This window comes from Schistocerca serialis, chromosome 5 (genome assembly GCF_023864345.2).
Source record: "Schistocerca serialis cubense isolate TAMUIC-IGC-003099 chromosome 5, iqSchSeri2.2, whole genome shotgun sequence".
NCBI classification, from domain to species: domain Eukaryota; kingdom Metazoa; phylum Arthropoda; class Insecta; order Orthoptera; family Acrididae; genus Schistocerca; species Schistocerca serialis.
The window spans coordinates 118,891,065-119,179,422 of record NC_064642.1 but is presented as its reverse complement, the minus strand read 5'-3'; the positions used below and the strand labels follow the sequence as shown (position 1 = coordinate 119,179,422).

Here is a 288,358-nt window from a genome sequence, read left to right as displayed (position 1 = left end):
TACGTCGGGTGATGCTAAGGGAATTAGATTAGGAAATGAGACACTTAAAGTAGTAAAGGAGTTTTGCTATTTGGGGAGGAAAATAACTGATGATGGTCGAAATAGAGAGGATATAAAATGTAGACTGGCAATGGCAAGGAAAGCGTTACTGAAGGAGAGAAATTTGTTAACATCTAGTATAGATTTAAGTGTCAGGAAGTCGTTTCTGAAAGTATTTGTATGGAGTGTAGCCATATATGGAAGTGAAACATGGACGATAAATAGTTTAGACAAGAAGAGAATAGAAGATTTTGAAATATGGTGCTACAGAAGAATGCTGAAGATTAGATGGGTAGATCACATAACTAATGAGGAGGTATTGAATAGAATTGTGGAGAAGAGGAGGTGTGGCACAATTTGACTAGAAGAAGGGATCGGTTGGTAGGACATGTTCTGAGGCATCAAGAGACCGCCAATTTAGTACTGGAGGGCAGCGTGGAGGGAAAAATCGTAGAGGGAGACCTAGAGATGAATACACTAAGCAGATTCAGAAGGATGTAGGCTGCAGTAGGTACTGGGAGATGAAGAAGCTTGCACAGGATAGAGTAGCACGGAGAGCTGCATCAAACCAGTCTCAGGACTGAAGACCACAACAACAACAACGCAAGTACTGTAAGTTATCAAAATTTTATTGACCCATAGAGTTCTTTTTATATGAATGACATGCCTTGCAGGGAAAGAAGGGAACCAGCGGAGAAAACTTCTGTCAGAGAACAAAACAGGCGAATATGTTCCTGTTTAAAAGACTGACTGGAAAGTGGTGTACCAGCTACCTTATTCTTCTTTCCTTAGCACCTTTAAAAATTCTCCCAAATATTTTGGCGTACGAACATATTCGCACTTTTTTATGCTGGGAGAGGAGGAGGAAATGGCAGGGGGAAAGAGAAGTAAAAGTAAAAAATACTGGAAGATAGTGAACAGTGGTTGTGGTGTAGAAAAAGCATAAGAAACAAGAAGAGTCAAAGAAAGAGAGGGACATAGTGGCAGTGAAAAAAAGTTGACATTGACAGAGCAATGCTAGGAAAAATGTGAAGGAGATATTACCAGTGGGAGAGGAATAAAGAAGAAAGTGGAGGTGAGTGGGGTCCAGCGATAGTAAGAGACGGAGTCTATGAGAATGACAACGAGAAGGGTAGAGATAATGACAGTGAGTAGATACAGCATCGATAGGAAGAAATGAATGGCTCAGTAGCAGTGCGAAAGAGCAGGAGGGAGACAGTGACAGTGATAGGGGACAGAGGTAGTTGGACAGAACGAAGGAGACTGTGGCTGTGAAAGAAGGGACGGAGACAAAGAGACACAAGGAGGCGATTACAAGGAATTGTGATGAATGACTAAGTGTGAATAATCAATTGGGAGTGGATGGGTATGAGCGACTTACAGTGATGGATTAATGGACAAGAACGAATTACATTTAGGGGAGTTTGTGGAAGTGAGAGATAGGATGCATGTTAAAAAGACATGAATATGTTTGCATGCCAAAATTTTTAGGAAGGTTTTTAAAGGTGTAGAGGAGGGAGAATAAGACAGCTGGTACCCCGCTTTTCAGTTAGTATTTTAAACAGGAAAATGTTCGCCTTCTTTGTGCTCTGATAGAAGCATGTTTCCAGTGGTTTTTATACACGATTTGATGGAAACTCTACAGGTGTTAAGCTTTTAGCCGCTACTATTATTGTTATTTACGTTACTTATCCTTTTAGTGGTAACACAATCAAACGGTACGAGCATTTCTTGTTTTCCAATATTTAGTTTGATGACCACTACAGTAATTCTATGGATGCTATGACTGAGGCCGTAATCTTTGGCCAATCGCTCAGCTTACACCACTTGACAAATTGAACGATCTACCTAGCTATGTGACAAAGTATACCTTGGGACTGTTCACCGTAGCCTGATTTAAAATAGCTGGCATTTGGCAACGAGTGGCCTGAAGTGCTCTCACCAGCAATACACCGCTGGAAGCCGGGCATTTCGACTGCCACTGCACTTTCATCTTTGCTGTGTGCAAAGCACTAAGCTTGCCACTTCTCAGGTAGGAAACTTTTCTGGATGCAAAAATTTATCTTATTATTCGAAAAAACAAAACTTTGGCCCTTATTATCATTCAAAACAGAGTTTTCACATGCTTAGAGGCAAATCATATGCCGAGTAAGGTGGCACTGTGTTACAGTGAGAGGAGCAGGTTTCGAACTCTCATCAATCCATCCATCCATCCATCCATCCATCCATCCATCCATCCATCCATCGGTCCACGTTGCGTTTTACATGGTTTCCTCAAGTTGCTAAAGTGAATGCTGCCCCATCCCTGCGTGATCAGGACCGAGTTTTTATATGTTATACACTGTAGAGCAAAAGAAACTGGTACACCTGCCTAATATCGTGTAGGGCCCCTACGAGCACGTAGAAGTGCTGCAACACAACAAGGCATGGACTCCACTGATGTCTGAAGTTGTGCTGGAGGGAATTAACATCATGAATCCTGCAGGGCTGTCCATAAATCCGTAAGAGTACGAGGGGCTGGAGATCTCTTCTGAACAGCATGTTGCAATGTATCGCAGATATGCTCAATGATGTTCATACCTGGGAAGTTTGGTGACCAGCGAAAGTGTTTCAACGCAGAAGAGTGTTCCTGGATCCACTCTGTAGCAATTCTGGACGTGTGGGGTGTCATATTGTTCTACTGGAATTGCCCAAGTCTGTCAGGATGCACAATGGACATGAATGGATGCAGGTGATCAGACAGGATGCTTACGTGCGTGTCGCCTGTCAGAGTCGTATCTAGACGTATCATGGGTGCCATATCACTCCAACTGTACACGCCTCACAACATTACAGAGCCTCCACCAGCTTGAACAGTCCCCTGCTCACATGCAGGGTCCATGGATTCATGAGGTTGTCGCCGTACCCGTACACGACCATTCGCTCGATACAATTCAAAACGAGACCAGTCCGACCAAGCAACATCTTCCCAGTCATCAACAGTCCAATGTCGGTGTTGACAGGCCCAGGCAAGGCGTACACCTTTGTGTCGTGCAATCATCAAGGGTACACGACTGGGCTCTGAAAGCCCATATCGATGATGTTTTGTTGAATGGTTCGCACACTGACACTTGCTGATGGCCCAGCATTGAAATCTGCAGCAAACTGCGGAAGGGCTGCACTTCTGTCATGTTGAACGATTCTCTTCAGTCGTCGTTGGTCCCGTTCTTACAGGCTCTTAATCCGCTGCAGTGTCGGAGATTTGATGTTTCACCGGATTCCTGATATTCACGATACACTCGAGAAATGGTCGTACAGGAAAATCCCCACTTAATCGCTACCGCGGAGATGCTGTGATCCATCGCTCAATCGCCGACTATAACACCACGATGAAACTCACTTAAATTTTGATAACCTGCATTGTAGCAGCAGTAGCCGATCTAACAACTGCGCCAGACGCTTGTTTTATTTAGGCGTTGCCGACCGCTGCGCCATATTCTGCCTGCTTACATATATCTGTATTTGAATATGCATGTCTATACCAGTTTCTTTGGCGCTTCAGTGTATATGTGTTTACATTATATCTGACATTTCCCATACCGTCTGTGTTTAATTCTCAAATATCCGCCTGCTTAGCTGGGTGGTAAAGTGGTGGGCCCGGGTTCGATTCCCGGCCGGGTCGGAGATTTTCCCAGTGGGCTGGGTTGTGTGTTGTCCTCATCATCATTTCATCCTCATATGCCGCAAGTCGCCCAATGTGACACCGGATGGAATAAGACTTGCATTTGCCGGCCGAACCCGAATGGGACATCCCGGCCAACAATGCCATACGATCATTTCATTTCAACGCTCAAATGATGAACAAATAAATAAATATAATATAAATGTAGACGTCCATACCATATATGAATTTCAGAATTATTTAGTATCTTTTGTGGGAGATAGAGACTTTAAACTGCATACTTGTTACAAGTAAAATAAAGTGGTAGGCTAAAGAAAACGCTGACCCGAAAGAAAGCGCTAAAGATAATGTTGGCCCATCCCTCCGTAATCAGAACCAAATTTTTATATGTTCTGTATGTGTTTACATTACATCTGACAGTTCCCCTAGCGTCTGTCTTTAACGCTCAGTCGCGCGATTTGAGGCGCCATGTCAAGGATTGCGCGGCCCCCTCCCACCGGAGGTTTGGGTCTTCCCTCGGACTTGGCTGTGTGTGTTGTTCTTAGCATAAGTTAGTTTAATTAGTGTTTAAGTCTAGAAACCGATGACCTCAGCAGTTTAGTCCCATAGGAAATCACACACATTTGAAAATTTTAACGCTCAAATGATGAACAAATAAATAATGAAATATAAATGTAGAGGTCCATACCATACACGAATTTCAGAATTTTACGCATTTTTTTTCTTTTGTAGGACATAGAAACTTTGAACTTGTTAAAAGTAAAATAAAGTGGTGGGTGCAACAAAGCGCTAACCAAAAAGAAAGCTCTAACCCATGAGAATGTAATTTTGAGTTATTGCTTGTAGTGTGTTGGTGAACTTCAAAGACCCGGAGATAAATACGCAAACACAAAATAATTTATATTCGGTAGTAACAGTGTAAACTGGCTAGTAGTTTACATGACTCAGCTTTTGTAATTGTCCTTGGACCGTTGTAGATCTGCCTTTGCATCAGTTAATGTTTGTTCGCAATATTCCTGCCTGTGATTCATTTTATTTGCCTATCCGACAATATCTGACATACTAACTAGGAAAAGGAAGAAATCAACGCTTTTCTAACTAACTTCCCAATGTATTCAGAAAACTGACTTATTTTACAATCAAAACAGTGCAGAGTAATAGTCACAAAAATTGAATCAGAACTGACTTCTTGTGGTCATTACCAGGTCACTTAAATAGCATCGTAATACTGGCTTATATAATGTACCATTATTCCAAATGCATTTATGCCAAAATCACAACTGAAACTTTTAATATTTACAGAAATTTAGTACGACGTAAGCAGTGCCACGTTGTAAAGCACATATTCTCGTAATAACATACGAAATACAATATCATGTGAAATTACATTGAATTTAAATAATTAACAATGCTTACAATTAATATTTAATTTAGTACTGAATTATGAGAGCTGTTTAATAATAACAGGATTTTGAGATCATTCCAGAATTTGTGTTTTACAGAATCAATGACTTTTGCTGTAGAAATCTGTTATGCTTCAGTACCATAAATGTTTACATGTTGACAGTAGCAATAGTATTTTATAATCAAATAGCTACATAATTATACTGAATCTCTGATTGAAAACAACTTAAATATGGGGTATGAAACGAATAAGAGTCGATACAATAATAAATACATAAATAAATAAAGTTAATTTGTATTCACAACGAGCAAGTGCTATAAGTGATATTGGTATCACAATCTACGGTTGATGTGGTATCATAACTTAGAGTTGATTTTGTATCGCCTGTTACTACGTGTGTCATCCCACTCTGCCACGTTACGACTTCACTTTGTAGCGGTACAAATGGAATTGTTTGTTACTAGCATGCGGTGCATTCCAAAACATAACAGAGACTATGTTAGAATAATTCATGCGAAACTGAGCGTTAGCATTTCCTTCTGCTGACCACTTTTCTTTAAAAAAAAATAAAATACAGAAAATATGTGTTCTGAAAATTATGCCACACAAACGCAATTCAATACTCAACATTCGAAGTATCTGTTGCCGAGCGAAATAGTTTGGTAATAAAGGCACCATAGAGATGTATATCACATGCGAATTTCTAATTTTTTACGTGATTTATGTAAGAGATACAGAGTTTAAAGCAATTTCCAGAATTGGCAGGGAGCGCTGTGGCCGCTGCCTACAGATAGTACTTGTCTCGACAACTTTGGATTTCAGGCTTCAGATGCCAGTTAAGTTTATATGGGAGGGAAAAGTTCAGTCCTTTCGCAGTGCGCCTTTTAAATCAGGGGCGACACAATGCGCGAACTCGCTCTGGAAATATTTATCTTTCACTAAAGTTGGTAACGCTATACAGAATACGAAAATTATTAACTGATATTAAGTCTCGGTAACATAAAGCTGCGCACCGGCACCGTATTCTGGCCAATAATATTGGTTTTCTTAAGACTCTAAACACAGAATTTAGTACACCAGAAGCATGTTCCACCACTCTACGTGATTTTGTGAATCTATAAGTGACATTTTCATACAGTTTTCACCAGCTTTTCCTTCAAATGGTTTCATTGTATATTCGTTTAATGCAACTGCTGTGTCAGATAAGGTAAAATTATGAAGTTAAATTGATATGGTACTTGTAGTACAGTCAGGGAATGAATGTTCAATGATTTTCCTTGTAGTTCATTGCATAACTGAGTATTGTTGAAGGCACTGCCATCGGATATTCTTTCCTGACAGGAAACATCCACATACAGAAAACAGTAATCCGCATCCACTAGGGCAAGTAAGACAGTGCTGAAAAAATGCTTCCAGTTACAATATTCAGTACCTACGTTGTAACATAATATGTTTTCCGTGCATATCATGTGGAAAATCTCACTTTTTCTCAAATTATTGTGCAATAATTGGTCATTCTTGTTATGAACTTGGAATCTGTATAAAAAAAGGACCATAATTAAGATATGGGTTTTTCTTTTCAGGCATATGAAAGGTCACACAGCTTAGTTGTAGCAGCGACCAAAGTATATCGTTGGAGGAGCAAAATGAACAACTGCTACGGTAATAGTAACTGCCCTTAGTTCACCCCAAGCACCTCGACCCAGAAGGAGCATCAAAGATCGCAAGTCAGGCAGGGCTAAAGACCCGCAAGGTCAGACAATGCTAGTGGAAACATTGAAAATCCTGAAATCGTATGCAGCGGCGCCCACAGACCCCTGTTTTTCAGATGCCCAACAATTGCCAATGATCTGCGGAAACGCGATCCACGTACCTTAGCTGAAGTGAAGCATGCGATTAATAACATAATTTGCGATCCTGACATGCTGGGAAAACATCCATCACCGAAAATTACACCCTCTGCAAAACTTCTGAGAGCGTAGAAGGCACTCCATTAACAATTGTACAAGGGTCGTTCCGAAAGTAATGCCTCCTACTTTTTTTGTGGTGGTTTGGGATGTCGGAGCAAGCTGTCGTTGGTGTAGCGCTAATGCTTGAATTTTTCTCTTTCATTTGCAGGTGGTTCCGTTGTTCTGTAGTAGTTGGCGCCAGCAGAGGAGTGTTCCAAAATGGAGTCTGATACGGACGCGCGTATAAAACAGTGATGTGTGACTGAATTCCTCACTGTTGAAGAAATTGCACCGATTGAAATCCATCAATGATGCTGAAGGTGTATGGAGACGATACAATAGACGCGAGCAATGTGAGGCGATGGGTAAGCCTACAGCATTTTCAAGGTGGTGAAAATGGTGTGTATGACATACCACGATCCGGTCGACGCTGCTCAGCTGTCATCCATCGCAGTGAAGAGGGTCTTGATCAACTCATCCGTGTCGATCAGTGGATAACAACCGTTGTGTTCTTGCACTCACTGAGTAATCAACGATCAGTAGCGAACACCCACCGCAGAGCGAAGCTATATCGATTGAGCTCAGATGCTGCATTAGAAAATGTAAGGGTTTGCGGCGCACAGACTGTTTTAAGGCCCCCCTAAACCATCAAACGTATTTGACAAAATCGCTCTTATCTAGCCACGGATTTGCCAAGCATGCCCGTACACGTTCAAACAACGTTTGTCAGTTTAACCTCACTCTGAAGCAGAAGCTATTCGTGTTCGTGTGTATTTTGAGAATGGTGAGAACGGCCACAAATACAGATAATGCAGTCCTGGCACTGTACTTAAAAAAGAAGAAGAAGAAGAAGAAAACAAGCCTCTTGTCCAGGGAATGGCTTAAAATGATAATTTCCCCATGAAAATATGTTTAACTCTCAGAGCCCAATAATTACATCAACTTTCTTCGAATCGACAACGATACTTTTTAAAACTTATTAAGTCCCTCCTAAAAGAGCAAACTTGCCTGTCAAGTTCGCTCTCATCGAGTCACGGATGTGACAAACAAGCCCGTACTACAAGTACTAGAAATGCTTGTCAATACAACCTTCCATTTGAAGCAGATGCTTTTAGTGTATGATTTATTTTGACACTAGTGGGAATGGCTAAAAATGCAGGTAAAGCATTTCTGGCCCTGTGTTTGAAGAAGAAAGGAACAAGACGCTGATGCAGGGAATGGTTTAAAATGAGAAATATGCAACCGGAAAACTGTTAATGGAAGTGTTGCACTCAGAACCATTGAAAAAGAAGGCACAAGTATGCGAAAATTTATTCTATTCTAGTTGGTCCTCTAATGACAGGACATTAAAATATCGCAACGAGGAAACATGTAGCCCACATTTTCCGTGTAAGAACTGGAGAACAATTTCTTGTATTTCATTCCACTCCGCTCGTGTCACTGCATGTGTAAAATATTGATTTTGTTCATAACCTCATCACGCATAACATACGGTTGGGAAAGACGTGACACCTCTACCATTTTGGTTATTGTCAGTGCTATTTTATTTTTATACTTGATCGTAGTTTTCACAGTAGTGGAAATTCAGGAAATGCGGCGAAATGTTGACACAAACAACCTTCGCACATTTTGTCAAACTTTCTGTCAATCAAAATTTCTCGCAAACACGTCAAGCACGATCTACCAACACGTCAATCAGCACCGTACAGTGTTGAATATTTAGCAAGCATAGTTAAGTTTGACAAAATGTTTCATCGTTTACGGGGCCTTACACGCTGCAGCCTCGCGCAGTCTATACACGGCTTAAGAAATTGCTGCGAACGGAACATGCCTAGATCACCATACGTTGTGCTTCACTGCTAGACGGGGAAACTGCGTGTAAGGGAGTTCTAGCGTTCTTCCTCGCTCATCAGTTTACAGACGGGGCCGGACTGTACGAGACCGAAGAGAAAGACTTCCCAGCTGACTGCGGCAGTGACGTATCCGGGCAGCGGTCTGACGCTGGAAGCTGCGTCACCAAGCAAGCGCGCTCTGTTAACGGTTCGCAGCTGTTCGCCATTGCAAGAGGAATTTCTCGCAGCGTGACTCGACTCGAAGTAGTTCTCGTAAGCAAAAGCTTAGCAGCTGGTTCTGTTCGCAGACGGCGATCGTTTGCTTGGCCGGGTGATGTAAAGTGAGCGTAAGGCCTAGGCAGATCACAGACGTTTGCTTTCTATGCTCATTGCAATGAGCTTTGCGGGTGAGTTACAGCTTCCTTAGATTTATTTGTACCCCTTTACGCGGATCGTTAAGTTTTAGTTGCGATGTAAAACAAGCTTCCAGTACACCAGTGGCACGGTGAACAGGTTTAGCGAGACACTGTAATGACTTCTCATAGACGATGGAACTTTGATTATTTCTCGAAGGCAGGCAATACTAAGTACAGATTTTCTGGTTTTTTTTCCCTCCAATAGGCTGCACGGTGGCTATTCTGTAAATTTAAAATTTGTACGGCTGCAAATGTCAATTCACAATCAACGGTATAGTCAAGCACCTTGGCAGCATTGTTTTCTCGACTGTTTTGAACGAATTAGGCGAAAAGACACGGTATATTTCACTTATACGATTGACAATCAGTCACTGGGCTCGGTCACAAATCGTCAGATACCTAGAGCCATATATCTGGAGCAGTTTAAAGTGGAGCAATTGCAGAAATGTAGTTGTGGCGAAGACAGGTGCTAGACTGACAGTAAGTGGACAGATAGAAAGTAAAACTCTCAACTCACATGCCTGGAGATTTCACGCTGCCTTACTACGTGTATGCACTTACTCATTCTGGAGCTGCAATCAATGCCTTAATCTTCCTCTGACATTTCGAATTCAGTTCACCGAGAAACCTAGGGAACTGTAATTTATCTAAGAAAGAGATTGCTTACGATAGACTTACTCAATAATGGGATGGGGGCGGAAGGGGAGATCGCTAAGGGGATGTACTTACCCCAGCATGGAGTCTGGTGTACAGACTTTTATTCATAACAGAATTCTGAAACAATTGTAGATATGATTTTTTGTGACTGTAGTAAATCGTAGATCTAACATTGTCAAATGCGATGGACAATGTTGTGGTTTTAGCAATCACTGTTTAACTTGGATTTGTTTACTTGCAGACAGTTCATGGGAAATTATGTCTTTGGCGCGACGGCGGTATCGGCGCTGCCGGCGGACGTGAAGATTCACAGAACATAGGCGAAACTGTGTTCCCAATCCAATCTCTGTACCTATCTTCTACAGAGCTTTTTAAGCTGCAGGAAAGGATCATTGCAAAACATGCTGGTGCGTTGATTTCCGCGTCTATTACCAGCACAATATAAACCAACATCATTCCCCGGTTCAAATAAGGACACTTCCCCTCTCGCTGCGCAGCTTAATCACCACAGTGGATTACCATATGTATGTGGTCAGAGACCCGTCACGGTTTGCTGAGACTACATTGTTTCACAACCGCTTCCATTACGAATACGCAGAGGGGTTCGCATTTACTTCGTCTATAGACCGAAATCCATCAATCGAAAAGAGAAACAACTTTTTCTAGGCTAGAAAAGAGGAAAAAAGTGTAAAATTCCAAGGCCGAAAAGAACTCTACTCCAGTAATTGGGAATTTATCGACTCCACACGGTGCAAGTAGGTGTAATACGCAGTAATAAAATTACGAATTAAGCAGTCCAGTTGTCATGACTGCAGAACGAATTCTCAAACTGGAGAGACAAGGACCATCTCGGTTCAGACGTAGACTCGAGTCGATTATTGCCGGCCGGCCGTAGTGACCGAGCGGTTCTAGGCGCTACAGTCTGGAACCGCGCGACCGCTACGGTTGCAGGTTCGAACCCTGCCTCGGGCATGGATGTGTGTGATGTCCTTAGGTTAGTTAGGTTTAAGTAGTTCTAAGTTCTAGGGGACTGATGACCTCAGAAGTTAAGTCCCATAGTGCTCAGAGCCATTTGAATCATTTTTTTTTTTTTTCGATTATTGCCTACCAGCCAATTTGAGGTTATTTCAGGAAATTTCCTCTTTTAGTCTTGTTAAATTGTAGTCCGGCTTTCATTTTACACAAGTAACCCAAAATAATGTAGCTTTCAAAACACACTTACTTCGACTTTAACAAAGTACTCGTACGTCAACTTTAAAAAATGGAAGATATGAAATGAGACAGTAAATCCGTTAACAGGGAAGATAGAAATTTGACAAATACAGTATTGTAGATGGCATCAAAGTTGAATATTAGTTTTAAAGGGTATTTCCTTCTTCCCTGCTTTATAGAGCATCATTTCATGACCATTTTGCGGGTTATTTTTGTTACTAATTAACCGGATTTTCTCAAGTTTTCTGAAGTTTTTTTCTCCTCCAGATTTTTAATTTTCAGGGTGAACCTAAATTCTTTCGTGAATATTTTCTAACTTTATTTCCTTACTAATTGGCTACGCTGGATTTTATCATTTTAGGATTTAATTTCAGATCATTTAGTGAAAAACGTGGGATCCATATTAGTTTTCATAACACAAAAAGTTGGCCTTTGCAAATGCTAATGAAGTATTCATACCTTTTAGGTGTCTAAAAAATATACCTTCAAAAATATTTAGGTGAAACTAAGATACAAAACGTTTTGTATATTTCATACCAAATTTAATTTTGGGATACGGCAAGCCTCAATCTTAGCGAATCACTTATATCAAATATGGTAATTTTGGGACGTTATCCATTCTTGGATAATTGATCTCTTTAGATGGTCTTTAGCCCGCTATCCTTAAGAAGTATATTTCACATGATAAATAGAGGCAAATACAAGAAAAGCCGCTTGATTCTTGTTTAAGGTTTGCTTAGTAACTGCGAAAGTCTCACTGATACTAAAAGACAGGCGTTTTGGAAAGGGCTTTAAAATTTCGAGACAACACATTCCAAAATGTGGCTCAAGCAATGTGTGTACACACACACACACACACACACACACACACACACACACACACACACACACACACACCTCCATAATTATCATGAAATTAAAATTAGTGGAAGTCCGTCTCAACTGCAGCTCAGTGGTTAAGTGTCACACTACGAAGTCCAAGATCAACCGCAGTCTGTCTAAGGATTTTTTCTTTCACTTGTTCCATCTTTCACTACTGGCAAATTTTTTTCTATGTGAAAAATGTTTAGTAGCATCGTGGCTCGGTGTCCACGCCAAACTGTACTGTGTGTCTTCACTTAAAACCTCTGGGGCGAGAGGCTGAAATCGACATATGCTCTGATGAGCCACAACATTATGATCACCTGCTTTATACAGCGTGTTGCTCCACCTCTGGAACGCAGTAAGGCAGCGAATTTCCGAGGCATGGATTCTAAAAGTCCCCGGTAGGTGTTCGGTGGTGTGGCACCATATATCTACGCACAGGGCACCCAGTTACAGCAAATTACGGGCTGATGGTTTGTGAGCACGGAGCAGGCACCCAGTAGCGCCCCAGATGTATTCCATAGGATTCAGATTACTCGACGTGGTAAAGACATCAATGCTAGTTCGCTATCGTGCTTCTCAAACTATTTCACAACGGTTCTGGCCTTGTAACATGGACAGGTAATCTGCTGGAAGATGGCACCCCTGTCGGGGAAGACATCTATGTTGACATTGAATTTCCACAAAATAGCTGAGGTCTTGAGAGATGGTGTAGCTCCTCCATGAGGGATGCGTTATTTTAATGGCATAAGTTGCCGTTAGGACAGGAAACGTAAGTCCAGTGATGTTCTCCTCGAAACAATTATCAGTGTGCTGTGCTAAGCTGAGGACCTGAGAGAGAGCATTTTTGCCAGGTATGAAGTCAACTAGCAGTCGGTCCACAATCAATTACATAAAATTCTTGTACAGTTAACTGTACGAGGCTCTTGGCCTATAGCTTGTTGGGTCTTCTGTAAGTATACCAGGCTTCAGTATGGACATAACACAGGTTTTCTCCGCACCTTTTGCTAAACGTGCGTAGGCCTTCCTTGGCGAAGATAAAACGAGGCTAATAACATATTGCACCTGGCATTCAAGCAGCCATTCCTCTCACGTTTCATACACTGAAACGTTCCTTTCGCTCTTGCCTCCGAGCTTCTGCAGCGTATCACGAAATCCCATTCACGTCTCCAACCTCAGTCCACGCCCTTAAGCCGTCGGCACGCGGGACAAGGCAACTGACGTTGACGTGCAGGCAGACGTGATACCTCACCTCATGAGATACACAGCGCCCTCGGTACACGGGACAAGCTGGTTAACGTGACTTTGCGCTCTCCAGCAGCAGTTGTCAGATTCATTTGGCTCGGAAACCACACATTTGGTTAAGGAAATTGATGTGTATAGATTCCTACGTTAGCTCTATTAAAATGCACATTTCCTATCTTGACCATATGCTACTCGTCTTGCTCTCCCGGCGGTATACACACATAAAAACTACGATATCAGTGAATGTGTAACAAGAAAAAAAGAAAAAAATTAAGGACATCAACTTAAAATAGTTCACTAAGTCGAACAAACTCACTCACTTATATTTACATAACAACAAATATTACAGAAATTATATGTATTAATTTCGTAGGAAACTCCCACAACCTTTTAGAAAACGCAAAGATGAAAAAGAGTGTTTTTAATGGATATCATACTAAAAAATTCTACATACAGTGAACACCGATCCTGAGAGGAAAAAAAAAAATTATAGCATGATCCTCTACCGCTCCAACCGCAGTCCGTATCGTGGCGCCTCAACCAACTACGCTTTGCTGAAATTCTTCTTCTAGCAACCTCGAATTTCATGTTATAGTCTTATAAAGACTTTAATCGCCAATTGTTGTCGACATTTAATCAAACATTTAATCAGCACAAATTCTAACAAGAACGACATGTTACCAAGAATCTTCAAATGGGTAATTGCGAGATAAAATGCGAAGATAACTAAATACGAGAAATCTTTAAGCACCAGTCTGATGTTTCCAGTCTTTTTATTACAACGGATCCTACAACTAACATTCGTTTTCGAGACATTCAGTGTGCTGGTGCTTAGAAATAGCATATATTCATATGGTGTAATGTGTAGCATAAAACCCACCGAATATGGACTTCTACTGAACACAACAAACACAATATGGCGTCTTGGTTTCTGTCTGTGACATAGGGAGCGTTCTTACTTTCTATTGGTTCTACTTTACGTGGCACATAGCCGAGATATTGCAGAATATGTTTTATGTTTCACATGACAAAACTCAACGATAAATAGCAGGAAGTGACATCACATAACTCGTAGAGCGCAACGTCAACATTAGCTAACTCGTCCCGTGTGCCGACGTGTTTGGTAGTGTGCAGCGCGTGAGATAAATTACGCCACGTATTGCTCCGCAGATATACTTGGAAACGTTATTTGACGGACCTGCATTAATTCTCTGAATTGGTGCACTATTGAATCAGACAAAATAAAGATCGCCAGCCTCATTTTGACCTGCGAGCTCGATTTAACGTTCTCACTACTTTCAAGACAACAGGTAAAAGCCACACAAAACTACCGCACTGCATATTTCCACGGAAGGAAATGTAATTTATAGGCTTCGCAGTCTGACATAAGACATCCGCCTACTTAGCATGTGCACGCTCACTGAAATGCAGCACTGATCCGTAATAACCTGAAAATGACTGCACAGAATTCGACGCCCACAGACGGGAGATTCTAGTAGCCCTTCCGTATTTGAAATGTAACTTTGCTGTTCACGAAAGGTCGCTAACTCCCGACTTGCAGAAAGTTAAACATTTTTAAAATACCATATCGGCCCCAAATGGCACAAAACTTGTCCTCCTAATCAGGCGACTGCCATCGGCTGAATCCTTGTTTTCGCGAGCTCCAAACCGCTACACATAGTTATTTGACGTTTGCCCCTTCCGTCAGTTAGTCTAAGGTACTGAAATCAGGCGTTGCAGTTGGGCATTTCCTGCTCCCACTAATAACGCTATTCTGCAAACTAGTCCTACATTCTGCCAGGATTTTCACAAGTTTCTTTCCAATGAGTGCTGGAAAACACCTATTGTGTGGGAAAAGCCACGAGGCGTTAAGCCAGTCTCGTAGGCTCCGACCACAACTCATTTTGAAAGATTAGGGAGAGACTGGCCCATTATCGCTAGATTGGAGAAAGCCTCTTCCCGCTGGATACCATCTGGAGTGTACACATTAGCTACAGGACGAGCACACAGGCGCGGCCATCAGATGATTTGTTCCAATGTCAATGAGCAGAATTAAATCTTAATATTTAACACACAACAAATACACTATCTGATCAAAAGTATCCAGACACCCGACAGTGGACGTTAATATCGGATGTGTCCACTCATCGCCTTTATGACGGTTTGAACTCCGCTAGGGACACTCATTGACGCGTCTGAATCATGTCGAGGAATAGTAGCCCATTCTTCCGCAAGAGTCGAAACCAGCGAAAGCAGTTTGTTGGACACTGGGGTTTGGAGCTAAGTCGACTTTCTAGCTCGTCCAAAAGCTATTCCCTTGGGTTCAGGTAGGGACTCTGGTCAGGCCAGTCCACTTCAGAAATGTTTTGTGACGGCCCATTGCCTTACAGACGCTGCTTTTGTATCAGGTTGTATGCTCATTCTGATGAAAACAATCATCGTTTTCCATCTGTTCCACTATTGTACGCAGTACACAATACTGTAAAATGTATTCATAAAGCGCAATAAGGGGACCACACCCTAATTACGTGAAACGTCCCCATACCGTAACACCACCTCCTCCGTCTGTCATTGTTGGCATTGCACATGATGGGTAACGTTCTCCAGCTATTCGCCAAACCCAAACCCTTAAACTGGATTGCCGCAGAGTAGTGGGTGATTTATCACTGCAAATCACTCGTCCCAGTCATCCACTTTCCAGTGGCGTCGTTCTTTACACCACCTCAAGTTTCGCTTAACGTTTACTACAGAAATGTTGGCATAAGAGGAGCTGCCCAACCATTGCATCCCATTCCTTTTAGCTACCTACGCACAGCATTGTGCTAGATAGACTGCTGGTATCGCTTTGAAACTCATGAGTGATTCCTTGCGCTCATTTTATGCGACTTTTTACAACCACCCTCCACAACACTCGATGGTCTCTGGTCATCAGTACATGAGATCTGCCTGGTCTTTGTTTAGGTGTGGTTCTTCCTATGAGTTTCCACTTCACAGTCACATGACCTAAAATCGACTTGGACAGCTTTGGAAGGATTGAAATGTCAGATGGATTTGTTACTCAGGTAACCCAATTGTTAGTGTGCGTTCGAAGTTACTGAGCTCTCCTGATCGACCCATCCTACTGTTACTTCTTCTTTACTGGGAGCACATGTTTTTTACTGGGAGGAAAGTGCAACCCATCCACGCCCGCACTATAATAGAAATCAACGAAAAAGTTTTACCGCCACCTCTGCGAAAAGGGTTAGTATGATAATCGCGAACTCACCGGATGCAGGTCTGTGATGTTCTCTGTATATCTGAGTTCAGTCGCTCACTAATACTGACCCGTTGAGGAGATAGTAGACAGCAAGAGGTTGAAGGGTAGCGGTTTTAAGGGAAGAATGGGCGGGGAGTGCCACGGCAGGTACTGTCGGAGGAAACCTCGGAGAAAGTCTGGGTTTGCACCAGTAGTGACACTTCGAGATTGGGTGTTAGGGAATGTTAGTAGAGAGGTTTTAACGTTATAGCTGGACTCCGGCGATGTCTCCTGGGCCACCTGCAGCGTCAGCGTACCTGTGACATGCCAAAGTCGTCATCAGAGAGGTCAGTCCATAACTTTTATATATTCCACATCTCAAAAAATGGTTCAAATGGCTCTGAGCACTATGGGACTTAACATCTATGGTCATCAGTCCCCTAGAACTTAGAACTACTTAAACCTAACTAACCTAAGGACATCACACAACACCCAGCCATCACGAGGCAGAGAAAATCCCTGACCCCGGAATCGAACCCGGGAACCCGGGCGTGGGAAGCGAGAACGCTACCGCACGACTACGAGATTCGGGCTCCACATCTCATTTCAACCAAACTTGGTACACACACACACCACTTACTGTCTTGAAAGAAGCCATATGTGTTTAAGAACCACCTTTCTATCAAAGGGGTGGGAATGGGAGTGAAAAAGGTGTGTAGCCCACGAGGCGCGAATACCCAGTCTTAATTCATCCAGTAAATGGAAACGAGAGCACTTAGCGACTTGCAACAAACTTCAACTGCCGCATGAGATATGACGTTTTAATTTATTACTTCTTTGCTGTTAACTATCTTCGCAACACGTTTCACAGACAGAATCTACGTATGCCGCTGAATGTACCACCAAAAATATAGTATTGTACAACACGTAAGTCTGGAGATATAACGTCATAAACACAGAGATGCGTGTAAACGATATATATATATATATATGAAATATGTTAAATATATCTGGGAAGTATGTGACGTGTGTACATGGGTGAAGCCGCAGGTAAAAAGCTCCTCCTAAGCCCCTGGATCGATTTCAACCAAACTTGGTACATATAGTGCTTACTATCTGGAAAAAAATGCTGTAGGTAAAGAACCATCAACCTCCTACAAAGTATTGGGATGGAGGTGATGGACAGAGAAGGGTAGGGGAGGGGGAGGAAGAGGGGACAAAGAAGGGTAGAGGTGCGAAGGATGACAGAGATAGGAGGGAGTAGTGGATGAACAGAGAGAGGAGAGACGGAGATGGGCAGCGATAGGAGGTGAAGGGTTGGACAGTGAGAGGGGGAGGAGGACGTGGACAGAGACGAAATGGACTAATAGGAGATTGATACAATTACTTACCTGGACAACGCCCGGTACTCAGCTAGCTTAATTATGAAATTGACCTCCAATTCTATAGAGTCGTGTGGGGTTTGTTTGCGTTTCGTGTATTTGTCTTCCCTGTCTGTGCTGGTTAGTGGGCTGTGTGAGCGTAGCTAGCAGTGCCAGTCGGATTTCCTATAATGCAGGAGTTCGCCGATATTGTTTTCTTGCTTAAGTTAACCGTGTCATAAGTGGTTAATTCCCCCTCCCCCCCCCCAAAAAAAAAGTTTTTAGATGGTTATGCTTCCAGCTGTGGTTGTGATCGTAATTCCCCAGATTCAGGACGAAGGGGGTGTTGGAGTGTCTTGTGTTCTTGTACAGTCATATGGCGACTTTTTTAATACCCCCGCGACGCTATCGAGGCGCAATGTATTATGTAAGTCCGCTCTGCGTGTATATCTTGGGAGCATCGCTTAAGATTCGTAATGCTTTTTTCTGTATGACCGGAAGGTAGCGCAGACGAGTTGGAGCCACATAACCCCAGACTGGAGCTGCATATGAACACGAACCTCGACACCCGCCTATTCCGGGTGCTTCGCCTGTTAAGCATAGGATACAAATGTTTGAGCTTTGTGTGTGCTTTGTTGGCGACGTGTTGTATGTGGTCTCCCCATGCGAATTTCAGGACTGGTCAGATACCGGGGCATCCGATTTTCTCACAAAACGTATTGGGCGTGTGTGTAGAGTAATCTGTCCGCAGTGTTAGCGTTTATGCAGCTGTTCCGGTCTATGTGTGCACAGAAATGACTTTGATACGCCATTTCTCCATCCAAAGTTGCTGTCTGCAGTCGTGAATTGATGGTTCCTAATTGCGTTAGGATGGTGGTGTCTTCTGCGTAGATGTAACTATCGTGTTATATGTTGCTGGAATATCGTTAACATAGAGGTTAAAAAGAGGTACTCCGGCTTGAGTACCATTTTGTGTTGATTGAGTGCCCTGAATGTGAGTGTTAAAACTTCTGATTGTGAGGTTTGAGTGTGCGGGACATACGAGCCTCTTGGGGAAATCAGCATCGCTGAGTTTGTGGATAAGACCGTTGTGCTAGAGACAACCGAAGGTTTTTTTGATGTCCAGGAACACAGACCCCGTTGCTCTGCTGGTGTTGTAGCCCTCTGTTGTGTGTTCTTCTACGCGGAGCAGTTGTATTGGAAAATGATGATTCCTGAAGCCGAACTGCTCTGGTCCTGCATGTCGTCTTTGATGTAATGCACAGTGCGTGTGACGACACAGTACCCCCCGCCTCTATACTGGCGGGTCCGCTTCTTGTGTCATCTACATCTACACTACTGGCCATTAAAATTGCTACGCCGCGAAGATAACGTGCTACAGACGCGAAATTTAACCGATAGAAAGAAGATGCTGTGATATGCAAATCATTAGCTTTTCAGAGCATTCACACAAGGTTGGCGCCGGTGGCGACACCAACGTGCTGACATGAGGAAAATTTCCAACCGATTTCTCATACACAAACAGCAGTTGACCGGCGTTGCCTGGTGAAACGTTGTTGTGATGCCTCGTGTAAGGAGGGGAAATGCGTACCATCACGTTTCCGACTTTGATAAAGGTCGGATTGTAGCCTATCGCGATTGCGGTTCATCTTATCGCGACATTGCTGCTCGCGTTGGTCGAGACCCAATGACTGTTAGCAGAATATGAAATCGGTGGGTTCAGGAGGGTAATACGGAACGCCGTGCTGGATCCCAACGGCCTCGTATCACTAGCAGTCGAGATGACAGCCATCTTATCCTTATGGCTGTAACGTCTCGATCCCTGAGTCAACAGATGGGGACGTTTGCAAGATGGCTCAAATGGCTCTGAGCACTATGGGACTTAACATCTTAGGTCATCAGTCCCCTAGTACTTAGAACTACGTAAACCTAACCAACCTAGGGACATCACACACATCCATGCCCGAGGCAGGATTCGAACCTGCGACCGTAGCAGTCCCGCGGTTCCGGACTGTAGCGCCTAGAACCGCACGGCCACCGCGGGCCGGCACGTTTGCGAGACAACCATCTGTATGAACAGTTCGACGACGTTTGCAGCAGCATGGACTATCAGCTCGGAGACCATGGCTGCGGTTACCCTTGACGCTGCATCACAGACAGGGGCGCCTGTGATGGTGTACTCAACGAGGAACCTTTTGCACGAATGGCAAAACGTCATTTTTTTCGGATGAATACAGGTTCTGTTTACAGCATCATGTGATCGCATCCGTGTTCGGCGACATCGCGGTGAACGCACATTGGAAGCCTGTATTCATCATCGCCATACTGGCGTATCACCCGGCGTGATGGTATGGGATGCCATTGGTTACACGTCGCGGTCATCTCTTGTTCGCATTGACGGCACTTTGAACAGTGGACGTTACAGTTCAGATGTGTTACGACCCGTGGCTTTACTCTCATTCGATCCCTGCAAAACCCTACATTTCAGCAAGATAATGCACGACCGCATGTTGCAGGTCCTGTACGGGCCTTTCTGGATACAGAAAATGTTCGACTGCTACCCTGGCCAGCACATTCTCCAGATCTCTTACCAGTTGAAAACGTCTGGTCAATAGTGGCCGAGCAACTGGCTCGTCACAATACGCCAGTCACTACTCTTGATGAACTGTGGAATCGTGTTGAAGCTGCATGGGTGGCTGTACCTGTACACGCCATCCAAGCTCTGTTTGACTCAATGCCCAGGCGTATCAAGGCCGTTATTACGGCCGGAGGTGGTTGTTCTGGGCACTGATTTCTCAGGATCTATGCACCCAAATTGCGTGAAAATGTAATCACATGTCAGTTCCTGTATAATATATTTGTCCAATGAATACCCGTTTATCATCTGCATATCTTCTTGGTGTAGCAATTTTAATGGCCAGTAGTGTACATGATTACTCCGCAGTTCACAATTATGTGAGTCCAGTTATGAGGGTTCAACGAACCACCTTTAAGCTGAATGAGATTTAATCTGCAGCGGAGTGTGCGCTGATATGAAACTTCCTGGCAGATTAAAACTGTGTGCCCGACCGAGACTCGAACTCGGGACCTTTGCCTTTCGCGGGCAAGTGCTCTACCAACTGAGCTACCGAAGCACGACTCATGCCCGGTACTCACAGCTTTACATCTGCCAGTACCTCGTCTCCTACCTTCCAAACTTTACAGAAGCTCTCCTGCGAACCTTGCAGAACTAGCACTCCTGAAAGAAACGATATTGCGGAGACATGGCTTAGCCACAGCCTGGGGGATGTTTCCAGAATGAGATTTTCACTCTGCAGCGGAGTGTGCGCTGATATGAAACTTCCTGGCAGATTAAAACTGTGTGCCCGACCGAGACTCGAACTCGGGACCTTTGCCTTTCGCGGGCAAGTGCTCTAGAGATATTGTCTAAATCATTTTGCAATTGGTTTCGATCGTCTGAAGGCATTACATGACGGTAAGTGACAGCATCATCTGCAAACAATCTAAGAGGACTGCTCAAATTGTCTCCTAAATAGTTTATGTAGATCAGGAACAATAGAGGGTCTATAACACATCCGCTGGGAACGCCAGTTATTACGTCTGTTTTCTCGATGACCTTCCGTCACCTTTCTGACAGGAAATCACGAATCTAGCCACACAATTTAGCCGATACTCCATAGGCAAGCAATTTAATTAGAAGTCGCTTGTGGTGAGCCGGCCGGAGTGACCGTGCGGTTCTAGGCGCTACAGTCTGGAGCCGAGCGACCGCTACGGTCGCAGGTTCGAATCCTGCCTCGGGCATGGATGTGTGTGATGTCCTTAGGTTAGTTATGTTTAATTAGTTCTAAGTTCTAGGCGACTGATGACCTCAGAAGTTAAGTCGCATAGTGCTCAGAGCCATTTGAACCATTTTTTGCTTGTGGGGAACGGTGTCAAAAGCCTTCTGGAAATCCAAAAATAATCAGTCTGACGTCCCCCGTCGACAGCATTCATTACTTCTTAAGGATAAAGACCCAGTTGTGTTTCACAAGAACGATATTTGCTGAATCCGTGTTGGCTTTTTGTAAATACTAGGTCTACAACTTTGCAATCACCGTTTTTTCTCGAAGTTCAGGGCTTTATCGCGAAAAACTTACATAAAAATTATGATTCATAGTATTGCCCATTGCTGTCCACTACATTCTCCCATCTTTCGGATAGCATATGGATCCCGTGGCGGAAGAACTGGGCGTCTTTTGTGGGGATCCATGAATCGATTCAATTTTGCACGTGTTCATATGATCAGAAGTGTTGGTCAGCCAAACTGTATGCCACTGATCGAAAAAGGTGGTAGTCAGAGAGAGCAACGTATGGAGAATACGGCGGGAGGTACAGGACTTCTTATTTCAACGTTTCCATGTATATTTTGACGGGTTTTGCGACATGGGGTCGAGCACTGACCCGCTGCAAAATTACCTTTACGTGTCTATCGCTGTATTGTAGCCGTTTGTGTTTCAGTGCTGGGCTCGCACGCATCAACTGCTTTCGATAATGATGTCCTGTGACTTGTCTTCGTCTGTTTCAGTAGCTACGAAAACGTTCTGTCTTCCACCGCCATGCCAGTCCTCGACATAAAAATCACTGTACTTAAGGCGTTGAAAACATTCTCTGCACGTTCTTTCACTAATAGTTCCCTCACCATTCCAGCATTTTAAGAGCCACAGCCGCAGATTTCTTCTTGTTAAAGCAGAAAATTAAAACTTCCCGCAAATGGCGAGAAATGGGTACGTAAGTTGACGTACTTAATCGAGAATAACTTTAAGATGCAATCACAAATCGACTAATATTCTTATGGCATTATGTTTTCAGATGCCTAAGCTTATTGTATTACACCTATGACCAACGACCTGAACCCCACTTGCCGCTACTGCCGTCTATTGCAAAACGGTGGAAGCAAAGTTGTAGACCTAATAAATGTTTTTCTTCGAGATGATTCATAATGTTCGAGCACGGTATGTGTTCGAAAATCCTACAGCAAATCGATGTTAGTGATATGAGTCTGTAATTCAGCGGATTACCCCATTTCCCTTCTTGGATATTGGTATGACTTGTGCAACTTTCCAGTCTCTGGGTACGGATCTTTTTACGAGCGGTTGTGTAAGGATGCTAAGTATGGAGCACTCTGAAAGGAACCTGACTGGTAGACAATCTGGACCGGAAGCCTTGCCTTTCTTAAGTGGTCAGTTCCTATTGTACTATTTACAATCGGGTGGCTGGATAATTTTGATCAGATAGTGTATACGCTACACTGCAACAGAGACAGTTTACTGTGCAATGTGAAATTTACAAAGGCATGATCATTCGCCACTTTGGCCTTCTTGACCATATGCTTGCTCTGTACAGCTCCCGCATACCTTCTGATCATGAGATCGTTCCATATTGACTGAACTCGCTCCTCTCCATGGACTACCACCGTAACGTTGGCGGAGAGGTTTGCGTGTCTCAGTCATCCACTGAGCTAGGCTGGCGGGAGCTACGCTCGTGGTAGGGTCACCCATGTCAGACAGATCAGTTGGTGAGATTCCAGACAAGGCGTAATCCCCCCAGGGGGCTCCCGTCTTGGGAGTATGTGGGTGGCAAACACATGGGCCTTTAGCTAAGTCTGGCATTACTTCCACTTTCTTGTTTCAGGCTTCTTCTGTTTTCTTTCCTATCGGCCTCCCCCCAACGGTATTAGGTTTCGAGGGCCAAGGGTGTCTTTCACTTTCCTCTCTACTATCCTACCCTCGACCGGCGAAGCGAGCGGAAGAAAGAATCTTTTATCTCCCTGGTTCTCAACGATCATGGAGGCAGAACAGGTCATGCGAGACGGACTGGCTGTAAAGGCACCGCTCAGCCGTCATTGAGCTCGCGGCAGTCCGTTACAGTTCTGGAATATGAAGTCACATGTCATACAGATGTGCCGTGATGAACTGTTCCGGAATCATAGTGTGTAGGTTACTTCCTCGCAAGCTGTAATCCGCCTTAAACAAAATCACGCAAATGGCAATTTCTCCTGTCATTTTCTTTAAAGCCCAGTGGCGATGGGATAAGGACGGTGGTAGCAGTCTTTGAGTGAGGCTTGAAGCTACTAGTCTGGACCTGCACATTGGCGGCAGATGTGTGATGGTCGCCTCCCTGAGAACCCGTGTGAGTACTCGGGGATCCGGTCCTGCATCTGCGACTGGGCAGGCCCATTTGGGATGACTGCTGCCTGCCCTGAATGGGGAAGGCCCTAGAAAACGTGGGCTAAACATCGGAAGTCACATTTGAACTGGGTTGGGAATCCACACCCAGAAGGTCACCCCTTATACTGCGGACGAAAACCAAAGAAGAATGAAATGATAATGACAGTAGGAACATGGAGTGTCAGGACCCTCCTGGACGTCCAAAATGGCTCTGAGCGCTATGGGACTTAACTTCTAAGGTCATCAGTCCCCTAGAACTTAGAACTACTTAAACCTAACTAACCTAAGGACACCACACATATCCATGCCCGAGGCAGGATTCGAACCTGCGACCGTAGCGGTCCTGCGGTTCCAGACTGTAGCGCCTAGAACCGAACGGCCATAACGGCCAAGGGCCTGGACGTGAACAGTGACAGGCCAGAGGGAAGAACCGCTCTTATCAGCCATGAACTAGCTAGGCTAGGTATAGATATAGCTGCCTCGAGTGAGACTAGACTATCAGGTGAAGAACACATCAGGAGGCAAGTTCAGGGTACACCATCTTCTGGAAAGGAAAGAATGCAGGAGAGCCACGCATCCAAGGTGTAGGATTTGCTATAAAAACTAAAATAGTGAAAGCACATCGACTCGCACCTGTTTCAATTAATGAAAGGCTTATGACTCTTAGAATATCTCTTGGTTCAGACAGCTTCAACACCTTCGTCTCTGAATTTGCTCCTACTTTAGATAGCGATGAAGATGCAGAGAATCAGTTCTAACACCAGCTGAACAGTACTCTCTCTAAGATAAATTAATCCTACTGGGCGACTTCAATGCCAGAGTGGGAGGGGACAACCGTTTTCGGAGAGACATCGTGGGTGAACATGGGGTCGGAAACTGCCATGCAGATGGGCTATTACTTCTTGGCCTATGTGCTGAGCACGAGCTCTTCGTCATCAATATGCAATTCCGCTTCCCTAACCGCTATAAGACCACATGGATACAAAGAAAGGCATTCTCATCACAAAACAGCTCGAAACATCGTTGATTGCTGGACTGATCATAAACTTTTAGTTAGCCGTCCGAGATTACCGAAGTATCGTAAGCCATGATCCCACTTCTCAAACCCACCGCGCAGAAAATTCAGCATCGACGACCTGCAGAACAAAGACGAGCTGTCAGAACAACTCCACGAATCTCCAGCAATCACAGACGATGTCGAACAAGAATGGATCGCATTAAAGAACATCTTCAAAGAGACTGCAGAGAATGTCATTAGTTTTGGTGCGCGGAAGAGAAGACTGGTTTGATGACAGCAATGAAGAAATCAAAGTCATGATCAGTGCAAAGCGGGATGTTTACCTAGCCCTTCCTCAAGAGTCATTCTGCGCAGAAAAGAAAACACACTTTTAAGAGCTCAAGCAGAAATGTCAGAGTGAAATATGAGCAGTCAAGAACAAAAAGCCTCGGCACTACAAAATCTTTCCGATGCCAGAAACCTGCTTGGCTTCTATGCTGGAACTAAAGAGCTTTATCGACCCATCCGCTCCTCATCAGGAACACTGAAAGCTGCTGACAACAGCACCATCCTTACTGAAAGTCAGGACATCTTAAATCGTTGGAAAGAGCGCCTCTGCTCATTGTTGAACCGCACTTCTACTGTCGCTGCAGACTTTCTCAAACATGTCCCACAGCACCCTCCATAACCTTGGATGGCTGATCCTCCAACTTTTCAATAATTCAGCAAGGCACTCGATAGTATGAAACCAAGAAAGGCTCCTGGACCTATTAACATCCCGATGGAACTTATTCAGGTTGGCGACTTGCCTCTAAAAACTAGGATCTTCTCACTCATACTATTAATGTGGGAAACCCGCAAGGTACCAGCAGACATAAAGAATTCCACAACTGTCACCATCTTCAGGAAAGCCGATAGAAGCATCTGTGGTAACTACTGTGGAATATCTTTGCTCTTTGTCAGTGGTAAGATTTTTGCCAGAATCCTTTTAAATCGTTTCCTGAGGCTCAATGCGGGTTTTACCCATCAAGAAGGACGATTGACGTGATTTTCTGTGCACGACAACTGCAGGAGAACTGCAGAGAACAACAAAGCCTTTTCTTTTAGTTTTTTACGACCTAGAAAAGGTCTTTGACTCAGTTCCCAGAGAAGCCATGTGGATGGTCTTAAAATGTTTCGGCTCCCCTGAACATTTTGTTGACCCGATTAAAGCTCTCCATGATGACATGACTGGACAAGTCATCTGCCAGAATGAAACATCTAATGAATTTCCAACAACGATTTGGCTCAAACAAGGACGCGTTCTTGCACCAACATTATTTGCCTTGCACCTGCCAGCTATGCTTTATGAGACATCTGTAAACAACGATGTGGTAGAACTAAAGTACAGGTCCGATGGAGGATATTTAACCAATCCAGATTCCACACATAAACATAAAAGTTCGCAAGTCCCACTCGTGTAACAGAGCTGCAGTATTCTGACGACAATGCTTCTCCAGCTCTTTCACCTGCAGAGATGCAGCAGTCTGTTAATTGTTTCAACAAGGCATACAAACGATTCGACCTTTCCATCAATATTCAAAAGACAAAGGTGCTCGCACAGCCATTTCCTAGCTCTTCCCTTCCCGATTTCAGCATATCCATTTCTGATACACCCTTGGAACAAGTGGACCATTTCCTTTATCTAGGAAGCATATTCTCATCTTATTGCTCATCTGAAAATGACGTGGAGAACAGAATACGTGCTGCCCATGTGGCCTTTGGTCGTCTCAGGAAACGTGTCTTCCTGAATAAAGAGCTAACACTATCCACCAAACTGATAGTGTATACAGCTGTTGTCATCTCAACGTTGCTCTATGGTTGCGAAACCTGGACATTATACCGCCGTGATCTGAAGAAACTAGAACGCTTCAACCAGCAGAAGCTAAGATACATCATGAACAAGAAATGGGATAACTTTCAATCAAATACCACCGTTCTTGAGAAAACGAAAGTGAATAGTTTAGAAGCTGTCATTCTTGGGCACCAACTAAGATCGGTTGGGCATGTCCAGCGGATGAGAGGTGAGACTTTAACGCCAAATGCTGCACAGTGAGGTGAGCACAGGTAAAAGGACGCGAAGTGCCCCTCTTAAACGCTATAAGGATCAATACAAGAAAATACTAAAAACCTTGAACACCGATCCGAGTAACTGGTCCACCAAAGCAGATCACAGTCGCTAGCGCTCAACTACCTCAAATGCTCTTCAGAACTTTGAGCGGGAACGTCGAAGACTGGAGAATGACAAACGCAAAAGACGTCCTCCACCTTCCATCATTTGCAGTTTCTGTGGTCGCATGTTCCATGCTAGGAGTGGACTACTAAGCCACCAAAGACATTTCCACGCCTGAACCGTGACAAAGGAAATCTCAGGAGAGAAACGAAAACTTGGATACAAGTATCAGCCGCCGCCGCCGACGACTGCGAACTGAACTCGCTGATTTCCCGTTTGAACTATCCGCTAAATTCTTACGAAACTTATCGCTTGGGTTCGGACTTATAACTTTGTCGTAACAGGTACTAAACACCTTAATTACGAAAATAACAAGTGTCAGTTAATTTGAATTACTTGCTTTTACTTGGAGCAGTGTTTAAACACTGTACAGAAACAAAATGTAAACGCCTGGAAACCACAGTCAAGCTTGCTGGCTATGCGTATGCTGTCACAAAAGCGATCGTTTGTAACATGCATGGTTTCCAGCACAGTTAAAACTTTTTCTTACTCAGTCAAGTACTAGTGTTTGTTCTGCACTTGAAAACACATTTTACTGGATGTATGCTAAATACTTTTAACTAATATTGTCCATATGGAACTTAATTGGAGTTTACTTTATTAGTCAAGGCAATCAAAACCATCACTCACTTCTTTGGCAAAGCACGTTGAGGTGTCAAATTTATCAATTTGGAGCACATACAAATTACACTACACTGTACTTCCTAACTGCGTTGTATTCCTGACAACTTGGTTTTACCTTCAACACAGCAGCATGCAGCTTGTAGACACGAAGAGAGCTGGTATTACCTTACCGTATGACAGTCCCTCTGAAAGGAATATTAGCCTACGAAGATTTTGGCCGCCAGGCCGAAGGAGCAGCTTAATATTAATTTTCCTTTTACAGAAGTGAGATTAATAATCTTTTGTCAAACTGACTTTTTACTTGGAGACAAAATGGATGCAAACTACGGAAGTAGTATGTAGTACAATGGCTAAAATCTTTAAAGCTCTACTTTACGTAAGTACTGAAATTAATTACTGAAAAAGAACTTGCATTACTTTGGAGTAGTGGAGATAAGGCAAGTTGTTGCCTTGTTGTTTCGTGGAAGAATAACAAATGAAGGATATTAGAATTCACTGTGAGCACCGTCTCGTCACATTACGCCAGGAATTTCAAGCATTCTACACCATTTTCCACAGGCTACGAGAGCACGAAGATAAATTTTTCAGTTAATTCAGGATATCAACGAAATCATTTGATGAATTACACGTGAAGCTGAAGAACCGTCTTCAACGACAATACGATTGTGAGAGAACTAGCTGTTGCCCGAATCAAACCAACCTCAGAGCAATCTCATACCCGCTGGAACTTGGAGACAGAACGTCATGCAGCCTCAAGAGCTACAGAGACATAAAAACAGTCACAAGCCCGCCATTTTAGACGCTGGGCGTAACGCGTCTCTTACAGCTTCAAAAGACGCTTGAAATATCACGACAGCGCATTAAAATGGAAGGAACAAAAAGTAGGTATGTATTGCTCTGGTCGAAAAAGCGCACGTCCAGTCCGATCCACGAACGACGGCGGTTCACGTATGTCGAGGCACGACGGGAATGGCATTGTTGATGATTCCAAGTAACAGTTGCGGTGCGCGCATGCGCGTGCTTTCTGCTTGAAGGAAGCGTATGTCCTGCAAATTATGTCTCTCGCTTACTTATGCAAAATTTATCACTTAACAACAAACTCGCAACAAATGAAATACAAATTTACTGTACAACTCGCTACGACCACGTTTAATGCTCGCATTACCCTACGGTATTCAGATCAGAGCGCTCAAAACGCTACTGAACGCTCATTGGCTGTCGGAGTATGCGTGACGTACAGTAGGTGCGCAGAACAGTCCTAAACTCGACCGCTGTCGTTCATGTCTCCAACTAGAGGTGAGCGAGAAATCCCTAAATGAATGTAATGAGTCGAGGCAGTCGCTCGCGTATCAGTTTTTAGGGAGAGTGATGGAGAATAAGCAAGCTACTACTTTTACGAGATGTCTGTGTATATACCTGTGTAGAGAAGAATACATAAAAAATGTATGCAGTTTCAGTATGTAGGTAAATAACGAGTGTGTGTCTATTATTTTCTTCTAGGTCGAACCTGAAAGCATGTATTATACACACATCAAAAAAGTTTTGCATCACCTCGGTTCCGGAACCTGTAGAGAAAATTGGAATAGAGATCAACATAAATATCATCTCCACCCTTTTTATTGCTCGTGAAAACCACACATTGCATGTTGTGCCACCATACAGCGAGACCTTCAGAGGTGGTGCCCCAGATTACTGCACACACCGGTACCTCTAATACCCAGTAGCACGTCCTCTTGCATTGACGCATTCGTCGTGGCATACTATCCACAAGTTCATCAAGGCACTGTTGATCCTGATTGTCCCATTCCTCAACGGCGATTCGCCGTAGATCCCTCAGAGTGGTTGGTGGGTCACGTCATCTATAAAAAGTCCTTTTCAGTCTATCCCAGGCATGTTCCATAGGGTTCATGTCAGTAGAACATGCTTGCCACTGTATCCAAGCGATGTCGTCATCCTGAAGGAAGTCATTCAGAAGATGTGCACGATGGGGGCGCGAATTGTCGTCCATACAGACGAATGTCTACCCAGTAACCTGCCGGTATGGATGCACTATCGATCGGACGATGGCATTCATGTACCGTACAGCCATTACAGCACCTACCATGACCACCAGCGGCTTACGTCGGCCCGACATAATGCCACCCCCAAACTTCAAGGAACCTCCACCTTGCTGTACTCGCTGGACAGTGTGTCTAAGGCGTTCAGCCTGACTGGGTTGCCTCCAAACACGTCTCCGACGACTGTATGGTTGAAGGCATATGCGACACTCATCGGTGAAGAGAACGTGATGCCAATCCTGAGCGGTCCATTCAGCATGTTGTTGGCCCCACCTGTACCGCGCCGATTGATGTCGTGGTTGCAAAGATGGACCTCGCCATGGACGTCGGGAGTGAAGTTGCGCATCAAGCTGCCTATTGCGCACAGTTTGAGTCGTAACACGTGTAAGTAGGCTGTTTAGGTTTTTTTATTGGTAACGCCACCTCTGTATGAAAATCACTGGCTGTGCTGTGTGCAGTCTGTGGCTGCTTTGCATTGTTGTAATACTCGCCATTGTAGTGTTAGGCAGCTGGCTGTGATCAGCGCGTAGCGTTGCGCAGTTGGAGGTGAGCCGCCAGCAGTGGTGGATGTGGGGAGAGAGATGGCGGAGTTTTGAAATTTGTCATGAACTCCTATATTTATATATGATGATATCAAGGTAAATACATTGTTTGTTCTCTATTAATATCTTTCATTTGCTAACTATCCCTATCAGTAGTTAGTGCCTTCAGTAGTTTGAATCTTTTATTTAGCTGGCAGTAGTGGCGCTCGCTGTATTGCAGTAGCTTGAGTAGCGAAGATTTTTGTGAGGTAAGTGATTTGTGAAAGGTATAGTTTACTGTTAGTCAGGGCCCATTCTTTCGTAGGGATTTTTTGAAAGTCAGATTGCGTTGCGCTAAAAATATTGTGTGTTAGGTTAAGCACAGTCATTTGTAATTGTTCAAAAAGGGGACGTTTCATATGTCGACCCTTAGCCGAGGATACCTCACTGGAATCTTCTGATTTTTTGTTGTAGTTTGTGTAATTAGTGTAGATTTTGTTTATTGCTAGCGCGTAATTGTAGAGAAAATCTCCTTTGTAGTTGCAGTCTTTCATTGTTGTACAGTAAAACAGTTGTGGTATGCATGTAGATTTGCACCAAGTATTTCGCAGCTGCAATTAACTAGATATTATTTTCAGTGCTATGTTAATGTGTTCTCTTATTTTTGATCTTCAAATTGTGTTTTTCTGTATTGTCGTGTGAAATACTGTGACAATAATGGCGTGTGAAAAACGTAATACTAGGCTCCACAGTAAACTGAGAAATGACAGTGAAAATGAAAGCAGTGTGTTAGCGCCACCGAGTAATGAATTAACTGATGTTCAAAGTAGTAATTTGGTAATTGTGCATAGCGAAATCGAGCGGGCGGCAAACAATGGCGTGGACAGTGAAACAATTAGTGAAGAGGGAAGCATTATCGATCGATCGGTCGGCAACAGCTCGCCTCAGGAATCCGAAATGACAGGACACAATCTCGTAAATACTGTAGATTCAGGTTTTGGGTCCTCACCGTTTTCTCAAATAAGTTAAGACACATTTTCTGCTTGTCAAAATGTGAATGTTGCCGGTACAAATTCACTGCCGAAAAGCACGGAGGAACATGTTTCAGACACCAGTGCACTGTTATTACAGTTAATGCAACAAATGGGACAAAGGCTACAAAAGTTAGACACAATAGAACAGAATCTTCTAAAGTTAGACACAATGGAACAGAATCTTCTAAAGTTAGACACAATGGAACAAAATCAGAGACAAACACAGCAAAAGCTTCAAAAGTTAGACACAATGGAACAACACCAGAGACAAACACAGCAACAGTTAGACGCAATGGAACAAAATCTTCACACCACGCTTGAACAAACACGTGAAGATTTAACTACTGAGTTACATAACATTGAATCGAAATGTCAAAAAGTCTGTAATGACGTAAAAACACAAATTTGTGAGCATTTTCAACCTATTTTTTCGCGGCATGAAAATGCATTACAGAATCACGAAGCATCCATAAAAGAACTGCAAACCATTGTTCATGAAAGTCATGAGACCTTGTGGGCTAAAATTGACTCAGTTGCATCTACCGATTCGGTTACGCAACTTGCAAAAACTCAGGAAAACTTAAAGGACACAGTAGATTCGATTTCAACACAAATGGACACTCTGAAACTTGGTTCAGAAAAACACACTGAGGAAATGTGTTCACTATCGGAGAAAGTAGCCGAACTTTCGGATCAGGTCACTAACTTATCTACAAAGGTAGATGATGATCTGAATGACACAGGACCCGTAGCCTTCACTGACACAGAAGAGTATGTACAAATAAGAAAATTCAAACAAAATCAAAATCAAATCAATACACAGTACAAAAGAGAAATCCGGGAAGTACAAGATCAGTTGACGCAGGTGATACAAGAATTACATATTTCAGGGGACACTCGCGCTCCAACACGGGAAGAGGAACTTAGAAATACGGAAAAGCCACAAAATAATAACACAGAGCATTTCGGTAATTATGAAAGGAATTGGCAAGGTGGACCAAATTTTGAGATGGAACCGCCGACACGACGTAACAATGACCGATATGCTACTCGCCGAAACGATGACTTTGACTATAAGCTGTTCATTACTACACGTAAATTCAAAACATTTAAGAATTCTGCCAACGACATTCATCCACAAGCGTGGCTCCATCAATTCTCTCATTGTTTTCCCCCCAACTGGTCATTGGAGCACAGGTTAGAATTTATGTGTGGCTATTTAGAGAATGAACCAGCTGTAAGAATGCGATCGGTCATTCACGATTGTCACAGTGAAGGAGAATTTTACCATGCCTTCCTCTCAGCATATTGGTCTCAAGCTACACAAGACCGAGTAAAACATGGCATCATAATGATGAAACATTTCGAACAATCTGAATTCTCCAGTCTTGTGAAATATTTTGAAGACATGTTGCACAAGAATCAGTATCTTTCAAACCCATACAGCCCCTCAGAACTCATCCGCATTTGCTTACTCAAATTGCCTGAACATTTACGACATATTATTTTAGCAGGACGTTGCAAAGACGACATTGAAGCTTTTCAGGGACTGTTACAAGAACTGGAAAGTGACACTGACAATCGCGGAACGCAGGAGCACAACAATTACAGATCACATCAGTCGCAATTCCGCGATGAAAGAAATAATAACTGGACGCGTCAAGGCTATTCTCACAACACAAATCGTGACCGAAACAGACACCACCCGTATTACAACCGTTGGCAGAGTAGTAATAATTACAGGGAAAGATCACCTCTCCGTGGTAGTGACTATCACAGAGACAATCAGAGAAACAGACAATATGGGAGCCAAAACAATTATTATCAAGGGAGACAGAATAACTTTAGACGCAACGGTCCAGCGCGCAGTTACGACTCAGGGAGAAATTCTCCACCACGTCACCGACAAGAAAGAAACTATGGAATCTACCAACATAAAGACAGACGATATGATCATAACGACAGACCTGAATTGCATCAGAACTGGCGAGATTCAAACAGAGCAGGGCACTCTCGACAAGGTGAATTTGTAGAAGTTAGGTCTCCTAATCCCAATAACGACGCGCGCCAACAGAGGAACAGACAATGACTCGCACCGCAGGCAGCAGTGTGCGTCGGCTGGCTCAGCGAAAAATAACATAGACGCTAACCTTGAAAAAATTTTAGCATTCCTTACCGATGTATACAACATGATAATTACTTTCAAGTTGAACCTCTGCGCACTAGGAAGAGTGAAGGATTGCACCACATTTCACTTGTAAAACTGTTTATTGAGAGATAATCTGTTTTTTAATTTAGTCTTTGCTATAAAATTTTTCACTTCACATTACTAGTACTCTTTGTCACACTCACAAACTGTTAACATGCAACTATGTTTTAAAGCTAACTAACTATCCAGTCAAGAACATAGGTAACTTAGAAAAGTAATTGCGAATGCATTGTTATAGTGAACAGACGACACAGTGGTTAGTTTATGTGACAGCTACACGATTTTATCACGACGCTACTAATGAGTGACAATTTACAATGTTGCTTTTCCAGTGTTTCTGTTTTATATCTGCATAGTTTTTCTGTATTATTCTGGAAAGTAAAACATGTTTTAGCAGTAACTTTTGTGGTATAGCTACAATGAGACAGCCTTTTTCGTAGCACAACAATACGTTACAGCACAGTACTTTCTTCATCACAGCAATAAGCGTAATAACTAAGATATCTATATCCAAAGCATTTCACTTCTGTTTATCATGAGGTAAGTACATTGACGTCTGCAGAACTTAGCTTTCGGAGGACGATAACTACGACACTTCCACAGATATTATCTTACAACAAGACGCACAGTTTAGCGCTACAGTACACGTATTTGAGTGATTAATTTTGTACTTAAATCATTTATTTTTAAAGATATTTGAAGTACAATGATACAAAGGTTTTCCGTGATACATTTCATTCCATTGCTGTAATCTGTAACACCTGAGGGTATAATTACATTAATCCTCAGGGGGGTACACGCCTACTTTGTGTACCATGTGTTTGGCAAGCACAAGGAGCCCTAGCTAATACGGTATTGGCTTATACAACTTTAGACATCGGTACCATATTTCTCTAACACAGAATTACACAGCTATCTGATCATTTAACTGAGAGACAAACATTTTTTTTACTACATCAGTGACAGATGTTTACGCAATTACACAGTTGGATAACTTCACACTTATGAAATTGTATTTTGTCTGTACTGTGTGAACTGTTCATATTTTTTCGGACCCATTGTGATACTATGAGAGCTTTGAATGATGTATTTGGTATGAGATCATGATTTTTAAAGTACGTTTGAGGTAGGTGACACTATTTAAATGAGCAGAGAATTCTTTTTAGGTTTTGATATTATTGGAGGAAGCTACGACGAGTTTGAGATTTGACTGAGGTGTTATGATGTTATTATTACGACGACGATGTGTATTATGCTGCTGAGGTATGTTTATGATTAATAGGCTGATGCTATATGAGTTATTTGATTAAGCCACGTAGCTGTTATGATGAAATATTGAAGAAGTGTCGACGAATAAGGTAAGGAATAATGAGTAGTGTTTAGGGACTCTGGTTTGTGAAAAAGGTTGTTGGAAACCAAGATTCGTACTTTAAGAGTTATGAAATGTGTGTAAATGCGTGAATATATCACAATGCCGGCGAAAATTTTTTGGACACTGTTATATTTATAGGGTTTTGTTTCTACACATTTGCAATGCAAATTCTCAACCCGTGAAATTTTGTATATGAGACTGTCACAGTAGCGGAAACTGCTGTCGTAAATATTTCTGTAAGAAAGTTAAGTGACCACCTGCACGTAATGCGTCGTGGGCACGCAGCTGTGTCAGACGCCGGGAGAACAAGTCATTAGTGAGTGCCTCATCAGAAGCACTGGTAGAAAAGAAGAAAGGGGAGGCCATTGTCCTCGCTATTGACATTTCCTTGTTGAAAGCATACTGTGGAGCTCGTAATTTATATTTACTAAAATGCCTAATGAAATGATTAGAAACATTTTACATCTATTGTCTTTGTAGTTAAGAGATTGCTCATTTTGTTTAATATCTAGTTTCTAGCTGCACTGCAGCATTGGTTAAAATAAAATTTAATAGATGTACTAATACCACTATTTTCTGTCTACAGACCCAGTAAAGAATACGTTTATGATATACTTTCTTAGAAAAGAGAGCACAAATAGACATTTACCTTCACAGGAACTGCATTGATAATTTTCTTTTCAAGTAATTGGTAACTTTTTGGTAGAATAACTTCTTGTGGTGCACCACTTTAATTACATAGACATTAAGATGTGAATATACATTTCCCTTATCTGCATTGTTGTTTTTACTGTAATATTCTTTCTGCTTGAGCTATGTCATGTTTAGGTATAAGTTACTGCTGTTTGCCAGGCATAGTGTTACTGAATTTGACTTTGTGTTACTCTGCTAAGCCAGTTTTACTACTCATTTATTTTTCTTGTTGCTGCACATTGGCTCATATTAGTTGTAATGTTGCATTGCTTGGTAATTTAGATTTACTGTAGCTTGCTTTGCAATTTTCCATTTTTTTGGTCATTGCTGTTTGTGTTACTTATTTTGTGCTGCTGCATTGCCTCATCCCTTAGTTTAGCATCTGAGCTCAGTAGATTTAAATTAGCTTAAGAGGGGGTAGCCTCTAAGAGAATGAGTTGCGATGAACTGGAAGAAATGCATTGAGAAGTTATACGAAAAAAAGTGCAGAAAACAGGTTTAGGTAGGATTTTCTTGGAAATAAATGTTGAGGTAAGAAATGTGTGAACATATAAATACAGAAAGCATGCTTAGATAGAATTTTTTTGGTGGAAACAAAGGATGAAATAAGAGGAAAGATATATGAAGTTTTGGGTTGGACTGCAGTACCAAATGTTACACTGAAGACGAACCCTGTCCTTTCCTATTGGTGTTATCCCACTATGTGTTTGTGTACCCTTGTGTATTTGTTTTCTTCCTGTCTCTGTGTAGTTTCATAGAATTTTTTCTTCTTTTAATATTAAGCTACATTCACTATGATGAGGAATACTGTTATCCTCGAATATAATTGGCATTAATAATATGTTATTTACATTGTAAAGATGTTAGACATTATTAATTCTGTTCTGTTTAATGCTCATGTGTGAAGTTGATGTTTCAAAAGTTATTGTGATCTTTTATGTATGTACTCATGTCATAATTCCACTGATGTATATGTTAGTTCGATTCTTTTGTAAAGCCTGTACTACAAATGTTATCTGTATTGTCATGTTTTTAATGATGTATTCTGTACCTTTGTTATTGTATTCTCATGTTATAAAATTGTAATTGACACCAGTTTATCAAACTAAGTAACTTGTAAGCATTCATTTCACTGCACACATTTCCGTTGGTCATAGTATATGGACAATATGTGAGAAGTAGGGACTGATAGTGTTTGCACGTGTGTTAATGATTCAGCAAGGGACTGGATAACAGCATTGCTGGTTCTAAGGACAATTCCAAAAACTTTGTGAGTGCACAAGTGGTGGTTTATGGACTTGCTACATTATCCGCAAGACTCTTCAGTGGTGATTGTGTACCTGCACAGTCACAACAGATGGCTGCTGGCCATCTCTACCAGGACTTCAGTGGGTCTGCTCTGTGATGACCTACCCACCAATATTCTTCAAAACTTCGACTGACTCTGCTGTGGGTTTGCTCTGTTGTAGCGCATTATCTGTCAGCATGTCAAGAGTCAGCACTGTCTTTCCGTTGGAAGGACAACGCTACTTCTTCAAGACTGCATGGAAATCCACTACTTCCGTGTGCATTTTCTTCTACTGCTCAGACTTTGAGGAAAACACTACTATTTTACCTTGATGAACGATCAGGACTGTCTTTATGGACTGTGAGAAAATTTGAGCTTTTGACCAACATTGTATCAATAAGTGTGTGCATTTGATTTCTTTGTTATTGTAATTATGAAAATTTTTTCAAATCTGTATTGGCCACTGCCCAAACCAATTTGTAAAATTTTTTGTGGGGAGCATGGGGGCTATGTAAGTAGGCTGTTTAGGTTTTTTTTATTGGTAACGCCACCTCTGTATGAAAATAACTGGCTGTGCTGTGTGCAGTCTGTGGCTGCTTTGCATTGTTGTAATACTCGCCATTGTAGTGTTAGGCAGCTGGCTGTGAACAGCGCGTAGCGTTGCGCAGTTGGAGGTGAGCCGCCAGCAGCGGTGGATGTGGGGAGAGAGATGGCGGAGTTTTGAAATTTGTCATGAACTCCTATATTTATATATGATGATATCAAGGTAAATACATTGTTTGTTCTCTATTAATATCTTTCATTTGCTAACTATCCCTATCAGTAGTTAGTGCCTTCCATAGTTTGAATCTTTTATTTAGCTGGCAGTAGTGGCGCTCGCTGTATTGCAGTAGCTTGAGCAGCGAAGATTTTTGTGAGGTAAGTGATTTGTGAAAGGTATAGTTTACTGTTGGTAGGGATTTTTTGAAAGTCAGATTGCGTTGCGCTAAAAATATTGTGTGTTAGGTTAAGCACAGTCATTTGTAATTGTTCAAAAAGGGGACGTTTCACACGGCGTCCTGTTGCTGCACGAAAACCATTATTCAACATGGTGGCGTTGCTGTCAGGGTTCGTCCGAGCAATAATCCGTAGGTAGCGGTCATCTACTGCAGTAGTAGCCCTTGGGCAGCTGAGCGAGGCATGTCATCGACAGTTCCTGTCTCTCTGTATCACCTCCATGTCCAAACAACATCGCTTTCGTTCACTCCGAGACGCTTGGACACTTCCCTTGTTGAGAGCCCTTTCTGGTACAAAGTAACAATGCAGACGCGATCGTACCGCGTTATTGACCGTCTAGACATGGTTGAACTGCAGACAACACGAGCCATGCGCCTCCTTCCTGGTGGAATGACGAACTGATCGGCTGTCGGACTCCCTCCGTCTAATAGGCGCTACTCATGCATGGTTGTTTATATCTTTGGGTGGGTTTAGTGACATCTCTGAACAGGCAAAGGGACTGTGTCTGTGATACAATATCCACAGTCAACGTCTGTCTTCAGGAGTTCTGGGAACTGGGGTGATGCAAAACTTTTCTTGATATATATATATATATATATATATATATATATATATATATATATATACACGGTATTTCGTACATATTTTTTTATTTCCCTATCCCCATCCTGTCATTCGTCCTGGTATTCGAATGTTTTATAAAGATGTGTAGACATATCTCGCTGCAGCGAGAGAGAGAGAGAGAGAGAGAGAGAGAGAGAGAGAGGAAGGGAGGGGGGGGGGGGAGAGAAAACAGAGAGAGGTGGCCACCCAGTAGTCAGACAACAACAGTTTCTGTAACTACTCCAAGTGCAGTTTACAACTTGTTGAAGCGTCAACGATATTTTTATACCCTTAGTAAGCCATGGTTTGTTACAAGGTTTCTTACGAGTATATTTAACTATTTTCTTGGGGAAGCAGTTTTCAAATGCATTTACAAAAATGTCATGAAATAAATTATATTTTAAATTGGCATCAGGTTCACGGTACACCTCATCCCAGTCTAACTGCTGTAGGCTTTCCCTGAAATTTGCAATTGTTAAATCGTTGACTGAACGTACTACTTTGGAGGACTGTTTAGTATTGCTGAATGGAGCTATGTCATATATTGTAACCAGCTGTGCACCATGATCAGAAAGACCATTCTCAACAGGCTGAGCATTTATCTGGTTAAACTTATCTTGGTCTATAAAGAAGTTATCTATCAGTGAGCTGCTATCCTTTACCACCCGAGTAGGAAAATCAATAACGGGTGTCAAATTGAAAGAACCAAGTAATACTTCAAGGTCATTTTTCCTATTACCCTCTTTCAGAGAATCTACATTGAAGTCCCCACAAATAATAATTTGCTTCCCCCTGTCTGACAGATAGCACAACAAGGAGTCCAAATTTTTCAGAAATAGATGAAAATTTCCTGATGGGGACCTATATACAGTTACAATTATAAATGTGCCTTTATATAATTTAAGCTCACAGGCACATGCTTCTATATGTTTCTCTACACAAAACTTTTTTGTTTCTATACTTTTTGCACAATGATAACTTTTGACATATATGGCAACTCCTCCTTTCTCCATATTTTCTCTCATTACATGTGCAGAGAGCTTATAACCACTTACATTTACCTTATCCATATCAGTAACAATGTGATGCTCAGACAGGCATAGTATATCTATTTCATTCTCAGCTTCTAAATCTTCTAAACAAACCAGAAGCTCATCTACTTTATTCTTTAAACTCCCAATATTTTGATGAAATATACTTACATTATTTTTAATTATACTTTTATGAGAACCTTTCCTTATTCTAACATTTGCAGTACTTTCCTGTCTGAGTTTCTCATTGTGCTTAGGCCTAGTTCCTATACCAGTGGTCACATGGTGTTCAGAGAGGCAGATTATGTCAACTGGGTTGGGTGACTTTAATTCATCAATGGAATTACCTAGGACTGAGATACAACTTGGTGGAGATAAAATTTCTGGTGATTGGTGAAAATTTATAATTGATAGCTGTGATTGGTGATCCAATGTGCTAGAATTGTGCTGTTTAATTTCTTTCCTAAACTGAAGATTTGTTTCAATCCTGAACTCTCGTAGAACTTGACATCTTTCTGTCTTACCTATCCTAAAAAAGGTGCTGCTCCAAAACCTGTAACCACTGGTATTTTACCATTCATGGTAGTGCCTCCCCCCCTTAAATTTCCTGCTATTACCCCAGCCAGTTTCCCCTTCCCTTTCCTGTTGAGATGTAGGCCGTGCCTGGTATAGTCCCACCTACTGAGATAATCAACAGGAACCACACCAATATGAGCCCCCGCACCCGATCCAAGCAGCTGTTCCAACTCCAAATTAACTCTCCCAACAGAAGAGTTCAAATGAGGCCGGTCATGGCGTCTCAGGACAGATACAAATTCAACATTGGTGTGTCTCGATGCTGACGCAATCTTTACCAGGTCACACTCTATACTGTACCCAGGATCTCTGTCGATGCTGTTCCCTGGCCCTCCCATAATAACCACGGTGTCTTCCCTGGTAAATTAGTCTCAAATGAAAGAAATAATTGTTCTCACTCTATAGCCTCCGGTTAGTGGAGCGTACCTCTTCCGTTCAATGTTTTTTAGCGAAAGTAACTCGCTGGCGCGAATCCCGTACGCGCGTGGTAGGATCTCTAGACCACGCGCGCGCCAGCGGCAAACACTTGTGCAGCAGCAGTGAAGTCTCTTCATGATATCTGATCATGACAATTATTTCTTTCATTTGAGACTCATTTTATTAAATTGTGATAAGTATTTAATAAGTTATCTATGAGAATGTAAAACGTGAAGTGTGTAAACCATGATCGGACGGGATTCAGCTTTTGAAAAAAAAAATTTTAAAAAATTTAAAAACACTTTTAAATTAATCGCATACAGTTATTACACACGGGGTTGCAGGGGTTTTTACCCCTGGGGAGGTGGGTGGGTGTTATTTCATTGTCATGATCAGATATCATGAAGAGACTTCACTGCTGCTGCACAAGTGTTTGCCGCTGGCGCGCGCGTGGTCTAGAGATCCTACCACGCGCGTACGGGATTCGCGCCAGCAACTTACTTTCGCTAAAAAACATTGAACGGAAGAGGTACGCTCCACTAAGCGGAGGCTATAGAGTGAGAACAATTATTTCTTTCATTTGAGACTCATTTTATTAAATTGTGATAAGTATTTAATAAGTTATCTATGAGAATGTAAAACGTGAAGTGTGTAAACCAGTATCGTACGGTATTCAGCTTTTGAAAAAAAAAATTTAAAAAAATTTAAAAACACTTTTAAATGAATGGCAGACGATTATTACACATGGGGTTGCAGGGGTTTTTACCCCTGGGGAGGTGGGTGGGTGTGATTTCATTCTCATGATCAGATATCATGAAGAGACTTCACTGCTGCTGCACCCACCTACTGCTACAGAGTGAACCTAAATCCTCTGTCACCTGATCCAGACTAGCACTTGGTTTGAAAAAATTTGTGACCTGGTATTCTGGTCCTAATTACTCGCATGAAGTGCTGAGTGCTACTGACAATGGATTTCAAATCGATTCTGTATTTTTAGATAGAAGGCTTTTGACACCGTACCTCGCAAGCGGTTTGTAATCAAACTGCGTGATTACGGAATTTCGTCTCAGTTATGCGACGGCATTCGTGGTTTCCTGTCAGATTGGTCACAGTTCATAGTAATTGACGGAAAGTCATCGAGTAAACCAGAAGTGGGACTGATGACCTTCGCTGTTTAGTCCCCCTTAAACATCCAACAACAACAACATAAACCAGAAGTGATTTCTGGCGTTCCCCAATGCAGTGTTATAGGCCCTCTGCTGTTCCTTATCTATATAAACAATTTAGAAGACAGTCTGAGCAGCCGTCTTAGGTTGATGCTGTCGTTTATCGTTTAAAAAAGTCATCAGAACATCAAAACTAATTATAAAACGGTTTAGATAAGATAACTGTATGGTGTGAAAATTGGCAATTGACCCTAAATAATGAAAAGTGTGACGTAATCTATTGTGTTGGCAGAAGAGCCAACACCGTGTTGCTAGAGGAGGCCGAAATGCACGCGCTTAGCTCACGCAGGCTGGCGTGAGGTCTGGAACATTACAGTGTAATTAAGATAGCAAATAAAGTACGTAGTTGATGTAATACTTAACTTTATTCCATAATTGGTGAACATCGGTCTGACGGTACAGGCTTTATAAGATAACCAGCAAAAGATAAATGGCGCCTGGCTAGGTCGTAGCAATTGACGTAGCTGAAGGCTATGCTAACTATAGTCTCGGCAAATGAGAGCGTAGTTGTCACTGTAGCATCGCTAGCAAAGTCGTCTGTACAACTGGGGCGAGTGCTAGGAAGTCTCTCTAGACCTGCCGTGTGGTGGTGCTCGGTCTGCAATCACTGACAGTGGCGACACGCGGGTCCGACGTATACTAACGGACCGCGGCCGATTTAAAAAGCTACCACCTAGCAAGTGTGGTGTCTGGCGGTGACACCACATCATCCATATAAGTGCTAAAAGGAATCCATTAAACTTTGGTTACACTATAAATCAGTCAAATCTAAAGACCTTAAGTTCAACTAAATACCTAGAAATTACAATTACGAACAACTAAAACTGGAAAGAACACATAGAAAATGTGGGGTAGGCGAACGAAAGTCTGCGTTTTATTGGCAAACACTTAGAAGATGCAACAGATCTGCTGCGCAGTGTGGTATCCTTACCAGACCAGATTAACGGAGTACATTGAGAAAGTTCAGAGAAGGGCAGTATGTTTTGTATTATGGCAAATGGGGGAGAGAGTTTCACGGACATGATACAGTATTTAGAGTAGACTCATTAAAACAAAAGCGCTTTTCGTTGCGGGGGGATCTTCTCACGAAATTTCAAACATCAACTTTCTCTTCCGAATGCAGAAATATTTTGCCGACGCAGACCTACATAGGAACATACGATCATCATAACAAACTGAGGGAAATCAGAGCTCGCACGAAAAGATATAGGTGTTCGTTTTTTCCGCGCGCTGTTCGAGAGTCGGATAATAGAGAATTATTGTGAAAGTGGTTCGATTAAGCCTCTGACAGCCACTTAAGTGTGATTGTAGAGTATCCATGTAGATATAGGTGTAGATGTAGATATTTGGTATATAACTCTCTTGGAGATGGCCTCGATCATTCTCTGTCACATATAACACATGTCACCCATGTCCTACTCTTCCCATTTCCCACTTGAACAATTAGGAGATAATAATTCTGCTGCCTCCTCCGACACTGGCAGCAGTCAGGATTCAAACGTGAATTAAAAGCTAATAAATACTTGTAGTTACGTGGCTCTGTGGTACGGTGCTTGATTCTTAAACAGAAACAGTTCCAATTACCATAATCCAGGCAGTTTGATAAGGAGCGATGACTAGACATTATTAATTTTTTAAGAAAGAAATAAAATAACACATTGAGAAATCATTTTGTTGTTGTTCCAGTTTACAACCCTCACAGTGCAGTTTAGTAGAAGGAGGGCCATCAGTTCATAGCCATGTATTGTAAGGAAAATTTTATTATTTTTATTAGCATGCGCGTAGTTATGTTACTTGTCTGAGATGTTAATATGAATTTGTTTCAATATTTTTGTGATTAGTCAGCACCAGTTGACCCAGATTTGTAATATTCAATTTTTCATATAATGGATTGCAGATCTTTATCAATAACGTAAAAGATTTTCAGAATATAATTTTTACCAGTCAACAAAAAAAGAAAGGCATAATGTTGCCTTAAGTTATTGCCAGTCCCAACTAGTCATTTATTTAAATTTAAATATTTCAGAAATTTTCTCAGGTCATAGTCATGTGTTCTTTAGTAGTCAGACGGCCAGCTGTGCACCTATGTCAATAAGCGAAGTCAGTTTTTCTAATAATCCAGATCTCAGACAAATGTTGTTCAGTATTAGTAGATACGCCAGCACTGCACTAAGCTGTGCCATTTACAAGCAGATATGTAGACAGCGTTATCCGGCGACACCATCATGAGATAAGAATTTTTCATTTTATTTCTCACGGACAGATTCAGATTGATTTCACAGGGTCATGGCTTAGCGCTGCTTACGTCAAAATCTATCAGTTTTCATGAGTTAAGATATTAACAAAAAATATATCATTTTTATTTTATACGGGAAGGCTACACGCTGTTGGCAAAAAAGGAAGATATTTTATTTACAAATTATTCATCCTTTGTGCAAGCCGTGTTTCCACATCAACAGAAAAGTCACCCTGCTTATCAAGCAAGATTAAAATCGGCTTGGTAAAGATATGGAGTCGATATCAGTGAATTTTTTGTGTGTCGATACACGTTGTGTAACAACATGTCAAACTGATCTGCTGAATTGCTATGTTTATATGGATCTCCAAAGTCAAATGACATTTATTTTATTCAGTTTAATAAAATGGAATGCCATGCCATCAAAAATGCTTTGTTTGGATTGGTACCACCAATGGAAATTTATGCTGTAGTTCGTTCCTTCGATTCAAAAAGCTCAGAAATAGGCAACTGAATTAAAACATGGACAAACTTACTTTGAAGACGACCTACGCTAACGACACACCAAATCTTCAACATTGTTGAGAACAGTAGGAGCATGCGTTGAGATCTCTACTGTTATCATGATGACGGAGCTCGGAGCACGATGGAGAAGGCTAGTGGGCGCGATGGGCGCTAAGGATACACCATTAGCCGACCAAGAATTTATTCACTGAAGTTTGCAGTCGTGTGTTTTCCTAAGTATCGGCGCCCAGGCCGGGGGCAGTGAAGCACGCGACCTTGGAAATTCCTGCCACTGTCTCAGCAAACTGCGGCGAACGTCACCCTAGGCCTCCGGCTGGCGTAATCACAGCGCAGGGCGGGTGGCAGACCTCATTAGCCAACAGTGCAGTCTGCGTGACAGGCGAATTACCGTAGCGCTGTTATTGGCATCGAAGGGGTGTGATCAGTTAATCACTCAGCAGTTTTGCATGTTGTGAAGATGATCCACAGCGCAGACCTCCCACCAAGGAAGGCAGGAGATGTCGATGACTGCTTGCAGGTAACTAGTTGGGGGCATCAGCGGTTAGCGTGCCTCCCAAATAATATGACTAGAGGACAGTGCGCCAAGAAGCATCACTTTGGCTCAAAAGGCCTTAGGTAGAAGTCTCTAAGTCTTCTCATCAGTAGCTGTGATGTAGGCAGCTCACAGCGACCGAGTATGATAGTCCGAACACGCAACAGTCTCTGAGTAGGAAGTCCCCTTGGTGAAAGGTAGCACTAAATCACAGGTTTGGCCTTGTAGTTGGTGTACTGCAACATAAAGATTGGCACAAATGCTTGGAGCCCCGAGTATTTATTATTACTGGTTTGAAGCAGTGACACATCCATTAAGTCACTGTCAGAAGACCACGATGACTGCATGACACTGTTATGTTCAAGAAATCTGCTTAGGCGGGACTTCTTGTGTCGGTTTTCGCTAGCTGACGAGTTCGGGGTTGTCTCGTCTGTCTTTTTCCTCTTGGCGGGTCCAGGAAGTTCTTCTGTTGGCGTAGAACACATGATAGTCATTGGCATCAAGTCGGTAAGAAGCTTCAAGCTTTCATTTGGATCTTGCTCGGCTTGGTTGGACGTTGCATTGCCAGTGTGATGCAAGTCAGTGTCCCTCTTGGCGTCGAGTTCTTGCTTCTTCTTCGAAGCCTCGGACGGGCGGGGCGCCTTTCGCGTGTCATAGTGCCAGTAAAGGCGAAGAGATTTGCACATAGAGGAAGGAAAGCTAGCCTCGGCCTCTGCGGGCGCGGGCTTGTCCCATGCGAAGGGGGCCCTGACTCGCAAAATCCTTCACTATCGGTCCCTAGGTGCGCAGTGTTTTATTCCTGAAGAAAGCACTGCACAACCAACAGGTACAGGAACACGACACGTTGCTTCGAAAACGAGTGACCGCCGCGTGGAACGTGCGTTTGGTGCGCCACTCTGCCACTCTGAGTACCCATTTTTTCGAAATACACGTGCTCTCCGCCCAATCACTACAGCACAACCTGTGGAGATGGATGAAATCACGAGGGAGGAGGTAGGCACTGCGTTTATTCCATATACAGGCGCACTCTCGGGGAAAATCGCCCGCATTTTGAAGAAACACCGGGTCAGAGACTGAAAAGGACTTGGAAGAGCAGTTGAACGGAATGAACAGTGTCTTGAAAGGAGGATATAAGATGAACATCAATAAAAGCAAAACGAGGATAATGGAATATAGTCGAATTAAGTCGGGTAATGCTGAGGGAATTAGATTAGGAAATGAGACCTTTAAAGTAGTAAAGGAGTTTTCCTATTTGGGGAGCAAAATAACTGTTGATGGTCGAAGTAGAGAGGATATAAAATGTAGACTGGCAATGGCAAGGAACGCGTTTCTGAAGAAGAGAAATTTGTTAACATCGAGTATAGATTTGAATGTATAGATTTGAATGTCAGGAAGTCGTTTCTGAAAGTATTTGTATGGAGTGTAGCCATGTATGGAAGTGAAAAATGGACAATAAATGGTTTGGACAAGAAGAGAATAGAAGCTTTCGAAATGTGGTGCTACAGAAAAATGCTGAAGATTAGATGGGTAGATCACATAACTAATGAGGAGTTATTGAATAGAATTGGGGAGAAGAGGAGTTTGTGGCACAACTTGACAAGAAGAAGGGACCGGTTGGTAGGACATGTTCTGAGGCATCAAGGGATAACAAATTTAGCATTGGAGGGCAGCGTGGAGGGTAAAAATCGTAGAGGGAAACCAAGAGATGAATATACTAAGCAGATTCAGAAGGATGTAGGTTGCAGTAAGTACTGGGAGATGAAGAAGCTTGCACAGGATGGAGTAGCATGGAGAGCTGCATCAAACCAGTCGCAGGACTGAAGACAACAACAACAACAACCGGGTCGGAACTGTGTTGTGTCCTCCGATTAAAACTCGTGCCCCGGTGGGGAGCGCCAAAGATGACCTCGGTTTGAGGAAGGCCAGCGTGTACCAGATTCCGTGTCAATGTGGCAAGTCGTATTTTGGTCAGACGATGCGTACCGTCGAGGATCGATGCCGTGAACGCCAGAGGCACACTCGACTGATGTATCCGAGCAAGTCGGCGGTCGCTGAACGTTGTCGGAAAATCACGCTATGGAGCATGAACGCACGAGGATTCTGGTACAGACGTAGAGATACTAGGACAGCGTTGTTAGAGAGGCCGTCGAAATTCGCACCAATGACGACCTCATAAACTGTGACTGTGGCTATAATCTTAGCAAGGCTTGGGAACCAGCGATGGGGTTAATCAAGAGTAAATCGAGCAAACGTATAGTTGTGACGACCACGGCGGACAGATCCATCACACCGACGTCATCTCAGACGCCGTCGCAATCTGTTCCACCGCGCGACCGTGTCGCGGGGCGCGTACGGCGGAGGGAGTGCGCCGCGGGCGGAGGGTACTTAAATCGGCCGCCCCCGCGACCGAACCCAGTTTCCCCTGAGGAGCCATAGCGTACGGATCTCCGTTCCGGCACGTTGACAGGAGCTCAGTCCGTCAGTTCACCTGATTATGGCGACATGCATGATCGCCGAAATATTGTGTACGTTGGACACTGTAGACCAGCAGTACACCCGTGGATATTTTGATTATAAAATACGTCGGGAGAAACTCAAGACTCACATAATTTTATGTTCCTCCGACATGATGTTTGTAAGCCGCAAGTAAGCAGTGATATCTTCGTTAAAAAAAAAGGAAAATCTAACCGCAGAGAAGAGGTGTCTAAGAAAAAGGACGGGCTGCACTAGAAGAGATATTATTAGAAACGAAAACATTAGAATAGACTTAAATATTTTTGGCATGAATGAAAAAATTCAAAAATATCGTGAAGATCGGAGACAACATCTTGTGAGAATGACAGGTCACAGAGTTCCTCAGAAGATCCTGAACTACAACCCGAATGGCAAAAAGAGGTATTGGAAGACCTAGCAAAAGACGGGAATGATTTCGTTTGTGAGTTTGGAACAGGCAACAGTCTAATCCTTGATATAAGATTATGATGATTAGTGATTTGTATGCATTTTCTTGATCCAAAGAGAGGAACTAAGATAGTAATTAAAAAGCTTAAGGGTTCAGAGTGGCTAATGGTAGAGATAGATACCTAGTAGTCCTTCTTTCTCTGTGCTCTACATGAGAATGGACCAAGAAGAAAACGTTGATCCTCAAGTCGTTCACAACAGATAATTCTGGAATCAGAGACGAAGAAACTGGGCGACATGCCAGTTGCGAAATAATGACGAAATATAACACCTGTGTGCGACCGTTGTCGCAATCAACCTTCTTATGCAACTACCATTTGAGAAGCTCCGACGACCATTTATAGTACTACGTTAGCGTTACACAAAGAAACAATGCGTAGGCTCCAGGGTCGTGAACTTAATCACTGTGTTTGTTGTTGTTGTGGTCTTTAGTCCAGAGTCTGGTTTGAAACAGCTCTCTATGCTACTCTATCCTGTGCAAGCTTCTTCATCTCCCAGTACCCACTGCAACCTACATCCTTCTAAATCTGTTTAGTGTATTCATCTCTTGGTCTCACTCTACGATTTTTACCCTCCACGCTACCCTCCAATACCAAATTGGTGATCCCTTGTGCCTCAGAATATGCCCTACCAACCGATCCCTTCTTCTAGTCAAGTTGTGCCACAAATTTCTCTTCTCTCCAATTCTATTCAATACCTCCTCATTAGTTATGTGATCTACCCATCTAATCTTCAGCATTCTTCTGTAGCACCACATTTCAAAAGCTTCTATTCTCTTGTCTAAACTATTTATCGTCCATGTTTCACTTCCATACATGGCTACACTCCATACAAATACTTTCAGAAATGACTTCCTGACACTTAAACCTATACTCGATGTTAACAAATTTCTCTTCTTCAGAAACGTGTTCCTTGCCATTGTCAGTATACATTTTATATCCTCTCTACTTCGACCATCATGAGTTATTTTACTCCCCAAATAGCAAAACTCATTTACTACTTTAAGTCTCTCATTTCCTAATCTAATTCCCTCAGCATCACCCGATTTAATTCGATTACATTCCATTATCCTCATTTTGCTTTTATTGATGTTCATCTTATATCCTCCTTTCAAGACACTATCCATTCCGTTCAGCTGCTCTTCCAGGTCCTTTGCTGTCTCTGACAGAATTACAATGTCATCGGCGAACCTCAAAGTTTTTATTTCATCTTCATGGATTTTAATTCCTACTCCGAATTTTTGTTTTGTTTCCTTTACTCCTTGCTTAATATACAGATTGAATAACATCTTAATCACTATGGTGAAACAAATGTGTCAAGTCATTAAAGATCTGCTACAGAACCAGCCGACAAAAAAATAAGATATTTTATTGCAAGCGAACTATAACGAAGAAAAGTTGAATGAGAGAGAAACAAAAGCTAATGTCCCATCATCCACATGGAAAACGGCGCTTTTAACGCTTCTTTCCGTGTGTAATATTTAGCGCTATCTGCGAACGCGGTTTCCAGCGTGAAAAGAAACAAAATAATAACATTTTTTTTTGCAAATGTCGTTAGTAGTATCTGGAATGCGGAAAATTATTTGTAGAGGAGGAGGAAGTGGCATTTCGAACTTAGAGATAGATTTCCCCCCCCCCCCCCCCCCCCAAAAAAAAGAAGGCACACGGCCGCGTGCTGATAACGTATCTGTCTGAGAAACGAACATTTCCGAGAAATCGTTACTCGTGCAGCGGAGGTTCTGTCACTCTCTTTACGAAATGTGGGCGTCACTATTTGCAACTTAAAGGCACGTCTTTGTTCTGTAAAATTGAGTCAGAATGCGTAAGTTACATCCAAGGGCGTCGCCAAGATCTTGGCTATTCTATTACGAAATAACTTTTACCAGTGCAGTCTTAAAGTTATAGTTAGGTGAGCCTACTTATACAAAATTTTGCATTTTTGCTACGTTTAAGTGGGGTGGTCTTTGGATATGAATCTGTATCTCTGGAACACGTCTCTGCTAGTGCCTCGCGCACTGCGCCGTGTGGGTGTGCTGCACAAAAACTAAACAATACGTTGCTTAGCTTAGTGCAGAAAAACTAAACGATACGTTGGTTAGTCTAGCAGCCGCGAGTAATTGTTTGTATAAGGGTGTTTTTTTTCTCAAATAATGAACGCCATAAGACTTTTTCTCTGCAAAAAACACTAAGTCAACATCTACTGTGATGATGATGATGATGATGATGATGATGATGATACTTCTCATATTACGGCATCCAGTCCAGATATGTTTCTATATGCAACTAAATTAGTTTCTGTGTCTTTTTTTGTCTGTACACATCTTAATCTCGTTACGCTCTAAAACTGTATTAATGAAACTATTGGCAATTTAACGGATGTTAAGCACGCGATTAATCTCGCGCATATAGGCTGTTTGCCGTTATGTTTGGCTAAGCAGTATCTCGGTTTTAATTTAAAAATTGTGATCGGGTTATGGCGGATTACGCGAGCTGCATTCCACAAAATATGAAAAAGAGTTTCCTTTATGTACTCCTCACTAACAAATAGAGAATATTCACTAATTTCTGGTTAACACTCACTAGTTAAATTTTAGAGTGTAAGCATACCTACGTTAGTCAACAAAAATCTCATCTTTTGCTTATAGGTAGTAATAAAGATATTCTACAAGATGCTTCGCTCGATTTCACTAGCTGTAACACAACTAATTCATTATTAGATATTGCGTTGTGTTTGTATTCTAATTATCAAGTCAATGACGATTTTCACTTGCAGTTATTAAGAAATCTTCGGACGCCTAACAAAAGGTAAAATTTTAAAAATGAAGTAAGCCTTGATGGTGAACGAGGCTTTCGATCTGAATGGCTTACAATCTACCCGTGGCTGCCGTACTCAGCTATAGCTTAGGTACCTCTGCGTCCATGTACCGTATTTTGTTTAGACGTTCACTCTAGCGCGGTCTGCATGGGTAAGTTCATCATTCCTGCTTGCCTTAAATTTCAAAAGTTTCATGGAGGTACACAATCTCATGCGAAAAGTAAGTGGCATCGTGACGCGTTCGATTCTTCAAAAACTTTTGAACAGATCGTGGACAAAAAGGGAGTGTTCTTCAGTGCTTAAGTACAGCATATCACAAGGAAGTCGAAGAAAATTGTGTGAAACTTTGGTCAATTGCATCAACAATTTTATTCTGCGCACAGCACCAGGTGTCATAACGAACCTAAACTTTGTTCTGACGGATCGAAAAAAAATTATATGTTTTTAAGGCGTGGGGCAGACTCGTTAATACCGCGGGCTGCGAACTCTTCACTGTGACTACGTAAATAAATAAAATATTCACATCAGTTGTTTCACAAATATTCAGTTTCATTGCCTGTGACCTGCAATGTCGTCACTAATATAATTTTAATCACAATAAGTAAAATTCGTTACAAATATGGTAGAAAAAAAACCAATGACAGTTTTGTAACAGCGGCAGTGGGATGAGCTCAGTGAACATAGATCCACTTCTGGACTTTCAATAGTTAGAAAGCTATTAACATTATTACTGTTATTGTTTATAGTAAATTGCAACAACTGAAACCATCACGAAAGTCACGCTTGTGATATGTCAGATCAAATAGGATACTGCATGCAATATAATGAACAGATTATTTCTCTGATTAAACAAATAAAAGAAAATGTTATAAACAATTTAGTTTATTACGTCAATAGTGCCTTAACTATGAAATCCTTCATAGAGACACAAATGATTTCATCAGCATGAGTTTCCGTCTTTAACATTCTAATAACTTTCGATGTGTATTTAATTATAGTTGTGATTTATAAAATAGGTCAAGTTAATGTTTTAAATCAAGTGCTTGATATGACTATTTATATGTCTGAGATTTGTTTACAGTTGTTGAAATAAAGTATAAGTGATTTATTAAGAGCTTGCAAAAGACTGAATATTTCTATATGATTTTATGATATGTATTTATATGAAATTATTGTGAAAATTATTATTGGTGGTCAGGATGAACGCATCTGCACTGAATCGAGGTGTGGCCACGTGACCGAACTTTAAAATAAGCGTGCATGGCAGATCTCGTGGTCTTTCGCCTATCGTCTAGCATCTGGAGTTTACGTGAGATTTTTTTTTTCTTTTTTTTTTTTTTTTTTTTTTTTTTTTCTGGAGTCGGTAAAGTTATCGGTGATGAACGTGCTGCGCATGTTATTTTCGTGTTCCGGGAGTTGTACGTTATTATTTAGCGCATGCTCCTGGGTGTAAAATGTGTGTGCACAAACCAATTACAAATTTTGCACTTGTGATAGATACTGAACAGTTATTCTATCAGTTTTTCGTATGTGGCCACCATTCACATACGTTGCGCATTTTTTTTAAAAAAGAAAATAAAAGAGGCTTATATCAAAGTGAAATTTAATCTGTTTTGAACAATGTCATTATCCTTCGGAATTTCAACCAACAGATCAAACCTCAGCACATCTTATATTAAATTATTCGCCAATGTCTCACTGCTAGTACACTACTGGCCATAAAATTGCAACACCAAGAAGAAATGCAGTAGATAAACGGGTATTCATTGGACAAATATGTTATACTAGAACTGAGATGTGATCACATTTTCACGCAATTTGGGTGCAGAGATACTGAGAAATCAGTACCCAGAACAACCACCTCTGGCCGTAATAACGGCCTTGATACGCCTGGGCATTGAGTCAAACAGAGCTTGGATGGAGTGTACAGGTACAGCTGCCCATGCAGCTTCAACACAATACCACAGTTCATCAAGAGTAGTGACTGGCGTATTGTGACGAGCCAGTTTCTCCGCCACCATTGACCAGACGTTTTCATTTGGTGAGAGATCTGGAGAATGTGCTGGCCAGGGCAGCAGACGAACATTTACTGTATCCAGGAAGGCCGGTACAGGACCTGCAACATGCGTTCGTGCATTATCCTGCTGAAATGTAGGGTTTCGCAGGGATCGAATAAAGGGTAGAGCCACGGGTCGTAACACATCTGAAATGTAACGTCCACTGTTCAAAGTGCCGTCAATGCGAACAAGAGGTGACAGAGACGTGTAACCAATGGCACCCCATACCACCACGCCGGGTGATACGCCAGTACGGCGATGACGAATACACGCTTTTAATGTGCGTTCACCGCGATGTCGCCAAACACGGATGAGACCATCACGATGCTGTAAACATAACCTGGATTCATCCCGAAACAATGACGTTTTGCCATTCGTGCAAAAGGTTCCTCGTTGAGTACACCGTCGCAGGCGTTCCTGTCTGTGATGCAGTGTCAAGGGTAACCGCAGCCACGGTCTACGAGCTGATAGTCCGTGCTACTGCAAACGTCGTCGAACTGATCGTGCAGATGGTTGTTGTCTTGCAGACGTCCCCAGCTGTTGACTCAGGGATCGAGACATGGCTGCACGATGCGTTACAGCCATGCGGATCAGATGCCTGTCATCTCGACTGCCTAGCGATACGAGGCCGTTGGGATCCAGCACGGCGCTCCGTATTACCCTCCTAAACCCACCGATTCCATATTCTGCTAACAGTCATTGGATCTCGACCAATGCGAGCAGCAAAGTCGCGATACGATTAACCGCAATCGCGAGGCTACAATCCGACCTTTATCAAAGTCGGAAACGTGATGGTACGCATTTCTCCTCCTTGCGCGAGGCATCACAACAACGTTTCACCAGGCAACGCCGGTCAACTGCTGTTTGTGCATGAGAAATCGGTTGGAAACTTTCCTCATGTCAGCACGTTGTAGGCGTCGCCACCTGCACCAACCTTGTGTGAATGCTCTGAAAAGCTAATCATTTGCATATCACAGCATCTTCTTCCTGTCGGTTAAATTTCGCGTCTGTAGCACGTCATCTTCGTGGTGTAACAATTTTAATGGCCAGTAGTGTAACTCTGCAGAACATTAGAAAGTGTTTACCTTGCTAAAATTACTATCGTCTTCTGCCAAGCACCGACGGTAAATTCAGGTAATATCGTGGAGAGATGCATCGAGCCAGTCTGTAAACTGAATACCTTAACAACAACGACTAGATCGAAAAGTTAAACCATTTTTTGTCTTAAAAAGACCACATTTCTTTGTTACCGAGGCCGAAAACGTTTCAAAAAAATGGTTCAAATGGCTCTGAGCACTATGGGACTCAACTGCTGAGGTCATTAGTCCCCTAGAACTTAGAACTAGTTAAACCTAACTAACCTAAGGACATCACAAACATCCATGCCCGAGGCAGGATTCGAACCTGCGACCGTAGCGGTCTTGCGGTTCCAGACTGCAGCGCCTTTAACCGCGCGGCCACTTCGGCCGGCGAGAACGTTTCATTTTTCTGCTTGGACTCTTACGGGGCCGGTGGGTGCGCGACTTTGCGTAGTCATGCCCGTGCGACGACGCAGTCTGGGTTTGTTGGGTGCCGGAAGCGGCCGCCTCGCGCACGTGAAGCAGCTACCGGCTACGACGCGTTGAGTCAGAGCGGCTGCAGACGACTTGTCGGTGATTGGTCGCGCAGCAGCCAGTCTCCCCCTCCGATTAGATAGCCGCTGCCACTCAGTCGCTTCCCGCCCGCGGCCCTAGCACATCGCCAGTCGCGCGTTAGCTCGCTTCTGGTACCACAAGCGCTACACCAGTTTTCGTTCGGCTCAGACATGAAGAGGGCCGCCAAAGACAAGGACAAGCACGCGTCGTCGGGTCAGCTGTGGGGTTGGCTGTTCGCGACGCGCAGGGGCTTGCCTTCCCTCGGTAAGTGTGAATGAACACACGTCATCTCTACAGAACTGGCTCATAACACCTCTCTTCAGTTCACCTCGAACGACGTCGCTTTACGCCTTTGTCTCAGTTGGGAGCTTCTACTTACCTGAAAGTTAAGAACATTGTATAATATAAAAATTTGTCCTTCAGAAACGCGAGCTGCAGGAGGACGTCAGACCCCGACAAACCACTACCAAATATTACAAGTGTTGCCTGTGACGAAAACAAAGCACACGTATTACAGAATAATAATGATTATTATTATTATTACTATCGTCGTTATATCAACCAACTAGGATCATGAAACCACTTCAGTTCCTCATATTTCTTTGTTGTTTTATTTTCCAGTACTACTCCGTCTTTTCCTCATGTTATGCTCTTTCCGCGGTCACTGTTTCCTGATTTTATTCTTTCTGCCTTTAAAACTTTCTAGACATAGTATTTTTTTCTTAAAAATGTTGCTTTCTGTTATGAAAAGGAAAGTTGTTACTCACCAATAGCGGAGATGCTGAGTCGCAGATAGGCACAACAAAAGACTGTCACAAATTAGCTGCCGGCCGAAGTGGCCGTGCGGTTAAAGGCGCTGCAGTCTGGAACCGCAAGACCGCTACGGTCGCAGGTTCGAATTCTGCCTCGGGCATTGATGGTTGTGATGTCCTTAGGTTAGTTAGGTTTAACTAGTTCTAAGTTCTAGGGGACTAATGACCATAGTGCTCAGAGCCATTTGAACCATTTTGAACAAATTAGCTTTCGGCCAGCAAGGCCTCTCTGGCAACTCACTTGCCAGAGACTACAGTCGTTTGCGAGAGTTGCGTTTGAGTGAGTGTGTGTATGTGTATCTGTCGTATATTTTTGACGAAGGCGTTGCTGCCCGAAAGCTTATTTGTGACAGTCTCTTTGTTGTGCCTCTCTGCGACTCAGCATCTCCGCTACATGGTAACAACTTTCCTTTCCATAATATTGTTACATTCCATTCTTGATTTTCCACTGTTTGCTTCCTGTTTCATCCGGTTAATTTTTTATGTTTTTATTTTCTTTCCGCTTCTCCTTTTCTTATATCTGTAATCCATGCTACTGTTTACCTCTTTTTCCATAAATATAGGAATGCTTTGTGTTTCGTTAGCCTACTCTCATTCATTCGAGAAAGGCGGCCAAAGAACGCTATCCTTCGCTTTGCCATTACATCTGACACTTCCTTTATGTTTTAGTAGACCTCTTTACTTTTTATTTTCCAACCACCTGTCGTTTGTCTTGCACCCATTATTTTTCTAATAATGCATTTTCAACTAACTACTCGTATATCCCGTGCAGCTTGTAGTTCATTAATGACTGTGACACTGAGATTTATTGTACTTACATGGTAGATTTTTTTTTATTTTTATTTTATTTTTGAGGTGTTACTCTTCTTTCATTACTCCTGTATCCCGGCTTGTGACAGGCAACCTATGAACGCTTCAGGCGCGGGTTGGCCAGGTAGGACAATAATTATTGTTGACAGTACATACAGCAAATTAGTTCACCGTGCTGAGGTTCGTATACAGAGTGTCCTAGGAGCAATGGTCGGTATTGAAGGTCACGACTGGAATGGTCATTCGAAGCAAGAAAGTCTAGTAAACACGGTCTCTAAAAAACATACCTAAGGGCTGTGAGTACTTGTTCAGTAGAAGAGATGTTTTTCACAGTAGCGAAGATAAACAGATGCTCATAGCTCCGAAGATATGCATTTTAGAGCACATGTTTGTTATACTCTTTTTCCTTCGGGTGATCGTTCCTGTCATACTCCTGAATATTAACCATTCCTGCTGGGGTACTCTATTTTCACTAGTACATTTCCCAAGGATTGAGGTCTCTATTGTGTGTCGGAAGATAATTCGTGATGATCCCAGTATAGCGGCTTGCTGTGGTTGGCAGATAGATTTTTATTAGTGCCAATGGTTTTCAGGGGCCCACTAAGATCGTTTGGCGTTTGGCGTTTCTCCTAGTGTGCTGAGAACCACTGGGACCACCTCCACCTGGTATTCCGGAAGAGTCGACGAAGTTCTGTTTTCAAGTCCTCGCATCTGGCAAGATTTGCTAGTTCTTTTTTGTCGATTTTTCTATCATTTGGGATGACAATGACAATGATCCACACAATTATTATTATTCAAAGGGGATACAAATTATGTATTTTCCTTATGGCTGACTTAACGCAATTGAGACAGACTTGTCTGTTTTTTTTTTTTACAAATGTATCCACAGGTTGTTTACCTCGTACACTTGGCATCAACATATAAATGCGGCAGGAAGGGAATCCCCTACCACCGAAAGTAGTCGCTGTTGTTGAGGTGGCTTGCTTGCACGCAGCAACTCTACAGCGTCGTTATAGCGCCGAGTAAGTTCAGAGAAAGTAACGAAAAACTGAAAGCAACACAGATTAGCAACATTTTATAATAATAAAGTAACTTTAGTACAGGTTATGTAATGTGAGCGTAAAGATGCGTGGCAGCGTAGTTACATTTTCTTGCAGTGGTCAATCTGGTCTTGTCCTGAATCTAAAGAACGATGACTTGCGTAATTTGCAGAATGGCCAGTTCGGCTGCTCTGGGCGGCGAATTTAGATATCTCCTGACGGTGTCGTGAGGTACGGTGCTGACACTGTCAAACTACCAGACTGTTGATATACTCTGATAGGAGCGGTGCGTCCGCTTGTATCTGCATTTGATGGCCGAATGTTTACTTGACAGTTACTTGCGTGACGTGAGGCGGAAGCATAACACAGTCCTGTTGTGTGCGCCCTTTATGGCGTCTGACCATACCTATGTGGCGCCTCTCTGTAGGCTTGCATTCCCGTGTGGCGCCCTCTTTGTGTACGTCTGTGTACCGTGTCCACTGGCGGACATAGCACCACAATTATTAACATTCTTGAACGTCCTGGTAGTCTTCTTCCATACTGATCACTGTTTTCATGTGATCTCATTACACGACTAATCCACTTAAAATTTTTAGCTTATAATTTTGGTACAGTGCAAATTTCTTTCAATAAGTCCTGCAGCTCTAAGTAATTTTCGTATCAGTCATTCTTCACTAGTAATATTTTCCTCTCAAAGTTTGAGACCTGTTATTCTGTCCCCCCCCCCACTCTCTCCCTCCTCCTCCCCCCCCCCCTACTCTCTCCCTCCCCCACTATCTCTCACTCTCTCTCTCTCTCTCTCTCTCTCTCTCTCTCTCTCTCTCTCTCTCTCTCTCTCTCTGACTTCCTCCCCCTCCCCCCCCTCTCTTTGTCTTAAGACTTGGCTCTATCTTGCTTTTCTTAGACCTGACTGCATAATCGACTTGCAGATTTATATTTCCGTTTTCATTGAGTTATGTCTGCTATTTAACGTATGTGACGGACCGTTGAACGTTCTGTTCGCGTTTTTAACAATAATTTTATTTTCATCTTTTGTATTATTTACTGTATTCAAGGTGGTTCTGCGACATTAAATTCGTTTATTTGCAAATGCGTTTTTAGAACAATCACTTCATGTATCTGTTGTTGTTGTTGTGGTCTTCAGTCCTGGGACTGGTTTGATGCAGCTCTCCATGCTACTCTATCCTGTGCAAGCTTCTTCATCTCCTAGTACCTACTGCAACCTACATCCTTCTGAATCTGCTTAGTGTATTCATCTCTTGGTCTCCCTCTACGATTTTTACCCTCCACACTGTCCTCCAATACTAAATTGGTGATCCCTTGATGCCTCAGTACATGTCCTACCAACCGATTCCTTCTTCTGGTCAAGCTGTGCCACAAACTTCTCTTCTCCCCAATCCTATTCAATACTTCCTCATTAGTTATGTGATCTACCCATCTAATCTTCAGCATTCTTCTGTAACACCACATTTCGAAAGCTTCTATTCTCTTCTTGTCCAAACTATTTACTGTCCATGTTTCACTTCCATACATGGCTACACTCCATACAAATACTTTCAGAAATGACTTCCTGACACTTAAATATATACTCGATGTTAACAAATTTCTCTTCTTCAGAAACGTGTTCCTTGCCATTGCCAGTCTACATTTTATATCCTCTCTACTTCGACCATCATCAGTTATTTTGCTCCCCAAATAGCAAAACTCCTTTACTACTTTAAGTATCTCATTTCCTAATCTAATTTCCTCAGCATCACCCGACTTAATTCGACTTCATGTATCTAGGGCAGTCGAAATCTGTCACTCTAAGGTCAATCAACAGATTTTGTTGTATATCAAGAAAATACTGTTTTCTTTTATGAGTCGCAGTCCTCCATTTGGAAACCAAGTTCTATCGTAAGAGCTTGATCTCTCACCTGGGGTAAGAGTCAAATAATCCAATGTAAACGCACTTGTGTGCAAGAGTAAGATGAAACTAAACGAAACAATGCCAGATGTATATGCAGGAAAATATACACAATAAAAGTTTGGAATATTATGGTAAAATTTAGTCTAGAGGTCTCATTGATCTAGGCACTTCATGCATTATCCAGTTGGAGCCCATGTACTGGACGGTGTTTACTAATGCTATGCTTTGTGGCCGTTTCCTAGTCATGTAAACATACCGCTGCCGCAGTGGCACACCGCGAGCAGTCGGCACAACAACAGCTTCATTCAGTTTGTGTTCAGCAGTACAGTAACATGTCACGCAGAGGTACACAACGCTTTGAAAGAGTCAGGTCATACACAGCAAGATGTTCCCCGTTCGGTTACATGTCTAAGATGTGGAGAAAGCACAGGGAGACGAGATATGTGAACGATACACCTCGTAGTGGACCTCCTCGTATGGCAACACCAACGTTTCCTTCAACTGTTGGGTCGCAGGCGCCCCACATCAACTGCTAAAAATATTGGAAATGACTTCCCCCGTGCAACAGGAATTCGTATCTCAGACCGAACAGTGCGTAGAAGATTGCATCAGGGTGCTCTTCATTCCAGAAGACCAATGAGAAGTTTTGCACTGAACCAATGGAACCGACGCAATCGTACGACCTGGACTCTTGCACATCATCATTGGACCATTGCTGAATGTTTGCTGACAAGACCAGGATTGGTTTGCGGCCGGACTCTAGACGTGTTAGGGTTTGGAGAAGTGCTGGACGACATTAGGAACGCCGATATGTTCAGGAAGTCCATCCATTTGCAGGTGGACATGTAATTTTGTAATCGCCAATAATTATAGGACGGTGGACCCCTTTAATTCCCATCCAAGGGAATGTGACTGTTCCTCGACACCTCCAAGAGGTTCTAATAACTATTGTAAGGCCCTACAGACGTGAAGTCGGTGACAACTTCATCCTAGTTGATGACCGCACCTTACTTTAGCAGTGTCTCAGTGTCTTCAAAGATACAACATCAACCGAATGCCCTGGCCAGTACAGTCCCCAAACATGAATGCAATTGAGCATGCATGGGACTTGTTGAAGGTGGCCATTGCACAGCGTCCTAATCCACCTGACAATCTTCAGGACCTCACTGAAACTGCGATTGAGGAGTGAGACCTCATACCCCAAGATAAACTTGATGGTATCCAGAGCCTGCCTCGCAGAGTAGAAGAACTCATCCATGCGAGGGGAGGATATACTCACTATTAAAGACAGATAATCATCGTCATAAGATGAAGATTTTCACTGTTTTTGTTTTCAAGATGTAGACTTAGAAGAGAGCCTGCTATGTTTTGTAATGTTTTTTTTTTTTTTGTAACTAGCCATAATCGTTCTTGTTTTCAGCAGGAATTATGTTTATTTTGTTAAAAAGCTATTGTGCAAAGCTCAATGGGTGTACTGCAAGAAGTCATTGCAGTAAACTCTATGATATTTCAAACTTTTGTTGAGGTGTGTAGCTTGTCGCAAAGAATGTATACATCAGTCAGCTGTAAATATCAACTGTAATATTCAAGTGTATACTTTCTAATACGTTTCCAAAAATTCCTCCGATTGCATTCGTCTTACGTTCTGACAGATACGCATCACAACATCAAAGTTCTCTCAATAGGAAATTTCGCCGTAGTAAACTGTACTTTCGAAATGTAAGCTAGAGAAACGGCGTAGTGGTTAAGGCGGTGGACACTCATTCAGGAGGGGTGGGGAGTGGGAGAGAAGAAAGTTTTGGATTTAACGTTCCGTCCACGATGAGGGATCATTGTCCTAAATCGCTTAAGGCATGTGTTGGAAAGCTTCCTTTGAAAAGGACGCTATCGATTTCCTTCACCATCTTCGACCGTCTGATTTTCTCTCCATTTCCAGTGAGCTCGTGAACTCTTTTTGAAATATACTTCAGAGAGTAAAAAAAGCGCTGTTTTTAAAACTTAATCTGTAATTTTTTCAGTGAAAAAATAAGAAACCTTCGATAACACTGAAGATTTCAACAACACTTGTTTTTGACAGTCATGAATATAGACCTTCTGGACTTGTTTATGTACTTTGATGAGGTGGTGAAAGACATTGTGCAAGCTCCTTGACATCTTGACTGGGCAGCTATCGTTAATTTTAAATCATCGCTGCGAAGTAGTTATGGCTGACCTTGGGCAGCTTTGTGTGGTGACCGTTTGTGTTTCGTATCTTTTTCTGATATGAGATGGTCAAGTGGGGTAAAGATTGACTGCGTGTGTGCGTGAAGTGTAACTGAGGCGGAAAGTGGGTACCAGCCCGCCATTCACCCAGGAAGATGTGGAAAACCGTCTTAAGAACCATATCCAGGCTGACCTTCCCGTGTCCCGTAAGCGTCATGTTAGAGCGGTCGTCTGTCCAGGCGGGTTTTGTCTCTCCTATGTACGACAGGCGTCCAGTAAATAATGCGAAACTTCTTTTTTAGGCCAATGTCGGCTGAAAAAATACAGAATTTGTTGTTGGATCGTGGAATATTCCTGCTTCAGCAACCATAGTTTCACGAAGTTCCTATAGGTGACGGCGCCATATGTAGCCTTCAAAATGGCATCGCAGACATTCGTTAGCAACGTGCTGTATGTCTACGGCGGTCTGGAAGTGAACAAAATCACGGTGAGAAGTTGGGCGAGACGTCTGACGTCATAGCAACACAAAACGTCACTGGACGCTTCTTCCTCATCCACCCCAGAGCTCGGGTCTCACACCCTCTGGCTTCCATTTTGTGGGAAGTAGTATGTGGTTGATGGGGAGTTTATTGGTGCAACAAAACCTTGGCTCACACGTCGACCAGTAGAGTAGTACAGGCGGCCTTACATGTTCTCCCATTAAGGTGGCTTAAAGCCGTCACATTTTACAGATATTGTGATAAAAAAAACAGGGTTTTGTAGCCAAATGAGTGGGGAGTACTGTGGTGTCTTGGAAACCGGAATAAAACCAGCCTGCTTTCAGAAGAAAATGAGTTGTACTGCTTATTGAGCGCCCTTTGTACATTAGAAATTATAATATGAAAATCAACCACAATAAACCAAACGTATATAAATATGTGATTACAGCTCCAAGTTAAAAGACGTTAGTTTACCAGCCAGAAGTCAATATTTTAAAAAATAGCAATATACAAAGTGTAACAAAAAGATATCGCTAGACTTTCAGGAAACATTCCTTAAAAGTAGAAGTAGAAAGTATGTTATATGGACGTGCGACCTGAAACGTTTTATTTCCATGATGGAGTTCTGTTTCGACAATTCTTCAACACAGCCACGTACTTTGAAAAGAACTGTCGTCTGTGAACAGCAGTTTTGCACTAAAGAGAGGGTTAACGCAATGTTGAATGAACCATTCGTAGAAGTGAACCAGTGCAAGAGAATCTGCTGCTGATAGTACAGGTACACGCTGTACATGGTACAGATACAGCAAGTTCTCATGTCGCTCTATCCAGACAGTCATATGGTCAACATTACTTGTTGCAAATGGTTCAAATGGCTCTGAGCACTATGAGACTTAACTTCTGAGGTCATCAGTCCCCTAGAACTTAAAACTACTTAAACCTAACTAACCTAAGGACATCACACACATCCATTCCCGAGGCAGGATTCGAACCTGCGACCGTAGCGGTCGCGCGGTTCCAGACTGTAGCGCCTAGAACCGCTCGGCCACTCAGGCCGGCTTACTTCTTGTCTTACTCTGACACTAGGGTTATCGTCATCTGCACGAAGAAGTTCCTCCTCCAGTTGAGGTTTCCTTGTCCTAGGCCTCCCCCACTTGTCAGCAGCAAGCTTATAGATCCATGTTCCTTACGACAATGATCAATTGCTGCTGTTGGGAACTGTCGTTCTTGAAATTTCCTCTGATAGAAACGTTGAGCGCCACAGCCATTACCATTTCCTAATCCATTCGGTCTGTTTTGAGCAATATTATTATCCTTTGGGATTTCAACCAACGGATCCAACCTCGGTTCATCTTTTATCGAATTACTCGCTAATGTGCCTCATTCCTAGTATAATGTTTTGGTATAAATATTATTGTGTTCTTGGACTATCGGTCTAGAAAAATCGGTGTAGAAAAATATAAGTTAATGCAGATGAGTAGGAAAAGAAATCCGTAATGTTCGAATACAGCATTAGTAGTGTGCTGAATGACATAGTCACGTCGTCTAAATATCTGGACGTAACGTGGCAAAGCGATATGAAATGGAACGAGCATGTAAGGATTGTGTTAGGAAAGTCGACTTATCGACTTTGGTAGGCCTCTGTTTCAGCCACAATGTATTAAATTCCACTTTCGGAAGAAATATGTGTAATGCGAACTCCACTAGTTAAACGAAGTTTGTTGAAAACTCTGAAGCATACAAAAAACTTTTAAACCGTCAATTTAGGCGAGAAAGTGCAAAACATCAAATTCTAGGTGGATGTACCTATGTAGGCATACCAGCAATTCTGACGATGTGCATTACGCACGTCCATCAGCACTCTGCGCGTAAATTTCAAGCAGTTGTATCTTCAACCCATGGAAAATTGACACACACCTACGTGATTTTTTTAACTATATACACTCCTGGAAATTGAAATAAGAACACCGTGAATTCATTGTCCCAGGAAGGGGAAACTTTATTGACACATTCCTGGGGTCAGATACATCACATGATCACACTGACAGAACCACAGGCACATAGACACAGGCAACAGAGCATGCACAATGTCGGCACTAGTACAGTGTATATCCACCTTTCGCAGCAATGCAGGCTGCTATTCTCCCATGGAGACGATCGTAGAGATGCTGGATGTAGTCCTGTGGAACGACTTGCCATGCCATTTCCACCTGGCGCCTCAGTTGGACCAGCGTACGTGCTGGACGTGCAGACCGCGTGAGACGACGCTTCATCCAGTCCCAAACATGTTCAATGGGGGACAGATCCGGAGATCTTGCTGGCCAGGGTAGTTGACTTACACCTTCTAGAGCACGTTGGGTGGCACGGGATACATGCGGACGTGCATTGTCCTGTTGGAACAGCAAGTTCCCTTGCCGGTCTAGGAATGGTAGAACGATGGGTTCGATGACGGTTTGGATGTACCGTGCACTATTCAGTGTCCCCTCGACGATCACCAGTGGTGTACGGCCAGTGTAGGAGATCGCTCCCCACACCATGATGCCGGGTGTTGGCCCTGTGTGCCTCGGTCGTATGCAGTCCTGATTGTGGCGCTCACCTGCACGGCGCCAAACACGCATACGACCATCATTGGCACCAAGGCAGAAGCGACTCTCATCGCTGAAGACGACACGTCTCCATTCGTCCCTCCATTCACGCCTGTCGCGACACCACTGGAGGCGGGCTGCACGATGTTGGGGCGTGAGCTGAAGACGGCCTAACGGTGTGCGGGACCGTAGCCCAGCTTCATGGAGACGGTTGCGAATGGTCCTCGCCGATACCCAAGGAGCAACAGTGTCCCTAATTTGCTGGGAAGTGGCGGTGCGGTCCCCTACGGCACTGCGTAGGATCCTACGGTCTTGGCGTGCATCCGTGCGTCGCTGCGGTCCGGTCCCAGGTCGACGGGCACGTGCACCTTCCGCCGACCACTGGCGACAACATCGATGTGCTGTGGAGACCTCACGCCCCACGTGTTGAGCAATTCGGCAGTACGTCCACCCGGCCTCCCGCATGCCCACTATACGCCCTCGCTCAAAGTCCGTCAACTGCACATACGGTTCACGTCCACGCTGTCGCGGCGTGCTACCAGTGTTAAAGACTGCGATGGAGCTCCGTATGCCACGGCAAACTGGCTGACACTGACGGCGGCGGTGCACAAATGCTGCGCAGCTAGCGCCATTCGACGGCCAACACCGCGGTTCCTGGTGTGTCCGCTGTGCCGTGCGTGTGATCATTGCTTGTACAGCCCTCTCGCAGTGTCCGGAGCAAGTATGGTGGGTCTGACACACCGGTGTCAATGTGTTCTTTTTTCCATTTCCAGGAGTGTATGTCGTAAAAACTTCCTGGCAGATTAAAACTGTGTGCCCGACCGAGACTCGAACTCGCGACTTCAGTAAAGTTTGGAAGATAGGAGACGAGGTACTGGCAGAAGTAAAGCTGTGAGTACCGGGCGTGAGTCGTGCTTCGGTAGCTCAGTTGGTAGAGCACTTGCCCGCGAAAGGCAAAGGTCCCGAGTTCGAGTCTCGGTCGGGCACACAGTTTTAATCTGCCAGGAAGTTTCATATCAGCGCACACTCCGCTGCAGAGTGAAAATTTCATTCTGTATATATGTCGTGTATACAATCATTTCTTGAAATTAGTTTCTTTCATCGATAAAACCCTACATTCAATGTCAGACAAATTCAGACTCCCAGTTAATATAATACGTGATATCTTCCTCTGTTTACTCGAGGCCGATTCCAGCATTTTATTAACCAAGTGGATTTCCGAAGCACGCCCAAAAATAACCTCTCAAGTGACTCCTGACGACTGCGGCTGGCGTGTAAAAATACACGCTTCCAGGAAGCAGCTGCCCACAGCTCCTGTATACGAAACGTTCCTTGAGACATCTGACGTACTGAAGACAATGTGCGCGCACACACGCAAACACACACACACACACAGGCGCACGAGAGAGAGAGAGAGAGAGAGAGGAGAAGGATGAGAGGAAGAAGATTCAAGTTTGAACGTCCCGTGATTCGAGATCAGACATGTTCGGATGGGACAAAGATATCACGAGAATTCTACCGTCACAGAGTTAAGGAAAAACTATTAGGTTGATGCATAATTTCGTAGCTATTTCGTTTTGCATGGTTTTTTTTCTGGTTGCTATGGTTTTTTTTTATAGATTGGCATTTTTCATTCGTAGTTCAGTGTTGCCGTATGGGTTTATATATCGTCAATTTGTCATTTGGAGATAGTGAGTGGAGCTGTGCACGCTAGAAAATGGAATGCCAGGTAGAGAAACCGGAACATTTCCAACATATTCTTCTTTTTGAGTTTAGTAAAGGGGTGACAGCATTGGAGGCAGCGAGAAACATTTGCGCCATGTCTGGAATCGCACGACCGATACGGTCGAGGTTCGAATCCTGCCTGGGGCATTGATGTGTGTGATGTTCTTAGGTTAGTTACGTTTAAGAAGTTCTAAGTTCTAGGGGACTGATGACCTCAGAAGTTAAGTCCAATAGTGCTCAGACCCATTTAAACCATTTGCGCCATCCATGGGGATAATGTCACTAGACAGAGCAAAGCAAGGAAATGGTTTTAAAAAGGATGGTTTTGACGTCAGTGACTCTCCACGTTCAGGAAGACCTTCGGAGTTTGATGAAGATCGTTTAAACGCATTAATCAACAATGATACACGCCAGTGTACTCGAGAACTGGCAAATGTGATGAACTGTGATAATTCCGTCGTAGTGCGATATATGTATGCACTGGGGAAGATTAAAATATCGGGAATATGGGTACCGCATATTGTAAGCCAAAGTCACAAAAATCAACGACTGGCCATATGTGCGTTTCTGCTTGCTCGGCATCAATTGGCTCGTGGACAATACCGACCATTCGTATCTTGTATCGTTACTGGTGACGATAAATGGTGTCTTTAGGCTGAAATAAGGAAAAGAAAAGAATGGTTGAGCCCAAACAAAAGCAGCAACTCCCCGTACAAAGAACTGCGCGGGACAACAAAGCCACGCATCTGGTAGAGCAGCGAGGGCGTGGTGTACTACGAATTGCTTCTCCGAACTGTAACCATCAATGCTGACATTTATTGTCAGCAACTGAGAAACCTTGCAGACGCAATCCAAGAATAAAAAAGACCAGGGAGATTGCGTGAAGCAATGCTACTCCACGATAATACCCGACCGCATTCTACCAGTCTAACGAAGAACACTATACGGGAGTGAGGTTGGAACATCATTCCGTACCCACCATATTCACCTCCCTTGGATTTTCACCATTTAAACTGTCTATCGAACAGTCTTTAAGGAACTTCCTTCTCGAATGAAAATGAGCTACGAACAAGGTTCGACGTGTTCTTCGCCTCAAAACCACGTGATTTCTATAGTCGCGGAATCGAAATTTACCCCAGCTTTGGCAGACTATTGTAAATAGGGAAGGAGAATATGTCATTGATGACTAAAGTCTCTGTTATGTGTATCTGTTGTTTTATCAAACTTACGGAAAAGCGCTACGAACTTAAGCACCAACCCAATAAATCTCAATAGCCGGTTAAACCGGCAAACTCTGGGAGCTCTAAAGCAAACATTTTTCTCTAATGTCATAATTACCTTTGAGCATTTTTTAATCCAGCGGAGGGCGTGATCGCTCTCAGCGTTCGTGCAGTTGTGCAGTGCATGATACGGGATGAATCAGACGAATGTAAGAAACGTCCTTCATGAGCAATTGTTAAGCCGTTTGACTTGCAACGTGTGAACAAACTGGACGATATGTTTTCGCAGTGGTACCTAGAACAGTGTCAGATGCATCCTACATTTCTGTCCCCTGTGCTGTTTACAGATATAGTTACGTTGTGCCGTGATGAGATCTTCAATATCCACAATTCGCATTTTTTCAGTGAAGTTAAACCATGTGCCATAGTTACTCGCGCTCGTCAGTTGCGATTCTACGTGAATGTGTGAGCAGATGTTGTTTGTTTAATTGGACCATATCTCCTAGCTAGGCCATTAAACGTCAACCATCATTACAATTTCATCGCTAGAGAATTGTCAGAGTTGATGGATGACGTGCCAATAGCTACAAGACAGCGCATGTCGTTCCAGCATGACGAGCCGCCGGCAAATTTCAGTCGATTCCTGAAGCTATAGTTCCCAGAAAAGTGGTTTGGCAGCGGTGTCCCTGTACCATTGCCTACTAGGTTCCCTGATATGACCCCTATGGACTTTTTTGTGTGACGAGAAATGATCCGACTGGTTTACAAAACCCGGTTGAAGCAGCAAAGCATATAGTTGCCCGGATAGTAGCAGCAGCAGTAGGCATTAAGGACATTCCTGCAGTCTTTGACCGTGTTTCACGGAACGTGACTCACCGGTGTAACCTCTGTTTACAAGTGAATGGAGGCATTTTTGAACCTCTACTCTAACTGTAGTAATTGTGTTGTATTAGTGTTGTTCTCTCCTGGTCATAAAGAATAAAAACTTGCTTGCGTTACTTTTGGTCCTCACTGGAAAACACATTAAAAATGTGTTTTCGTTGTCCCACACAACTTCACAGAGATTGTTAGTTTAATTAATTTTCATCCAGAGAAAACTCTCTCTAGCGGTTTAAAAAATCGTCACAGGAAGATATGATACTGAAGAAAAATATTTGTTTCGGTATCGCGTGCAGCCTCCGGAGTTTGTCTAAATTAAATGGCTCTGAGCACTATGGGACTTAACATCTGAGGTCATCAGTCACCTAGAACTTAGAACTGCTTAAATGTAACTAACCTAAGGACATCACACACATTAATGCCAGAGGCAAGATTCGAACCTGCGACCGTAGAAGTCGCGCGGTTCCAGGCTGTAGCGCCTAGAACCGCTCGGCAACTTCGGCCGGCCTTGTCACGCAGGGGTACGCAACACTTTGATAGAGTCAGGATAGTGGCTTTACTTTTAGCAGGTCATACACAGCAAGATGTTCCCCGGTCGGTTACATGTCACTCAAAGTGGCGTGTCTAAGATGTGAAGAAAGCACGGAGAGACGAGATATGTGAATGATACACCTCGCAGTGGACCTCCTCGTATGGCAACGCCAACGTTTCCTTCAACTGTCGGCTCGCATGCGCCCCACATTAGCTGCCAAAAATATTGAAAATGACTTCCCCCAGGCAAAAGGGATTCGTATCTCAGACCGAACAGTGCGTAGGAGATTGCATCAGGGTGCTCTTCATTCCAGAAGACCAATGAGAAGTTTTGCACTGAACCAACGGAACCGGCGCAATCGAACGACCTGGACTCTTGCACATCAACATAGGACCATTGCAGAATGGAATAATGTCATGTTTGCTGACAAGACCAGAACTGGTTTGCGACCGGACTCTAGACGTGTTAGGGTTCGGAGAAGCGCTAGACGACACTAGCAACGCCGATATGTTCAGGAAGTCCAGGTTGTGTTCAAAATGACCACCGGCAGAGGCAGTACACGCTTCCAGTCTGGAACGACTGCTGCACACGTACTGCGTTCAGTGGAGATATCCGAGCATGCTGCAGTAATACGTCGTTGCTTATCATCGGTGTAGTTAATACGAGGGTCACTCCAAAAGAAATACGCACTATTTTTGTAAAAATGCAGTTTTCATTCTGCATGTGTGAAAGTTTTACAGTGTGTAGATACATCCTTCCCGCTTGTTTTCAAACTTAGTTCAACCTGTTCCCGTGAGTGGCGCCGTCACAGCATGTCTTCAAGATGGCTGCTACACTTGACGTTCGTCAGAAGCAACGTGCTGTCATAGAATTCATGTGCTGTGAAAACGAGACAGTGGGAAACATCCACAAGAGGTTGGAAAAGGTGTATGGAGATGCTGCTGTCGATCGCAGTACAGTTAATCGGTGGGCAAGCAGGTTGCGTGACGAAAGCGGGCACGGCAATATTGAGGATTGTCCTAGCAGCGGCAGGCCTCATAATGCACACACTCCAGACAATGTGCTGAGAGTTAACGAATTGGTGACTGCTGGCAGACGCATTACAGTGAATGATTTGTCACTCTACGTTGGGATAGGGGAAGGAAGTGTTTGCAGAATACTGAAAGTGTTGGCGTTAAAAAAGGTTTGTGCCAGGTGGGTTCCCAGGATGTTGACAGTGGCTCACAAAGAAACAAGAAAAACGGTATACAGCGAACTTTTGGAACAGTATGAGAATGGCGGAGATGAATTTCTTGGAAGAATTGTGACAGGTGATGAAACATGGCTCCATCTTTTTTCACCAGAGACGAAGAGGCAATCAGTGGAATGGCATCATGCAAATTCACCCAAGAAAAAAAAATCCAAAACCAGACCTTCTGCTGGAAAAGTTATGGCTACGGTGTTTTTCGATTCCGAAGGACTCTTGCTTGTGAATATCATGCCAAGTGGAACCACCATAAATTCTGATGCATGTATGACGACACTGAAGAAACTTCAAGCTCGACTGAGTCTTGTTCGACCACATCAGCAAAAGCAGGATGTTTTGCTGTTGCACGAGAATGCACGGCCACATATCAGTCAAAAAACCACGGAAGCGATCACAAAACTAGGATGGACAACACTGAAACACCCACCTTACAGTCCTGACCTGACTCCATGTGACTATCATCTCTTTGGGAAACTGAAAGACTCTCTTCATGGAACAAGGTTTGAAGACGATGACTCCCTTGTGCACGCTGCCAAACAGTGGCTCAAACAGGTTGGTCCAGAATTTTACCGTGCGATTATACAGGCGCTGGTTCCAAGATGGCGTAAGGCAGTTGAGAGGGATGGAAATTATGTGGAGAAATGAAAATATTGTTCCTAAAGCATGTATCTACACACTGTAAAACTTTCAAACATGTAGAATAAAAGATGGATTTAAAAAAAATAGTGTGCATTTCTTTTGGGATGACCCTCGTATGTACTTGTAGACAGCATCTTTCAGCTTTCCCCCACAGAAAAAAAGTTTACAGGAGTCAAATCCAGGGAACGGATCGACCAATGTGTAGGTCCTCTGCGTCAAATCCAGCGATTTGGGAACAATTCGTGAACGTATGCTGTAGTATTTCGTGCAATATGGGCTGGATAGCTGTCATGTTGGTACCACAGGTTCCTCCTAGTCTGCAGAGGAACGTCTTCTAGCATCCGTGGAAGATGATCCGTTAGGAGGCTGTGATATTTCTGGCGCGTTCAGTGTACAATATACGAAAAACTGGCCGATGAACTGATGTTTACCCATGCAACACGTTTACACTCCATGAAACCTGACGATCCACCTGATGTAGCCAACAGGCATTGTCAACAAACCAATAGTGCATGTTTCGGCAGTTTACCTGGCCGTGATTGGTAAACGTGGCTTGATCACTAAACAAGATACATGATTCATTTGGAGTATCCTGCCTTAATGCCCATGTACAGAAATTAACATGATTCTCATAATCTAGGACACTTGTGTGACTCATGCCACTACCTCGTGCGATTGGGCGGGAGTTAACGTGCAGATCAACTGCAACGGCAGCAAAGACATTAACTTCCCTCTCTTCTGTCCTCACTTGTTTCCTTCTGTTACCTTGTCTAGGTGTTACAATACCACTTCCATGTAACTGGTTAATGAGGAAGATAAATAATTGCCTAGATAGTTGACGCATATAGGAATATCTTGCCGCGTACAAAAACAAACTGCATTCTTCCTACACTCTCCATACACCATGAGCATGTCGGCTTTTTCTGTGGTATCGTCCACTCACGACCCACTGTTTGAATTGTCAGACACTGACTAGCAAGTTGCAATGCACTCAAGGAACACACAAGCACACTGTAAGCAAACATTAACAACATCGTACCTAGCGACTACACAGGTTGAGTAGCACAAACAAGTGTCGATGTGGAAACTTTTCAAAATATTATATCTCGTAAACGACTCGCACTAAAATCCAGCAACTAAAGCCATTGACATTCTAATTTACCCTCCTTCTAGTCTGTTAACGTCAATAGGCATTGTTCCATTAAAAAGTGTATGATTGCATAAAAAATACACTTGCTAAGTATTATTACAGTCTGTCGATTGGCTAACAATACGAGCGCCAGATTACCAATTCATTCTGTGAAAACAACACATCACTAGCACTTTCCATTTCCGCAATATTTGCGGTGCAAGTTTTTTGTGGTCGACCATGTATAATTGAGAGCCTTTACTGGGAGTCTTCCTCCACCCTTGTGGTCTGCATGTTCCATTTTCTCCTGTTTTCTTTTATTTTTTGTTTAGGTTATATATTCCCAAATATTTCTTTTTAATCCTCATTTCTTTTACCTTGTCTTGTGCACACTTCCACTCTTCTTAGAAATGTCATTCTTTGAGCCTGTATTCTACGTTCTTGGTGTCTTGTTTCTGGAGGGAAAAATACAGCAACTACTCACATTTAACAAATTATTAATTGTAAATGATAATAGTTTTTGAGGTTTACGATCATAATGTCTTCGAACTCTGAGATAATTTAAAAAAAAACCTTGTCTTACCACATACACCTCTTGTAAACACGTTATTAGATGCATACTTCAACCTTATGTCACTTCTGGTAAAAATCCACGAATCAAAAGTGCTATGCTAAACTCGGTACATGTTGTCTGTCACATGTTACGTAGTACGCCAGTTTGGAAAAAGGGAAATTTTCATTGTTCATTATTAATTTGCCACTCCCTTCCGAAAAAATCAGTGTTTGACCTGAAGAATGAACTCGTCATGTGCATCTTAATAATAAAGAGTCTCTTCTGTTGCTGATAAATGGAAATTCCTGTCACTGCAGGTATAGATTTTTTTTCTTCAAATAATTTCTGGATATGCAAGAATGTGTCGGACGATCATGTATCATAGATGTCGGGGTCAGTTGGAATAAAAATACATAAATAATATCACTAATGTGATAGAATATTATAGGGTAGCCTCTATCTAAAACACACATTTTGTATTTTGCCTTTCTGTAAATGTTATCTACATATACTTACATACATATTCTGCAAATCCCTGTGATATGCATGGTAGAGGAAACTTAGCGTCATACCACATTTTAGGTTTCTTTCTGTTCCAATTGCGTATGGAGCGCGAGAATAATAACTGCTTAGATAAATCTGTGCGCGCTGTGATTAATATAATCTTGTCTCCGCTGTCCGCGAGGGTGTGATACGTAGCGAGCTTAAGAATATTCGTAGGTTCTTCACTTAATACTGGTTCTTGAAACTTTGCTCCTGCCTTAATTGTATAGAAATACGAAATCGTGCACTTCACAAAAACCTCAAAAGTACTATTCTACGAATACAACAACAATGAGTCACAACTGTAATCAGTCAACTTACACAAATACCTGAGTTTAACAGTGTGTCCAGATGCGTTGAATAGCTCATAAAGCAAAGGCAGACTTGGGTTCTTTGGTAAGATATTGGAAAATATTCACTGTGCAAAGGTATCTGTTTGTAATACTTATATCTCTTATGTCGGTCAGTTGTACAATTTTGAAACATGTTTTATGCGCGCGTATTATGACATTTATGGAAGCCTAAAATCTCCTCTATAGAAATCAACAAGAATTCCGAGAACAACGCCGTGTGAAACACAGCTTACTCTGTTCGTCCACGAGACCCTGAAAGCAACACATACAGGCACCCTGGCAAATAACGTGCTCCTTAATTTCCAGGAAGCATTCGAGAAAACTCCGCGCTGCCGCCTAATGAACGAAATACGAGTGTGCGTAATATGAGAACAATGTTTGGCTGGAATGAAGAGTTTATAGCAAACAGAACACAGTTTATCATTCAGGTCGGAGTGACGTTTCCAGATGTGCAAGTAACTTTGGGCGTGCAATAGGGGCGTGTTACAGGACCATTACTTTTCACAATATATACAAATGGCCAAGAACATAACATGGGAAGTTCCATGAGCCTTTTCGCGGATGATGCTGTTGTATAGAGAGAGGTCGCGACGCTAGTAAATTGTAGCGAAACACAGGAAGATCTGCAGGGGATAGACAAATGGTGCAGAGAGTGGCAATTGACCCTCAACTTAAACAAATGTAATGTATTGCGAATACAGACACAGAAAAGCCCTTTATTGTATAATTACACAATTGCAGAACAATCACTTGAAGCAATTACTTCCACAAAATACACTACTAGCCATTAAAACTGCTACACCACGAAGATGACGTGCTACAGACGCGAAATTTAGCCGACAGCAAGAAGATGCTGTGATATGCAAATGATTAGCTTTTCAGACCATTCACACAAGGTTGGCGCCTGTGGCGACACCTACAACGTGCTGACATGAGGAAAGTTTCCAACCGATTTCTCATACACAAACAGTAGTGGACCTGCGTTGCCTGGTGAAACGTTGTTGTGATGCCTCGTGCAAGGAGGAGAAATGCGCACCATAACGTTTCCGACTTTGATAAAGGTCGGATTGTAGCCTATCGCGATTGCGGTTTATCGTATCGCGACATTGCTGCTCGCGTTGGTCGAGATCCAATGACTGTTAGCAGAATATGGAATCGGTGGGTTCAGGAGGGTAATACGGAACGCCGTGCTGGATCCCAACGGCCTCGTATCACTAGCAGTCGAGATGACAGGCATCTTATCCGCATGGCTGTAACAGATCGTGCAGCCACGTCTCGATCCCTGAGTCAACAGATAGGGACGTTTGCAAGACAACAACCATCTGCACGAACAGTTCGACGACGTTTGCAGCAGCATGGACTATCAGCTCGGAGACCACGGCTACAGTTACCCTTGACGCTGCATCACAGGCAGGAGAGCCTGCGATGGTGTACTCAACGACGAACCTGGGTGCAAGAATGGCAAAACGTCATTTTTTCGGATGAATCCAGGTTCTGTTTACAGCATCATGATGGTCGCATCCGTGTTTGGCGACATCGCGGTGAACGCACATTGAAAGCGTGTATTCGTCATCGCCGTACTGGCGTATCACCCGGCGTGATGGTACGGGGTGTCATAGGTAACACGACTCTGTCACCTCTTGTTCGCATTGACGGCACTTTGAACAGTGGAGGTTACTTTTCAGATGTGTTACGACCCGTGGCTCTACCCTTCATTCAATCCCCGCGAAACCCTACATTTCAGCAGGATAATGCACGACCGCATGTTACAGGTCCTGTACGGGCCTTTCTAGATACAGAAAATCAGAAAATGTTCGACTGTTGCCCTGGTCAGCACATTCTCCAGATCTCTCACCAATTGAAAACGTCTGGTCAATGGTGGCGGAGGAACTGGCTCGTCACAGTACGCCAGTCACTACTCTTGATGAACTGTGGTATCGTGTTGAAACTGCATGGCAGCTGTACCTGTACACGCCATTCAAGCTCTGTTTGACTCAATGCCCAGGCGTATCAAGGCCGTTATTACGGCCAGAGGTGGTTGTTCTGTGTACTGATTTCTCAGGATCTATGCACCCAAATTGCGTGAAAATGTAATCACATGTCAGTTCTAGTATAATATATTTGTCCAATGAATACCCGTTTATCATTTGCATTTCTTCTTGGTATAGCAATTTTAATGGCCAGTAGTGTATTTAGGTGTATGCTTACGAGCGATGTGAAGTGGAACGACTATACAAAATCAATCGCGAATGAGGCAGATTGTAGACTGAGATTCATTGGAAAAATCATCAGGAAATGTAGCCCATCAACTAAGGAGGTGGATTTCAAAACACTCGTTCGATCAATGCATGTTCGTCAGTATGGGATTCATACCAGGTAGGACTGATAGAGAAAATAGAGTAGATCCAAAGAAGAGCAACTTGTTTCGTTTCAGGTTCATTTGGTAAGCTCGAAAGCATCACAGAGATGAACAAGCAACTCCAGTGGCAGACGCTCAAAGAGAGGCGCTCTGCATCGAGGTGTGGTTTATTGTTAAAGTTCCGAGAGAGTACATTCCTAGAAGTGCCAACAAATGTATTACTTCCTCCTACGAATATCTCGCGAAAAGACCACGAAAATAAAATTAGAGAGATTGATCTCAGACGGAGGCTTACGACAGTTGTACACAAAGTACCCTCCGCTTCATACCGCAACTCGCCTTGTGGATTGTAGATGTAGATGCAGATGTAAGATACTTGTGTGTCCCACCTTAGAATATTACCTTCGTCACTATTATTGGTTTTGAACGAAAGAGGACCATGAAAATAATAGTGTTTAGATCATACGCTTCTAGAAAATTTCGCAGTATTAATTATTTCTTATGATGCGTATTGCAGAAGTACTTCGTCGTCTTATTCACGCGATGTACGAGGAAATTTCCCTCGGTAACGCGGAAAGTAGAGACTCCAGCAGCTAGTGTGTTGGTGGCTCCATTCGGACCTAAAGCCTGTTGACTGTCCCGCTAGCCGCCAAATGTGACGTGATGATTCCACGAAACGGTGAGTGTACACCCCTAACACGACGGGACGTGAAAAGTCCAGCGCACGCACAGCTACGAGTGTGGCGTGCCCTATACGAGACAAAATGTGAGCGCCTCAAGTGCGCTGATAAGCGCAATTTGTCCATCCTGCTCTCGCTTCTACTGCTCGTCAACTTTCCAGATAGAAAACCGTATAACCGTTAACCGGCAAGCTTATGAACAGAAGCCATCTGTTTATTTTCTCGTACAAGGCGTACTATGTATTTTTCCTATTTTACTTCTGTTTCTGCCGATGTCGTTGTGCATTCGGTATGAGCAACATACTCCACACGCTGAGAAAGAATGATCGGGCTATCCGCGGGAGGCGATATCTAAGAAAAAAAGGTAGGCCTACACGGGGTATGCAAAACACGAACAGAAAGTGTTCGCTCTACTAAGCAAATACTTCCCCTGGCGTATTAGTGCGTCACCGTTTTTCCAACTTGAACAATAACCTTCAGCTCTGTTCAGTTTCATCTGTCACGATCAACCCTTTGTCGGGGCATGAGCACATCAGTCTCTCGTCAAGCCCCTGAAGTGATGTCAACCGGATGCCAGGTCATCCTCTGTCATTGGGTGTCTGCGGATGCGTTACGGAGGTGCATGTGTTGAGCACATCGGTACGAGCAATTAACTGCCAACTGCAGACATATTCAATACACTCACTTCGGACTGAATTCGCTTTTATTCTTAAGATCGTACAGGAGAGTCTTCGTGTTAAAAGATATGTATTTGGTGGTGACCACACCACCCACCTCAAGAACAGACGAGACATCGTTCGGAGTTCTGTATTCAAGTGCTTGATACACTGCTGTGCTTCAAATTTACAGGACCAGGAAGGATAGTTTATTGTGTGTGAACAGGAAGAATACACGATTAGATGTGTAGGTGATTTGGGCGTTCAGTGAGTCCGAAACTTACTACTCAGAGCTGCCACCTGTGGCAGCAAAATAGATTCTTCCTGACTGGGCACCATTTCACTGTGCTTGGACGAAAGATATGACTCCATTATACAATGGTACTTCACTTCTAAGCCAGGGTTCATCAGAGATCACACCCAATCGTAGTGGCTGACGAGTGGTGGCATGCAAGTATCTAGGTAACTTACGACTGAATGTTTACAGCGCGTGAGAGATCTGGATGATTTGCTGGCCAGGACAGCAGTCGAAACCCCTGAGTATCGAGGTAGTTCAGGACAGCATGAACAACAAGCGGTCTCGCGTAACGGGTAACTCGATGACAGGGCACAGCCGCTTGGCTAAACACGCCAGAAGGGTAACAACACGACGAAAGTGTAACAAGTGCTGATTCACACAGCCGGAAACTTGGATATCGTGATCGTGTCGTGTATCCAGTGGCATTCTATATGGGTCGATTTGACGACGAAGAATGCAGCTGCGTAGAGTTCACTCTCGCCGGAATTTACACGCATTGATATGTCCATTTTGACGGGCCCAGAATCAGAACTCGTCTGAAAAGGTGATGTGGTGCCGCTCCTTTGTACAGTGATGTCGTTTCGACACAACAGGTGTTATTACTAGCGCTGTTGATAAAATATTGATATATCGATATTCTTCCTAAAAGCTATCGATATGTACCTTCGGTATCTTTCCCTGACATAGTGTTATATCGATATCGAAATGGCAATCCCGAGTGCCAATATTTTTATTTTATATTATATGTTTTCCGCAATTTTCAGTAAATGTATGAAATTGTCCTTTTGGAGCTGTAGTGGAATATAATTTTACATTCACTGTTTGAAGGATTCTTACTACTTTCTGGCTCCCATCACGTCGTCTTCCTCTTTGATTGTGTGAAGCGCAAAGTAGTAGTCCGATTGCACTGGGGGGGGGGGGGGGGGAGGGGGGGCGGTTGCAGTGAAATAACAAGATTTCCGGTGTGGAGAAACAGCACACCAGCTGTGTTAAAAAAAATAAATAAAAAAAACGCAACTAGTTAGCTATTTCTTCACATCGGCATTCTTCAAAAGCAGTTGATGAAAAAGATGACCATAATCTAAATGACAAGATTGGTTTTTGCGGTGGGCTGACACGTGCGAGGGACTACGCTAATGTAATGTAATACAACAGAAACTGCAACGTTTAACTTCACCACGCAATTTTGACACTACGACTGCTAGTTCGCTGGCGTTTGCAGACATGAAAATACACAGAAGTCGACGTGAAGTGTTCCAGACAAGTCCGAAATGTGACAAATTCGAACAACGGACCAATCGGACACCTTTTATTGTGCCACGTACATGCAGTTACACTTGTTAGCACTTGGCTTATCGCAAAAGCTTGAATATGCATTGTTTTCCTTTCAATTCTTGCTCTAACGGGGATAAATAGGCAGCTAGCTTGCTGATCTATGGAATATCTAACAATAAATCAATACTTAAATATACAGATCTAAAACCCGCAGTATATTTACAATGTACAACCGATATTTTTATAGGCTACTACGTCGATACTTTTTTCGTTTATATGCCGATATCTTCATTGATGTATCGAGAATCGCTAATGATGTTTTTTAAATATCGATATATCTGATTCCCAATTTTTTAAAAATATCAACAGTCCTAGTTGTCATACAGTCTGTGTGCAAAACTGTCCAGTAACGGCTGGTTATCACGTGCTAAAGTGCTACAACACACCGTAAAAATCGCACTGCAATTTTGCCATTAAACTAGGAAATTTAGTATGGAAGTGTTTTCTGTAGATGACATCTACATGTACTTGACTACTTTGCAATTCACACTTAAGAGGCTGGCAAAGGGTTCTTCAAACCACATTCAGACTGTTTCTCTACTGTTCCACACTCCAGCAGTGCGTGGGAAAAATGAATACTTAAATCTTTCTGTGTGAGGTCTGATTTTTCTTATTTTACTATGATCATAATTTCTTCCTATGTAAGTGGGCGACAACACAATTTTTCACATTCAGAGAAGAAAGTTAGTGCTTGAAATTTCGTGAAAGGATATCGCCGCAACGAAAAATGCTTTTGTTCTAATGACTCCCATCTTAATTCGCTTATCAGATCCGTGACACCCTCTCCCCCATTTCGCGATAATACAAAACGAGCTGCCCTCCGTTGAACTTTTTCGATGCCCTCCGCCAATCCTATCTGGTAAAGGTCCCATACAGCACAGCATTATTTTAGCACAGTTCTTTAGTATACCAGTTGCATCTCCTAAGTTTGCTGCCAATAAAACGTAGTCTTAGGTTTGCCTTCCCCACAACATTATCAATGTGATCGTTCCATTTGTACTTCCTAGTATTTGATGAAACTGACAGCCTTTAGCTTTTTCTGATTTATCTTGTAACTGAAATTTAAAAGGTTTCTTTGTATACTCATGTGGAAGATCTCTCACTTTCCCTTCTTGAGAGACAAGTGCCACTTTTCACATCATTCAGGTATCATGTGTAAGTCATTTCGCGATTGGTTTTGATCTTCCGATGACTTTAATAGACGGTATATGACAGAATCATCGGCTCAGATTATCTCCTAAATCGTTTGTGTAGATTAGTAACAGAAGAGGGCCCTTAACACTTCCTTGGCGAAATCCGGATATCACTTCTGTTTTACTCGACGATTTTCCGTCGATCATTACATACCGCCGCCGTTGGATAAGCAGCTGCAGCAGCAAGTCGTATACTCCTAGCTCACTCATTTGTTACATAGTTTAATTCTTAATTTCTTTGCGTGTTTTTGGTACTTGCATTGTGTAATTCATAAATTTCGGGCGTATTATAGTATTTGAAAGTTGTAGCATCGCGTTTTAGTACCTGAATAGTGTAAATTCGCGTAGTCGTTTGTCTACTGTTTTGTTTTGAACGGCCAGTGTCGGTTGGTCGCAGTCAGTGTGCTCCCTGCCGCCGTTGGATAAGCAGCTGCAGCAGCAAGTCGTATACTCCTAGCTCACTCATTTGTTACATAGTTTAATTCTTAATTTCTTTGCGTGTTTTTGGTTCTTGCATCGTTTAATTCATAAATTTCGGGCGTATTATAGTATTTGAGAGTGTAGCATCGTGTTTTAGTACCTGAATAGTGTAATTTCGCTTAGTCTCCTTCCGCCGCCGAGCAGTGTCAGCAGTGCGCAAGTAGCAGCATTACTGCATTTACTAGGCAATCTTGTATTTTAATAACCGTTTAAATTTTGTCGATTTGTTTGCTCTCTCTGTAGATTAGTTCAGACGTTCTTAGCAAAACAGTTTTTAGCATGGATAGGGACTGCAACTGCTGTGTTCGGATGCAGGCTGAGTTGGCATCCCTTCGCTCCCAGCTTCAGGCAGTGTTGGCTTCGGTCACACAGCTTGAGGCTGTTGCCAATGGGCATCACTGTGGGGGTCGGGATGGGGGTTTGTCGGGGACGGCCAGCTCGTCCCACGCATCCCCTGATCGGACTACGACTGTGGTTGCCCGGGATACTGCCCGCATTGAGGCTGATCCCTCACCTGTGGTAGAGTGGGAGGTCGTTTCAAGGTGTGGCAGGGGGCGAAAGACATTCCGGAGGGCTGAACGGAAAGCCTCTCCAGTTTGTCTGACGAACCGGTTTCAGGCTCTGTCTCAGGCTGATACTGATCTTCGGCCTGACATGGCTGCTTGTCCTGTTCCAGAGGTTGCCCCTCTGTCTGCAAGATCCGGGCAGTCGCAGAGGGTGGGCTTACTGGTAGTTGGGAGCTCCAACGTCAGGCGCGTAATGGGGCCCCTTAGGGAAATGGCAGCAAGAGAGGGGAAGAAAACCAATGTGCACTCCGTGTGCATACCGGGGGGAGTCATTCCAGATGTGGAAAGGGTCCTTCCGGATGCCATGAAGGGTACAGGGTGCACCCATCTGCAGGTGGTCGCTCATGTCGGCACCAATGATGTGTGTCGCTATGGATCGGAGGAAATCCTCTCTGGCTTCCGGCGGCTATCTGATTTGGTGAAGACTGCCAGTCTCGCTAGCGGGATGAAAGCAGAGCTCACCATCTGCAGCACCGTCGACAGGACTGACTGCGGACCTTTGGTACAGAGCCGAGTGGAGGGTCTGAATCAGAGGCTGAGACGGTTCTGCGACCGTGTGGGCTGCAGATTCCTCGACTTGCGCCATAGGGTGGTGGGGTTTCGGGTTCCGCTGGATAGGTCAGGAGTCCACTACACGCAACAAGCGGCTACACGGGTAGCAGGGGTTGTGTGGCGTGGGCTGGGTGGTTTTTTAGGTTAGATGGCCTTGGGAAAGTACAGAAAGGGCAACAGCCTCAACGGGTGCGGGGCAAAGTCAGGACATGCGGGGACCAAGCAGCAATCGGTATTGTAATTGTCAACTGTCGAAGATGCGTTGGTAAAGTACCGGAACTTCAAGCGCTGATAGAAAGCACCGAAGCTGAAATCGTTATAGGTACAGAAAGCTGGCTTAAGCCAGAGATAAATTCTGCCGAAATTTTTACAAAGGTACAGACGGTGTTTAGAAAGGATAGATTGCATGCAACCGGTGGTGGAGTGTTCATCGCTGTTAGTAGTAGTTTATCCTGTAGTGAAGTAGAAGTGGATAGTTCCTGTGAATTATTATGGGTGGAGGTTACACTAAACAACCGAACTAGGTTAATAATTGGCTCCTTTTACCGACCTCCCGACTCAGCAGCATTAGTGGCAGAACAACTGAGAGAAAATTTGGAATACATTTCACATAAATTTTCTCAGCATGTTATAGTCTTAGGTGGAGATTTCAATTTACCAGATATAGACTGGGACACTCAGATGTTTAGGACGGGTGGTAGGGACAGAGCATCGAGTGACATTATACTGAGTGCACTATCCGAAAATTACCTCGAGCAATTAAACAGAGAACCGACTCGTGGAGATAACATATTGGACCTACTGATAACAAACAGACCCGAACTTTTCGAATCTGTATGTACAGAACAGGGAATCAGTGATCATAAGGCCGTTGCAGCATCCCTGAATATGGAAGTTAATAGGAATATAAAAAAAGGGAGGAAGGTTTATCTGTTTAGCAAGAGTAATAGAAGGCAGATTTCAGACTACCTAACAGATCAAAACGAAAATTTCTGTTCCGACACTGACAATGTTGAGTGTTTATGGAAAAAGTTCAAGGCAATCGTAAAATGCGTTTTAGACAGGTACGTGCCGAGTAAAACTGTGAGGGACGGGAAAAACCCACCGTGGTACAACAACAAAGTTAGGAAACTACTGCGAAAGCAAAGAGAGCTCCACTCCAAGTTTAAACGCAGCCAAAACCTCTCAGACAAACAGAAGCTAAACGATGTCAAAGTTAGCGTAAGGAGGGCTATGCGTGAAGCGTTCATTGATTTCGAAAGTAAAATTCTATGTACCGACTTGACAGAAAATCCTAGGAAGTTCTGGTCTTACGTTAAATCAGTAAGTGGCTCGAAACAGCATATCCAGACACTACGGGATGATGATGGCATTGAAACAGAGGATGACACGCGTAAAGCTGAAATACTAAACACCTTTTTCCAAAGCTGTTTCACAGAGGAAGACCGCACTGCAGTTCCTTCTCTAAATTCTCGCACAAACGAAAAAATGGCTGACATCGAAATAAGTGTCCAAGGAATAGAGAAGCAACTGGAATCACTCAATAGAGGAAAGTCCACTGGACCTGACGGGATACCAATTCGATTCTACACAGAGTACGCGAAAGAACTTGCCCCCCTTCTAACAGCCGTGTACCGCAAGTCTCTAGAGGAACGGAGGGTTCCAAATGATTGGAAAAGAGCACAGATAGTCCCAGTCTTCAAGAAGGGTCGTCGAGCAGATGCGCAAAACTATAGACCTATATCTCTTACGTCGATCTCTTGTAGAATTTTAGAACATGTTTTTTGCTCGCGTATCATGTCATTTCTGGAAACCCAGAATCTACTATGTAGGAATCAACATGGATTCCGGAAACAGCGATCGTGTGAGACCCAACTCGCCTTATTTGTTCATGAGACCCAGAAAATATTAGATACAGGCTCCCAGGTAGATGCTATTTTTCTTGACTTCCGGAAGGCGTTCGATACAGTTCCGCACTGTCGCCTGATAAACAAAGTAAGAGCCTACGGAATATCAGACCAGCTGTGTGGCTGGATTGAAGAGTTTTTAGCAAACAGAACACAGCATGTTGTTATCAATGGAGAGACGTCTACAGACGTTAAAGTAACCTCTGGCGTGCCACAGGGGAGTGTTATGGGACCATTGCTTTTCACAATATATATAAATGACTTAGTAGATAGTGTCGGAAGTTCCATGCGGCTTTTCGCGGATGATGCTGTAGTATACAGAGAAGTTGCTGCATTAGAAAATTGTAGCGAAATACAGGAAGATCTGCTGCGGATAGGCACTTGGTGCAGGGAGTGGCAACTGACCCTTAACATAGACAAATGTAATGTATTGCGAATACATAGAAAGAAGGATCCTTTATTGTATGATTATATGATAGCGGAACAAACACTGGTAGCAGTTACTTCTGTAAAATATCTGGGAGTATGCGTACGGAACGATTTGAAGTGGAATGATCATATAAAACTAATTGTTGGTAAGGCGGGTACCAGGTTGAGATTCATTGGGGGAGTGCTTAGAAAATGTAGTCCATCAACAAAGGAGGTGGCTTACAAAACACTCGTTCGACCTATACTTGAGTATTGCTCATCAGTGTGGGATCCGTACCAGGTCGGGTTGACGGAGGAGATAGAGAAGATCCAAAGAAGAGCGGCGCGTTTCGTCACTGGGTTATTTGGTAACCGTAATAGCGTTACGGAGATGTTTAATAAACTCAAGTGGCAGACTCTGCAAGAGAGGCGCTCTGCATCGCGGTGTAGCTTGCTCGCCAGGTTTCGAGAGGGTGCGTTTCTGGATGAGGTATCGAATATATTGCTTCCCCCTACTTATACTTCCCGAGGAGATCACGAATGTAAAATTAGAGAGATTAGAGCGCGCACGGAGGCTTTCAGACAGTCGTTCTTCCCGCGAACCATACGCGACTGGAACAGGAAAGGGAGGTAATGACAGTGGCACGTAAAGTGCCCTCCGCCACACACCGTTGGGTGGCTTGCGGAGTATCAATGTAGATGTAGAACCTTTCTGAGAGGAAATTACGGATACAGTCGCACAGCTGAAATAACACTACATAGGTTCACAATCTGATTAGATGTCTCTTGTGAGGAACGGTGTCAAAAGCCTTGTAGATACCTGGAAATATGGTATCAATTTGAGATCCCCTGTCGATAGCACTCATTACTGAATAAGAGTAAAGAGCTAGTTGTGTTTCACAAGAACGATCTACCAAAGTTTTTATGTTTTGGAAACAACAATATTGTCCCTTCAAAGGAGTTCCCTTCGGCATCTATACACCGGCGAAGTCGTTGTTCCCAGTGTTGGTAGCAGCGCTGAAAGGCTTCAACTGTTATGGCCTTTAACACGTCGGTCACATTCTTCTGAATGTTCTCCAGAATCCTAGAATGACGTCCCTTTAAGACATTTTCCAATTTCGGTAAAAGAAAAAAGTCGCTAGAACTCAGATCGAGTGAATAGGGGGCTGTGGAACAATAGGAATGCTTTTTGAGCCAAAAAGTCTGTGATGGAAGTGGCTATGTGACATATGATGTTGTCATGATGCAGCGTGCACTTGTTTGTAATGTAATGTAATCCACCATTTTCCTGAGCCTTTCAAGGAAATGTTTGTAAAACATGTGGTTGACAATTTGTCCTTAAGGAAGAATCTGAAAAGAGCACGCACACTTTTGACGTTTTCGACCGTTTTTGAAGCTGAAGATCTCCCTGAGCGAGGTTCATCTTCAACGTGTTCTCGGCCTTCCAAAAATGATTTGTGCCAGCGAGAACCTTTTGCTTTTGATAATGAATGTTCTAGGCCAATTTCAACTCCCCAAGTTTAACACAAAACTCGATGGCAAAACGTTGCTCTAAATTTCACTGTCCCATTTTCGCAACACACAACAAAAACACAGCTTCACTAACGGCGCTGGCAAGAATTACGCGATGGGTGTGCGGAGCTGAAACTCGTACTGAGGATCTGGTAGGGACGAACACACCGGTCTACGCATGTAGAACAACACAACGTTGCCAAATCGCTCCCATTGTTGTCAGTCTCATTATTTTTCTCACACTTCTCGTATATTTAAATAGTTCAATATATACGTAATATTAATATATTTAGTTTGGCTACTACCCTTGTAAATCAAAAGACTATGCCACAGCAGCACATCTGTAAAATTTTACACGAGTCGCCACGGTAGTTGTCTAACTGTAAAGAAGTTCATTTCCCCACCCAAGGAACATGACGGGATTGATTGATCCTGCTCGAGCGAGTGAACAATTTGTCTTTCTCTTGGGCAGTGGTCCCCCAGGCCATTGAGATTCTGCACGGCGCTATGTATGGCCCTCCTGAACCCATTGATTCAACATTCACATGGCAGTCGTGGGGACACGACCAACACGGCCAGTAATATCGTGGGACGGTAAACAGTGATCTCAATAGGCCCCGATCGTAGCTTCTTTAAATATGGCACATACCTGTAGACGTTTGTTCTTCCTGCATGATGAGTAAAACGAACTTTTCACAAAAAAAACAACATTCTGATGCAATTTCTGAATGAGAAACTCGCTGTATAATCACTCATTATATACAGAATGTAGATGGCGTTAGTCTTACGGCCCGTCAAATGACAACGAGACATAGTACATAAACTGTTTATTATTTCAAAAGTAATCGCCGTTGCTGTTAATACATTTATCCCGCTGTGAGGCAAGATGGTCAATGCCTTTATGGAAAAATGTTACGCATTTGCCTACGGAGCCAAGATTGTACCCAGGTGTGCGTGTGAGACTACATGTTGCTAAGGTTGTTTCGAGAACACTGCAGAAGTTTCGCTGGAAACCCCGTACACGTCCTCCATACAGTCCCAGTTTCGCCCACTCCCCATTCGATTTACACATTTCTGGAGCCCTGAAGAAAGACATACGTGACCGCCGATTTGCCTCGAACGAAGAGGCGCACGTCTGGCTACGATCCTGATTCCGTAGAGAACCGCAAATATATTTTCCATGAAGGTGTCGACCGTCTGCTCACACAGTGGGACAACTGTATTAACAATTATAACGATTACTTTTGAAATAATAAACAATTTACTTATTTTTTTACGGTCTATCGCGTTTTCATTTGGCTGCCCATTCTACGAAGGGGATTCAATAAGTAATGCAACACATTTCTTTTTCTGAAGGCAGGTTGGTTTTATTCAGAATTACAATACAGCATATTATTACCCAATCTTTTAGATACAAAAACTAGTTTTTCGACATAATCTCCGTTCAGTGCGACAACCTTACGCCACTTTACTGCAACGACCTGTTTGCCCATATGGTACCCCTCTGTTGGTCGATGTCGGAGCCAACGACTTGCTGCATCAATAACCTAACCATCACCCACGTATTGCTTCCCGCGGTTTGGGTCCTTCATTGGGCCAAACAGAAGGAAGTCGGAAGGTGAGAGATCGGGCTGACGGTGGATCAGGAATAAAGTTTTGTGAGATTCTCTCGAGTGCGCAGACTTTTGTGAGGCCTTGCGTTTTCATGGAGAAGGAGAACCTCGTTTGCATTTTTGTGGCGACGAACACGCTGAAGTCGTTTCTTCAATGTCCGGAGAATAGCACAATATACTACAGACTTGATCGTTACACCATGAGGGAGGACATCAAAGAGAATAACCCCTTCAGAATCCCAGACGACTGTTACCATGACTTTACCGGCTGAGCCGGACGCAGTGGCCGTGCGGTTCTAGGCGCTACAGTCTGTAGCCGAGCGACCGCTATGGTCGCAGGTTCGAATCCTGTCTCGGGCATGGATGTGTGTGATGTCCTTAGGTTAGTTAGGTTTAATTAGTTCTAAGTTCTAGGCGACTGATGACCTCAGAAGTTAAGTCGCATAGTGCTCAGAGCCATTTGAACCATTTTTTTGCCGGCTGAAGGTGCGGCTTTGAACTTCTTCGGAGGAGGAGAGGTGGTGTGGCGCCACTACATGGACTGCCGTTTCAGTAACCGAAGTGGTGGGCGAGTGTGTCACTACTGCCAACAGAGACGTCAAGTTGTGCAGAGAGGTGATTGATTGTGTTCCGTCGATCGCCTCGAATGTGAGTATTCGCACGTTCCAACATTGCAGGAGTCACAGCTGTGTGGGGCCGGTTGGCGCGCGAGAGGTCGACGAGTTTTGCGCAACCTTGTTGCGACCATGACTGATGTCCACCAGCTTGCTACGGGTTCGATCCCCGGCCGCGCCGGAGATTTTCTCTGCTCGGGGATTAGCTGTTGTGTGGTCGATACGCTCGTATAGTCATAACTGATATTACACTATTGGGATGGCTGAATCAATGCGTGAAAGAAAAACCCAAGCGCCTTGCCCAACGATTCGCGTGCTTTTGATCTGCGCCAAGTGTCCATAGACATTCTGCAAGAGCCTACGAATATCTGCGATGCTCTGGTTTACCGCCAAAAGAAACTCAATGACAGCTCTCTGCTTGGAACGCACCTCTGTTACAGACGCCATTGCGAAGGCTACGTATAGCGCCACCACATTTCGGAACGTCATAACACTATAGGGGCCAAAGCGGGAAAATTCCACGATGTCCAACAACAAATGCCACATTTTTTTAAAATGAAATTTGCCGAGAAAAAGATGTATTGCACTATTATTGAACGCCCCTCGTACAGTTGCACTGAAATATTAATAATTTGCATATCTAAACATGTAACACATGCCACTATGACGTCTGTCGCATGCCTTCCTCACGGTGTGGCAATTTTAATGGCAAGTGGTGCAGTTCAGATGTTAAAAAGGATATTCAACATCTTAGCTGGTGGCTTATTAAGAGATCGTGGCTGTACAAATTCGACGAGACTAAAGAAATGCTCAAGGGTCATGACCTTTTCTGCTGGTCTGTTCTTACAAAAGTGAACCGAACCAAACGTTCGAGTAAAAGAGTGTTGCGCACTTTCTCCATTGCAGAGTCGAAGAAAATAATATAATAACTGTACAAGGATATGCTAGGGTATATCTTTCTGAGATTTCCGACGGAAAAAAGGATGGTCAGCACCTGACGTTCCGTTACCACTACTCAGTTGGAAGCGAGGCATTAGTCCAATTAAACTTTGCGGAACAATATTGGAGAAATGGTCAAAGGTGTATTGCTTCGGAGGTCGTTTTACTTTGCCCCTGGACGGGCAGAGCTCAAGCATCTACATCTACGTGATTACTTTGCTTTTCACAGTAAAGTGCCTGGCAGAGGGTTCAATGAACCACCTTCAAGCTGTCTCTTTACCTTTCCAATATTGAACGGCGCGCAGAAAATAAGGCATAAATGGAGATATATCTGTGATTTTCCGAAAGCAGAAACACCGTTTTGAGTCGATGGAGGCGGTTCTACAAGCATTCACTCACTTATCATCTTTCGTGGAATTTCATTCATGCTTCGTTAGAAGAACCTACTTTTTTTTAAGGAGTCCAAATAGAAAGAAAGATACCTCCATCAGATTTTACGCTTAGAAGAGACGGTAAATCTGCTTCATTCCTCACTACAGTCTCGCTTTTCGTGAAACAGCTAACAAAGCAATCTTTCGAGGACTTTTCCTGCAGCCGAAAATTGTTCACGTCGTTTCCCGTTATCTTCGGAGGTATTACTACGAGATAACATCTCTTGAGAGAACGAAACTGTTTTCCTGTTAATAATCTTGAAAGATTTTTTTCCTTATTGAGGTCTTATCAGTATCTCTGGACCGCTGAAAGCCCCTTTGTTTCACAGAGAAGTGGACCATACAGCGACGTAGTGTCGTAGTGTAAAGGTGCCCTATGTACATTTTAACCCGTTTTCCATATTTACAAACAGATTTATTTTCTCTCGGCAGTAATATCATCATACAATCTTTCGCTATAAATTGAATGGTCGGAGGTGGCTGCAGTCACAGATGCTATTTCATTCTGTTGAAAGTAGCATTACGCGCAGAGCGTTCATTTGCGTGACCGGGAGGTAATTTCCACCTTGATCGAATCCGGCTTTCGTATTAACGAACTAGAATGCAGCCCATGCTGGGTGTGGTTATTCAGATATTTTTCATTCCTGAATTTGCAAATTTCTTTCTTGCTCTCGTTTTTCCAAAACACAGAGGACAAAATTTACTCGTTTCGAAAGCAGCACCATTAGAAAACTTTTGTGGCATTCCTCGGAATTAAAATACAAAAACTGTGTGGTGTCTTCTTCTGTCCACGTTAACCATAGAACACTAACGCCTCTTTACCTGTACTAAAAGCTAATGATACGTAGAATGTATATGTAGTTCTTTAAATGGATTAAATTTATGACATTTTATAATTAAAAGCTTATTATTGGTTTGAAGCTTTTACTACAAGAAAGCTACCTTTGTTTACATTGTTATATGAAAATGACTAATATGTTCTGTCGAAACTGTGATTTAGATATACAATGATTTAGTAATGGAAACCTCAGTTTATATGTGTAAAGATGAAATTAGACACGGCAGCAGTATTAACAATCAGCACACACCTTTGTCTGGTGTTCGAAACATATTAGCTTGTTATAACCTGCACAGTAAACTGTTGTCACACGATTCTCGGAGTAGTGAGAGTAAGAACAGTACTTTCTCGGGTCGTTTTGCGAAAGAGTTCCCTGGTGTTCTAGCACATTCGTTTATAATTCTCCTTTTATTGTAGTCTTTAGCTCGTTGTTCAGGTTTGACATAGTCTCATTGGATGAGCCAGAGAAATGTGAGCTGTTGATGCGATTCTAACATGAAGTTCGTTTTTTTCAATGGAGTTGTCCTTGGAGCTTTTTCGAAGTATGAGCATTAACTTATTGATGCAATATCCAAAAAGCTGTAAAACAAAAACAATGGCTACCTTCGTGTTTTCCGCTCGCAGTTCATGTTCTGGCAGAGTATCGACGACCCCCTTGGTTTGGTTGTATGTGAATACTACTTTCTTTTTTTCTTTTTTTTTAAAAAATCTGAATGGAGACTTCGTCACGCATGCTTGAAACTAGAGTTTCAAGTTTGTTCTATCTAGGTTTATAGGAGACGGCTGTCAGTCACATCCTCAGAAAATAAGAAAAGGATGCAGTCACTTCGCTGTTGCGGTATTTCATATCCACAAATTCAGTTGGACACTCTTTCTTACTTTTCTTTAATGTTCCTGCAACTTAAACCATGATCAGTGTTTAGTTTCCAGAATTAGATTTTCACTCTGCAGCGGAGTGTGCGCTCATATCAAACTTCCTGGCAGATTAAAACTGTGTGCCGGACCGAGACTCGAACTCGGGACCTTTGCCTTTCGCAGGCAAGTGCTCTACTATCTGGGCTACCCAAGCACGACTCACGCCCTCTCCTCACAGCCGTACTTCTGTCAGTACCTTGTCTCCTACTTTCCAAACATTACAGAAGCGCTCCTGCGAAACTTGCAGAAGTAGCACTCCTGAAAGAAAGGATACTGCAGAGACATGGCTTAGCCACAGCCTGGGGGGATGTTTCCAGAAAGTTTCAGTGTTTAGTTTCCGTAGGAGAGGCACACTCACGAAACAGCCCTCCATCGTAATATTTGCGTGCGAGCCCGTCATTTCATCTACCAACTTTTCTATAAAATTGTCAGCAACTGCCACTCTATCTGGAGTTGTTCCTTTAACAAGATATGGAATAGCCTTTATCATGTAATTGGTGGCATTACCACAAAACCTGAAAAGTTTCATGTCGTATTTTTTTGGCTTGCCGCGCGGGATTAGCCGAGCGGTCTCGGGCGCTGCAGTCGTGGACTGTGCGGCTGGTCCCGGCGGAGGTTCGAGTCCTCCCTCGGGCATGGGTGTGTGTGTTTGTCCTTAGGATAATTTAGGTTACGCATGGGTGTGTGTGTTTGTCCTTAGGATAATTTAGGTTACGTAGTGTGTAAGCTGAGGGACTGATGACCTTAGCAGCAAAATCCCACAAGATTTCATACACATTTAAGCATTTTTTTTATGGCTTGTAGTTTGTTACACAGTTGTACAATCGCATCCCACGTGCGTTTGACAGTGCTAGTTTATTTCCTTGGTTTCTCTGTCATGGAATCTGCTGCAGTATACTAGGATCATAAACCTGTCTCGAGACAGTGGCACGATAACGATCGCCACAGAACTCGCTACCCAATAGTATTTAGCAGATAAATGATTATCTTTCATAACGGCACAGACAATCAAGGTACCGATCAATGCTTGAAATTCTTCCTTACAAGTATCTCTCAGTGTAGCATTCCTTATTTCGTAGTTTTGCCTTTGTCTTTAGAACACTTTCATTTATGATATCTTCAGTCAAAAACAGTTCAGTGGATTAGTATCGACGTTTTTAGTGGGTCCAGGTCTCATGTGTATTATATTTTTACTTGGTATTTTCCCACCCTGCTTAATTGGTTGTGGTTTCCAGCGGTAACCTGCTTTCCCGATGAATTTGTTGTTCTCAGTTACTAAGAAAGAAGTAGGAGCAAGTTGATCTTCATTACAAGATGTAGGAAAGGTGTTTCGCGAGATTCTTCTCTTTCTTCTTTTATTGGTACCTGTAGACGAATCTCTCTTCTTTTTGTTGTTCCCGCTTTCAGACTCTTGGATTCTATGTCATGGATTTTTATCTTCATCGTTTTCTTCCTTGTCTGGGGAAAAAGCAGGAGCCTCATGACTGTTATCGGAATCCCAAAGTTTTTCATCGCTGCCTTCCTCTTCTTCATCTAATATCTCTATTCACCTATCCTCTAACTCCAATTTATTGACAGTCTGATGCATTAAGTCTCTTTCATCAGTGGGTGGGACCCTCTCCAATACTTTGAAAATGCGGTAACACTTAGCCCGCTCATGCTCAGTGCTTACAAATATTGTATTTCGCATTCATAGGGTAAGAATTTATCCCGAAAAGTTTTTTGAAAAATTAATTTAGTGCAACCAAATGCTAAAATGCACAAGCAACGTATATAATCTCTAACACCCGTTGACGCTAATGACACGTATTCTTTTCGTAGAAAAATTTTCTACAAGCCCTAACCGTACGAAAATTTGACGTGGTGAACTTGCATTTCGTCTCCGTTGTTGACACTTCAGCGATTAGCCACTTTCGTTCCCCCTGGATTCCACTTCCTTACAACATGCTTGAAGCACTTTCACTGAAATGACAAAAGTCATGGGATACCTCCTAAAATCATGTCGGACCACCTTTTGTCCAGCATAGTACAGCAAATTGACTTGGCATGGACTCAACAAGGTGTTGGAAATGACCTGCAGAAATATTAAGCCATGCTGCCTCTATGGCCGTCCACAATAGCGTTGCCGGTGCAGGATTTCGTATACGAACTGACCTCTCGATTATGTTGTATAAATAATCGAAGGAATTCATGTCGGTCTATCTGGGTGGCCAAATCATCGGTTCGAAATATCCAGAACGTTCCAGCCAACTGCGAACAGTTGTTGCCCAGTGACATGGCGCCTTGTCATCCATAAAAAATCCCATCGTTGTCGGGAACATGAAGTCTACGAATGGCTGCAAATTGGGTCAGTTGGACCAGAGGACCCAGCCAATTCCATGTAAACACAACCCACACCATTATGGATCCACCACCAGCTTGCAGAGTGCCTCATTGACAGCTTGGGTCCGTGGCTGCGTAGGGTCTGCATAACACTCTAACTCTACCATCAGCAATTACCAACTGAAATTATGACTCATCTGACCAGGACACGGTTTTCCAGTCGTCTAGGGTCCAACCAATATGGCCACGAGCCTAGTAGAGGCGCTGAAGGCGACGTCGTGCTATTAGCAAAGGAGCTCTCGTCGATGGTCTGCCGCCATAGCCCCATTAACGCCAAATTTCGCCTCACCGCCCTACCGGACACCTTTGTCGTACGTCGGACATTGATTTCTGCGCTTATTTCACGCATTGTTGCTTGTCTGTCAGCACCGACAATTCTACGCAAACGCCGCTGCTCTCGGTCGTTAAGTGAAGGCCGTCGGCTACTGCGTTGTCTGTGGTGACAGGTAACGCCTGAAGTGTGTTCCTGGCACACTCTTGACACTGTGGATCTCCGAATATTGAATTCCTTAACGATTTTCGAAATGGAATGCCCCATGTGTACAGCTCCAACTAACATTCCACGTTCAAAGTCTGTTAATTCCTATCGTGCGGCCATAATCACGTCGCAAACCTTTTCACATGAATGACCCGACTGCAAATGTCAGCTCCGCCAATGCACTACCCTCTTATACTATATGTACGCGAAACTATGCCATATCTACATGTGCGTATCGCTATCCCATGACTTATGGTCACCTCAGTGTAGTGCGACCCTGACATACACTGCAGACGTTATAACTTGTAACGTACCACTATATATACATACTACCTGTCATCGGGGTTCTGGGATGCCAATTAGAAGCCGTCAAAGAGCTTTTAGCACAACGTACAGAACCATTACAATCGCTTATGGAAATAGATGTTCCAAATAGGAGCCAATTGAGATTATACTACTTTTAATGTACTAGTTTATTTACACTAGTAAGATTATGGTCAACAGGTCTTTTTTTACATCTAACCAGGCATATTACACAATTTTCAGAACGATACACATATTACAGAAAGCTTGGATTTAATATGGGATACAACACTTAGAAGACAACTGTAACATAATCATAGAAAACAGTAGTTATCAGAAAGCACGGTTTATGTTAGATCATGAATAGCAGAACCATAAAGACAGATTTAAAGGGCTGGTGCTGGTAGTAGTGTTTGCGAGAGACAAGGTGGCAGAAACAAAGAACGAGGAGAGAGAAGTAATGAGAGAGGGCAGAAAAAATAGGACGAGCGGATGATAAACGAAAAGAGAAAGAAGCGTGAATGGGAGAAGATGGAAGCATTTGCTTTAATGACTGACACAGAGAAAACTGGCCCTCTATGTTAACAGGCAGAAGTTATAAGGTTGATAAAATTAAGACCGTCTAGTAAATGCAACAGGGCTTTTTATTTTTTTTTTTTAAATTATGCATTGATCCACGGGCGAATAGCAGACAGACAAGGAGTTTGCGAATATTTCTCTTGTATGGTGGCAGTAATTAGGATACTAGATGAAATAAGGCTGTGTTGCGATTGTGACTAGATAGATCTCTGACTTGATGTACAGGCGTGCACGCACACTTTGAAGCCGATGGACGAGACATTGTTTAAGATATTTAGGTAACTTTTTTGGCCGGAATCATCCTAACTATAAAACACTGGCTTCGTCAAGTAGACGGATATTGCCAAATGCGACGCACACAAGCATCCATTGTTAGTTCTGACCGTCAAGGTTCTTTACTGCTCGTGCCACGTTGAATTATATCGCAATCGTGGAGGTTCGAGAGAGCAAGTGATCGCACAACTGTACGTTTCACACTCTGCAAAGATACGTTTCGAAATTTATGTAGGGCATAGTCTTCCTCTAAATGCTCATCCAAACATAGGTAGACTTTGCTACGACTGTGGTATTGGTTCAGATGCTCTGAGCACAATGGGACTTAACATCTGAGGTCATCAGTCCCCTAGAACTTAGAACTACATATCCACGCCCGAGGCAGGATTGAAACCTGCGACCGTAGCAGTCGCGCGGTTCCGGACTGAAGCGTCTAGAACCGCTCGGCCACAGCGGCCGGCAACTGTGGTATTATCTGCAAGTGTTTGGTAAATAAGAAATACTCTAGCTAAGTGCAACTGCTGCAACAATCCGCTTTTTCTTCTTGTTAACAATACCATGTCGTGAGAACATCTTTGCCGCTGTCCAGATGCTGCCGGCACGGTAGCTCAAGTGTGTTCGGTCAGAGGGTTAGATGCCCTCTGTAATTAATAGGCTGAGTGAATGGATCAACGCTGTACTGGAACGGATGTCATGGGGCGTCCGCCCCGAACTAAACCAACGTTCAATGACGAACGTCACGAGATATAAAAAAAGATAGGTGTTTGCGACACACGCGACCCCTCTATGCGATACAACTGCACCACTATTAGCGAAGCAACTGTCAGTCGGCTGTGCTGCTGGAAATCTCTCCGTAATAAGGATCGGTAGCCTGACTTTAACCTGAAAGAGAAGGTTTGAAAATCACAGCTCTCACACCGCTGATCACTGCCCCGCAACAATCCGAATACACCCACAATGGAAGTCTCCGACCGGGACTTTGGCTTTCGAAGTATTCAAAAAAGCCACCTGTTGGTGACTAGGAACGAAATGTGTCTAAAAAGCCAGCGGTTTCTGTACAAATCACTTTTAATTGCTTAAATTTAAAAGTGGTCGTAGAAACGTGCACTTTTGTTCGCACGTACATCTCACCGAGAGGAACAAAAACAGGTCACACCATTCTATTCTACGACTGGTAGTTTATTTAATAAATTGTGTGTTTCCCCACTGCCTGCTCTGTAACCAACTCCCTATTTTGTGCAACCTATGACAACTATATGAGTATATTAAGCATTCAGGCTTCTCTATTGATCAGCGTCGTCGCTACAGAATGCTTGCTTTTTCCTCGCCCTCACGCATACTCATTCACTCAGTTCCCTCGGTAACCTATAACAACACCACAATCGTCAGTAGATTTGGTAGGCAAATGACCAGGAAAAATTGGCGTTTTTTTTTTTTTTTAATTTTCAGCCAGTGGCTGTACAACAGATTTTATTGTCCGTCTAGACTGCACGTTTCCAACGTTAGGACCGATTTCAGTGCCATCTAACCATCCTAAGATCTGTAGAGGCAAATATAAAATAAGAAACCTCCTTATAACGTAAGGCACGTAACACTGGTCCTGCAGCACATCTAAATTCAAATCACCACAACATACCTTAGTATGTGGGCTGCAAGAGTAACCCATCTATTTCGACGAGCGACATGCATGCTATACTTACAGACTTCATTAATAAATCATTCTTGAGAATACCTTAGCACTGAAATTGAAACGTCCTCTTAGAAAAATTATGAATGACTGTGCTAGTAAACCTCTTGCGTTATTTGATTTTCAAACAGCTGAAAAGAACTGAACGTACTCAGACATTTCTCTCTTTACTTATTCTGATCACCACTAAATTGACACACAATATTTTTCTAGCGCAATGCAATCTGACTTCAATAATCCCTACAAAAGAATGGCCCTGACTAACAATTACCTATACCTTTCATGAATCACTTACCGCACAAAAATCTTCGTTACTCGAACTATTGCAATACAACGAGCGCCAATACTGCCAGATAAATAAAAGATTCTAACTACTGAAGGCACTAACTACTGATAGGGATAGTTAGCAAATGAAAGATTTTGGTAGAGAACGAACGATGTATTTACCTTAATAGTGTTCAAATGTCATCACATATATATCTATCAATTCATGTCATCCATCTTTACAAATTTCATTTTTCTGGCGGACACACGTCCAGATCGTCCGCTTCCAGATCGTCCCCTTATAGCAACTTCTCAAAACTGGCATCTCCCTCCACATCCACCATTGCTGGCGGCTCACCTCCAACTGCACAACACTACGCGCTGTTCGCATCCAACTGCCCAACACTACAATAGCAAATACTCCAACAATGCCAACAACCAGCCACAGACTGCACACAGCACAGGCAGTGATTTTCACACAGAGCGCTACGTGGCGTTACCAACACAAAAACCTTAACAGCCTACTTACAAAATTTCACATTTTTGTGTTGAGCGAATCTATTTTTACGACCAACACTCTATTAATGTGACAAATGCACCATGCATAATCCATGAGTCCGTTTTGAAGCACTCACACCACCTATTGACATTTGCCTAACGAGCTTATATCGACAATACAAATGCTGTCACAGTGCTGTATTGTTCTACAATGTAGCAGTGTTGAGTATCTTGGCTTATGTATACTTAATTATTTTATGTTATTTACGTATTGATTTTAGATAGTTCAATGGAAACGAAAGAGATCATAATATTAGAAACATATGTAATCTAGACGGACAACAAAAGTTATTGTACTAAAAAAGTTCTACAACTACATACATAATCCAAAAGCCACCGTATGGTGCGTGGCGAAGGGTACGCTGTACCACTCCTAGTCATTTCCTTTCCTGTTCCTCTCGGAAATAGAGTGAGGGAATATGCCTCCGATTGAGCTCTAATCTCTCTAACCTTGTCTTCATGGTCCTTACGTCAAATGTATGGTGGCAGCAGTATAATCGAACTGCTGTCAGCGTCAAATGCCGATTCTCTAAATTTCTCACTAGTGCTTTTAAAAGAACCTTGCCTTCCCTTCAGTGACTCCCATATGAGTTCCCGAAGCATCTCCGTAATATTTACGTATTGTTCGAACCAACCAGTAACAAATAACCTACCAGTAACAAATCTAGCAGTTCGCCTCTGAATGTGAGGAAAGGGCAAGCTGAGTTTCCCACGAGCGATGTTTTCTAAAACCGTGCTGATTTATGGACAGTGGGCTTTCCTTCTCGAGCCGGCCGTTGTGGCCGTGCGGTTCTAGGCGCAGGTTCGAATCCTGCCTCGGGCATGGATGTATGTGATGTCCTTAGGTTAGTTAGGTTTAAGTAGTTGTAAGTTCTAGGGGACTGATGACCACAGATGTTGAGTCCCCATAGTGCTCAGAGCCATTTGAACCATTTTTTCCCTCTCGAGTAAATTTATTATATTCGAACTGAGAATATGTTCAAGGATTCTGTAGCAAACAAATGTTAAAACCATTTGTCTATAATTTTGCAGGTCTGTTCTTTTGCCCTTCTTATATACAGCAGTCACCTGCTGTTTTTTTCAGCCACTTGGGACTTTGCTCTGGGCAAGAGATTCGCGGTACATGCAACTAAGTAGGCGCCAATGCCGTAGAGCACTCTACTGAAATTCCATCAGGACCTGGCAACTTACTTCCTTTCAATTCTTTCATTTGTTTCTCTGGGATGCTTATTACTATGTTCTTCACAAGGAAGTCCGTGCGATGGTCAGATGACGGTATGTATGCGTGATTCTCCTGCGTGAATGATTTCCTAAATGCGAAATTTACGTTTACTGACTTGTACTGCCACAACAGACTGGTCAACGAGTGACTGGGTAGAAGCGTTAGAAGCTCTTAGCGGTTTTATGTAGGACCAGTATTTTCTCGGGTTCTCGGTAGGAATTATTGCTAACGTATGATTGTGGTAGCTGATATCGGTAGCTGCTGTAAGTTCTGCGCATCGATCTTTTTACAGATGTGCGAATTTCTATTAACTTTGCCTGTCGCCATTTCGGCGTTCTCTTTTGAACCGAGAGTGCAACAGCCTTTGCATCCTCAGCGTTTTTCGAATTTCGTTGTTAAACTACGTTGGGTCTTTTCCGCCCTCAGTCCAGTTACTCGGCACATACTTCTCCACAGTACGATTTTCAATCCGTTTAAGGTTTGCCGATAAATCCTCTGCGTCCCAAGTACTGTAACTAAATAATGTCAATTCATTTTCTAAGTGGAATGCTAACAACTGTCCTCTGCCCTTTCTAGCAGAAATACTCTCCTAGGCTTCTCGATTGATTTATTAACTGTAGTAACCAAGATCGCTATGATGACACCATGTTCACTAATCCGTGTCTCTATACTAACGCTATCGCTTACGTCAGGCCTGTTTCTAGCTGTAAGGTCTAAAATACTTCCATTGCGTATCGGCTGTCGAACTAGCTGCTTAAGACAGTTTTTGGAAAACGTGTTCAAAAGAACTTCGCAAGACTGTCTGTCTGCACACCCTGATGTCCTGGAAAACTGTCTGAATACCCACTAGAAGAGACATATCCAAATGCCACGCTATGCTCAGATTTAGGGGGAAATCTCATTCCTCGTGGACTGCCGATAAAGAGATTGTTCCACTTCCTGTGCAGTTCGGGACGCCAGTCGAAAAGCGTGCTGAGTTTCGCGCGCGTCTCGACGACTACAGGGATCTGCTGTACAGCCAATATAGAACCGAAAAGTACTCTCCGGATCGTATAATAATAATTAATATTATCATGGGAAAATACACTAATGAGTCACAACATTATGGTCGCTGCCCACAGTGAAATAGAATGCCGCCTGATGGCGTTGCGGTAAGGGAAGCACACAAGCGGAGCAGATACGAATTGTGATCATTCTAGACATTATACGGGCCGCAAATGGGGAAATCCACTGACGTAAGCAACTTTGACAAAGGGCAAATTGTTATGGCCCAGCGCCTGAGAACGAAAATCTCGGAAACAGCGAAGCTGCTGTTCACGTGGTACCGTAGTGAGAAAGTGGCTGAATGATGCTGAAGCCACGAGTAAGCGACGAAGTGGTGAATGTCTGCGCCTCACCAGGGGAAGTGCAAGAGGAAGGCTTGCTCATTCTTTAAAGAACAGATGGCTACAAGGGGCTATTCAGCTGCCCCTACCGCTGGGTTTTATGCAACCCGCAGTGCCTTCATATACGACACACAACATTTTCACTTTCTCTCATCCGCTACACCCAAACTGTTAGTCATACAGAAAAAATAAACAGGATATTTTTATAGGAAATTTAATGTTGTTAAATTTTGTATGGGATGCATTTTTGCTAGAGGTTGTAGTTTTCGATTCTTCTTCTTCTGTGTCCAGATGCACCAGTTATATCTTCCCTTCCCAGTAATTAGCAACGGAGATTGCTTTGTCATTGACTTTCAAAATATCGCCTTTAGTGCATGTTATAGACATATCTGGGCAAATCAATAGGTGATCCAAGTCCTGTATTGCTCCGCATTCACACCTATCGCTATCACTGTAGCCCCATTTAAATAGGTTTGATTTGCACCCAGTTACTCCAGTGTGCAGCCGGTTTAATGACCTCCAGGTTGTAAAAGGTAGTTGAAATCCTGCAGATCCCTCCTCAAGTAGTTCCATTGTGGAGTGTGGCACCATTTCTTCCCAGAGAGATAGCCGCCTTGCGACGGGCTTGGTGGCGAGCTCTCCAGTAGTTTCAATGAAACTCCTGCGGGATTTCAGCCGGACACGTTGTTTTCGGTGCATATGCATCGGGTGTCGAGGATCGTTCTTTTGTTTTGATCTTCCAAAAAAAAAAAAAAATGTCTCTGAGCACTATGGAACTTAACTTCTGAGGTCATCAGTCCCCTAGAACTTAGAACTACTTAAAGCTAACCAACCTAAGGACATCACACACATCCATGCCCGAGGCAGGATTTGAACCTGCGAGCGTAGCGGTCGCGCGGTTCCAGACTTAGATCTTTCGATCTCGGCGGCTACTTGTCTGCGGATAGTGGGTGGTGCTATGCCTATGATGGGATAAATTTTGTCTTTGGGAGTTGGTTTGAGGCATTCTGTGGCAATACGTACAGTTTCGTTTACGGCGACGTCTACTTGCTTAGTGTGAGCGGAGTTCCTCCAAACTGGCGCCGCGTATTCCGCTGCTGAGATACTCAGCGCCAGACCCGTGGTGCGCAAAACGTGTGGTTGAGCTCCCCACGATGAGCCTGTTAGCTTCCGCAGTATTTTGTTCCTGGCACAGACCTTTTTTTTAGTGTTGTGACAGTGCTGCGCTCTGCCCAATGTTACTCCCAGGTATTTTGGGCTGTTTGTATGCTTCAGCTCTTCCCCTTGCCACATGACTCGGAGTTTCCGTTTGGCTTGTTTGTTCCTAAGATGGAAGGCGGATACTTGAGATTTACTAGGGTTGGTTTGAGATTATTGCCTTCGTAATAGGTAGCAAGTTCTGTGAAGGCTCCTGTGAGATTCTCCTCCACTTGTTCAAAGGTTTTATCCTGTGTGGCCACTGCTGCATCATCGGCATAAATGTGTCTGGTGGCTGATGGGGAGGTCATTCGTATAGATGTTAAATAATATTGGAGCCAAGACACGACCCTGTTCAAGTCCATTTTTCTGTGTCCTCCATCGGCTATTTTTAGACTGTAAGGTTACATAGTAGCGCCTGTTCTGTAGCATGCATTGCACGAACATAGAAAGGGTGTAGTCCTTAGTGACATTATACGCTTTCTGGGTAAGCAACGTATGGTTAACTGTGTCATATGCGGCACTGAGGTCCAGAAATGCGACCCCAGTTACTTCTCCTCTCCGATAGCCGTCTTCGATATACTGTGTGAGACAAGGCTTTGGCCACGGCATGATTTCCCTGGTCGAAATCCAGCTTGTTCGTTAGTGCGGGCTTTGTCCACATAATCAGCTATGCATTTGAGGATCATTCGCTCCAGCACTGTAAATAGATGACAAAGCAGTGAGACAGGCCGGAAATTTTTAGCTTCAGCTGAGTCTTTCCCTGGTTTTAGTAACGCAACAACCCGAGCTTTCCTCCACAGTTTAGGAATTTGCATTGTTATAATACAGTTATTCATTAGCTCTATGATCTATGCTTGTACTCTCGGTCCAAAATGTTTAATTTGCTCAGATCTCAGATCTTCGAGGCCAGCGGCCTTATTGTTTTTCAAATCGTTGATTACGTCTTGTAGCTCCTGAATGAAGAACGGGCGAGCTAGGAAGCTAATCTCCTCTTTCAATTTTCTTTTGATTTTGCCATTCCTGATCTTCCTTTTAGTTTTTCCGTTCATGAGCAGTTGGTGAGCTATCTCATCAGGTGTAACTTCACTGTAATTTGGTTGTGGTTCTGTTGGGTCGTTGCTGAGGCTTTGGAGCAGTTTCTATACCTTCCTACTGCTGTGCTTCATGTCCGTCTCTTGTAGGAGGTTGCATCCCTTTCCTTTCTCGCTTCGGAGATACCAGACATCTGTACCTCACCCGCGTGGATCGTTTCCTTATTGTAAAGTTCTTCTTACTTTTTCAGAGCTTCCTTGCTGCTGCCATTGAGTCCTGCAATATAATGAGTGCGGCCTACCTCTAGGTATGCGCCGTCGAGAGATTTTCTTGACGAGGTCTATAAAAGTTTCATATGATTGTACTTCTTGTTTAATTTCCAAGATCTCCTTATCAAGGTCCTCTGTGAAGAGTACCCAATGAGTTTTTTTTTTAAGTTGAAGCCTCTCTTGAAGGGCATTACATCTGATTTGATTACTGCCGTAATGCAGCAAGTTATTGCTCTGTGTTGCGATCTTGGAATTGGGTCCTCGATTTGCTTTACAGTTTGCACGGATGCCTTCTCGGAGACAAAGATGTTATCTGGATTATATCCTCGTTTCCATCTTCCGCTGTTAAATGATGCAGGCAACTTTGGGTCATGTATCTATTTCAGTTTAGCCTGCTCTGCCCAGATCTCCATCGTCATTTGTCTCTTTATAGCTCCATGCGAGACCGTGACAGTTAAAATCTCCTAGTACAATTTTAATGTTTTTTGAATGGAAATTTCCAGGCTCCGTAAATTTGAACCTCACACTGGGTGGTTTCTACACGGATGTTACAGTACATAAATGTAGCTCAATAGTTAAAATTTCTATATTTTCTTCGCAGGTCAAAGCACAGGAGCATACGCTTAAGTTCGGTTTCATAAATATAGCATTTCCGTACCTTTCGTGTGGTCTCTCAAGAACTAATTTCATGCCCTGTATTTTTGGTCTATGGCTAGTTGGTGCTCTGTGTGTTTCTTGTAACACTAAAACATCACAGTTGTTTCGTTTGCACATGTCAGATAATAAAATTTCTTTATTTACAGATAAGCCTTCACTACTGCAGGAAGTTGTCACTAGTGATGGTCTTGATAAAGGCTGTTTTGGCATCTTTGGTTTTGGTGCTCCGGTGTTCGCAGGACTGGCCGACTAGGTCGTTTCCAGGGGACGCAGGATTGCTTGTTGTTCGTGTGGTGAACGCAATCTTCGTGGAGGCTCCTGCAGTGTCCCCCACTTTAATCAAGAAAAACATGCAAAAATGACCTTCAAACGCATTTTTCTTGAATAACTTCAAAACTGTGGTCTCTGGCGAAAACGTACCCCAGAACAAAATATAAGTACATAAAAATTTCTACAAAAATGTCCAGCTTAGTTTTTCTGTAGGACTAACAGTTTGCATCCAATGAGTGACAGAATATTAAAATCTTTCACTTGAGTTTTGAAGGCATTGCAGGTTGCATAAAACCACTCAGGAGGGACAGCTTTATCACCCTGTACGTGGTGGATCTAAAGATGGAGTGCAGTACTGGTGCAGGCACAAGAGTTTCAGAGCACACCATTCTGCGTCCATTGTTGAACATGGGGCTCCACTGCAGATGAAACATAGGTGCACCTGTGTTGATCCTCAGTTATGATTGCAGTGGGCACAGCATGATCGATATTGGACCATTGATCAGCGAAATAGTGTCACCAGTTTGGACGTATCATGTTTTATGTTATACCAGGTTGACTGTTGCGTCCGGTACACTGTCATCCAGATGAAAGGCTGCTTGAAACAGTCCACAAACACAGTCCAATAGGGGTAGCAGTATGGTATAGGTGACCCCAGTGGGATCTGCCGTAGTAATCCAAGGCTCCATGACAGTTGTGGCCTACAAAAGATTGTTACAGACCACCTGCATCCCTTCCTGCTTTATGACTTCGCCGATGGCAAAGCATCTTCCAGCAGGATAACTCTCCATGTCGCAAAGCAAATATTGTGCAGCAGTGGTTCGAGGATGATGATAGTGAACCCGCGTTGACGTTTTGTCCACATAATTTTCCAGATGTGAACTTGATGGAACATTCGTGGTACACAATCGGGCGCCAATTCTGTGCCCACAAACCGTCGTCTCATAATTTACGGACATTGCGTAGCATGTGCATAGACATTTGATGGTGTATACCTGTGGAAACATACCAAGAAGTCGACTCTGTGCTACACGACACGTCGCTGTACTGTTTTACATAGGTGGCCCAACAAATACGCCATGATGCAGCTGGCCAATAGCTTTTGGCTCATCGGCGTACATTATACTGTCTCGTTCCTTAAAATACCTGTAAGACGTGTATATTTCTATTGTCTATTGTCAGACCACAATTTATGAAAGATGTTTATATTTTATTAATAGGATTAAGTAGGAATTATTAATATTTGTCATTTTGGAAATAATTGTGGTAGCAGGGAATGTCTGCACCAAAGTATTGTTGGCGGGAGAGACCGCACATTGATATAATTTTAAAAAGTGCGGGAGAGACCGCGTATGGATGCATTTTAAGAAAAGAGCGGGAAAGACCGCGCATTGATACATTTTGTAATGGTAGCAGGGATTGTCTGCATCAGAAAGCATTGTTGGCGGGAGAGACCGCACTTTAGCGTTCGTAGGAAGTCAGTAGTAAGCGAGATGTGAAGCGAGTCGGTAGCAGGTCTGAAGCGAGAGGTTGAGAGGAGCGGTGTGCCTGCCAGCCACCAGCTATGATTTACAGGAAATTATAAACGGATGTACAGAGACATCAGCTAACTATTATCATAAGAGGAACTAATATTATTGAATAATTTTTTTTGAGAAACTCAAGACTACTGAAGCAACCTTTGCGCAATGCTAGTTGTAAGATTATTGTAAAAAGTAAGTGCCATTTCAAGTTTGTAAAATCATTTCATTACCAGCAGTAAATATCTGAAGAAACATTTTCAGAATATAATTAATTTTTGCCAGCAATGTTGTATTACTGACTATAATCCATCTCAAAAACCATCAACGTAAAACTTTACAAAATTTTATTGTTGTCAAGAAAAAGTTTAACTATGAATTACGTAACTTCATTCAAGTTAATTAAAGAATAACGTCAGCATTGCTATTAAAGAATAACGTCAGCTGTGATAATAAATACAGCCACTTACTATGACAGCCCACCTGCAGCTAATAGAGTATAGTAAAACAGAGTAAGTATATTCATGCCGCAGTTCGATGTAGCAGTCAGATGGCGATCCAGGAACCGTAAAACAGGTTGGGCTATTGCAGATAATGACTGAGGGCCACAGCGACGACACATTCTACGTTTCGTCGAGATAATCACGAAATCACTTTTAATAAGCAGCATTTAAATTTGTTCTCTCCCCATGAACCATGGACCTTGCCGTTGGTGGGGAGGCTTGCGTGCCTCAACGATACAGATAGCCGTACCGTAGGTGCAACCACAACGGAGGGGTATCTGTTGAGAGGCCAGACAAACGTGCGGTTCCTGCAGAGGGGCAGCAGCCTTTCCAGTAGTTGCAGGGGCGACAGTCTGGATGATTGACTGATCTGGCCTTGTAACATTGACCAAAACGGTCTTGCTGTTGTGGTACTGCGAACGGCTGAAAGAGAGGGGAAACTACAGCCGTAATTTTTCCCGAGGGCATGCAGCTTTACTGTATGGTTAAATGATGATGCCGTTCTCTTGGGTAAAATATTCCGGAAGTAAAATAGTCCCCCATTCGGACCTCCGGGCGGGGACTATTCAAGAGGACGTCGTTATCAGGAGAAAGAAAAGTGGCATTCTACGGATCGGAGCGTGGAATGTCAGATCCCTTAATCGGGCAGGTAGGTTAGAAAATTTAAAAAGGGAAATGGATAGGTTAAAGTTAGATATAGTGGGAATTAGTGAAGTTCGGTGGCAGAAGGAACAAGACTTCTGGTCAGGTGAATACAGGGTTATAAATACAAAATCAAATAGGGGTAATGAAGGAGTAGGTTTAATAATGAATAAAAAAAATAGGAGTGCGGGTAAGCTACTACAAACAGCACAGTGAACGTATTATAGTGGCCAAGATAGACACGAAGCCCATGCCTACTACAGTAGTACAAGTTTATATGCCAACTAGCTCTGCAGATGACGAAGAAATTGAACAAATGTATCATGAGATAAAAGAAATTATTCAGGTAGTGAAGGAAGACGAAAATTTAATAGTCATGGGTGACTGGAATTCGACAGTAGGAAAAGGGAGAGAAGGAAACATAGTAGGTGAATATCGATTGGGGCTAAGAAATGAAAGAGGAAGCCGTCTGTTAGAATTTTGCACAGAGCATAACTTAATCATAGCTAACACTTGGTTCAAGAATCATAAAAGAAGGTTGTATACATGGTAGAATCCTGGAGATACTAAAAGGTATCAGATAGATTATATAATGGTAAGACTGAGATTTAGGAACCAGGTTTTAAATTGTAGGACATTTCCAGGGGCAGATGTGGACTCCGACCACAGTCTATTGGTTAGGAACTGTAGATTAAAACTGAAGAAATTGCAAAAAGGTGGGAATTTAAGGAGATGGGACCTGGATAAACTGACTAAACCAGAGGTTGTACAGAGTTTCAGGGACAGCATAAGGGAACAATTGACAGGAATGGGGGAAAGAAATACAGTAGAAGACGAATGGGTAGCTCTGAGGGATGAAGTAGTGAAGGCAGCAGAAGATCAAGTAGGTAAACAGACGAGGGCTATTAGAAATCCTTGGGTACCAGAAGAAATATTGAATTTAATTGATGAAAGTAGAAAATATAAAAATGCAGTAAATGAAGCAGGCAAAAAGGAATACAGACGTCTCAAAAATGAGATCGACAGGGAGTGCAAAATGGCTAAGCAGGCATGGCTAGAGGACAAATGTAAGGACGTAGAGGCTTATCTCACTAGGGGTAAGATAGATACAGCCTACAGGAAAATTAAAGAGGCCTTTGGAGAAAAGAGAGCCACTTGTATGAATATGAAGAGCTCAGATGGAAACCCAGTTCTAAGCAAAGAGGGGAAAGCAGAAAGATGGAAGGAGTATATAGAGGGTCTATACAAGGGCGATGTACTTGAGGACAATATTATGGAAATGGAAGAGGATGTAGATGAACATGAAATGGAAGATACGATACTGCGTGAAGAGTTTGACAGAGCACTGAAAGACCTGAGTCGAAACAAGGCCCCGGGAGTAGACAACATTCCATTAGAACTACTGACGGCCTTGGGAGAGCCAGTCCTGACAAAACTTTACGATCTGGTGCGCAAGATGTACGAGACAGGCGAAATACCCTCAGACTTCAAGAAGAATATAATAATTCCAATCCCAAAGAAAGCAGGTATTGACAGATGTGAAAATTACCGAACTATCAGTTTAATAAGTCACGGCTGCAAAATACTAACGCGAATTCTTTACAGACGAATGCAAAAACTGGTAGAAGCCGACCTCGGGGAAGATCAGTTTGGATTCCGTAGAAATGTTGGAACACGTGAGGCAATACTGACCCTACGATTTATCTTAGAAAATATATTAAGGAAAGGCAAACCTACGTTTCTAGCATTTGTAGACTTAGAGAAAGCTTTTGACAGTGTTGACTGGCATACTCTTTTTCAAATTCTAAAGGTGGCAGGGGTAAAATACAGGGAGCGAAATGCTATTTACAATCTGTACAGAAACCAGACAGCAGTTAGGGTTGTAGCCTATCCCCGATGTTATTCAATCTGTATATTGAGCAAGCAGTAAAGGAAACAAAAGAAAAATTTGGAGTAGGTATAAAAATCCAGGAAGAAGAAATAAAAACTTTGAGGTTCGCCGATGACATTGTAATTTTGTCAGAGACAGCAAAGGACTTGGAAGAGCAGTTGAACGGAATGGACAGTGTCTTGAAAGGAGGATATAAGATGAACATCAACAAAAGCAAAACGAGGATAATGGAATGTAGTCGAATTAAGTCGGATGATGCTGACGCAATTAGATTAGGAAATGAGACACTTAAAGTAGTAAAGGAGTTTTGCTATTTGGGGAGCAAAATAACTGATGGTGGTCGAAGTAGAGAGGATATAAAATGTAGACTGGCAATGGCAAGGAAAGCGTTTCTGAAGAAGAGAAATTTGTTAACATCGAGTATAGATTTAAGTGTCAGGAAGTCGTTTCTGAAAGTATTTGTATGGAGTGTAGCCATGTATGGAAGTGAAACATGGACAATAAATAGTTTGGACAAGAAGAGAATAGAAGCTTTCGAAATGTGGTGCTACAGAAGAATGTTGAAGATTAGGTGGTAGATCACGTAACTAATGAGGAGGTATTGAATAAGATTGGGGAGAAGACAAGTTTGTGGCACAACTTGACTAGAAGAAGGGATCGGTTGGTAGGACATGTCCATAGGCATCAAGGGATCACCAATTTAGTATTGGAGGGCAGCGTGGAGGGTCAAAATCGTAGAGGGAGACCAAGAGATGAATACACTAAGCAGATTCAGAAGGATGTAGCTTGCAGTAGGTACTGGGAGATGAAGAAGCTTGCACAGGATAGATTAGCATGCAGAGCTGCATCAAACCAGTCTCAGGACAGAAGACCACAACAACAACAACATTTAAATTTGTATGCGAAGATTGAGAAAGAGAATTAATTTCAAAGGGAAGATTTCATTTGTTATTATTAAGCAAGAGATATAGATCCTAAGGGATGGTTTCGTAGGTTATTGTAGAAGGGAAGGTTGCGTAACAATAGAGATATAGAGGAAACGGGAAGGTTTCATACCCAACGAGGAAACAAGTGGAGACAAACATTCTGTGGTAAATTCTACTTCATTAACAAAACGATATTAAGTTCCGACTTATTCTACAATACGTTACGCATTTTTCTCTTTTGGTCCGCTAATTTACCGAAATCAACGCCACCAGATCGCTAGTACAGGGTGTTACAAAAAGATACGGCCAAACATTCATGAAACATTCCTCACACACAAAGAAAGAAAATATATTGTGTGGACATGTGTCCGGAAACGCTTACTTTCCATGTTAGAGCTCATTTTATTACTTCTCTTCAAATCACATTAATCATGGAATGGAAACACACAGCAACAGAACGTACCAGCGTGACTTCAAACACTTTATTACAGGAAATGTTCAAAATGTCCTCCGTTAGCGAGGATACATGCATCCACCCTCCGTCGCATGGAATCCCTGATGCGCTGATGCTGCCCTGGTGAATGGCGTATTGTATCACAGCCGTCCACAATACGAGCACGAAGAGTCTCTGCATTTGGTACCGGGGTTGCGTAGACAAGAGCTTTCAAATGCCACCATAAATGAAAGTCAAGAGGGTTTAGGTCAGGAGAGCTTGGAGGCCATGGAATTGGTCCGCCTCTACCAATCATCGGTCACCGAATCTGTTGTTGAGAAGCGTACGAACACTTCGACTGAAATGTGCAGGAGCTCCACCGTGCATGAACCACATGTTGTGTCGTACTTGTAAAGGCACATGTTCTAACAGCACAGGTAGAGTATCCCGTATGAAATCATGATAACGTGCTCCATTGAGCGTAGGTGGACGAACATGGGGTCCAATCAAGACATCACCAACAATGCCTGCCCAAACGTTCACAGAAAATCTGTGTTGATGACGTGATTGCACAATTGCGTGCGGATTCTCGTCAGTCCCACATGTTGATTGTGAAAATTTACAATTTGATCACGTTGAAATGAAACCTCATCCGTAAAGAGAACATTTGCACTGAAATGAGGATTGACACATTGTTGGATGAACCATTCGCAGAAGAGTACCCGTGGAGGCCAATCAGCTGCTGATAGTGCCTGCACACGCTGTACATGGTACGGAAACAACTGGTTCTCCCGTAGTACTCTCCATTCAGTGACGTGGTCAACTTTACCTTGTACAGTAGCAACTTCTCTGACACTGACATTAGGGTTATCGTCAACTGCACGAAGAATTGCCTCGTCCATTGCAGGTGTCCTCGTCGTTCTAGGTCTTCCCCAGTCGCGAGTCATAGGCTGGAATGTTCCGTGCTCCCTAAGACGCCGATCAATTGCTTCGTACGTCTTCCTGTCGGGACACCTGCGTTTTGGAAATCTGTCTCGATACAAGCGTACCGCGCCACGGCTATTGCCCCGTGCTAATCCATACATCAAATGGGCATCTGTCGACTCCGCATTTGTAAACATTGCACTGATTGCAAAACCACGTTCGTGATGAACACTAACCTGTTGATGCTACGTACTGATGTGCTTAATGCTAGTACTGTAGAGCAATGAGTCGCATGTCAACACAAGCACCGAAGTCAACATTACCTTCCTTCAATTCGGCCAACTGGCGGTGAATCGAGGAAGTACAGTACATACTGACGAAACTAAAATGAGCTCTAACAAGGAAATTAAGCGTTTCCGGACACATGTCCACATAATATCTTTTCTTTATTTGTGTGTGAGGAATGTTTCCTGAAAGTTTGGCCGTACCTTATTGTAACACCCTGTATAGTCTGCGGACTGCTTATAAAGTTTAAAATAAACAGTGCAGATAACTGGTTCAAGCAGAAGAAATGAAGCAAGTAAACATGCCACTGTAGAATGAGTGACAAACGCACAGTCCACTTAAGTGTATAGCGATTTCAAAAGGATTCACATTAGTACGTTTAACCAAGAAACTTTCTTACATAATTAATTTAAATGATTCGAATAATGTGGAGAAACGAGCTTGATCTTCATCAGGGTCCCGGCGGAGGTTCGAGTCCTCCCTTGGGCATGGGTGTGTGTGTTTGTCCTTAGGATAATTTAGGTTAAGTAATGTTTAAGGTTAGGGACTGATGACCTTAGCAGTTAAGTCCCATAAGATTTCACACGCATTTTAACATTTTTTTTTCTTCATCAGGCGTTATGTTTATTACAAGTACGGTTTAATTTACGGCATGGTCGCAAACTAGCATCAGTTATGTGGATCTTCAGCTTATGTTGTTCGCATATATGTGTAAAGTTGAAGATACTTAAACGATCAATTCTTTGATTCTACTTCACGTGCTAAAAATTATTAAAGTCAGCATTCTCTAACTCTTTTGTGGAAGTCCTCTTGCGTCGGGAAATCAGACTACAATATTCTATATCGATTATCAAAATATCCAAATTTGGTGTCCCATGACTCTTCCCGTACAAACTCTTGTATTTTAGAATTGGTCGTGTTAGCATGATGCGCAAAGAAATTTCTTTTCTGTACTTTGAAAACATATTTCGAGCTACTATATAGTCTAAGAATTCCCGAAACCTGTGAAGCAAAGATACCCTCTTCTTTCTAATCGTTACCTTGAAATAATCTCTGTGATATTAAAACGTGTTTGGAAAAGTGTTGCGAAAATAAACAATTTATTTTCAAACAAAACTAATTCGACTCGGATAGACAAAATTCCACGTTCGTTTTTAGTTTTATTTCCGGCTTAAATGAACGGTGCGGTTCGTGAGCTGAAGTCTGTAAATATCAGCTGAAGTCCAGAGTAAGAGCATACAAGCTATCTCCCTCATCTTTCCCTTTCACAATACTTGGTTTTATTAACGCAAGAAAGTGCGCGAGGGCTGCCTTGAATGACGTACAGAATGACGTCACGCCGCCCGGCGGAGATCTGCTGACGGAATGCCGTTAGCTACCTGCGTCTTGCGCCACACTTCTGCAATATCGGAGACCGTATCGGCGTACGGCTGACTAGGTTCACACGCAGTGCCGAGTGGCTACGCTGACGAAGCTCCGCCCCGCTCTGTTGAAGTTTAGTCACAAGACGTTCTTAAACTGGCTATCTTAACCGCATTCGTAAACGCTCTGAAACCTACTACCAACTAAGGGATAGACACATAAGAAAAGCTGGTTTCCTGAATTGTTTACAAAAAACGTCGCGTTATTTGCTGCTTCTTTGAGTCATTAAAATTATTGCATTAGCTGCTACACATCCATACATTTATGCAACATTCCTCGAATGACTGATAAACGTATTTGTGCCTGTGGTCTGAACTGATCTACGATGTACATTATATTATACGCTCATATTTGTATTCGGCAATTTCTTAAAACGGTGTGTGCCAGAGGGTACATAATATATCACTATCATTTCCCCAACCTCCCTCCCTTTTTTCCCCATCACGCAGGTAATCTACGGGAAGAGCTACTGTCGAAAAGCCTACCCACAGGGAGAGCTACTACCGAAAAGCCTCCGATAAGACCAAGTATCCCAAATTTCAGATTCTCGCTAATTATGCAAGCTGTATGCAACAATAATTTATACGTTTCTTGATTCATCTGCAAACGTGTTTTCTCCGAATTTGAAAAGTAAGCTATTCCATGGTATTTGAAGACTTTTCCATAGCGCGTCCTGGTGGAATGTTTTAACAACTATGTAGAGCTTTTCAGCCGACTGAACAAACCCGCGGCAAACACTCTCATTCTCAACCTCACCCTCTCCCTCCCTTCCTTTGCTCCCCTCTTACCTTCTACTCTCCGCCTCCCTCCCCCCCACCCACCTTTGCTTTCATTTTATCTTCCTACCGCCCCCCTCTCTCTGCATCCGCTTAATCGAAAATAGTAAAAGTCTCAGACGGACAAACAATACATACGAAATCGGTTGGAAAAGAGTTTTGAGAACGATGTTCTTTTCGGATACTTTCCACTTCCTTAGTAGTCATCCAGTGGAATTTAGACTAGCAGCTGCTGAAGCAAAAACAGATTTATGGGGCGTTCCACTTGGAGGATATTTGACGATTATGGTTGATTCCATTGACTTATCGACTGCTCGGTGATGCTGTAACCAAACAATATCTCATTTTTCTGTGTATTTAAGCGCACCGTGTCATATCCTTCTATATTATTACTACTATTTTTATTGATACCCAGTCGCCATACGTTGCACCAAGCATAATCTGAAAGTCTTCACGAATTTTCAACAACATCATGATAAAACATTCTCTTGAAATACAAGTCAATCGTATGCCAACAGCGTCAAGGCAACTACATGTGTCATCTGTAAGATAATGAGGATGATGTGGCTCTGTTTATCAGACTGTTAATCCCAGCCACACATTTGGTTCTTTAATCACTAAACACGCACTTTATGAGCCAGGAGATATACCGTGTAAATGTCAGCGACTCGGAAGCAAAGAAACGCGATAATAGCCTGGGAAGGCTATCAACTATCTTGTGGTCTCGTGTACGGAACAGAGAGCGCTAAATATTAAAAGAGCAACTCTTGCAAAATCCGTATTGATCCTTGCAAAAGGGGAGTCCCCCAAAGAGAAATCCTGCGAAACCACAAAATATGTTGTATAATTCTATAACAAATTTACGCAAGGGGTAAATGTATTCAGTTATGCTCAAGTACTCTCTGACCCCTCTAAAAAAACTTGCAGTTTCTCCGCCTTTTTATTACCGTATGGGAGGATTTATTGATCTCAAATCAGCTGCTGTTGCATTGGCTACCAGTTTCTTTTTCTGCTCACAATGGATGTAGAATCGAATATGTTCCGTATCATTTCCATCCCAAATCGAGCGACTTAATTGCATGTTACTGTAAGAATTAACGCGATTAAGATTCACGGCAATGTGGCGATTTAAGAAGAGGTACAGAAATATTTGTAGACGCAAAGTTTAGGTGCATTATTACAAGCTCCCTTTCACAAAAATTATTTTTTCTCTATAAAATTTTGTAAATGCTTGTGCAAAGGAACATGTAATTGATATTTCGATTGAAGAACAAAGAGTCCATATGCAAATATTTATACTATCTGTAAAATATACGGGGGCGTGGCCTTCAGTTTTTTCGAGGGCAGCTAGGAGCTGCTGGCTATTCGCTTTTGTCTTTTACCATCCTGGTCCAGTCATGTAAGCATCGTTCTCTGTAGCTGTGAATAATATCTAGTACAGTGAAATAACTTTCATTCCAAATGTGTTGAAAGACTTTACTACGATACGGTCCACATATTTATGTTAAAAAATATTGTGCGGCTAGTTCCATTTTTCAGCTTTTGTGGGAGTGACGCAACATTTCGACTAGACACCGATCCGTCTGAAGTTTCGAAGAAGTAGTCCGATAATTTTAACTAATTACCCAGCATAGAGCGGTTATCAGATCGTGAGGTGCAATATACATTTTTAAAAATTCCATCGGCCCACGTCTTTAGTTGCGCTGCTCTAAACGGCAATGTGGGATACTTACAACCTGCATTACACCGACGTGACACAAGTCATGGGTTATCTCGTAATATCGTGTCGGACCTTCTTTCGCCCGGCTCAGTGCAGCAACTCGACGTGACATTGACTCAATTCGTTGGAAGTCTTCTGGAGCAATGTTGAACCGTGCTACCTCAATAACCGTCCATAATTGCGAAAATATTGCCGGTGCAGGATTTTGTGCACGAAGTGATCTCTCGATACCTCCCACAAATGTCTGATGGGATTCATGTCGGGCAATCTGGGTGGCCAAATAATTCACTCGAAATGTACAGAATGTTCTTCAAACCTGTCATGAACAATTGTGGCTCGGTGACGTGGCGCCCTGTCATCAATAAAAAATTCCATCGTTGTTTGGGAACAAGGAAGTCCTTGAATGACTGCAGATGGTCAATGATCGGTACAGTTGTACTAGAGGTAAACGCAGCCTACACCATAATGGAGCCACCATCAGCTTGCACAGTGTCTTGTTGATTGATAACTTGGATCCGTGACTTCTTGGCTTGTGCACCACACACGAATGCAACCATGAGCTCTTACCAGCTGATATCGGGACTCGTCTGACCAGGCAAAGGCATTCACGTCGGTCGTCTGTTGCCCATTAACGCCTGATTTCGCCGCACTGTCCTAACAGATACATTCCTCACACGTCCCTCATTCATTGCTTGTCTGTTAGCACTGACGGCTCTATGCAAACGCCGCTGCTCTCGGTCATTACGTGAGGGCCGTAAGCCACTGCGTTGTCCGTGATGCGAGGTAATGCCTGAAATTTGTTGTTTTCGGCTTGCTCTTGACACTGTGAATCTCGAAATATTGAATTTCAGAGTTGGAATGTCGCTTGCATCTAGCTCCAACAACCATTCTAGGTTCAGAGTCTGTCGGTCCTCTCTTGCGGCCAGAATCACAACGGAAACCTTTTCACATAAATCACCTGAGTACAAACGACAGCTCCGGCAATGCACTGCCCTTTTATACCATGTCTACGTGACACTACCGCCATCTGTATATGTGCATATCTCTATCCCATGATTTGTCACCTCAGTGTACTTCATTGCTTCGGTATTTATTTAGTGACCAGAGGTGAAAGCAAACTCACAATATACAAGTCGTTATCAAAGATTTTACCGTAAATACGTAAGAGTATTCAAGCTTTAAATGCACACAGCTGTCGGAAATCAGAACCAGAAAGTGGAGGAACTACTGAAAGGTGTAATTCCGCTCCTCATAAGTAGCCTTACTGCTGCACTACGTGGGCTTTCTATATATTGTAACACTGTCGCAATTCTCGGCGATTTGCAACGGCACCACGTTTCCTAGCGCTCACTAAGTCTGTGATTCTTGTCATCATTTATCACCGTGTTCACACTCCATAGCTCGACTTTATCAAGAGCCTTGTAAATGAATGATTTTTCAATTCCCGCGACAACTTGTGGAGAGGAAACCAAACCATCTTAAGTGATTCGCGTTATCTCAGTATCTAAACGACAGAGACCACGTAGAAGTAAAGTACTTATGAGACAAGTTAAAACATTTTCCCAGTTTCCGTCTTCTTTTTCCTTGTCATTGGTTCGATGCAGCCCACCAAGACTTCCTCTCTTATGCAAATTTCTTCATCTCACACTCGCACTAACACTACCCACCCCACAATGCGCCCCCCTCCCCTCACCATGAACCAAGGAGCTTGCCGTTAGTGGGGTGGCTTGCATGTCAACCACAACGAGGGGTACCAGTTAACAGGCGAAACAAACGTGTGGCAGCTGAAGAGGGCAGCAGCCTTTTCAGTAGTTGCGGGGGCAACAATCTGGATAACTGACTGATATGGCCTTGTAACACCAACCAAAACGACGTTTCCGTGCTGGTGCTGCGAGCGGCTGAAATCAAGGGGAAACCACAACCGTAATTTTTCCAGAGGGCAAGGAGCTCTACTGTAATGGTGAAGTGATGATGGCATCCTCTTTGCTATAATATTTCGGAAGTAAAATAGTACCCCATTCGAATCTCCGGGTGGGGCTACTCAGGAGGATGTCGTCCTCAAAAGGAACAAAAAATGGTATTCCACGAGTCGGAGCGTGGAATATTAGGTCCCTTGATCGGGCAGGTAGGTTAGAAAATTTAAAAATGGAAATGGATCAGTTGAAGTTAGATATAGTGGGAATGGACGAAGCTGGGTCCCAGAAGGAACAGGACTTCTGGTCTACATCTACATCTACATACATACTCCGCTAGCCACGAAGCGGTGTCTGGCGGAGGGCACAATTCGCGCCAAAGTCATATTCCCCCCCCTCTGTTCCACTCGCGGGTAGCACGAGGGAAAAACGGCTGTCTGAACGCATCAGTACGAGCTCTTATTTCCCTTATCTTTGAATGATGATCATTATGCGATTTGAAAGTTGGTGGTAATAATATATGCTCTACATCCTCGGCGAAGATTGGATTTCGGAATTTAGTGAGCAGCCCCTTCTGTTTAGCGCGTCGTCTATCTGCAAGTGTGTCCCACTTCAAACTTTCTATGAGATTTGTAACGCTCTCGCGATGGCTAAGTGTACCAGTCACGAATCTTGCCGCTCTTCTTTGGACCTTCTCAATCTCTTGAATCAGACCCAACTGGTAAGGGTCCCATACAGACGAACAATACTCTAAGACTGGACGAACTAACGTATTGTAAGCAATTTCCTTTGCTGAAGGACTGCATCGCTTCAGGATTCTACCAATAAACTGCAATCTAGAGTACGCCTTACCTGTTACTTGTGTAATCTGATCATTCCATTTGAGATAATTTCGAATAGTCACACCCTGATACTTGACTGATGTTACCGCTTCCAAAGACTGATCATTTATTTTGTACTCATACATTAATGGGGATTTTCGCCTTGTTATACGCAGTAGGTTACACTTGAGATAACTGCCAGTCATCACATCACGTATTTATTTTCTGCAAGTCATCATTGATTTGTTCACAACTTTCGTGTGATACTACTTTCCTGTAGACTACAGCATCATCGGCAAACAGTCTAAGGCCGCTGTCAGTACCATCAACCAGATCGTTTATGTAAATCATAAATAGCAGAGGACCTATTACGCTGCCCTGGGGCACACCTGAAGTTACTCTGAAGGGTTATAAGTACGAAATCAAATAGCAAAGAAAAAGGGTTCAAATGGCTCTGAGCACTATGGGACTTAACATCTGAGGTCATCAGTCCCCTAGAACTTAGAACTACTTAAACCTAACCAACCTAAGGACATCACACACATCCATGTGTGAGGCAGGATTCGAACCTGCGACCGTACCAGTCGCGCGGTTCCAGACTGAAGCGCCTAGAACCGGTCGGCCACCCCGGCCGGCATCAAATAGCAGTATTGCAGGAATAAGTCTGATAATTAATAAGGAAATAAGAATGCGAGTAAGCCGTTATTAACTGCATAGTCAACGCATTATCGTAGCCAAAGAGATACGAAGCCAACGCCCGCTACAACAGAAGAAATTTATAGGGCTTCTAGCTCCGCAGATGACGGAGATATTGAAGAAATGTATGACGAGATAAAAGAAATTGTTCAAATAGTTAAAGAAGACGAATATTAATAGTGATTGGAAACTGACATTTGATAGTTTGGAAAAGAAGGAAAATAGTAGGTGAATATGGGCTGGGGAAAGGAATGGAAGAAGGTGTCTGGCAGGATTTTGCATGGAGCATAATTTAATCATCGAAATACTTGATTTAAGAATCATGAAAAAAGGTCGTATAAGTGGGAGAGACCTGGAGACGCCCGAAGGTTTCAGACTGATTATATAACGGTAACGCAGAAATTTCGGAACCAGATTTTAAATCCAGGGGCAGATGTGGACTCGTTGTGAACTGTGGAGTAAAATAGAAGAACCTGCAAAAAGATAGAAAATCAAGGAAATGAGATCTGGATAAGTTCAAAGAATCATAGGTTGTTAGGGAATCCAGAGACTACAAAAGAGGAAAGGAGAACAGTAGAAGACGAATGGGTAGCTTTGAGGGATGAAATAGTGAAGGCACCAGTCCATCAAATAAGTGAAAAGATACGACCTAGTAGAAATCCTTGGATATCACCACAGCAGATATTGGATTTAACTGAAAGGAGAAAATATAAAAATGTTGCAAATGAAACAGGTGCAAGGGAACACAAATGTCTGAAAAAAGAGATTGACAGAAAGTGGAAAATGATGGCTCAAATGGTTCAAATGGCTCTGAGCAGTATGGGACTTAACATCTGAGGTCATCAGTCCCGTAGAACTTAGAACTACTTAAACCTAACTAACCTAAGGACATCACACACATCCATGCCCGAGGCAGGATTCGAACCTGCGACCGTAGCAGCCGCGCGGTTCCGGACTGAAGCGCCTAGAACCGCTTGGCCACCGAGGCCGGCGTGGAAAATGACTAAGCAAGAATGGCTAGAGGTCAAACATAAGGATATAGAAGAATATATAACTAGAGGAATGAGAGATACCGCCTACAGGAAAGTTAAAGAGCCCTTTGGAGAAAAGAGAAGCAACTGAGTGAATACTAAGAGCTCAGATGAAAAATCAGTACTAAGCAAAGAAGGGAAACTGTCATGCAGAAAGAGTATGTAGAGAGGCCACACGTGCGAAATGAATGAATATTATAGAAGGGGACGTACATGAAGATGAAGTGGAAGATATGAAACTGCGCGAAGAATACGACAGAGCACTGAAGGACCTACGTCGAAACAAGGTCCTTGGAGTAGGCGAATTTCCGTCATAACTATTGATATCCCCGGGAGATTATAAAATTATTACACCTGATATGTAATATGTACGAGACAAGTCAAATACTCACGGGCTTAAAGAAGAATGCTATAATTCCAATTCCAAAGAAACCAGTCAGTTTAATACATCATGGCTGCAAAAGTACTAACACCAAATCTGAACAGAAGAATGGAAAAACTGGTCGAAGACGAATTCGGGGAGTAACAGTTTGGATTCCGAAGAAATGTAGGAACACAAGAGGCATTACTGACCCTACGACTTCTCTTAGAAGGCAGGGAAATGAAAGGCAAACCGACGTTTAGCATTTGTAGATTTAAAGAAAGATGTTGACAATGTTGATTGGAATACACTCTTCGAAATCCTGAAGGTAGCAAGGCTAAAATACAGGGAGCGAAAGGCTATTTACAATTTGTACAGAAACCAGACGGCAGTTACAGGAATCGAGGGGCATGAAAGGGAAGCAGGGGTTGAGAAGGGAATGAGACAAGATTGTAGCCTATTCCCGACGTTACTCAAACTCTACATTGAGCAAACAGTAAGGAAACAAAAGAAAAATTAGGCGAAGGAATTAAAATTTAGGAGGAAGAAATAAAATTTTTGAGGTTTGTCTATGACACTGAACTTTTGTCAGAAACAGCAAAGGACTTGGAAGAGCATTTGAATGAAATGGACAGTGTCTTGAAAGGAGGATGTAAGATGAACATCAACAAAAGTAAAACTGAGGTAATGTAGTACTTCGAATTAAATCAGGTGATGCTGAGGGAATCAGACTAGGAAACGAGAAACTAAAAGCAGAAGATGAAATTGAATATTGGGCAGCAAAATAACGGATGGTGGCCAAAGTTGAGGGTACCATATAAAATGTAGACTGGCAATGGTAGAAATGTGTTTCTAAAGAAGAGAAATTTATGCTTCTCAAGAAGAGAAATTTGCTAACATCGAATATAGATTTAAGTGTTACGAAGTCGTTTCTGAAGATATTAGTCTAGAGTGTAGCCTTGTTCGGAAGTGAAACGTGGACAATAAACAATTTAGACAAGAAGAGAATAGAAGCGTTTGATACGTGGTGCTTCAGAAGAATTCTGAAGATCTGATGGGTAGATCACGTAAGTAATAAGGAGGTATTGAATAGAGTGGAGAAAAAGAAATTTGGGAGCAAGATGACTACAAAAGAAGATAGTTTGTTAGGACACGTTCCAGGACATCAAGCGATCACCAATTGAGTATTGGAGGGAAGCAGGAGAAGGGGGGGGGGGGGAGGGGATAAATGGTAGAGGGAGACCAGGAGATGAATACAGTAAGCGGTTTTAAAAGGGTGTAGGTTGCAGTAGTTATTCGGAGATGCCGAGGCCAGGATAGAGTAGCATGGAGAGCTGCATCAAACCAGTCTTCGGACTGAAGACTACACCAGAAACAACATCCCGAGCTCTGCCTTCCCCTTTCCTATGGCTCCAATTAGTATTATGGAGGTTACTCCCTGATGTCTTAACACATGTACTATCATCCTCTACTTCCTTCTTGTCTAGATTATCCACATATTCCTCGTCCCTTCAATTCTGCGGAGAAACTTATCATGAAAGTTTTTAGATCACGGGCCACGTGTCCTGTGGATGCGTCTCATGTGTCTTTAATGCAGTGGTTTTCTGTGCCTTTTACATCCAGATGCCGTTAATCATTGCTGATTGTTCCTAGGGTTCGGAGTGACGTTTGTATTCCAAAGTATTTAACGGTCTGCCTACAAACATAAAATAGAAACCCGAGAATCTACAGAAATTCAGAGATGGTCTAAAGCGGAAATGTTTCAGGGGCACAGTTATACAGCATTCCGAGCCTTAATGGCAAGAGTTTTCCTAGAGTGAGGTATTCGATCGACATTTTTCGTCAGAAAGTGATATTTACTTGCATGCAAAGTGGCGAAGACGTCATTTTTAGTCATCGAGAATACAACTAGCATTTATTGGCATTCCTACGAGACTTACCTTTAGTCCAGTAGTTGATAGGACCGGTTAGTTCAAGCGCATCTGTTAATAGAGGTTGCATTTTAAGGGCCGGACACAGCTGACTTTTAGAACGAGTTCCAGAACTCATCATCATCAGACACTAAAGACAATGCATTGTTGATGTGGCCATCCTTCTCTGTCTCTCGCCATCTTTTCCATTTGGTTGTGATTGCTGCAGCTCATTTTACTGATCATTTTGTGATGTGGATGTTCTGAGTTGATTTTTCTTTCTAAGATTTTTATGTGAAGCTGTTATGTCGGATTAAGTGACTAATTAATTTAGTTTTTTTTCTCTATATCATGTTAATCCGTGCCCTTTTCTTTTAGTGATTGTTAATTAGACTTTCTCGCAGTCCAGAATGTTTCTGTGATTCTTCTCCATATCCATATCTCTATCGCTGCTAATTTTGCTTTTCGTTTTTCCCAGAGTCGATTCTTCACAACAATAACTTATTTTCTGGTTTCTGTATTAAGGCGGATGTTTGTTAACAAATTTATCTTATTTCTAAACAGTCGTTTAGTCATCGCAATTCTTCTTTTAATTTTCGTTATACTTCTGTTGTCATTTGTTGCTGCACTTCCCAGGAATCAAAATTCATTTACTTGCATTAGTATTTTATTTCCTATCTTAATTTTGGCCCTTACTTGTCTGTTCACTTTATTTATCAGCGTTAATATAGTCTTGTTTGTGTTTAGTTTCAATTTGTGATTGTACAAGGAATCAGACAAGATTTTTAACATACAGTATGTCGCTCAGAATCTGCTAAGACTACTGTGTCAAATACCATGTGCTTTTTGTTATTAATTTTGATCCCTTTTGTACCGGTGTTAATTGTTCGTGTTACACTTTCTTAAAATAAATTAAACGGTTTAGAGAAGATAAACTTCTTTGCCGAGATCGTTATGGCGATCTTAGCAAAGAAGTTTATCTTCTCTAATTTGTTGTCACAGATCGTCCCTTGCGGCTTTGTAAATTAAAGTATAAATTAAACACTTAGGAAGAGAGAGAGAGGGCATCCCTATCGGACATCTCTTCTTATCCAGGACTATTCTGAGTTCCATTTCCATCTATTTCTGTACTCTGATTTTTGTAAAAATTGAGAATCAGTCTTTTAACTCCCCAGTCTATTTCAGTTTTCCAATCTTCTAATCCACTCTATCAAAAGCAACGAGCGAGGTGGGGCAGTGGTTAGCACACTGGACTCGCATCCAGACATCCAAAATTAAGTTTTCCGTGATTTCCTTAAATCGCTCCATGGAAATGCTGGGACTGTTCCTTTGAAAGCACGGCCGATTTCATTAGCCATCCTTGAAACAATCCGAGCTTGTGCTCCAATGACTTCGATGTCGACGGAACATTATACCCTAATCTTGCTTCCGTCTTTCCATCAAAAGTTTTTTCCAGGCCAATGAATGCCGCATACGTTTTCTTATTCATCTCAACGCTTCTTCCTAAGATAAATTGCAATGTCTTTATGGTTTTCCTTGTCCCTTTTCCTTTCTTAAATCCAAACTGGTTATTCCAGTTGGTGGATCTTAGCGAAATACGGTCACAGCAGTATTTGAGCTAGTCTGAATGACAGGTGGCGGGGCTAATATCTAATTTGAGAACTTCCGGTCTAATAATCAATTTAGGGAAATTCTCAATACAGTCACATATGAAATTAATGAACCCCCGGTCATCGCTCAGATCCTGGTAGGCGAATTGTACTAAAACTATTATACGGTTTTAGTAATGAAATAGGTCGATCTGAGTACTTTGATGAAGTGTTCCCGATTCCGGCCGTGAGATTATTGCCCTTTGTAACGGATTTGCGTCCATCACACACTGGGGGCAATGTTATCAGCGTTCTTCTTTGAAGACGCGAAGGAAACGAACGTTTCTCTATCATAAACACCAATGTCCACGTTAAATAGTTCTATAGGTTTAGATAATCGTCATTAGCCGTCATAGCTTAAGAAGCACTCCTCTAAAGTTGTGCAATCTTCAGGTATATCCATATTCCTGGTGCCTGTTGTCTAATAACATCCAGTCACCTTCCACCAGTACGTGATCAAGTCACAGCAGAGAACTTCCTTGGTACGTCTGCTAAGCATTCGCCTTGCTGCATTTTCCGCTTACCTCTATTTTATTTTCATTACCTCGTAATTATGTCTTATACTCTAGCTTGGCCTTGGTTTCTTTAGCTTGTTTTCCTGTCGCCTCTTGTAATCCCCAACATGCATAACTCTATCGCTGGCCGATTGAACCTTAGGTTTTTAGTGGTTTTCGCGTTGAAATTCCATGTCTCACTGTCACAAGTCAGAACTAGTAATATACACTGCTTTAAACTCTTGTTTTTCATATACGACCGAACCTTCGTTTTGAAAATGCAAAAGCGTTCGAGGCCACTTTCCCCTGTCCAGCCAATTATTGACTTAACAAATCTCATTAACTATTCCTATCAATTGTTTATTTGTACTTTTTTTCTTTTCGATTTGTTTGTGACAAATTATATTAGTCTTATAACTGAGTTTCAAATAATTTTGTGCTTGTTCGTCATATGCTGCCACATTGTTGATACTTTAAGATACATGTAAGGCAGCGAAAAAATGCCCCTGTCGGAGGATAAAAAAGGCGGAATGTTCCTCATTGAAAGACTCTGGCAGTAAAGTGGGTAACCAATTGCCTCAATTCTCATTCCGCCTTCCTCACGAAAAAATTTGGACATGCGAACATATTCGCGCTCTTTTAGCACAGAACGTACTAAATCCTGTTACCTGGTCTCTCTTTGTAGTTAGCCTTTATATTCAACATCTCCCTCTCACTGCCACTGTCTATATACATGGTGATTATAATTAAAGTTAAACTTTCAAAACGCTGTAGAAATGACACCATTGGTCAGAATAACGTCAAATTGCAGTGGAATATTATCCGAGAAGGGGTAAAACGTATGGCAGAAGAAAAGAAATAGTGTGAAAATTGATCAATATATGTATGTGTCAGAATACGTAAATGAAAACACCTGTCATGCACACGACCTTGCCGGCTGGGGTGGACGAGCAGTTCTAGGCGCTACAGTCTGGAGCCGCGCGACCGCTACGGTCGCAGGTTCGAATCCTGCCTCGGGCATGGATGAGTGTGATGTCTTAGGTTAGTTAGGTTTAAGTAGTTCTAAGTTCTAGAGGGCTGATGACCTCAGAAGTTAAGTCCCATAGTGCTCAGAGCCATTTGAACCCATTTTATTGCACACGATCCACTGAAGTTGGTATAAACACCCCGGGTACACACCTTTTCCTCCTTTCGCGTCTGCGACGTTCGCCATGACTGTCTCAATGCAGGATCCGCTCTGCTTGTAAAGCTGTATTACAAGAATGATGACTGTGCACACGTCGATCTGCAGAAGTTCCGGACACAGAAGCGTTTGAAAAAAGGCGTTGGTCCGATGACTGCCACAGGTGTGCAAAAAATGATTCGGAAATTCGAAAAGACGGGTTCTTTTGGTGTGCAACCTGGTAGAGGGAGGAAACGAATTGACTCGAAGTCAGTGGTAGCAGTGGCCACAGCAGTGGAGGAGGGGGGGGGGGGGGGGGGTGCAAACGTGTAGTGTACGGAAAATTGTCCGAACATTGGACATACCCGTGATCACAGTGCGTAAAATCCTACGAAACAACCTTCTTTGCTATCCATCTAAAATTTTAAAATTACTCAAGTGCACGAATTGCTTCCTGTTGACCTTCCAGCAAGAGAGATCTTTGCTTTAGAATTTCTTGCTCGCTTGGAAGTGGACAATGATTGCCCGCGGAAGATTTTGTGGACAGACGAAGCCCACTTCCATCTAACAGCATATGTCAATACACAGAATTGTCGGTTTTACGGGATCATTTATTATACGGCTATATTTTTTCGAAAAGACAGGTGTTACCTGTACCGTCACTGGTAAGCGCAACCACACCATTCCAGCTCTCCAACAGCGTAGATGTGTGGATGGGATCATTTTTATGCAAGCAGGCGCACCTCCGCACATTGCAAATCCAGTTAAGAGGCTGCTGAAGCGGCATTTCGGAAATGCTAGAGTTATCAGCCGCCGTTTCCCTATAGCCTGGCTTTTCCGATCACCTGATCTTAATCCGTGAAACTTCTGGCTGTGGGGTTATCTGAAAGACGGTGTGTTCAGTGTTCCGATTGCAAACTTTGCTACATTGAAGGCACGCATTGCGCAACACATTCTGAACGTGACCACGGAAGCACTTCGATCAGTTGTGGAACATGCTGTTCCTCTGTTTCACCTTCTTGCAGAAAACGGTGGACAGCATACTGAATATGTTTCGCGCCAGTCACACGGAAATTAATAATTCGATTTGATTTGGACTGATGGTTTTTATTCGGTTTTTGGCCTTAGGACAATTGAAACCCGATGTGATTGATGCTTTTATGCGGTTTTTTGCCTCACGACAGTTAGAAACAGATGTGAGTGATGCTTTCTATGCGGTTTTTGGCCTCAGGACAATTTAAAATTGGTTCTTCCCATCCGATGTGATATGAGCTTGCCGTGGTGGATGGGCTTACGTAACTAACAGCATCACACCTGTGCACCCATCCACACTGAGTAGTACAGTTTGTTTAACGTCAAACGTACACCTTAAGCACTGTTGTATGATTTATTTGTCATTTGTAGTCGAACACTATTAAATTATGATGCTTACAGCGCCATCTATTGCTATATTTTGTAACTATTTATTTTTTCTTCTGCCATATGTTTTTCCCCTATTCCGTTGCAATTTGACGTCATTCTGACCAGTGGTGTTATTTCTACAGCGGTTTGAAAGTTTAACTTTAATTATAATCACCCTGTATGTCTCTATCCCACTGCCTCCACTTTCTCCCATTGATTTACAGTTAAAACCACTGCCAGTGTCTCCTCTCTGTCATACTGCTCTCTTTTGTCTTTCTTTCCCACTGCCACTGTCTCCCAACATTCCTCGGCAGCTCAAAAATTCTAGTGAGTCCAACTTATTCTTTATCCTACACCAATGTGATAAAAATTTCGGTTCAAAATGCGCCCTCCCCTACATCTACATCATAAAGTTCGCTAGTTCGGGAGGGTCCACACTCCCCAAGCTTACGTATGGTGTCTACTCCCAAGTATTTTTCATTTCCACTGTCTTCTCTCTCTTTTGCTTCCTCTGGCACTGTCCCCTCTCTCTTCCAACGTCGCTGTCTCTCTGCTACTCTCTTCTAGCACTAAAAGCGCGAATATTTTTGCATGCCAATATTTTGGCGTAGAAGGCGGATTGAGAATTGAGGCAGCTGGTTCGTCACTTTTCTGCCAGTGTCTTTTAAAAAGGAAGATATTCGCCCTTTTTGTGCTCTGACTGTAGCATTTTCCGCTGGCTCCGTTCTTTTCCCTGCTACAGCAGTGTGTGCTGCTCATATAAAACGAATTCTACAGATCAGAAAAGTTTTGACAATTTTTTTATATGTTTCGATACATTTGTATACTGTGACACACATAAACACAAAATAAATAAGCATAATATGAGTGTTACACAAAATTGTTTGCAGTACATTTTTCGTTGATACTTTTCTCATCGATCGCAGTTTTTCGAAAACATGCAGCTAATGATTTGTATCTTAAGATTAAAAACATTATTAGGAATATTTTACTAAATTTGTAATCTTTTCAGTTTTACATCATTTTCGGCAGTCTTAAGTTCTTTTCAGGCGTGTTAAGGCCCTCTTTAGCCCATTTTTTGCTACTGCTGTACCACTTTGAGCATACTTTTATAGACGTGAAATGTCCATTGTCAGAGACAGCGCATCACAATGTTTGATTGTCGAAAAAATGCTGACTAAAAACATACTTTGGTGACTTCAGAAACCTTGCGATGATCCTAGAACCCTTCCCATGTGTTTCCTATATCATTTACAACTATATTTACATCTCAGACAGGATATTACATCCATAATTACAGTAACTTTGAACATCTGGTTCTTGATAATGGATAAAGATATCGAAAAAATTTTCAAAATTTGCCAAGAACATTATCTTAAGAACATATGATAAAAATGTCGACGTTCCGCCACGTATAAAAATCTTAGAAGTGGCCATCCGCACGATTGGTACTTTTGGTACCAAAAAATCATGGTTTCCCGGGATTTTCTCAGGGATCGTCCGTGAACAAATATTGTAAGCCGGCTAAGGTCCACTCTAGATCACACCTAACGCAAAAGAACCAACCGATTTGTTCAATTTGCCTGGGCTGAAGCAAGTGTGTAGTGTTTGTATTTTGATCCCGTACTGTAAGATGACTACAGGTCGCTGGGCCAATGGCCTCGCACAACACTTGATCCCTCAGTAGAATCCGAAATATGAACGCCTGAAAAACCACATTTCCACCGTGAACGAACCGATTACCATTTCAGCTGCTATGCTTGTTTTTACGGTCTTTGACGGGAGCGATATGAGGGAGTCTGTAGTACTATATTCTTACATTGCCCACATAATACTAGTTCTTGAAACCCTGTAAGTAGGATTTTGCGACATATTTGGCGTCTATCTTCAAGCTTCTGACAGTCCATATTATTCAGCATTCGCGTGACATTTTCCTGTGAGTCGAACAATCCTGTGACCATTCGTGCTGCCCTTCTTTGGAAATATCTGGTATTGGTTCCACACACCTGAGCAATATTTTACGCCTTTTTGAAAGCGCTCTACTTTTTCCTGGTATCCTTTCAAAGACTCGATATTTGCCACTGCTTTACCTACGAATGAGCCTATGTTATCATTCCGTTTTATATGCCCGGAAATTTATACTGCCAGATATTCGTATGGGTTGAATGATTCCCTGTGTGGCTCAATGATATTGTAGTCATAGAACACTATGTTTTAGCTTTGGTACGAACGGATATTGCTGTGGATACCAGAAGGTGGACATAGCAATGACTGTGTAGTCTGTTTCTTTTACTTCTGCTATTATATAATAACGAATTAAGGGTGGATCCGCCTTTTTGCAAGTACACAAATTATTGTTTTGTTTTATCATCCCCAAACATGTTTCACCACAGTTGTGGTATCCTCTGTGTTTTTTTTTTATTATTTTCGTGAAATACATGCATACAGACTATTTTTAAATTGTGTGTGCACTTTGCCTTTTATTTCACATTGTTTGCCTCCTGTGGCTACCTACCAAAATCAGCCACATGTCTAAATTAAAGCTTCTACTTTGTATTCGTTGCTGATATGCTGGCAACGACGAGAGAGTATAGTAAACGAAGGAGCCTACATTCGCATCCTTTCCTCGTAGTAGAAAAACAAGTGTCACAACATCCGAATGACGCCACTGGCAGAGGTACTGAGTGGCCTGTGGGGCCAGCACGCGGTGCTTTTTTTTTTTTTTATCAGTGTCACAATATCCGCCCCGGTCCACACAAAATTTGAACGCAGATATATAAAGTCTGCGATGTTCCCCGTGCGATAACAAATCTCTGCTTTCTGGAGAACATAGCAAAATTAATTTTTCCTGTCCTTGCCTGTCACTGACATCGATTTATATCGCGAAGTTACGGACCGACAGTTTTCCTGTTACTCGATAGACCTTTTCTTGTTACTCGATAGACCGCAACGCGCCTAGAACAACGAATTCTGACTATGTGTCATCGGACAGGGTAGTTTTCCTCCGACCAATCCACTGGTCTCTTCTGCATTGGTAGTTTGTTGTAGCCTATTCATGGATTTCAATATAACTCAATTATTGCATTTCACGTTTACCGGCCATGCAAACAACTGTTTCTCATATAAACCCAAACATGTTTCAGCCTCTTTCTGGCCAGCGTTAGTAGGTACTCTTTATTCAGCTCTTTAAAATGTCAGCATGTTTTAAGCAATAATTATTCTAACGTAATTAGGCCTAAAAATAGCTTTTATCTGTTATCATCACCTTATTTTTTCTATACTGTTGTGTTATGTACGACCATGTGAATATTAGTGTATATTGATAGCTTTTCATTTGCAAAAAAAGTGATATATTAATATAAGTTTGGTGGGCGAATTAGCAAATCACTTTTGACAACAAACGTAATTTTTTGTGTGGAAATGTTCCGCGACTAATTTTTATACGATTACTTGTAATTAGTTTGGATTTATCTGTTCTCACCTGTGTTCTTATTTGTTACTGATATGTACCCACAAACACAACACATGTTCTTTTCTAACTTTGTTCGCAAGCAACACATTTTCTCTTTACAAAACACAGTGTTCATGTTGCTGCTGTGTGTACAGATGGGGCAAGGGTGTGCCAAATTTGACTTCCGAATGTGAGGGAAAGGCCAGCACAAGGAAGAGAGTAAAAATGGTACAAATGGCTCTGAGCACTATGGGACTTAACTTCTGAGGTCATCAGTCCCCTAGAACTTAGAACTACTTAAACCTAACTAACCTAAGGACATAACACACATCCATGCCCGAGGCAGGATTCGAACCTGCGACCGTCGCGGTCGCGCGGTTCCACACTGTAGCGCCTAGAACCGCTCGGCCACAGAGGCCGGCAAGAAAGAGAGTAACTCTCTTGGCAAAACCGACAGTGATCATTCTAAAGGCGTTTCTACTTTGCTACTCTACATTTCGAAGTGGGAACTTCATCAGGGCCTTAGTTATTGTGCAAGGACATCCACGACGATGTCAACACGCCAGGAATACGTATTTATGGGACTTATAAAACTAAACTCCGTCCGGACAGGCCTCGGAAGGCCCAAAGCCACTGAGCGATAACCGTGTCGTCCTCCGCCGATAGGCATCGCTGAATGCGGGTATGGAGGGGCATATGGTCACCACACCGCTCTCCCGGACGTTGTTGGCTTTCGTGACCGGAGCCGCTACTTCTCAGTCAAGTAGCTCCTCAATTGGCCACACAAGGGCTGAGTGCTACCCAATTGCCAACAGCGCTCGGCAGATCAAGACCGTCAACCATCCAAGTGCTAGCTGACACCGACAGCGCGTAACTTGGGTGATTTGAGGGGAACAGGTGTGGCCATTGCGACAAGACCGTTGGTCTTATGGAAGTTGCAGTGCGTTCTAAAGCGCAATTTTCAAAACTGTGTTGGTTGTATCTAGAAATACAGAAGAATACATGTATATTTTCATTAAGACTTACAGTATACCTGCGAATCATGCATATACAACAGAAATATGCGTACGTTGTAGTCTTCAGTCTGAAGACAGGTTTGATGCAGCTCTCCACAATAATCTATCACGTGCGAGGCTCTTCATCTCTGCGTAAAAACTGCAGCTTACATCCATTTGAACATGCTTCGCCGGCCTGGGTGGCCAAGCGGTTCTAGGCGCTACAGTCTGGAACCGCGCGATCGCTACGGTCACAGTTTCGAAACCTGCCTCAGGCATTGGAGTGTGTGATGTCCCTAGGTTAGTTAGGTTTAAGTAGTTCTAAGTTTTAGGCGACTGATGACCTCAGAAGTTAAGTCCCATAGTGCTCAGAGCCATTTTTGAACCTGCTTCCTATGATCAAGCCTTGGCTTTCCTCTACTTCCCTTCAATTTCCGTTAGCAGTTCAACTATTCTTTGATGTTTCAGGATGTCAGGACGTGTTTTACCAACGGATCCCTTCTTTTAGCCAGGTTATACCATAAATATCTTCCTCCCCAGTTCAAGTCAGTGCCTCTTCATCAGTAATCCGATCAACCCATCCAAACTCCAGGATTCTTCTGTAGCATAATTTTCAAAAGGTTCGATTTGCTTCATGCTTGAATTGTACATCGTCCAAGTTTCATTGCAAATCTATACCTATTCTCCAGAAATTCTGAAATGCTCCGTGCCAGTTTTCACAAATTGCAATCAGTAACACACTGTAACTCCCGCAGATGCGCATTTTTGGCTTTTTGACATAGCAATGAAGGTTCTTACTGGACCTGATAGTGAATCTGTGGCTTCGAAATATGCGCTGGAAAAATAAAAACGGTACTGAAAAGACAGTAGAAGCCCGCTGTGTAGCAGACTCGTGCTGTTCGTGGGACCACCATACTGGAACCGGTTGTGGAAGAAATTTTCATCGGCTATAGATAACGGGAGAAGGAATGGTAATGTGGCTGCATCATCACAGTGACCTGCATTAAAACAGTCACACGTAAGACACAACAGTCGGCAATGGAATGATTTTCAATGGGGTGTTAATCAGGAAAGGCTTTTTGATTTACACCCCCGGAAGATGTCCCGGTTACAGTATAACTATTTATTTTTTACTTATTCGCCGCGAAGAAAAGATGTCGATGTGCGGATTCATTAAAAACAAACAATGCGGACCTGCGTTGGCAACCGCCGCTGACGCATTCTGAAGCAGACAGCGGTACCGATGAAGGTACAGCTTTCCCTCAGAACACTAAACGAGGAACGTAAGTGAGCCAGAAGCGGCTCAAACCCGCATGCCGGATTAAGGCCTGTTGGGCTGGTACTTCGTCCAGTGGTTTCTCTCTTCCAGGCAAATACTCGACAAGCTGCCCATCTCCTCCAAGTATCACATGTCGAAACAGATAAAACATGGAAAGATCTCTGAAAAGTTGGTTACACTATTTGCAGACAGAGAGCTACCTCCCGTCTTAAAACCAGTAAACCCTTGATTCTTTAACGAAACGATTTCCCATGCACAAATCAGCTTCAAACTTCTGATTGCAAATAAGTTAATGTTTACATTTTTGACATTAAGATGGAAGCGAGAAAATGTTTAGAAAAGGTTTGAAATTAGATTTAACGATTGTTTCAAGCCGCTAATTGCTCTCATTATCGGACACTTTATGACTGTAGTGTGGGTAATTTGCGTTCCGTTTTAAGCAAAAGTTAGTTTTTCACGCATCTCAATACTTACGACGGCATGCCTTCTACAGTGGTATAATTGTGCAGGTACATTCGGTATCCTTGAATCTCTTGCGAATAGAGTTAGTAGATAGAAGTAATAACTTAACGTCATGCCTCATGCTGCTTCTAGTTCATGAACAGCGAATATAAACCGGGTAGTTTCCGCGCCGTGAATTACGGTGCCGCAAGACATGCACACAGTTTAAGCTACAATAACTGTCTTACTGCACACATCAAAAAACTTTTGCATCACTCCTGCTCCCAGAACTCCTGAAGATAGACGTTGACTGTGGATATTGTATCATAGTCACAGTCCCTTTGACTGTTTCAGAGATGTCACTAAAGTCGCCCAAAGATGTAAACAACTACGCATGAGCAGCACCTATTAGACGGAGGGGTTTCGACAGCCGATCAGTTCCAGTCATTCCACCAAGAAGGAGGTAAAAAAAAAATGCTTCAAATGGCTCTAAGCACTATGGGACTTAACATATGAGGCCATCAGTCCCCTAGACTTAGAAGTACTTAAACCGAACTAACCTAAGGACATCACAGACATCCATGCCCAAGGCAGGATTCGAACCTGCGAACGGAGCAGCAGCGCGGTTCCGGACTGAAGGGAAGGAGGTACACGGCTCTTGTTGTCTCTACTTCAACCATGCCTAGACGGTCAATACCGCGGTTCGATAGCATCCGCATTGTTATTTTGTGCCAGGAAGGGCTCTCAATAAGGGAAGTGTCCAGGCGTCTCGGAGTGAACCAAAGCGGACATGGAGAAGATACGGAGACAGGAACTGTCGATGACATTCCTCGCTCAGGCCGCCCAAGGGATACTATTGCAGTGGATGACCGCTACCAACGGATTATGGCTCGGAGGAACCCCGACAGCAACGCCACCATGTTGAATAACGCTTTTCGTGCAGCCACAGGACGTCGTGTTACGACTCAAACTGTGCGCAATGGGCTGCATGATGCGCAACTTCACTCCCGATGTCCACGGCGAGGTCCATCTTTGCAACCACGACACCGTGCAGCGCGGTACAGAGGGGCCCAAAAACATGCCGAATGGACCGCTAAGGATTGGCTGCACGTTCTCTTCACCGGTAAGTGTCACATATGCCTTCAACCAGACAATCGTCCGAGACTTGTTTGGAGGCAACCCGGTCAGGCTGAACGCCTTAGACAATATCCAGCGAGTGCAGCAAGCTGGAGGTTCCCTGCTGTTTTGGGGTGGCATTTTGTGGGACCGACGTACGCTGTTGATGGTCATGGAAGGCGCCTTAACGGCTGTACGATACGTAAATGTCATCCTCCAACCGATAGTGCAACCATATCGGCAGCATATTGGCGAGGCATTCGTCTTCATGGACGACAATTCGCGACCCCATCGTGCACATCTTGTGAATGGCTTCCTTCGGGATAACGACATCGCTCGACTAGGTTGGCCAGCATGTTCTCCAGACATGAACCCTATCGACCATGGCTGGGATGGATTGAAAAGGGCTGTTTATGGACGACGTTACCCATAAACCACTCTGAGGGATCTACGCCAAATCGCCGTTGAGGAAGGGGACAATCTGGACCAACAGTGCCTTGATGAACTTGTGGATAGTACGCCACGACGAATACATCAATGCAAGAGGATGTGCTACTGGGTATTAGAGGTTCCGGTGTGTACAGCAATATGGACCACTACATGCAGTGTGTGGTTTTCATGAGCAATAAAAAGGGCAGAAATGATGTTTATGTTGATCTCTATTCCAGCTTCTGTACAGGGTCCGGAACTCTCGGAATCGAGGTGATGCAAAACTTTTCTTGATGTTTGTATGTTAAACCTTTGACATTAGATTATGCATCTTAATTGACAGATTATGACAGAATCTCAAATTTTTAAATGCGGTCAGTAATCATATGAAACCTCGAAAATCATATGAAACATCGAAAATCACATTTTTGTCGCCCCCTAGAAACCAACAGACAGGCAACATGCAACTGGGTTGTGCGCCATGAACCGAATCATGAACCGGGTAATCGCATTTAGTAACACAAAAGACGACCTAGCAGGAATGTCGTCCTACTACAGGAATAAAATAAGGCTTAAGGCTAAATCAGCAAATATGAATGATCCTGAGAAAGAGGAATAACGCGAAACAAACGGCACATTGTACAACCATCATTTGCCACAAAGCATAAGTGTGCTAAAGGGGTACGGAACGCAGCATTAAAGAAAGAAATGTAACTGTTAAAACCACGTACGAATTAGGAGAGACACAACAAAATCATTTTTTTGGGAAATAAATTTAAACAGATTTAAATTGACTTTTAAAGAGTCAGTAATAGTCTGAATAAAAGTATCCAGACACCGGTACGTAACGCGGAAATTACCACCAGATGTCTCGAGAGGCGGACCCGCCAGTATAAAATGAGGCGTTGAGGACTGTGTTGTCAGCGGAGAAGCAGTAACAGTAACATGGGTCGATCAATAGTGCTCAGTGACTCCGAACTTGAACCAGTCATCGGATGTCATCTGAGTAACAAGTCCGTCAGGACTTTTCAACCATTTCAAAGCTGCCCAAGTCGACTGTTGGTGATGTGATTGTGGATTGAAAAGCGAAGAAACAGCCACAGCTAAACCAAAATCATTCTTACTTCCTGTGCTGACGGACATTATGAAGGGTGGTTGTAAAAAAGCGCTTGAAATCAGCTTGCGAGTTTCAAAGTGCCACCAGTGTGTCCGTGCCTTGGAACCTGAAAAAAATGGGATGCAACGCTCGGACAACTTGTCGTAAGCCAGACATTTCTGCTGCCAGTGCTAAGAACGATTGAGGTGGCGTTAAGAGCGACACCACTGGACAGTGGATGAGTCATGAATCACGCTACACCCTGTGGCAATCCGATGAAAGCATTTGGGTTTGGTTTTAACGTTTAGTCGTGTGACTGGGGCCTCCCGTCTGGTACACCGTTCGCCGGGTACAAGTCTTTCGATTTGACGCCACTTCGGCGACTTGCGCGTCGATGGGGATGAAATGATGATGATTAGGACAACACAACACCCAGTCTCTGAGCGGAGAAAATCTCCGACGCAGTGGGGAATCGATTGGAGGATTGACATTCTGTCGCGCTGACCACTCGGCTACCGGGGGCGGACTTTGGGTTTGGTGAATGTCAGGAGAACATTATGTGCCATGATGCTGTGAAATTGTTGTTGTGTTCTTCAGTTGAAAGACTGGTTTGATGCATTTCTCCATGCTACTCTATCCTGTTTAAGCCTCTTCATCTCCGAGCAACTAGTGCAACCTACAACCTTCTGAATCTGCTTTCTGCATTCATTTCTTGGCCTCCCTCTACAATTTTTACTCCCCCCCCCCCCCCCAGTACTTTTGCCCCTCCAGTACTTAATCGGTGATCCCTTGATGCCTCAGAATGTATCCTACCAACCGACTCCTTCTTCTAGTCAGGTTTTGCCACAAATTTCTCTTCTCCCCAATTCTGTTCACTACCTCCTCATTAGCTATGTGAAATACCCATCTAATCATCAGCAATCTGCTGCAGCACCATATTTCAAAAGCTTTTATTCTCTTACTGTCTAAACTATCGTCCATATGTCCGCCTCGATAGCTGAATGGTCAGCGCGACGGAATGTCACGCAAAGGGGCCCGGGATCGATTCCCGGCTGAGTCGGAGATTTTCTCCGCTCAGGGACTGGGTGTTGTGTTGTCCCCATCATCGCCATCACCTTATCCCCATCGACGCGCAAGTCGCCCAAGTGACGTCCACGAAAAAGACTTGCACCAGGCGACCACTCTACCCGACGGGAGGCCCTAGACACACTACATTTCATTTCATCGCCCATGTTTCACTTCCATACGTCGCTACACAACAGTGAAGTACGGAGGAGGTAGTGTTACGGTTTGGGCGTATTTTTCGTGGTTGGGGTGTGGTCCCCTTATTGTGCTTAAGAAAACGGTAAGTGCGGAAGGATATGAACACATTAGTCAGCTGTAGAGGAACATTTCGGAGATGATGATTATTTCTGTCAGCATGACAGTGCACCTTGTTACAAAGCAACATCTGTCAGGCAATGGTTTGTGGAAAATAACATTCGTGAAACGAACTGACCTGCCCAAAGCTCCGACCTGAACCTAATGGAACACCTCTGAAATGAGTCTGAACGGCGACTTCTCTACAGACTCCAATGTCCGACTTCACTGCCTGCTCTGGTTTGGTCTCATGAAGACGAATGAGGTGTCATTCCTCCATCGACAAACACCTCACTGAAAATGTCCACAGCAGAAATCAAGCCGTCATAAAGGCGGTGGGTGGGCGTACCCCTTACTGATGTCCACTGACATGTGTTCGGATACTCTTGATCAGATAGTGTATAAATTATTGTTTTAACTTTTTTTTAAATGTGGTCTCACCTGCGTAAAATATTAGTGCAAGGTTCAACGTCTCAGCTGGAATAACGCCAATGTCATCTGGAATTCACTGTTTTGGTTCGTGGACGGACCGTGACCGAGTCCTGCAGATCCTACTCTTGACGTAGTCAAGGAATAACATCACAAATGAACATATTGTTGATCTTTTCGGCAAGGGACTAACATTGGATCTTGAGATAACATTGCTTGCACGGTCTCTAATGACTGTCTCGTAGAGTGCTACATGCATATCCCTTTTAATATCAGGCTTCATAAAGTTGGGAAAGGCTCTGCAGTACAAATGTAAGAAAAGACTACAGGATCCCGACACACTGATTCCAATGACTACTGATGTGGATTGATTTCCTTTACCAGAAAAGTAAGGTCCGATTACACCGACCGACGAAACACCACATCGTAGCGTCTTCCTGTAGCTGTGTAAAGTGTGTTGATGAACGGCATTGAGTTCTGTTCCAGTAATAAAAGACTTGCTGGTTCGCGGAATCCATAAGATGAGAATCGATCTCATCCGGCATCAACATCTAGTTCCCTAAGTTCCACTTTCGACGCTTACGTACTTTTTAGCAGTACACTTCTAGTGGTAACTGATGATCGTTCTCCTTTATGTGTTACACGATTTGCAGCTTGTACGGCGGAGAGTTTAAATCCATGGAGAATTCAGCGTACGATCTCACGGGATAACAGGATCTCAACTGCTTGACTAGACGCTGGACGTCGCTCGCGCGCTCTGTAAAACTAATGCAAACGGCCTCGGTATTCTACTGGATACGTACCTATCTCGGTCGCCTTATCGATTTATCAGCGCTGACACAATTTCTTCAGACTTTACAAATCCACGTTATTATGTCCGACCATACACTCGCAGAGCAAAATACCCGTATTTTCGCAAAACATTTTCTGGGGGTGAAGTATGTCGTTACTTAATCCACAGTTTCGTTAAGTTATAGGTAAATGGCGTGGTTCCCTGTAGTCCAAGGTCCTTCTTCTGCAGCGTTATGAACTGCAGCGTTATGAATTACACACAGTTGTCACGCCATATTTCAGAAATCATCATCGTTGTTTCCTTATACCCTTCGACAGTTACATCTATACTCCGCAAACCACCCTGCGGCGTGTCGTACCATCACTCCCACCTTTCCTGTTGCAGTCGTGAATGTTTCGTGGAAAGAACGATTATTGGTAAGTCTCAGAGTAAGCTCAAATCTCTTTAATTTTACTTTCGTGGTCTTTTGCGAGATATGCATAGGATGGAGCAATACACTTGTTGACTATTGTAGGAACGCACGCTCCCATAATTTTAACAGTAAACCACGCTGTGATTCAGCTTCTGCCACTGGAGTTGGATAAGGGTCTCTGTGACGCTTTCGCGTTAACTAAATGAACCTGTGACGAAGCATGCTACTTTTCTTTCTGTCTCCTATTTCCTATATCATTTCTGTCCTGTATGGGTCCCAAACTCAGAAGCAATATTGAAGTATTAGTCGAACGAAAGTTTTGTAATCCACCTCCATCGAGGGTGGACTACACCATCAGTTAGGTCATTTATACATTTACATATTGTGAACACTAATGGTCTTGTGTCAGCTGAAGTTATTTTTATGTCTGAAGATTCCTCTCCGTTATCAATACATGCTGCGTTCTGTTTGCTATGAGCTCTTATGTCCAATCATAAAACAGCTCTGATATTCCGTACGCTAGTATTTTGTTCATTAGGCAACAGTGCCGATCTCAAGGACCACGGCATCAACCCGGGCGCCGGTGACTGCTGCCATCTGGATCTCGTACAATCGTTGTTTGCAGAATCCTCGTTGAGTCTAACAGAGAACGTTTTTGATCTCCAACAAGGTGATAAAACGCGAGCATAAAAAGTGTCCAAAAATTCTACATCAGATTGACGTCAGCGATATAAACCTATAGTTTTGTGCGTCTGTTCGACAACGGTTCTTGCTGAAACAAGCCACTGTTGGTGCCATGCCGGTATTACTCGCTCCTTGTTTTCGGTAACATAAGGGCCGATTAAAAAGTTTTAGTTCGAAGGCCGTACAGTCCTGAATCTATAAGTGAATCGCCGTGAGCATTGAGTCATTCGTGTCACGGTGGCACCAGACTGAAGCTACGCGTTTGGTAAAATACCATGTCCTTCAGCGTGAAGAAGTCCTTCTGCACAGCCTCGTCCGGCAGGATTCGTCGACCCTTCAAGGCCTTCTTTAAAGGACCGATGGCGTGATAATCGCTTGGGAAGAGATGAGGACGATAGCGCAGATGATCGAGTGACTCCAGTTTGAATTGGCGTAACTTCTGCGTCGCGATATTTGCAGTATGGGGACGTGAGTTATCATGAAGGAGCAGCACCTTCTGTCGCAGTTCCTCGGCGGTGGCTTCCGACAGACATTCTGCCCCATACACAATCTTCATTCTTCTTTGGATGTCTAATCGTGATTGTCCTTCGGTAGCCAAGAAAATAACAACAGTACATTGGTCCTGTTTGGACGCATTTGGTAACAATGTTATCATAGCTCACGTTTCCGCATTTAACGCACGCACGTTGGAAAGACACGAATGTCATACTAATTCCTTGGTTACAGGTTGATACTTATACGCCCGCATCGGAATCGCGCTACGTTGTATATACGCTGCAGCAACGCCGTTAGATGAAAACTTTTTGATCGCCCGCTTATAGTACAAATAGCATATCGAGCACATTCTTGATGAAGTGCATGAAATAAATGCAGACAGTTAACTATTGTGCAAAAGTAAATCACAGTGGTGTCTAAGCACTGCTGTAATGGGTCACTTAAAATCAACGGATCACTTGTTAAAAAAATTATATTTGACGCGTTTCGGGCGCAGCAAATTCTCAGGACATCTATAACGTACACAAGACATTAAGATTAAAATGTTCTGAAAGATAGTCAAGTACATTGACAATTATGTTCACGTATCAAACAAAATACATTACTTTCTAGAGTTTCTTTAGCTCAGATTGCCAGTCTTTCAGTAAATTATTATGAATACAGTATTCCTACACACGAGAATTTCGGTCTCCACAAAAAGAAAAGGATTATAGCATTGAATGTTGCTGGTTTTCATTAGTATACTCATCGGTGCACGGTTGATGGCGAGCTGCCGTTACGGAACATAGTGTGCTAGCTAGTTAGCAAAACCAGGTGGCACAGTCAAATACGGCCAACTGTCGCATAATGGTCATGCCATTGCACTCTAAATCAGCTACGATATCCACATCCGTGCTTTACAGTCTTCTGAGATTGTTCCAGAGTCGTTCGAGAATTCTTATTTTGCCTGTGTTCACAGCAGCACTGCAATATATTGTACGTTGGTTCTGGATTCAGGCCCGCCGATTTCGGTGGCAGCCTCTTTGTAGACTTTTATAACTTTGATTGCACTTTCATGCATCACGGCAAGTAAAGATAATTGAGAAATGTTCATTCTTTTTGAAAAAATCCGCTTCTCTGTAACTTTTAGCGCATTTTGAAGACACACGCTTGGAGTTGATGGAGGGTATAGCACACACTCTTCCCCCTTCAAAGCCGGCCGCTGTGGCCGAGCGGTTCTAGGCACTTCAGTCTGGTACCGCGCGACCGCTACCGTCGCAGGTTCGAATCCTGCCTCGGGCATGGATGTGTGTGATGTTCTTAGGTTAGTTAGGTGTAAGTAGTTCTAAGTTCTAGGGGACTGATGACCTCAGATGTTAAGTCCAATAGTACTCAGAGCCATCTGAACCATTTTGAACCCCCTTCAAAACTCCACTTGGTTCACTCGCATCCGATGATAAGTCTCATCAAGATTATCCCGTTTGTGAGTGTGTGTGTGTGTGTGTGTGTGTGTGTGTGTGTGTGTCGAATCCACGATCGTAGTAGGTTCACTTTGCGCGTGCACAGTCGGTGACGACCGCTCGCCAAGTGTGTCAGAGTGCTTCTGTTATGAACTGTCATCCCCCTTCATTAAAGCGAGACCAAGATGTCGGCGCTGTATTTATTTTTAGACGTATTCGGTGTCGGTTTCAAAGACGTTTTCACCGCAAAAAGTTAAAGAGACGTATTAGGGCAACTAACAGAAAATTTCATTTGTGTGCTATTACGAGAAGGTCACGAGGCAAAATTAAAAACACAAAAGTGCATCTGTCACTCAATGAAATTCGTCTACAGCTATGGTATGATATTTCTGTACGATAATTTAGGAAATTATCTTTCGCTAGGGCGAAGTAAGAATCATTCAGTGATGAAATAAATGCGAAAAATTACTTTCAATATTTTCTTTAGCCCATATTGCCAGTCTTTCAGTAATTTGGTATGAATACAGTATGCCTACCGAGGAGAATTTCTGTCTCCATTAAAAGAAAAGGACTATAGCACTGAATGTTGCTGGTTTTCATTTATGAATGACCTTCTTCACCAAATTACTGTTGTCTGCAAACTCAGTTACAAGCTTTGACATTTATAAGCTGGCAGTAAGCATCGAAAACTACTAGGCATAACGAGAAAATGAGCGTTTGTGTCGGCCTGATGTGTGTCGATAACAATGGTCAAAACAGTCAAGCGATGAGGATTAGGGTTTGAGATTCCATTAGAATACACATTTACCTTGTATTCGTCTGTGAAGCCTTTTTCGTGCACAGTACAACCCATTAAACGGACATATTTGAACTAAAGTCAGTAGCGGAGAATGCAAAATAAATATATTTTAATCGAACTAATGATTGCCACTACGTCAGATAACTGTTATTGAGTAAATGCGTTTTGGCTGTGATCGCGGTTGCAACTAAAATATTGTATCCCGATATGTCGTGATGAGCATATTGTGCCCTGACATGCTGAAGTGAAGTGCAGCTGTTAAGCGTTAGCCGGCCGGTGTGGCCTTGCGGTTCTAGCGCTTCAGTTTGGAACCGCGTGACCGCTACGATCGCAGGTTCGAATCCTGCCTCGGGCATGGATGTGTGTGATGTCCTTAGGTTAGTTAGGTTTAATTAGTTCTAAGTTCTAGGCGACTGATAACCTCAGCAGTTAAGTCGCATAGTGCTCAGAGCCATTTTTTTGTTAAGCGTTAGTACAGGAAGAGGAAAAAGGCCATATCACTCAACCAGACACTTCAGCTAAGACATATGACTGATAACTTAATGCTCGGTTGTCCTACATAATCTCCCTCGACTTGACCACAAACCATGCGAAACTGTTAGAAAAAAACTTCTTTGGGATATTCGCACTTTCTTCGGTCTTGGCGAATCACCAGAGATAGATTTGTATTGGCAACACCAAGTCTCGCCACCAGGAAAGGATTGTCCACGTTTTTCATTTCAATCAATCGCGACAGGCGTCTGCTCGTCGTTGTTTTTTGTTTGGGAGTCAAGGTGTGCGGAACAAACTACGTACACACTTTTGTCTTCTTCAAAACATTCCGCAGAATGATCAGTTCGTTGCTCTATTGCGTTTTGTGACAAAATAACGTTGCCACATTACAGCCGCTCGTCCACTACTAAACTCCGACTGCTCACAACTGACTGGTCGACTGGACATCTCGTTGTTTACAGTTGTTAGTTCATCTGCCACCGTAGCTACTGCGCTGACGTCGCTCATAATACAGGAATAAAATCAGTTTCGGTTGTTGTAGGACGGACAGAGTGTATATTTCTCTTAAATAAATATTCCACGTGTTTTACAAGAAAGTGAATATGTGATGTTTATGTTAATACTATGAATAACTTGTTCAGATTTGTTTTAGAGGAAAGCGATTTGCCCCAATTGTTGATAACAAAACTGTATTCAATTACCTGGCATTGTCAGTTTTGTACGAGGTGATTTGTAATCATCAATCCTGTAGTCTTCTTGTGGTAACACTTTATTACCTAAGATTGCACAGATTTGTTTGTTGATAACTAGTTTCAGCAAATTAAATTACCATCTTCAGATCACATAGTGATAAGTAGTAGTGTCTTCATCGATCTCTGAAGTTAGACACTTGTCATAATTGTGAGTAAAATTGCGAAACACAGTAATGACAAAGTGTTTAACTTCAAAGATTGATATACAGGGTGTTACAAAAAGGTACGACCAAACTTTCAGGAAACATTTCTCACACACAAAGAAAGAAAATATGTTATGTGGACATGTGTCCGGAAACGCTTACTTTCCATGTTAGAGCTCATTTTATTACTTCTCTTCAAATCACATTAATCATGGAATGGAAACACACAGCAACAGAACGTACCAGCGTGACTTCAAACACTTTGTTACAGGAAATGTTCAAAATGTCCTCCGTTAGCGAGGATACGTGCATCCACCCTCCGTCGCATGGAATCCCTGATGCGCTGATGCAGCGCTGGAGAATGGCGTATTGTATCACAGCCGTCCACAATATGAGCACGAAGAGTCTCTACATTTGGTACCGGGGTTGCGTAGACAAGAGCTTTCAAATGCCCCCATAAATGAAAGTCAAGAGGGGTGAGGTCAGGGGTGCGTGGAGGCCATGGAATTGGTCCGCCTCTACCAATCCATCGGTCACCGAATCTGTTGTTGAGAAGCGTACGAACACTTCGACTGAAATGTGCGGGAGCTCCATCGTGCATGAACCACATGTTGTGTCGTACTTGTAAAGGCACATGTTCTAGCAGCACAGGTAGAGTATCCCGTATGAAATCATGATAACGTGCTCCATTGAGCGTAGGTGGAAGAAACTAAAATGAGCTCTAACATGGAAAGTAAGCGTTTCCGCACACATGTCCACATAACATCTTTTCTTTATTTGTGTGTGAGGAATGTTTCCTGAAAGTTTGGCCGTACCTTTTTGTAACACCCTGTAGACAGTACTACTTTGTACTATTTGATGTGTAGATGACAATTTAATTTGCTGAGACTAGTTATCATTGTACACATATTTGGTATCTTGGCTAATAAAGTATTCCCACAACGAGACTACAACAATGAAAATTGTATTCACTAAGTTCCCGAGTCCACACTATACAGCTAGTTACTGAATGAACAAAATAGCGCCCCCTCTCGTTGTATGTTACATGCAGCTGCAATATAAGATGTTGAAATTAACAAAGTTAGGATACTAGAAGTATATTTTATCCTGTCATTCACAACAGTTACTCATAAAGTTGTGGATGTCGCCAGACAACGCAACAACATGTGGAGCCATGTTGATGGAGTGTTACAGTACCTGACAGAAGCAATTCCCGATCGACTAATACATGCGGACGGCTCAAAAGACGCTGTAGGTAATGGTGTATGTACTTAGATCCTGCCTTGGGAAGTACGGACGGATATAAATTGCTCCCAGAAACATCGATTAGGACGGTGAAATTAACAGCAGTTTTGGCGACGCTGAAGTACGCTTCACAACACGTTGATTTGAAGAATATTACACTTTCATACTTTCAAACAGTGCTACAAATACCAAAACAACACGGCAAATAACGCCGTCCGTGTATATGATAATCCAGCATGCGGAACACTTGCAGGAAAGGAACAACGAAGCTATTTTTATACGGCTAGAAGGTCATTGCGACCTTCGCAGCCTTGAAAGAAGCGATTATCATGGGCAGTCAGGGGCACGATAAGATCCAGTACTAATATTCGTAATCTGGTTCAACGACACATCAAGAAACAAAATGGACTGTAAATGTAAAAGATCTCCCTGAGCACTTCGTTACAGTGAAGTATACTCATATACGCGTATATTCCAATGGCGTGCTACACAGAGGTGACAAAAGTCATAGGTATCTCCCATCTCTGGCATGACGCACTACACGGTTGGTTAAACGATATTGGCTGCATGGGGCGGGATGACAGAGCTTGCTACGCATGGCCTCCACCGTCATCTGATCTGATGCCAAGCGATTTTTACCTTTGTGATTCATAAAGGATCACGTGTATTTATACTTGCGCTACAACCTGGAGTAGCTGACTTCAGAAACAGGGCTGAAACAGTTATTGCAACAATGACCTCAGACACACCGATAAAGGTTTGGGAAGAACCCGTCTATCAGCTCGATGTGTGCTGTGTGACGAATAATGCTCACATTGAATAGTTGTAAGGAAAACTGTTTGAGTTGTTCTTTCATTTAATGTATTTTTATAATAAAGTTAAGCTGAATGCAATAAATGCTACATAGCCTTTAAAACCGGTATGTTCATTCTGAAACACCCTGTAGTATCAGAAACATCCGTTTTGGACATATTTCAAGAGATTGTACTGTTTTGGACCAAAATAAGTCAGCCAATTCTAATAGTGACCAGAAGGTAACGTTTCAGAAATTCTTGTTCCACCCCAGGGGAAGGATGGTGGTCCTACATAGTTTCAACTTGGCTTTCTCAGTCGTAAGAATAGTTCTCTCGATGTTCTAAGGAAGCTCACCCTTGACTTCAGTCTTTGCGGGTGCGGTTCAGACCCATAAGGGGATGGGTTCTTTCTTGCCTCACTTTCTGTCTCTCCTAGTTAGCTGCAAGTCCTCTTCAAGTACGATGATATTCCTGCAAGATAGTAGAGATTTTCGGCTAGTATGGAATAAAAACAACCTGTTATAATCTTGTATTTATCGATGAGAGCTATACTTATCTGTCTGGCACGTTTTGATTTCTACTAAACAGGACAAATATACTCTGCCGCAGAGTAGCATTATGTCACTGTAGACATTCGGACGATTCCAGGTAGATTGTCGCATTGTGATCTGGCCATTTACTTTAGCAGATTGTTCCAGATAAACTTGCGATGTGCAGTGTTTCTTGTAAGTAAGCGATCTACCGAACGTCTTTCCTAGACATTCTGGAGAGCCACAGTATTTCATACCTACTCTTCACTATACCATCTTCGACATGAGCGGCTTTCTCTGTTTCTCAAATGAAAAGCACGCAGTTGTGTCTTCGAGTAATTTTTTTTTTAAACTGGAGTTGGTTTGTGCAGAAGTATGCTCACAGCTCTTCAAAGGCGTTTGTGAGGGCGGTAACCACACATTCAAACATTCCTTTGGATAGTTAGAACGAGGTCATCAGCATACATGAAACTCCTGCTACTGCGGGCTACGAGTTGGTCGTTCGCGTATACAAGGTCTTCAATGTCTTTGCGTGAAATGTGTAGGAGTGGTAGATCACATCATGGGAACAACTTTTGTTCGGGACAAATGTACGTTGACGCTAGCATTGTTTAGTATTAGCAGGCCCTAGGACGACAAGGTGTCACCGAACTAGCAGGGTCTAATAACCGACTGTGCTGCGTACTGCCTATCACAGTAAACTGATAGTGATCTCCAACAAGAAAACCTGAAGTATGAGTGTCTCTAAGCAGAGGAGAAGGATTTCAGTTTTCCTGGGGTTACCCCCTGAATACGGAGCAGATGAGTGGATTATAGGCAACACCTAAGCACACGCTCCACACAGAGTGCCTATGTTCTGCCTGCCCTCAGGAACATAACCAATAGAAGAGGACGCTTCACAGCACCGGGAAGCTTGGTTCAAATGGTTCAAATGGCTCTGAGCACTATGGGACTTAACTGCTGTGGTCATCAGTCCCCTAGAACTTAGAACTACTTAAACCTAACTAACCTACGAACATCACACACATCCATGCCCGAGGCAGGATTCGAACCTGCGACCGTAGCAGTCGCACGGTTCCGGACTGCGCGCCTAGAACCGCGAGACCACCGCGGCCGGCCCAGGAAGCTTCAACGAACGTTATGTCTCCAACAAAAGGTGCTCCTAATGACACGCTCTATCCCACTAGACGTCTGATGCAAAGACTTGTGCTTTCTCTAATTCTGTTCAATATACACATTTCTATGTAGGGAGGCCATTCTTGTGTAGTCTCCATCGACTGCGCTGTCCTTGGAAAATGACGGGAAAACTGCGGTGCTGCTAGACAGTGGCGGCGAACCTGGGTGGATTACAATGCTTGGTTACGCTGTAGGCGTGACTAGTACTAGCTGGTGGTTTACAGTGCCATATACTGCTCGTGTCAATTACAAGCCTCAAAATCGTTTTCTATAAACTGTGTAAGGTTCAGCGGTTGGTTTGTACAACTTACTTACTAGATCATAATCGAGCCTACCTGGGTACGGGAAGGGCATCAGCTACAGGTAAAAAGATAGCATGGTTGTGAAACTGATATAAAATTGTAAACTTAAGCTTCCGAGACAGTTGGTCTGTGCATGAAATTCTTCGGTATTTGCGACCGCATTGAGAATATGTGAAATTGCTCCAACGTTTAGGGCACTGTTGCAAATGGCCTTCGTTAGGGAAGTAAGCAAAACACACAGAGGAAGGCCGTGTGCAACAATGGCCGAAACATTGGAGGAATTTTACGTACTAACAATGCGATCAATAGTTACCACGAAGAATTGTACGGTCGGTGATCCAAAATTCTTAGGGCTGTTTTCTTCTTGGCCAGGCTTCAACAGATCAGTCACACAGCTCTTTCAACATATTTTTGGAGTTTCGTATTTGCGCATACAGCTGTTGAAAAATGTGTGCATTTTTAATGTTATTAAATTTAACTCTTCAACTTGATCTAAACCAGCTGATTTTCCATTTTCACTCTGTTTTTGTAGTTTCCTCTAATTCTATGATTATGAGTAACGTTGCAATGCCATTACTGTCCTCTTGTTCTTCTCTTAATAGTTTTCTTTTATTTGTGGGTGGTCTTCATATACAGTAGTAACGGGTGTACTATTTCATTGGCAGTAATATTTTGACATACAGTAGTTTGTATTGGATCATTGCTTATCCGCTTCAGGAGTCTCCACGCTTTTTGACTCTTTCTTAACAGAAGCAAGTTACCTATGATTTTAATCCAATGATCTCTTTTGCCACTCTGGTCCAGGAGATGAGTAGATTTCCTGTTTACCCAACTTGGTAGCTTTGTGGTCAGCACACGGGACTCTCATTGCAGAGGACGTAATTTCAAATCCCCATCCGCCCATCGATATTTAAATATCCCGCTTTTCCCGCGAACCGCTTAAGGCGAATGTCGGGGTGGTTCCTTTGACAGTGATACCACCGATTTCCTTTTCCATCCTTCCTCATTTCAAGCTTGCGCTTCGTCTCTAGGGACCTCATCGTTGACTGGACGTTAAACCCTAGTCATCCTTTTTAAGCCCTAATCTTTAATTTTGTTCCCTGGTTTACAGTCGATTCGTTTTAGATTTTTTTCATATAAGTTGCCGTATCCTGTAAGTAGGGCAGTTTGATCTGATGTTAGCTAGAAGACATAAGATGATTGACAACGACAAGGAATAAAAACTTTCTAGAACACCTGTCTCCAGCCGTGGTTAAGGTGTTGCAACTTTCTGGTCCTGGTTCTGTCGAAGATGTTTCGGCGTCCATTTGTTCCTCAAATCTTGGTAAGCGTGCCTTTCTAAAATGAAAGCTCTTGCGTGATCGTACCTTATGACGCATCTCTGTACTCGGTGGATGTTGAAAGACAATTATTTTTCTATCACTGCGCAACTTTCCTGGTGACGAACTCGCCAGACCTGCCTACTAGACACAATGGCGTCGGCGATAATATTCGGTATCACCGGAATAACGGAATAAGAACGTGGCGAGATAACGAGTTTCGCGCGCGAACTCCGAAGACCACTTCCGTCTTACTCACAGTTTACTCAGGTAATGCGTCTTTGTTCTACGTCACACTGTACAGTCACGATCAAAGTTATCTTTCGGCAACAACAGACTGGAACCGCATATGTGGACAGCCCGTCTTCTTGCTCGGATTTGTCAATAAACGCGAAGTCCTCGCACTAACTACTTCCGGCTTTGCAGAGCGAGATTTCCTCAAGTATTACGTGTGAGTTGCTATATAAAGGCCAGGAAATTATTAAGTCCCCCCACTCCCCCAGTCCTCATTACAACCCATCTCAGCGCTATGTTTTTACTCATATCCGGCGACTCATAGGAGCCTCTAATATGACCTCTCCTACCTCTTAACTTTCCCGGTGCAGGTCCGTCCGCTTTTAGGGAATGTGCAGTGCTTCATATAAAATCTCTTATATCTTTTTTTAGTTTTCGCTATAAAGAAAGAAAAATTCAATGGTTATATTTATAATACCACTAACCTGGAAAACGTCTGTGTCTTACAATTTAGTGCACTGCGCGACAAGCTATACGAGCTGGACCATAACAACTCTGCCTTCAAGAGCAGACCGCTTTATCTATTTGTTTGTTTGTTTTTTTTTTTTTCCTCTTCCACACCATCTGCTAACCTAGCCCCATTATTTCTCGCTCTTCGCCATAGCCAGACAACTTCTTCACATTCGATTCCTTCTGTAGAGCGTCCATACATCTCTGTTAGATGTCGTAACTCACATTCGCCAAGATCAATGCAGGCAAGTTTCAGGCACTGTGAAAGGCAGTTTTGTAGCCAGCAGCGTTTCCATTCATCGACGTTACTGAATTCATCTTCAGCAAGAATCCTGGCTGTGACAAGAGTGGGAAGTATTGATCTCAACCTTTTTCGCACCATAATTCAATTTTGGAAGGTCAGAATTACAAATGGTTCAAATGGCTCGAGCACTATGGGACTTAACATCTGTGGTCATCAGTCCCTTAGCACTTAGAACTACTTAAACCTAACTAACCTAAGGACATCATACACATCCATGCCCGAGGCAGGATTCGAACCTGCGACCGTAACGGTCACGCGGTTCCAGACTGAAGCGCCTAGAACCGCACGGCCACACCGGCCGGCGTCAGAATTACAAAGTCTTCCGATGTTCAGCTAGTAGTGCAGTCTTCCATCTGATGCTAGGAGGTGGAATTTGACTCCAGACAGATAACCAGTGCGTTGGAGTAGATGGCATTGACGCAATAAGTAGAACATCTTCTTTTTCACGTACGGACTATTAAGCTAGGCAGATGCACAATACTCTTCTGCTGAGTACACCATTACGAGCACCAGTACTTGAAGAGTATCTGCTTACAGTCCCCAACCAGAGCCACAGGGCGTGTAAAGGATGGTATTTCTGCTTTTAGTTCGGCAGAGTTTCGCGTGAAGTGCTCCTTAAAAGAAAATGTCTTGTCTAAGTTGATCTCAAGGTATTTTGGTTACATATGATGAACTAGTTTATCTCCCTCAAAATACACATCAAGAGCTCTGTGTGCCAATCTACTGGACAGATAAAAACATGCACCTTCCGTTTTCGAAAGTTTTATTTTGAATAGTCATTGCTTAATGATCCACATGACTAAACCTTCTGGACTTGTGCTGAAGGAATATAAATTAAACAAGATTGTAGCAAGAACCGATCCCTGCGGTAAGCTATTGTTAACTATTTTTGGACTGCTAGTGTCTTTGCCCGTTCTTACGTCGTTTGAGCTGATGACTTGCCAGGTTTGAGTATTACTACGATTTTTCATTGCTTTATTTTTTTTTTACGGCATTGGAATAGTTATCACGATGTCAGAGAAGAATTCCGCTAGCCATCTTTTTACGTAGGTCTCACAGTGCACAAGAAATTCGGGTGGATTCTATGAACCCCCAGCGGCTTTCGATGTTCTGGAGTTTTAAGATCAACAGAAATTTCAGATACGGGGGAAGTTCTTGAGAACTCGGATTGGTCATTAGTGTTCTTTTTGAGCGATGTAAGTTCGCGTCGTGTCTTGTACGAGCTTTGTCCCTTAATGCTCTGGATGTAGACAGTAATCCCTTGGTGCTCTGGATGTAGGCAACAAATGTGACGCAGTCCCTTTAGCCGAAATATGGGTATTGTCCCCTACTTTTATTTTGTCATATCATATATTAATTACAATAATAATTATTGTAATAATTATAATTATCATTTAAGGTGTATTTATTTATGTACCGCTCATATACTGTTCTTAATTATTTATTATTATTTTTGTTGTTCTTATTATTAAAGTACTGCCCGTGTAATACGCGCATTGTGATGTCACTCACTAAAGGTATATGATTAGATACGAGAGAGGGCCGGAAGGCGCTGATCTTGCCAGGTGAAATAAATGCCTGCATGGAGGGAATCTGTTTCTCCCAGTCGTTTCCGCTTAGATCCGGGAAAGGTCAGTCTTTCTGTTATTTACTTAGGACCTTTTTGTTATTTTCTTAGTAATGGATGGTCTTTCCCTCTATATCGTGCCCTATTCAACAGCGTCACAGTAGTTGGGAGCAGGCACAATCAGCCTGAGAGTGGAAGCTGTTAGCTGTCTAGGCATCAGACAAGCAAACTGAAAAGAATCCCCTCCTAAACATAACTTGTAATTTTCTAGAGCCCCATACTGCTTTCGATATCCATAGTTTTCATGCAAATTTATCCTCCGAAAGCCAGCGTGATCTGTCTCAAAATATAAATACATCTAGTATCTGTTCCTGGAGAAAATCCGACCTGGGTGTAAGGACAGGGCTTCGGTTCTTCTTCACAGCTACAATCTATAGCATCCTTTGCAAGCCACCTAACGGTGTGTGTTAGAGGGTACTTCTCGTACCATTAACTGATCAACCTTCCCTGTTCCACTCGCGAATGGCACGTGGGAAAAATGATTGTCGGTAAGTCTCTGTATTGGCTCTAATGTCTCGAATTTCCTCCTCGTGGTCGTTTCGTGAGATGCATGGGGGAGGAAGTAATATGTTGTGCGACTCTCCTCGGAAAGTGCTCACTCAAAATTTCAATAATAAACCTCTCCGTGATGCACTCCGCCTCCCTCGTAACATCTATCACTGGAGTTTGTTCAATATCCCTGTAACGCTCTCGCACCGAATAAACGATCCTGTGACGAAATGCGCCGTTCTTCGTCGGGTCTCCGCTATCTCTTCTATCAGCACTATCGGGTAAGGGTCGCAGATCGATGAACAGTACTCGAGAATCGATCGACCCAGCACCTGGTAAGCACTTCATTAGTGGAAAAGTTACATTTCTTTAAAATTCTTCCTGTGAATCTCAGTTTGGTATCTGCTTTTTCTGCTATTTGTTATATGTGGTCATTCCACTTAAAAACCGAGCGAGGTGGCGCAGTGGTTAGACACTGGACTCGCATTCGGGAGGACGACGGTTCAATCCCGCGTCCGGCCGTCCTGATTTAGGTTTTCCGTGATTTCCCTAAATCACTCCAGGCAAATGCCCGGATAGTTCCTCTGAAAGGGCACGGCCGACTTCCTTCCCTAATCCGATGAGACCGATGACCACGCTGTCTGGTCTCCTTCCCCAAACAACCAAACCAAACCAACCATTCCACTTAAGGTCGCTCTGATATTTTACAGTAGATACCGGTACTGCTTCCAGCAGTTCGTCGTCAGTAGTGTAGTTGTACAATAGTGGATTTCTTTTGCTATTTACGCACAATATGTTACATTTATTTACGTTCAGGGTCAGAGCATGCGGCATTCATCAATCCTCCACCGGTCATTCTGCAAATCGATACTGTCTTCTGGCGTCGCTACTTTCTTATAGACAACAGCATCATCTGCGAACAGTCTTAAAGAGCTTCCAACGGTTTCTACCAGATCTTTTATGTACACTATAAACAGTAACGGCGGTTGTATCACATTTCCTTGGGGTACTCCAGAAACTACCTTTACATCTGTCGATTTTGTTCCATTAAGAGCGACGTGTTCAGATCTGTTTGCAAGAAAATCTTGAATCCAGTCGCATATCCGGTTCGATACTCGGTAAGCCAGTATTTACGTTTTCCACTAAATGGCAGTGCGGGACTGTGTCAAAAAATGGTTCAAATGGCTCTGAGCACTATGGGACTCAACTTCTGAGGTCATCAGTCCCCTAGAACTAAGAACTACTTAAACCTAACTAACCCAAGGACATCACACACATCCATGCCCGAGGCAGGATTCGAACCTGCGACCGTAGCGGTCGCGCGTTTCCAGACTGTAGCGTCTAGAAGCGCTCGTCCAGTCCGGCCAGCGGGACGGTGTCAGATATTCTCCGAAAAGTCATTATTCTTGGGCATAAAACATGCTCCACACTTCTACAGCAGATTGATGTCGTCGATATTGGCCTATAATTCTTCTCGTCAAAGTTTTTTAACGATTCTATTGAAATTAACACAAGTCCAGCATAATACGGTGTAGTTTGTTTGCTTTGTTAGCGTAATGCCTGTTGAATATTTTTTGTTGGTAAAATGGTGGATAAGAAGGTAAAATACTACTGTTAAGCAAAAGTTACTGTCATGCATACATTGTTGATAATGAGATTTATAACATGTTAAGTCTTTTGTAATAAAAGAGGCGTGATTTTAAACTATGTGAAATAGTGGATTTAAATGTGTAGAAATAGTTCATACAGAATTCTATTTTCAGCGGAAAAAATCTGAGCTGAATATTTGTAGAAAGGTGTGCAATGTCTTGTCTATGCACACGAGGAATTCGCGCAGGTTGAAAAAGTGCTCTAATTGAATGGATCATTTTGACATTCATGTAATGTATTCGCAGTTGCGAATATGGACAGCCATCACCTGTACAATAGAATGACGACAATGAAAATTTGTGATAGACCGGGACTCGAACCCGGATTTCCCGTTTATCGCGAGCAGTTCTTGTCTACACTGGTCAAGATTTTTACCATCGCTCGAATTTCCGGCAACCAGAACCAATATCCGCCTGACGTTGTAGGTGTGAGTGTGCAAACTCATTCTACATAATTGTAAGGTATTACAGCTCGTGTTAAAAACGTAAATGCGTTGTATTATTAATTCATAAAGCTTTGTCTTCTGAAATAGAACAAAATTTCGCGATGCTCTCTATAGTGAGCCATGAAGTAAAACGTCACGGCCCACCGGGTTGGGAAATGCTGATGTTCGTTCCGCTTAGCAGCAGAAACTGGAAATCTGACATATTCGGTTGGAGACAATGAGCACATTGGCACATCTAGTTGAGTCCAACATTAAAGCATGCTAGAAAATTTTACACAAGTGCGTTGGAACATGGCAGACAAACATAGTGTAAAGGCACAGTGGCCAAATTTACGGATTACAGAAAGTAAATCGGAATCGCAAAAACCGCACAAAGTGAGTTCCATTGTCGCTGTCCTCAATGCAAACAACTTCTGTCATCTGTTTCACTTAATGCTGTACGCCGTCTGGCGCGAGAGTATTTCAGCAGATCATTTATTGACAGTATAAGGCAAACCATCTTTGTCGAGAATACTGTGACGCAAGATCGTAACACGTAAGAGATGTGATAAAAAAAATATGCGGTGAACGCATTTTTTTAGCCGCAGCTCCTGCCGCTACAACCATTTAAGGGTATATGTCGAATAGCCTCGCCCGATGAGGCAGGCAGCGTCAAGTTGAAACAAGTTCTGAGTTGTTAGCGTAAGAGACGCTAGAGTGAGATTGTGTTTACCGGGTCTGTCGCGCATCATGGAACAACGCTTGTGTTAAGTTCTGTTTCAAAGAAGTACCGAAGAAACCCAAGAAATTGGTGTATGCTCTAATGCTGTAATTCTGAAGACTGTTTACAAGTGGTACGAGCGTTCTCAAAGCGGAAATGAATCGGTAGAAAACGAGCAACTGCCCGGACGTCTATTAAACTCAAAAACACAAGAAACCGTGCAAAAAGTGGCAAAAATTGTTCGTTAAGACAGGCGGACAGCTCTTCGAGAGCATACCGTGGACTTAGCATCTCGTATGGGTCCGTGCAGAGCATGTTTTTTCCATTTTACATTACTGATAATTTCCAAATGAGATGAGTGAGGGCACAGATTGTTCTCAGATTTTTGAGAGATGAACAGATGGAAATTCGTGTGTCACTTTGCTCAGAGTTGAAGGGTCGGTCGTCTTCATTCAGATCCGTACTTCATGTCCAAAATTATAACTGGAGATGAAACCTGCGTCAATGGGTATTATCCTAAGACGAAAAGTCAGGGTTCCCAAACGACAACCAGTGAATCTCCTCATCCTAAAAAGGCACGCCAGTCAAAATCGAATATCAAAGACACGCTCATTGGTTTTTTTTTTTTTTTTTTCGTTATTGAGAGCTTAGTGCGATCAGAGTTTGTTCCAAGTGGAACAACTGCAACGTTTGCGAAACGATGTACCAAGAAAGAGAACAGAAAAATGGTTGAATGGCTTCCTTCTTCATGAAGACAACGCGCCGTGCCATATCTCGCTTCTAATTTGCGAGTTTTTGGCCATAAAAAGTATTCTTCTCTGTCCACTTCCGTCTTAACGATATTTGGCGCCACGCGACATCCGGCTTTTCCCAAAAATTAAAGCCGTGCTTGAAGGAAAATGTTTTAACGCAGTTCCTGGCAATGAGAGGGCCACGACAGAGCAGCTGAACGCTCTGCCAAAACAAACCTCGCAGAAATGCTTCCAGTCAGGGATCCGACGTTGGGATTAATGCATTACTAGCCAAGGACAGTACTTTGAAGGAGATTAAATCAAAGTCCATGTAAGTTTATTACTTAGTTTCCAATAATATTATTCATCGTATTTTTTATCACACTTCGTAAATAAAATGATTGTGCAAATTTCTAATTCGTAACAGGCGTTGCATAATATACGAGGGTAATCCCAAAAGTAAGGTCTCCTATTTTTTTATAAGTACATAGACCTGTTTATTTCTACAGTGGTTTACATCAGCTTACAGCTTGAACATTTGGCTATTTTTCGACATAATGACCATTTCCGTCGATGTATTTTTGTAGACGCTGTGGAAGTTTTTGTATGTCCATGTCATACCAGCTCGCCAACGTGCTGTTCAGAAAGTTATGAACCTCTTCTTTCACCTCGTCGTCGGAGCTGAATCGCTTTCCGGCCAAATGATCTTTTAACCTAGGGAACAGGTGATATTCACTGGGCGCCAAGTCAGGACTATAGGGTGGGTGGGTGATTATGTTCCACTGAAACTGTTGCAGGAGAGCAACGGTTTGCCGAGCGATGTGTGGGCGAGCGTTGTCGTGGAGAGTGTGTACGCCCTTGCTCAACATTCCTCTTCTCCGGTTCTGAATTGCCCGTTTGAGTTTTTTCAGAGTCTCACAGTACCGCCGGCCGCGGTGGTCATGCGGTTCTAGGCGCTCAGTCCGGAACCGCGCGACTGCTACGGTCGCAGGTTCGAATCCTGCCTCGGGCATGGATGTGTGTGATGTCCTTAGGTTAGTTAGGTTTAAGTAGTTCTAAGTTCTAGGGGACTGATGACCACAGATATAAAGTCCCATAGTGCTCAGAGCCATTTTTTTCTCACAGTAAATGTCAGCGTTAAATGTGGTTATCAGCGATTCAGCTCCGACGACAAGGTGAAAGAAGATGTTATAACTTTCTAAACAGCATGGCAGCGAACTGGTATGACATGGGCATACAAAAACTGCCACAGCGTCTACAAAAAAGCATCGACAGAAATTGTGATTATGTCGAAAAATAGCTAAATGTTCAAGCTGTAAACTGATGTAAACTCCTGTAGAAATAAACAGGTCTATGTACTTATTAAAAAAAATAGGAGACTTTACTTTTGGGATTACCCTCGTAGAATTACGTCGATAGTATTCCTCTAACGTTCAAAAATACACACAGTCTTATGTGAATGATCTATAATGCCCACTGCTGGACAATCATGTGTACTTAATTATAAACAGTCATATTATTTTCAATTCAGAACTGCTAATGGTAAATCCCTTCCCGCTAAAAAGCTGGACAATGTGTTTGCAGAGCTCCTGAAAGCGCGAGGTGTGCTCCATAGCATGTGCTGTATAAGTAATCCGCCTAGGGGGAAATGTGACGACACCTCTCTGCGTTTACGAGTGCAGCGCCTTATAGCAGCTGTTGCACCTCGCTCAACGTTGCCGAACAAAGAACGCGTGGCTGGGCCAAGAGCGCGTAGTTACAAAACGACAGAGTGGAATGGCTGCGTTATCTCGGCCAGATACGCTATCTGCTCCGCCACTCGCAGGCCATCTAAGCACTACAAAATAACGTTGTCAGCTCCCAGCCCACACCTACCTTCCCCATCTCACTCGAGATCGGGTTAGGACTTGAGTGTTTCGCTGTTGTGTTCTCCCACAGCCCGGAAGTGCGGCGTGACTCATTCAGAGTGCGTTGCCGCTGTTGGATTCACAGTCACCTGATATCGTGGCAGAGGCTCAGCTAACTGCGACTGCTAGCTCTGACCAGTGACGATTCTGGACCTTTTCTCCGGCGTGCCACACCTTCTAGTGTAACCAAGTTGGTGTTGCAAGAATGATCAATGGTTGGGTCCTGAGTGGATGGGATACGGCTACATTTTGTTCATGTTCTAAGCTGATTTTGAAACATGTTTAATCGTCAGGATCGTTATTGTGTTAGGGGGTTTGATTAGAGCGTTGGAACCCTTTTGGAACACTAAACATTTTACTAAGCCCTAAAATAAGCGAAACCTGGTTTTATGTTCATTCTTTAAATACCACCATTTACCGAAAGTCATACAAAAGTTGGTATATTAAACACTACTGACGTCTACGACAATATACAAAACAACACACAATAGTGCAGTACCCAAAATAACGTTGTGATTTCACTTTTAACTGATAAAATTGTTTTCATTTAATGGGAAGTATGAAGTAGTTTTTTTAATTTTGACCAATTGCTTATGTTCGGCTTAAAAGATGAGAGTTGAAGATGCCTGTCAGGTTCAGCATCCAGTTTATTGCAGTATTTCGTCTCTGTAGTTGCACATGCTGAGAATCCCGTTTCACACAAGTATACTGTTGGGAACTGGAGAAGAACAGTCGGAGCCTGTGTGGCAAGCCGTGGATATTCATCACGAACTTTGCACAAAAATTAAAGTAACCCTATTTTGTACACTGATTCCATGCTTGAGTCTGATACCATTTCTGAAAAGGGTTCATTGGTTTCGTTTGACACATTTTCTGGCTTCCGCAAATTCGGCAGATAAAGACCTGGCTCCATGAATTCATTTTCAGTTTTGTATTCTGCTCTTGAGGAAAACACTTTTCAAAAGATACGTGCATAATGTGGAAACATTGGACCAATTCTTCAAACATTCAATTTGGCAATTCTAATCTCACGCCAACAAACGCCTTCATTGTTAAAAAAACGTTCTAGTTCTCTCTTGCCAACATAAACAATCCAAAAATCTAATTCTTAATATTGTTATTTTGTTATTAATATTAAAAGCAGTTATGTGTTTTTGTTGTAAAGATAGATTTAATTCATTAACCTTTCCAAATATATCTGCCAAGAAAGCTCTTCTGAACAACCAAGTTACATCGCTAACACAGTCTTTAATTTAAAAGAAATGTCAGTTATAAGAGCTTGTAATTCTGCTCTTACTTCGAATACACGTGTTAAGTTCTTACCCTGAGATAACCATCTAACCTCAGTGTGGAGCTCTAGTGTTGTATGTCTGTTCTCATAATCTTCACTCAATATTCAAAACAATCGTCACTGAAGAGGGCACGATTTAACGTAATTGATTATTTTTATTACTTCATCGAGAACCAGTTTTAGATTTGGCAGCGTCTTCTTTGTCGCGTGTGCTTGTCTGTACAGGTTACAAAGGCTGGAACTACGGTTTGGCGCTTTACTTTTTATTAGTTTTTTTTTACCAGTCATCGATGTAGTCATACAAATCGAGTTGGTTTATTTCAAAATAATTGTTAATTGTGTTAATTTTTTTCGCGTGATGTTAGCTGGCAGCGATGCGCACATAAGCAATTCTTCTTCGCGTTAGTGTCTATATGGACATCGTACAATTACCAACATCCATTTGCACGACGAATCTGTTGTATTTGAGGCGACCGACTAGTTCTTATTTTATGTAGCTAACGAGATCCTTAATTCGGCGCGTAACAGTGTCGTTCGAAAATGACACCGTAGAAAGATTGCTTCGCAGATTTTTCATCTAGCATACGTTGTGTTGTTTACTAACATGGTTGTATTAAATTCTCAGCGATAATTTGCGCTTCGCTTGCTTGTTCAGTGTTTTGAGTCCCATACTCGATAGCTATTGACTTTTAAATAATTGTCCATTCTTACGTATAAAAATTTCCCATTCTGGTCTTTGCAGTTGAGGTGTGTAGTTTCTAAATACCAGCGCATCTTACCAGGTACCTTGGAACCGTTAGAACCAACAGATCCAAGAATGATGTAAGATTTACCATATTTTTTCACCATTAGTGAGTTTTTTGAATCTCGCTGGATTAGCACCAGTCTACTTTTTTGGTTGTTCAGTATCTAGGCTACTTTCATTGTATGTACCGATATCCACAACTACTGCCCAAAACTCTTCTCCCACAAATATAGCACGTCGTCAACCCCGGTTTTAAGGTGCCATAAACTCCTAGGTTTTTAATACTAATAAGAATAAAATATATAAAATGTTTTGATATGATAACAATTTGGTTGCACCAGTGGTGATTACACCGCATCGGCGAAATTGTAGTTAAAAGAAGTACATCATTTGATAGCATTCATCCGAAAATTTGATAAATATAGGGTGAACCCGACCTACACCGACAAAATTTTTAATGCTGTTCAGCTATATTTTCTGAGCGCATTATTTTGGTATATGGCACCCATGGACTATGGTTACTCGTCACGGAGTAATAATGTAATTATGAAACTTCCTGACAGATTAAAACTGTGTGCCGGACCGAGACCGAACTCGGGACCTTTGCCAAGAAGTTTCATATCAGCGCACACTCCGCTGCAGAGTGAAAATCTCATTCTGGAAACATCCCCCAGGCACTGGCTAAGCCATGTCTCCGCAATATCCTTTCTTCCAGGAGTGCTAATTCTGCAAGGTTCGCAGAAGAGCTTCTGTGAAGTCTGGGAGGTAGGAGACGGGATCCTGACAGAAGTAAAGCTGTGAGGACAGGGCGTGAGTCCTGCTTGGGTAGCTAAGATGGTAGAGCACTTGCCCGCGAAAGTCAAAGGTCCCGAGTTCGAGTCTCGGTCCGGCATACGGTTTAAATCTGCCAGGAAGTTTCATATGAGCGCACACTCCGCTGCAGAGTGAAAATCTCATTCTGGAATGTAATTATGATTTATCCGGTTGGGTACTCCCAATCCTCTTTTTTTCTGTAAAAATGGTTCAAATGGCCCTGAGCGCTATGCGACTTAACTTCCGAGGTCATCAGTCGCCTAGAACTTAGAACTAATTAAACCTAACTAACCTAAGGACATCACACACAACCATGGCCGGGGCAGGATTCGAACCTGCGACCGTAGCGGTCGCTCGGCTCCAGACTGTAGCGCCTAGAACCGCACGGCCACTCCGGCCGGCCTTTTTTCTGTAAAAATACACTCACAACAGTAGAAACGCCTGTAATATGCACTCTCTGAAACACACAACATGAAACACCTAGTAACTCAAGGACAGATGCAAAAGTTCTGTGACGTGGCTGCCGTTGTTGCGGGAACAGTTCAGTATAACCTCGATGTCCCACTCTCCCGGTGCATTCAGTGCACCGCCACACGAAGTGCGCGTCGGCCAAGTATTCATCAGCAAACTTATCCATGCTACTGTATACACTGTTGACTTACAATTACCACTGCCAGAAAACCAAGCCCGAGACAGAAGCGAGCAGTACCGATGTAAGCGCGAGGGTGGAGAGTAGTGACAGGATAGCCACAAGTTATGGAATCGGGGAAATCAGGGAAATTTGAAAAAAAAAAAAACCTGGAAAAATCCGATTTTTGTCTCAGTAAATGAAATGGTTTGTTTACTGAGATGTCATGCATCTTCGCTGGCCGGGCGCAGCTGAGTACTGGCTCAGCTTCCTTACTCCCTCGTTCTTACAGCTTCTCCCCATCCTACCACTCCCCTCAGATTACGGTCAGTGCTACTATCGCTTCTTGCCGCTAGCCTAGCAGCTGCCGACGAGAGGCAGGGAAGCGTGAGGAGTCGTTTGTTTGGATCTGAATGTCAGAGACTATGATGCAGCGGTCGGAGGCGGCCGTCGTCTGTGCATGAATTGTGTCTGAGTGATGGTGCGAAAGCGTGTACTCTCGTTTTCTGACAAAGGTTACGGCCGAAAATTTAGTTCTGAGAATGTGATTGTCTTTTCTACATATGTGCCGGTCTGCGGCTCAGCGATCATCTTCACGGTGAGTTGCTACCTATCCTCATTAGTATTGATTCTCAGAGTATTCACGCAAGTTGTCTGTTGGTTGGGTTGATCACCGCGGTCTCATTTTATCAGCATGGTGTCTGTGACTCGTGCATAGCTGGCCACGCGGGTGGATTTCCACGACATGCCAAAACCGCAGGCTATTCCTGCGGCTATATCTAACGGGTCGGGCCTGCCGATATGAAGCCCGTCGTTTCCCATTAATGTGCAGGCTCTGCCAGTCGGATCTAGTCTCGCCGAACTGGCCGCAGGCCTGGTCTTTTTGTGTGTGGCGTAATGCGGCGGATTTTCGCCATGGACCCAGGACTGCGGTGGTCCTCGACTGGCCAGAGGCCACGGGCAATGGATTTCAGGAATTGCTATTCTCTCACCGCAAGTACATTGTACAGTGCGGCGTTTTAAAGTCATTTTATTTATTTTGGCACTTTGAAAGTAGGTCATGTGTTAGAAAGTATAGACGATAAGAAAAAGAAGAAGAAGAAAAAGAAAAATTGTGGCAGTCGCTGGCGGTTTGTACGCTACGTACTCATACATTTCTCGAAAGAAAAATCACACAGTACCTGCAAAATGAAACTGAGGTAATTTACAAGAATGATTGCTATCGAAGTCGCGGGGTCCAAACGACACATATCGAACGTTGTTGTTGTTGTGGTCTTCAGTCCTGAGACTGGTTTGATGCAGCTCTCCATGCTACTCTATCCTGTGCAAGCTTCTTCATCTCCCAATACCTACTGCAACCTACATCCTTCTGAATCTGCTTACTGTATTCATCTCTTGGTCTCCCTCTACGATTTTTACCCTCCACGGTGCCCTCCAATGCTAAATTTGTGATCCCTTGATGCCTCAAAACATGTCCTACCAACCGATCCCTTCTTCTAGTCAAGTTGTGCCACAAACTTCTCTTCTCCCCAATCCTATTCAATACCTCCTCATTAGTTGCGCGATCTTCCCACCTTATATTCAGCATTCTTCTGTAGCACCACATTTCGAAAGCTTCTATTCTCTTCTTGTCCAAACTAGTTATCGTCCATGTTTCACTTCCATACATGGCTACACTCCATACAAATACTTTCAGAAACGACTTCCTGACACTTAAATCTATACTCGATGTTAACAAATTTCTCTTCTTGAGAAACGCTTTCCTTGCCATTGCCAGTCTACATTTTATATCCTCTCTACTTCGACCATCATCAGTTATTTTGCTCCCTAAATAGCAAAACTCCTTTACTACTTTAAGTGTCTCATTTCCTAATCTAATTCCCTCAGCATCACCCGACTTAATTTGACTACATTCCATTATCCTCGTTTTGCTTTTGTTGATGTTCATCTTATATCCTCCTTTCAAGACACTGTCCATTCCGTTCAACTGCTCTTCCAAGTCCTTTGCTGTCTCTGACAGAATTACAATGTCATCGGCGAACCTCAAAGTTTTTACTTCTTGTCCATGAATTTTAATACCTACTCCGAATTTTTCTTTTGTTTCCCTTACTGCTTGCTCAATATACAGATTGAATAACATCGAGGAGAGGCTACAACCCTGACTCACTCCTTTCCCAACCACTGCTTCCCTTTCATGCCCCTCGACTCTTATAACTACCATCTGGTTTCTGTACAAATTGTAAATAGCCTTTCGCTCCCTGTATTTTACCCCTGCCACCTTCAGAATTTGAAAGAGAGTATTCCAGTTAACATTGTCAAAAGCTTTCTCTAAGTATACAAATGCTAGAAACGTAGGTTTGCCTTTTCTTAATCTTTCTTCTAAGATAAGTCGTAAGGTCAGTATTGCCTCACGTGTTCCAACATATCGAACGTGAGACTGTAAATCGACCATGCGAGTCTCGTGGCGGGCGTTGCGATCAATTACTTGTGAATGTCATTTTTATCTGTTTTCCGTCGTTCCTTTAGTTGCTCTAAATTACATTCCTCCGCGCTTGGGAAACCCAGAGGATTTCTGTCGATAGTGAGAGTGATGTCTAGTGTCCCTGACGTTTCTTCGGCGGATTCTCTCAGATGGAAAAATCTAATTCCATTCTTATCCAGCGTAGAAAATGGTTTGACTTACTGTCGCAAATATGTCCAGACCAGCGTAATTCTTCTATCTTGCTGGATTCGAGACTACACGTTGCAAGCAACAGCATCGGAAACTGAGTGATCTGCTAATACCGTGTGAGACTATTTCGGGTTTTGCAGAGAAGTCTGTTATGTGGTAGTGACAAACGACAGAGTACCAATTGGTGGAGCGAGTAAAGCTCTGGAAGTGGGCGAATCTCATATAGCTAGAAGGAAGAAGCAGAGAGGACGACCTTCAAAGTGAGAAATAGATCATATTTTGGTATTCGGTGGAATAGAAAGAGAGTCCCGGAAGTGTTTCGTTGTGAAAGTATTGTCCCGAGACAAAGTCACATTCGGGGGTCTGATAAAGCACTTCATGCTGCCTGGTACTAAAGTCATTACAGACGGGTTTCAGTCCTACAAGACTCTGAAAGCTGAAGGTTTCGACCACGAGTTCGTGAAGCACTCTGTAGAGTTCGTGTCTTTGGATGACCCCAGTGTGCACACGCAGAACATCGAGTGCATATGGAAATTTGTGAAGTCTTCCATTGAAAGAGAAGGGCGTCCAGGACAAAGAGACGAACTGTGCTTGTTTCAGTTTCTCTATTTCCACAACTTGGGTTTGCAGAGAAAAGTTAACGCATGTGACACACTGCCGATATTCTTGCTTGATATTGGCAGAGTTTAGCCAAGCTATGGCAAAAAGGGAATTGTCCCTGTAGCGTACACATTACATGGACTTTCACATGACGATAACACCGACGACGAGTAAGGTAAGTAGTCTCCTTTGTAATTAAAAGCATTTTTAACCCTCTTCTTTTGTCGTTGCTATAGTGACCACCGTAAACGTACTCATAACGCCCGCGACGAGAGTGGCATGATCGATTTACAATCGCACGTTCGATATGTGCCGTTTAGATCCCGCGACTTCGATAGGAAATAATTCTTGGAAATTACCCAAACTGATGGGCGGGAAGTCTCATACAGGAAAGTTCGGCCGCCGGGTTGCAATTCTTCGTTCAGGTGACGCCACATTGGCCAACTTGCGTGTCGGTGATCATGAAATGATGATGATGAGAACACAACACCCAGTCGACGAACAGAGAAAATCTCCAACCCGGACGGGAACTGAACCCGGACCCACTGCGTGGTAGGCAAACATGTTACTATTCAGCTAAGCAGGCAGACACAGAACACCACTAAAATAATGGACATTACACAGTGGGTATTCACTGACAGTAACGAACATAGTAGAACCATTTTATTGGCGGTCACCTATAGTGATGGTTTACACAACTCTTCACCGCCTTACACACTTCTTTCAACAGACGTACTTTTCTCTGAGGATATTTCGGAACTCAGTGAAGGTATTTTAAATCTGTTTTGCTGCCGCAAGGAAATGAGTATTTTTGTCACCAAATGTGTAACGCCGCTGTGCCTCCATAAAACATCTGAGATAGTGCAGAACCGCGACTCATCTCTGAAGGGAATTCATCAGCAGTCCATACTTCTAAATTCTACATCTACACCCATACTCCGCAAGCCACCTGACGGTGTGTGGCGGAGGGTACCTTGAGTATCTCTTCGGTTCTCCCTTCTATTCCAGTCTCGTATTGTTCGTGGAAAGAAAGGTTGTAGGTATGCCTCTGTGTGGGCTCTAATCTCTCTGATTTTATCCTCATGGCCTCTTCGCGGTATATACATAGGAGAGAGCAAATATACTGCTTGACTCTTCGGTGAAGGTATGTTCTCGAAACTTCAACAAAAGCCCGTACCGAGCTACTGAGCGTCTCTCTTGCAGAGTCTTCCACTGGAGTCTATCTATCATCTTCGCAACGCTTTCGCGATTACTAAATGATCCTGTAACAAAGCGCGCTGCTCTCCGTTGGACCTTCTCTATATCTTCTATCAACCCTACCTGCTACGGATCCCACACCGGTGAGCAGTATTCAAGCAGCGGGTGAACAAGTGTACTGTAACCTACTTCCTTTGTTTTCGGACTGCATTTCCTTAGCATTCTCCGAATTAATCTCAGTCTGGCATCTGCTTTACCGGCGATTAATTTTATATGGTCATTCCATTTTAGATCACTCCTAATGCCTACTCCCAGATAATTTATGGAATTAACTGCTTCCAGTTACTGGCCTGCTATATTTTAGCTAAATGATAAAGGATCTTTCTTTCTATGTATTCGCAGCACATTACACTTGTCTACATTGAGATTCAATTGCCATTCCCTGCACCACGCGTCAATTCGTTGCAGGTCCTCCTGCATTTCAGTACAATTTTCCATTGTTACAACCCCTCAATATACGACAGCATCATCCGCAAAAAGCCTCAGTGAACTTCCGATGTTATCCACAAGGTCATTTATGTATATTGTGAATAGCAACGGTCCTACGACACTCCCCTGCGGCACTCCTGAAATCACTCTTACTTCGGAAGACTTCTCTCCATTGAGAATGACATGCTGCGTTCTGTTATCAAGGAACTCTTCAATCCAGTCACACAATTGGTCTGACAGTCCATATGCTCTTACTTTGTTCATTAAACGACTGTGGAGGACTGTATCAAACGCCTTACGGAAGTCAAGAATCATGGCATCTACCTGGGAAGCCGTGTCTATGGCCCTCTGAGTCTCGTGGACGAATAGCGCAAGCTGGGCATCACTCTAAACTCAGCTGTTTGTGTTGTGGTGCTGACGGTGGCCCACACATCAGACGGTTACTTCCTAGTTTGGCTGCTGCTGGTTTCCGACCAGTGGTGCGGTATGACACAGAACGTTGTAGATAGCCCATTACTTGTTCTCATGTGGCAGCAGTGGAGGTGCAGGGTTTACGGTGTGCTGTGTGAACAGTACGGCGATCCTCCTTTGTTGTGGCCAGACGTGATCGACCGGGACCTTGACGACCAGTACGCCTGCTCTCAAGTTCCCATGCAGTTCATCATGGGTCCACTGTCAAGCCCCAATATCCTGCGAAACGAGATGTTGCACGATTCGACCAACTGGTGTAATAGAGACCCACAATGAGGTCCCTTCAAAACTCTGTCAAGTACTGTTAAAGCTGTCTCACACGAGTACGCAGCATGTCTATATACCTCCTTAACAGTGATCACTTAACATCTGACGCTGTTCGCGGCCCTTATACACCATACCAGACTTGGTAACAACACGAAACAAAAGCAACACTAATGCACTTGGGGGGCCATTCTGCCTTTCACAGAGATTAACAACTCTGATATTTCAATATCCACAGACTATTTTTGGGCTGCGAAGTTATAGTGACATCCGACCTTGTCTTGTGGGCGCTTTACTTCCTCTGTGAGCAATGTATACGGACATATCTTAATATTGCCAAATCTGCCACTGTATTGTGGACCAAATTAAGGTGTAAGTGTAGCCCAGACGTGATTTGAATTTTAAAAAGTAGTATCGACAGGAATTGAGAGCTTTATACACCCATGTTACACAAAACAGTTCAGAACACTGTTAATGAAACATCGAAAGCCAAAATTAACACAAAACCCTCAAAATCGGTGATCTTTTACAGAAGCTCGAAATTTAGCGCGGACTTAAATGCGAGATGCATATAACAGTTTCCACAATGAAACTTTGTCTCGAAACTTGGCAGAAAATTCAAAGAGATTCTAGTCGTATGTAAAGTATGCTAGCGGCAAGACACAATCAATGCCTTCTCTGCACGATAGCAGTGGAAATACTATCGATGACAGTGCTGCTAAGGCAGAGTTACTAAACACAGCCGTCTGAAATACCTTCACCAAAGAAGATGAAGTCTATATTCCAGAATTCGAATCAAAAACAGCTACCAACGTGAGCAAAAAAAGAAAAAAGTAAATATCCTCGAAGTAGTGAAAAAACTTAAAACACTTAATCAAAACAAGTGTTCCGGTCCAGACTATTATACAACCACTCGCTCGACGATGGATCCGTACCCAAAGACAGGAAAGTTGCATAAGTCACACCGGTATTCAAGAAAGGCAATAGAAGTAGTCCACTAAATTACAGGCCCATATCATCAACGTCGACATGCAGCAGGATTTTGGAACATACGAGGTGCGACAATAAAGTAATGAGACCGACTTTCTTTGCAAGATGTAGCAACCCTGCAGGCTTGCGTAGGCAAAATATCTTTGACCTTGGTCTATAAGCTGCTTCTATTCCAAGCAGCACATCGATGCAACTCCTCAGTCTTGAGTTGTGCTGTAATAAGTTAACACATGTTTGTGTCCCTCGACACGGAAATGGAACCGCATAACATTGCGCAACGGTATGCCATTTCTTTTTGCGTTAAATTGGGCGAAAACGCGACGACAACTTACGGTAAGCTTCAGAAGGCTTTTGGAGAGAAGGTTGTGTCAAGAGCTCAAGTTATTCGTTGTCATAAAATGTTTAGTGAAGGCAGAACGAATGTTGAAGATGAACACCGCAATGGACGACCATCAAACTCACGGACGGATGTCAACTTGGCCAGGGTGCGTGAACTCGTTCCAACTGATCGAAGATTATCCGTGAAAATGATTGCAGAAGAACTGAACATCAATCGAGAAATGGTTCGTCTAATAATAGCTGAAGATCTTGGTATGAGAAAGACTTGTGCAAAAATGGTCCCCAGCGAGAAACACTGAAAAATGTGGCAGCCGATCTGTTATAGCAAACGGAAATCAATCCAGAACTGTTGAGCCGTGTTATCACTGGTGATGAAAGTTGGTTTTTTCAGTACAATCCAGAGACAAAACGCCAAAGTTCGCAATGGTGCTCAAAGGGATCACCCAGACCAAAAAAGCTCGCATGTCAAAGTCAAAAGTGAAATGCATGCTTGTGTGCTTCTTTGATTCCAAGAGAATTGTTCATAGCGAGTAGGTGCCTCCTGGACAAACAGTTAACCAATATTACTACAAAGAAATTTTAGAAAGACTTCGTAAAAGAGTTCTTCGTGTCCGTGCCAACATTGCTGATAATTGGATTCTGCATCACGATAATGCGCCATCGCGCACTCCTCTGTCAGCACAGCAGTTTTTAACCTCAAAACAAATTTCAGTACTACCACAGCCACCTTATTCACCAGATATCTCTCTGGAGACAACACTAAACTTGACTAAAACGGTAAGCAACATTTTTTTTCACAACAGTCTCATTACTTTATTGTCGCACCTCGTATATTGTCTCCAAACATTATGAATTACCTCGAAGAAAACGGCCTATTGACACGTAGGTAATACGGATTTAGAAACACAACTAGCTCTCTTTACTCACACGAATGTGCTATCCACAAAGGATTTCGAATTAATTCCGTATTTCTAGATTTCCGGAAGGCTTTTGACACCGTATCTCACATGCAGATTGTAATCAAATTGCGTACTTATGGAATATCGTCGTAGTTATGCGACTGCTTCATGATTTCCTGTCAGAGATCACAGTTCGTAGTAATTGAGGGAAAGTCATAGACTAAAACAGAAGTGATTTCTGGCGTTCCCAAGGTAGTGTTATAGGACCTTCGTTGTTCCTTATCTGTATAAACGATTTAGGAGACAATCCGAGCAGCCGCCTTGGGTTGTTTACAGATGACGCTGTCGTTTATCGTTTAGTAACGTCATCAGAAGATCAAAACTAATTGCAAAACGATTTAGGTAAGATATCTGTATGGTGCGAAAATTGGCAGTTGACCCTGAATAACGAAAAGTGTGAGGTCATCTATATGAGTGTTAAATGGAATCCGTTAAACTTCGCTTACACGATAAATCAATCAAATCTAATTCAACCAAATACCTAGGAAATTCAATTACAAACAACTCAAATTGGAAAGAACACAGAAATTTAGTGAGGAAGGCAAATGAAAGACTGCTTTTTATTAGAGAACACTTACACGATGCAGAAGACCTACTAAAGAGGCTGCCTGCACTACGTTTGTCAAATGGTTCAACTGGCTCTGAGCACTATGGGACTTAACAGCTGAGGTCATCAGTCCCCTAGAACTTAGAACTACTTAAACCTAACTAACCTAAGGACATCACACACATCCATGCCCGAGGCAGGATTCGAACCTGCGACCGTAGCAGTCGCGCGGTTCCGGACTGAAGCGCCTAGAACCGCTCGGCCACTTCGGCCGGCTACGCTTGTCCATCCTCTTTTGGAGTACTGCTGCGAGGTACAACGAGAAAGTTCAGAGAGGGGCAACACGTTTTGTATTATCGAGAAATAGGGGAGAGAATTCACGGACATGATACAGGATTTGGGGTGGACATCATTAAAACAAAAGTATTTTCAGTTGCGGCGGTATCTTCTCACGAAATTTCAGTTACGAGCTTTCTCCTCCGAATGCGAAAATATTTTGCCGACGCCGATCTACACAGGGAGAAACGATCACCATAGCAAAATAAGAGAAATCAGAGTTTGCGCGGAATGATTTAACCGTTCGTTTTTTCCGCGCTCTGTTCGAGGGTGGAATAACAGAAAATTATGGTGAAGATAGTTCGATGAACCCTCTGCCATCCACTTACGAGTGATTTGCGTAGTAGATGTAGACTGTAAAAAAATATTGAGTATTATTTATGTATGAATGGAGGGCTCCATGTGGTTCACAAGTCGTGCAGCAACCGTAAACCATGAAATTACCAAATATCCAGCAACCAGTCGGAAAATTATGTTTTATTTATTCACTTTTGCAAATAGATTTCAACTGATTAACAGCCATCATCGGTGCTTTCAACCAATATGTGCCCCGAGTAGTAATACTGTCTTAAGCAGAGATCAAACATAAAATTGACCTCTGCTTAAGACTGTATTACTACTCAGGGCACATATTGGTAGAAACCACCGATGATGGCTGTTAATCAGTTGAAATCGATTTGCAAAAGTGAATAAATAAAACATAATTTTCCGACTGGTTGCTGCATATTTGGTAATTTTATATTTATGTATGTCCCTCAAAGCTTAGAATGTGAGGCCACCTAGATGCATATGCATTCCTGTTAGAAACCATCCTAATCCTGACACAGTGAGTGACAGAAAGGAAAAAGGAATCTTCTGAAATACACTGCTGGAAAAAAATTAGTACACCTGGAAAAACGAAGTCGATTTTCATTCGATGGCGGCATATGCCACCTGGGGGATAGTAGATGTGATGATAATGGTTTCAACGTCGTTCGCCTACATATAGCGTAGCGACATAGCTACCAGAGCGCCATCTATGTCTACTTTTTAGTAGGGAATGCTCATAGCCAGGATGCACAGTGTGGTGCGAACATGTGAAGCAAGCAGGCTACGGAGACGCACTCGTGCTCTCTGCAGCCAACTGAGCGAGTTTCAAAGGTGTCAAATTTGGCCTACCGAGTGGCTGTATGGTCCTTTTGGAGAATTGGCACACGAGTTGGACGTGCTGTGTCAGTTGTGCTATAATGCTGGCATCAGTGGTCACGTGAATATTCTCACACCCGTAGACGTGGTTCTGGACGTCCACACAGCACAGACGCCTGCCTGGATCGTCGCACTGTACGGCCAGCAGTGGCAGGTCATACAGCTACCACAGCACACCTAAGATGGCTTATGAGCCCAGACGGGTCAACACGAACTGTTGCGAACCGGCTATTGGCAGTGCACGCACACCTCTAGCCAGCAGTGCGCGCACACCTCGACCACTTCTTCCACTTACTCCACAGGATCAACGTGCACGGCTTGACTGTACCCGTCAGTGGATCACTTCTAAGATGGAATGGCGTTTCGAGGTCTTCCACAATGAAAGCAGATTCTGCCTGCATGCGTGTACAACATAGCCATGTTTAGCCATGTTAAGCGCTGTCTCGTATAGTGCATTCGTACAAGACATACTGCTCCCATACCAGGCCTCACGGTCTGGGGTGCGATAAGCTACAACTCTCTTTCACCTTTGGTGTTCCTGGAGTCATCGCTAACCAGTGCTCGGTACGTGCAGAATATTGTTAGAACCTTTCTTTTGCCGTTCATGAAACACGAAGATGATGTGTGATTTCAACAGGATAACGCTCGCCCACACACTGCCTGTGAAACTAAACTTGCTCTGCAGGGCGTGCAGCAACTTCCTTGGCCAGTGGCCAACACGATCTCCGGATTTGTCTCCAACTGAGCACAAGTGGGATATCACGGGACGAAAAGTGACTCTTGCTATCAAACAAGAGAACTATGTGAACAGGTCGATCAGTCATGGCATAACGTATCCCAGGACAGTATTCGCTATCTGTATGATCGAGTGGATGCCGGAGTCAGCGCCTGCATTGCCGTCCGTGGAGGCTACAGCACGTTCTGATATGGGTGTTTCAGCGTGGTTCGATACCTGGTACCTCAGAACTGCTGGTGCTATTGATCTGTAAAGGTTATCATGTATTCCATATACACTGTTGCAACAACAAACTTGAGTGAATTGAAAGCCTCTGAAAGAGTGTACTAATTTCTTTCTGGCTGTGTATATGCAAAAAAAATCAATGCTAATAAATACAGAAGAGCCTCAAAATCTTGTTTCAGCACTGTGATGCTATAACAAATGATGTCTTAAAGTTTTTTGATAGCTTAACTGAAATGTGGTAATGGTAATGACACACCAAAATCACGATAGTAATCCGTTGTAGTTGCTACATATTTTATTACAAACAAAAGCATTATAAAATCACAATCATAGTAATACAGGAGACTGCCTTACATGGCCAGATCACTTGGACGAATAACAAATAAATTTCTTTAACCGGAACAAGACCCATAAAACTTGAAATCTGTATATGACAAGGTAAATATACTCAGGTAAAGCTTTACTTAAATAGTACAAATGTCCATACAACTCCCGTCAGAACCGTCATTACTTCCAATCAGCTGAGGAACAGATTAAGGGTAAGAACACAGATTTTTTAAGGTTTGGCTAGCCAGCTTTCCTAAATAAAACTATATACAAATGACTAAAACAATTAAGGAGGTGCTTTAATTTTGACCAAGCCAATCTTCAAATTTACTTAGTTGATTAATCAACAATATTCTTAAAATGATTACAACTAGATAATGACCATATGACAATACCCCTAAAATGAGGTCGTTTCAATATTGCGAGTGAATCAGCGATAGACGCGAGCAGACCAAGGATTCAAATCAATACGAGAGATCCACGAGACAGGAAATGACATAGAAATGTACTCAACTTTACACTGCAATTGAACTTCGGATGCTATAATTCTCCACCGGAAAGATGGAATCACGCAACAGTGACAACAAAACCCAAGACGTAAAGGAAAGGACAGGGTCTTAAATATCTCTCTGCCCCCGTAGTACTCTGCTGCCCGTGTGCTCGCATCGACCGCTGGCAACACAACACACATCAACGGCAGACAATATTCTGAGACATAAGTACACAATGTTATCTAGAGAACAGGTGAGCGATACAACTGAATAGAAACAAATTAGCCTCCGTGAGTTACTTGGCCAGTGCCAGCCCTTAATCTTCGATTAATAAATTCGCTAAAAATCATGCCCTAAAGTTAAGATGACAAGAATTATCTCGGCGCACATTTACACGCCAAACTACCAAACGAACTACAAGGTAGAATAGAGGACGTATCTCGGTGTGTCTTGAAACGCCAGAGCCGGACTTACTCACTACTCGTTACACTTCTAGCTACGTCTTTAACCACACTTCAAGTCGGTTGGTTGGGCGTAGCCACACTTCCTCAACTGCCGTCAGGATATTTAGTCGCGACACCGAGGCAGGTGATAAACAACTAAAACAATTCCAAAGGATTTTTAGTACACTGACATATTCAATTAAGCCGCACGCAACCCACCGAAGCAACTCGGCGACTCCAGTTCAATCGGCTGCGTAAGTCGTGTGAAGTTAGCACCCCTTTTTCGAGTAATATACATTTTTTTCGGAGTTCTTGATAGATATGGCATAGTTCTAGAGTTCTTTGTACAAAATTTCAATAGTTCTGCAGAATTTAGCGAAGAAAACAACAATATTCGAAAAAATTTTCGTATCGAAAACGTTCTTTGGCAATTTCCGCAAAATGTAAATAAGTACAAGAGTTCTGAGCACAGTTCTGAATAGAGCTCCAAGAGTTCTTTCGAAAATCCAAGTAACATTTTTTTGTTCAGCTAATGGTTTACGAGATAATTGCATTTAATGAGAAAATCTTTTCACTTACTGTGAAGTTGGCACCTTTTTTTTCAGAAAGATATATTTTTTTCAGAGTTCTTGATAGATATGGCATAGTTCTAGAGTTCTTTGTACAAAATTTCAATAGTTCTGCAGAATTTAGCGAAGAAAACAACAAAATACGAAAAAATTTTCGTATCGAAAACATTTTTTGTCAATTTTCGTAAAAATTAAACTTGTACAACAGTTCTGAGGACAGTTCTGAACAGAACCCCAAGAGCTCTATCGAAAATCCCAACAACAATTTTCTATGGCGATAATGGTTTGAGATAAATTGATTTAATATGGGACACACTTTCTTTACGGAAAATATAAATATATTCGTACAACAGTTCTGATGACAGTTCTGGACACCACGTGAAGAGTTCTATCGAAAATCCTAGTGAAATTTTTTTGTGCAGGTAATAGTTTAAGAGGTAATTGCAACTTAATTAAGAATTCCATAAGAGCTCCTACTGTGAAGCTGGCACCCTTTTTTTCACAAATGTATACTTTTTTCAGATTTCTTGATAGATATGGCATAGTTCTAGAGTTCTTTGTACAAAATTTCAATAGTTCTGCAGAATTTAACGAAGAAAACAACAATACTCGAAAAAAATTTCGTATAGCAAACATTCGTTATTAATTTTCGCAAAAAGTAAATTCGGACAACAGTTCTGAGGGCAGTTCTGAACAGAACCCCAATAGTTCTATAGAATATCCTAATTACAATTTTTTGTGCAGCTAACACGTTACGATATAATTGCAATTTAATTAGGGAACCTCTTCACTTACTGTGAAGTTGGAATCCTTTTCTTCAGAAATATATATATTTTTTCAGAGTTCTTGATAGAAATGTCATATTTCTAGAGTTATTTGTACAAAATTTGAATAGTCCTGCATAATTTAGCGAAAAAAACGACGCTAATGCTCTCTTGATGAGATATGAGCCGATTGCTCGTTTTTACCCACTGTGCCCTTTTGTATTTCATTTCAGCGATTAGTTTATTTGTTTATCAACGTAGTAAGTAGTACAAAGCTAATCCAGAATGTAAACTGCACTTAAATTCTGTTTGAACTGTTTAATAGTCAGTGTCCACTGTCTGAACGTCAAATATCAGATTAATACATTGCGCCTGGTTGCGTTATTTTATAGGAATTTTATTATTTTAAGTGGGAAGTACTAGATAATGTTGAAGAAATTCGAAGCATATTGTTCGAAGAGCACAGTATTATTCGAAATTTACCTGTACCAATAGGTGCAGCCAAAGCAGCATTTGTGATGCTGTAATTACCTCATAGATAACGATATTTGTGTATTGTAGTTTTGTATTCCAATCAGAATTTTGAGAGCATCAAAGCCTCATTTCAGCGTGAGAGAGGGGTAAAATCAATAGATGATATTGAATTGAAAGCCTTCATCAGTCTCTTGTTTTTAATTGTTGTTAACAAAAGTAACAGATAAAGCCTGGAAGATCTGTGTGGAACTGATGGTGATGGCATTGAAAAATTTCACCTCGCAAACGAACATAAAACGTTTCAAATTTATTCAGGAGAGCCTTAGATTTTACAGTCGCGCTATTCGTGATGAAAGGAGACAATTAGACAAGCTAACAGCTATTCGGGAAATATTTACTGTGTTTGTACGCAACTACCACAAATCTTACACCCTTGGAGAAAATGTTACAGTAGGCAAGAAGCTGGAAGGATTCTGTGGAAGGTACAGTTTTCGCCAATATGTATCAATCAAAACAAACGAGTATGGATTCTTAAGTGTGGATTCTTAAGTATTTTACCTGTACAATTTGGAAACATACGCTGTGTTGCAACCAGAAGGATTTACCAACTGAGCAATAAACAATTTGATGTTGTTCTGTGACTGTGTAAACCTATATATCAGTCAGGTCGAAATGTGAAAGCGGACAACTGGTTTACTAGTACTGGAATGATAATAGAGCTATGAAGGGAGAGTTTTTCTTTTGTTGGCATGATGATGAAAAACAAGTGTGGAGATTTCTCTAGAGTTTGCTATCAGTAAAAGAAGGGCTGCCCACATTTCCTTTTTTGACTTCCACAAGACTGAACTCTAGTTTCCTCCGTACCTAAAAGTGGAAGTGAGTGATCCAGGCATCACGTTTGCATGAAGATAATTCGATAGATGCTGACATTGTAGATAAACGGAAGCCATCCACCGTAAATTTTAAAATAGCGTTAAGTGTAGTATTTTCACAGCGGATAAGCCGAATGCTTTGTACAACGCTGCAAGAAATGTGCGCCGCTGGTCAATGGTTGTATTTTTGTAATGATCAGTACAGTTGGAATCTATGCACAAGTGATTTATTGTGGCAACAGGAAGAATTGTATCAAAAGGAAAGGGTTCCTGAATCAGCTTTGTTATACGATGTTGTTTTCTTCGCTAAATTCTGCATAACTATTGAAATTTTGTACCGAGAACTCTATAACTATGACTTATCTATCAAGAACTCTGAAAAAAATATATATTTCTGAAAAAAAGGATGCCATGTTCACAGTAGGAGCTCTTATGGGGTTCTTAATTAAGTTGCGATTACCTCTTAAACTATTACCTGCACTATAAAATTCTACTAGGAATTTCGATAGAACTCTTCACGTGGTGTCCAGAACTGTCATCAGAACTGTTGTACGAATATATTTATATTTTCTGTAGAAAAAGTGTGTCCCACATTAAATCAATTTATCACAAACTATTATCGCCATAGAAAAATGTTATTAGGATTTTCGATAGAGCTCTTGGGGTTCTGTTCAGAACTGTCCTCAGAACTGTTGTACCAGTTTAATTTTTGCGAAAATTGACAAAAAATGATTTCGATAGAAAATTTTTTTCGAGTATTGTTGTTTTCTTCCCTACATTCTGCAGAACTATTAAAATTTTGTACAAATAACTAGAACTATGGCATACCTGTCAAGAACTGTGAAAGAAATATACATTTCTGAAGAAAAGGGTGCCAACTTCACAGTAAATGAAAAGATTTTCTCCTTAAATTGCAATTATTTCGTAAACTATTAGCTGCACAAAAAAATGTTAATTGGGTTTTCGATAGAACTCTTGGAGTTCTGTTCAGAACTGTGCTCAGAACTGTTTTACTTATTTACAATTTGCGAAAATACACGAAGAATGTTTTCGATACGAAAATTTTTTCGAATATTGTTTACGTCGCTAAATTTTGCAGAACTATTGAAATTTTGTACAAAGAACTGTAGAACTATGGCATATCTATCAAGAAATCTGAAAAAAGTATACATTTGTGAAAAAAAAGGGTGCCAACTTCACAGTAAGTGAAAAGATTTTCTCCTTAAATTGCAATTATCTCGTAAACTATTAGCTGCACAAAAAATTGTTAATTGGGTTTTCGATAGATCTCTTGGAGTTCTGTTCAGAACTGTGTTCAGAACTGTTGTACTTATTTACAATTTGCGAAAATTGACGAAGAATGTCTTCGATACGAAATTTTTTTCGAATATTGTTTTCGTCGCTAAATTTTGCAGAACTATTGAAATTTTGTACAAAGAACTCTAGAACTATGGCATATCTATCAAGAAATCTGAAAAAAGTATACATTTGTGAAAAAAAGGGTGCCAACTTCACAGTAAGTGAAAAGATTTTCTCATTAAAATGCAATTATCTCGTAAACTATTAGCTGCACAAAAAAATGTTACTTGGATTTTCGAAAGAACTCTTGGAGCTCTGTTCAGAACTGTGTTCTGAACTCTTGTACTTATTTACATTTTGCGGAAATTGCCAAAGAACGTTTTCGATACGAAAATTTTTTCGAGTATTGTTGTTTTCGTCGCTAAATTCTGCAGAACTATTGAAATTTTGTACAAAGAACTCTAGAACTATGCCATATCTATCAAGAACTCTGAAAAAAATGTATATTTCTCGAAAAAGGGGTGCTAACTTCACACGACTGGCTGCGTAGCCTATGACAGACTCGAGGGAGATTATCCTTCCGACCTCTAGGAAAACCAAACCACCATGGGCGGTGTATGTGCCCTCACGACTCCAAGCACGCCGTAGCCGCTGGCCCCGCTCCTTCGTTGTCCGACTCGTCCTCTCGCCGTCCTGTCTACGTACACAGTCCAACGTGACTCTCGCTCATCGCCGATCCCGACCTACCTCCGCAGCAGAGCGCACGCGCTGCCGCTAAATCCGCACCACCAAAGATGGGCAGAAGACAAATAAGCACCGATGTCGACTCAAAGATCAAAATGACGATCGATGGAAAATGGCGCCAGAAAATGCACAGAAGATGTATCTCGAGGTAAAGCACGGAAAAGCAAAACTCAGGATGCAACAAACGTAATAAAATCCTATATCTCAAAAAGATTTGTCTCATAAGTTTCTCTATCGCCAGTGGCCTTGTATGGTAATGAATTATGAACACAGAATATGAACCTAAATACGGCATCTGGAGACGACGTTTAATTAAATTGCCCTGAACCGGTAGAGTATAATAAAACGAAGCTCTCCGTTGAGTTGGAGCAGAAAGAATATTTCTGCGACTATCAGGTGCAAGAAGACAACCTTGCACTGGACACGCATTTAAGACTCCTTTTTAGCCGAGGGACACTAGTGGCTCCATGGGGCCAACAAGATGTAAGAGCCCTGCCACGAACTTGTGACGTTGCACTAGTCGGATTGTCTGCCACACTTCGCGAACGTTCGACCTCGTGCAGGGCCCACGGGAAATCAATATTTAATTGAAAAGGTTTACACTGTAGGTCTCAATTTCGTTGTGTGCTATCGAGATCTTGCTTCGATGCAAACACGCACTCAAGAATTATTAAACTCATCTGAAATAATTACTCGCTCCCCGCCGGAGATGGCTGCTGGCACTCGTAAGACCTGCCGTGTCACGTGCTGTGACGTACACTCCACAGCCTCTCCCGTGGGCCTCGGTGGCGCTAGCTGTTGAACTGCCCACCTGGTCGCGCCACTTTTTAATAATAGGTCACTTCTCACAGGGAAATAGTTGAAAGAATGATGCCATATGAAGGACTACTTCCCCTCACTCTTCTTTAAAGAAGAAAAGATGCCAAGGACAAGAAAATTAAAACATCCAATTTGAATCACTCACTGACAAGAGTATTGTTTTACATACTGTCTGGCGATCTAAGTGCGGACGACAGCAAAACTTTTCAGTAATCTTCGAATGTCGAAACCGTCGTTTTATGAGTTGTTTGGCTATATGTAACAAAAAGGATACCTATTGTTTTACCATGCGTGGTGCTCGTAATCGCGGAAAATCTTAAAAAGAAACGCGTGCTAAAAGATCACTGTAATTCAAAGGGGAGACCCATACAGAGTCGGTTGTTTAGTCCATATATGCGGTTACACATTCAGAAATAATAATAATAACGCTCGTGGTCAGTCTGGCTTGTTCATTGATACCCGCGTTTTGTATTTGTATTCGAGAGTCGACTTATAGTGATGAAAATAATATTAAACCAGATCTCGAGATGACAGCTGTTTCTATATTGAGGTAGTATAGTTAGTACAGGATGGCGCAAATAAAAGTGGCCCGAAGAACAGAGTTGCAGGGCACAAAGAAACACAGCAGCTGGCTGGAGTGGCCGAGCGGTTAAATGCGCTACAGTCTGGAACCGCACGACCGCTATGGTCGCAGGTTCGAAACCTGCCTCGGGCATGGATGTGTGTGATGTCCTTAGGTTAGTTAGGTTTAAGTAGTTCTAAGTTCTAGGGGGCTTATGACCACAGCAGTTGAGTCCCATAGTGCTCAGAGCCATTTGAGCCAAACACAGCAGATAGGTTTGCCATCCGTCCCGATATATCAGGACCTTCATGTCCCGACATCCCGACAAGACCCAGTTTTGCCCCGGTTTTGCAAAATGCTGTTACGAGCTTGGCTCAAGTACTGAAGTAACGCCATTTGTTAGCGCAACATTTAATTGCAGCCTCAGTTAGTTTTATTTATGCCGGCCGGAGTGGCCGAGCGGTTCTAGGCGCTACAGTCTGGAACTGCGCGACTGCTACGTCGCATGTTCGAATCCTGCCTCGGGCATGGATGTGTGTGATGTCCTTAGGTTTGTTAGGTTTAAGTAGTTCTAAGTTCTAGGGGACTGGGTGATTCAGAAGTTAAGTTCCATAGTGCTCAGAGCCATTTGAACCATTTTATTTATGTCAACAAGTTTATGTTGAAAATGTCGCCCCGCACATGGCGTTGCATGTTGTGTATCCTGTGTCGGCGATGCAAGCACCTTCTAGAATCCAGATCTAGAGCCATCATTCGAGAAAATACCAGACTTCTCCAGTAGTATGGGGCTGGAATTATTTAAGCAGCGCCACGCGGAAGAATCGGACAGTTCCCATTGGAATAACGATCTGATAAGACGCTTCTTTGTCAAAGTCAAACGAACAACGACAAAAAGTAATGTTTGAAGTGTTTACATCTACATCTACATTCTACATCTACATTTATACTCCGCAAGCCACCCAACGGTGTGTGGCGGAGGGCACTTTACCTGCCACTGTCATTACCTCCCTTTCCTGTTCCAGTCGCGTATGGTTCGCGGGAAGAACGACTGTCTGAAAGCCTCCGTGCGCGCTCTAATCTCTCTAATTTTACATTCGTGATCTCCTCGGGAGGTATAAGTAGGGGGAAGCAATATATTCGATACCTCATCCAGAAACGCACCCTCTCGAAACCTGGCGAGCAAGCTACACCGCGATGCAGAGCGCCTCTCTTGCAGAGTCTGCCACTTGAGTTTATTAAACATCGCCGTAACGCTATCACGGTTACCAAATAACCCTGTGACGAAACGCGCCGCTCTTCTTTGGATCTTCTCTATCTCCTCCGTCAAACCGATCTGGTACGGATCCCACACTGATGAGCAATACTCAAGTATAGGTCGAACGAGTGTTTTGTAAGCCACTTCCTTTGTTGATGGACTACATTTTCTAAGCACTCTCCCAATGAATCTCAACCTGGTACCCGCCTTACCAACAATTAATTTTATATGATCATTCCACTTCAAATCGTTCCGCATGCATACTTCCAGATACACTCCTGGAAATGGAAAAAAGAACACATTGACACCGGTGTGTCAGACCCACCATACTTGCTCCGGACACTGCGAGAGGGCTGTACAAGCAATGATCACACGCACGGCACAGCGGACACACCAGGAACCGCGGTGTTGGCCGTCGAATGGCGCTAGCTGCGCAGCATTTGTGCACCGCCGCCGTCAGTGTCAGCCAGTTTGCCGTGGCATACGGAGCTCCATCGCAGTCTTTAACACTGGTAGCATGCCGCGACAGCGTGGACGTGAACCGTATGTGCAGTTGACGGACTTTGAGCGAAGGCGTATAGTGGGCAAGCGGGCGGCCGGGTGGACGTACCGCCGAATTGCTCTACACGTGGGGCGTGAGGTCTCCACAGTACATCGATGTTGTCGCCAGTGGTCGGCGGAAGGTGCACGTGCCCGTCGACCTGGGACCGGACCGCAGCGACGCACGGATGCACGCCAAGACCGTAGGATCCTACGCAGTGCCGTAGGGGACCGCACCGCCACTTCCCAGCAAATTAGGGACACTGTTGCTCCTGGGGTATCGGCGAGGACCATTCGCAACCGTCTCCATGAAGCTGGGCTACGGTCCCGCACACCGTTAGGCCGTCTTCCGCTCACGCCCCAACATCGTGCAGCCCGCCTCCAGTGGTGTCGCGACAGGCGTGAATGGAGGGACGAATGGAGACGTGTCGTCTTCAGCGATGAGAGTCGCTTCTGCCTTGGTGCCAATGATGGTCGTATGCGTGTTTGGCGCCGTGCAGGTGAGCGCCACAATCAGGACTGCATACGACCGAGGCACACAGGGCCAACACCCGGCATCATGGTATGGGGAGCGATCTCCTACACTGGCCGTACACCACTGGTGATCGTCGAGGGGACACTGAATAGTGCACGGTACATCCAAACCGTCATCGAACCCATCGTTCTACCATTCCTAGACCGGCAAGGGAACTTGCTGTTCCAACAGGACAATGCACGTCCGCATGTATCCCGTGCCACCCAACGTGCTCTAGAAGGTGTAAGTCAACTACCCTGGCCAGCAAGATCTCCGGATCTGTCCCCCATTGAGCATGTTTGGGACTGGATGAAGCGTCGTCTCACGCGGTCTGCACGTCCAGCACGTACGCTGGTCCAACTGAGGCGCCAGGTGGAAATGGCATGGCAAGCCGTTCCACAGGACTACATCCAGCATCTCTACGATCGTCTCCATGGGAGAATAGCAGCCTGCATTGCTGCGAAAGGTGGATATACACTGTACTAGTGCCGACATTGTGCATGCTCTGTTGCCTGTGTCTATGTGCCTGTGGTTCTGTCAGTGTGATCATGTGATGTATCTGGCCCCAGGAATGTGTCAATAAAGTTTCCCCTTCCTGGGACAATGAATTCACGGTGTTCTTATTTCAATTTCCAGGAGTGTATTTTACAGAAGTAACTGCTACCAGTGTTTGTTCCGCTATCATATAATCATACAATAAAGGATCCTTCTTTCTATGTATTCGCAATACATTACATTTGTCTATGTTACTGCGGGAACGCAGGGCTTGAAGTGTATAGTGAAGTGTACTTTGATGACTAAAGTGTTATTGTCAACTGTTTACCGTCTAATAAACGTATCATAACTTACGAAAAAGCCTAAGGATGGAAAGAGAACGTATCACTCTTTGGATGATAACACAAAAGAGTGGTCTTCTGTCAAGAAAGGACGTACAGATCAGGAAGCATTGTGTAACATTTTAGCTCTTTCATCTAAGTAACTTACGGAGGTAAGGCAGATGTGAGGCATCACATTTCCACGAAGAATCATACAAACAGATTCGCGGTAGCATCGACATCAAAGCCTATTTCTACCTAGGAAGAATTGCTGTTGCAGAACTAGCAACAGCTCTTAAAGTTGTCAAGCGTCATCAGCCCTTCAGGTCTCTTGACTGTGCCGTAAAACTGAATGCCGTAATGTATCCCGACTCCAAAAGTCGCCGCAAAGCAGTCTACAGCCAGAACCAAAGCTAGAGCGATTGTTAAAAATACTCTCGCATCACACTCCGCATCCAAATGCATAAAATATTGCTAGAAGCTTCATTGTACGGCATAGTCACCGACGCATCGAACCACAAGGCTGAAAATAGCAGAGGTGCCACATCTTTCCCATTCATATATTTCGCAGGAAGAGGATATGAACAAAATCTATATGCTCTTTCGTTTAATTGACTGTCATTAGGTTGGCAAGTAGAAGAGAATAAATTTTCGCATACATGTGTCTTCATTTCAATGTGAGTGCGAGGTAACTCTAAACAAGTTGTTGAACCTTTCACTGTCCATCAGCAGAAAGTTGATGTAATCATCACGTACTGAGCGTAACATTTCCAGTAACAGGTTTTCATGTGTATATTTCTCTCTCACATTAGACAGTTCCCTGGATCAGCATCTTGTTTTCTTCTTCTTTAAACACAGTGCCAGAGTCAATGTTAGAAATGCTTTATCTGCATTTGTAGCCATTCCCACTGCTTCAAATGCAAGGTTAAATTGACAAGCGTTCTTGGTACGTGTATGGGCTTATTTCACATGTCCGTGGCTAGATAACAACGAATCTTACAGACAAGTTTTCACTTTTTCGAGTGAGGACGTAAACAATTTTAAGAGTTTCATTGTCCATTCGAAGAAAATTGATGTAATCATCGGGTTCTGAGAGTAATGCTTCATTTAGCAGATTTTCATGGATAAATCTCTCGTTTTAAGCCATTCCTTGGACAGCGTCTTGTTTTCGTCTACTTCCTTGAACACAGTACCAGCATCAATGCGATAACTGCCTTGTCTGCATTTGTGGCCATTCTCGCTACTGTCAAAATACTCACGAACACGAACATCATCTGCTTCAAAGTGAGGTTAAGCAGACAAACTTTGTTTGTACGTGTACAGACTTGTTTGATAAATCCGTGGCAAGATCAGGGCACATTTGGCAAACAGCTTTCCTCGTTTATGGGGGCCTGCAGCTCCATAGCGACCTACGGGACGATATGACAAGGTCGGATCTTCTGTAGCGCCGTCGTATAAAAAGGCTCGTCTGCCGCCATAGAGAAACTTGTGCGTAGGTGCATCATAATGCTGACTGTTTCTATTAAGCAACAGGTCATTATGGAGTTCTTAGAACTCTATAGGGACTTCAGATGTTTTTGGAATGCTTCTGACAAGCAGTATTACAAAAAAGGATGTCATAAATCAGGCACTACAAATCCTTGAAGAGACACTAAACACAGTTGCAGGTATCTGAAACACAGATGAAGGAAACATGCTGCGCTACATGCAATAAAAGACATGCTACCGATATGTCAAAACAGAAACAATTAATTGAGATGGCATAGTCATTACTTTAATGAAAAAAAAAACACAACAGCTGAGATATATGGGCGGGCTGTTGACCAACAACTACGAGAACTGAATGATGTTCAACGATGCATCGCAGAAAAAATAGTATTCGATGTTTTTCTTATGGAAAATTAGGAAAGCTCACTGTTCAATCATCAACAGCGGATTTACCTTCACCGTCATCATCGGCCAAGAACAGATACGGTTGTTCCAGCGGTATATGCAGCTCAACAGTCCCCCAGCTAATTCAAATATACGCAGTTCTACTGCACAACTTCAACCAGAATAACAAGAATCCGAAAAGAGTGCTTACACTGTGAATTAGTTTCTTGTACTTAAGAGGATTGGGTTGATTTGTAGGGGGTGGGGGGTGGGAAGAAACCAAACAGCGATGTCATCGGTCTCATCGGATTAGGGAAGGAAGTCGGCCGTACCCTTTCGAAGGAACCATCCCGCCATTTACCTGGAGCAATTTAGGGAAATCACGGGAAATCTAAATCAGGATGGCTGGACGTGGGATTGAACCGCCGCCCTCCCGAATGCGAGTCCAGTGTGCTAACCACTGCGCCACCTCTCTCAGTGCACTGCGCAAAGCTAGTGAGAAAGTAGGTATTGTAGTCAGTCATTATCGCTCTATTTTTTAAAATATATTTGTTTTTCGCTAATAAATATCGATTATCGTTTGGTGATCTGGCAGGAACTAGGCGGCCCCTATCGATCGCGGGGCCTTGGGCACGCGCCCAGGGTGTCCAGTGGGAAAGAGGGGTCTGACCGTAAAGGACAATAGTAAACAAACATTGGCCACGTGCGAATAGGACTCGCGCGCTGTGAGGTCCGTACAAACTTCATTATGTACAGACAGTTTATACTTTCCGGGAATCGACGGTATCGACGATTTTTGCCTATCAATATTGATTCTGGCAAGATATGGGTCCCAGGGAGTCCAAGACTTTCTAGATTGTTTTAATTTCAAGTTCGAAGTCAGATAATAAATGACAAAAGAAATATTTTTTCGTTTGATATGGCCGGCCGAAGTGGCCGTGCGGTTAAGGCGCTGCAGTCTGGAACCGCAAGACCGCTACGGTCGCAGGTTCGAATCCTGCCTCGGGCATGGATGTTTGTGATGTCCTTAGGTTAGTTAGGTTTAACTAGTTCTAAGTTCTAGGGGACTAATGACCTCAGCAGTTGAGTCCCATAGTGCTCAGAGCCATTTGAACCATTTTTTTCGTTTGATATAATAACGAGTTAACAATTTCGGATTCTTTCCTTCACCTGCACTGAGAAACCTTGCTTCTTGCAAAATGTCATGGTTCTAGGTCAATGGGAAGTAACCTATAGGTTTTGATTAATTAAGTTTTCGGGTATCAAAATATGTAAGATAAATGGCGATATCTTTTGACTGAATTGACCTAGAAGCTTAAAATTTTTACATCGCCAAGGGACCATACAGGTTGGTATGTGACACAAATCTGAACTTGATATCCCGAAATGATGCAGAGAGAATGGATCCTCTAACAGACGGACTGACAGACGTATAAAAATGTGACGAAAAATATTTTTTCATATTCTGTAATCATTAATTAACAATTTTCGGATTTTTCCTTTACTTGTACGTTAAAATATTGGTTTTTGGCAAATTTCATGGTACTAGGTTAAAGGGAAGCACCCTATTTGATGAGAGAGTTTTCGGGTATCAAGTACGTGACGTGCATGGTGATATCTTTTGACAGAATCGACCCAAAAGCGTAAAAGTTTTACGCCACCAAGGAACCATAAACTTTAGTATGCGACATAAATTTGAACTTGATACTCCAGATTGTTTCCGAGAAAGAGGCTCTTAACAGACGGACAAGCAGAACAGAGGATTTAAAAAATGCCAAAAAAATATTTTTTTCCTGTTATACAACTACAAATTAACAATTTTCGAATTTTTTCCTATACTTTTATTGTGAAGCCCTGCGTCTATTCCAAATGTCATGATTCTAGGTCAACAGAGAGCCTATTGGTTTTGAAGAGTGAGTTTTCGAGTATCCGCTTCCCGCGGCCGGGTTCCCGGGTTCGATTCCCGGCGGGGTCAGGGATTTTCTCTGCCTCGTGATGACTGGGTGTTGTGTGCTGTCCTTAGGTTAGTTAGGTTTCAGTAGTTCTAAGTTCTAGGGGACTGATGACCATAGATGTTAAGTCCCATAATGCTCAGAACCATTTTTCGAGTATCAAAATATGTGGCCGTATCTTTTGATTGCATTGATTTAAAAGCTTAAAATTTACATGCAGACAACAAGCGGTTCTATAAGGGTTCGGTTTTTACAGATTAAGGCACAGAACGCTAAAAAGGACTGCTATGATCAAGTACGGCAATAGGCCCACCGTTTCTAACTAGAGCAACAAGTACACAGAAATCTCCCGATAGCTTTAATTAATTCTGCAGTCCAAATTTAACTTAGCAACCATAATAGTTGAAAGTACTCCTGGCAAGGCCTACACACTGCTGGAATATGTGGACAACAAAAGAGTTCAATAGCTGCAGAAACGTTATTTCTTTTTCTTGCTTGGTGTCCTCTTTACAGGAGAATCAAATTCATTTGTAGTTATTTATTAAGAGCTTTCTTTTGTTTATTCTGTTACTGTAAAGGGTTTTCTTTAGTTTATTCTATTACTGTCTGATGCTCAATGTATACAAGGATCAGCTCTGGGCAATATACCACAAAAACAGCACCTCAAGAGTTTTGACTTGCAGACTTCGTATTGCGCGGGTTTTCTCATATTTGTTCATTGTGCATTCATGTAGCTGCTGACTGAATTGTTGCATAGCGTATCTCATGTTGAATTTCTGTCCCTTCATCATACAACACCCAAACTGATGACCATGGACTCGCTACCGTTTCTCTGCACGTTCTTCTGGTGACTGTTTACTGTGTGGTGTGTGCACTTCACAAACTATGAACCGTTCAGCGTACGACACACCAAAACCCGTGTTCCCTCATTACATTTCGTCTTCTGATTGTGAATCTCAATTGCTGCACCCACCACATACCACCTTTAAAACAGAGCAGGAACGATTCCTTCCTCATGCGACGCAAGTGAGATCTCTAACCATCCGATTCACGATAGTGCAAACGAAGTGCATTGTCTTCGGTGTTTACATAAGGTCATGTCGATCTCGGCACTCCACAAGTTCCACAGACTGACGAACGCTTGTGTTTCGGAACTGATATTACCGCCCAATGCGGGGCTAATGTGTGCTACAGACATTGCCATTGACACTCAAAGGCCACCAGAGCATGAACTACTTGCTCTGAAGGTACAGTACGTTTTCTGAGTCTGTATACTATGCATCTTCCACCGTTGCCTTTCAGAGCCACAGCTGTATCAACCGTGCCAGCCAGCCATGCCTTCGCGTCTCCCGAGTCGTGAAAACTCTCCCTCACCCCCCCCCCCCCCCCTCACGGGCACATTACATTATGTTCTCCCACTGCACAAAAGCACACCACTGGTGCATTCGACAATCACGGTTTTTCCCGCCATGTCAGCCAACCGTGCCCTTGCGCCTACTACGTCATGTGCCGCATGTGGTCATAACCTTGACATCTCCACGACGACATGGGGCGTCACTGCTCTGGGACTCCATCTACTGCTTAACCCTCTATTTCTTAGTGTTGCTCTCAAGCAACATCAAATTTACGTTGGCCCTATGGAACAACAAACACTCCCCAGTGCCTTTTACTGGTATTGTTGCCTCCAGGCAACATTCCTTTACACACTGCGAATGCCAGTTGTTGTAATAGTTCAAGGTTTTCCACACGAGATGGCAGTTTGTGCAGTGGTGTTACAGAGATCTCGTGTGAGCAACAGGGGTGTCTTATTTTGGTTCTGAAACAGTGGATTTCAATAAATTGGCAGCAATCTTAGCAGATTTTCTTCAAGAAATACCCAGAGATTAGTTTACAGCAGAAATATTTCAATCTAATATTGTTTTGAATTACGTAAATAGTATAAAACTTTTATGTTGCCTGTTAGCGACATTGCCCATAGTTGGGACATGTGCCATTAGTATATTACATATGCTTACGGCGTGACAGAGTAGACATTTTTATTTTGAGGGGCTTTTTAGCTATGGATTCCTGAATAATTTATGGAATTAAAAAAGCGAGAGGAATAGTAGTTCCACCAGAAAACCCGGCTTTGTCTGATCTAAGCGAATCTGAACTTTTAAGTTTTGGCAGACTGTAGTGATGATGATCCAGACTATATTCCAGAGCGTCAATCTCAGTTCCATAACCTAGTTATACCAGAAACTGATTCTGATTCAGGAAGTGAAATCTCAGAAGCTGAACATGTGCAAGGACTTTCTGCAGTTCAAAATGGCTCTGAGCACTATGGGACTTAACATCTAAGGTCATCAGTCCCCTAGAACTTAGAACTACTTAAACCTAACTAACCCAAGGACATCACTCACATCCATGCCCGAGGCAGGATTCGAACCTGCGACCGTAGCGGTCGCGCGGTTCCAGACTGAAGCGCCTAGAACCGCTCGGCCACTCTGGCCGGCTTTTCTGCAGTGAATCCTTCTAGTGCAAGTGCCAGTCAAGTGAAAAAGAAAATTACAAAAGCAGTCACTTACATATGGGTAAAGGAAGATATAACTGCTATGGCAGAAAGTCTCCGTCCTGTGTTTTCTGATGAAGGCAATACACCACTGGCTTATTTCAGAAGATTCTTTGATCCAGATCTAATTGACAAAATTGTGTAGGAAACGAACTTTGTGCAACGAACTACCACATCAGTAAACACCAATGTAAATGAAATTGAACAATTGTTTGGTGTTCTGATACACATGGATCTTGTTTCTATGCCTTCGTACACTGACTATTGGTCACAGTCAATGAACTGTGGAAAAATCACCAGCATTTTCAGTTTGAAGCACTTTCAGAAACTCCGCCGATACCTGCATTTTAGAAGCAATGAGAATGCCGTGAACTCTTCTGACAGACTTTTCAAAGTAAGACCTGTTCTTGAGTCAATTGTAAAGAACTGCCGTGAGCAGAAACAAGAGTCGGAGGTTTCTATAGATGAGATGATGGTTCCATATAAAGGTACAAGAGCAGGTAAATCGCCCCAGTATGTTCAAAACAAGCCACAAAAGTGGGATTTTAAGATTTTTGTTCGTGCTGGTGTGTCTGGAGTTGTCTATGATTTTCTTCCCTATACTGGCAAGGGGATGATAACTGATCTTGCTGATGACGAGAAAGTATTTGGAATTGGAGGACAAGTTGTGGATACACTTTGCAAAAGTATTCCAAGAGATAATTCTCCCAGAGTTTATTTTGACAATTTCTTTTGCAGCCTTGAACTTGTAACATACTTTAAAAACTCAAAACATTGAGTCCATGGGCACCATAAGGAAGAACTGAATAAAGAACAGTCCTCTACAAGACGAGAAGCAGTTACTGAAACAAGAACGAGGCAGCTATGACTACAGGAAGGACAGTCACTCAGACCTCATTTTAGTAAGGTGGGCAGACAATAAAATCGTGACACTTGCAAGCTCATTCCGTGGTGTCCAACCACTCTCAACAGTAAAACGATGGGACAGCAATGAAAAAAGAAGAATTGATGTGCCCTGTCCCAGTATTGTACGTCAGTACAACAAACATATGGGAAGAGTTGATATTGCTGGTATGCTGATAGAGCTCTACAGAGTACCAATCAAAACTAGGCGTTGGCACATGAGATTGTTTGGATTTTTGCTAGATCTGAGTGTTGTAAATGCCTGGCTGGTATTTCGAAGAGAATCTCTGGACAAGAAGACCTCATTGAAGTCATTCAGGGCAGATAATGCCAATGGTTTGATGTTTACAGGGAAAAGGAAAGTAGGAAGGCCCTCAATAGACATAATACCATCACAAAAGAAGAGGGGGAAGCCAACAGCTCCGACTGTTACACAAGATGTCCGATTTGATAATATGGAGCATTGGCCTGTATACGGTCCCAAAGGTCGATGTCGTTATTGTCCATCTGGATATTCTACAGTCATGTGTTCAAAATGCAATCTAGTATTGTGCTTCGTTCCAAAGAGGAACTGTTCCCAAAAATTTCATTGCAAGAAGAACTAGAAGGGAAAATGAAACAGTCCTATTACACAGTAGGAATGCATAAATGTGTTTGTAAATTAAATTATTCACGTACAGGAAACCTTTTGCTTGAGGTCATTGGCAAACACTTTTTTTCTATAATATGCATAAATCTGGTGTGCTGCTGGCACTGTTGATTGTAAGCAACATTTCACAATTTTCATAATTTTTGTCAAAAATTTTTAAAACTGTCTGAATTGTATTTCTTTAAGCATAATAAATAAATATAAGCACTGAAAAAATTTTTTGTTTTTATTTTCACCATTTGCCAAATAAAGGGTTAATCAAGATTTCGCCTCTCTCAGCACCTCATCACTTTCAAAGCCTCTCGGTCTTCCAAATCAACTTTCACCTATGCAGCGCCTCCAGACTAGCAGGCTTCCTAAACTACCACTCTCCCCAGCCCCACCGCCGCTGAAAGACAACCGCCAGACCTGGTGGTTCGCCTTGGCTGATAACCTCTTCAACCTCCATGACAGCATGCATGATAACTCACGTCTTATCTGCTCCATCAGCCGTCTGTATGACCACACAGACTTCATCAGTGACCTAGTTCTCTGGCCTCCTACTCACTACAAGTAGTCTGTTGCCAAAGCAACAATAATCGAGCATTTGTCATGCCCTCCATCTGAAGCTATTGATCACATTACACATGAAGAAAGCTTGGGATCACAGACTCCGTCCCAATGCCTACGGGCGTTGCTTGATGTGGAATTCATGCCTGATGTCACATTATTGTGTTTGTCGTTCGTTAAGCTTCCATACAAACTGCAACTACAACTATTTTCACATGCTTCAGATTCCTTAGGTACTTGGAGGCTAAGCTCCACCTCACAGATCAGGTCTACAGCATTCTCCAACATTCTCGCCAACTGTAGTGGTCGCATGGAGGCTAGGGTTGGCACTATCAAATACTCCCTCACAGTTCGCTCCAACTCTCCCAGATGGCAGAGACAGCACGAGAGCGTGTGCAGTACTTCAGGAAGCCCCACAACCACCTGCTGGCAACCTTCATGTACCACCTGCACCGAGCCCACAACTGACTCCACTCAGAACCCAACTGAGGACGTGCAAGCGACTCATGGTACCCTCCTCCCCCCCCACCCCCCACGCTCCCCCCGTACCCACTCTGTTGATTCCACACTACATTTGGCGATGCAGCACTGTCGACCTAACTGCACAAGTCCGAACTTTGCTTGTGGGCTAGTGTATGCGCCCCTGTCGCTCCATTCCCCCATTGTGTCTTATGAAATGAGAGTCTCAAATGCCAACTCTACTCTAGACGGTTGTCTCTATGTGGTGGGCAACATATCGAGTTGAAGATTTCTGATCCATACGGGTGCAGAGATTAGCACCATACCTATTACATTAGCGCCTGCTCTGACCTTTCAAACCAAGTAAACTTTACATGCTACTAACAACTCAAGTATCACTGCCCTTGGCGCAGTAGATCTTAAGATGTACCATACTTGTCATCTAAATTTTACCTGGACTTCCTACATTACAGACATCCACAAACCTGTGCTTGGTATAGACTTTCTTACACATTTTGGATTATCACCAAATATTCAGTTTGCATCCTTGCCCCCCACGCCTCTGACTCCCTAACATTAACTACGGGGCCCCAGCCTTAGCTCTTTCTCCAAGTGCTCCACTTTAATGGCTCAACTCAGTGCATCATTGGTCGAGCTTATGCCCGAGCTCTCTGTTTCCAAAGCTCTACGAGCCCACAATGCACTTGATCAACTGATGACACAACATCCTTGCAACTGGCACGAGCTCATCAGATGCTGTCAACTCACTGACATGCATTCACCATGCTCCGAAGACAATGCAGCAGCTATGCTCACGTTCTCTACAGCACTGCCTCCTCCACAGGACCCTAAGGTCAATGACAGTTTGCTCCCAGTGCTCCCGGTGCACCCACCCCTCACAAACCAACTGTGACGCCTTTCCTGCAGTTTTGAACAATGCACTCGTAGCTGTGATTACTAATGGTACTTGTCATACATTCAGAACTATCGAGGGACCACCCGTACGACAAAAGGCGTGCCACCTCAATCCCAGAAAAGTGTGCCACACTAAGACAGCTGACAACAAACTACTTGGCGCTGGCATTATATGTCCATCAGGTAGAAATTGGTCTTTCCCCGATGCACCTTCATCTGTGTGGGGACTACAGGGCTCTGAACTCTTGCGCTATTGTAGATAATTATCTGATCCGATTAAATCAGGGCTTCACCCAATTGCTCAGTGGTGCGTGAGTGTTCAATGTACTTCGTTGCCGCAAAGCTTACCACCAAATTCCGATGTTCAAGGACGATGTTTCGAAGACTATTCTAATCACCCCCTTTTGGACTTTTTGAGCACTGTTTCATGTCATATAGCCTCAATTGGCAGCAGTTTATTGATTCCTTATTGTTAAACATCCAATTCGTTCATACCTATCTGGATGACACCTTGCACTTTTCTTCCACTGTCTGGAAACACAGACACCACCTAGCTCAATTACATGCCACGCTCCGAAATCAACCAAAAGTAGTCACACCTAGCTCGTGACAGTGTAACTTTCCAAGGCTATATAGTGTTGGATGAGGGTGTCCGACTGATGTTTGACTGCATCGAGTTTGTTCATAACCTTCCACTACCAATGGACCACTTTTAATGAAATTAAATAAAAAAAATATTTACCTTTTTTTATTGTTTTTTGTTATTTTTATCTTTCTTTCAGTCAGTACTAACTTTGTTGTAGAACCCCTTATTTACGTGTGGTAATAAAAATTCATTTAGACAGAATTAAGTACATTTAAAATTATGTGAACTTAGTCAACCCTCTCATGCTGATAAATTCATATTAACTGATTAAGAATATTTAGTTGAGAATTATATCTTTTACATAATTCGGCCTTGGCACACATTTTCTAAATGCAGTGGTTTTTTTTTTTATATTTACTGAATTTTTTCCCGGCGTTAGCTATGGAACACAAGACTGTCTCTATTAGCAGAAAATGGTTAAATATTGCCTAGCCGACGTTTAATTATCATTGATAAAACACACTTCACTATACATTTAAGTTACTTGAAAGAACCAACAAGTTGTTAAATTTCAACGTTAACTATCCGCCTATGAATGCACAAATGTGAAACTAGTAATAAATTCCGTCAGTCTCAGGATAGCTGTAAAAGAAAAACATTTTCTTAATTCGCTGCTATTTTTTATCTGCTCCCGATTTACGGGTTTGGTTAATTTTTCTTAGCGGAACAATTTTTTAAATGTGCCGCCGCTGCAAATCGTTCGGTCGCGGCACAGGCCAGCAACACCAGCGATAATTGCTAAAAATGCTGAAAATTCTTTAAAGAAATATTATAGATGACATGGGAAAGCTAATTTACATTAGTAATACACACTTTTGATAAATTATAATGTATTTAGACCACAACAATAATTCAACTTACATTAGTTTGTAATTTCTCCTCTAATGTATTTAGACCACAACAATAATTCAACTTACATTAGTTTGTAATTTCTCCTCTAATGGCGGCTAAATCTAGATACAGACAAATGAAGTCTACCCATTCATAAAATGCAACGTCACAGGTTCCTCTCTCTCTCAGCTCTCGAGGAAGAAGACAAAGAATGCACACTATGTATTCCTATTTATACCACTATCAACCGTTAATGTCTCTTTGCAATCTGCGGCTGTATTTTGCATTTTTGTTATCGCAGATATTGACACATTTCGTAATTACATTATGAGTATAGAAATATTACAATCGTAAATACATCGAGAATATTACTACAGAAAATATTACAATAACGAATGTCCTTTATACAAAATTAAATAATATTTTTTTGTTAAGTAATTACAGTATATACAAACTGCTTCATAGCGGCGTATATAGTACAATTTAATTTTAGTTTATTAATAGTGTGTGTGCTGCCAGGGAACGTTACATACTGTGAACTGCTAAGATTCCTGGGCATTATAAACTTCTACTGCCATCACCTCCCTTATGCAGTCTCCATCCAGGCATGACTTACTGATGCTTGGATTGGATAAAACACCTCTAATGCGAGGCATGTTCATTGCACTGATAACAAGATTGAAGCACTGGACGCTCTCAAGTCTGCTCTCTTCTAAGCATTTCATCTTGTTCACTGCTAATGCAGGTAATACATCAATAGGTGCAGTTTTACTGTTTTACAACAGCACGTCGGTGATGCCACTGAGCCTCTCATATTTTTCTCCAAAAAACTTTCATCTGCTCAGCACAAGTGGTCAATGTTGGACCGTGAACTTTTGCGACAAGTCTAGTATCTTTATCCACCACCAGCCGCATGCAGGCGCCATCTGCAATCCTGGCAAAGACATTCCTTCCTGGTGTCTGTGGAACAGGGACCTAATCAGCCAGTATTCTACAAGTTTATGCCATATAATGGGTTCTGACAATGCCATCACTGACTTCCTGTCCTGAGTGAACATTATCACATCTCCCATTGACATAGACGATTTTGCCCACCTGCAAACAGACTACACTGAGCTTTCAGACGTGCTAAAGGACACAATATACGCTCTGACTGTCGAGCCACGCCTATTACTGGGCTCATCCGCCCCCACTGTATGCGACGTCTCTACAGGTACTCGCCAACTGGTTGTGCTTTCCCCTTTCTGATGAGTGGTGTTAGCATCCCTGCACGATCTCACCCGCCTGGATATCAAGGCCAGTGGTTATCGAACGACTCATCTGGCTGAGAATTAAGAACGATTGCTGCGACTGGATGCATGCCTGTAGCCTTTGCCAGAGGAGTAAAGTTGGATGTCACGCACAGTTCTCTCTAGGGCAATTCAGCATCCCCAAAAGGACGCCTATGTCATGTACCTGTTGACACTGTCAGCCCACTCCTTCCCTCGGAGGGCTTTTAATATGTACTCTCGATCAGCGACTGAATCATAAGATGAATCAAAGCCAATGACCTACACGTGCCTGTTTCCACAGATTTGCCAGATATGGTACAGACATCTCTCCCTCTGATGACATTAATGATGCCTCTGCATGAGACACAATGCATGATGTTATGGCTGATTTGGTCACCCATGCCTTCGTCAACTCCTAGATTTCTCACTTTGGTTGCCTCTCATCGATAACCTCTGATGAGGGCTGCCAGTTCAGATCCTCTCTATTTGCCAAACTATGCAAGTTGTGTGATATTGACAGGTTCTACACCATACCTACACATGCAGAGCAATGGCCTTGTGGAGCGTTGGTACCACACCTTAAGATGGCACCCATGTGTCATGGTAGTTCCTCATCAGAGATGCTACCATGGATCATCCTGGGAATATGCGCCACCTACAAAGAAGATGTACAAGATTCACTTGCCGACATCCTCTATGACAAGGCACTCATCCTTTCTGCTGAGTCTCTTGAACACTGTCACCTCTCCGCTCTAGTTGTCAAGTACGCAAAGATACTTCAGACATCTGTACTCCTCTGCTGAAACCACATTCAGTACCATGAGTCTTCACTCACAAAGAGCTTTCTCCCTCTGTTATTATGTTATGCTTCAAGGCTTCCCCATCTGTGCATCTCTCCAGCACTAATGCTTGGGCATTACAAGATCCTCAGTCATGGACAGAACACATCAGACATGCTACTCACTTCCCACACCCGGGTTCGATTCCCGGCAGGGTCAGGGATTTTCTCTGCCTCATGTTGTTGCCTGGGTGTTGTGTGCTGCCCTTAGGTTAGTTAGGTTTAAGTAGTTCTAAGTTCTAGGGGACTGATGACCATAGATGTTAAGTCCCATAGTGCTCAGAGCCATTTGAACATACTACTAAATGGCAAACGCCAAACAGTCTCAGTGTACAGGATAAAGCCAGTCTGGTTGTTAGCCAATGACCTACACGTGCCTGTTTCCACAGATTTGCCAGATATGGTACAGACATCTCTCCCTCTGATGACATTAATGATGCCTCTGCATGAGACACAATGCATGAAGTGTGCTACGATTTTGCCCCTCCATGTGACACTCCTGTCTCTTCTCCTTCACCCCTGCCCAGTTTAGTGTTTACCGTCGACTTCACAGATACTGTCTTCATTATCATTGTCTCTCCACCAACGCACCATGATGCCTCAACAACTCACATAAGGCTACTGAACTCTTCTGAACTCCCTCTAGACGCTGAGCAGGACCACATAGTGGCCAAAATCTCAAATGATGGCATTCTCTCAGTTGTTGTCCATCTCTGCCTGCAGCTTATGAACTTCACTCCATCCCCCTTTGGGTCCAGGGATTATAATAGGCCCATAGTATTCCTGCCTGTCATAAGATGTGATTAAAAGGAATCTCCTACTTTTTGGCTCAATACATTCAGGTCCCATTTTAGGGTTTGACTTCCCACTTCCCACTTTTGCAGAAGTGCAGGCCATTTTGGAAGGATGCCTTACGTGGTGCACCAGTTACCCATAGTGCAATTAGATTCAGTCTCCTGCTTCTCTTCTTGTCATGGTATTGCATCTCCACCTGTAATTCAAGTATTTCTGAGGACACCTTCTGGGGTATACCACCTTCTTACATTGTCTCCTGTCCTCTTGCAACCCCATGACAATATTGGATTTCTCGTCACCCAACATCCAGCATGGTAGCCAGTCCATTGTGGTGGGTCCGTCATGTATCCATTTGGTGGTAGCCCCCTGACAACACAGGGGATTGCACTGCTGACACCTGAGCTGTAAACTCCCTATGTATGCCAAGGAGTAGATGCTTATCTTCCTGGGGCATCAAGACTCCCAGCAATGGCCATTGTTCCAGGTGGCCTTTGCTGTGGTTGGGTGGCCCTCGTGGGGAGAGCCCCTGATCAGAATGGGTGGCACCAGGGCGATGAACTGCAATGAAACAGACGAAGTCATCTTTTGCTGGGGACCAAGTCGCTCCAGCAGTCTCTAAGAAAGGAAAGGTTGATTTCAATGCTGACAGGTATGACCCTAAAGTGTTTCCCTCCCTAGCAACACCTTGGGAGGAACGTAGGGCTTCAGAACAACAGGATCCATATTCGCCTCATTACTTAGTGTGCAGCAGAACTGATGGGTACCCCTTTCTGCATACGAAGCCTCTGTTTTTTTGTGAGCACCTGGGGGATAAGTTTGGGGAAGTGACAGCACTGTCCAAAATGCAGAACTGGTTGGTTTTGATTCAGATGGAATCCACTATTCAGTCCTAGGCGTTACTCACCTGCAACAAGCTGGGTGATATTCCTGTTTCGGTCTCTCCCAATAAAAGCCTCCCATGGAGTTATTTTTCATTGCGACCTCCTGCTGCAGTCGGACGACGAACTATGTGCCAATTTAGAATGGTGGGATGTTCATTTTATCCAGTGCGTTTACAGGGATTGCTACTGGTGCCTTCGTCGTTGCCTTTGAGGATGATTTGTTACCTGAAAAGGTCAAGGTGATGGTGTACCAATGTGATGTCAAATCCAATGTCCTCCTCCTATGCAGTGCTTTAAGAGCTGAAAATTTGGGAACATGTCCTCCCTGTGCATACCCAGCGCCACATGTAGAGACTGCAGAAGTTCACTGCATCCAAATACTCCACGTGTGCCTCCTCCCACCTGTGTGAAATGTAGAGTGCACAATGCACGACTCCCCCTGCTTGCCGGACTCCCCGGTACTGCGAAAGGAGCAGAAAATTATGGAGTAAAAAGATCCTGGACAGGTTGTTTTACTGCAAGGCTAAGCTAAAATTCGAAAGATTGAACCCTGTCCGAATGCTATCTATCTTTGCTGCCACTACAACGATGTTGCCATCGGTGACGCCATTCCACTCCTCACCGAAGCTTCCTCCAGTGGGCCCTCAGGGCCACCCATCTTCCTGCCCCCTCCAGTTAGCTGGAGCACATCTTCTTCTGTTGCTTCTAGAGCTTCTACTTTGGGAGCATCACCTCCCAAAATGCCAGGGACATTAGTCCCCTCCCCCCAGCCAGAGAAGCAATGGCCTCTTCCAGTTCCTTTCAAGTGGAAGGGGTCCCTTGGGACTCTTAACTTCCATGGTCCACCCCAGTGTTCAGGCAGACACCAGCCAGTGGCTGAAAGAGCCACTGGCTGCTGGTCAAAGGTCTTCAAGGTCTTCCTCTGTCCCTGAAGCTACTTCCGAGAAGCCTTGCCAGCAAGCCCCTAAGGGGTGGCGAGAGGGCAAGACTTCAAAGAAGAAATCCAGTAAGAAATTTGAGTTTCCAGTGCCACCCCCCCCTCCACACAAGCACTCCCCCATGGCTCTGTATCCGAGGACGAGGTGGAGACTCTGGCATCCCCTGAAGACCTAGATCTCGCCGATGCATCAGATGCAATGGTACTGGATGCCAACCCCCAACCAGTGGTGACAGGTGATGCTGAGGCCTAATTTGCCTCCTTAGTCACTTCATGCCACCCCAGACGACAAAAAGCGTCATTCTTCAGTGGAACTGTGGCAGCTTTTTGTCCCACTTGGCTGAGTTACTTCAGTTTTTAAGCAATACACCTGCTTTTTGTATTGTCCTTCAGGAAACCTGGTTTCTGGCAATGTGGACCCCTGCCCTTTGTGGCTATTGGGGGTACTACAAAAACCATCCTGCCTGTGACAGACCGTCAGGTGGAGTATGCATGTTTGTTCTTACCTCTGTCTGTAGCGAACATGTGCCCCTTCAAACACCATTAGAAGCTGTGGCTGTCAGGGTGAGGACACTGCAGGAAATCACCACCTGCAACATCTACCTCCCTCCAGATGGTGACTCGCCGACCCACGTCTTGGCTGCACTCATTTCGCAACTTCCCCCAGCTTTTCTCCTTCTGGGTGATTTTAACGCCCAGAATCCTTTGTGGGATGTAACCAAGGTTACTGGCCATGGCCCAGATGTTGAGGACCTACTAACTCAACTCGACCTCTGCATCGTAAATACAGGTGCCATCACATATTTCAGTGAGGCACATGGCACATTCGGCCTTCTCCCATCCATCCACTGGAGAGCAAATGATGACTTGTATGGTAGTGACCACTTTCCACTCTTCCTGTTCCTACCCCAGCATCCCTCCTCTCGACACTTGCCCAGGTGGGCTCTTCCCAAGGCTGACTTGGACACTTTCACACCTGCTACCACCATTTACCACCGTAGATGAAGTGATTCACACCATCACTAATACCATTATTACCACAGCTGAATCGGCAATCCCTTATTCCTCTGGATGCCCTTGGTGGAAGTCAGTGCCTTGGTGGACGCTGGAAATTGCTGAGGCCATTAGAGACCGTAGCTGGGCCCTCCAGTGTCATAAGCGCCACCCCTCCTTGGAGAACCTTATTGTTTTCAAATGGCTTTGTGCCAAGTTCGCCTCCTCATCAAACAAAGGAAGCAGGGGTGTTGGGAATGCTATATCTCCACCATTAGAACACGAAGCTCATTCTACCAGGTTTGAACCAAGCTCCGTTGACTTGACAGCTATCAGACCCATACAGGTGTATCTGGAATTTCTACAAATGGAGCCATATCTGCCGGTACAGACATAATTGCAGAGCATCTTGCTGTGCATTATGCTCGCATCTCTGCATCTGAGAATTACCATCCCACCTTTCGTCTCCTCAAACAGAGTGTGGAATGACAACACTTCTCTTTTGCTCCACGCCACCCAGAGCCTCGTAATGCTCTCTTCAGTGAGTGAGACCTTCTCAGTGCCCTTGCCAACTGCCCTGACACATCCCCTAGCCAAGACCACATCCATTTGCAAATGCTGAAACATCTGTCAGCGGATTCCCAACGCCACCTCCTTGCCATCTTCAACAGTATCTCGAGGGATGGCGAATTCCCATCGCAATGGCGGGATTCCATCGCTAAAGCCCAGTAAGAACCTATTAGATGCTGATAGCTATCATCCTATCAGCCTCACCAATGTTCTGTGCAAGCCGCTTGAACATATTGTGAGCTGGCTCCTTGAGTCTCAGGGCCTTCTGGCCATGTCCCAAGGCGGTTTTCGCCAAGGACACTCCACCATCGACAACTTGGTGCACATGGAGTCTTCCATTTGATCAGCCTTTTCCTGATACCAACACCTTATTGCCATCTTTCTCGGCCAGATGAAGGCCTTTGATACCACTTGGAAACGCCACATCCTTGCTACTCTGCACGAGTGGAGTCCCAGGGGCCCGCTGCAAATTTTTATACAGAACTTCTTGTCGCTCCACACTTTCAGAGTTCGCATCGATGCTTCCCACAGTGCACCCATATACAAGAGAAAGGTGTCCCACAGTGCTCTGTCCTGAGTGTCCCACTCTTTTTAATTGCTGTCAATGGTCTTGCATTAGCAGGAGGATCGTTAGTATCTCCCCTCCTATCTGCTGACGATTTTTGTATTTCCTACTGCTCCTTTTCTGTTGTTGCAGCTGAATGCCGGCTGCAGGGAACTATACAGAAGGCGCGGTCGTGGGCCCTCACTCACGGCTTTCAGTTTTCACCTGCCAAAGCTTGTGTCATGCACTTCTGTCATCGTCATATGATACATCCCTATCCAGAACTTTACCTCAATGACCAACTACTGGACTAGTGGAGACTCACCCCTTTTTGGGGCTGGTCTTTGACGCCCACTTAACTTGGCTTCCCCATCTTTGTCAGCTTAAGGACAAGTGCTGGCGGCACCTTGATCTTATTTGATACCTGAGCCACACCAACTGGGGTGCTGATCGTCCTACACTGCTGCAGCTGTACAAAATCACATATTGATTATGGAAGAGTGGTGTACAGTTCACCATCGCCCTCTGCACTGTGTTTTCTATGTTCTCTGTGGCAACTATTGAAAACAAAAACAGCACCTCTGAGTTTTGGCTTGCAGACTCTTAGCTCTACATTCTTTTTGTCATCTTTGCACAGCATAGACCTTTTCATGTTTGTTCATTGTGTGTTCTTGCAACTCTTCACCATACAACAAAGGGACGGAAAACACCACAAAGTCATGTTTGTAAAATAAGCCCATAGCTGCACAACTCCAGCCCAAATCCCAGTCCACCTAAACCTTACACTTGTTGAAATTCTTATGTTCACTTCCCAATAGCTTTAATAGTTTTTGTTGCTGATAACAAAAAGAAAGTCCAACTGAACTGCAATTATCTCAGTCATGATGCAGGACAGAAGGGCGATTTTCTTATTGACTGCCTCTTTGTCAGGGTTCTGTGTAGGATTGTAGTCCTCTGATACAAGGGTATGCAACAGATTATTGTGTAGCACACAGAAGGAAATAGATTATTGTGTAGAACAAAGTAGGAAATTAGGAATACCTATCAATTCAGAAGAAATTAAAGATGTTACCATGCTACTCACTCCTTTTATAATTATATGATTATCTGGATTCAAGGATTGTGGAGTCCTGTTAACTACATGGCAAATTGCAATGTTCATTGTAAAGCTGAATGACAAGTAGTAAGGCTACTATTGGTGCAGGTGTAGGTAGCTGTTTGTTTTGAAAGATACTGGTGCAGTCAGGTGAATACTGAAAGGTTGTGTTGTTCCTTGGTTTCCAGCCAGGAGAAGACAGTGATGAAACAAAATATTTCAACAATGTACCTTGCCTTCATCTTCCGATGCAGCCAGCACAATGAATGATTTTGCTAAATTGTACTTCTGTTATATTCTAATTGCCCACCATACCTTTTTATCTTGCCATTGGCTACATGCAGCATCAGGTTCAGTATTGGTGAAGGGCCATTATCACTGGAAGCTGGGTAGGAACTCAGAGCTTCTGCCATCCCCCATTAGTTGCAGAAGTCACTCTCAGGTAACATTGTGGCTTCAGTTGGTGGAATACTGGCTTGCACACTTTACTGAGAGTGAAACCACTGTTCCTATTGATCAAGCCATCAGCTACTCATATCTTAACAGCCTCCTTTAAGGAACAGTCCCAAAATTTCTAAATTTTTGTTAGCACCTCCAGTTTTTTTCATGCACTGTGTCCGCAACACAGATTTTGTGGGTTTGTTGAGTTCAATGTGTCTCTCGTGCTTATAGATGCTAGGTTTATGGAGACCCGAGTCCACTTTCACTGCATGAAAGAGTGCTTATATTTTTGGAGGTGGATGGAATAGGCATTTGTGTTATGCTGAATTAAGATTCTGCTGATTTTATTTGGTGTTTTTCCAGCGTACAGTAGGTGTGCCATTATCTTATTCCCTTATTGTGTTCTATTTGCTGGGCTTGTACATCCTGCCTAATGGCACATCAGATTTGTGTCTTGCCATACCCTTTCCTCTTCAGTACTCCATTAAGGCAGTTATGCTCCTTTGGTAGATTTTCTTTGTCAGTTATTGTATGAAAGTAATATGCCCTTTCCCTGTGAGAGGTGATGTTGGCAGCTGGAAGCTTGCAGGTACAAATCATTGTGGGTAGCCTTCCTGTGCACACTGTTTCACACAGTTCCATCCACTCTGCATTTGACCAGAATGTCTCCTAGAGATGGCCTCCTTACTCTCGCCTCATTTTTGGCAGTGGGTTGATGCTCTCTCTGCAGCTCAATCTGGCTGAACTAGGTGCAGTGCAAAAACCAAACAAGTCTCAAAGCAGGAGAAGTCTGGCAGCGGGAGAATAACAAAAGCTGCAAGGTGAGCAACAATGGACCACAATCAATCTCACAGGAAAGCAGACTGATGATACAGTGAAATCAGTTCTCCTGAAGAGACTCAGTTTTACACCAACAGGACTGATACACATCACTGGCATAGAACAAGTTAGATCCATCCATCCCAGTGATAATGTGGAAGAAAAATGTGGAGAAATGTGCCACATGCTCACCAAAGCCATTTCACCAAAGGCAATCACCCCAAAAGCAAAGGGAGCTACCATGTAAGAGGTATGGAAAGGTTTTAAAATAGTCAAGCAAATGTTATTGTACTTCTTTTGCTATCAAAGTACAATAACAGCAAATGCCCAGCAATCCAGCATGCAGTAAACTGGAATGAAACCCAACTAATAGTGTAAAACGGAAGACTGCTGAGCTTTGACCACATGTTGTTGCACTACCAAGGCTCCGATTTTCTTAAAGTACACTAATAAGACATCCCCATATAGCCTATTGTAAGAAACACAGGCACCCTTATAAAATGCCTGGTCAAACTTCTAATGGCATTTTTAAGTCCCACCATCGGTGAATGTCAACAAGGCATTAGAAACTCAGTGTACAAGGCATGTTCAGAAAATAAGTGCACTAGATTTTTATATTTTCATTTAGAAAACTGTGTATTTGAAAAAATTACAAGATATTGTTGCTACACTTGTTGACTATTTTTCCACATAATCACCATCTCGTCCTGTGCATGTGGTGAGCCATGGCACAAGCTTTTTTGTGCCATCCTTGAAGAACTCTCCCACCAGCTCCTCCTCCAACTTCAGAACCTCTGTCTGTACCTGCTTGTTGGTTGAAAATGTAGTGTCACTCATTTGTACCTTCAGGGAGATGAAAGGATGATAATCTGAAGGTGCCAAGTAAGGGGAACAGGGAACTACAGGGGAGGAAGAGGAGGGGGAGGAGCTTCAAAACATACCAACCAAATGAATCCAAGAGTATCCTGGTGGCTAAGGCAGTGTCAGGACAAGTGATCATGCAATAAGTACACTCCTCTCAACAACATTCCCCCCCTTCTGTTTTGAATGCTCATTTTGAGTTTTTTAGGATCTTACAGTTTTGTTGTGAATTGATGGTCTTCTTCTGAGGAAAAAATTGTGTTTGGTCCCAAAAACTGAGGCCTTGATTTTTTTACCCAAAATTTTGGTTTTGATTTTTTGGCAGATGGAGAAGTGACGTGACACCACTGTGAAGACTGTCCTTTTGTCTCAAGCATGTAATGAGCCACCCACATTTCATCTCCATTCACTATGGGGCTAAGAAGATCCTCACCTTCCAATTCAAGTCACTCAAGAAACTTGCAGATGCTACTGAATTTTTCTTGTGCTACTCTGCCAGCTGTTTTGCAATTCATTTTGCACACAGTTTCTAGTATCCAAGAGTTTCTGTGAGTGTCTTGTGTAAAGAAGTTAGGAGAGTTGAGGAAACATCACAGAAATTTCATCCACTGTCTATCAGCAGTCTTCACAAACAGTTTCATCGATTTTTTTGCACCAACTCATCAGTCAAAATGGAAAGTCTTCCACTCTTCTATTCATCATGAACATTTGTTCTGCCTCCATTAAACTCCCTGCACCACTTAAATACACTCTTTTTGTTCGTAACACCTTTGCTGTAAACCAATTAAGTTTGCAAAAAAATTTTGATATATGTTATTCCTTCCATGAGCAAATAAGTGGATCACAGAAAGTGACTTGCAGTTGATGGAATTTCTTACCAACATTTTTCGCATAACTGGATACTACAATGTGAGTTTACCTGCTACCATGTGACTGCAATGCTTGTTCTGGTCAGGCACTCCCCTCTACCACAAAATGTTGCTAACCCTCGAGAAACAAAAAACCACAGCCCGCTATCGTCACAGTACACTTACTTTCTGAACATGCCTCGTACTTCATTCAAGAGCTACAACAACACCTTGTAACAAGGACCTTTATGGATGCCTCTGGCATGGGGTGCAAAAGACATTTACTTCTTCAGACATGTTGATAACCCACTCTTTGTGTGACCACATGGGCATGAAAGGCTTCAGGATAGGAGTGTTGATATTTTTAACAAATATAGGGAATCTGATGTAGCAATATTTTTAAAAAATATCGTTATCAGCTCTTGATATATTGAGAAAAAATATCAATATATCGCCGAAAAAAATATTGACGTATTGGCCCACAAAAATATCAGTTTAACATTGTAAATGTACTGCCAGTTTTAAAGCTGTATATTTAAGTATTGATTTATTATTAGATATTCCATACATCAACAAACTAGCAGCCTGACTATCTCCCTTAGAGCAAGAATTGAAAGGAAAACTTTGCACGTACACACTTGGCGATAACTACTTTACCAACAATGGTAACTGCATGTAAGTGACACAATAAAAGGTGTCCAATGGGTCCATTGCTTGGTTTTGTCACATATTGGATTTGTCCAGAACACTTCATGTTGACTTACATGTTTTTTTTTTTCCATTTCTGCCAGCGCCAGTGACCTAGCAGCTGTAGTGTCAAAATTGCATAATGAAGCTAACATAGCAGTTTCTATTGGTAGCACCAAGCGGCGATTATGTCAACATTTCTCCTCACACACCTCCACCTATCACAAAGATGAATCTTGTCATTTATATTTTTCTTCATCATTTTCAGCAACTGATTTTGAAGAAATTGTTTTTGAATACAATGGGTCTGCTATTTCTTCACATTGAAAATCTTGTTATTCTATACCCCCCCCTGCCCCCCCCCCTGCCCCCCCCCCCCCCAGTGCAATCAGACTTCTTCTTTTATGCCACATATACCTGCTCCACACAGTCAAAGACAAAGATCGGATGTGATGAAAGCTCAAAAAGTAGTAAGACTCCTTAATACAGTGAAAGTAAAATTAAGTTCTACCACAATTTTAGAAGAACAATTTCAAGTATATAAGGAAAATTGTGAAAAAAATATAATGTAAAGTAAAAATATTGCCACTTGACAGTGCCACTTCAGCATCGATATATTGGGGAAAAAGTATCGTAGATGTATATCGATATTTTTGGGAAACATATCGATATATCAATATTTTATCAACAGCCCTACTTCAGAAGTTCATCAAACATTTGAATTCTCTGTACACTGGAGTCAAATTTCCTATGGAGGTGGAAGAGAATGGGAAACTCTCATTCTTTGACATCTTGGTCAAATGCACAACACATGGCAGTAAGGGATACAGTTCATACGAGACAACCACCCACACAGGCTTGTACTTGTATGCTTTCAGCTCCCATCATTCCTCACACTTCTGAGAGTGTGTTGCTTACTCTGGTCCATAGGCCTCATGTAACAACTGATGAGCCTACCAATGGGGTTGAAGAAGCCACACTGAAGAAGTACAGAGAGACAAATATCTTCAGGCTGAAGGCACAGGCTCAGCAAACAGAACAAAACTATAAAAATATGTCAGGAGCACAGAAGACACAAAAAGCATACAAGTTTTAGTTTTGCTGAGTCTCTAGCATGTTGCAGTGTTTCACAGGGATTTTGTGGATCCCATATGCAAACACTGTGAATATTTGCATTTTCACTCATATTATTAATAGTAAGGCAGGAGAAACAGTTTGTCCTCCATCTTTCTTACCACATTGGCACAACATTCAGTACATTTTTCTTTGTCATTTACACCAAAAACCTAAACAAGTTCTAAGTAGTAGGGCTTGTATACAAAAGGAATCTAAAAACATGTGATACAGAAGTGCTCTTAATTCTCTATTAGTCATATTAGTTGAATTTCTGTGATTAAGCACAAAATTTTCATCAGACCATCTCTTAACCTCACCTGACACATGTGGTCAGTCCACTTCATTCTTTGTAGATAGATTGTTGAAATTGCTTAAATCAGAGCCTTATTCTTTTCCTAGTTGCTGGGTCAGTGCTGAATCAGAGGCAAAATTCTGTCTGTACTAAAGCTGCTGACTCATTTGTTCTAATCTCAAGGATGCAGTAAACCTTAAGCTACAGGTTAGCCATTGGTGTAGCAAAACAGCTTAAATCACTAAACAAAGGCAAGACCCCTGGCCCAGATATTATACCAGTCAGCTTCCTTTCAAAGTATATGGGTACTATAGCTCCATACACAACTCCTTGCTCGTCAAAAGATCTGTACCTAAAGACTGGAAAGTTGCACAAGTCACACCAATAACCAAGAAAGGAAATAGGAGTAATCTGCTGAATTACAGACCCATATCACTAATTTTGGGACGTATGCTGTGTTCGAACATTGTGAATTACCTTGAAGAAAATAATTTGTGTGAAACAAAACTAGCTCTTTATTCTCACAAAGTAATGGGTGCTATCAACACAGGATGTCAAACTGATTCCATATTTTTAGATTTCCAGAAGGCTTTTGACATCATTTCTCACAAGAAACTTCTAATCACCATGTGTGATATCATCTCAGTTATGCAGTTGGATTTGTAATTCCTGTCAGGAAGGTCACAGTCTGTAGTAATTCACTGAAGCCATCAAGTCAAATGGAAGTAATGTCTGGCATTCCTCTTTGTTCCAGATCTATACCAATAACATAGGTGACAATCTGAGCAATCCCCTTAGATTGTTTGCCAATGATGCTCTCATTTACCCTCTTGTTAAGTTATCAGATGATCAAACCCAATTGCAAAATGAGATAGACAAGATATCTGTATAGTATGAAAAGTGTCGATTGACTCTTAAATAATGAAAAATGTGAAGTCATCCACATGAATACTAAAAGAAATTTGCTAACTATAAGCTCTATTACATAATTAGTGATTAAAACTGTGAATAACTTACATTGGAATGATCACATAGATGGTGTTGTTGGGAAAGAAAACCAAAGACTGAAATTTATTGGCAGAACACTTAGAAAGTGCAACAGGTCTACTAAAGAGACTGCTTACACCATGCCTGCCTGCCCTCTTCTGGAGTGCAGCTATGCAGTGGGGGATCTGCATCAGATGGGACTGACAGAGGACATTGAAAAAGGTCAAAGAAGAGCAGATCATTTTGAATTATCATGAAATGGGAGGAAGACTGCCACAGATATGATACATAAATTGGGGATAACAATCATTAAAACAAGGGCACTTTTTCTCATGAAATTTCAGTTACCAACTTCATTTTCCAACTGCAGAAATGTTTTGTTGGTGCCCAACTACATAGGGAGGACTGATTGTCATAATAAAATAAGAGAAAATAGAGCTCATACGGAAAGATTTAAGTGCTCTTTTTTTCCAAATGCCATTAGAGAGTGGAATGGTAGTGAAATAGCTTGAAGGTGGTTCTGTGAACCCTCTTCCAAGCACTTAATTGTGAACTGCAGAGTAATCATGTCGATGTAGATGTAGACCTTACTGATAACTTGTCCAAACTGGCTCTACATTTGGATGAGAACACTAACATTCAGTTGCACAACTATCAGTGCTCTAGAAGTGGTAGCTAAAACATCAGATCCTCTTCCTCTCAATGATGTGGAGATTATTCATATTCAACTGATATTTCATGAAATAAAAATTTAATAAATTGCTCCATATTTTTCAATAATGGTGTACATCTCTATTAATTATTAGTAAATTATTACTTTCTTGTGTGTCTTGTTTAAGTTCTTCTGCCTCTCTTCATGTGCCTGTTTCACTCTGCTCAAGTTGTTGTACAGTGTATCCTAACTTCTTTCTGATAGCTTTTAATTGATGTTGCTGATCCACACTAGTTGCTTATTCTCTACAACCTCCACCCTTTTGCCGTGCACCTGCTTTGAGTTCAACTGTATTATTAAGAAATTTCTTTTAAAACCCAATTCATTCTTTAAATTAGACACACACACACACACACACACACACACACACACACACACACACACACACACACAATTGATTGTTAAATACACACACAATTGATTGTTAAATTAGGTACAGTATCCCATATCAAGTAGTTTATTGAGTTTGGCCTTTAGATAATATCAAAATACACCAGAATTATTAAATGTGAACTCTTTCTTAGTACAGCCCAACATCACAATGATTTTGTCTTAATCCTGACTCATTCTCAGAACCAGTTATATTTGTTCTGTGTTATGTATAACATGTTGACACCACGTAAGAGCTGTAATTGTTGATGACGTAAATAGCATTTGGAAGAAGAGTACATTTTGTTGTGTTAGGGAAGGAAAGTGTTGAAAGAAAGGTATTACCATTGTAGTTACATGCAGAAACCTAATTCTTGTTTTCATATTAAATCCACTGAAGAGGAATGTGGACTTGAGGTACCTTATTCTGTCCATAAACTGGCAACAATACAGAGTTACTGTTGTTTCAGAGCTAAGAAAAGAAGAAGCCACAGTGGGAGCTGCATCAGAATGTGATTTAGTCATCCCAAAAGAATGCTTTGGAGATTTGGATACGAATTACATTGAGAGTTGCCACTTCAAAATAATTAAAAAGGGTGAACATGTAGTCTTGGAAGATATGAGTAAAAAAGGCACATTTATTGATGAAACAGGTGTTGGCAAAGGAAAGTCAAAAGTATTGGCGCACAATAGTAAAATTGCATTAATAGACAAGACAACAACAGGTGAATATTAAACAGTATATTAAACGTAGTTCACCAAAACGACTAAAAAATTCAAATTTTCACTGCTCTTTTACATGTTTCAGTTCTTGTTTTTATGGACAAAAAGACTTGTGATATGTGTAATTATCCTCCAACCATTAAGGATAAATATGCAGTATCATATTTACTTGGATCTGGAGGATTTGGTAGTGTTCATGCAATATTTAACAAGGTATGTAACACCCAAATTTAAATGGTAACAATTAATGTATGTAACATGTATTCCAGGAGAAATAAAATGATAACAGTAAATGAATGGGAGAAATAAAATATAAAAGTAAATGAACAACTGAGAGGTTAAATATGACTGATAATGTGCAAATTTCAACTTTATTATCTCTTTCCTTCCCAGCAGCAATATCATTCAGGAAATAGAGGCCAAACCTCTGAGTCTGTTTTGAGTGCTAGAAGGGGAATTTAAGTGTCAACACTGCACAGTGTCATTATTTTCTTATTTGAAAATTGCAGAACCTGTTTTCACTCATGAATAACATTACAGAAATTTTCCTAATTTAATGAAACGCCCTCAGCCAACAATTCTGTTTTAAAAGCATATTTTCTTGTGAGTAATTGTCATTTCATCTTTGCTGTTGATACCCTTTTACGTATGGGGTGGCTATAATTAAACTTTTGCTACCTGAGCCAGTGTAGATGGAAAACTATTTACCTTAGGGCACCCAACTTTATAGGAATAATGTTCAGACTGCACCCTGCAGGATTTGCATTGTTAGTAGTGTTCATATCATGACTTGCTATTAGCCACTGGTACTGGTGCAGTGATGTAGGGCTAAAGCACAAGCATCAGTGTGCATTGCAGTTGCCAACAGTCAGCATGGAAGTGTCAGTGCAGTAAAGGAATATGGAAAGTCCTCTTCTACACAGGGGTTGAAGAACACGATTTGGAAATTTGAACTAACTGGCGATTTAGGAATAGCGTCTGGGACAGGCCAACAGCCAAATACACCAAAAATTGTTGAAGAAGTTACTGTTGGCATAGCTGAGAATGCTGCATGCAATGTGCAATCTTTAAGCAGTGCACGAGCTGTGTCATGACAGCAGAACATTCTGTGGTCCATTGTTCAAAAAGTGCTGTGAACAACTGCAAACTGGTGTCTCTAGTGCAGTTCCAGGCTGTCATGGATGTAGATGGCCATCACAGTGAGCAATGTTTGTAATCTGTAATGTAAACATGGTATGCAATTAACAAGTCTGACCCTCTCATATTCCTTTCAATGATTTATTTGTTATTTCTCTATTGCATGTCCTTACGAATGGTTCCACAAAGTTTCATTGTCCTACAGTCATGCATTTTTCATGGTGGCCTCTCAAGTAGTGAAAGTTTAATTATAACAGTGCTGTACATGCTTTGATGTATGTTAATTTGCAAGCTAATTTGTAGACAAAAATAATACATATAACATTCCCTTTTTCAGAAAAGCCACAAGGGATATGCCATGAAAGCAATCACTCTCCATCCTGGTGAAGAAAAGTATGCCAAATGGGAGGCAAAAATTCTCAAAGGGTTGAAACATGTAAGTATGTAATTTTACTGAAAATCAGATACAGAGTCTTCAAGCAGTTTGAAATGGCAAGATATGCCACTTACGTCCATCAAACTGTCATTGAAGGTGTTCAACAAAGACTGACCATTATTTTCTGTTGTGTCTGATAGCATTGATAAACAGAATAATTATCTTACATTCCTGGTTAATTGGTTGATTCTTTATTTTTTCCACAGATAAGTTAAGTACAGAATTGTTCAGTTGATTCGGGATAAGTTAACTGCAGTACAACAAAAATTATGATATTGCTGTTTACAGAAAATACAAACATTACTGGTTGTCAAATTACAATAAACAGAAGTGAAAACAAACATAGTGATTAATCTGAAATTATGATACACCCATACTTAATAGTTAATTTAAATTACACAAAGACACACTGAATAGATTGACTTACATTAGAACTTCATATCTAGAAATTCCTTAGCGGAATGTAAGCAGTGCTACAATAATATTCATTGCAATTTAACTATCATTTGTATTGTTAATGTGATTGATTTGATTAATCTCTACATTTCAATTCCCATGCATTTTACATATTGTCATACAATTTTGTTTGCGGGTATGATAATGTGGCTTTTGTTTCTTGTGCCATAGTAGTGGCAACTGAGGTTTTTATTTATGTGGTGACTCCAAATGCTTCATTGTGAAACAAGTCAATGTATTTATATATATTATAATTGGTCTTTAAATATGTCTGCTTGTGTCTGTATGTGTGGATGGATATGTGCGTGTGTGCGAGTGTATACCTGTCCCTTTTTCCCCCTAAGGTAAGTCTTTCCGCTCCCGGGATTGGAATGACTCCTTACCCTCTCCCTTAAAACCCACTTCCTTTCGTCTTCCCCTCTCCTTCCCTCTTTCCTGATGAGGCAACAGTTTGTTGCGAAAGCTTGAATTTTGTGTGTATGTTTGTGTTTGTTTGTGTGTCTATCGACCTGCCAGCGCTTTCGTTCGGTAAGTCACCTCATCTTTGTTTTTATATATAATATTTATATATATTGTTGAACACTATAGTGTAAGCATGCATAATCAAACAGCACGTAATTCAAGTGCATCAATGGCTGGCCTAGAAAGGATGCCTCACAGTCTGGACAGATGGTGCAGGAAATGCTGTCCCATGTGCACAACAGCCCAATATAAGCCCAGCATGCTGGGCCCTCGGCCTCACTTGTGTTTACTTACTTATTGTATGCTCACCTGTGAGACTGTATATTGATGTGTTCTATAGCTATGAGACTTTTTTCCATTCTATACTTCATTAATTGTTATTGTGAATCTCTTCATGTGGAAGCAGAATAAAACTTGGCTTGCATCCATACAGTGTTAAAAGATACTTGGCATTGAGTGCAGTATTCTACTCAAATGTTCCAAATGTTTTGTTTCTTGGATTGATAAACAGCTAACATGTCAGTGGAAGAAATTCTTCAATCTCTTGTTGAACAATAATGAGCTCTCACTGACCAACAGCAGGCTCTCTCTGTGGCACTGAACAATTTGGCAGCCTTGTTGACATTTCAGGTTCAACTTCCACAGACACAACCCCCATCATTTCCTCTGTATGATGATTCCATGAAAGATTGGGATGCATATTAAAAACACTTTTGATAACATTTTCAAACTTTTAGAGTCGCCAGTTCCAGCTTGTGTAAGACTTTATTTTTGTCATGGATATATCTTCTTGTTTATCACCTTTTATGTCAGCTAATTCCTCTTTAGGAACCTGCCAGTCTCTCTTTTGATGAAATGCGTCAGTTGCTCTCTAACTGTCATTATATGCTTAGCCATCATTGCCACTTTGTTATTGAGGCCTATCAGGACCCATATGTTGATTCAGTGGCTCATGATGCTATAATATGCTTGGCCTCTCATGGGGAAGTTCATGAATGTGCTGCACAACATGAAAGTCCCTCTCTCGCAGATGTTCTGAACATTGCTCTGTCTTTTGAAGTTTCTAGGATGGTAGGAAATCAGATAGAAACATGGTGTGCAATATCTGCCTTTGCTTCCTCTCCTCCTAGGCCACTGTTGGTTAGCTCACATGGGTAAGACGATGTCGCAGCTGTATAACTGCAGTCTCTATTCTGCATGGGGTAGCACTGACTTAAGCAGCAGCAGCAATCAGCATGTATTGTGTCTGTGTGCAGCTGTCAATCTCCTTCAGCAGACACACACATGGATGTGAACAGTGTTTCCCAAGTGATGGTAGCCCTAACAAATTCTACATGTCATGGCATTGTCCCCGGTCTCTCATTGGTCGTTGAGTTACAACAAATAACAAATACCTATACTGGGACAGTTTTATACTTCCATGGCATACAGATCAGTTGTTCAGGCTTTGAACTTTCTAGTCGTGGATGATGGCAACACTGAAATCTTATTTTGGTTAGATACCTTCAAAATTTTTGCATTTTCAGTTTCTAACAAAGTGCATCTGGCACCAGATCAAGTTCCATATCAACAATTAGATGCACTCTGCTCATTATATTCCTCCCTGTTTTTGGAAGGTCTAGGGTGTGCTACCAATTTCAAGACCTAGCTCTTAATGGAACCAATAGCAGGCCAACTGTTTTTTTGTGTCCACACCGAGCAAGGTGGCGCAGTGGTTAGCACACTGGACTCGCATTCGGGAGGACGACGGTTCAATCCCGCGTCTGGCCATCCTGATTTAGGTTTTCTGTGATTTCTCTAGATCACACTAGGCAAATGCCGGGATGGTTCCTTTGAAAGGGCCCGGCCGACTTCCTTTCCCATCCTTCCCTAATCCAAGCTTGTGCTCCGTCTCTAATGACCTCGTTGTCGACGGGACGTTAAACACCAATATCGTCCATCCTCATCCCCCTTTTGTGTCCATGCAGTACCAGTAGCTTTAAGGGGACATATCAGATTGGAACTGGATCATCTTATGCCTTTGAGTGGTGTCACACCTGTCTCCTTGTGTGAATGACTGCTCCATTGGAAACTGTCAAAAAAAAAACCAACAACCAACATCAGCTCTGTGGTGATTTTAAAGTGTCTCTAGATTTACAATCTATTATTGGCACCTAACCCTTACCCATCCAGATGAACTCTTTGCACGGCTTTCCGGGGCCAATATTTTTCCACAGTAGACTTGTCAGAAGCATACTTATGACTGCCTCTGGATGATGATTCCAAACATGTCCTTGTTGTGAATACCTCTTTTTGGTTATATCAATACCAGCACCTGCCATTCAGCGTGGGTAGTGCCCCTGCCATTTTCCAATTATTTTTGGAGCAACTCACATCCTCTGTGCCAGGGTACATTAACTAACTGGATGATATTGTGGTCTCAGGTTTCTCAACAGATGAACGTTTGCAGAAGCTTAGTGTTTTGCTCATGGTGCTACAGGCTGCCAATTTGAAATCTAACTTGGACAAATCATAATTTTTTCAGCCTTCTATCATCTGTCATTTTTGCAGTTTCGCATGCTTGCACCAGGCATTTGCACCAGCATGTTGAGGCTATTACAGCTTTGCTGCATCCTACCATTGTCAAAGAATTGCAAGTCCTTAAATAAAGTTACTCCTGGTACAGCCACATTAGCTTTGCCACTTCATGCTCTCTTATGTCAAGATGTTTGTTTTCACTGGCCACTCACCTGTGAGTATGCTTCACCCTATGACAGTCAAAATTACAGTTGGCATCTTGCTTGGTCATCTCTCAACCAGGCCAACATCTTGTTCTGGCCACAGACACCTCCCAGTATGGCCTCGGAGCTGTCACCATGCACAAATATGCAGATTGTTCTGAAGACCATATTGTGTATGCTCCAAAACTGAATCAGGCCCAGCAGTGCTACTTGCAGATAGAAAAAGAAGCCCTTGCTACTTTATATGCCCTCATAAATTTCATGTTTTCCTAAACAGTTCTAAGTTTCATTTTATTTTTTATCATAAACCTCTGGTGATAGAGTGGCCCATTGCCTATAATATGGGCTCTGTTTTTATAATGCTATAGCTATGACATTTATTTCTGACCCACAGCACAACACACTAATGTGGATGCTCTTTCTCAGTTGTCTATTGGCCCTGCTCTAGCATTTGATCAGGATGAACTGTTATGCCAAAGCCCAAAACATTGTGGATGGTATATTTGTTTGTGTGGCATGCAGCAAAATGGATGGTTTTTACATTACCAGTTCTCAGATTTTGGCAGCTTTCACAGCCAATCCTTCTTACATCAGGTTGTTCAATTTGCCCACCATGGCTGGCCGGATAAATCACTGGGCCAAGCATCAGATCCTTTGTGTAATAATTATGCTTTCTGCCACTGCCACATGGTTCTTGATGGTCCACTACTGTTGGCTACTGAAGAGTCAGCGTCCAGAGTTGTGATCTCATCCCCATTGTGGTGGGATGTCACGCACCTTCTCCTCCTGGACCATTGGGGTGTTTCTCATACAAAATTGCTGGCCCACCGCTACATGTTTTGAGCAGCCCATGGGAGCAATTCATGCTGATTTTTCTGGGTCTGTTGCTTGACTCTTTTTAGCTTGTAGTAGTTGATGCTTCCTCAAAATTTCCATATGTTGTTCGTTGCCTATCCACATCCACAGTAGCTATGATCACTGCCCTATCTAAGATTTTTTCCTTAGAAGTATTACCATATATACTTGTGGCAGACAACAGCCCACAGTTTGTCTCAAGATTTTGAAGATTTTTGTAGAAAGAGTGGAATCTGGAATGGTATGGCTTCTTCCTTTCATCCCCAGTCCAACGGCAAGGCAGAGTGTCTGGTCTGTACATTAAAAACACAGTTGAAAAAATATGCCACTCATTCTTCTCCTGAGGAAGCCCTCAATAGGTTCTATAGTTCACGTAGGTTCACTCCAGTTGGCGACCATAACCCAGCAGAGCTGCTACACAACCACCAGCCCCCTGTGATGCTTTATGTGCTCCCAACCATAAGCAACTCCCAGCCATGCCCAACACCTGTCTTGCAGTGTTTCCATCCTGGCTCCACTGTCTGGGCCTGCAGGTCTGGCCACACCCTAAATGGATAACAGTGGTCATCCATCACTGCCAAGCCCACCACCTCTACATCATGACCATCTCCGATGGCTTGGTATCATAACACTATGACCAGATCCATTCATGCATGACTCACCATGCACCAGAGAGACTTGCGGCCACCTCCACCAACTGCACCAGCCCCTGTGATGTTGTCCATGCCTCCTCAGCTCATGCACCATCTTCACTCTGGGTGCTGCTGCCACAGGGTAGAGTAGCCTGCAGCAGGCTGCCTCCATCTCCACAGCCCCTGTTGCTGCTGTTTCCATCTTCTCTGCTGCCTCCATCACCAAGTGCCTGCCCAGATGTGGACATGGATACAGTACCATTATAACGATTGCTCCTTTATGGCTTCTTGCAGGGCAGTGGGCACTCTGCATGTTCATGCCTTTGCCATTTTAGACAGTATTCTCCTGTGCCAGCATGACAACTGCTCCAGCAGTCATCACTTGCCAATTAGCACATGGACATCTCCACAGTGAAAACCTTTCCCCAAGTGGGAAGCAGTGTTGTAACCCTAAAATGTGAGTACACATAATCAAACAGCATGTGATACAAGTGCCTCCATGGTTGGCCTAGGGAGGCCAACTTACAGCACAGCAAGCACTGTGCCACGTACACAACAGTCCAATTTAAGCTTGCACACTGAGCCCTTGGCCTCACTTATGTTTATTTACTTAGTGTATGCTGGCATATGAGACTGTATATGATGTGTACTATAGTTATGAGATTTTGAATGGTTCTGTACTTCATTCGGTGTTATTGTGAATCTCTTCATATGGAAACAGAATAAAAATTGGTTGTTGTTACTTCCACTATTGCAATTGTACAATGTTACAAGATATAGGGATGCTATGGGCAAGATTTTAAACTTTGCAAAGTGATCTATATATGTTATATTTATTTTTAAATGAGATTACTCTCACTGTCTGCTTCTGTAATTTAAAAATAGTATGAGCAACTATTTCCACAGAAAAGAAACTATAGCTCATAACAGACTCAATTAAGGCTTGATACATAACTCTGAAGTGCCAGCATTGGCTGTACCTGTTTCTGATTACAGTGAGAAACAGTTTTTGCTAAGATTTTTTAGCAGTGTGTCTGTACACAATTTTTGCCTTAAAGTATCACTGATATACAGGTCAAGAAATTTTGTTTCCTGTACTGTGCTAATTTTTGTTTCATCAGTATGTACCTAAGGATAGATGCATACTTGTCTTGATCCACTGTGCCTTTCAAAATTATGAGATCACTCAGGGAATATCATGAAAACATTCCCTAGACAATAATGCTCCCTCACAGTCTGTTTTCAGTCACATTCACTGAACAATCATTGAGGAGACAGTGTTGGTAGCCCCTTGGTTTATCTAGGTGGTCAGTTGCTCAACAGTTGCACCTCCATTTCGGAAATGCTTCCACCCTTGGTTCAAAAGCCCCTGATCATGCTCATTTAGACATAAGATAAATTGCTCCATTCCCACATTACGATGATGACTGCACTGTTTCCTGTGTCCTCTGATCCATTTATATACCCTCCACTGCTAGTGCTACCACCTGCAGTGTTAGAATGGTTATTACATATTGATGTCAAACACAGGTGGTGGTCACATTAACATGAAGGGACCATGTAGTTTCATCCTTGAGGAAGAGAGAAGGATAGGGCAGATTGCTCAGATGGAGAGGTTCCACCTGTTGTGAGGACAGAAGCTTCAAGTGAATCTTCCTTCTCATACTAGTACGATACTTAACATTTGAAAACACAGTTTCAAGCAAGACATTTGAGTCAATAAATATTGCCAAAAATGTAGAGCGCTTTCTGTCTGAAGTTTTAAATTTAGCTAACAAAAGTTTTGACACAGCACTCCCAGAAATCATACAGACGGACATGATCACTGTATTCAAATCAGTTAATTGTACAGAGTAGTTCTCAAACATACTTTCTTGATATAAATAATTTCAATAGACTATAATAATATTATGAAAAGTATAGTTGCTATTCATCATATAGCGGAGATGCTGAGTCACAGACAAGCGTAACAAAAAGACCATCGGAAAGTGCACTCTCAGCCAACAAGGCATTTGTCGAAAATAGGCTACATGTATACATGCACGCGCACTTTCACACGCACACGCGCGTACACACACACACAAATGCAACTCACACACGACCACAGTCTCCAGCAGCTGGAGCCAGACTGCGAGCAACAGCACATTATGTGAGAGATGACCAGGTGGAGGTAAGGGGGAGGCTGAGGCAGGGAGGGGGAGGGATAGCAGGTTAGGGGCGGGTGATGGTAAAGTGCTGCTAGTGAGAGCATGCAGTGGTGAGGTGGAGCATAGGGCAGCTACGTGCAGTCAGGAGGTTACACAGAGGGTGGAGGAGAGAGAGTGGAGTGGCGAAAAAGGAGAGAAGTAAAAAGACTGTGTAGTGCTGGAATGGGAACAGGTAAGGGACTAGATGGGTGAGGACAATGATTAATGAAGGTTGAGGCCAGAAGGGTACTGGGAATGTAGGATATATTGAAAGGAGAGTTTCCACCTGCACAGTTCAGAAAAGCTGGTGTTGGTGGCACAGACTGCAAAGCAGCCATTGAAATGAAAAATGTCATGTTGGGCAGCCTGCTCAGCAACAGGATGGTCCAGCTGTTTTTTGGCCACAGTTTGTTGGTGGCCATTGATACGGTGAGACAGCTTGCTGGTTGCCATGCCCACGTAAAATGCAACACAGTGGTTGCAGCATAGCTTGTAGATCATATGGCTGGTTTCAAAGGCAGCCCTGCCTCTGATAGGCTAGGTGATGTTTGTGACTGGACTGAAGTAGGTGGTGGTGGTGGGAGGTTGTATGAGGCAGGTCTTGCATCTAGGTCTTTTACAGGAATATGAGCCATGTGCCAAGGGGTTGGGAGCAGGGTTTGTGTAGGAATGGACAAGGATATTATGTAGGTTTGGTGGGCAGCGGAATACCACTGTGGGAGGGGTGGAAACAATAGTGGGTAAGGTTTTCATTTCTGTGTATGACAAGAGTTAGTTAAAAGCCTGGCAGAGGATGTAATTCAGTTGCTCCAGTCCTGGGTGGTACTGAGTCACGAGGGGAATGCTCTTCTGTGGCTGGACAGTAGGACTTAGGGAGGTGGTGGCTAACTTGAAAGATAAGGCATGGGAGACCTGTTTTTGTACAAGGCTGGGCGGGTAATTACAATCTGTAAAGGCCTCAGTGAGACCCTCAGTACATTTTGAGTGGGACAGTTCATCATTACAGATGTGACAGCTGTGGGTGGCTAGGCTGTTTGGAAGGAACTTCTTGTTGTGAAGTGAGTGGCAGCTGACGAAGTTGAGATATTGCTGGAGGTTGGTAGGTTTGATGTTGGACAGAGGCACTGTAGTAGTCGTCTTTGAAATGGAGGTCAACATTAATAAAGGTGACTTGCTGGGTTGAGTAGAACCAGGTGAAGTGGATGGGGAAGAAAGTGTCAAGGTTCTGCAGGAATGTGGACAGGGTGTCCTCATTCTTGACCCAGATCATGAAGATGTCATCAGTGAACCTGAACCAGGTGAGGGACTTGTAAATCAGGGTGTTTAAGAAGGATTCTTCTAGATGGCCAACGAATAGGTTGGCATAAGATGGTGCCATGCAGGTGCCCATAGCTATACCCCAGATTTGTTTGTAGAAAATGCCTTCAAAAGTGTAGTAATTGTGGGTGAGGATTAGTTGGTCATGGTGATTAGGAAGGAGGTTGTTGGTCTGGAATCCATTGGACGTTAGGAAGGATGGTTAGTATCTTTTATATAGGAAGGTAGGTTCCAGGTAATAGACTGATGTTGTTGCTCTACAAGAGCAGAGATTCTCTCAGTGGGGGCACAGTAACCAGCCACAATGGGGTATGGTCCATGGTTAGATTTATGGACTTTAGGAGGCATTGGAAGGTAGGAGCACCAGGGAGTGGTAGGGGTGAGGAAAGAGATGGACTCTGGGGAAAGTTTCTGGTGTGCCTAAGGATTTGAGGAGAGACTGGAGATCCTGCTGGATTTCTGGAATGAAGTCACTGTGGCAGGGTTTGTAGGTGGATGAATCTGACATCTGGTGGAGCCCTTCTGCCAGGTAATCCTTGCGGCTCAAAAGAACAGTGGTGGAGCCTTTGTCAGCAGGTAGTATTAAAATGTCAGTATCAGTTTTTAGGTGGTGGATTGTGGTCCTTGCTGTGGATGTAATGTTAGTTTGTATATTGAGGAATTTGGGGAATGATGGTGAGGTAAGGTTCCAGGTTAAGAAATTCAGGAAAGTTAACATGGGGTAATTTGGGGTAGTGGGGATGGATCATGGTTGGATGAGGAGTGAACTGAGTCAGGCAGGGTTGAACATTGGTGTTTTGGTTGAGTCTGATGGGTAGGGTTGGTGGCAAAAAAATGTATCCACTGTAGGGACTGGGAGAAGGAGAGAAGGTCCTTAACAAGTCCTGCATGACTGAATTTGGGAGTAGGGCAAAAGGTGAGGCCTTTGGATAGGACTGATACTTCTGTGGGGCTAAGGCTTTTGGAGGAAAGGTTCATGACTGTGTTTGGGTCTGTTTTGGTTTTGCATCATGTGTGGTGGTGGGAGGAAGTTTTGGAGGGTGGTGTAAATGTAGTAGGACTGCAAGACAGGGTTTGTCTGTTATGAGGGGACATGGGGAAAATTTGCAAGTTTTGTAGAGGTGATGGACAGTGGCAGTCCAAGGCAGGAGTAGGAAGTGAGCAGGATGGATAGTGTTTTTATGTGGCGTTGTGCTGATGCTCCTGTTCCTGGAGGGCAAGAGTTTCAATGTGTGTTATGAGATTCAGAAATTTGGGATTACATGGCAGCAGAATTTTATGAATGGAGAGGTTTCCAATATTAGGCATATTTTTTGAATTAACTAAATCATTTGATTGTGTTGATCACAAAATATTGCTCCAGAAGTTGGATCATTATGGAATACAGCGAGTAACTCACAGTTGGTTCACCTCTTACTTTAGCAACAGACAGCAGAAGCTCATTATTCACAATGTTGAGAATGGCTGTGATGTGGAGTCTGAGTGTGGTGCAGTCAATTGACAGGTGCCCCAGGGATCAGTGTTGGGGCCACTCCTGTTCCTTATTTATATAAATGATATGCCCTCTAGTATTACAGGTAACTCTAAAATATTACTGTTTGCTGATGACACTAGCTTGGTAGTAAAGGATGTTGTGTGCAACATTGGCCTAGTTTCAAATAGTGCAGTTCATGACCTAAGTTCATGGCTCATAGAAAATAAACTAACGCTAAATCACAGTAAGACTCAGTTTTTATAGCTTCTAACACACAATTCAACAAAATCTAACTTTTTAATTTTGCAGAATGGGCATATGATTAGTGAAACTGAACAGTTCAAATTTCTAGGTGTTCAAATAGATAGTAAGCTGTCATGGAAAGCCCATGGTCATCATCTTGTTCAAAGACTTAATGCTGTCATTTTTACTATTCGAACGGTATCTGAAGTGAGTGATCGTTTGACACAAAAATTAGTCAAGGTTGCTTATTTTTATTCACTTATGTCATATGGTATTATATTTTGGGGTAACTCTTCCCATTCTAAAAGGATATTTTCAGCTCAGAAATGGGTGGTTTGGGCAATAAGTGGTGTAAGTTCATGAACCTCTTGTCGACCCCTGTTCACAAGTCCGGGTATTTTGACATTGGCCTCTAAATATATATATATTCCATACTGTCATTTCTTGTTAACAATGTTAGCTTATTCCCAAGAATAAGCAGCTTTCACTCAGTTAATACTTGGCAGAAATCAAACCTGTATTTGGATCAGACTTCCTTAACTCTTGTGCATCCATTTTCAATAAGCTACCACTCAAATTCAAAAATCTTAGCAGCAATCCATGCACTTTCAAATTAAAACTGGGAAGTTTCCTCATGGCTCACTCCATCTATTCTACTGAGGAGTTCCTTGAAAAATTAAGCTGATTCTTGTTGTATTGTTGATTGCATTTACTTAAACAAATGGTTCAAATGGCTCTGAGCACTATGGGACTTAACATCTGAGGTCATCAGTCTCCTGGACTTAGAACTACTTAAACCTAACTAACCTAAGGACACCACACACAGCCATGCATGAGGCAGGATTCGAACCTGTGACTGTAGCAGTTGCGTGGTTCCGGACTGAAGCACCTAGAACTGCTCGGCCACCACAGCTGGCTACTTAAACTTTTGGACTGACTTTTTGGGTTCACAAATATTTTATTTTTATCTGTTATTACTTTTAAGTTGTAACTTCATGTCCTGATGTGTTCCCTGACCTTGGAGACTTGCTCCTCAATTTGGTCCTATGGAACTTGACGTGTAAATAAATAATATCGTTTTGCAGGCCTATATTGGTGAAGGCTAAGGAATGGCGGGATCTGAACAGATTGATGTTATTTTGGAAGGAAGGGTGGTAGCCAGAGATGGGTAACTTGATGGAGATCATTTGGGGGGAGGGGAGGGGGGGGGGACGAGGAGGGGGGGATCCCATGCAATGCACGAACAAAATGTGGGATTGGGTTCTGGCTAGGGATGAGGAAACTTTTCTATATTGACACAGCTGGAAGGAGCAAGGATCCACAATGGTGGAAAAAAAGGTGTAAAACTACGTAAATAACGTATAAATATGCCCAAAAAATTCACAAAAATACACCCAAACACATGGGAAAAATGAAGAAAAGGATGAAACAAGTGGAAACCATATGAAATGTGAGGGAGTAGGCAGTTAGTGAAAGGTGAAAACAAACTGAAATTTGCATGAAACCATAATGAGATCAAAGAAAAAAATAAATAAATAAATTAGTAATGTGGGTAGCAGGTTTGTGGGTAGCTAAATATGAAGAAGAGGGACGGCAGATGTGACTAGATTAGTTGAATGTAATAGGTTCGAACTGAAATAGAGAGGGGCAGTTGGGGGTGGGGAGGGGTTGGTAGGACGAGATACCAGTTTGTGTGGCACAGGAAAGGTACAGGAAATAACATGGCGAAAAGAAGTGAAAGTGACTCAGGGAGAGTGATTGATTTTAAGGTAAAGGATTAACGTATTGGAGGGAGTAATGTGGGACATGAGATGCTGCATCAATAACGTGCATGATCTTGTAGCCCTCTGTTGAGAGCAGCCAGTATGGTTGATACAATGTGTCTCATAAGTAGAGTGTGTAGTGTAGTTTGTAAGGCAACAAGAGAAATATAGAAAAGAAGAAAAAGGATGGGCACTGAGTAAAGAAATGCATTAGAAAATAGTAGCAAAGGAAAAAAGGAAAACAGCACTGGGTTATGATGGAAGAAAAGCCATAAGGCAAAATCAAACACTGGAAAATCCAGAATGGAAGGTAACAATATTATGAGGAGGATAGTTGATACTCACCATATAGCAGAGATGCTGAGTCGCAGATAGTCACAACAAAAAGATTGTTGGAAAGGGTTAACTCCCCAGAATTTCTTAATCTCAAGCCTTGTCTCATTCCCCAAATCCCACAGCATGCAAACTAAAAAACTAACCTTAAATTCCACAGCATGAACTGCAATCCACCACCTAAAAACTGATCCTGACCTTGTAATCCTAACTTATGACAAAGGCTCCACACCTGTTGCTCTGAACTGCAAGGGCTACCTAGCAAATGTCAGATTCATCCACCTACAAACCCTACCACAGTGACCCCTTCCCAGAAATGCAGCAGGATCTCCAGTCTCTCCTCAAATCCTTAGGCCCATCCCAGAAGCTCTCCCTGAAGTCCATCTCTCTCCTCACCCCTACCACTTCCCACAGTCCTACCTTGTACATGCTTCCTAAAGTACATAAATCACAGTCTATGCCATCTGGCTCCTTGTGAACAATGCTCCATAACCCTCCTGGCCTCAACCTTCATTAGTCATTTCCCGTGCCCATCTAGCCCCTTCCTTGTTCCCATTCCAGCACTACTCAGTCCTCTATTCCACCAAAGCACCCAGTCTTCTTACTTCTCCTTTTCCGCCACCCTGCCCTCTCTCTCCCCGCATTCTGTCTAACCTCCAACTGCACTTAGCTGCCCTGCTCTCCACCTCATCCCTGCATACTCCCTCTAGCAGCACTTTACCATCCCCACCCCTACCTTCTATCCCTCCCCCTCCCCACCCCATCCTTCTCCTTACTCCCACCCTGCTGACTGTTCTATCATGCACTGCTGCTCACCGTCTGGTTCCAGCTGCCAGAGACTGTGGTCATGTGTATGTGTGTGTGAGTTGCATGTGTGTGTGTGTGTGTGTGTGTGTGTGTGTGTGAGATGCATTTGTGTGTGTGTGTGTGTGTGTGTGTGTGTGTGTGTGTGTGTGTGTGTGTGTGCGTGTGTGTGTGTTGTCTATTTTCAACAAAGCTCACTTTCTGGCACTCTTTTTGTTGTGCCTATCTGCGACTCAGCATCCCCGTTATATGGTGAGTAGCAACTATACCTTTCCTACTATTGTTACATTCCATCATGGATTTTCTACTGTTTAATTGAAATAGTCTCTTGCACTAGTCATACATCAACAAAAATGCAGGAGCCTCCTTGAGACATAGAACTGTTCTCTAATGCCACCATTCATTCTGTTAATGTATGCATCACTTACCAATATCATCTGAATAACACCATGGGAGTCATTCTGTTTTATTGGTGAGACAGATAATATACATCTGGAGATTGTGCACACATTTGGGACTGACCTAATTTGTTTTCTTGTTTCGTTCAGAATTTCTTCCTCATTGCTTCAGTGAATAGAATATTTATTGACTTAGATTAAAATACATTTGTAGTTGTTTTCCATTTCATTTCCATAAAATGAATGTAAATAAATTTGCATTTCCTTTATAATAGCTGTTAATCATATATTACTGAAAATTAACCACAGGTAATTTTTTTATAATAGCTGTTAATCATATATTACTGAAAATTAACCACAGGTAATTTTTTTATGCTGATAACACCTGTAGATGAAAGACAGTATTGTGTGTGGAATTCACTTTTTAATAACAAGTCAGTCTTTATTTCTTTATTGCAGCCATGTGTTATCTCAATGGAAGATATGGTATTCCAGAGCAGAGATCTTTATATTATCTTGGAACTTATGGAAGGTGGTGATCTTGTCAACTGGATTCAACCACGCCTTAGGCTCACGGAGAAGCAGACAAAATTAATATTTTATCAGTTGTCACTTGCCGTTGAGTACATCCATAATAAAGGCATCTGTCATCGTGATCTCAAGGTCAGTTATAAAATAACTATTTGAGAAACACCACATGTGCCTGTGTTCCTGTTGCTAAATAAGTGACACTTTGTTTCATAGCCAGAAAACATTTTACTGATGGAAAGAAAACCTGAGACCATAATTAAAGTGAGTGACTTTGGAGTTTCAAAAAATGAATGTCTCCAGAGTGCCATGGATACAAAAGTAGGTACACCATTTTACATAGCACCTGAAATACATTCAGCCGCATCCAGGGGAAAGACATATACGAAGCAAGTTGATGTATGGAGCATGGGAGTCATTCTGTTTTATTGGTGAGACAGATAACATTCCATTAGTTTTAAATTTATTGTAAGAACTTGTGTAATAAAAGCTAAAGAAACTGAATTGTAATGTAATGGATGGAAGTGGATAGTACTGACCATAATCGTGTATCTTTGTTATTTTTCTTGGTATTTTTTACATCTTCATCTCTGTCATCATCTTCCTGTCATTGATCTCTTCTCTATTTCTACCTCTTACTTTGGCAATATTCTGTTTTATACTTTACCTAAAATACCACTGCACTTTGTCACTCTCCCAATTATAATATACTTAAAGAAAACAAACCACTGACATATAGTTACCCACTCCATTCAGATACACCATTAATTCACAAACTGATATTACTATGAAATGAAATTTTTGCCTTGCAAATATTTTTTGCATATTTCCTATCCTTCTTTTCAGCTGGATAAACAAAATTCTATGAACAGGAAAAAAATAATGCAAGTGATCTCAAAGTAAGTTACTGAAATTAATATAGGAGGATTTCAATTTATATCCATGTAGGATAATGTATATATATTTTTCTTTAATCCTCTTTCACAGACACTAAAAATGTGTTCTCAATCTCTTTTATCTTATGTGATCACTAGCAGTCAGGTCATAATAATGAAACACACAGTTGATAGTTGCTGAAACTCTGATTCTAATTGAAAGATGCAATATAACACATGCAGAATCCTTTCAGCCTCCTGATAGCTTACCCCTCTGTAATCAGCCACTGTACGAGAAAAATAAGAGGCAGGATGGGAAAATGTCAAACCTTTTTTATAAGCTTGCTTGTCTTGTATCATATGGTGTGGTCACACATGCTCATGTTTATGCCTTGATTTACATCAGTGAATAATCCATGGCTCAGAAACTGTGTATGCAAATTACCAAACTGTAATTAACTAATAAATGAATGAATCTGGAATTAGTCAACAAAGTAGAGTCATTTTTAAACTATTTAATTATTTGTTATTGTCTTCCTAAATAGTTCATGAGTGCACTGCACATCAGAGGCTGTTACCCAGGTATCTGACTGTGAGTGGGGTGCACACAAGGGATTTCTAGATTGGGCAACTCTCCATCCAGTCCAGATAACAATAAGTGCAGGAGACCTGGAATTATCAGTGTGAGATACAACGGAATTCTCCCCACAGTCAATAGCTTTAAAAACCTTGTAATTAACTGTCAAAGCACTTGCAATGAAGTGCCAGAGTTTGAAGTGCTGCTAAAATGAAAGGAAACTCCCAAGCTACTAGTTAAGCTGATTAAGACCTGAAACTGACTGCAGTCAGATTGTTGGAGAAACCGAAAGAATAGGCTAATGGGCAATGGGGGTGGTGTATTTGTTGCACTAGATAAAACAATCAAATCCACCAAAGTAGAAACTGAAGCTGCATCTATTAACCACCAAACTAACCCACTGATGTAAGCAAAATACCTTAGTTCACAAGCACATCACATTGTACCATCAGAGGAGGAGACTGTAATTACCCAATAACCAATTGGGATCATTATAGTTTTTTAGTGGTGGCATGTGATCAGACATCTGATGAAACATTACTAAATGTCTTCTCTAAAAACTACCTAGAATAGATAGTTAACAAACCCATTCATGATGGAACTATATTGGATCTAACGACCACAAGCAGACCAATGATATTGGTAACCATGAGACAGTTGTAGCAACAATGATTACCAAAGTACAAAGAGCATCTAAAACAAGTATAAAGATTTGTATGTTCAGTAAACTTGATAATGATACTGTATTGTCATACCTTAATTAAGAAGTTGAAACCTTTAGCTCAGGACAGGAGCCCTAGAGGGACTATGGTCAAGATAAAAAGAACAGTTCAGCATGCACTGGACAGGTATATACTCAGTAGCACAGATCATAATGAGAGGGACCCTCCATGGTATACTGTCCCTGTACAGAAACTTCTAAAGAAATAGAGACTAATGAATAATATGTGTAAACCAAAATATATGGCTGTAGATAGAGAGATGCTGGATGAAACACTTTCAGCTGTCAAGAGTGTGAAGCGTTCATTGTCTACCATTACAGAATATTATAAAAAAAATTCTCACAAAATGCTGGTCATATGTAAGGGCTATTAGTGGTACCAAAGTTAGTGTCCAGACACTCGTACATAAGACAGGAACTGAAATTGAGGGTAGATTAGCAGAAACAGAAATGCTTAATTTTATTTCAATGTTTCTTTACGAAAAGAAACTCAGGAATATTGCTCCAATTTAATTCTTATACCACTGCAAAAAAGAGAACCAGCTCCATGAACAAAAAGAGCTGAATGGATGAACAGTACTAAGCAAAGGAGGGAAAGCTAAAAGGTGAAAGGAATGTGTAAAGGGGTTATAGAATTGAAATGAACTGAAAAGAAATATTACAGAAAGAGAAGAGGAAGTAGACGTAGGTGAATGGGAGATAAGATGCTGCAAGAAGAATTTGACAGAGGACTTGAAAGACCTAAGTCAAAACAAGGCCCCTTGCATAGACAGCATTCCCTCAGAACCACTGGTCATTGTAAAGCCAGATGACAAAACAATCCACATGGTGTGCAAGAGGTATGAGACAGGAAAAATACCTTCAGACTTAAAGAACAATGTAGTGATTCCAATTACAAAGAAAGCAGGTGCTGGCAGATGAAATATTACCGAAATATTAGTTTAATAAATCACAGCTGTGAAATATTGACATAAATTATTTAGTGAAGAATGAAAAATTGGTAGAAACTGACCTCATTCTGGAGAAATGTGGGAACATAAGAGGCACTGCTGACCCAACTACTTACCTCAGGAAATAAGTTAAGGAAAGACTACCCATCCTTCATTTCTATACTTACAAACAGCTTTTGACAGTATTAACTAGAATACAGTATTTTAAGCATTGAATCTGCCACAGAAACAGTGCATCAGCAATCACATGCATTGTGCTGCTTCACCATTTATTTTAATTCTCTTTGTACTGTCTAACAAACACAGAAGAAATGTAAAAACGTACCATCATTTGACCATCAGACAGAATCCTGTATGGACGATAGTAATAAGCATCCCTGGCATAGAGAAACAATTGAAAGATTTGAAAACAAATAAACCACCAGGTCCGGATGGAATCCCAATTCGATTTTACAAAGAGTACTCTATGGCATTGGTCCTTTACCTAGTTTGCATTATTCATAGATCTCTTGCCCAGCACAAAGTCCCAAGTGACTGCAAAAAGGCACAGATGACTCCAGTATATAAGAAGGGACCCAAAAAATTACAGACCAATATTCCTAACTTCTGTTTGCTGCAGAATCCTTGAACATATTCTAAATTTGAATATAACAAACTTTCTTGAGACTGAGAAGCTTATGTCCACAAATCGGCAAGGTATTAGAAGGCATCGAAGCAATTCAGAGGTGGGCTATGTGATGAAGCAAGCTGGGACCTCTTTACTTACTCTCTTGTTCTGCTATCTGCCTCCTTAAATTAATTTTATTTTCATTATTGTCTAATTACCATTAACATACATTAGTATAATCTGCATCTCCATAAAAGAGAAAGGTTGGCCCTCAGTCTTAAGAAATGTGGCGCCAGATCAAATTTTGTGTTTAGTTTTGTGTATGTAATCAATTTCCTAATATATTTTGACAATTCCTAATTAATATCTTTTGGTGTTGGGTTAAATCAGTTATTGTTTCATGACTTAAATTCTATTGTTGACTTATAAACAAATATAAATTCTGTGTTAATTATAAACATTTGAAAGAACTACCAGGACTCTTAAAGTATTTATTTGGCTCTCATTGAAAACACTTTAACAAAGCTACCCTTTAATTAATTCCAAAATAATTAGCAGATTTGTCAAAAGCATTGTTTGTATAAGTATATCTGTCAATTTCATGATTTAAACAAATAACTCAGCCTAATATTTGTGATAGAAGTAACTGTTAAAAAGGAGGAATTTTTTTATGTATTCAGTTAATTGTATGAGTTATGTTTTAATTGTAATTTCTGTAACTTAAACATCAAACAATGTGTAGTTCCATTGCCTATTGTTGTGAGGATATATAAAGGACAGATTTTTGGCCCCAAGACAGTCTAGTCCATGACCAGTTTACAGATGGGGCAATATGTACCAGAGTAATGCATCAACTGAACAGTGGAATTAGTGTAACATAAATAGGCCATGTGTTAAAATAATTACAGTGTCTGTTCAATTTATTTCAGAAATAGTGAACTGTGTGGTTAGGTATCTACAGCTCATAGATGTTTAACAGCAAACTACTGTAACTGTATGCTGATGTTTGCCTGAAAACTATTAATGAGGCTTTTCAAAAGTTAACCAATAGTGAACTGGCCATATAATTGTGTAATGTTGGGGGTTGTGAACTGAAATTAAAAAAAAAAAAAAAAAAAAAAAAAAAAAAAAACTGTGAAAGGCCACTGTGCAACTGTTGGCTACATCATTTATAGTAGTCAGTGTTGAACTTCCACCCCCCATTTTTCATCCAGTATAACCAATGCAGTACGTTGACACAGAGGACTATCAACAAAGAAATAAAGCAGGTGAATGTCACAGCTGCTAGATTTGTTACTGATAGGTTTGAACAACACGTTAGTGTTATGGAGATGCTTCGGGAATTCAGGTGGCAATCCCTGGAGGGAAGGCGACATTCTTTTCGAGAAACACTGTTGAGAAAATTAAGAGAACCAGCATTTGAAGCTGACTGCTGAACAATTCTACTGCTGCCAACATCCATTGCACATAATGACCACAAAGATAAGATATGAGAAATTAGGGCTCATATGGAGGCTTATAGACAGTTGTTTTTCCCTCACTCTATTTGCGAGTCGAACAGGAAAATGGAAATGACTAGTAGTGGTTTGGGATACTCTCCACCATGCACCATACGGTGGCTTGCTGAGCACCTATGTAGATGTAAATGTAGAAGATACTAATTCCTTCTTCAACGAATGTGCTGTACAAGAATGATGAAAGGGGTTAACCTTCTCTGTCTCTTCACTTTATTTTAGCTGTGTTTCTCTTCCATTAACACTTATTAATAAGTACTACTTCCTGTATGATTTCCATATCAACCTTGTATCATTCTAGTCATTTGTCAAACTTCTCTTTATTCATTCATTAATTTTCAGTTTTTCTCTGCAGCATCTTCTCACTTGCTTCATGAATTCCATGTATTAGCAGTAGGTTTCATAATTTTGTAAGTGAATACTACAAGTGATCTGAAATTTTCTATTTATCACATTCACTAAAAATGAGGTGGTATTTAGTATCCAATAGTTGTTTTTAACTATATGTTACTGAAGTTTCTTGCTACTAAGCAAAACCAGGTTTGAGTGCATTCACAGGAAGGGAAGAGATCTGAATGATTACTGCTCTCAACTGTACTTGATGTAAGTCCAAAACAAATATAGAAAGTAAATTTAAAAAATAGGAAAAGCAACCACTCATCTATAGTTGATTGATCTGTGCTGCATAGACACACACAACAGCACAAGTCATTACTAGATATTACATTACTGTGACGATGGCAACATTATGTGTTACCGTGACCAAGATTGGGTTACACACACAACAGCACAAGTCATTACTAGATATTACATTACTGTGACCATGGCAACATTATGTGTTACCGTGGCCAAGAGTGGGTACATCTGTGTCTTTGTATTTGTGTGTGTAAATAACCACACAAAAATCAGTGTGACAGCTCAAAAGCTAGCAATGTCTCTCTGCTGTTACTTACATGTATGTGCCACAAACCAATCAACTACAGATAGGCATTTGCTTTTTTGTTTACGATTTGCAACCTAGAATCTTTGTTATTATAATAACAATATAATGAAAATGATAGTTGCTACTCACCTTACAGCGGAGATGCTGAGTCACAGAAAGGCGCAACAAAAAGACTGTCAGAATGTTAGCTTTCGGGTAACAAGGCCTTTGTCAAAAATAGACAGGCCACACACACACACACACACACACACACACACACACAAATGCAACTCTCAGCCACATGGCCACAGTCTCTGGCAGCTGGAGTCTGGCTTCAGCTGCCAGAGACTGAGGTAATGTTGGTGTGAGATGCATTTGCACGAACATATGTGTATGTTGTTTGTTTTTGACAAAGGCCTTGTTGGCCTAAATCTCTTGTTCCAACAGTCTTTTTGTTGTGCCTTTCTGTGATGCAGCATCTCTGCAGTATCGTTAGTAGCAACGATCTATTTCATTATATTGTTACATTCCATCCTGGATTTTCCATTGTTTGTTATTGTAATAAGTTATGTGAGTTCATGCAATTTGAAACAGTGATACATGTATTAATAATGTGACCAGCCTAACTGATTTTAATGCCATTACTGTCACAGCCTGAGTGGATCATTACCATTCCGTGATCCCATTGCTATCATGAGAGGGCAGTATCATATTACCAAACCACCTGAAGTGTGGGTAAATGTATCGTATCCTGCACAAGAGCTTGTGGACAGTATGTTGAAAAAAGACCCAAATCAGAGGATTAAAGTTAAACACATCTTGACGCATCGTTGGCTACAGGTGACTATTGTTATTTATCAGCTACTGGTTTTAATATATTAACAAATTTTACTGTTTTCTTTATCTTTATGTTTTCATAACTGTCCTCTGGTTGACTGCTTTTAAAGAATACAGCAAATACCCATTATTCCCCATAAACTTTGCTTTCGTTACAGGACATTCACATTCAGTAATTTTCTATTTTTCAGTGATGTAGTGTGATCTTACACTCACTGTTTCAGTTTGTCTCCAATTTACTGACTCAAAAGATTCTTAAAAGATGGGATCATGAGACTGCAAGTGTCTATAAGATAAGTATTGCTATGTATGTGGTCATGAATGAAGGAACGTGGAATGAAATTTAATGCAAACAAATGTGACATCCTGGTTAGAACCAGAAAGTAGGATAGAGTAACTACTGGAATAATGAATGGAAATTAATAATTAAAGAGTGTGGAAAGTGTCAAATACTTGGGAATTGTGACAGAGGAGATCAGTGAACATGGCAGACAGGCCACACCTTTCCTGCTTAGTGTTATGAAGCAAAGAAGTAATATATACAAGTTGATACATCCCAGTACTAATATACGCATCTAAAACATCAGTAATGAAGAAAATAGATGTAATCAGATTACAGGCATGTGAAATGAAGTCCCTCATAAGAAGGACAGGAGTAACAAGAAGAGATAGGATAAGAAGTTAAAGGGTAAGGAAAATAGTGAAAGAGGAACCCCTACAGAACAGGAAGAAACATCAAGACCAAGCTGGTATGAGCACTTTAAGAGAATGGAAAATAAGAACACTCCCAAGAAGTTACATGAAATGGAGGTATGAAGTAAACGACCAAGGGATAGGTGGCTGAAATGTAAAGGAGGAGTCTATTGAAAAAAAGGTACAAGGACTGGACCATAGTGAACACAGAAAGATGGTGGGAAAACATGACTAGATGGTGAGGCTTATGTTTCAGACAGACCCAGCATGTGGCCAGAAACTGTTCAAAATGATGATTATGATGATGTGATCATTTTATCAAGGCCAGAGAAAAAGAGTACTCCATTAACATAAAATGTTTAAGACCTCCAAAGAATACTTTGACATGCCTGTACAGTGTAATATATCATTTTTATATAGAAGAGAGTTCACAAAGTAGATGGGAAGTTGCAGATTCAGATTTTTCAGCTGAGGATATAGAAAAATACTATCATAAATAGGAAGATGTAAATGACTTGATTACAGACCTTGGTTTCACAAAGTCAAGGACCGAGCTTCTGACATCAAGATTGAAGCAGTGGAACTTGTTGGATGAAGGTGTGCATGCCAGAACAGAGAAAGTGTCACTAAGAATTTTTCCCCTTCATCAAAATGACCTATGCTTCTGCCACAGTGTGACTGGTCTGACTGGCACTGTTGGAATAGACTCCAATCCAAATGAGTGGTGCATATTTGTAGACAGCTCATCAAACACATTCTTAATGGGTAAAGATACCCATCCCCTCCTCAGACTCACTCAGTTCATCTCAAAGCGGATTACACAAGCATAAACTTCTTGCTAGAATTCGTAAAATGTATGGTTACGAGGTAATAGGTGACTTTAAAATTGTGATATTTCTGATGGGTCTCCAAAGTGATCTACAGCAGAGTGTCTCTAGGACAATAAATGAGACAGGAAAATGGTTTAGTGATAATGCTTTGATCATAAATAAGGATAAAACGGTATTGATGAATTTCAGTAATATTTAAAGTACAGCTAAAAGAAGAGTAAAAGCTGAGTTAGGGAACTATGTTATTGCACAAGCTCCATACACAAAATTCCTCGGTATATGGGTGGATGAGACTTGAGATGGGAAAAGCATCTAAAGTTTTGAGTAAAAAATTAAGTAAATGCTGCTATGTGCTAAGAATGCTTCGGGAATGCTGCAACACTGAATCATTGCTGTGTGCCTATTATGCTTACATGAACGGTTTGCTTAGATATGGTGTGATCTTCTGGGGAAATGCAGGTACAGCAAAACAAGCTTTCAAACTTCAAAAAAGGGCTATTAGAATAATGAAAGGGGTTCCCTGCAGAATGTCATGCACGGAAATATTTAAAGAATTTAAAATAATGACTCTTCCTAGCTTATACATTTATGAATGTGTATGCTTTCTGAAAACTCACCAGGAATTTTCAACATTAAATAAAACTGACTTTTAAAACAATGAACAATGAACAAAACCTACATAATTATAAATGTTCATCCCCTACAAATGAAAAACGTTTTATAACAAAATCAAAGGGGGGAGGTACATAAATTTTGGGACCTCCTCAGAAATTTTTGTAAGAAATGTACAATGTTAAAGTATTGAGAGGAGTAGACACAGGCTCAGACCACTACTTGGTTAAAATTAAAATCAAATTCACACCGTCAAAGAAAAAATGAAAAAAAAAACTAATAAAACAAGAAGGAGGTATGACCCATATCAGCTAATTAAAAATAACAAATACCAACAAATAACAGAAACCAAAAAGTAGCAGATGATCTAGAAGAACTGGTACCAAGTCTAAAGAAACGAGCTCACTTGAAACTACAAAGTACACCTGCGTGGAGGACTCCAGAATGTGACAAATTCCATGAAGAAAGACACCAAGCATGGTTAAGGTTTCAAATAAACAAAACAGAAGAAAATGCCATCAACCTCAAAAATGAAAGAAAAAAAATCATAAAAAAATTAGGAAAATTAAAAGAGGATTCTATAAAGACATAATAAACCCTATAGAAGAGAATTACCAAAAAATCATTTCCAGGAACTGATACAAAATCTTTGGGAAACAACTACAACAGTACGAGCCGTGAACACTAATACTGAATGATGAAGGTGGAAGAATGGCAGACAGAAAATGCTGAAATGATGGCAAAAGCATATAATAAGCTTTTGAATTGTGAAGAACACAAAGAATTCTTAGGAATTGACCTGAACATTGGACTATGGCCATCATACACCCCCCTACACAAGAAGGCGGATAAGAGCAGTCCAGACAACTGCAGAGGAATCTCTCTCCTAGACTAGACATACAAGATTTTATCCAAGATCCTATATGGAAGAATCAAGGAACAACTAGAACAGGAGTTAGGGGAATATCAGGTAGGTTTCAGACCATGAAGAAGCTGTGCAGAGCGAATCATTAGTTTAAAATTGATTATGGCATACTACAGGACGTGGAACAAGCCTGTTGCAATACCACTTGCGGAGTTGTAGAAGGCATATGACTGCCTCCATAGACCTTCAGTACCAAAAATTTTATGAAACCTGGGACTTCATCCAAAACTAATTAAATTAACAAGACTTACTGTAGCCAGAACCAAACTGAAAGTTAAGTTTAGAGAAGAAATTTGTGAACCATTCCTTAAAAAAACAGGCTTAAGAAAAGGTGACAGTCTCTCAGCAGTACTGTTTAACTGTGCCCTGCAACACTTAATGAGAGAATGGTACAATGATAACCCAAAGCACATTAGAATTGGAAATGCTAAAAATAATATAAATTTGAAATTCTTGGGATTTGCTGATGATCTTGCTCTCCTAGCCAACAATGTTCAAGAAATCAGGCAACAAGTTAATTCACTACAAGAAGCAACACATAAAATTGGCCCCAGAATATCGTTTGAAATAAAACCAACAGAGATTATGCTATCTGACCCACCACTTGGAAACAAAATTACAATAGGAGAACAAGAAATCAAAATTGTTGATAAATTTAAATATTTGTTGAAATTGTAACTTACAAGCTAAATGAGAAAACCTCATGGCAAAACAGAATAAAAAAAACTGAGCAAAGCAGATTATAATAACAAAAACACACACAACAAAAAACCTATCCATAGATGCAAAATTAAAACGTAATACAATAGTTACGCAACCAGAAATAACTTACACAGCTGAAACCATCTTCAAAACATCTAATATAGCAGAAACTGACAAAATACACTTGTCTCTACCTTTAGTAATCAGGACATGCATAAATAAACAACATCAAGTCAATAGGCACTGGAGAATAGCTTACAATGAAACAGTGTACAAGAAAATAGAACCAGTAATAAGCATGATCAGGAAAAAAATGTATCTCATTCTTTGGACATCTGATCAGAACACCACAAAACATAATTAGTACTGATATAATAAACAAATTGTGGAATAGTAAGAGCGACATTAAATGGATCACAGAAATTAAGGAAAATACAAGAGAACTCCAAATTACAGCAGATGACTTAAAAAACAAAACAGAGAGAACCAGCATACTGCAAGAGACACAACCCAAGCTTTCAGAAACCACATAGTGCCAGCTGACTCCAGAGTCATAAAAAATAATGAAATACATAAACACAACACCAGGAAGAACTCAAATCTGCATGTTTTACGTACAAACACTCAACTGTGTAAAAAGGGGGCTTTCCACATGGGCCTCCAACTGTTCAACAATATTCCCACTAGTATTAAATCCATTGAAGATAACATAAAATTTAGCAAAGCCATGAAGTCATATTTGTTGTGTTACTGTTTTTACTCTATAAATGAATACTTAGAACAGTAATCTTGCTATTTTATGTTAAACTGAAAACATTGAGCAATATAGTACATTATGACACTATATGTTAGTATATGTTAACAATGTTGACTGATATTTTCCAACATCTGCAACACACTATGTACCACCAGATCACATGGAATAAATAAATAAATAAATAAATGAAGATCAATAAAAGGGCTACAGGAAGAGTGACCTCAGATGAAGAAAGAAAGAAAATATGTCAATCAATCAATCTCTTTATTCATCCATTACCAATATACATTGTATGGATGTAGTCAATTACAATATAGTTTCTTATCTTTAATTTGTTTCAAAAACTTGGATAATAAATACAAATATTTTATATCAGTATATATAAATAATATTACTTTTCCAGATTCAGATATTCTTCAATGCTATAAAAACTGTGTGTTAGTAAAAACTGTTTAAGATCTACCTTGAATTTATGAAATTCTTTAATTTTCTTTATTGTAGAAGCCCCCCGCCCCCCCCCCCCCCCCCCCCCTCCCATGAACAATGGACCTTGCCGTTGGTGGGGAGGCTTGCGTGCCTCAGCGATACAGATAGCCATACCGTAGGTGCAACCACAACGGAGGGGTATCTGTTGAGAGGCCAGACAAATGTCTCGTTTCTGAAGAGGGTCAGCAGCCTTTTCAGTAGTTTCAGGGGCAACAGTCTGGATGGTTGACTGATCTGGCCTTGTAACATCACCCAAAATAGCCTTGCTGTGCTGGTACTGCGAACGGCTGAAAGCAAGGGGAAACTACAGCCGTAATTTTTCCTGATGGCATGCAGCTTTACTGTATGGTTAAATGATGATTGCGTCTTCTTGGGTAAAATATTCCAGAGGTTAAATTGTCCCCCATTCGGATCTCCAGGCGGGGACTACACAAGAGGATGTCGTTATCAGAAGAAAGAAAACTGGCATTCTATGGATCGGAGCATGGGATGTCAGATCCCTTAATCGGGAAGGTAGGTTAGAAAATTTAAAAAGGGAAATGGATAGGATAAAGTTAGATGTAGTGGGAATTAGTGAAGTTAGGTGGCAGGAGGAACAAGACTTTTGGTCAGGCGAGTACAGGGCTATAAATACAAAATCAAATAGGGGTAATGCAGGAGTAGGTTTAATAATGAATAAAAAAGTAGGAGTGCGGGTAAGCTACTACAAACAGCATAGTGAACGTATTATTGTGGCCATGACAGGCACGAAGCCCACCCCTACTACAATAGTACAATTTTATATGCCAACTAGCTCTGCAGATGACGAAGAAATCGAAGAAATGTATGATGAAATAAAAGAAATTATTCAGATAGTGAAGGGAGACGAAAATTTAATAGACATGGGTGACTGGAATTTGGCAGTAGGAAAAGGGAGAGAAGGAAACGTAGTAGGTGAATATCGATTGGGGGTAAGAAATGAAAGAGGAAGCCTCCTGGTAGATTTTGCACAGAGCGCAACTTAATCATAGCTAACACTTGGTTCAAGAATCATAAAAGAAGGTTGTATACATGGAAGAAGCCTGGAGATACTGACAGGTTGCAATTCTTGGTGATATTCCTTGAAAATCAGTTACTGAATCTATTATTTTTATGTTCACTATAAATCCTGTACCAAATTGAGGTCACTGTTTCATAATCCTTTGTCTTGCTTTCCCATTATAAATACTATATCCTTGTGATTCGATGAGACCTCTATTGTGTTTCTCATTCATTGGCCGCTATTAACATTTTTTATTTATTTAATTCGTCTGTGACCTTCTTGAGTTTTGCAGTCGTAAGTAGTGAGTTCATGTTGTGCGTTACAATATAATTTATTTGCTTATGTTGAATCTTCTTTTTGTGCGTCAGTAGGCATTTGGGTGATTGCAAATGTTCTAATTCATTGATACCTTCTAGTTGGCTACCCACCAAATCTGATGTAGCCTTTACCTACTTTTCTGGGCAAGACGGTGACTTTTTTCCCAAAAAGATCTTTCCATATTTGACTTTCAAAGGTAATTAACCTTAGCTGGAACACACTCTGATTTACAACCATGGTTGTTAACCACAGAGAGTGTCTTTGGTGCATGAGAGCTACTTTATTTCAGTTAAGTTTGCCAGTAAGCTGGTTAGGACCCCCCATCCAACACCTGGGACGTGCCACATAAATCACCTCTCCTCCTGCTATGACAGCATGGTAGCTGATTTTACTATTGTTTCCCTGCTTTCTTTCCCTTTGGGGTAGCAGAGACATCAGGTCTCCCTGTAACAGATAACACTGGCTAAAGAGGAATTAATTCCGTGAGAGAAAGGCTAATGTCAAGCTGGAACCATTGGTAGACACACAAAAGGTGCTGATGCCTCCATGACTCGTAAAGCTGGACCTGCAAAGCTATTGGTTAGAGGTGTGACTAATGAATCTGCAGTCTTCAAACACCTGCTAGGCTTCTTTCCCGAACTGTCCAAGACACGAGGTTGAAGCTGGTGTTTTTGCTTGACAACAGATAAAGATCACACAATGCAAGGAATTTCCAAATCTACTAGTCATAAGGAAAATACTGCTTGAAAATGGTTTATAGCAGTAGTTTAGGGTATTTTGGGCAGACATAAGTCCGAAAAATATGTGCAACTAGTCAAGGCTGCAGTGAATATCTTTGACATAGGGAGACACATGATGTCCCACAAAATCCATGTTCTTGAAGCTCATCTAGAGTTCAAAGAGAATATTGGAGCATACTGAGGGTTGAGAAGGGAGTGAGACAGGGTTGTAGCCTATCGCCAATTTTATTCAAACTATATATTGAGCAAGCAGTAAAGAAAACAAAAATTTGGTGTAGAAATTAAAATCCATGGAGAAGAAATAAAAACTTTGAGAGTTGCCGACGACATTGTAATTCTGTCAGAGACAGCAAAGGACCTGGAAGAGCTGAACGGAATGGACAGTGTATTGAAAGGAGGATATAAGATGAACATCAACAAAAGCAAAATGAGGATAATGCAATGTAGTCGAATTAAGTCAGGTGATGCTGAGGGTATTAGATTAGGAAATGAGACACTTGAACAAGTTAAATGAGTTTTGCTATTTGGGGAATAAAATAACTTGATGATGGTCAAAGTAGAGAGGATATAAAATGTAAACTGGAAATGGCAAGGAAAATGTTTCTGTAAAACAGAGATTTGTTAACATTGAGTATAGATTTAAGTGTCAGGAAGTCTTTTCTGAAAGTATTTGTGTGGAGTGCAGCCATGTATGGAAGTGAAACTTGGACAATAAACAGTTTAGACAAGAAAAGAATAGATGCTTTCAAAATGTGGTGCTACAGAAGAATGCTGAAGATTAGATGGGTAGATCACATAACTAATGAGGAGGTACTGAATAGAATTGGGGAGAAGAGGAATTTGTGACACAACTTGACTAGAAGAAGGGATCAGTTTGTGGGACACCTTCTGAGGCATCAAGGGATCACCAATTTAGTACTGGAGGGAAGCATGGCGGGTAAAAATCAGGATGTAAGTTGCAGTAGTTATTCAGAGATGAAGAGGCTTGCACAGAATAGAGTAGCACGGAGAGCTGCATCAAACCAATCTCTGGACAGAAGACCACAACAACAAAAACAACAACAACAGAGAAAAACAAGGTGGATGCTCTCACTAAGATAGTCTGAATTTAAAACATCACTCTTATTTTTTTTACCAAATACTCTTGGCGTCAACATACAAATATGGCAGGAAGATAACCTCCTACCACTGAAAGCAGGTGCTGTTATGAGATGGCTTGTTTGCATGTAGCATTTAAACAGCCTATATGATGTTGCAATGACTGTGTTGTTCAGAAGTACAATGCAATGTTCACAGGCACTGTGGTGACTACAGCCATTATGAAATACATGAGATGTATTCACAGCTGAGAATATGGGCAGCCATCAACTGTATAATGAAATAACTACAATGAGAATGCATGCATGCATGTCCAAAGGAACATTGCATCATACTTCTGAACACCACTTGCACTGCAATATTGTATTTATCTGCCGACACATTAAAATGTCTCCACTGTTGAGGAAATACATTATCCAGGAATATATATATATATTTTTACATTATCAGTGTGCCATTCTCCGTAACTACTGATTTTGGCAACCCTTTGAATGATAACATTCTGGACAAAGTTTGCACTGTTTTCATAAGTTATAGTTGACATTTTGACCACATAACAGAATTTACCAAATGTATACATGACAATCAGGCTGTAGCTTTCAAAAAATGGGATTCTATGGTCTATGTATTGAATTGGTCCATAAGTTCTTAGTGTTTGCCCATTAGTTTAATAAACACAACAGCCTGCCAATGGTGGGGTAATTTTTTGATTCCATGTGACTATAAATCTGTGATATTGAGGTGAAGAACTTGTCAACTCATGTTTGGAGCACATTTTCATCTGGAAAGGAAGTTCCCTGAAGGTTGTTTGACAGAGAGCAGGAAAGGTGAACATCTGAGGGAGCAAGCACACACTTCACAAAAATGACGAAGGAATTTGTGGTGCATCACAGATGCTACGCTTAACTTATTCTCAAAAAAGAAAGCTAACTATCCACAGTGCAGGTGGTATGTGGTACCCATACAACCAATATTTGAACCTGCCTATTGCACGTTAATGTCTCATAATGGTGGAGTGATCACAGTCCATCACATTTGCCAATTCTTGAGTACACTGACGCGGATTATTGTGGGCTAATGCGTCTAAACGATGTTCATCAAACCCTGAAGGTGTTCCTGAACGTAGAGAGTCTTTAATGAAAAAATGATCCTCCTTAAAATGAGAAAACCATTTTTGTGCTATGTCCCCTGGCATTAATCCCATAAATGACACAATTGTTTCTGGCTGCCTTCACTGCTATCACCCCTCTGCTGAACTTAAACAGCAGAATATGTCAGAAATGTTCTGATTTCTCAATTTGACACTCTCTTTCTAGTGTCCACATGTCCACTCACTATCTCCAAATGACAAAATGTAAACTGAAATAGCAACAGTGAACTAAAATTAAAAAATTACGATTGATAAATTAACCCACAGCAACTGGAATACCAACATGCAAAACAGAAATACCAGGAACTTATGCAGCAACCTAATATACACGTGACCAGAATTCTGATGCCTGCAGCCATGATAAATATTGTCTTAGGGGAACTGACTGGTATTTCTGCATGAGTAGCATTTAGGCAGCATCACTAAAGGATGACTCCCAAGTGGCATTAATGCAGCATGTGAAGCACTATCAGTTTCAGCAGTTTTGAAATCACCATTCATGTCTTCCTGATTCTGAATACACCAGAGTGACACCACTGTAGACAGTTAGAGCATGTTTCATGTGACAGTATGATTTAATTTCTGGTTGATTGAGTAACTCTTTATCTAAACGACACTTTGTTTGAATGTGTTACTTTATTCCGGATAACACTGATTCCTGGAACAAATTTGTTATCAAAATGGCAACAATAGAAAATTTTCAACAGTGTCTTGATTCATGATACCTAAAGCAAAACATACATCAGCAGAATTGAAATTTTTATCCAGCCATATGGGGATCTGTAAACTGTTTCATAATTGCTGTTTGATAAAAGCAGTGCCCCTTGCTGTAAGCATTGTGCTGTTCTGGAAGCGTCTGTATTATGTGGTCCAAGTATATCCACCAATGGCTTGTGATCTGTAAGTAGAACGGACTTCTGCTGTAAATGTACTCATGGAACTTTTTGGCAACAAAGACAATAGTGAGAGCTTTCTTTTCATTGACTAAAATTCCTCTGAGCAATTTCTGCTTTTTAGGATGTGAACGCTATTAGCCTTTCTAAACCACATTGTGTATGTGACAAAACTGGGCCAATTCTGTATTTTGAAACATCTGCTGCAATAGTTAACATTTTAATTAGATGGTATTGGGTGAGACATGTTATGTTTGGTGAACTTTTGTTTTAATTTATGAAATGCACATTGGCATTCATTGTTCAAGAACCATTTTGCTCCTTTTCATAAGAATTTTTTAAGTGATTCACTTATGGATGCTGCATGTAAATGAATTTCTGATAGTAATCAATTTAGTCTAGAATGGCACACAATTGTTTGAGATCTTTGGGAACCAGAAGGTACTTAATAGCTTCATCATGTTTCAGTGTTGGTCTGATGCCTTGTTGTGACAGAACACATCCGAAGTATTGGACTTCCCACTGAAAGAATATGCATTTTACATTTTAAACTGGCCACTTGTAAAATCTTAAATACGCATACCAAGTTATGCAACAGTTCTTCAGCAGTGTCCCCTGAGACTATAATATCATCTGGGTAGTTCATAGCATTAAGAGTTTTCCTGATTCACTGTTCCAAGTATCGCTGAAACAAACATGGTGCACTGGCAATCTTTTGTACTGATGAAGTCCAGATGTAGTACTGATGACCAAGAATTTCCATGTATCCTCATTGAAGGCTACTTATAAGTGGGCCTCCAAATCTAGTTTTGCAAAATATACACCACCAGCTAATTCAGACGTTAGTACATCTGGTTTTTCAATTGGATATTAATCAGTTATTGATTGCACAATGACTGTAACCTTAATAACCCTGGAAATCCTTAATGTACCATTCAATATATGTAGACAATAATTGGCATAGCTCATCTGATACTAGTAATGGGTTGTGTAATGCCATTCTGTTCAAGCTGATCAAGTTCCTTTTTCACTTTGTCCTTTAATGCATGGAGAATATTGTGTACTTTACAGCATGTTGGCAGAGTGATTGGCTCCAGTGAAATGTACATTGTGTAGTTTATAATGTTAGTTGTTGCTTTAGAAAAAATGGTATATCATTACAACAGCTTTTGCTACTCTTTGCTACAAACATCAGTAAGAATATGATTCATCCTTTCATGGATTGTGAAGTCGATTTTATTGAGTAAATTAAGGCCCTGTCAATTTGTCCCTTTGACCACTATAATTCTGATCTGCTTTGTAAACTGTTTGCATGCAACGGCCATTATGAAATGTTTGATCAGTGTTTGTTTATTGCTGTATATAAACAGAAGCTTCAAAATTCAATTATTATTGGTGACCTCAACTTTTTGAATACTTGCAGATTAATCAGAGTAATGGAAGAGCCCACATCAGTTTGAAATATCAATGGTACTTTATTTGACCAGAGTGTCATAGATAAAGCTTTGTCATTATCTGAGACGATAGCATTCAGTTTACTATTTTATTTCTTTACTCATGCTTATCTTGAACATAATTTATGTTACCAGAATTTTTATTATGAATCACTTCCATTTGTTTTGGTTTCTTGTTACAGTGCATTTGTGTTGCAGAGTTCAGTTTCAAGACCTTTCTTTTTGCAGTATGTGCATTGTGCATTTCTGAAGAAATAATATTCACACTTGTGACTGATATTACAGTATGCACATGAATGTAATTTCCCTCTATGGATCTGTTTATGAACTGCAATAGCCTGCGACTAATGCACATGGTCATGCTAAAATTTTGACTATGCAGGCTATTGTTGTTGACATACTGCAAACACACTAGCATCTTTGAACTAGAACACATCAGTGGAGGCAAAAACACCTACTCATGTTCCCAAGGTAAAGGCAAACATTCCTGCAATGATGGATTAGTTAAACTAAAAAGGTCTTTCTTTACTTCATGCTCAGGAAAGTGCATGATAAGAATGTTATGAATGCGAGAATCAGTGTAAGACTTTTTTCAGCTCTTATTTCCACACAGTAATTTGCAATCTCTAGTGAGCTCCTATAATTACGCTATCCCCTCTTTGTAAGGATGATTGGGCGTTTTAAAACAATGGAAAAATTTATGCCGGGTGTGTCAGGTGGGATGGGAAGAGGGTGAAAGAGGTGGGAGGCAGGAAGAGAGTTTTGGGACGAGTATCTAGTGGCATGGAGGGAGGCAGCTGGTTTGCTGGCTAGGAATGTGGGAGGGAGGGATGGCAGGTGCATGGGCAGGCATGTGGTACATGGATACCAAAGCCAATGAGAAGTGGCAAACAGTGAAAATGATGCAAAGATGTGAACTGGGAGGGGGTGATAGAACAGAAGAAGGGGAAACTGTTGGGTGGAGGGTGGTGGGACAGTGGGCCATTGGAGATTAAGCCAGGAGGTATACGAGAGAGAAGGATGTGTTGCACACATAACTCTCACCTCGTTTTGGAAGAGCTAGTGGTGAAGAGAAGGATCTAGATGGCCCAGGTTATGAAGCAGCCATCAAAATTGAGCATGTTGTATCACTGGATGGTCAATTTTGCTCTTAGCCACAGTTTGGTGGAGGCCATTTATTCTGGTAGTCAGCTGGTTGCTGGTCATACCAATAAAAATAACTGTGCAGTGATGCAGTGGATCTGGAAAATCTCTCCCATACAGGCTCAGCATCCATGGACTGCATATATGTAGCAATGACAACTCCCTTATCCAGTACACTGAAGGTCTCATGAGGGTCTCCAGAGACAGGCACTACCCCACAAACCATGACTGCAAACAGATTTCCCATTTCATACTCTCACACACCTGTAATACTCCGACCAGCTCCAAGAATCAGCTACAAATCCAAGGAGTGCTGTCCATGTCACCCAGTACCACCCTGAACTGGAACAACTGAAGCATATCCTTCACCAAGGCTATGATTATCTATCATCATACCATGAAATGAGGGACATTCCACCCAACTCTCCTAAAATGATATACCATCCTACACCCATCTACACAACATCCTAGTCCATACATATGCCATTCCCGTCTCATCCCTTTATCACAGGGATCATATCCCTGTGGAATACCCAGATACAAGACACACACAATCCACCCACCCAGAACTTCCAGCTTATCTTACCACTAATGTGAAATTCTTTATGCTTGTTTATTTATTTGCTACTCAAGTATGTGATTTTCCCACCAGCCCACTAAATCTGTCAAAATTATTACAAATAAAATCATGAGATTTCATACCCTCACATTGTGCAACATATCCTTTGCACCGTTAACCCTCCTGGTCTCAATCTCTGTTGCTCCGCTATAACCACCCCTCTGCCAAACAGCTCCCCTTCCTCCATTCTATCACCCCTTCCTAATTAATGTCTCCATGTCACCTGCACTGTTTCCCCACTGGCTCTGGCACCTGTCTATCACATGCCTAGCCTGTGCAGCTGCAACTCCCTCCCTGCTGCATTCCGGATTCCTAGCCATCAAACTGGCTGCCTTCTTCCAAGCTACTAGTTACTGATGCCAGCCCCTCTTCTTGTGTCTCATCCCTGTCTACCTCTATCCACCCCACCCGACACAAAACACCCAACTCATCATTGCACTTGCCAAACTGCAGTCCCTGCATTGTGCATCCAGTTTGCATCCTGCAGTGGCAGAGGCATTGTGAATCCAGCTGGCACTGTGGAGGGGCGCATGTGCACATTATGAAAAGTCACATGTCTGACATCAAAGGTGGAGAGAGGTTTGCAAATAGGAGTAGCATCCCCTTGTTTGAGACAGACTGTAGCGGGGATTGACTGAGAGCAGACCATGTCACTGAAGGCAGTCCACCCTCATTGGCGCGATACACTGAATTGGTAGTTTGTCTGATGCTGCAAAGTAAAACCATGTATAATTGTGTGGGAAGTGACTTTGACTGGGCCACAATAGTTTTATTTTGAATGGGTGACAGTAACTACAGACCAAGACATGGTTAACTCAGATTAACAAGGCTCATGTCAACATACTGTGTCATGTCTCTTAACTGCACTTATAAATAGGACTCTGCTCACTATCTTACTGAGGATATTCTTAGTTTTGTAGTCAATATTCACAGCTGCCCTTATGAGCATCACTGAGTGGAAACATAACAGAAATGGAGAATCTTATCCTGAATGACGCCAAGCAGTATCTTAAATATCATGGAATTTTGTGTATAGAGTCCCATGCCCATGTCATAGCACATTTTGTACAGACATCATCGAATGTGTGGGTTTGTTGCTTGTTCGATAGGTTATCTCCCACTGGTGTTTCAATTCATAGAGCATACTGCGCCCATGTCTGTGTGTGTGTGTGTGTATGTGTGTGTGTGTGTGTGTGTGTGTGTGTGTGTGTGTGTGTGTGTGCGTGTGCGCGCGCGCACCAAATTTTCCTTCTCATTTGTATGTGCCTATCAATGACTCAATTCTTCTGCTGCTCGGTGTATGGTCTCCTTTACCCCTAAATTGTTCACTTTGTAACTTGATCACCTATCTCTTAACACTGCATGTTTGTACAAGTTAGGTGAAAAGCACAATAACTCAACATCCCTACCAAAAAGAACTCTCTGCAGTAGTGGCAGTTTGAGCTACATACAATCGCAATCACAGTGTGAAGTGAACCAACCTACTTGTTTTAGCAAGTCAGCACACATTAGCAATGCTGCAGCCTGCCAAATTCGCCTGCCCCTCATTCACTGCATAAATCCTGATGTTGCATTCCTGCTGGTTGCACTTGCATACAATTTGAATGACATGATAGGTCAGAAAGAGGTTTGTTGTCAAGCAAATAAGTACCCAAAACATCTGACAAAAACAGAGTATATCATTGAGCTCCTGTATCCTCCAATTAAGTTGGTATACATCACATTCAAAATCAAAGATATATGTGCATTACACCAGAATTCACAGATCCTCGGCAGTCAATAACACTTAGTAATTGCCTCCCCCACCATGCTCTCTACAAGCTAGTAACACCAGTGGGAGATAACCTATCACGCAAACAATATACCCACAATTTCACTGATGGCTGTACAAAATATGCTACCACATGGGACTTTATACACAAAATTCCAGGGTATTTAAGATACTGATTGACATAATTCAGATTAAACTTCTCCATTTCTATTATGTTCCCTGCTCAGTCATGACCATAAGGGCATCTGTGAAAATTGACCACAAAACTGAGAATATCAACAGCAAGGTAGTGAGCACAGTCCTATTTATAACTGCAGTTAAGAGACATTGACATAAGTTTTGTTCATCTGTAGTTATTGTCACCATTCACAATAAAACTTTTGTGCACTAATCAAAGTCACTTCCTACATAATTACACATGGTTTCACTTTGCAGCATCAGACAAAATACAAATTCATTGGATTGCATCAATGAGGTGGGACCAGCTCCAGAGACATGGTCTGCTCTCAGTCAATCCTTGCTACAGTCTGTCTCAAACAAGGGAATGTTACTTCTGTTTCTAAACCTCTCTCCACCTATAATGTCAGCTATGTGACTTTTGATAATGTCTGTAATTGAAATATTTTCCTGAGATCCAATGGTGACTAATACTTTTAATCACTCAGAATGACTCTTGTGTGACTTTTTGGATGTATCTTTCTTGCCCAAAAAGTATATTTACTGACTGGCTATTTTGTGTCCTCTTCAGGGACAGGGCCAAATCCATTCTGCTCTTGCCAAGGGGCGTGTCTCTCCTCAAATTGCATCTTACTTTTTAGTTTTGTGAGAAATATTGCTATACCAGTCTCCTAGCTACCTCTGAAATGTTGCTGGAGCGTTTTTCAAACCGAATGGCATTCTGATGTACTGGTAATGGCCTTACAGAGTAGAGAAAGCAGTTTTTTGATGATCGTCTGGAGCCACTTCTAACTGATGACAACCACTTGTCAAATCCATCGTAGAAAAGTACTGGCACTCTATTAAGTGATCCAAAGTCTCTGATATGTTTGAAATGGGATATGTGTCCATTACTGTCTTATTATTGAGGTATTGGTAGTCACAACAGAACCTGTATTTCTTTGTTCCATCCATAGGCTTTTTAGGCACAACAACAATGCCCACTCCCCACCAATTATTACTATGCTCTAGAATACCGTCCGCAAGCTGCTGATCAATGAAATCCTCCACAATCGGCTGCAAATACCTCGGTATTCTGTATAGTTTACGGTAAACAGGTGCTTCATTCCCTATTGGTGTCTTATGTTGAACTAATGAAGTTGCCGGTAACAGCCCTTGCGGAAAAAACAAATATTTAAACCCCCACAATAATTTTTCCATATGCTCTCTTTCTCCTCCTTTCAAATTCTTAATTTTGTCATGCAATGCAGTTCTATCAGCAGTTAGTGGTTGGTCGCTTCGCCTACCTCTCGATCACCAGTCTTCGTCATCTGGCACATCCAAATTTGCTACTAAAACTCCTTTTCTCAAATTTGCGTCTACAGTGCTAAAATTATCCATGTTCATGGGAACTGCTCACCCATTGTTCCCCTCCTATACATGTATAATACTACATTTCACAAAACAACCCAATGGGCCCAAAACTTCATTATCCTCCAATGGTTCAATTACACATACTGTACCCACAGGTAGATTCGACTCCACACTTACCCAAAGCGACTTCCCAGTGCCACCAGACACATGCTCATGTGAATTAAGCTTTAATGCTAATGTACACGGTTCAATTGGTTTGTTCATTACGTTGAATGCCCCTCGTGACAACTCCGCATCGACAACAGTTTCCCCTAGCTGAAATAACATTCCACCAAGTTCCACAGTTCGTTGTCCAAGGACAATTTTGCCATGATGTTGATGCAAGAAATCTACTCCTAGGTACATGTCATAGCCCTCGGTTACCCATGGTACTATCTCCATGGATGCATCAAATTGGACTTTCCCTATGTGAAAGTCAACTGTCACTGGCCCCAAAGGTGTGACCTCCTTATCCCCCACTCCACACAACCTATAACATGGTGGGTCTAGCTTCCTTCGTCCCATTAAACTCTTAGTAGCCACTGACACTTGCGCCACTGTGTCCAACAAAACCTTAAACTTTTTAGTTCCTACGGATCCTACCATTGAACATTCCACCTCTTCATACATATTAAACGGGAGCTCCCTTAGGTGAGTCTTGGGCCCCCTCTGCTGTTTAACGATTGTCCACCTCAACTAACTCCATTTGTCCATCCTCCATGGTGCTGATTTCCACACCTTCCTCTATTCCTCGGTGACTGGGGACATTGCCTCTGCACATGTCCCGTATGACCATGCTTATAACGTTTTATACCTGCTGTAAACACTGTTTGTCTATCACGTACCCCCATTGCCACGTCTATTTCCTCACATTGGATTGCCAGCTGAATGGTCAAATACAAATCTTTTGGAGCCCCTTCACACACTTTCCTCAAGATATGTGCCAGTAACCCCCTCAAAAATACATCAAGGGCCTCCTGCAACAAAACACCATTCGCTTCATCGCTCTGACCCAACTCATAAGTGTACTCGTTAATTTCTCTTATTCTGTCCGCAAATTTCTCTACTGTCTCCCCCTGTCTCTTTATCATTGTACTCAACCTATCCCTAAAGTACCGAGCGCTATTCTGTTTCTTGTACCTTTGTAAAAGCCCCTACTTCAACTGCTTAAACTGTCCTGCCTTCCTTAAGGCCTCAGAACACCTTACATATGTCTTCACGTCACCCGTTAATCTAATCTCGGCTACATGTAACAACTGTTTGTCCAACCAATCATTCATCACAGCTGAAGATTCCAAGTCCCCCACAAACAAATGCACATCCTCAGATGCCTTGCGAGAAAACGGAATAATCAAACTCGCGGCAGCTGGCTAAATCTCCTGCTGTGGCATCCTAGGCAACAACGACTGATCCGATGGGGTGTCCTGCTCACTTCTAGATGTTATTTTGCTCCTCAACTGTGTATTGTCTGCTGTCAACTGTGCTACCTTTTGCAACAAAATCCGTACCGCTTCTGGTTCCAACACACCTCGTGTTCGTGACTCTGCCATTGTGTTGCTTTTGTTCCCCGTTAATCCTGAAACAAAATAATTAAGTACAAAAATAACTCCACTCCTTACACCTAAGTATCATCATACTCAGTAACACCTTAGTCAGACCAACACAAAATTAATTAAATGCTTTGGAAAAAAAAGAACTTACTGCCCCAAATACGCTACCACTCTGACAACCAAAAATACTATGCCCACTCAAAAAATCTACAATGGCCTACCATGAGCCATACTCAAAAACAAAAAAGAAAGAAAACGCCCACACTCAAAAGAAAACTTGTCAATACTCACCACATCCTGTGACTATAATGTAGGCGGTGGGCTTGAACATCGTACTGTACAGACGACGTCCACTATTCTGACACCAAATCCCACTTCTGACACCAAATGTAGTGAGAAGAGATAGAAGGCACCGCATTAAGGCTTGTCCGAGCTTTCCAAGTGATTTATTGTTTTCAACTACAGTGCCGCATTCCCCTCAGTCTGCGTCATCAGGTCCCGCAACGACCTGTAAGCTTCTGCTAATGTGTTGGCCTTGTATGGCCACGAAGGTGCATGGATGTCAGGTTGCGCTGGCAGCCGGTTCAGCGACCTTCACCTCTGATGCCTCAGCGCCATCTGCTGCAAGGTGACCCGCTGTGCACTTCCTCGCCAGTGTGGCTAAGAACACGGCGACAACGAGCGCCCGCAATCCGGCATCTGAATCTGAGGCCCTTGTCTCAGGATGCCTCCAGTGTGTGTTGGGAGCCATGACGAGTGCCCACAGTAGTGAGCCATGGAGTGGGCCGCTGCTGGCTGGCTACAGACCCCGTGTCAGCGTCAGGGGGTCGAACCAGCAACCCGCTGTGGATTGGAACGCTGGCGCCCCGTCCGCTGCTGTGTGTAGATGCTGGTGTGACACGCCCCACTGTCCAGGAGAGCTGTCACACTTGAATGCATTGTTAGTGAACCAGCACCTATTTATATGTGGCTCTGCACCTCTGTTTTCCTAAACAAGCCACTCCGAGTCACGAACTGATAACACTTAGATTCCAGAATGAGATTTTCACTCTGCAGCGGAGTGTGCGCTGATATGAAACTTCCTGGCAGATTAAAACTGTGTGCCCGACCGAGACTCAAACTCGGGACCTTTGCCCTTCGCGGGCAAGTGCTCTACCAACTGAGCTACCGAAGCACGACTCACGCCCGGTACTCACAGCTTTACTTCTGCCAGTACCTCATCTCCTACCTTCCAAACTTTACAGAAGCTCTCCTGTGAGCTGTAAGTTTTTTTTTTCCAAAGCATTTAATTAATTTTGTGTTGGTCTGACTAAGATGTTACTGAGTATGATGATACTGAGGTGTAAGGAGTGGAGTTATTTTTGTACTTAATTGTTTTGTTTCAGGATTAACGGGGAACAAAAGCAACACAATGGCAGAGTCACGAACACGATGGGTGTTGGAACCAGAAGCGGTACGGATTTTGTTGCAAAAGGTAGCACAGTTGACAGCAGACAATACGCAGTTGAGGAGCAAAATAACATCTAGAAGTGAGCAGGAAACCCCATCGGATCAGTCGTTGTTGTCTAGGATGCCGCAGCAGGAGATTTAGCCAGCTGCCGCGAGTTTGATTATTCCGTTTTCTCGCAAGGCATCTGAGGATGTGCATTTGTTTGTGGGGGACTTGGAATCTTCAGCTGTGATGAATGATTGGTTGGACAAACAGTTGTTACATGTAGCTGAGATTAGATTAACGGGTGACGTGAAGACATATGTAAGGTGTTCTGAGGCCTTAAGGAAGGCAGGACAGTTTAAGCAGTTGAAGTAGGGCCTTTTACAAAGGTACTAGAAACAGAATAGTGCTCGGTACTTTAGGGGTAGGTTGAGTACAATGATAAAGAGACAGGGGGAGACAGTAGAGAAATTTGCGGACAGAATAAGAGAAATTAACGAGTACACTTATGAGTTGGGTCAGAGCGATGAAGCGAATGGTGTTTTGTTGCAGGAGGCCCTTGATGTATTTTTGAGGGGGTTACTGGCACATATCTTGAGGAAAGTGTGTGAAGGGGCTCCAAAAGATTTGTATTTGACCATTCAGCTGGCAATCCAATGTGAGGAAATAGACGTGGCAATGGGGGTACGTGATAGACAAACAGTGTTTACAGCAGGTATAAAACGTTATAAGCATGGTCATACGGGACATGTGCAGAGGCAATGTCCCCAGTCACCAAGGAATAGAGGAAGGTGTGGAAATCAGCACCATGGAGGATGGACAAATGGAGTTAGTTGAGGTGGACAATCGTTAAACAGCAGAGGGGGCCCAAGACTCACCTAAGGGAGCTCCCGTTTAATATGTATGAAGAGGTGGAATGTTCAATGGTAGGATCCGTAGGAACTAAAAAGTTTAAGGTTTTGTTGGACACAGTGGCGCAAGTGTCAGTGGCTACTAAGAGTTTAATGGGACGAAGGAAGCTAGACCCACCATGTTATAGGTTGTGTGGAGTGGGGGATAAGGAGGTCACACCTTTGGGGCCAGTGACAGTTGACTTTCGCATAGGGAAAGTCCAATTTTATGCATCCATGGAGATAGTACCGTGGGTAACCGAGGGCTATGACATGATCCTAGGAGTAGATTTCTTGCATCAACATCATGGCAAAATTGTCCTTGGACAACGAACTGTGGAACTTGGTGGAATGTTATTTCAGCTAGGGGAGACTGTTGTCGATGCGGAGTTGTCACGAGGGGCATTCAACGTAATGAACAAACCAATTGAACCGTGTACATTAGCATTAAGGCTTAATTCACATGAGCATGTGTCTGGTGCCACTGGGAAGTCGCTTTCGGTAAGTGTGGAGTCGAATCTACCTGTGGGTACAGCATGTGTAATTCAACCATTGGAGGATAATGAAGTTTTGGGCCCATTGGGTTGTTTTGTGAAATGTAGTATTATACATGTACAGGAGGGGAACAACGGGTGAGCAGTTCCCATGAACATGGATAATTTTAGCACTGTAGACGCAAATTTGAGAAAAGGAGTTTTAGTAGCAAATTTGGATGTGCCAGATGACGAAGACTGGTGATCGAGAGGTAGGCGAAGCGACCAACCACTAACTGCTGATAGAACTGCATTGCATGACAAAATTAAGAATTTGAAAGGAGGAGAAAGAGAGCATATGGAAAAATTATTGTGTGGGTTTAAATATTTGTTTTTTCCGCAAGGGCTGTTACCGGCAACTTCATTAGTTCAACATAAGACACCAACAGGGAATGAAGCACCTGTTTACCGTAAACCATACAGAATACCGAGGTATTTGCAGCCGATTGTGGAGGATTTCATTGATCAGCAGCTTGCGGACGGTATTCTAGAGCATAGTAATAATTGGTGGGGAGTGGGCATTGTTGTTGTGCCTAAAAAGCCTATGGATGGAACAAAGAAATACAGGTTCTGTTGTGACTACCAATACCTCAATAATAAGACAGTAATGGACACATACCCAATTTCAAACATATCAGAGACTTTGGATCACTTAATAGAGTGCCAGTACTTTTCTACGATGGATTTGACAAGTGGTTGTCATCAGTTAGAAGTGGCTCCAGACGATCATCAAAAAACTGCTTTCTCTACTCTGTAAGGCCATTACCAGTACATCAGAATGCCATTCGGTTTGAAAAACGCTCCAGCAACATTTCAGAGGTAGCTAGCTAGACAGTGTGTTGAGGGGTTTGAAACCAAGGCAGTGTCTTATCTATTTGGATGACATTATAGTGTTTTCAAGTAGTATGGAGCAACATAGACAGCAGTTAAATAAAGTCTTTATGAGGTTAAGAGCAGCTCATTTGACGTTGAGCCAGAGAAGTGTCTTTTTGCATTAGAAGAAGTAAAATATTTCGGTCATATTATCAGTAAGGACAGAATGTGAACAGATCCAAAGTTGGTACAGGCTGTAAGGGATTTTTGGGAACCGAAAACAATTAAGGAAGTGCAGTCATTCATCGGAATTTGCAATTTCTATCGAAAGTTATGGAAGGGTTTTGCAGATTTAGCACAGCCGTTGACACGATTGTTATGGAAGGGTGTGAAATTTGAGTGGAAAGAAGAGCGTCAGAAAGTGTTAGACAAACTGAAAGGAGTGTTAACATCAATTTCGGTTCTTGTCTTTCCAGATTTTGAAAAGGAGTTTATACTAGCATCCAATGCATCAAATCAAGTATTAGGGTGTGTTCTTAGTCAGGAAATTGATGGGAAAGAACATCCTGTAGCTTATGCGTCTAGGCAGTTGAATGCAGCAGAGAGGAATTACTCAACAACAGAGAGGGAGACAATTAGCATAATCTATGGAATCACATATTTTAAATGTTATTTATATCGGAGAAGATTTCGGGTAGCGACAGATCATGCTGCATTGAAGTGGTTGTTGGGGTTGAAGGATCCGTCCACTAGACTCGCTAGATGGGCTGTGAGGCTTAATGAATTCGACTACGAGGTGGTGCACAAGCCTGGGAAGAAGCACGGTAATGCAGATGCACTAAGTAGGAAGGTGGCAAAAGTAGAAGTCATAGGTTATGACCTAGCGGTGCGACAGTAATTACAGGATGCGGACAATGATTGTAAATTGTATCAGACACAGCTGCTATTTAATATGTACAACGGTCTTCTGTGCAGGGAAACAAAGTTAGGACCAAGGGTAGTAGTGTCAGCATTTGAGTCAGAAATGGATACAGCTACAACGATTGCTGGAAGTGACATGTGTTGTGGACTGGCAAGACAGCCAATCCACAGTGACGGGTAGCCGAAAGGCACGCGTTTAGGCTCACGCAGGCTGGCGTGAGGTCTGGAACAGTTAAAGGAGTTATACTAGCAAGAAAAGTACGTGGCTGCTGGAATACTTAACTTTAATCCATAATTGGTGAACATCGGTCTGACGGTACATGCATCAGAAGATAAATAGCAAATGATAATGGCGCCTTGCTAGGTCGTAGCAAATGACGTAGCTGAAGGCTATGCTAGCTATCGTCTCGGCAAATGAGAGCGTAATTTGTCAGTGAACCATCGCTAGCAAAGTCGGCTGTACAACTGGGGTGAGTGCTAGGAAGTCTCTCTAGACCTGCCGTGTGGCGGCGCTCTGTCTGCAATCACTGACAGTGGCGACACGCGGGTCCGACATGTACTAGCGGACCGCAGCCGATTTAAAGGCTACCACCTAGCAAGTGTGGTGTCTGGCGGTGACACCACAACATGTCCATTCTCTGCGTTGGGGGCTGATGTCTTAGGACCTCTCAGGTGAACACCATTGGGGAATAGATTCGTTCTGACAATAATAGACCATTTTCCGAGGTATTTGGAGATGGTGGCTATGCCAAATCAACAGGCAGAAATGATTCCGCAAGCATTAGTAAACAACTGTATTTGGAAGTTTGGTGCACCAGAGCAATAATTACTGACCAAGGGACCAACTTCATGTTGGATGTCATGAAGGAACTGTGTAAATTGTTGAACGTAAAGAAGTTGAGGATGAGCGCTTTGCATCCACAGGCCAACGGAAGGACATAACAGTTACACAAACCAATCGGGAAGATGATGAGTTTTTATGTGGATTCTCATCACCAACAGCGAGATGAGTACTTTAAGCATATTGTATGCACATGTAATGCAAAAATCCATACAAATACCGGTTTGTCTCCATATGAGGTAGTGTAAGGGAGAAAAACACTGTCACCATTTGATTTGGTGAGGCTACAGAAAGAAAGGACCAGTGAATCTGTATGTTAATTTGCAAGGACAATTCAGGATCATTGGAAATGGGTACAAAAGGCAAATACGAAGGCTTTGGAAAGGAAGGTAGACGCGGTGAAGCAGAAAGGAAGTTTACTGCAGTATAGAGTGGGGCAATGGGACGGGTAATGCTGTCCACCCCCTATATGTGAAAAGGGAAAACGAAGAAGTTCCTCACGAGGTATCAAGGTCCATACCAAGTTCTTGAAACCACATCCCCCATTAATGTTAAGCTTCAGCTGCCAACTAGAACAACGATAGTACACATTGGGTGGTTGCAGCGATTTAAGGGTTGTCCGGATGTGATTCCAGGCATGTCACAGGAAGGAAAGGAGAAGAGAGAGTGAAGAGAGGTGCTAAGCACAGAGAAAACCAGGAAGTTAGAGTACAGCATGAAGTACTGTATGCTTTGCAATCCAGAAAGTAGTAGAGTATCTGTATTTTTTTCTTGTTTTCTTGTTTGTATCATTGGGTTTGCGTAGATTAATTAGGCATTGTATTTTTGCATATGTATTTTCAAGTATAATCTGCGGGGGACAGCAGTCTTTTTGAAGAGGGAGGAAGGGTGATGGTGATCACTGTCCTCAGGTCACTGAGAAGGGGAGCATTGAGCAAGCTTGTAGATGTAAAATACTGAGGAGGTATTGCTGATCTTGGCAGTAAACAGCCGGTATGCTGAGATGACAAGGAGGAATTATGAAGCTGCCATAAAGGGAAGGTAACGGTGCGTCCAGCCAGGGTGATAAGCACCAATCCGGACACGTGAGCAGTGCAGTTATTTTTAGTCAGGAAGAAAGAAATAGACTGTCCAAGGGACATCATGGGGCCAAAATTGAGCTTGCAACGGGTCGGGATGCGATGGATCTTCTCCACGTATGAAAAATTAATAGTAGCAGCAAGTTGTTTTGAGCAGGGAGTATTTGCCAAAGTGAAATTTATAGAGCTCGAGGGGGGAAGGGGGGAGGGGGGGGGGGGCAGAATTTTAAGCAATGGAACTGCGTGTAACATAATAGGACCAACCTTCCACCTACCAGCACCAATTTCAGGAGTCACGCGATTGAATGTTATGCAGCCACAGCTGTACTGGCCAGAAGCCACTTTAGAGTTTTGCGAAGGCAGAATCTGACCTTGTTAAATCAAACTCTGGAATCAGGTCTATTGAGGTCCATAAACCAGTTCATTTTAGCGCAAGAGGGGCAGATATCAGACAAACAGCTTGTTCAACATGTCGCTCAGTATAGGGAAAGGCAACAGCAAATAACGATCATTTTGAGCACCTCTGTGCCAAGTGTCTTCGCAGCCTAACTTTTTTATGTGTTGTTTTCATTCTGATCAGGCAGAGAGCCAATCCCAAAAGGGAACCAAGGGTAGTCCAAGTCGCAGTGGATTGGATACCGAGGGCGTGAGACGAGTAGGTAAGGAGTTGATCGAGCAGTGGTCGTCTAGTAAGGTATTTTTGCATTTTGTTTCATGTCACGTGTTTTAAGGGGCACTAGACCACATTCAAGTTTGCTAAAAGTAAGGAAATATGTCATAGGTACTGACCCAAACAAGAGTTAGTTAAAGGTCGACCCGGGGACTGGGTCTTTCCAAATGGGGGAATAATGTAGCGGCACTACCATTTGGGATAGGAAAAGTCAGTTTTGGTGCAATATTTCTGGGTGCGGAAGTTACAGCCAGGAGCGTGCCTCTTTACAGTGAGTTACGCTCACTAGCAGTTGTGAAGTAAAATAGAGGCCACAGGGGTGTAGAACCATCGGAAAAAGTACACGCAGGGGTTTGCATGGTGCAAGTCACAGGCAGAAGGGGCCCGCTGGCCAACCTAAGTGTTATGAGTACGTGACGTGGAGTGGCACATTTAGCAAAACAGAAGTGCACAGCCGCATATAAATAGGTGCTGATTCATTAACATAGCATTCAAGTGTGACAGCTGTCCTGGATGGTGAGGCATGTCACACCACTGGCTACACACAGCAGCAGCAGCCGGTGGTCCAGTACACGGCGGGTCACTGGTTCGACCCTCTGATGCTGACGCCAGCCAGCCAGCAGCAGGCCACTCCACAGCTTGCTACCGCGGGCATTCATCTTGGCTCCCAACACATGCCAGAGGCATCCTCAGGCGAGGGCCACAGATTCAGACGCCGGATTATGGGTGCTCGTTGTCGCCGCGTTCTTAGCCATGCCGGCGAGGAACCGCGCCGCGGGTCGCCTTGCAGAGGGCGGCGCTGAAGCAGCAGAGGCAAAGGCCACCGAGTCTGCTGCCGGCGCATCCTAATGTCAACGCAACTATGCAGTCATACAAGGCCAACACATTAGCAGAGCGCTTGACGGGTCGCTGAGGTGGCGTCCTCAGCATTACAGGACCCAGTGATGCAGACCAAGGGGAACACGGCACTGTAATTGGAAACAATAAATCACTTGGAAAGCTCAGATGAGTCTTAATATGGTGCCTTCTACCTCTTCCCACTACAGTATTTTCACTGTTTAAAGAGAGAAAGCCATGATCGTAATTGTGAATGTGCATTGATTTTAGAAATGATTTGTTGTGAAACTTTTACTCCTAATTATTTCTGTCCTTTAATAATTTGTTTGGAAGAGTATGTCATAACACACAAAACTTTGAATTACAAAAACTTTTCAATAAAAACGTTCCCCTCTATACAACGTCAGCTCACGTCACGTGCCTCTCAACCACAGTCTACAAAAATCACCTCGCAACTACGTGCAGTTGGTCAAAAAGGTGAAGAGATCAGTGATGTATTTAGCTACACAAACATGGTGATTTAAATTGATCTATACAACCAAAGACAATTTTACATAACTGGTAATTTTGATAACTGATGCTATAAATGTTATAAGTGATCATGAAAAACTGTAGAGGTAGCAATAATAATAATAATAATAATAATAATAATAATAATAATAGATGTTTTCAAAACTATAAAATACAATCTTCTGTCTGAAACAACTTTTCATTATTAATTTTCACATTGGAATATAAATGGATTATACTTTACCATCTATTTGATTTTAAGTGAAAATAAAAAATTAGTATTGTGTGTAAACATTATTGGATCAGGTGGTGACTGTTATTTGTACCATGTTGTACACTATGAATGAATGTATCACTGACCAGTTCCATTACATGCTGTGCAGTCGTGTTGCAATTTAGAGTAACTTAAATCTTTTTCATACACAATTTACAAGCAAACATAGTGGTCATATGTACACAAATTATGAGACAAGGTGCATTTCAAATGTCCTTCATGTAAATTCTGTTTGCTCAAATTTATCTTTGCACAGTGATTCTTGTGAAGGTGAATTCTATTTTTTATTTTATTTATTTATTTTTTATTTTTACTGGAAACATGAGTTGGAGACAGTTATCGTGTAAGAAGTAAGTTTTCTAATTGTCATAATTTGCAGGAAAATATTCATGTATAGTTTGTGATGTGTTGTGGTCTTCTGTCCAACACTAGTTTGATGCAGCTCCCCTTATTAGGCCATCATTTGAAAGGTGCTTCATCGCTGCATAACTATGGTAACTCACATTTGTTGCTCACCCTATCAAGTTTTTACTGCTCGCACTTCTCTCCACTTTCTGTCCAAATTGTGAAACTCATTTATTACTTTTACTGTCTCCTTCCCCAATCCAATTCCCTAAGGATTGTCTGACCGAGTCAGACTACATTCCATTCCCCTTATTTTACTTTTTGAGGGGTTAATTTTATAGTAGCTGATGATGTAAAAATTAGTGTCTCATCCTTCTCTACTCTCTCCCCACCTCCATCTGCCTAGGGAAATGCTCTCTATAATTGATAATCAAAACTCAATCTCACCATGACTGTGGGAGAGTGCATTTGCATGTCCATGTGCTTGTGTGTGTGATTGTGCATATTCCTGCTAGAATAAGGGCAACAGCTCGAAAGCTAGTGTAAATACTATTTCATGTTAGCATGTTTCCATATTCCACACATCAGTTTACCAAAGGTGAGAGGTTGTCTTTCCCTTATTTTATGTATTATTTCATCCAGGAATTTATGTTATTGTTAGCCATATGTATGACTCATTCTCAGCTGTTTTAAACCATACAACTCCAGAGATGTAGCTAAATTTATCTGTTGTATTCAGCCTTTTGGTCTTAGGTCCCAAAACACATCGACAAAATTACCGGCTTAACTGCAGTGCTCATTTTCATGACCTTGTTGACACAATGAAGAGCATAAGCTGATGTGCCAATATGTCATGGTCTTTGCCCCCCTCCCTCCCACTCACAGATGTACATACAGTATTTTTATACACATGATGTGACATGAATAAACATAAAAGTTGGTTTAAATTGGCCTATTTTTACTCCCACGCCACCCATGTGGAAGGTAGGTGTTTCTTACTCACACAGTTTTTCTTTGCAGACAGTAAATTACATGTGTTACACATTTGGTTGAAATTGATCAAGTGATTTAGGAGGAGATGTGGAACATGCATACATTTTTATGAGGGCATGCTGAAAAGTAATGCCACCAATTTTTTTATTCTGTTCTCAATTCAGTTGAGGTATTACACGTCGTGCATGTTACTCAGTTGACTTTCCCGCTTCGCTGACACAAGCTGCAACCCTGTGCCACAAGAGGAGTTTGAATTGTGGTGTGTATTATGGTAACATATAACAAGACTATGTCAATGCATAATAAACAGCATCCTGCAATCGAGTTTCTAACCATCCACACATGGAGCACTTCAACATGACAATGCCAGACCAAATGTGTGCTGCAACAATCTGATGCCTTCTAATAATTTATGTAACACACAAATATATAGTTGATAGAGGCAATTTTTTGCAGGCGGAATATAGGTTCTCGGAATCTTTAGATTAAGGCTATTTTTGGTGCTTGCTGCCTTTGGTAGTTTTTTTTTTTATTTTTGTAGTACTCATATAGTGCCACAAATAAAAAATGACATGCTGTGTAATTGTATTTAAACCTTCTCTGTGGATAATATAATAAGAAGTAAATGCCACTATGCAGAGAATGGTGTCAGATAAAATGTAGCTGCGATACAATCACAGCATTTTGACAGATCTCCGGGTACTGTAACTGTGGCCTGTGTAACAAATTTCTAAGGACTTTCTTTTCATTTATAGGATAAAGAGATGCAGGAAACTGCTGACAGACTACTTGGCAAAAATAAACCTAAAAGGGAACGAAAGATGTCTGCTCCATCAGGAGAATCTGGTTTAAAAATATCAGAACAGAAACTAAAGGTACCAGAGGAGCACAGACGTTTCAGTTGGAATTTAAAACTGCCAACTAGATTACAACAGAAGGATGAAAATAAAAGCCAGCCAAATGTTTCACCAATAAAGGAGGCAAGAAATGAAAGGCCTCTTCCAAAGCCACGAGGTGTATTGCAGTTCATGAACAGGGGCAACAATAGAAACGTTCCAGAGAAACCTGCCAATCTTGCCCTGGAAATGGACCCTGAACATAAGGTAGCAATGATGAAAACTTTTATAATTCTTTGCTTCTTATGATATGAGACCATTAAGCTATCAGCTGATTGCAAAGTGGGAGGGTGTATGGTAATTACAAGCTATTATAATTGAAATAATATATTCTAGCATTATGAATATTTACCATTACTGTTACAGTGTTGATTAATGAATAAACTATCTATTTTCATCCATGTATTTTTTTTATTTGTATGCAGTGTTGCAGTGGATTTAAAAGTGTAGCAGTTACTTTTAAGTATATTTAAATTTATTTATTTATTTTAAAAAGCACATAGGAACACTAGATAACTTTTATCAACTTGTTTTTATTTTCCCAATTCTTCATCCTGTAACAATGGGTCTCTTGCTCTTCAAGCGTCCACATATTTTTTTCTTAGTTTCAGACACTTTCTGTTAGTTGTTTGGATGTGAACTTACAAGTATGAAAGTCCATTTTCTCTTTGGATGCCATCATTGTAGTTACCAGTATGTAAACAACTATTTTAGTGGGATCCTTGGTGTAACAACTATTATAGTGGGATCCTTGGTGTTGACTGGTCATTGTATCTTCCTTTTTATAAATTCCTCATTTAAGTTGTTGAAGGTTTTCTTGGTTAAGCATGCTTTGTCCATTTGTGTTATCGTTGTTGGTGTGGTCTTCAGTCCTGAGACTGGTTTGATGCAGCTCTCCATGCTTGAAGGTTTTCTTGGTTAAGCATGCTTTGTCCATTTGTGTTATCGTTGTTGGTGTGGTCTTCAGTCCTGAGACTGGTTTGATGCAGCTCTCCATGCTACTCTATCCTGTGCAAGCTTCTTCATCTCCCAGTACCTACTGCAACCTACATCCCTATGAATCTGCTTAGTGTATTCATCTCTTGGTCTCCCTCTACAATTTTTACACTCCACGCTGCCCTCCAATACTAAATTGGTGATCCCTTGATGTCTCAGAACATGTCCTACCAACTGATCCCTTCTTCTACTCAAAATGTGCCACAAACTTCTCTTTACCCCAATCCAGTTCAATACCTCCTCATTAGTTATGTGATCTACCCATCTAATCTTCAGCATTCTTCTGTAGCACCACATTTCGAAAGCTTCTATTCTCTTCTTGTCCAAACTATTTATCGTCTATGTTTCACTTCCATACATGGCTACACTCCATACAAATACTTTCAGAAACGACTTCCTGACACTTAAGTCTATACTTGATGTTAACAAATTCCTCTTCTTCAGAAACACTTTCCTTGCCATTGCCAGTCTACATTTTATATCCTCCCTACTTCGACCATCATCAGTTATTTTGCTCCCCAAACAGCAAAACTGATTTACTACTTTAAGTGTCTCATTTCCTAATCTAATTCCCTCAGCATCACCCAACGTAATTCGACTACATTCCATTATCCTCATTTTGCTTTTGTTGATGTCCATCTTATTTCCTCCTTTCTAGACACTATACATTCCGTTTAACTGCTCTTCCAAGTCCTTTGCTGTCTCTGACAGAATTACAATGTCATCGGCAAACCTCAAAGTTTTTATTTCTTCTCCATGGATCCTAATACCTACTCTTCTGAATTTTTCTTTTGTTTCCTTCACTGCTTGCTCAATATACAGATTGAATAACATTGGGGAGAGGCTACGACCCTGTCTCACTCCCTTCCCAACCACTGCTTCCCTTTCATGTCCCTTGACTCTTATAACTGCCATTTGGTTTCTGTACAAATTGTAAATAGCCTTTCGCTCCCTGTATTTTACCCCTGCTATCTTCAGAATTTGAAAGAGAGTATCCAGTCAACACTGTCAAAAGCTTTCTCTAAGTCTACAAATGCTAGAAATGTAGGTTTGCCTATCCTTAATCTAGCTTCTAAGATAAGTCGTAAGGTTAGTATTGCCTCACTTCTTCCAACATTTCTAAAGAATCCAAACTGATCTTCCCCAAGGTTGGCTTCTACCAGTTTTTCCATTCATCTGTAAAGAATTCGCGTTAGTATTTTGCAGCAGCGACTTATTAAACTGATAGTTCGGTAATTTTCACATCTGTCAACACCTGCTTTCTTTGGGATTGGAATTATTATATTCTTCTTGAAGTCTGAGGGTATTTTGCCTGTCTCATACATCTTGCTCACCAGATGATAGAGTTTTGTCAGGGCTGGCTCTCCCAAGGCTGTCAGCAGTTCTAATGGAATGTTGTCTACTCCTGGGGCCTTGTTTCGACTCAGGTCTTTCAGTGCTCTGTCAGACTCTTCATGCAGTATCATATCTCCCATTTCATCTTCATCTACATCCTCTTCCATTTCCATAATATTGTCCTCAAGTACATCGCCCTTGTATAGACCCTCTATATACTCCTTCCACCTTTCTGCTTTCCCTTCTTTGCTTAGAACTGGGTTTCCATCTGAGCTCTTGATATTTATACAAGTGGTTCTCTTTTCTCCAAAGGTCTCTTTAATTTTCCTGTAGGCAGTATCTATCTTACCCCTAGTGAGATAAGCCTCTACATCCTTACATTTGTCCTCTAGGTCATCCCGCTTAGCCATTTTGCACTTCCTGTTGATCTCATTTTTGAGATGTTTGTATTCCTTTATGTCTGCTTCATTTACTCCATTTTTATATTTTCTCCTTTCATCAATTAAATTCAATATTTCTTTTGTTGCCCAAGGATTTCTACTAGCCCTCATCTTTTTACCTACTTGATCCTCTGCTGCCTTCACTACTTCATCCCTCGAAGCTACCCATTCTTCGTCTACTGTATTTCTTTCCCCCATTCCTGTAAATTGTTCCCTTATGCTCTCCCTGAAACTCTGTACAACCTCTGGTTCTTTCAGTTTATTCAGGTCCCATCTCCTTAAATTCCCACCTTTTTGCAGTTTCTTCAGTTTGAATCTACAGTTCATAACCAATGGATTGTGGTCAGAGTCCACATCTGCCCCTGGAAATGTCTTACAATTTAAAACCTGGTTCCTAAATCTCTGTCTTACCATTATATAATCTATCTGAAACCTGTCAGTATCTCCAGGCTTCTTCCATGATTCTTCTTTTATGATTCTTGAACCAAGTGTTAGCTATGATTAAGTTGTGCTCTATGCAAAATCTACCAGGAGGCTTCCTCTTTCATTTCTTAGCCCCAATCCATATTCACCTACTATGTTTCCTTCTCCCCCTTTTCCTACTGCCGAATTCCAGTCACCCATGACTATTAAATTTTCGTCTCCCTTCACTATCTGAATAAATCTTTTATTTCATCATACATTTCTTCAATTTCGTCATCATCTGCAGAGCTAGTTGGCACATAAATTTGTACTACTGTAGTAGGCGTGGGCTTCGTGTCTATCTTGGCCACAATAATGCATTCACTATGCTGTTTGTGTTATATCAGAGGATTTCAAACATCTTTTCCATCCAATGGAACTAAGTTGTACCATCAAGGAATACAATTATTCTGAACTTTAGCATGTCCACATTCTGTCGGCAATCTTGGGCCAAATATTTTCCTCAATATTCCAGTTTTTCAATGATATTCATTGTTAATGCTGTCTCAAATGCATATAGCACTTCTGGAAGAACAACTGTTTCAACTGTTTAATAGTGGTATAGTTTGGCTCTGGTGGAAAGTGATTTCTTATTGTAGGTTAGGTTCTGAATATAATGGACTTTTTTCATGACACCTACACTTACTCCAAGCAATCTTTTTGTGATGTTCTCCATCTATCTATCTCTCACATTTCAAGTACCACTCCCTTGTAGCTTTCTCTCGCACTCTTCTACATTTACACCTATATTCTGTTAGCCACTTTTTGGTGTGTGTGGTGGAGCATATTTTGTGTACCACTGTCACTTCCCCCCTTTGCTGTTCTAGCCGCAAATGGTTTGTGGGGAGAACAATTGCCAGCAAGCCACCAAGTGGGCTTAAATAACTCTAATTTTATCTTCATGGTCCCTTTGCAAGACATGCATAGAAGGAAGTAAGTATTTGTTGACTCTTCTAGGAATGTATGTTCTCAGAACTTTAACAGTAAACCACACTTTGATACAGAATGCCTCTCTTGCAGCATCTGCCACTGGAGTTGGTTGATCCATCTCTATGATGCTCTAGTGCTTACTAAATGAAACTGTAACCAATATACTCGTGTAGTATCTTCTCTACTTCCCCTATCAATCCTATGTAATATGGATCCCATACTGATGAGCAGTATTCAAGTACTGATTTCACAAGGATTTTCTAAGCTGCCTCCTTTGTTGGTGGACTACATTTCCTGAGGATTCTGCCAATGAATCTCTATGGCATCTGTCTTTCCTTCTATTAGTTTTAAGAGGTTGTTCCACTTTACATCACTCCATATGCATACGCTAAGATTTCTATGGAAGTAACAGCTGTCAGGGCTTATTCTGAAATTGTGTAATCATACAATAATGGGTCTTTCTATCTTGAATATGTGATAGGTTACAATTGTTTATGTTGGGGGTCAGTTGCCACTCCCTCCCTGAAGTGTTAATCCTTTGCAGGTCTTCCTGCATTTCGCTATACTTTTCTTGTGTTGCAATGTCTCTCTGTAAAACGGCATCATCCGCAAAAAGTCTCCTGTAACTTCCGATGTTGTCTACTACGTCATTTGTATATAATGTAAAAAGTTATGGACTTTAACATCCCTTTGGGGTATGTCCAAAGTTACTTTTATGTCTGAAGACTTCTCAACATCAAGAATGACATGCTTCTTCAACAAGCATGACAACGTCCTCTGGAGCTCAATGGATTCTCAGGCTCAACCAGACTCTCTTTCTCAACACCACGTAATGGTTGATCCTTTCTCATTTCCAATAGAACTTGGAATAGAGCATTGGTGTTGTTTCTGAGGTTTAATCATTTCCCTGGCAATATGCTCCAAAAAGCTCCTGTGCAACAACTGATCAAACTGCTATTGACTTTCAGATTACAAAGTGCATTCACTGCACATATATTCAGAAGGTCAAAAGATATCACCATGGGCCATCTTCTTGTGGTCCTAGCCCCATCCTTTTTTGACACTACTGATCTATTAGACTGACTCCAATTTTATGTGATTATGAAATGTGATAATTTTGGTTTTCTGCTCATCATCAGTACTTTTGCCTTTCTCCTGTTGGATAATGGTGTGGGATAGGACCTTGCAAGTAGCTGAAATCACATCCAATTCAAAAACTTGCAGCAGGCCACTGGGCCATACAAAATAATAACAGTAATAATTATTAATATTATCATCATCATCATCATCATCAATTGCACTACCATGATACATGGTTTATGTAGTGAGTACAGTTTTATTTTTCTTTGGCCAATATGACACAAGAGAGCATTTGCTAATGAAAGCAAACACTTGTGGTTATTCCTGATACGCGGAGTGGTGGCGATCATTAAATAACACACCAACATACATTAATACAATTTTATTATGCGAGAATATTTACAACGTCTTATATAGTCGGCAGCACAAAACAAAATGGAAAGCAATATGGCGGTGCACAATAGGTCCGCATGGGCAGAGAGTCTGCTATGGCAGAGATATATCACTCATAGAGTCGATAGTCGCCACATAGCCAGCCCCCCCCCCCCCCCTCCCCCGCAGTGTGGAGCACTGTGATGCGTCAAGTCCTGTGCCAGCCCGGTGGGGTGGGACACATGATGGTCACAAAAGCACCACCTGTCCATGGTGAAATCACACGCACAACACTTGGGAGTAGGTGTAGCAAGCTCGACTGAAGCTAGGACATAATCACTGTGCCAACGGGGTGGAACCACCGGTCGTCCGGCCCATGATGTAGGCTGCAAGGGCGGAGGAAGGGGGGGAGGGGTGGTGGGGCCGTCGAAATCATGATGGGATTCCTGGGAAGGAGGGCAGGTGTCGTGTATGTCAGGGTCACTTGCAGAGTGCTCCTGCAAGGTCCACGCAGGTTTCACCTGGTGGAGTGAAACAGTTACTGGTTTGCCGTTGTTAAGTATCGACAATGTGGAAGGGCCTCGGGACAGGACTTTAAACGGACCGGTGTAGGAGGCTGCAGGGTTGTCAGTACTGTGTCGTCACATAATATGATAAATTCACAAGTGGGCAGTTCCTTATGCATGAATACATGAGGCCTACAGTGGGCAGAGGGCAAGGGAGGTTTGATGAGCGCGTTGTGCCCTCGGATGCTCTTGATGAGTGTTGGGAGCTCGGAAGAGCTTGGTAGCGGCGTATCCTCGATGAATTCGGCTGGTAAAACCAGAGGCTCCCCGTAAAGGATCTTGGTGAGGGAGGCTTGCAAGTCCTCTTTGTATCTGGTGCGGAAGCCTAGCAAAACCCAGGGGAGAGCGTCAGACCACTGGCCACCATGGCAGATAAGTGTGGCTTTAAGCGTGCGGTGCCAGCGCTCCACAAGTCCATTGGCCTGGGGGTGATAAGCGGTTGTGTGAAACTTCACAACGCCACAGTACGAACAGAGGGAGGCGAACTGCTGTGATTCAAACTGCCTTCCTTGGTCGGTGGTCAGTGAGGTAGGGCTTCCGAATCGGGAAATCCAAGTGGCAACGAAGGCCCGAGTCACAGACTCTGCCGAAATATCTTCCAAAGGGACTGCCTCGACCCATCTAGTGACCCTATCAATAACGGACAGGATATATCGAAAGCCCTTGGAAGGAGGGAGGGGACCTACAATATCAATATGGGCATGTCGTAGATGTCCTTTAGGTATGTCGAAAGTGCCTGGCGGGGGAAGTGCATGGCGGCCCACTTCAGTTCTCTGACACGGTACGCAGGCGCGAGCCCACATCCTACAATCATGTTTAACACTGGGCCAGACGTACCTTTCTGTGACCAATCTGGTGGAGGCTTTGATGCCTGGGTGAGCTAGGTTGTGGAGTGCATCGAAAACAGAGTGTCAAAGAGCTGCGGGTATGAGAGGGTGGGGGCTACCAGTGGAAACATCGCACCAGACCGGTTCTGTGGTGCCGGGGAATGCATGTTGTTCCAGTTGGAGGGAAGAGATTGTGTCTTGTTGCAAGGCATGAATATCGGGGTCTTCGGTTTGCCGGCGGGCCAGGTCAGTAAGGTTAAGTGGGGTAGTGATGATGTTGACACGAGACAGGTAGTCAGCGACTACACTGTCAGCACCTCGGATATATTGTGCATCAGTGGAATATTGGGATATAAAATCCATATGGCGGAAGCGTCATGGGGGGAGATCACGTGAGGGGTTACAGATTGCATCTGCCAAGGGTCTGTGATCTGTATAAATCGTAAACAGGTGACCCTCAACATCGCCTCTGAAATATTTGACCGCATCATACAGGGCGAGGAGTTCACAGTCGAAGGCGGACCATTTGGACTGGGATTTGGTTAATTTCATGGAGAAGAAATGGAGCGGTTGAGGGGTATCCAATACATGTTGCTGAAGGACCGCACCAATTGCAGTGTCGCTCGCATCAGCTGTAATAGAAATGGGTGCATCAGGAGCAGGGTGAGCGAGTGTGACAGCTTTAGAGAGGGCAGTTTTGAGATTTTTGAATGAATCGGCCATCTCCAGTGTCCAAATGAGTTTGCGTTTGCCTTCAGTATCCTTACCCGCCAGAGCATCGGTCAGAGGGATCTGGATAGACACAGCATGGAGCAGGTGGCGCCTGTAGAAGTTCATCATGCCTAGAAAACAGCGAAGTTCATCCTCTGGGGAAGGGAGGCTAAGTATGAGTTCAACGCGAGAGGAGGTAGGGCAGATGCCCTCGGCCGTGACTGTGTGACTTAAGAAGGTGACCTCAGGACTGCTAAGCTGAGACTTCTTGTGGTTGATCTCCACTCCATTAGCAGCGAGCAGTGCAAGCACTCTGGAAAGATGGAGTGTGTTCCTCAGGTGAGGGAGAGAAAATCAGTATATTGTCTAAGTAGGCATAGGCGAAAGGGAGGTCAAACAACAGTGCATCGATGAAGCGTTGCCATGTCTGTGCGGTGTTTTTGAGACCATACGGCATGGAACAGTACTCAAAGAGGCCAAATGGAGTGATTATGGCTGTCTTGGGGATGTCGTCGGGGAACATGGGAATCTGATGATATGCTTTGCTACAATCGAGAACGGAGAAGATCTGGGAACCATGCAACATCTGGGTGAAATCTTGAATGTGGGGGATAGGTTAGTTATCAATGGTAGTGCGTGCGTTAAGAGCACGGTAGTCACCACAGAGGTGGACAGTACCATCCTTCTTTGGCATGAGATGGATTGGTGATGACCAGTTACTATCAGATTGACAGAGAAAGTTGGAATCCAAAAGATCTTTAACAATGTCTTTAGCACGGCGAAGTTTCTGCGCGTTTAGGCGGCGCGCTTTATGCCGCACAGGGGGTCCTTCAGTTGTGTTTATTCTGTGGCACATGCCATTGGCAAGTGCACGCAAAAACGTGGGAGAAGCAGAGGGGGTTTTGGCAGGAGGGGTAGGGGCAGGTGGGGTAGTGGCAGGAGGGTTAGGGGCAGGAGGGGTAGGAGAAGGGGGGGTAGTGGCAGGTGGGGTAGTGGCAGGGGGGGCAGGGGGGGTAGGGGCAGGAGGGGTAGGGGCAGAGGGGGTAGGGGCAGAGGGGGTAGGGGCAGAGGGGGTAGGGGCAGAGGGGGTAGGGGCAGAGGCTGGCCGAACCGTTAATAGGATCACAGCTGCAGAACAATGACCAGGCTGAGGAGGCGTGTCCACGATTGCAAGAGTGGGTGTGCGGAGCAGCAGAAGCTGCTGTTGTGTCTGCAACATTTGTGCATGGACTTCGTCAATGCGAACACGCAGGTCGCCATTCTGAGTGCGCAACGCATCAACGTCTGAATGCTCGCGCAAGAAAGCTGAGAGAGCAGAAGAAAGGTTTGCAGCAAGAGACATACACTCTGAAAGGGCAGTGTGAACAATCAGTAGAAACATCGAGCTGAGGGGGGGAATGTTGTGACGTACCAGAAACACTCGAACCGGAGACGTGAGTCAGACAGCCAGCTTGCAGATTAGGGGAGAGGGCATAGTGATGAAGAAAATCGAGGCCCAGTACAGGTGCATCAACTTGCGCAATGTAAAATGTCCAGGGGAAAACCTGATCTGGGGCAAATTTAAGCAGGATATGTGAGGAACCTAACACCAGAATCGGGGAATTGTTAGCAGCTATCAGTGGTGGTGCAGATAAGGGATCTATGTTAGGGGCGAGGGAGGGCGGGATAACACTAATGTCGGCTCCAGTGTCCACTAGAAAATGAAGTTCGGTGTTGATGTCCTCGACAAAGAGGTGCAAAGCAGATGACAGTGCAGTTGGCATCGGACGAGATGCCGGTAGGCGCCGTGAGGCAGCGCGGCGGGACGTGGCACCTAGATGTGCCCGCCATAAGCTTTTGGGAAAGCACACGGGGGTTTGCAGTTGCGAGCAGCATCACCAAAGTTAGTGTGGAACCAGCAATAAGGAGAGGCAGCTTGCAGTGCAGGAGCATGGCTGGGTAGTGAGGCGGCCGGAGTGTAGTCAGGTGCTCGCTCGGCCGTCTCCGGTGACCTCTGGGGCGGCAACGTAAAAGTAGGTAGTGCAGTCGGGCAACCACGGGGTGGCGGGGCCGCTGCTTGCACTGACAACGAGGCACATGTCTTGCCACAACTGCGGGTAGGCTTGGCTTTTGTTACTGCATAATGCATGGGGGCGGCGGATGTCGGACTCGAATGCTGGAGGTACCGGTGTTGAATGATGCTATAGGCACGGTTAGCGATGCACAGGCATGCTTCGAGGGGCTCAGAGACATGGGACAATAGCTGCCGTTGTAGCTCAGAAGGAAGTTTAAGTAGCCAAATTGTCCAAAGTGCGATGTCTGGTAGAAAGTCTGTGTCCACAAGGGCACCTAAGTGGCGCCACAGCTGTGATGGGGTACGGTCATCGATGTGTTCCTCATGGATAATGCGTTGGATTGACTCAGCAGGAGGATGGGATAAGTGTTCAACGATACAAGCTTTAGCAAATTCGTACTTATTCTGCACGGGAGGCGAAAGCAGCAGGTCACTAATAAGATCCATGTGATCGTGCAGGTGACTAAGAAGGCACACAAATCGGGCTCCGTTGTCTAGGACACCGTGAATGTCCAAAATTTTATCCACTAATGCAAACTATGTCTTAGGGTTCTCCGTTTGTAGGGCTGGCAGTTTTGGGAATCTGCTAGGCGTGAGGTACTGAGGAAAAGTCGGTGCAGCGAACACACTACTTGGAGGTGCAGACGGTGTAGCAGTGTAGAGTGGTGCCAAATTGGGATTGTAGGCACCAGGAGACTGGCACACAGTAGCTGTACTAATCTGGTTATTAGGGACAAAACCACACAATTTACAAGCAGCAGCAGTGCAAGAAGAGAATTCAGTCCTGACGTGTGAGTTCAGCTGCATAGTGTAGGCAGGTACAGTTGCTGGGGCCCTTGCTGGTGGGGGCACGGTTGGGTGCGGAAGACCCTCCAGTACCATGGAAACAGGTGCAGTTTGGACTGGTGAGCATGCAACCGGTGTTTGCCAAGCAAAAGAACCCGGCGCAGAAGTCGATGAAACGTTGAGGACCAGCGTGGGTGGGGCGGCCGGTGCCGCTGCGGGAGCGGGTGGTAGGCATGCGGGAGCTGTTAACAACGGGTGCGGGAGTGTAGCGGGCGCGGTTGAAACCGACATGGCAGAGACGGACGAAACTATCGGAAAAAGTGCGAAAGACGAACGGGAGCCGGGATGGCGCATGGCGCGGGGGGTGCGGCTGCATCATACCTGAGCGGTTGTAAGAAGTCCATGTAGAGTTGCGTAGTCTGCGGCTGTAGAGCAGGCTTGATGTATGGGTGCAGCAGATGAGCAGGAGCGGCAGGCGCTGGCAGAGCTGGGGTGTCAATAAGTAGAATGCAGTCCGACGGTCATGAGACAGCCATAGGCGCGGCAACGTGCTGCGGCGGCCAAGTGGGAACCATTGAGGTTATCTCAGGGCCACGTAGGTTAAATTCTGGTTGACAGCGGAGTTCATTTTGGCATTGAAACTGCGTCTGAGAAGTCAGATCACAGGAACTGAATGGTTGTTGAAACATTGTTTGTAGCACAATACAAATCACTGTTAATAGCACTCGCGAATTGAACTAAAACAGATCGGGGTCACCAATGTGGTTATTCCTGATACGTGGAGCAGCGGCGATCATTAAATAACACACCAGCATACATTAATAAACTTTATTATGCGAGAATATTTACAACGTCTTATACAGTAGGCAGCACAAAACAGAATGGAAAGCAATATGGCGGTGCACAATAGGTCCGCATGGGTCAGAGAGCCTGCTATGGCAGAGATATATCACTTGTAGAGTCGATAGTTGCCACACACTGAAGAGTATCTGTCTTTGTCCTTATTTGGGAGCATTTATTTTGGAAGCTCTCTTCTTGTTTTCTCATCATCTTCATGTACTTGAATTTCTTTTCTTCTGACATTGTCTGAGCTAACTTCACACTGCTGAACCAGTTGTCTCCTGTTACATTCCTAATTGTTACAGAAATAATTTCAACTGCTAGCAGCATTACTGACATGAAACTTTCTTTCAGACTGCTGTCCAACATATGGTTCCAAATTAAATGCATAGTCAGTCTTGGCATCAATAAGAGCAAATATTTTAATCCATATTTTGCAAGTTTAATGGATTTTTACTGCCTAAAGGAGCAATTCCCACTGAAAGACACAAACTACTTGCCAACTATAACATATTCACTTGGAGAGAAAAGTTCAACGTCTCTCTGATTGGAACTAGTTTATCTTCCACATGCTGAAAATTATGCATATTTACTTGATCAAAACAAAACAAAACAACATTATAGAACCCCAATTCAACTGTAACAGTTGTACAATCATTCGAAGAAAGTCTACATTCATTAGTGTGAAATTACCCCAGTTGTGCAATACTCGTTGGAGGTGATTTTAAAGTACTGAGTATAGAATGGGCCAATGGCCTTGCCGCAGTGGTAACACCGGTTCCCGTCAGATCACCAAAGTTAAGCACTGTCGGGCTGGGCTAGCACTTGGATGGGTAACCATGTTGTTGGCAAGTGGGGTACAGTCAGCCCTTGTGAGGCCAACTGAGGAGCTACTTGGTTGAGAAGTAGTGGTTCCGGTCTTGGAAAGTGACATACGGTTGGGAGAGCGGTGTGCTGACCACATGACCCTCCATATCCGCATCCAGTGACACCTATGTGCTGAGGATGACACGGCGGCCGGTCGGTATCGTTGGGCCTTCATGATTACCAAGAGGACTGGCCTTGTTGATGGTGTCAGTATAGAGACAGGGATTAGTGATCACGATATGACCGCAGTGACAATGGTTACCAAAGTTAATAATGCCATCACGAAGGTTAGGAAAATACTTTTGCTAGAAAGAGCAGATAAGCAGTTGTTAGCATCCCACTTAAACAATGAATGGATATCATTTAGTTCCCACATGATGGACATAGAGGAATTATGGACGAAGTTTAACAGACTGTAAATCACACTCTGGAGAACAATGTGCCAAGTAAGTGGATTAAAAACATGAAAGACCCACTGTGGTTTAAAAACAAAATCCGAAAAATGCGGAGGAAGCAGAGATTATTGCATTCTTACTTCAAAAAAGAACATGCAAATGATGATAGGCAAAAGTTAATAGAAATTTGTGCATTTGTAGAAAAATTGAAGCATGAAGCATAAATATTCCACTGTCACGGCTTAGCGAAAGATCTTGCCGAAAAAATTCTTGATCTTCATAAAAGCGGAGTGAAGGCTTCTATCCAGTCACTTGTTGACCAGTCTAATGTGGCAATAGAAGAGAGTAAAAGGAAAGCAGAAGCTTTAAGTTTCACATTTAGGAAATCATTCTTGCTGGAGCACTGTACGAACATACTGTCATTTAACTGTTGCACAGATTTCTGTACAGAGGGCATAGTAATAGGCACTCCTGGCACAGACAAGCAACTGAATGAATTAAAAATTAAGAAGTCACCAGGTCTAGATGGAACCCCAATTTTGTTTTACAGAGAGGACTCTACACCAGTGACCCTTTATTTTGCTTGGATGAAGGGCAAAAGGCAGCTTCCATATGCCTAGATTTCCAGAAAGCATTTGACATGGTGCCCCACTGCAGGCTGTTAAGAAAGGAACAAGCAAATGGAATAGGTTAACAGATATGTCAGTGGCTCTACGATTTCTGAAGAAATAGAACCCAGTTTGTTGTCATCAACGGAAAGTATTCATTATAGGCAAGTGTCCCATCAATGGTGCCCTAGGGAAGTATGACAGGACAGCTTTTATTCTCTACATACATAAATAATCTGACAGACAGGGTGAGCAGAAATCTGCAGATATTAGCTGATGGCATTGTGGTGTACGGGATGGTGCCATTATTGAGCGACTGTACAGAAACACAAAATTTCTAGTTGATTTGATGAATGGCAGCTTGCTTTAAATGTAGAAACATGTAAGTTAATGCAGATGAGTAGGAAATAATCCCATAATGATCAAATATAGCATGAGTAGTCAGCTGTTTTGCCCAGTCATGTTGATTCAATATCTAGGTGTAAAGTTGCAAAGCAATATGAAATGGAACGATCACATAAGGCCAGTAGTAGGGAAGGAGGATATTCAACTTTGGTTTATTGGTAGAATTTTAGGAAATTTCAGTTCATCTATAAAGGGGACCACATATAAAACAATATTGTGACCCATTCTTCGGTACTGTTCGTGTGTTTCGGATTCCATTCACGTCAGATTAAAAAAGACATTGAAGCAATACACAGGTGAGCTGCTATATTTGTTACTGGTAGGTTCAATTAACACACAAAATAATGGTGATGCTTTGTGAACTCAGGTGATATCCCCTGGAGGGAAGACAACATTCTTTTCGAGAAACAATATTGAGAAAACTTAGAGAAATGGCATTTGCTGCTTATTGCAGAACAATTCTACTGCTGCAAACACACATTTCACATATGGACCTCAAAGATAAGTCAAATTAGGGCTTGTACAGTAGCATATAAATGGTTGTTTTTCCCTCACTGTGTTTTGTGAGTGGAACAGAAAAGGAAATAACCAGTAATGGCACAAGCTACCCTACATCTCAGGTACCATACTGTGGCTTGTGGAGATAGCAGTCGTGTGTGTGTGTGTGTGTGTGTGTGTGTGTGTGTGTGTGTGTGTGTGTGTGGTGCCTGTCTGCAATTTAATACGTTGTCTTTATGGTGAATAGCACTCTATCCTTTTCATAAATTCTGAGTGAATATTTTGCTAGATTCCCTGTATTTCACCAGTTTCCAGAGATTAGTAATCTTCTTTCTAGGTAACTGTCAGAATTATTTTATTATTGGAGAACAAAGAATCAGAATAACACTAGATTATTTCAGTGCATTTTGTTTTATGTATCACTGTTCCAATTTCATGTTTGTCTTGTTGACTTCCTGCTGCAAATACCTCCGTTGTTACAGGAAAGTCCAAGGAAAGTTGAACCAGAAAAGAGAAGGGAAGCAGATGGGGCCAAAGTACCAGTAGCTATGCAATATAGACAGTCACCAGAATACAGACCTCCAAAGAAAACTGAGAATACTATGCTGATTAATGTAAAGAAGAATTTAAAACCTGTAAGAAAACTTTAAAAAATATAGTACTTTTGCAGGTCACGTTGTAAAAGGTTGTACTGTGAAAGTGTTTGAGACCACCAATACATCTCCAAAGACCAAAGACTTCAACAAATGTTTCACAATATATATGAGTTTAGTTCCTATTTCATTCAGTTGTTGCTCATTGTAAATAAATGGAGGATAGGGAATTGACTATCCTTGTGCAGAATGCAATGTCTTTTGTGAAGGTTGTGAATTACATATCACCATTATTATTTTCAAATGAAAAGTTTACAATATTTTTTAGGTTAAGTTACGATTAAATTTTAATAAATAATTATACTGCAATTGGGAATTGTTTTATTTTCTTCAAATAAAATAATTGCAGTCTGAAACAGAAAAGCTAAGACATTTGGATCAGAGGATTTCCCAATCCCACATCATACCGCAGTTGTGTCACTTTGTAAATTTATATTTTTCCTGTTTGAATTGCTCTTTTAAGACCATAACCGTATTAAAAAAACAGCACTTTTGTTTTTAGAAACTAAAAAAAGTCTGTTAGCAATGTGTAAGTTTCATTATAAAATCCTGACTACCGTGACAAGGTTTTGTATATTCTTCATTTTGGAGAATAAAGTTATTTTGGATATGTTACAATAACTGTGCTGCATAATTTTAGGCTTTTCCAGCACATGATTATTTTTAAATGTTCTTGGGTATTCAGCTATGCGACATCATACAAGTGGTGTGATATTTTGGCAAACTGACTAGACATCTTCAAGTAGTCCTGACAACTGACTATCTTCCACTAAGCACATTCTTATGTATCCCCTTCCTTCCCACCAGCTGTCGATCACAACTTAGTTGGAAAATACTGTCTTTATTAATTATTTCATCATGCAATCAGATCTCTATAAATTCTTTTAAAATGTAATCCTAGAATCTGTTGGCCTGTATTAATAACTTGGGTGTCGTCATAACTCATACAGTGCTCTGTGAAAGCTGACTGTTGGTTATTCTTTATCTGTGTGACACATGTGCTCTTTTCCCCATCGTCTTGATTATCTGGGCTCTACATTATCCTACATTGACACAGTATGCAGCAGACCTCTGGTTTTTGGAGTCCTAGGTCATCCTTAACAGACTCAACAAGTCATTCATCTTGGTGGCTATCAAAATATACAGTTGACACCAAAATATACAGTTGACACTATATTTCCTGAGTATTCTCATAATTTTCGCCAATGTACAAATGGCATTTAGAATTAAACACTGTAGCAAAAGGTTTCTCCTCTTCCTCTGAATGTTAAGGACTATAACAATTTGGTTTTACAGCATGCTAGATGTGGAGGTGGTTGAAATTATTCTTTTGGAAAACTGTGTGCAGCTGCTGCAACTTTGAAATCAATCGCCCAGATCCACCCAAAGATGCATACATAGATAGGAGTGGTTGCTTCTTCTTTAACTAAAGCATACAGTGGAGGAAAAAAAAAGGTGAAGCACATTTAGTGGGGATGCCTATGCAGCAACTCCACTAGACTGGGGCCTTTATGTTTGTTGCTGTGCAGGAAACCTGGACAGCACCGAAACAGCTGATTCAGACATGGCTGTCATAGCATCTGACATTTGGGTCTTAAAGGTGTGGACAAAATGTTCCATTAAGCTGTTGGAGAAGAGATGAAAATGGAGGAGCCATAATGTGCCTAGTGCCATTACAGGTGCAAAATCCCCAAAAGGCAGCCACCGTAAACTAAGCCTCAACTACCAAGTAAATAGAATGACAGGAGGAAAAAAGAAAGAAAAAGGCAGGTACCTTTGATAGATAAACTTTCTCCTTGGCCCTGGTAATAGTAGTTGTCATTATATGCTGCAACTTGAAGATGTGTAGAACATGGGAAAAAGAATCTGCAAGGATGAGCCACCTGGCTCCCATTAAAGGTCTGGCAAAATCCCCGTGGAGGGAGTTCTACAGTTGAATCAAGTCTAGCCAAGGGAGACAACTGTGGAGTTGCTGGCTGGTGTGTCTGACACTACATGTAGCAGTGTAGCTGTGAGTGACCTGTTTCTTGTGACAGGTCCTCCAGTGAGACTGACTGACGAGCTGTAACACCCCTGACAACGACCATCATCCTGTGTCAGCAGCAGAATGCCTTGGCAAATCAGGAAAGGGTTGCCTCTAGACCACTGCATCCATATGGTAAATCTGCATGAGTAGAGTTTATCTACATCACTCACCATGCACAAGCCTGCAGAGCACATGGCTGGAAGTTCCCTCACTCAGTATCATGTGGTGCTCACTCACCAAGTGCTGGGTAACAGCTGTGTGGCCACACGATTGCATTAGTAAATCAAGTAAATGAACTAATGGGTCTCATTGCAGTTGATAATATGAACTGCTGTGAGCAGAAAGAGAAAGGAAGCATAAGGTGTAATGGTAGGCAGAGATAGGGATTATTTGAATAAATTTTTATCTGGATAATTATTCAAATACGAAGATCATTCAAACAAATTTATTCTTGAATAAATTATTTGTAACTTCAATAATGAAGGACATGGAAAGCAGTTGTATTTTCTTTGTTTACTTTTTGTATTGAATTCTATGCCTAGTTGTTACTCCCTTGGCTCAGTGCAGTTTCTGTTTTATAAATGACTTGTCAATGGACTGACATAAATGTGCCATGGTGTCTCAGTGGGTTAATCTGCAGAGAAATGGTGATGAAAAATCATGAAGAAACAGATAAATAGAATGACAGGAGGACAAAGAAAGAAAAAGTGGGTTAAGTTCCTAACTACAAAACTAAAACTGTCAGTCCTATGATTTTTTTTTTATGTTACTTATCGCTTTGTTCATCTCAATCAATGAAAAAAATGCCAAGTTAAGTTCCATTGTTGTTTTTTGGAATGAACGTTGGCCCCCTTCTCACTGGCTGCATAAGTCAATTCAGACCTGGGAGAAAGTTAAGGGCACACCACCAAGCCTAGTTCAGCAATGTAGTACAGGTATTCAGGATAACCTTAGCAGTTACACTATCGATGCAGCCCAATTCAACTGACTCTTCACTTGCCAGTACTTCCCCTTGCCCTGCTAACTTGTGGAAATTCTCTACGTAAGCAGCCAAAGATGAGAATGTAGCTAACAGAAACTGTTAATCTGTAGCACCTTTCTCCATTGCACCAAGATTTGCTAACACTTTTGGATATGGGTATCTTGTTGATATAAATATGCAGTCTCTCTTATTTGTAGTGACACAAAATGAGTGAACAATGTTAGAACTCTGGTTATAATGATTAACACAAATAGACCTCAAATGTAAAGAACTCCAAAGCCGTCTGTGGAATGTTGCTGGATGTCCAAAGTAATCCAAATTCTTTTAAGATTAATTTTGAGCCAGCTTGTCATTACAAGATGGAATAGTTTTTTGATCCAAGATACATCTTTGCAGTTAAACAGAGCTTTAAGACTCAAAAATTTCAGAAGAGACACCGAGTTTGAGTACATAAAGAGTTCATAATACTGCAAAAAACTGGCAACTTTTCTATCATAGCTCACCTGTACTGCTGTCCATGACCAAGCATAGCTTCCAACTACAGTCATATCACAGTCAAAGAAATTTCAAAGAATTCGGGTGACAAGTTTGAAATATGTTATAACATAAAATGAAGATTTTTGTTTGGATTGTGATTTGAGAAGTGAAGATAAGGAATCACACTGAATTATTTGCCAAAAACTACAGTGGAATTGATTCATTCTCAATTTTTGCTGAAGAGGATTGTGATTTGGATATCTTATATCACTATCGAAATAAAGACAAATAATTCAGGAGGTATAACGCACCAATATCCTCTCTCCATGTGTAGAATGTATTTTCTTGTCACAATGACAAATCTGTGAAAATCGAATAAAGTTTTTGATACGGCGTTCGAAAAAGCGAATTGTGCTGAAAAGTAATTTCAAAGAAAGAAAGAGTATATTAGTTTAATAAACTACAGAGAACTGAAACAATAAATGGCGCTGGATTTAATATTTATCCATTATTTTTGACATCTATTATTCACATGTGACAAACAGATGTTTTTATCCTCTGCACACACACACACACACACACACACACACACACACACACACACACACACAAATGCAACTCAGACGAGGCAGTTTTGTGTGTGTGTGTGTGTGTGTGTGTGTGTGTGTGTGTGTGTGTGTGTGTGTGTGTTTTTTGTTGTACCTATTTGCAACTCAGCATCTCTGCTACATGGTGAGTAGCAACTTTCCTTTTCAAATAGTGTTACATTCCATTCTGGGTTTTCCATTGCTTCATTCAAATATTATTTGTAAGTCATTAATAACACATAATAATTTATATCTGTATTGTTATTTGTCATTTGCAAAAATTTTGCCGAACTCTGGTGGCAAGTGATGTGCATCACCCAAGTGCACACTGTGAATTTGCAGCCTATGACCACTGGAATTCAGGTACATGAAACCCATGTAGCTGCAAACAAGTGCTCATGCACTGTGCAAGCCTCGTGGCCCATGTACAGGCACTCAAATGGCTGTCACTAGCATTGATAGCCTTCCGTAACTTCCACCAATCTTCACGAACTGTATTCGTGCTCCCTCTCTCACATATCATAGGTGCATGAGGGCCACATGGATAAGCCATGCACTTGTAGGGCTCTAGTAGCTTCATATGAAAAAAGATAGTGAAGTCCTGTGGGACTCAGCCCTGCAGTTAGATGGGCCACTCTGTTCAGACATGCTGGAAGACACACTGCAATCCCGCCATGAAATTGCTGCAATAGTCCTAGAATTCATCAGGGAATACTCAAAAAAAGTTCAATTTGGGAGTCAGTCTAAAAACAGACAATTCCCTGGTTATCAAATTGCAAATCTGGATCCACTGAGATATTAGAATGTTGATGGGATGTGTGATAATGTATGGAGTACAGTTAATTGGATAAGTACTCGTACAAGGCCCAATGATGAAGATTCTGAGCAATTTCATTCTGGCAATTTAGAATTTGGCTTGAGGGAATATGGTATAGTTGTAGGTAAACAACTAGAATTCTCTCATATACAGATTTATTCACACTTAGCGTCTACACAGATACAAGTCCGGAGGCTAACTGCCGTTAGCGTCCAACATCTCTCCAAAGCCCTCTCCTCAAAGATAGCACACTTACGCACAAAACAAATATCGATTTTTATGGCGCTCTACGCCACATGCCACATAGACCCCCCCCCCCCCCCCCCCTGCGCAGTATGGAGTATGTCCCTGTGAATGGGGGGGGGGGGGGTGAGAAGTTAGGAAGGTAACGCACAGTTCTTTTGCATCAGGCGGAAGCGGTCGACTGGTAGGAGACCGGGGGGTGAAGCCCGGTACGTCGACGGTGAAGTCAGCAAGCGACGCAGGCAGCTGAAGACGACGTCCCGTCCTGGAGTGAAGGTGTAGCACTTCGTCAGCCGGCAGGCGGAGAATCACCTTGCCAGAAGGCCTAACAAAGACACGCAAATTGCCACATGCAGCACTTCTGGTCAATTTAAAGCGGCGCACCACACGAGATTCTGCACTTCCTCCCTCAATATTGTCACACGCGAGTACCACACACACTGTATCGCCATCTACGACAACAGATAATTTATGTATGTCATCAGGGTGCACATGTGTTGTGAATTCTTGGATGGCACCTGTACGAGCAATGGTAGGGAGGCAGGGAGGTGTGGGAAAGCCATGGCAGGGGGAAGCATCTGCTAAGAGGGGGGTGGCAGGTGCACTAGACTGTGCAGGAGACAACCTCGGGCGATCAGCTGACAGACGAGGGAGCATGACCGAAGGCAACGAGGAGCCAGCGTGGGTTGAAAGGCGTGACAAAGAGCTGTCACACGAAGATGGTAACACAATGGTAGAATCCGAGTGGTTGGCAGTTCGACTGCGAGGGCTGTGAGGAGTGAAGCCCCGAACAGATTGGCCACTCGAATTAGATGAACGCGGAGAAGGAGCAGTGCTCGGCAGAGAAACACGCTGTGGAAAATCAATACCCAAATGCATGGTGTGGGAAGATGGATGGCCGCTCAAAGCAGGAGTGGAGAAATAGGGGCAGAATCAGGGAGGTTCACCTGAGGCTCAATGAAAGCTGGTTTCACTCGGTTGAGTGAGACCGTGGTTACAGAGTCTTTTATGAGGAGATCCATGTTATTCTCAGAGTGTTTGACGACCTTGTAAGGACCTGTGTAGGGCAACTGAAGCAGGGCTTTGACTGAGTCGTCACTGAGAAACATGTACTCACAAGAGTCTAGCGTGCGCGGTACGTACACGCGCGGAGGTGTATTAGCAGCCGGAGGTGGTGGCTGAATTTTGCTGCAGTGCAAGCGCACCCGCTCGAGAAGTGAAGGGAGTTCAGAGGGCCATGGAAGTGGGGTCAGAGTGACTAATTCTCCAGGCAAAACCAGAGGTTGGCCATATACAAACTCGGCTACGGACCCCTTGAAGTCTTCCTTGAAAGTCGCACGAAGGCCAAGAAGCACGAAGGGCAGTGCCTCTGTCCACAGTGAGTCATGGCAACCCAGGACAGACTTCAGGGTGCAATGCCATCGCTCGACAAGCCCATTGCTTTGGGGGTGGTATGCAGAAGTATGAATTTTGACAATACCACACATTTTACATAAGTCAGAGAAAACTGAAGACTCGAATTGTCGCCCCTGGTCAGTGGTGAGGTAAACAGGTGAGCCAAATCTAGAGATCCACGAATCTAAGAATGCTCGACTTACTGTCTCAGAGGTAATGTTTGGAATAGGCACAGCCTCAGCCCACCGAGTCATCCTGTCAATAGCTGTAAACAAGTAACGGAAACCCTCGGAGGGGGGCAAAGGGCCTACGAGGTCAACATGAACATGGTGAAACCGGCCTGGAGATTGGGCAAAACAGCCAAGGGGTGGAGAAGTGTGCCTGGAAACTTTGTTCTGTTGACACACCAGGCATGCCCTTGCCCAAGACTGACAGTCACGGCGCATGTTTCTCCAGACAAACTGTTCAGCTACCGCACGGGTGGGGGCTTTGACACCGGGGTGTGCTAATGTGTGTAGTTTGTCAAAGACCTGGTGTTGAAGGGGCTTAGGAATGAATGGCCGCAATGTACCAGTCGATTCATCACACTACACTAAGTCAGATATGCCAGGGAAAGTAGAGCGTACCGGATGGAGAGAGGAGCTGTGGTCTGAAATTAACTGCATGGTATCGGGGTCTGCCGATTGCAACCGAGGTAGGTCCGTTAAGTCAATTAAGGTTGTGACAGCACCAACACGGGAGAGAAAATTAGCGACCACATTGTCCGCTCCTCGGATGTAGCGAATGTCATTTGTAAATTGCAAGATGTAATTGATGTGACGAAAGCGCCGTGGGGGCGGATCAGCCGCAGGATTTTTTATGGCAGGAACCAACGGCTTGTGATCAGTGAGCACATAGAAATCTCGTCCCTCAACATCAGTTCTGAAGTGTCTTATGGCCTCATAAACTGCAAGTAGTTCTCTGTCGAATGCTGAGTATTTCTTCTGCGCGTTGTTTAGCTTTTTTGAGAAAAACTGCAGGGGGGTCGTAACATCGTTGTATGTCTGACTCAGTGCTGCGCCGATAGCATTGTCACTAGCGTCAGTAGTGATAAACATTGTGGCGTCCGCCCGTGGGTGAGCAATAGTGACAGCGGAGGCCAACAGCTGTTTGAGTTCATTAAATGCCTTGTCCATGTCTGGTGTCCATGGTACCTGGCGGGTGCCAGAAGTTTGTGGGCCAGCGAGAGCATCTGTGAGAGGAGCCTGCACCGCAGAAGCGGCTGGAAAATGTTTCCGGTAATAATTAACTGTTCCGATGAACCTGCGTAATTCCCTGTAGGTCTGAGGGCGTAGCATCTCGAGAACAGGCTTGATCTTGTCCTGTGGTGGTGTCAGACCGTCCGATGACACAACATAACTTAGGAATGTGACGGATGACTGGTGCAATTGAGTCTTTTTATTGTTCAGTTCAATACCAGCGGCTGCTAAAATATCTGTCACGAATTGAACACGCTCCTCACTCTGTTCTAAAGTAGAAGCAAAAACCAACATGTCATCCATATATACGAAACAAAAGTCTAGATGGGACAAAGTTTGATTGATGAAACGCTGCCACGTTTGGGGTGCATTTTTCAACCCAAACGGCATAAATTTGTATTGGAACAGCCCAAAGGGAGTGGTTATGGCAGTCTTTTCAATGTCTTCCGGAGCCATAGGAATCTGATGAAATGCATGCTTACAGTCCAAAATAGAGAAGTACTTTGCACCTGCGAGCGCATGATTGAAGTCTGCGATGTGTGGGACCGGATATTTATCAATGATGGTGCGGGCATTTAAACGCCTATAGTCTCCGACCATACGCCAAGTACCGTCTTTCTTTTGGTCAAACAGGATAGGACTAGCCCAGCAACCGGAAGAAGGTTCAATTATTCCCTTTTGTAACAGATCGTCCAATTGTTCTTTTTCAATTTTCATAAATTCCGGCTTGAGGCGGTGTGGACATTGCGATATGGGCGGCCCATTGGTTAGACGTAACCGATGAACTGTGCCGTTAGTGACTACTGCAATACGTGGCGCGGCACGATAGTCAGATGTCCGTGAAGCGGAGCAGGCAGTGGCGGACGGGCCAAGCTGTGGCGCTGAGGGCACGGAAGTACAGGTGTGCCAACCGCTCGTAGGCTGCGTAAAGGCTGCACACTTGTTAACATGAGCGAGGTTGGTACACTGGTTCTTGGTAGCGGGCCGTGCCGCTACGAGCGCTGTAGGCACGAGTGGGCGTGGCCGGACAGCAGATGGCCGTAGTTCATTGCCACAAGCTTGACAAGTTAATTTTCCATTCGGAACGCAAGGAGCATGAGCACTTGGGCATACCCTATCATTACAAAAGGGGGTGCTGACACAGTTTACAGAGTTCACAACATTGTCGTTAACGTGCGCGGGCACGGGAACACCAGATTGGCATGGACTGACCTTGTCTGTAGCCGACGAGTCGTCTGCTTGTAGTGCCGCGAGGCGTCGTTGTGTGGAGGCCAACTCGTGGTGTATGTCGCGGAGATGCAGCAGCATTTCCATATGTTCCATCCGCAACTTAGAAGACTTTGCGCACTCCACTAGCCACTTGTTTGTCCAAGATTGCAGCTCCAAGGATAGGTTTACACACTTCTTAGCACAGCACACATGTTTGGTGTTAGCCGAACTGTCACTCGGCGAAGCGAAAGGAATATGTTTGTTAAGGGAGGGGTAAAACACAGTATTTTGCACAAAATCTAGTGACAACTGATAGTGCTCTAGGAAATCAGTTCCGAGAATAGGTTCTTCAATTGTTGACACTAGAAACGTCCACTCCAGCTTGCACTCGGGCGAAAGTTTCACTGTATACAAAGTGGAACCCGAACACTGTAGGGTAGGCAAGTTCACTGCACGAAGTACTGTTTTGTGTGGTTGCACTTTATTGGTTGCTAGGCGAACTGGCAGCAAAGAGACGTCTGCGCCAGTGTCTACCAGAAAACATACACCTGATCGTAAATCACGAACATAGACTCGACCACACTTACTGTTATTGTCCAAAACGGAGTGCAACGTGGGATGGTGCCCGTTGTTTACATCGCAGGAGGTGGCACCGTAGCCTACCTGCGGTTGGAGTTTGGGTAAGAACATGGTGACTGGCATTTGCAAGCTTGCTCCCCGAATCTCACGTGGATGAAACAGTAAGGTTGGGCGGGCCTGTGCCCTTGTGGGTAGTTGCTAGGTGACGGAGTATGTGCCCCAGAGGCTTCCACAGAGGCCGATGCACTGTCGTTGTGAGGAGTTGAAGGTGCAGGCAGGGCGGCTAGTTTAAAAAACTTGTTATCAGCAGCACCAGACAAGGGTGTGGCGTCAGAAAGCGTCTTAGTGCGGTCACGTCCAGAATGCAGTGCAAGGAGCTCACGTTGCCTGGTGGAGTATGCTCTGTCAGCGGCGCGTAAACGTTCATTTACTGGCCTATCTTCATACGCAGAGATTGCAGTCTGGACAGGCAAAGGCAGCTTTTCAGTCCAGATTTCTGCGAGCGTGTCATCAGGCATAACTTGCTCATCGACGAGAAGACGGATGCACCGCCACAGCTGAGACGGAGACCTGTCGCCGAGACGCTCTTTGTAGATGAGCTGTCGCACATTTTCTCAGCTGGTTTTAGACACGCGCTCCAGTATCGTTTGTTTCGCCACAGCATACTTCCCTGCTAGGGGGGGTGCTTTGACCAGATCATAAATTAAATCGACACGGTCGTGAAGAAGGTTCATGAGGCAGGCAAAGCGTGCGTCGTCGTCCAAAGCACAGACATTGAATGTTTGTTCAACCAGGTTAAACCAGAACTCCAGGTGAGTGGGTTTGAAGTCTGGTAATTTCGGCAGATTCGGCACTGCAGTCACTGCGGAGGTGCGCCTATTACTTCGGATGGAAGTAGAGCATGCAGAAGATTGCGAGTCCGGATTATTGGCATCCCGTAATGCGGGAATCGCGAAATTCACTTGACGCCAGGGGGGCGGCTGAGAAGCGACGGACGCTCGAACGGTGTGAGGATCGTAGTCAAAATGTGCATTCTCATTGACGTGGTAGCTCGGAGAGAAGCCACGAGTGCTCAAGTACGCCGGTGAATGTCCGTTGTGCACACAGTATTCACTCGACCGTGAGTGGTGGGGCTGGTTGTAGATGTCGGAGTAATTACTATCCAGCACAGAATTGTTGACCTGATTAGAAGCAACACAAGGATCCCACACATGTCCACTAGGATGCACACTGGGTGTGATATTTGCTGTTTGCCGAGCATTGAACACCTGTTGACTAGCCGGCGCGGAAGGATACACATGTAGCGGGAACTGATTCGAGTTTGAATTTACTACTGGATTTTCCAAAGTAGCAAAACCTTGGTCGACGCCACGAACTGTATTGAATTGTGTGTTCGACACAGGAGTAGAAATGTTCCGACCAACACTCTGTGGAGAACATGTGGGAAGGTCCAGGCTAACAAAGCCAGAGTCCACGACCGTTGGCGGTTGGAAGGAACTGGCGGCACTCGATGAATTCCACTGCATGTGTTGGCTGAAGGATTCCGAAGATTCTTGCGGCATGTCCACTACGACGGCAGGAGTGCTGGAGAGATGTTGCTGGAATCCGGGCGGCGGTGAATGCTGAAAGGCCATTGTCATTGTCTGGGGCTGAACAAAGGCCCTCGCGATCGCGGAGAAACCCGACGCGGTAGGCGCGTAAATAACCTTCAGGCGGTAACTCAGACGCGTATTACACAAAAACGGGGTCACCAGTGAGGGAATATGGTATAGTTGTAGGTAAACAACTAGAATTCTCTCATATACAGATTTATTCACACCTAGCGTCTACACAGATACAAGTCCGGAGGCTAACTGCCGTTAGCGTCCAACATCTCTCCAAAGCCCTCTCCTCAAAGATAGCACACTTACGCACAAAACAAATATCGATTTTTATGGCGCTCTACACCACAGGCTCAAACAAAGAGACCAAACACTTGTGATCAGTAACTAAATAAAGCTTGTTTCCATAAAGTAAAATGTGGAATCTGTTTGTTTCAAGAATGAGAGACAATGCTTCCTTCTCTATTCATGCATAATGTTCTTGAGCCTGATTTAAGGTTTTGCAAACAAATGCTGTAGTCCTTTCTGAACCATGTGAAACTTATGGGACAGGATGACTCTGATGCCATGAGAAGAGAGACCCTTTTTCCAAAATCAGTGGCAACTGAGGCTGATACATCATTAAATAATGTAGTGACTATGGGTAAGTTTCAGAATTTGAAATGCCTGGTGAAAAGCCAGGGGCCATTGAAAAGGAGCACCCTTTCAGCACAACTGATTCAGAGGACAGACAATGTACAAGGAATTTGAAAACAGGAAGTAAATTGTGTCTTTGTTTGTGGAACCTGTAACCATGATTTTGTCAAAATAGTTCCATTGGGGGATAACTGCCATCTTGGGCTCCACAGCCAACGGAATCTGGGAATAAGCCTCTATTACATCAGTTTATGAAAAGAATTGGCCACCATCTCATTTAGAAAAGAGCTCATTGTTCTGAGGAAGGGAGTAGGAACCAACTTCCCTTTGAGCATTGACAGTAAGTTTAAGGTTATCACATGCATGGGATGCTGTACGACATCTACTGGAGAGCCCCATTGACTAAAGGAAGTAGGTGACAGTGTTTGCAGTTGTTCTAACCTGTCTTAATTCCAATTTCACTTCAGCTTGAAGGGACGAAGATCTCTGACAGACTTTAAAAATGAAACAGCACTGTAAATTCCAGGCTGTCCCTAGAAAGGCTCAAATAATGGCATGAACTGGGAATTACTAAATTTCTGTATATGACACTGAAGGCTATATAGTATTAACAGTATACTAAACAGAAAAAACATAAAGACAAATAGGCATCAAGCCGAAAAATATCTTCTACAGATGGATCAGTGACCACAAGAAAATGTAATTTCCTGGTCACTTGTTATACTAGGTGGTTATAATTAAAGTGTGGCTACTCATGGAGGTCCAGTGTGAGCTGTAATTATCACACAGCAGCGAAACTTGGTAGATATTCTAATGTGTTAATGTGGAACCAATTGATATTGAAAAAAATTACTCGTAGTTCCAGTTTTGGCCAACAGGTGCAAATCTGGCACTCTGAATGCAAGAAAGACATATAGAAGTGTTTCCATATGTAATGGATTAGGCACAGGACATGGGCAGGAAAGATCACACATGAGAGAAAGGCATAATGATGATTTTATTATTAACTGTAACTTACACAATTTGTTCAGTATGAGCACCGGAGACATTGACAACATGTTGCACAGTGCCAGTTTTGCACTTGGTGGCACAGCCAAAATTGGAACCAATTTTCCCTGTCATAACTTGGTTCCACATTAGAGGCATTCCATGTCAAATCAGCACAGAAATGTACAATTTTCAATCTTGCCCTCTTTAGTTTTCATAAAATTTAGTAGGTCGCTGTACATGATAGAG

General features: G+C 42.5%; 1 protein-coding gene across 1 annotated transcript; it reads left to right on the top strand.

The window, feature by feature from the left end:
• Positions 1-54,843: 54,843 nt before the first annotated feature.
• LOC126481644 (ovarian-specific serine/threonine-protein kinase Lok-like) lies at positions 54,844-275,642 on the top strand. Its single transcript, XM_050105550.1, has 9 exons — positions 54,844-55,021; positions 208,144-208,398; positions 208,482-208,609; positions 209,871-209,969; positions 224,072-224,275; positions 224,357-224,571; positions 230,960-231,146; positions 260,368-260,715; positions 275,162-275,642. The coding sequence occupies exons 1-9, from the start codon at positions 54,928-54,930 to the stop codon at positions 275,327-275,329; spliced, it is 1,698 nt and encodes a 565-aa protein (XP_049961507.1). The 5' UTR covers positions 54,844-54,927; the 3' UTR covers positions 275,330-275,642.
• The last annotated feature ends 12,716 nt before the right edge of the window (positions 275,643-288,358 follow it).

What these genes read in the sequence shown, in the direction of transcription:
- LOC126481644 (XM_050105550.1), top strand. Translation starts at nt 54,928, where the DNA reads ATGAAGAGGGCCGCCAAAGACAAGGACAAGCACGCGTCGTCGGGTCAG. An exon ending in TTCTCAAAGGGTTGAAACAT is followed by an intron (nt 209,970 to 224,071) that starts GTAAGTATGTAA and finishes TCTTTATTGCAG; the next exon opens with CCATGTGTTATCTCAATGGA. An exon ending in GGAGTCATTCTGTTTTATTG is followed by an intron (nt 224,572 to 230,959) that starts GTGAGACAGATA and finishes TTACTGTCACAG; the next exon opens with CCTGAGTGGATCATTACCAT.